Source organism: Sparus aurata, chromosome 7, assembly GCF_900880675.1.
Source record: "Sparus aurata chromosome 7, fSpaAur1.1, whole genome shotgun sequence".
Classification (NCBI taxonomy): domain Eukaryota; kingdom Metazoa; phylum Chordata; class Actinopteri; order Spariformes; family Sparidae; genus Sparus; species Sparus aurata.
The window spans coordinates 25069577-25357934 of record NC_044193.1 but is presented as its reverse complement, the minus strand read 5'-3'; the positions used below and the strand labels follow the sequence as shown (position 1 = coordinate 25357934).

Genomic DNA, 288358 nt, shown 5'->3' with positions numbered 1-288358 from the left:
CACTGTATTCCTCACCAACACTATGACTCAGTGGAACATGAAAATGGGTGAAAAGAAAACTGTCCTTCAAACAGAACAAGATTATCTAACCTCTGGACTCCCTCTGCAGCTGAAAAGACAACATCTAGGGAGCTTTAGCAAAAGAGACACAGAGGGAGGTTAGTTTTACAGTGAAGGTACCACACAGCTGAGGGTTAAACTGACACCAGTGGTTTGTGCTGTAAAATCTGGTGGTGGTAGAAGAGTGTTTTTGTACCAGTATATTCAATGTCCCCTGTACTTTACTGGCATGGTGCAACAACTACATTTGGATCATCGTGTTACACGGAAGATCTGAACTGAAAGCATTTAAACACAATACATGACAATAAAAAACAAGCATGTACATGCATAGTTGTATGGATTGCAATCAAATCACAGGAAGGCACCAAACAATCTGGAACAGATTTGATTCTCAATCAAACTTCAGCTGTGTCCTTCAGTCCTACCTTGCAGCATAATGTGCACACCTCACATTTCCTTCTTGATGATCAACAAAAACGTGTTTCAAAATGGTATGATGTGTTTACACTTTGTTCCACCACGACAGTCACTTCCTTCTAAAGAGCGAGGATTACGTTTTCTGGGCTCTCTCTTCCACGTAGAGCTGCATCTGTCAAAGGCAGAGAACAATCGGAAATCAGTATGAGCAAATTGGGTGAAAAGACATTAAATTTAAGAAAGAAAGAAAGAAATAACAGAGTTAGAGTTAAACCTCGCTTTAAATTTGGTGACTAAGATATTTGTCTTTGACCAGATATACTGAACAGTGAGTGGGATGTTTCTGCTCACTTTTACTATGTCAGATGTCATTGTCTTTAGTGGGATCAATCTTGGCTCCTGCATGTGGACCTCCTGCTCGTCAGCAACTATCCACGGAAAATCCTTGACAGGGGAAAAGCAAAAATGTGAGCCAACACATCCATGTAATCATTTACTTTTTATATATCATTAGTGCTGATTAAAATAATATTAATAAATAAACAGTTTACTCTGTTAATATTAGGAGTTCTACATCACAAGTTAATCCGTCGGGTTTATTTTTAAAACCTCACCTTGATGACTTGAACCTTCTCCATGTTGCGTGTAGCGGCATCTCTGGTGTGTACTAGGACTGTAAAGGAACAACCTGTGAAAACAACTACAGGTCACAACTAAGTCTATTCACACCTGGAAATAATTTACAAGTATTGCATCTCCTTTATCAAGTCATTGTCACTGCAAACTGCTTTTCAATCACTGCTTCCTGAAATTTCAGATCATCTAGCTTATGAGAGGTCATTTACTTCTTTGAATGGTCAATAAGGCTCAGTTGTCTCAGAGACTTGTGTAGGAGCCAGACGAATGTCACACCCTAAACTACGCCTCACAGGTCTGTTGTATGTGTCTGTCGTGTACTTTTCTTTATGTAATCATTAGTTCGATTACCTGGTGGGTTATTATTTAAAACCGCATCACACACACTGATCTTCAGGATGAACGCCCTCAGCAGCTGCTCCACATGTGTCAGTAACGTGTCTGAGCTGTAACAACAAAACCACAGGCAGTTAAGGACCATGATAACCAGAACAGCAACCACATAATAAGCATGCCATATATATCAATTGACAAAAAAAAAGACAAAGTGGTAAAACCTGATAGACAGTAGAGTTGGTTGGGAAATCTCAAACACAAATCTCTCCACTGGATGATGCTCTTTGTCCATGATGACAACGACTACCTTCTCTGCTTCATTCTGGGAGGAAAACACAAGACTTTAGCAGTGTACACACAAATGCTGTGAGAGATGACACTTGATCCTTACATTTACATCTGGTCAGGACTTACCTTCTCAATAAGTGGCTTAACACAGTGAAGTGTATCTTGGATATACTGATTCAGCTCTGGGTGACATGACATCTGGAAATAAACACAGCAAAAAAACAAAAAGACCAGTATTAGAGATACAAATAGGTAAGCCTTACAATTATGGGTAAATAGTAATTACACATAAATTCATGTGTTACCTGCACGGGTACATTATATTTCTTTCTCTTCTGAAATATTCCAGAGGGATAAACTTCACGGACATACAGGATGAGATGAATAGCGACCTCCAGGAACTCGCACAGGATGTCAGCAACGACTGGAAAAGAGGAATTAACGGTGTAATAACATATCTTCTGCAAGAAGTTCTTGTATTATGACAGGTTTCAACCAAACTCAATGCAAATTTCCGGCAATTTAGTATCTCCATGTTGGCTTAACAATACAGGGTACACCAAGTAATTTTAGGGAGAATTTACAGATATAAACAGCCCACTTGTATTAAGCTACGCCGATTGAAACAGAATATATTCATGATTCATCTTATTTATGTTCGTGGCTTTTCTACTCATAAGCAGGGTCAAATTTAATAGCCCAATAAATCAACTGGATCTTGTCGAGATATTCGTTGACAACACAGAGGCTATGAACCACGGCAAGAGGTCGGACGGTTCACAGTTTTACGCAAATGGTTAGTTTGGTCGTCTTACCTTGTCCAAAATTGAGGTCTTGCCTTGTTAGAGTTGTCATATTTCCTTTCCTCAAAGCTGTCAAACGAAACTGCTAATTTGCTAGCTAGCTAACGTTAGCACAACAGCGGTCTGTCAAGCGTTCATTATCGACTTGACGCTATTTGTGTTGGCAGAACGAAGATGACAACAAATGGGAAAGGAAGATAAAAATGCCCGTTTTAACAAAGATTAATGATGAATTAATAAAAACACTAATGTAGACTTAAAAACGAACTGAGGATATAATTAATTTCACGACGCGGTCCGCGGCTTTTTCCCTCTGTTACAAAAGCTCAGAGCTTCGACGCGCATTACATTGACGTCACTGTGTTTACAAGATGCTTACCGTCCACTAGTGATGACGTTGCTTGGTCGAACTGGCTTTCAAGGCACTCTAGGTCGAAGCTAAGTTCTTTAGGTTGTGATTCTTTAGGTTGATTTGAGTTTTATTGAACAATTGACGCAAAAATACATCTTCAATACATCAGACTGGGATGTGAATTCCAAAAAAGCATCTTTTTTGTTTAATGCAGCCACATGTATTTGTTAAACTTTGTTAAAAGTGAATCACTGAAACAAAGTCCGACAATCAGCATTCCATGACTTTTTTATTGTATTTTAATTAGTCTTCAGCACTCGATTTATTTCATCCTGCAATGTAACTGACTGTAGTCCTCAGATTTTATTTGTTTTAATTTCATTAAAACTATTTATCTATTTATTTACTTTGAAAAATGTGCTTTTTTATTCAGCAGCAGTATCAACAAATGGACACAAATCCTTTAGTGATGTCATATGGGTCAGGTGCACCCTGAACACACCACCATTGTTTTTTCACCTCCACTTTTTATTTTACATTTTAAATTATACAGCTATATAATTATAAATCCCAGAATGTATATATACACAAACATTTAGTCAGAGGTTTCAGGTAAGAGTTCCATGATGTTCTTTTTTGTTGTTTATAAACTGTGTGATTAGAATGTTTTTCCCTCAAAGGTCTGCAGAAATGTGGATTTTCCTTAAGTGATTGCAAAGGGCTCAAAATGGACGGTTGGACCATCTGAAACACTATTGGATTCACTCCAAGTCTGTGGACAAAGTCTGACTTTTTGAATGTGGACACTGGCAAAGACAGGGCTAATAATGGGGACACTCTTACAATGAGGTGACGGTTTCAGAAGGTAGGCAGGGTGGGCTAATTCAACAAACGTTAGTTTTTTAATGAGGTATTACTAACAATACACACATAACCTGGTTAGCTACATGCGTAGTTTAACAGTTTTTACACGCGATATGTATCTTTGAGCTGGCACTGGACAGGCTCAGGTTGTCACCACTAAAGTCAAATAAAGACTTATGGAAAATAAGATGCAGTTATTAAATCCTCTTGATAACAGGGTTGGTAAGATTATAATAGTAGTTGTGTGGAAAAACAGCCATTCAGTGTTTCCACTTCTATTCGTTTAACAGGGCTTTGCCCTCACCTTTGAGTCTGAACACATACCATCTGTCATATATTAACTTTCCTGGCTGCCAGACCAGTCAGGTCGCTCTATAGGTTGCCTGCTGTAAATCTGCATCCTCAGGTGTTATCTTTATAACAGGTCAGACACTTGGTCTTGCAGGTTGTGGAGCTGTGGAAGTCATGCCTTTTTTGGACTTCATAGCTGGAAGCATTTCAGGTGAAAAGAAAATAATTAAATTCAGTCTTATTTTCTACACAAGTTAATAGTATTGGGAAAGTAACATTCCATTGTTGGTTATTGCAGGTGCAGTGGGAATTGCAGTTGGATATCCAGTAGACACCGTGAAGGTTGCATGACACACAAAAAAGATAAACATGAGTAAATGTGTAAAATGATCTTTTTCTGACTCCTCATGTTTCACTGTTAGGTGCGCCTGCAGGCCTATTCTGTGTATAATGGGATATTTCACTGTGTTGCTAAAACATACTCTCATGAAGGGGTAGGTTCTGTTCAGTTGTTTCACCAGAAATCACTCTATAAATACTCCACTAGAGTCTCCACTAGAGATCACAGGAGAGGATTGGTGCATGATCATCTGTTTATCATTTCAGCTCCGTGGATTCTTCAAGGGCATGGCATTTCCGGTGATGACCACAGGCCTCGCCAATTCCGTTGTCTTTGGCAGTTACAGTAATGCTTTAGATTACCTCACTCAGTCTCAGCGCAGTGACAGAAGTCAAGGCAAACTAGCCACTGCTGCACAGATCTTCACAGCCGGCTGCTTCTCAGGCCTGGTGCAGGTAAGAACACCTGACGTTCACTGGCTGGTTTCATCCAAATCCCCCTGCAGGATCATAGGTGCAGATATTACAGGCATGATGACTGTTAGGGCTCTTAAGGACAACACATGCTTTGAAACTGACCACTCTCAGGGTGTGAAACTTTTTCAATCACAGAGAGAATAGCAAATTATTTCTAGTTTCATGTATTGTGTGTTCCCACCTACTATAAGGCAGGTGTTGAGGAAGAGCTCCAGAAAAAAGTTCAGAGAAAAGTGTAAAGTACTGATGGCCACTGGAGGTTGCAATGTTTATTACATACCAATAAACAAAAGTCTTGGTCAGTTAAGAATGTGTTTGACCAAGATAGCAGTCAGTGGAGAGGTCAGTTAGTTTTTTGTCTTTGTTGGTTTGAGTCTTTTCAAGGGATTTGTTATAACCGTCATAGCTTGAAACTAGATAGAGTGATAATAATTATTAATTCGGGTGGACTGACCCTTTAACTTGATCTGCTTTCAGGTGTTTGTATGTGCACCCATTGACCTGGTGAAGGTGCGTCTGCAGGGTCAAACAACAGCGGAACGATACCGCGGACCCATTCATTGTGTTGGAGTCATCCTGAGGGAGGAGGGACCCAGGGGTCTGTACAGAGGAGGGCTGGCCCTCGCCCTGAGGGACGTACCCTGCCATGGACTCTACTTCCTGCCTTACGAGGTCACTCGAAGGGCTCTGACTGAAACCGGCAAAGAGCCAGGTCAGTTTTGGAGACAATAGAACAGACCACCATTGATGTAGCACTCCAGAAGTGCCATATCACTCATTGGGGACGTGACAAAATAAATGACACAATACTCTGCATGAAAACTATTCAAAACCAGCAGTAGTGCAAATTTGCGACAGCATGCACCAGTATGTAAATTTGCAACCCCGGTATATTATCACATTAGAATAAGAAATGAATACACACAGATTTACTGCAGACCAATCAGGACAGGGACAGGCAGAAAAATGAGCTCCGTTAGGGCCACAGGGGTCTCGGTGGTCACCCTTGCGGACACATACAGGGAGATTCCATTCACCTGGTTCATCTCAGCTGCTCCAAGGGTCCTTAAGATGTATTAAAGGAGACATGTAAAGCTTTTCTCTTTTTTCCTTACAATGTGTATTTGCTTATCTATACTATTGAATTCTACCAGATAAGTGTTATCAAAAAATAAGTGAATACTACTTGCTTGGTAGTACAAAAAAAACTAAAAAAAAACACACGTGACTTCAAAGATTTAAAGTATAAACCTTTCTGTTATCAGGTACGTTTGCAATATTAATAGCTGGTGGCGTGGCAGGCGTGACCACCTGGTCATTTGCTACACCCATGGATGTGGTGAAAGCTCGGCTCCAGATGTCAGGGGCCGGCGGCCGAGTATACACCGGGGTCCTCCACTGCATGAGAGTGAGCGTCAGAGAGGAGGGAGTGAGGGTCTTTTTCAAAGGCCTCCTACTGAACAGTCTGAGGGCCTTCCCTGTCAACGCCGTCACCTTCCTCAGCTACGAGAGACTGATGAGGCTCTTCTGTCCACCTGCGACATGACCTCACTGTTGACGGTGACACGCCTTGTTTTACAAACTGAGCGGACTTCCCATGGTGTGAAAATTTCCCCATACATACACAAATTGACTGTAGTTCAGATATTCTCTGTGTTTTTTTTCAATATAATCAGTTGAAACTGTGTCAGTTTTAGTTGTTTTAAGTTATTGAACCTGAAATACTGTTTTAAACTTTTTAAAGTCTGAATGAAATGGCTCCAGCTGAGTCTTTTGATGGAAGATTATCAGGTTTAAGATGCTCATGTTTACTGGAAATCAATTCAATTTGACCTGACAAAATGTGAACGTAAACAGTATAAGTTTTTGTTTTCAGTTTGACCATTTCATTCTTGAACACAATGTCTGAAGACCACCTTGAGGGAATTTCTTGAAATCGGCACAAATGTCCACTTAGATTACAACTCTAACTAGATTAGTTTTTGGTGGTCAGAGGTTACTGTGACCTTCATCTGATGATATATATGATAAGTACGAGATGTTTAATAGGACAAAATGATGGAACAATTACATTTTATGTCCAAAAGGTCAATGGTCAGTTTAACAGTGACATTTTAATGTTCTGCAAAAAATGTTCTGGCCATTTTTCTGCATCATAGCTCAGGAACAGCAACTCAACTAGTGTGCTGAGGCAAACAACTGCCAGAAGGTAATGCTTGGTTTTGTTGTTTTTTTTGTTTTTTTTTTAAATAATTTTAATCCTGTCAACTGGCCAGAAAAAGTAAAAGTGATTTTCTTTATAAATAAACAATACTGTGACAGCTGAGAATGGTCGTTCTTGTAACTTTCTTTTCAAATGACGTTATCTTGAGATCGCATGTTAAGTATTTCGCAAAGTCAACATGATAGTTTCACATGATAAAAAGGTTATTTTGTATTGTTTTCTTGAAAAAAGTGTAAAGCTTGTCGAGATAAGTTAATGTATCACAAGAAATGAAATGTTGTTTTCTTAAGATCGCAGGATAATCATGATGAACTTGATCACCTAAATACATTTGCATCCTACAGCCATGAACTATGCCCAGTCACACCTGTGGTTAGACCTGTATCCTGCAAAACATCCACAAGCAAATATCAGCCATGACCTGATGTCCTCGCAGCCGTCCCTCTCAGGATAGACCCATGTCCAATGAAATGGTCTATCAGAGGCAAAACTGATGGTCATAATATGGGAATATCAAACTGTGGCTCTGTGTTTTCTCCAATACCAAGGAAACTTCCAAAATTTGGACCTCATGCCTCTGGGATTAGCTGGATAATACATTGTAAAAAACCTGAAAACAAGCTTTTTTTCTTCTTTTTTTTTTTTTACTTTATAGAGATATGTGGTTCTCACAGGACAGAGAAGCTACAAACATCATGATCTCAGAGAATATGATGTATTGCTCTAGATCAAACTAGCCAACATTATATAACATGAGCTCAATATTAAACATCTACAGCAGTAAAATGACACATACACATCAATGCAGCAGTAGTGGTAATCCACAAACATCAGATATATATAAAAAAAAACATTACATACAACAAACGATATTCTAATGGTGTGCTGTTATGTCCACCAAACTGGAAATGCCCCCTGTTTTAATTTCAGAAATCTGTCTACCTTGTTTAAACAGTAAGTTAGTGTTCAATAAAGGAGCATTTCATATGAGGAAATCTCTGGTGTTTTGAGTTATGTTTTAAAAACACTAAATAATTTGGTGGGAGTGTAAATGTTCTACATCCTGTTACAACGGAAGTTTATTTTGAAAGTGCTCCGTGTGCCTATAAACTGAGAAAGTGACAACATGGAGGGAGAAGCGGTGATAACAGACGGAGAGAGCAACAGGAGTTTAGCATCAGTCGAGAGGGCCACACAGGTAAATTCATTGCATTCATATATGTCCAACAGTTTTTAGTTTGTGCTAGTCTTCCCGTGCATGCAGAGCACGTTAATGCCTGAAGCTAATGTCCTCTGGTCCTCTGTTTGTGTGAGTTAAGTTCAGCTCTTTCATTGCTATGTGTTACAGATTCAGAATAAAGTCACCCCGGGCTAACTTCTTTGTGCCGCAATGCAACAACTGGACAAGCTAGCATAACACTGGTAGGTAAAGTCAAATGACGAGTTGTGGAAAATGTTTCGATAATTACATTTCACTGTTGAATCTTCTTTTCTATAGTACTTTGGTGTCATTAACACCTTAAACCTGGACATTGCCTCCAGTCATATACAGGCTTTCCTGGCTGCCAGACCAGTCAGGTCGCTCTGTAGGCTGCCTGCTGTAAATCTGCATCCTCAGGTGTTATCTTTATAACAGGTTAGACACGTGGTCTTTGCAGGTTGTGGAGCTGTGGAAGTCATGCCTTTTTTGGAATTCATAGCTGGAAGCATTTCAGGTAAAAAGAAAATATTATGATATAATAATTGTTATTGTGAAAGTAAATAAGTTATACTGTAGTCAGTGTTTGCCCCATGATGAAGTTGTAGGTTTTAGGAGGTGTCACACCCTTCCAGTTTATTTTGCAAAGTGCGCCATCCTGGAGGTTTTCTCTATATATGCAGAGGGACTCTGCAGAGGTACATATGAGTTATGATGAGCCAGTATTTTAAACTCATCTGAAAATGTCAATCTGCACGGGCGTAAATCTGATACCACCTTTGGATGGGACAACTTGCATGACATTTTCTTAAGACCGACTTGAGGAGGACACCAAGCGTAGTGGTGAATATCAAACACTCCAAACACCTTGTCGGATAAGAAAAACTTCATTCATACTGCCGACACTGGTAGTTGTGTTTACAGCGATAAACTGGCAAGGCAAATCTTTTTTTTTCCACAATGTGGGAGTCATGTCCCCCCAAACCCTCCAGGACTTGATTTGACAAACAAGTTATCTTTTTTTGCAATCCTATCGCCCACTGGGTGACCATTTACATCCACTGTCCACTTATTCATTTTCCCAATTGTTCATTGTTAACTCTCCTTTTTTCTAAAATGAATTAGCATTATCAAACAGTGCTGATTTACTTAACTTTAATTCAATGATGAAATAACTTAAATCCATGGTTATCTTCTATGAATCCTGAATCCCTTTTATGAAGCGTCCGTAGCAAGAAAAAAATTAACTTAAAGACTCTAAAGTTATGAGACAGAGTCCTCTCGTCTCCTTTCCTTTGTTTGACTTGCTTTTGCTCGCAGGTGTGTTAATTGACTGAGATACGAAGCGTCCATAGCGCAAAATGATATAACGTCAGAGATAAAACACTCTCCTCTCCCCCCCGCCTCCTCTCCTCCTCCTCAGCAGCGGCAGTCAGTTTTTATCAGCCGCTATTTGTATGTAGGGGAACCACTGGTAGTATTTGTAGTTTTTATATGTGGAGAATTTACATTTCCTTGTTGGTTATTGCAGGTGCAGCGGGAGTGGCAGTTGGGCATCCAATAGACACCGTGAAGGTTGTAAAACACTCTGAAAAACATTAACTGTCTAATGTCTAATACGCTAAACTAGTATTTTTGACTCCTCATGTTTCACTGGTAGGTGCGCCTGCAGGCCCAGTCTGTGTATAAAGGGATATTTCACTGTGTTGCTAAAACATACTCTCATGAAGGGGTAGGTTTTCTTTAGCTGTTTCACCAGAAATCACTGTATTAACACTCAGTCTCCACTAGAGATCACAGGGGAGAGAGGATTGGTGCATGATTATCTGTTTATCATTTCAGCTCCGTGGATTCTTCAAGGGCATGGCATTTCCGGTGATGACCACAGGCCTCGTCAATTCCGTTGTCTTTGGCAGTTACAGTAATGCTTTAGATTACCTCACTCAGTCTCAGCGCAGTGACAGAAGTCAAGGCAAACCAGCCACTGCTGCACAGATCTTCACAGCCGGCTGCTTCTCAGGCCTGGTGCAGGTAAGAACACCTGACGTTCACTGGCTGGTTTCATCCAAATCCCGCTGCAGGATCATAGGTGCAGATATTACAGGCATGATGACTGTTAGGGCTCTTAAGGACAACACATGCTTTGAAACTGACCACTCTCAGGGTGTTAAGCCGCTTCATTCACAGAGAGAACAGCAAATAATTTGTAGTTTTTTATAGTTTTATTCCTTGTTTTAGAGACCTCTAAGGAGCATTTAAAGATGTTGTGTGAAAATTAGACTTAAAATGTAGAGTGCTACTGCCCTCAAGAGGTTGCAGTCCCACAAAACAAAAGTCATGGTCAGAACTGGGTTAAGAATATTTTTTGACCTGAGACAGGCATGCGTGGAGAGGCCAAGGGTTCATGAAAATCAAAAGTTCAGCAATCACCCATGGTGACAGTCTTCTTATTGGCACAGTATTTTGTTCCTGTTCACAATCAGAACCTCCTCTGGAGGTCTGCTGTCTGTTTTTCACTGGGCCACTTGTAAAGAGACCGCCTGTTGCCTTTCAGGGAAATGTCTTGGCTGAAAAACTAAGTCAGGGGGCACCAAAATATTAGGATTTGTTCTAAGAAAACCATGAATACTATACTTGAAGTTGGGGATGGGCAATGATTTTCGATTATTCGAATAGTCGTTAAATCATAAATAATCGATTAGTAAATCATGTCTGAAAAAAAATATTCCTTTGTTTTACTGGCGCCTTCCGCAAGGGGGCAGTATAGCATTTGATACACTGTGTGATGGGCTGACGTTAGATGCCACCGTAGAAGAAGAAACAAGCCGGAGCCATGGAGAGAGTGCTGTAGCCGTCAAAAAGTTCCGCGTGGAGCTATTTCAAAAAAACAAATGAAACAGAGGTGCAGTGTAATCTCTGCGAGGCAAAGCTTGCATATCACAAGTCTACGTCAACCATGCACAGTCATATGAGAGCGAAGCACCCGATAGAAAGTGGAGGCCTGTCGTCGTCACAGCAACAGTCAATGGCCAGCTATCTCACTACTAGACGAAGAACATGTGATGCCAGACGCGCGGAGCAAACAGCGTCCCTCATTTCAAAGATGATTGCCGAAGACATGCTCCCCATCAGTTTCGTTGAAGGTGAGGGTTTTCGTGGGTCTCTTTCTGTCTATGCTGCTGCTGCGGCGGCAGGGGGGGCGATTAATCGATTAGTTCCCTGTGATTATCAAATAGTTCTGCTTGAAATGCCCATCCCTACTTGAGGTGCAATTTATGGGAAATCGGCCCATAAGTCTTTCAGATACTATGTCATGGATCTAAGTGTTAGCTGAGAATGACTGTTTTCATTGTGTGACGCACTTTGTGTTACTTTTGCTGTATGAATGCTATGCAGATATAGTCTAGTTATAATTTGGGTGGACTGACCCTTTAACTTGATCTGCTCTCAGGTGTTTGTATGTGCACCCATCGACCTGGTGAAGGTGCGTCTGCAGGGTCAAACAACAGCGGAACGATACCGCGGACCCATTCATTGTGTTGGAGTCATCCTGAGGGAGGAGGGACCCAGGGGTCTGTACAGAGGAGGGCTGGCCCTCGCCCTGAGGGACGTACCCTGCTATGGACTCTACTTTCTGCCTTACGAGGTCACTCGAAAGGCTCTGACTGAGACTGGCAAAGAGCCAGGTCAGCCAGTTTCCTTTGATAATATGAGAATACCGAGAGATACTTAAGTAGAGATCATAAGATGACACATTTTAATGATTCAAGACTATTATAAGATACTAAAGTTGGACTTCAGATCCAAGTAAATCTTTACTTAGTAAATCTCCTTATTTTAATACATATATTACCTATTTACTCAGTATCTCGCGTTTTTAGTAACGCGCACTTTTGTGTATTCTAGAATAATTTACTGTGAGTTTTGTCCTTTTTCTGGGTGAAACAGATTTCCATAAAGAAACCTCATTGATCAACGTAAGCTGGACAGAGCTTTTGTTAACTGCTGTTCAGGAGAAAGTTTGGTTTTAGTTTAGCTTGGTTTATTGTGGTACTTAACATAATTCTTAAGTACATACATGACTTAACATATTTACATTATGCACCAAACCTTTTTGTCCTCAGGTACATTTGCAATATTGATGGCTGGTGGCATGGCAGGTGTGATCACCTGGGCCTTCGCTACGCCCATGGATGTGGTGAAAGCTCGGCTGCAGATGTCGGGGGCCGGCGGCCGAGTGTACAGCGGGTTCATCCACTGCATGAGAGTGAGCGTCAGAGAGGAGGGAGTGAGGGTCTTTTTCAAAGGCCTCCTCCTGAACAGTCTGAGGGCTTTCCCCGTCAACGCTGTCACCTTCCTCAGCTACGAGAGTCTGATGAGGCTCTTCTGTCCACCGGCAACATGACCTCGCTGTTGACAGTGACACTCCTTTTCTTGCAAACTAGCAGGTCTTCCCGTGGTTTGGACATTTGACTTTAAATACACAAAATACACAAATACACTTTTAGTTTTTTTAAAATATTCAATCAGACATACTGTTTTTAAACTTTTTTAAAAGCCTGAATGGAATAAGTCAACTCTAATACAGCTAGTGTCAGATACCTCAGCACACTTTATTATGGATATTTGTGTGATGAAAATGTTCAAAATCATCTCCAGCAGAGTCTCCTGTGACTTGAAACGCTTATGAGTGAAGAAGAGGAAATGTGAACGTAAACATTTTGAAAGTTTTCACAATAGTTATTTTTTTTTTTAAATATAAAAGCATTTTATCACTGTGAAAGCGGCTTCCATATAAATAAACAATTCTACAGAAGCCGAGAATGGCCTTGCTTTCAATAATTTTCTCATGCCGTAATCTCGAGGTCAAAATCATTTGGTTTCTTGTGAGGACGGGTTAATTTACGAAAGGCTGTCTCGTGGGAGAATGGGAGAACTTGTGTTTTCTGACAATCATTGCACAATTATACAGAATTCCAAAACCAGTGTCATGATCATCTGATCACACTTTACTTTGACCTACAACATTTCCAGGTAATCTGATGACCCTTCTTTTCTTGTGGCAACAGGTTGATTCTCTCTGATCGAGCTGACAAAGTTAATTTTCTCAAGATAAAATAATTACTGAGAATACTAAGAGTTATTTGTGAGGGGTGCATCGTCATTTTAGTAAAGGCACCACTAGAAACTGCACTTGTAGGTCACATAAACATACTGCGTCTTTTACCAGTAAGTGGAACATTACTCTGTGTGACCTTTAGGTAAAGATCAGCAAGTCTCCAGATGTTGTCAGCTAAATGTTGACATGTTAACAGTCTTTGTAATCGTGCACATAGTGAAGCATTTTAGCTGCAAACAGCTTAATGTTCTGCTCAAGAATTCAGGGAGACAAAAAATAGAGCTAGGAGGGTAAATATGGGCATTGCATACACCTGATAGCCAGAAACGTAAATCTAGGTGAATATTGTGCTGCACTAAGGAGGTTGTTTCAAATATCTTAACAGCTTTTTGTGCTTCAACAAGTCAGCTATTTCGAAGTGCTGTATCGTAGGTAACTGAAGCAGGTCCAGTTGGCTACATTACAGCACTTGATGAATGAGAACCTTCATCAACAAGTCAGATAATGCAGAATTTGAAGGTCAAGAGTGAAAAAGTGTGTTGTTTACATGTGTACACATAGGAGAAATGGGATACATAATGCAGGTTAAGTAAGGATAGTTCCCAAAACAAGGATAGTGGTGTGCATGTTAATCAGCACTAACTGACCACTCCAAATACAAAATAAGCTTCCACAATGTCTGAAGAGAAAGTATTTTATTCTCTGCAGTCTCATCAAAACATCATTACATCCTCGCTAAAGACTCTTCTTAATGAATATTTTTACATCCTTGATTTGCACGTTCCCAAATACACAGTTCATGACTACTCCCCATCCTGCCTCCACGCTTTCCACTTTAAAAACCTCTGATAATACAAATACATGGAAAAACTCTACATGTTCTAACTTGCCTCTTGAAGCAGCATTACCGAGACTTAATATGGAAGATTATGGATAGAATTGTTGGGAATTAATATTAAATGTATGCCCACACCTTGAATTTATAAGCACTTGACTGAGAAACATCAACCAGGTATAATGAGCACATGTTTAAGGAAAATTTTCAAGTCACACAGCTCTTTTGGTTCGGTTCAAGAGATGTTTAAGTGTGGGCTCAAAATGTGTCCGAAAAATAAAATAAAAGACTGCTTCTTGAGGCACTGCAGCAATAGAAGAACATTAAAATCATAATCAAGCACTTATCTGTGAGACTTGGAATGATTAACACAGATTAGTTCTATCAGACACCTGATGGACTTTGTCAGTCACTGACCTCACAACATAATAAAAATCAGTCAAGAAGCCTGGACCAGACTGCATTAGAGGCAGTATGGCTGTTGCAGTATAGTGAGAATACGATTCATGTATTTGTTGGATTATAGGCACCATGCAGCTGACAAAATGGTACTTATTTGTTGCTATGACAGAAAGGCATCTGTGGAGGAAAGTTCACATTCACCACAGGAGCTGAGGCTGTACGTCTGAACTCATGAAGTCATTCATGGGAAGCTAGTAGTAGCAACAACAACCACAGTTTAAGTCATAGATTTGACAATTTCATTAGTGTCATTGGTTTTACAGAAATCCTACAGCTGTTTTCTTATTTGGTGGGTTTTTATGTTTCGTTGTTCGACCCACTGGTTTTGCAGTCACCGTTATGACATTGCTGAAAGTAGATCCAACAGAGTGAGAAACCTGAACAGTCAGGCAATCAGCACCTAAACCAGTGGAACCAAAATGTGAGCTCATGTTGCTTCTGACCCCTCAAGTACAATGAGTACAGATGGTCAAAGTTGAACCAGCTATTTGGTTTGTAAACTGGTGGCTGCTTGTGTAACATTTGACAAATTCACCTTCCTATTTTACAACCTTAGGGGGTTTGTTTAAAACCTGTTTGATCTTTTGCCTGGCAGACAAAAGCAACAGAGCCGATGGGCCAAGCAACCAAAATAAAACCCCAGTGGTCATGAACCTTTTTCCCCCCCCAAGATTATGAAAGTATATAACATACAGCAGCTCATCACTCCATTCATTCTCTGAGGCTCTTTTCCTGTTCAGGTTTGCCATCCAGCATGCAGTTTACAAAGAAAAAAACGAGAAGAAAAGGCAGGTACATAAACCCCACCTATACCCACAGTTCGTGATAGACGATGAGCATTCCTAGAATGCAGTATGTGGCTTTTAAGTGTTCCACACATTGTTTAAAAAGATGTGTCAAACGGCTAGTCTAAGCTTTGGCTGGACGAGCCCCCACAAGCTCCCATCTCAGGCACTGCGGCCCTCTTTACATCTTATATTCTGAGGCAATCAAGACCAATTTAAAGTTGTATAATACAGTGTGGGTCACACCATTAAAATCCTACACCTTTACAGATATTCACAATAGCATACATTCAGAAGCAGCTGTACCACAGATGAGAGATAAATCAGCACACTATGGAATGCAAATGTAAGACAAAAAGCTTACAGAAGTCACCTCCTTCACAGAGCTGAAGGACACCCTGAGCTTCTCCTTTTACTGACTTTTCACAGACGAAACAAAGGATCAACGATGCTTAAAGTGAAATTATGTTAACAGGTTAGGGACTGAAAAATACTGTATATTGTTCTACAGGACTCGTGATGGCTTTGTTAAACAAGCACTGACCTTTACCAAGCCATTCAACAGACTTTAAGACATGACAGTGACACTAAGTGTAAACAGGGAAACATAAACATGAGTGGTGTGCATGGTGAAGGACAAACAAATATAGAGCCATCTTTTCCTGACAGCCTGAATTCTGTTAATACCTTGATCCAACTTTAGGCAGCATTTCAGTCTCTAGTGCTGAGTCCTCAGTGAGACTGAGAGGATTGAAAGTCCTGGTCCTGCAGTAGTGCCTTGTGGTTCTGCTCAGCAGCCATGGCCTGTAAGCTTTTCCTCTGCATCTGCCTGGCTTTGTTGTACAAGAAGACCCCGATGAACACAAGGACCGTGCCAAAGGCGCTGAGGATGGTGATCTCGTTGCTGAAGATGATGATGCTCAGCCAAACCGACAGGGCGTGTTTGACAGTACTGGCAACACTAAGGAAGAAATGAGGGCTATTACTGTTGGAATCAACATCAAATTAATACAATTCCCAGCCTGAACAAAATATTATCTGTAACGAGAAACATGGTGAAGACACCTGTTTTAAACTGGTCACTGTAACAACTTTCACAGACAGTAGCACGAGGGTCCATATCATGGGTATTTTTATTTTTTAGTTCTGGTTTGCATCGTTTCCACAGATGTACAGGCAACAACCTCTGGATGACTTTGACAAGGAAGGAAACTTAAAAACAGCATTATTCACAGAAAAGCTCTGAAGTAAGAGGAGTGTTCATCTTTAAAAAAAAAAAAAAAAGATTTCAAAACAGATTTATAGATGTTTATTCACATTGACAGCAGTTGATAATGGTATTCTTTGGAGGTGCAAATCACAGTGAATCTGAAAATGTCTTCAAAAAGGAATCAAGTCTTTTAGTGTAATGGCTCACGCCTCACCTCTGTCCTTTCACATCTTCAGTCTGACACCTCTGCATCTGAACGAGCCTAATGTGCACTTCACATGACTCTGAACACAGAATGACTGTTGGTGCCACATGTGGTGGTTTCGACATCAGAAGCAGCAGATTTCAGTTTAATCCAAAGGCTTGAACATTTTCACAGCAGAGTTCAGCACCAATTGTTCAAATGTCAATTTTGTTATTTTTTTATTTATATTTATTTATTTTTAAAAAGGCATCAAAATCGGCTCAACAGGACCCAAAATATCAGTTGTTCTTATTCCATGCACTTGCTTGTCAAATCCTGATCCCTACATTACCGATGTAACAGTCCAAAGTTGTGAGCAGTGGTTCATGGAGCCTTAAGCCACGAGTCTCAACAGTTAAGAAAAGCTGGCCTGAGGCCTGGCAGGTTCAGCTTGTTTAAACCTCAAACCCCCAGGTACTTTTCATTTTCAAACTTGTCGTCTTCAGCCACAGACTTGATGTCATCTCTCCCTGGGGCCACAAGAGGCCTTTTCTGAAACTCTTTCATGTACACAGTCGTACTCCCAAGTACCTTTCAACTCCCCTTCATGATAGCAGCAGCACAAGCTATTTCTACCATGCTGACAAACGCTAGCAAGAACTCAACTGTGCTGGAGATTAAAGAGATTGCCTTCAGCACTAGGCAATCTAACTTAATTAAGTGGTACACCTGAGGGTTGTCAACTGCTTCACTGCAAATTAAGAATTATGTTAGAAATAGGTTTTGTGCCTGTCTCCTACCTGAAGGTAACGGGAGAAATCCGTCCCATTAGAGCGTACGCAGTGACGCTCTGCAGGTGGAACAGGGCACCGTCGAAAAGCAGCAACAGGACCATGTCTTGACTGAAGATGAAGCTCCGCCCACTCTTCCCGATCACTGGGATGTCCTGGAAACATGGAGACGGAGCACAACAACCATCAACATCAACAACCTCGACCTTGACCTTCGGTCCTGCCACGTTCTGTATCTGTTATCTGTAATCTGTTTTACAGTTTCCAGCCTGTTTTCTTTTGTCAGTGTTGTTACTATATTGTCCAACATCTGACAGCAACTGCTGGTATCATACAGCTCTTATTCATTTAATAACTACCAACTTTACGTACATAATTCTCCTTAACATAACTCGATACAATAATAACTGTAGAAGCTGTGCGTTGACCTACCAGGAGGAACACCCATGCAGGGATAAGCATGATGACTGCTGCTGCACTCGTATAAAACTGCAGTTCAGGAGGGCTGAAATAAATCAACAGAGTTTTATAACAAGTGTCTGGGTGCTTTAAATTATGTCACGTTACATTTATAATAGGAGAATTCACAGTCATTTTACCTAAAACGGTATGTGTCTCCACTTAGCAGTTTTTTGGAGAATACGTTCTGCAAACTGAGATAAGAGACAAAGGGTCAAACATCAGAAGCACCACACTGCTGAGGGAATAGCTGTGCTGAGTGCTGCAGTACCAGTCCATGATGTTGGTGGACAGAGCGGCTGAGAAGCCGAGCATGTTGAAGCTGATCTCCGTGGCTGTGCAGAGAGCCAGGCCAACCATGACCGGGAACAGGGCCATGTTCACCCACAGCCCTGCAGGTGGAAAGTACACGCAAAACAAAGAGTCAGCCGGCCAATTATCCCAACACCTACAACGCAGTTTTAACCCTCTAGTACGTCAGTGTGTTATGTACCTGTGTACTCTCCGAGGATCAGCCTGGACATGATGACGGTGAAGATGGGCGCCGAGCTCTTCACTGTTTCTGCAAAAGACACCGCCACGTTCTTCAGGCTCACCAAGCCCAGGACCACTGTTATGAACCTGACAAATGGAGGCAAAGATTTTAATAATACTGCACTTTTGGTAATACAAAGCATTAACACTGAGCTTGCATCAGCATGTGTAAATCCATCCAAGTCTGTGCTACTTTCTTCTAAGCCACCAGTTCCATTCTGGTGATTTACCAACAAACACAAGGGGTGTCTTTGCAAGTAAAACCTTCAGCAGCAGAGCAGAGCAGGGAAATACATCAGTATTATACTGATATCATGATATCGGACTATGTTTCATCTTTGGATATTGTTACATCATCAAGTGTGCGTTGTCTTCTGCAGTACAGTAAAGTGATGTCATTTTCTGAACTCATCAGACTCTTCTACTTGTTCTATATTCCTTCACCCACTTAATCGTTATAGCCACATTACAGATGATTATCGATCAAAAATATCATTATGTTGATATTTTGTTCAAAATACCAAAACTCATCCCTACAATATTTTACATTATTGATTTAAAAAAAAAGGTATTTGGCCAAAAATATTGTGATATTTGATTTTGACTCTCCATGATAATGTGAAGGAAAAGTTATTGGAGGTCTGAGCCACAAGATTTAGTGGCCTTAATGACAGATCGCTAGTTATCCAAAGCAACACAGAGCTACATGACCATCACAGCACACTATATAAAGTGTGCACTCTACATTCTAGACTTATTGTTACATTTACACTGATAATACAGATTATCTAATTTTGACAATAAGGCCTTAGTGTGGTACATTGCAAACGAATAAAGGAGATTACCCACTACATCATGTAGACCATCTTTTGAAATAAGAATTAAAAAGTTATATAACCAATGATCCTAGATTAGACTAGTCTAAAATTGGCATGAAAAAAAAAAAGATAGAATTGAATCAAATCGAATCGAGGATGAGGACACCCCTTATCATGACGAACTTTGCATAATTCAACAGCGAGGTTGCAGAAGTGAAAATCCCATTCATATTGTAAACCGAGGATGTTGATTATAGGCCATAATTCAAAATAGACTTACGATGAGCTATGAGATTGTGAAACTATGATATATGCACCTGTAGAAGCCATAAATCTGTATATGTTGTCACTGGGAAGTTCTCCACTACTTCAGGTGTAACAGCAACGTCTGTAATTGGTTGAGCTCACTGTTACCATGGAGATGCATCCAAAATAGCCATGATGGCTAGCGAGTTACCGCCACCATGATCAGATCATTGATGTTACATTTAACTAAGAGCATCCATGATTTCCGTTTTTGACACGATTCATGATGGTTTAACGGAAGAGTAGTCCTTCACTGTTTAAATAATTATGAACAGTCTTGTACCTTTGCCTTTTTTCCTGCTTTCGATTTGTTTTTATTGTTCTGAATCAGTGTGTTATGGTCTTGATTCACCTTACAGTTGGTTGGCTTGGCCTTGGCCTTAAAACTTGTTATGCCTGAACAACAATGGGAGGGGAGGATGGAAAATACATTTACAGAACTGGTTCTAAAAGTGGGTGTTCACTTGTTGATCTACAGATAAATATTCCTAAAGGGCGGGGACCCACCTCATGAGTCCAACAAACAGCATGATCATGATGAAGTTGGGCGGGTACTCGGTTCTGGACTTGTGCTGGTACAGGCAACAGGGCACTAACATCTTTATGCAGCCTATGACAGTGGTGGAGAGCATCTGAATGGCACCTGGGAAGCATAAGAAAGACAACGCACACCTACAGCATGAATATAAAGATTAACTTTGCCAACTAGAACTGCAATGGTGAGCTAATATTGACATTTACTTTGTTCTTTCACAGCAAGACCAACAAAAGTAAACGTACTTGTACGTACGTGTGGTTCACATGATCACATGATAACGTAATCTCAGGGATCACGCGGCCACTAAAAAAACAATCAGAGTGTTTGCTTATCAAGTTGGTCCTTAAAATCTGCTGTTGTACAGCTTCTGCTGAAAGCACTGGATATTTCAAGCGCAGACATGACTTTTCATTCATTTCAGTGGTCAACGGAAATCAACTTGCAGCGACATAAAATGCACGAGTTAGGAAATCCATCACAGTGAACAAATTTGATACATCTAAATTTGTTATTTCAGAAGAAAAACAAAACATGCTCATCATGGAAAAAATCATTTGAACCTGGTTGATTCTTGCTTTTCAATGTTTGGCACCTGGCAAGTTCTGGGCATTGAAGTGTCCCTAAATACATCATTATTCAAAAATCATCTCTGCATGAAGACAAAACTATCAAAAGTTCCGCATTGAAATTAATGTTTCTGGAACTTGTTTCTCATGTCTGAAAAGAAGGAAGTCAATCTTAACACTCATGGTGTGCTTTAGAGATAAAACCTGCAGAAACACTGGTATGGTGTGATAAGAAATGTAGTATTCTTTTTTTTTTTACCCAGCATGCTGGGCTCCCCCTCCAGAAGCGACAGGATGTACTTGTTGAGGAACAGCGTGCAGAAACTGAAGAAATACCACAAGCCCAGGTAGGTCATGGAGCGCCAGTTCCACACCCCTGACTCTGCCTCGATAACCGTCGTCTCTGTAACCGTGATCTTCAGCACCTGCTCCCCTGGCAGGCTCTCGCTGCGGGCCAGCACCACTCGCTCCTGGCGGGTGTTGAAAGGTGACATGAGGCGCCACAACGAGTGCCTGGCAGACTGCCTGCCGCCTGGCATCTCGTCCGCTGCCTGAGGGCCCCCAGGGGCCCCACAGGTGGGTGATGGGAGGGAGGTGAGGGGGTTGAAGAGAGCTTAAAATGTCACTCCATCCTCTAATTGGTCTGGCGATTGATCCAGCTTTCAGTCTTACAGTAAAGGATGCAAATGCTTTGAGTCCTGGTGTCCCCAGTTCTGCAGAGGCTGGTGAAGACCAAGAATAATTTTCTGTCACATGACACACCAGAGATCAACAGTAGGAAAAGTGTGGTATTTACACTGGAAATTCACTTATCCTTTTAATCAAACTTATAGTCAGTGCTCATCCACCATTAACAGCTTTTCAAATTAATTAACTTTAATTTTTAGTGTGTTGTTTTAATCATTCTGCTTTTTAACATTTTAAGTGTCTTTCTGCACCCTGACAAGTGCTATATAAAATAAATGTGTTAATATTAGGATTAGTATTATTTATTATTACTAAAACCATGCATATTTAGTATTGACATCCATACTCACTCTTCACTATGCTCTGTTGTGTTAGGTTATATGCTACTGACAGTAACACTAGGCTGATGCTACAAACACTTAGTTACAATCACTGTTTTGCATTCTCAATTCACACAAACTCTACTACAGCAGCTCCTCGTGTGCAAGGCAGCAGTGGCTTGAGCCAAAACTGTGCATGTTGCTGAAGAGAAACCAGTTATTATACGTGAACCAGGCACGTCCCTGGAGTCTCAACGTGTTCTGTGGTGTGTTAAGTATGTACAAAGGTCCGTAGCTTTGGTCTCAAGTGCTAACAACAACAAATCAATGGAACGTTAACTATACGTTACACACACAGAGGACACTTTAAGTTTTGTGTTGCTAGCTTCTTCTCGCAAGAAGACAGGGTTTCAGGGTGACATGTAAACTCCTAATGTAGTTGAGAAAGAGGAACTCTTACCTGTCTTTGAATCCGGGTGGCTGAGTAAAGACTAAAAAACACCGTTAAACCCAGCCGGTCAACGACACAGCAGCGAGCCTCGTTAAAGAGGAAGTTCAACATTGACGTTAGCCACGGGCATGGGACCCAAACGAGAGGAAGCAACAAAGGCAGCTGTGCTATACGTCATGCTACACAACAAGAGGAAGTGTTCACTGAGGCTGCACCTCCAACACACGCATATGTAGCTATCTATCCGGACTGTCCATGTCTGCCCACCTGAGACGTGGCTGCTAAAAAAACAATAAAGTCGCAGCGACAAGCCAGCGTCGAACTACAGCCGAGTGCAAATGACAGAGCTTCAAATTAAAACTTCCATTGTTGAAACAAAGTCACCACTAACCCTGAATTAAATCTATTTTAACGTCATAATTGCCATTTCTTTTAAAATTATATATTTAATTGTGAGTGACGGTTTGTTCTCATCTAGTGACTTTCACCAGAGCAAAACAAAACAAAAAATACATACATGCTTTTATTTTACATGATACGATCGCTGCGTTTCCGGTGATTCTTACTTTACGCAGCTGCCACGAGACACAATAGATGTTCTCAAAAAGATACCTTCAGGAACCCGTGGGATACTGGCAGCGTGGTATTTTTATTTCTTTAAAAAAAAAGTAAATTTCCATTGTTCATTGTTGATAAAAAAATAGATAAATGAAGTAAATGGGCGCTGTATTAAATCTATGTTGTAGTTCTCCACTCGACCACTAGAGGGGAGTAAATACTCTTCAATGAATGTAAAAATGACTAACAAGAGTTTCTTTTTTCTTTGCATAGAATAATTGTGCACAAGATGAAACAAAAGCAATGTTCCTGGTGATGCAATATACAACTATGCACATTCACAAGACACTTCTTTGGGAGAGCAAACAAGTAAAGACATCCAACAGTGCTAGTCCACCCTGTCTTCTGCATCTGGCCAAGTTGTTGTCCACGTCACACCCACGTCTCCTCTATACAATACACCTGGGAGTGTTTTGACATTCCCTTTCGTTCTGTGCATCCAAGAGGGACATATGATCCTGTGTCCGGTATTTACAAACTTTCATTTCCATGAGAAAAAAAAATTCCCCTGTAGGAATGAAGAATGGAGAGAAAGATTGAAGGAAAAGTGACACCGTCCTGAGATGAGCTGTAAAACCAAACACCATATGATTACAAAATTGTTGTGGATTAAGCTTCACTGGTTTGACAGTCAGCGTGTCTGAGTTGGAGTTTATGCAGTTGTATTGTCTTTATTTTATTCTAAGATGCAAATGCAGAATGTGGCTAATAACACTAATCTTTTGTTATGTGGAGTTTTTTTTTATTTTTTATTTTTTTATGAAGATTTCACAGTTTTGAGAATAGCGTGTATGCCAGTATGTCTGAAACGTGAAATGTGAATACAGAGTTGGTTGTGTTTGAGCTTGAGTGAGAAAACAGTTCATTGCATTTGAATCCAGTTTGTGTTGAAGCAATGAAAAGTGACCCACGGTTTAATCCACACTGACTGCAGCTGTTCTGACTGTGTGAAGAGTTTTCAGTGTAAAAAAAAACTGTAACAATGATAGTAGAGTATTTGTTACAGAACTGTTGAAATCAATCAAATTATATTGTTTGATAACCGTGTGATTTCTAAAACTTTTACAGACGGATTATTAAGTGTTAACTGATTATTAACACCTACATGATAATGTGTAGTTGCAGTTTCTCCCTGTGGCCACCAGATGGCAGTAAACACTCGTGATTTTAATTGGTTTTAATCTAATAAATGAGTAAATAAAACACTCAAATTAAACAGTAGTGTGTTAATAAGTGACCAACTGCTCGATAAACACACGAAAACCGAACTCATAATCGTGTTAAAGACATGTAAATGACAAACACCCGCCTCTCTGTCGTTCTCCAACGGGGGGCAGCAGCACTTTGGAGCAGCCACGCCAAACCAAAGAAGAAGAACTGTAACCACCAGCAACAGCAACCGCAGCAGAAGAAGAAGAAGAGGCTCTTGTTTCCTGTTTACCTTGACGAAAGAGAAACTGAAGTTCTCACAGCTGGAGATGGACAGAGAGAGACAGGTCGCAAGAATGTAAACTCCCGGTCCCACAGTCTTGTCCATAAAGACATGGACGAGTTCAGGTCGGTAGACAAGTTTCTCGACTTTCTTATCACAGTTTATGTGACGTTTGCGTCACGAGATAATGGAATCTGATCGTTATTACCCTGTTATAACTATAAGTCACAACTTTGTGCCAGCCAACAGCTCACTTGAATTAACTGTGAAAAGATTTGTCCACGTCATAGTCTGTGTTTCTAGTCTCTGTTGGCTGTCTTCTATCAAAGTACCACATGTTGCTGGAGGAGGACTAAATCTAACACCAGCTGTTAAAACTGATGGTGCCATAGAAATGTGAAATAATTACTGTGGTGTAGTAGCTCAATACACAGCAGATAACATGCTTAAAGACGCTGGGAAACATCTACAAGTGAGAGTTAAGTCCATTTTGATACTTATTTAGCCTTCTATCTACTACTTGGGGTTTATTTAAGTGGGCAGACAACTCCCTAGTTTGTTCCCCCTTCCACAAAGACTCTACAGGCTAGTTGAGGTTAATTATTAGCCCTGCAAAGATTTTTAAATTGCTATTGCATAGTGTTGTCAGTGGATTCCTACAGTAACTGGGCTGATTAAATAAAACAAAAGGCTTGAGGTACCTTGACCAAGTTTGTACTTGTAAAAGAAACAAAAGAAGGAAGACAGAAAGATTAAATAGCGTTGCCTTTACTTGTGTATTCAAGATAAAAACACATACCTGTCTATTTTTGGATTTGTTCATACTCATTGTTGTATGTGTCATTGATGTATTTGCAACCACACATTATTAGTATGTCAGTACTTGTTTTAAAACTTTTTTTTTTTTATGTATCTGGTAATTCCATTCATTCATTATGTTTTTTGTTTTCTTTTGCAATATTGTCACTTTAGTCCCTCACAGAAAACCACCGTTGTGTGCCGGTCCAAAGAGCTGCAGCCTCGTGGTGCACTCGTGATAAATTCCAGGGCTGCAAAGGAAAAATCATTATTAATTATCTCAAAAGATTACTCTAAAAGTATTGGAATTTCACTCAAGATAAATGAGAATTAATCACAGTTTTCATTTTTTCCCGAAAGAAACTAAAAACGTACACAACGTACAAAATGTGTAAGGGTTTGTACCAACCAGATCTTTTCTTGCATCTGGAACAAGATTTTGTTTGCCATTGCGTCTCTACAGCACGTTATAAAGCTGTACTGTCACACATTTGACCTTCGTCGAAAAGTTGCAGCCTCTGTGATTTAAATATTGCATTTTGATTATATTTCAATGAATCATTTACGGGAAAATCTTTCAGGTTATCATGAAAAATGCTGTTTATTTGAATTCAAAACTGATCCTGAAAAGATCTGCACTATTTTAGCTTTGAACAGCGGAAATCCCCCAAATTTCACAACCCTCCAGCTCACCATGCTGTACAGTCAGTCATGGGTCTGATGTTGCTTGAGGATTTTCCTGAGCTCTGTAGGGCACAGGGTCGATCAGCAGTGTAGACTGTTAGCATAGTGCCTGAAATCCTTTTGTACAGCTGTTATTGACGGGTCGTGTGCTGTGTTGGTTTCTGTTTAGCGTCTCCTGCTCTCATTTCATAAAGGCTTAGTTATTTACTTAGTTTGTATCAAAGTCCATCTGTTCGGTGGAAACACACTGTGTCACAAGTACATGATCATTTCATACTGTTTGTTATTTGTACGTTCTTTCAGAAGACATTTTGACACGTCACAGTAGGAGAAGCACAGTTATCATTATCACCCATGCTTTTCCTGCTCTGACATGACATGTGCTAAAGACCTATAGTATTTCCTCTTAGTCTGAACTATTTCTAAACTGCATACATACATATAAATGTTTCTTTTTCCTGTGCTTACGGTCTGCCATTGATTGTTGTTTATTATCCCGGGTTTGTGCTTTGCTCCTTTTATACGTTTTGATTTAGCATTTGTAATATCTCTGTTTTCAGTTTGTGTGTTGATTTACGGCCACTGTTCTCGGCAAAAAGTAACATATTAAAACATCAATAAATAATAAGGGACTCTCCAAGGTGTTTTTCGCTAAATCGCCCGTATTCTCAACATGGTTTGGTGTCATAATCCGTCCACATCTCTAATGCAGAGCGATAGAGGACACATTTGCAATCATTTGCAATGCATTAAAAAAAACTTCCCTAATAATAATAATAGTTATTATTTATTTTTTTGCACTGCAGTCCTCTGTTGGGCAACCAGCCCTCTGGTCAGCCACGGGAGGGTCCGGATCTTCTTTCTCCAAACCTGAGGCCAAGACACCAGGAACTGATCCCAACACCATGTGGACCGGTGAGCCGCTGCAGCGAAAGCAAAACTGTAAACCGTAGTGTGATAAACTGGAGGGAAACTGAAACAAATCCTGTGGGTGTGGTGACATGCTTTGGACTCAAATGTCATCTAAATAATCACTTAATACAACTACAAATAAAATCAACTTGAAAAAACAGCGGGTCAGAAAGTCCCAGAAATCCCAGTCTGCCCGCTACTCGAATTTCTGTGTTCACTCAGGATATTAGTCTTGTTCGGACTCGTCCTTATGACGGGTCGCCTCTCCATCTCCACCCTCCTGCAGATAAAGCGCTGGTCGGAGCTCTCATGTCTGCTCAAGCTCTACTTCTGCTTCACCATCGCGTCTCTGCTGGCGCTGCTTGGCCTCACCATATCCAGCGTCTACAAGCAGCACATGGACACAGAGGTGACGGATGAGGACAACCTCCCCGTATCCCTCATCCAGCTGATCGGAATACGTGAGTACCATCGCTCCATCGGCAGAAAGAAAGACATTTACTTTCAGCGTCTTCAGGAAGTTGATGCCACACCACACGCACCCGCAAGTTAGCAAAAAGAAGAAGTTTCTGTGCTGTGACGAAGACTCAGGAGGACATTAATGCAGGGACTTTAACTGGTATTTCCCAGTGATGATTTCATCATGTCCCAACGATTCATTATTGCCTCCATGGACTTTTCGGTATTGCGCATCTTAAGTTCATAGAGCCCATGGTGAAGTCTTAAAGGAACAGTTCTCCAAAAAAGGGAAAATTCTGGCAATATCTTCTCATCCCCATGCCGATGTGAAGTCAGGTGAAGTTTTGCAGTCGCTAAAACATTCATCCAAGTATCCAGAAGCCCTAAGATTCCAAATTGATTGGATTTGATTGATTGTATAGGAGGGTGTTCACATTGTCTTTTCAAATCAATTTGGGATCTCTGGGCTCCCTGAAACCTAGATTATGCCGGACAAACTAAGTGGAGCCATTTTTTGTTTTGTCCCCCCCCCCCCCCGTTTTAAAACATTTAAGTACCCATCTTTGGAGAAAGCTGCCGCTCTGTTTTGCTCTGAAACTCCAGAAATGTTTTGTGGACTAAGGAATTTCACCAGACTTTCCATCAGCATCTGGCTGAGTAATGACTGAATTTAACTTCTGAGTGAACTGTTCCTTTAAAATGTACTTTTTTAATCTCACTAGCAGCCCTGAGTTAAAATGTTTTGCCCGTGGCGGCTGTCAGACATGTGACTGGAAACTTGAATACACACACTGCTCAACTTCTGCATACACGCTCCCTATTTTTTCCACATCTCCCTTTATACTGTGCTGCTGAGAGGGACACATAATTCGACGAGTGCGCAAGCATCGTGTTTATTTTTCATGTTTTGGTCTATCCATTTTATTATTTTTTTTATGTGTTTGCGCACATAAAGATCATATCCTGGTTTCAGACTCCACGGGCTGGTATGACAAAGCGAGATACGCAGGTTAGCCAGCTGTCTCTGGGCTTAATTCAGGTTTTCTGTTATCCAGAAGCTGGGGGAAGATCGCCATGGTAACATGTGCTGCGGGATGACCCCTGTGGAGAAATGTGGTCAAAGAGCGGCAAAGTATTGATTTGTGTTAATTAGCCAGTCTCTGCACTCAGTAATCACAGTGCAGAGTGCCCGTCACAGCACACACCGGGCAAGAAAGCTGATCATCAACATAGTTAATAGTTTGATTTGAGATCAACACTGTTTCTGTTTGTTTGCTGCAGATTTGACTAAGTTATAAGTGGGGGGCTTTAGTCGCCTGTAATAAGCATTTGTCATTGTCATCCAAATGTGTATACACTAAACGGCTAATAGAGAAGATCATTAAGATCGATAAGAAGAAAAGTAATTGTCACCTGTAGTATTAGGGCCATAATAAGTAGAAAATGTGAATGACCACCGCACTGTAAGGGCTGTACAGTCAGACATACAGAGACGATGGGGTTAATAAGATGAGAAGAAATATCATGGAAATTGGTTTTAAAGGGATAAAAGCTACTACTGATGACCACTTGGCATAGTGCCGATATAAAAATGAAGCTTCATCAAGAATACGTCCTTCCTGTGGTATGTGAGCGTGGTGTGGTCTGTCCTCTGCAGTGTTCTGCATCTACTACATCAGCCGGGGCGTGCTGCAGGAGAACAGACAGGAGCTGGTGGCGTTCGTGCTCAGCGTGTTGGGAGTGATGGTTCGATCGGTGGTCAACTTCTCCGTGCTGGGGTCGAAGGGCAAGCAGGACCTGCTGGTAGGTTGCCCTCTGCTGGACGCCATGGGACAACACACTGCAGGCGGAATATTTGGAATTACCAATCGTTTGCATATGTGTATTAAATAACACAGTTAGTGGATTCTTCAAAGACTAGATTCTTCTTCCCGTGACTGGTTTATTGATTTTCACGTGTGGATTTAAAAGAACGAGCAAAGAATGCACGAAAACCACGTATCTACTGCGTCCCCCTTAGATGTTGAATGTAAGATAAGACATTAAGACATAATCGTTTTGGTTTGAGATGCAGTGACATCAGATGTTCTTAGGCCAGCATAAAGGGAATGCATTTATATACATTTGTATCAATCTGGCAAATTACAAATTATGATGAAACTAATTATCATGCTTTCTGTAAAAACAGCCACATACAAACATTTTAAATACTACATGAATTATTACATTATTAATGCATTCAAGCTGTACTTTATGAGGTTAAATACTAAGGCCTTTTCTCGGCAAAAACCAACTGCAAATAAACACATAACTCATTTTCCGTCGCCCTAAAACATGCAGACAAGGCGAAAAATTATTTTTGTCGGCCCTAGATTTTGTCTGCAGGCTTCTTTTAAAACTGCATAATACTCCAGCCGCATATACAGCTCCAGAGGAAGATAGTCAGCCAGTTTCCTCTCATAATCCCACTCTATTGAGGAGAGGGGAAAGAACCGTGACTCCCCACAGCTTTCATCCTGTCTGAAGGAGTCAGGGTGTCACCACTTGATGTCACTCTTGTTGTATGTACAAGTCACATCTGGGCGTGAGCATGGAAGTGTTTGTGGATGGAGTGAATATAAAAAAGAAAAAAAACACTACTACAAGTTCATCTTTATATCTCTGACCGGGCATCGTGGCTGATAGCTGATGCTGAACCGTCTTATCAGCCGTGTTGATGAGGTGAATGTAAACTGATGGAAATGTGTGAGAAACTGATTTTGGCTCGTACAGAAGGAGGAAACGCCACCGTGGGTTGCAGCGGTGGTTCTTCCAGTCGGAGGAATGTAAAGCCAAACAGGTTTGAATGTACAGTCAGCTGCTGCATCTCCTGTGGCTGTTGTTTGGCATTATGTGGTATTATGTTTTAAAATATAACTGACCACATCCCCAAAAAGCCAAAAAGAAGCTACTGTCTGCCAGATACACTTTCATGGTGAATATCACCGCCTCACATGTTCAAAGAACACATGTCAAGTTAAAAGGATTTCTTATGTGATGTGGCCAAAGTTCTTCACAGTGCCTCAAATCTGAGAAAGCAGTCGCAAGCCTTCCAGTGATACGTACCAGTTTCACTCATTGCCTATCTATGCAATTGCAGTGCCTTCAAATTTGCATTTCTTTTGCCAGAAACCTGCCCCGCAAAAAGTTTCAGGCCCCCTGAGACCAAACGGCCCTGAGCTGAGGGTGTTTGTTATCAGCCAAACATCCTGAGGGCTGGACCAGGCTCCTCTGCTTGTATTTGGCTGAAAGAGCTCAACAGCTGTGAGATGGAGTCCCATGAAATGATGATATTCGTGGTCTCCAGAGGATCACTCCTGACTGTGGTGACCCCTTGACTTTTTCCTTCAGAGCCAACGGCAGGGGCGGAGTTATATATGTTTACATCTACCTGATAGATTGGTACATCACGGGTGACAAACATTCATGGTTCCCAGATGATGAACCCTATTGACTGGATCCCATTATGTGTTCTCGGGCACCACCATGAGGTTGACGTTTGTGTTTTCTTCGGCGAAATCTCCCGACAGTTGTTAGATGCGCTGACTTACAGTGCACACATTCGTGTTCCCCTCAGGATGAATTGTTATAGCTATGGTGATCTGACTGTTTTAGCACCATCACCATGTCAGAATTAAATGTAAATGTATCCAAGATCTTTAGTTTATGAACATCAGCTCAGTATGTATCCAGAGGTTTGCTGGGTACATTAATCCCAACTGCATAGTAGATGTTTGACTCGTAGACCTGCATCCCACGATAGCTACGTCATTAACAAATTCATCTTTTTTTTTTTTATTTAATTTTCCCTTGGAGACTTCCCCTGAAACCATCCAAAGATCATCTGTGGTGTGTTTTGGGTCACAGGTTCGTTTTGTGTGCATCATGTGTCTGGGTGTGATCCACGTGGCCTGCACCACGCTGCTCATCAGGAGGCCCAACATGATGGCCTTCCGCGTGGGCGGGGCCTTGGAGAGCCTGCAGGAGCAGTACTTCCTGCTCAACCTCTGTTTCTCCATGGTGACCTTTGACCTGCAGGCTCAGGTACATGTTCATTTCACTATTCAAAACATGACAGGCTGGTTATTATTTGATGTGCTTCGTCCCTAAAAAGTGACTTTTTAACCTCCATGAGGTGTTTTTTAAACTATTTGTTGAATGTGCAGTATTTGACATGTTTACAAATAACCCATCATACAAGTCTGCAAGAATGTGTTGGTACATTCCTTGTGTAGGACAACGTGACCTCTGCAGTCAACCATGGTTTATTTCCCAGGTCCCAGTTGCACTCGTTGCTCCTCACGTGTTGGCACTAAATGGAGCGCTCGGGAAACAAACAGTTGTCTCTTTGAGTGACTTGCCGACTTCACGATGTGTTGTTGGTGTGTTTCAGTTGTGTCTGTGCATCTTGATCACGACGTCGGACTCTGCCATGTCTGCTGACAACTACATCATCCTGGGAGTCGGGGTGTTCTGGGCCTGCCTGACGGCCGCTGTCGGGGCTGTTGCAGTGAGTGCTCATCCATCCAACCGTCATCTTCACCATCAACCAATGAGAAAAATAGCATACAGGATGTACAATAAACAGTCAAAAGCACACATGGTGAAATATACAAGTGAAGAGTTGTGGTTTCTTTTTGCATTTTATGAACTCTTTGTTGTTTTTCAGGTTTTAAAGGAAGCCAAGGCGTTAGTTTGGGTCTTCATGGTGCAGAACCTTCCTCAAGTCGCCTTCTTTGTATATCTGATGTACTCGGTGAGCTTCTCTCTGAATCTACATGAGTGAAGAGTGCAGAGTGCTTTATGAAGCAGCCGTGACGAACACAGACAATCAAAGTTCCTACCGAAGACGCATATCTTTAAATGTGGACCACAAATGTTTAAATCCGTTTGAAAAAACAGCCTATAGCAACTGGTCATTTTTACAAAAAGGTGCTAGAAAAGGCATGAATAGAGTATTTGTTGGGGACTATTTTCTACAGAGGATTAATACGTGTTTGATATTTCAGTGTGTACTGACAGCAACAGGTTGATGTATGTGTGACCGAGTCAATATCGTAGTAAAAACAAAGATAATCATGTTGAAACATTACTTAGGTGACAAGCCAATAGTACTTAAAGTATCTGATATTAAATGTATTTAAAGGTAAAGTTTAAATCACTGGCAAACATAGCTCAAATGATCAGAATCAGAAATAACATCTGTAAGTACATGTGCTACTGTGCAGATATCCACTGAAATGATCGTGCTAACAGCTAGCTCAGGCCTGCAGGGTTATAAAAAGCTCTCGTTCTAGCGGTGTTAACAGCGACACTCCCCTGGTCCCAGTCCAAACCACTAGCTGCACGGCTAACTGAGCCAACTAGCTAGCCACAGTTAACAGCAGTCAGCAGTTACTCTGGAGATATTCTGCCACCTATTAGCTTTAAGTATGGATTTGACAGTGGTCATTCTTCCACTTTTTTTTTTTAAAAGATTTTTTGTGGCATAGACACCTTTATTAGCAGTAGACAGAGAGGAAACATGGGAGAAAGAGGGGGAGGTGACATGACCTCCGGCCAGAATCGAACCGGGGTCAGCTGCGTTTTTATGGCATGCGCTCTAACCACTCGACCACCTGCGTGCCATTCTTCCACCTTTTTAAGTAACAAAAGTAATAGTCATTTTTTCACGCAGTGTACTGTGTTTACGTGTGTGTATACACTACATATTGTGTGTGGACCTATGATCAGCCTGGTGCATTATCTGATTCAATATACCGTAATTTTCTGATTCTTGGAACCAGTGTTTTGTTTTGTTTTTATCACAGACAAGATCACTTGTTTGAAAAATGTGCTACTTTCGGCTCTGGTGCAGCAGTCTGCAATATGACTAATAACTCAAGTTATCAGATGCATGGAGTGGAGTAAAAAGAGTGGAGAGTGGAAGTATAAAGTAGCAGAAAAGAGAAATATTAAAGTGAAGTACGAGTACCCTCAGAACTGTACTTGAGCACAGAACCTGATTGAACATCACTGGACCTTTGAGTGGTATCAAGTGTTTTGAGCTTCAGCATGGATTCCAGCTGGAAAACGATGTTTTTGCTTTAATTGCAGGTGATAAAGAAGTGGTCCGAGGACAGCGTGTACATCCTGGAGGCGGCTGCTGTCACCAGCGCTTTGATTTCACTGCTGATTAAAGTGGGTTTATTCTGGGGCCTCATCAGACTGGTGCAAAGCTTCGGACAAGGCCTGAGGGAGAGGAGTGAGTAAACCGCCTTTCTCGTCTTGGTTTCAGTCCTTCAAATGTTTCTCTGATCCGAACACTAAACAGAAGCTACATTAGTAGAGTCCGGACTGTATATCTTTCCAAATATCCTGAGCTACTTCCTGTTTTATGTTGCCTTCAAACCTGGCTTTAACCTGGACTGACCTCGAGCCCATATATGTTGGCTAGAAAGCAGCAGAAAAAACCCACAATGTTGGCGTTCAATCCTTCATTTGTTTTCCCAGTGTCGGCACCCAGCAAGTGATAAAACATCCGGTGGTGGTGGAGCAAGGACACAGCTGCTGGTTGAAGGCCTCAAGAGTGGAAGCCTCAGCCCGGTGGTGCCTGTAGGCTGTAGAGCTCATCATTTTGTTCAACACTGTGCTGTTTACTGTATCCATTTCATTTCAACACTTGTTTGTCAGCGTGCCTGAACACAGGAGGTAAAGCTCCAGTTTAGCTGCATTTAAACATTTTTTTTTATGAAACTCCATCAAATGCCTTTGTACTATTTTTATTGTTCTATGCACTGTAATATCTTACTCCATTGGTGTTTTTGTGTAAACACCAAATACTTTTTTAAGCAGCCTCCATTTGAAAAGGAGCTTTTATTTAAAAGGCCTTTTTTTTTTCGTTCTTTCCTTCCTGTAAATTACACTCAGAGCTGACTAACTTTAGTCTGCCTTTTTTAAAATCATCGTTGTCGAACTTGCATCATGCGATCTGGACCACTTCTTAGAGCAACACTGGGATATTTTTTAACTTAACTTTCTGCAGCACCTTAATGCACTTAACCAAGTGTTTTTTTCATCATCGTTTTTAATAAACTATCAAACCAACACCGACTGTTTTCATTTGTTGCTTAATGAGACAGGGGGGAAGTTATTTGCAGGGGTTCAAACACCTGCTTTAACGTCCAATTCAGGGACTTTTTCAATACTTATCCAGACCCCTTACCTTCACATTTCAGGATCTAAAGTTTAGGACACGGATCAAGGTTAATTGTTAAAACACTTTTTATGAGAACAGAAGCTCATAGACAACTATCAAGACATAATAAAAGAACTTGCACATAACATATAAATTTAAGCACTTTCGATAATCCATGTCTGTTTATGATTATTTTCAAGAATATTTAAGGCCTTGATTTCCCTCTTTAAATTCACAAACCTTCAAGGTTTACAAAAAAGGGAAGGAACCCATTTGGATTTGACTCTGAACACCAACACTCCTGTATTGCACTAAGCTCCCAGTTGACTCGCATTTGTTTTTAGTGCGACTACAACAGCTGGTCGATTCTGACATATCACACAATTCATAGTTATTATATTTGGGTTTTTTTAAGCGATTATAAAGTTCATGAACAAAGGTGATCCAAATAATGTAAAAGATTAACTACACAGTATTTGCTGACCATTAATAAAGTATGAATCAGTTGTGTAACATCGTAATTAATGGTAATAGCTATTTACTTAAGTTTTACTATACATTTATCATTAATTAATGTGTTACCATATAAATATATATCTTTGTTCACTTTGATCCTAACTTGGTGGATTTTGCTTCCAGGCTACATGACCTCCAGCACACTCCCAAAACTTAAGTTTCAAAGTGACTGGTTTCAGGTGTGAAGCCCGTCGATCAAACACAAGAACACACACTTCCTGGTCCACGTTTTCTCTCTGTTTATTAAAGTGCTCTGGAGAAAAAAATAGCAGTATTCATATTAGAAATATTAACAAACTCACTGATACAAAAGTCAGAGTAAGAGGCTCTCAGAGTTACAAAAGTGAAAAGCACTTTAAGAGAAGAGTTGACGACGCTTCATAGAAAGGAGAAGTCAAAGCTGTTTGTAGAACTAGGTTTTTTTACTCTGACAACCAGCACTGGAAACAAACAACTCGGTTTGCCTGTTTCTGTTTTGTCACTGGAACTTCTATCTGAAAATTACACCATTCAAGTTGTCGTGGAATGCATTCGGCTGTATCTGATTGGACCTCGCTGCACTCTGATCGACTGCAGACCGAGACTGATAACTTCTAAAACAGACATTTTCTTCATCAACAGAGTTACCAACTAGAGAAATTAATATAAAAAAGTACCAAAGACTTATTTTTCAACAATGATACATTGTAAACTGGTAAATAAACATATAGACTTTACAAAATACATCCTATTCAAGCATCACGTTATATATATATATATATATATATATATATATATATATATATATATATATATATATATATATATATATATATATATATATATATATATATATATATATATATATATACATACACTGTGTGTGTGTGTGTGTGTATATACATATATACACACACACACTGTAAATATATATATATGAACACATATAGTGTTAAAGGAATGATTGCCTTTTAAAACTCACTTGGTCCACTTGAGTTACAACAGGTGATGTGTTTTTACCCTGACAATTAGTTGAGCCAATGTATATATTAACATTGAGACGTTATGTGTGAACAGATATGTAAGGTTAAGGTAGGTCACCTTAAAGTATTTAGCAATGACTGTGAAGTAGCAAACTGATGAGAATGGATGTACCAATGTCTAAAATAACAGTTTTCTTCAACTTACGTACACAGAGTATTAAATCACCCACAGCCCACACACACACACACACACACACACACACACACACACACACACACACACACACACACACACACACACACACACACAGGTCTATAAAACCTACACAGAGTTCAGCTATGGCTTAGGAGACATTTTAAAATGGAGACGTTAAAAATACGTTGAAGACATCCAAACTGTGGTCTCTCTGCTTGGAATGAATCATCTCGTCTCACTCTTGACACGCCATCACAACAGACACACTGACCACACACTGTTGACCGTGCTGTGTAATACAGCTAACCAATCAAGCGTCAGCATGTGCTTAAAATGGAAACACATAAATCTCAGATCTGTGCGAGCGTATAATTAAAAAACATTACCACGATGTAAACCTTGAAAAATAAGATTTCTGTACATTAATGATACCAGTGTTTAAGGCACAGTCTGTACAGTCGGGCCACTATTGCCAAGAAGATGCACTGTAAATCTGCTCTTCCCCACTTTAAAATCGTCTAAAACGTTTAATTCGTTGATGGAATTAAATCCGTTTTTTTTTTTCTGATTTGAGTAACAGTAATAGGGAAATTTTGATTTGACAGATTCTTTTTGTTAAATTTTCCAGAGAACTGCAATGTGGCCTTCAGCTTTACTGAGAGAACTATCGTTTGTTGTTAAGTATGTAGTGGAAGTGTCCCTGCAATCTGTCTTCAAGATTAGAAAGTGCTAGAACAGACCTGATAACACCCATCGAGAGTATTGCAATAACTGCTGTCCACAACTGACCTTGTGCGTCCCGACCCCTGCCTTTCCTTTTGATTATAAGTCAAAATACTTTTCTTTACAAACTGAGCTCAGAGGGCCAGTTTTTTACATTGTAAAGAAATAAAACACAGGGACCGTTCTGGAACAATAGTGTGGCCAAACTCCATTCAGAAATCCACCGTTTTAACATGCTTACACATTAGAGCAGGACATAATATCCTTGAGGAATTTTAAAGGCTCCTCACTGATGTGGGTTGGGACGGTTACCTGTGTTACCCTGGTTCTTTGAATAGAATAGATGAGTCTGATGAGGCTCGACGTTCATGTTTGTAACACCTGAAATGTCCAATACATTGTGCACCAAACACATTTTTGTGAAATACATTTTTCATCGTTGTTGTTGATAATATGTTTTTTTTTTTTTTGTCTTTTGTTTTCATGCCATGTCAGAATTTCTTCCTGGTGGTAATTTCATTTCAAAATGTCAACTTTGAAGAGTGGAGTTACTCCACTGTCACAAAAAAAACAATTCAACTGATTTGAGGCTTTATAAGTTATTTCAACATGAATTGGTTTATATTTTGTTTTTTCATGGTATTACTGATCTTAAAATACCTAAAATAAAATTTCATGTTATATGTTATTTTCTTGGACACTTAATAGTTCATAGTTTGCCTCTAATTCCCACATTTGTGTGCCACCAAAATAAAACATGGCAGGCTGCAGCAAAAGTGCTGTTTGGCCCCAAAGCTTTTTTTGGTCTTAGCATTTAAATTCTTATGTAAGGCAACATTAAAGTGATGGTTTGTTGAATGGAGTTTGGTGAGACCCCCCCTATCCGTAAAAGACAAAATGGCACAGAGCACGGTCAAGCTAAAACCAGGACCTCAGGAATCCTGGAGACCTTGGAGAAGACCTCTAGGATCTTGGAAACGGCCTCAGAACTCCTCGTCCTCTGAGCTGAGGTAGTTCTGCTTCTTCCTCACGTTCCAGTGTAAACACTCGGCCAGGCTCTCGAACCAGTCGTTCACCGGGTCCCGCGAACAGATGGAAGGAACGGGGAAGCAGGAAGTGGTGATGGTAATACTAGAACAAGGAAGGAGAGGGAAAAAAAGAGAGAATCAGACAAGGTTTTGTGTCACAATGGCTGAATGGGGAAAGGAAAGTCCAGGTATTTGCAATCACAAAAGCAAAGGGAAGGTGTTGAAATCAGAGTCAGTAACTTCCTTCTGAAGAAACACAGTATTTCTCTGTGAAGGGTTCCATAACTCGAAATGACTGGCAGCTCATTTCATGCACCAGGAAGATGATTATGCCTGGAGGAGTTACATAAAGAATGACTGGCCACAAGCCTATTAACAGGTTGATAAGGTTACATAACAAAGCCTGCAAGTGTTGAGGCAGCTGCTGGACCAGTTAAACTTATTATCCATTACAGAATCTGCGTGCTTCGCTTCATTTGCTTGGCTTTGCATGCTGTTTGTGTGGCTAAGGTGTGATGACCAGCAGGTATGTGGCCTAACCTGTCTCCGTGGCAGATCTCTTGTCTCTTCCTTCCATCGAAGGACACCCAGGCTGTGTTTCTGGCATCCCGAGAGAGCATTATCTACAGAAAAAAGACAAGCAATGAATACAGAAAGGTCACAGAGGGAACATTGGTTTTTTTTAATCACAGAAAATATGAAATGAGATTTCTTCATTCTGTAATTACAAACAGTGGATGTACACACCTTTAGCTCCACCCCGGCAGGCACCACGATGGGTCTGAAGGAGAGCGAGTGCGGGCAGATGGGGGTGATCATGATGGCTGGGACGTTGGGATGGATCATGGAGGCTCCTGCTGCCACAGCGTACGCTGTACTTCCTGTAGGTGTCGATACTATCACACCTGAGTGGGCACAGAGACACGTGCACTCAGTGAATTAAAGCATGATATCAGGGCGGAGTTACAAACACTGTGTGTTTCTCCTAAAAGCATAGTGAGTCGTCCTTCACAATAAAAGCATCATCTCCACAAATGTCAACTCCTCTAAAAGCTTATGGCACAGAAACAAATGATATGTTAACAAATATAATTTGCTAACAAATACTCCTGTTGGCCAGTGTTTTATCTCACATTAACCCTCTGTAGTGCTTCAAGCTAAATGTATTTTATTCACAGAAGTGCTGCAACTAACAATTATTTTTACATTATTTTGATCAATATATTTATTGTTTTGACTATAAATGTAAGAAAAGTGAGAAAATGGTATAAAACTGCAAATCTTCTTGCTGGAACCAGACAACATTTGACATTTTACTGAAAGTTCTCTTCTGGGCTTTTTATACGGATGTTCCCAGTCAGCCATTAGTAACGGCAGTTAAATTTAAATGTTATTTTCTTTCTGTGAGACGGCGGTTACTTTCTTAGACACATAAATAATCCTGTGCAAAGATACCTCAAGGCATTTTGACTATAAAACACACAAAGATTTGAATTTTTCAGATTTGAATACCTAAGGAACACTACTAGGGAGCTACATAATGATCTAAAAACCTATAAAAAAAAAAAACAAAGACATTTTAGACAACTTTAATAACTGACTTAATTAATTGAATATCAAAAGTATACTCTCCCTATTTGACTCTGTAATTAGTCACTTAATTGTTTTAGCAGATATTTAAGGGACTCAAAGGACTTCCTAATCAAAACAAGAAAGAAAAGAAAGGGTAGCACTTTGGTTTTGCTCTGAAAAAATCCAAAGTACACATTATTATACCACATATTTTGAAAAACAGAGTATTGTTGTTTCTACTTAATGGCACCTTCATGAAGTTTAGCTTGATCTCACTTCCCTGGTGTCGAGCTTACAATTTAACAGATGGACGGGTATCTTCATTTGCAAGTACGTCAATACATTGACCCACCATGGGTGTTAATCTGCTACATGCTGTTTTGAAACATTGTGTGTAATTGTTAAGCTGCATGAACCTGATGCAACCTGCAGATTGTCTGCAGCCAGCCAAAGAAACTCAAGGACGCGACACGATGCGTAGGAATCATCGTCAGAATTTGTTTACTAGTGACAATTTTTCAGACTGAACTCTTTAGATAGCTGTTTTTTTTGTTGTTGTTGTTTTTAAATCTATTTATCTATTACTTCACTACATTTTGATTTGATTTGTATTTTGAATGGATGCCCTCTCTAACACAACAGCAATGTCTAGAAACGTCTGTGCAAAGTCCAATTGCATGCTGGGAGTCGAATGTCAGCCAGAAGCGCAGATACTAAACTTTGCACTGTCCACAGATTTTCTCGCTTGGGCTGTCAGAGTGTATTAATGCCACCCAGTCCAAAGCTTGGCAGCCATACAGTATCAACATACAACACTGATCTGATTTACGTGTCAGCACCCTCAGACTCTGGACTTGTTGAATGTTGGCGGTACAGTGCAGACCAGACTGACCCCATGCACTGTAAGTATTTACATTATCACATTTATCGACCGATGAGCATGAAGACAGATTGTGTGCCCACTCACCATCTCCCTGCACTGTGGTAATGAGGTGTCCATCAAGGAAGAGGTCGACATTGGAGAGATAGGAGGACGGTCCTCTGTCCACCACAACCTCGTTCAGTACCTGAAACACACGCAGGGAACACGCGTTAACTTTTGTGACCTCCACTTTTGAGTTTTGAGAAACCTGGATGTCCTCGTACTCCCACAGAAACAAACATACTGCGGCTTGTAAACACCGCATCCAGAGTTCCAAACATTCTTCTTTTGTACAGAAAACAATTGAAGTGGTGAGAAATCAAGAGTCAACTGTACAAACATAAACACGGATCCTCTTAGAATTATGTATACAAAGATTTCTCATTTTTCCATGTAAATATCATATTCCCAAGTAGGTCACCAGCAGAATAAGTATACGTAAACACGCTCGTTAACGCCACGTCTACGCGAGACGAGACACTGACGAAGACTTTCAACCTCATACCTGAAACGCTAATAACAGTTCTTGCTCAAGTGCTCCCTTAACAACATGTACAAAGCGCTCAAGCATCCAGCGTAAATACAGCAAAGTCACTATGACAAAACACGGGTAACCTGTTTGACTTAATCACAGTCCAGGTTTAGACTGTTGACAGATATAAAATTGCGGCATGCGTTGCTTTATTATGATTCCCTGATTGGCTGCTCCCATTTTTATTCACAACTTTACGTGTGTTTGTTTTGAAGAATCAGAGCCTTACGTCTTGGCAAGGAATGTGAGACTACTAATGTTAGCAAAAGTTCAAATGTGACGACATACTGAAGTAGCGGTGTATGGTGCAGGTGTTACCTGATACTGCATGGCTTTACGGCTACTTTCAACGTCCCCATTGGTCAGGATGATGCCCTTCTCGTCCATTCTGGCCTTCTTCTCCCAGTTCTCTTTAAGCACCCGGACAACCAAGCGACTTCGCAGGACAATGGCAGCATTACCTTTATTCAAATTAAATATACATATATAAATGCACAAAGTTTCTTTTGCGATAAAAAAAAACTGGAACAACACATGCATTTGTGAACACAGCAGGAGCGCCATATAAAGCCAGACGCTGACAGGAAGATTTAAGAGCATTCTTTACCTTCAATAATCTGGGTAACCTGAGACTGGTATGTGTCAAATTTGAAAGGTGTCAGGAATCCCAAGGAGCCCAGGTGAAAGGCCATAACTGGTGGAACGCTCTCCTACAGTCAACAAAGGAATGACAAGATTGTCATGTCAACCACTAAGTTTAAAAAATACCCACAAAAGCTGTTTGTCTAAAAAAAAAAAACCCTGGAGAGTGAACACACACCTGAAAGAGCGAAGACGCATACAGCAGAGTTCCATCTCCACCAAGACAGATGATGAAGTCTACGCGATTGGAGATGTCGTCAAGATCTGAGAAACACAAGGGCAACAAATCTTTTAAATATCCCACCAAAGATCTTTACTGTCTTTTTTTAATATATATGTGTCCAAACATCCACTGCAAAGAGACTGATTAGATTTTGTACCTTCTCTGAAAGTGCAGAATTTCTTAGTAATGGCCCCGAAGTTTTCATCACCTGAAATGGCTGGGTCCTCCAAAACTTTCTTTTCTACATAAACAATCATGTTTTTCACCTACAACAACACACAACAGAAAGACAAGATTAGCAACAGCCCCTGCAGAATATTACAAAAGTAAGTGTCTCTGCTCACAAAGACGGTTTTATTACAAGTGTTTCACTAGTTTGAAGACTCGATGACTGATGGATTCATGGAATGGTCGCGAGCTAATCAAGGTCAACAGGTTTCTTGCCGTTTTTTTTATTTTGAAGAGAGGACTTGAATGAAACTTGAGGGCAACACACAGTGGTGCTACAGTGACCCCTCACCAGCTTCCCACCGGCAAATGCTGCTAACTCTGTCATGAACACATTGTCTTACCTCAGTGAGGAATATGCAGAGCTCTTTGAAAGGCTCCAGCAGACTGGCATCTCGAATCTTCTTGATGACAAGGACACTTTTGGGTGGCTTGTTCCACGTCAGTCTCTGGCTGGCGGGGTCCTGAATGTGCCTGAACACACAAACACAACTTCAACCTCAAGAGGGCAAAACAGACTCAAGGCTCATTTGATAAGGATTCCCACCTTACTTATATCAGCAAAGACCTGAACCAGATACTGGCTGATGTAAGATCTCTTATCCAACTGAAGAATCAGTCATAACCAGGATTTGCAAACTAGCTGTCCAATTAGTGTCCCTGGCTTATAGTCTGGCCCTGTTGCCAGACACTGCCGACCCCACGTGTCTCCTGCAGGGTCATGGCCTTACACAAAGACAAATGCAAGAAAAGCAGGAGTGGTCTTTTGAGAATTAAAAAGGGGCCAAGATCTCTCTAAAACTCAAAGATATAACGTGAAGATATTTCTAAAACATTACACAAGAATGACTAAACTAACAGGGAGAGTGAAATGCCAAGGGGCTGAAACGAATCCGAATCATACGGACAATGAGGTGGACCTAGCCAAGGGGTAAAAGTCTGGGCCGATATATGGACACCAAAGTCTGTTCATGCCTCTCATTAGTCTCACCTGTCATGCATGTTAGGCAGCTACCGATTGGACAACAGGCTCAGTCAAGCTCTTATACAAGGGCTTATTTTTGTTGACACTGTTACAGCCTCCAAGCAATCATTTTCTAAAGAGTAGTTTTGTATCGGTTAAATGTCAGCGTTAATTAGGTAGAACCATTGCATGCATGTCTCACTAATCGATGATTATCAAATGTTTATTGTAAGATTGCAACTAATGTTTATAATACTTGGGAAAATGGTTAAATGAATACTGTGTAGTTGCTGTTTATAAACCTTTACAACTGCTTAAGAAATTGTTCATACCGTTAAATAACTATTAACTAAATCTAATCAACTATAAATTTGCCATTTTTAAATGATGGGTATTTTAAAATGTTACCCTTACTTGTTATGTACCACTTTTACGCATCTCTTTACTTCCCTTCCTATGCAGGGTTACTCCAACACAAGCGGCACACATAGCCGACACCCTCAATGTGGTACCTGATAACAATCAGCTCTACTTCAAATTACCTCCGCTTTTAAATTAGCATCAGCATCACATGAGGACATTCACACCGATCACACATGGAGGATGGTAGTTTCAAGCCTTGCTATCAGTGGATATCACCAAGACCAATGTGCTGTCTTGCTGGCTTCACTGTGAACACAAGCAGTTCCCCTTCCCTCAGCCGTCAAATGACTGCCTAATCGTATCAGTATTGTTGGTATTAAACTGTATTTTTTTGTGGGCTATGATATCTCTACTCAGACAAACAGTTCGTTGTAGTGTCTTAGCACATGTGGTCTACCTAACAATACTGTTTTCTAGGGATAGATTATCAGTATCTGTGTTTTTTGTGTTTGACTGCAGATAGATAAATACATTTGAAAATTCAGTACTTTGGTTCTGATGCAGTACCCATTCTCTGTTAGTGGTCACCGCTCCACGGTCCCACAACACTATCTCAAGGCAAGACTAATAGCCTATCAGTACTGAATAATCTGAATTTGCAAAGTAACAAGTATCTTAACAGACAAACAAAGAAAAAGACAGATAAACAAACAAGTAATAAATCTGAGTGTCTGCCAGAGAAGCATGTTAATAGAGGCTGTAGTGAACAGGTGGTGTCTGAGGCTGAAATACTGAAGCAAAGCACCTCAAAAATGTATGCAAGCACAGTACTTGAGTACATCTGATCACTGGTTGTTCTCGACTTTTTTCGCTGAAAGCATGTCGCTTCCAATTGGTTATCCATCTCCTGGATCATTAATAATCAGTATCGGCCCTGAAATAACATAACGATCAACTCCTACCGTCTTCAGCTCAAAGTAGATCTTAAAGTTATCACACACAATCTCACTCCATAAATAAAACTGACTGAACAGGTAGAAATAATGAGTCTCTACCTACCTGTGGAAACCACCAGGGGAACATTTTACATCTAGTGAAATCAGCTGCTGTACTGTCCGGAATAAAACTGACATAAGAAAGCAGAACATTAAGATGTTCTGTTCCTGTTTCTTTTACCACTCAAAAAGGACCAAAACCACCTAAAATATACAATGTAACCTAATAAAAAAAACTACAAACTACAGCTGGAAAATTGCCAGCGATTATTTGCAAAAGACAGTAATTCCTAGAATCAGACAGCATTATGCTGTGCAGGCTCTCCTAGCTTGAGGCAAACATCCACCTCTAGTAAAACACTTCCTCAATGAAGTGAACCCGTTTGATCCAAACCTGAACAGGTACAAACAGAAACGCGGAGCTGTGTGCAGGCCCGGTTTCGACGACAAACACGGGACACAAAGCAAAACTTCATTAGCATGTGAAGCGGCGACGAGCTGTGATCTATTCATGGGCAACTTCTCCTCTGACCAACCTCAAAGCCTCAGAACCCTGACCTTCCCCTTTCATTCAGCAACCCCGCTGCGTCCAAACCACAGGGCCGGGCTGTTACAACAGCTGGGCTGTGATAACATGCAAACAAAGCCACAAGGAACATGTCAGAACTGCGATTACACCCTGACACGGCCACTGAACCTTTACATCACGTCAGCCTCCAGAATCTGTATCCGTCCAACCATGCACACAATTTGACGCAATCATTTTCTCATTTCAAAAGGGCCTAAACTAAACTTTGTGAACATGGTTCTGAAATCATACACTAGTTTGATATTACTATTAGCTCCCTGCTGTACAGCTCTCTGAACATCTGCGGCAATGACCCACACTCTGCCTGGTGCTGCAAGTAAATATTTCACCAATTAAACATGTTGGAAAAAAAGACCAAGGGATGCTCCTCTCACCATTTCCACACTTTGTTCTCACTGTTGCTCCCAGCAGTGTCCTGTATTATGCACTGGTCGAACTTCATGGCTGTCCACATGTACTGCACCAACGATGCTGCGTCAGGTCAACTCAGCTGGAGAACGGGGCTCTGTCCCGGTGGCACGTGCACGCAAAACAAAAGCACATTCTGCCTCTAACAACTTCCTCGAATGCTGCACATTGTTGAGCAGCTGGAGCGACTGAGTCAGATCAGTTCTTGCGGTCGAGCTGTTGAGTCAGCCGCCGGTTCTCTGAGAGGCTGAGGGTGTCTCCATGCGCTGCGGTGGAGCTCCGGGATCAGCTGACAGCTCCTCGAACGGGATTCACCGCGGCTATATTTATCCCCGCTCAGGACTTAACAGTAAAACCTTCCTGGTGCGTTGTGCTGCGGGGTTAAAGCTCTCACTCAACTTAAAGCATGATTTCATCTCAGCACCCGCCTACCAGGGCTGTGCTGAGCACGCCCATTTCAGGGAAGGGCTTTCCTTATTAGACAGGTGTGATTTACTGAAATTCAGCTCTCACCTTTAACTAGAATATCCACTGTAATGAGAGCTATGATGACACAATAAGCTATCTGTCCAATCACACATTTTATCACTGTGATTAACACTGAAAGGTTTACATTCATACTTATCTAAATAGCTTGATATTTCCCTGTTGATTAAAGTAAAGATAACAACATGTCCGTTCCATTATACGACCGTTTTCAAGAAAAGACAATGTAGCCAGCTGACGTGCAGACGGGGGAAGTACAGGGCAGGAAGAATATATCGACTGAGCTCTGTGGGTGAATTGCGTCATCACATGTTATGGGAATACAACAAGATGGACTTGAGCTTCCTTTTGACCTCCCACAGTCACCATGATGACTTAAACATGACCAGTTCTGTTCATTGGTAAACAATAAACTTGTTCCTGCATAACTTATTGACAGACTTTATCTGAAGAACTATGGACTTGGAGTAGGTGCATGTGATCATGTACTGTAACAAAGGGAGCATGCCGTGTTATTCCCTGTAATTGGACAGAAAATGCCATAAACATTGAATGAGTTCCAGTATCCCTGTTTCCATTTCATCTCTTCCCAAATATTCTTGCACATTTGCATGAAAGTGATTATTTCCACAGGAAAGCATCATACCTGTACCTATTCTCATCTTCTTACTGTCTTGCATTGCTCTTATTCTTGCTATTCATCTCTTTATTTAATAACATTTACATTTTGTGTCTTGTCTTCTTTTTTTAACTTCTCCTTAGTCTAGGCTTCGCCTTGTTTGGCTTGACCTTTGAGTGTTTATTCTATACTACTGTCTTCCGGAGATCCTGGTTTTACTTTGCAAAGCACTTTTGGTGCTACAGGGTATATGCAGGAATCCTAAAGTTACATCTAGTACCTTTTAGGAGCCTTTCCATTCATTCTAAGACCTCTTGTAAGATAGCACAACTGAACAGTCTCAGTTCGTTCCTTATCATTAAAACATAATTCAAATAGAGGTGGGAACAAAGCACAAGAGAATGGCCTGAGTGACCTACCCAATGCAAGGTTTATTAGAAAGATTCCACTAGAAAATAGTATTTGACCAATAAACAAAGCAAGTGACAAAATGACAAATTAAACTTTGGTGAGCTTTAGGAGGGCGCCATGCAAGAACTTCATCACAAACACCCAGCAGTGGAAGACATATTAAAATCTTTTACTACAGTCAAAGTAGCAATACAACAATGTAAAAGTACAGTATTATCAGCTAAAAGTATCAAAGAAAACTTATTCTGTAGAAAACTGGACCTGCAATTGACATATTATTAGATCATTTATCATTAGATCATTAATATTTGCATCAATTCCGCTGTAGTTGTCAGTACTTTATATACTATGAGATAGTTTAAGCCAGTGGTTCCCAACCCAGGGGTCGGGCCCCTCCGAAGGTTCAGAAAATAAATCTGAGGGGTGCTGAGATTACTGATAGCATAGAAAATGAGGAAAACATTTCTGCTACCCAAATTTATTCTATTTTTCCAGAACTTCAGACTTATCTTGTCTTTTTTGTGAAATATTTCTGAGTTTTACCTGTCAGAGTCTAAGATATCTATTTATATTAAACCATATGAGGAGTGAAGAAGTGAAGAAGAGAACTCGAAGTTATCAAAAAAAAAGTTAGAATTGCTTTAGAATTAATAATCAATCAATCAATAATCAATAATCAATGTGGACACCACTGCAGTTTCTTTTGCATGGAGTTATTTAGACAATAAAATCTATTAACTGAACAGAGGATATTAAATAACTTAATATGTTGATTCATCATGACAAGTAGGCTCACAGAGGGATGACGTGATGGTTTTGTTTAAGTAGCCGATTATATCATGAAATGCATAATGACAGAGAATGTGGACCATAGTTCGCTGACAGGGCTTGCTCTAAAATAATCCCTTTGGTTAATGCTGTGTTAAGTTTCAGGGTGTGTTTGGCGTCAGGGACAGCAGTGATGGGCGGACACTCTCTGCAGTCAAACGACAAATGCTTTCTTTGTATCACAACCACACCCTTCCACAGAGAATGACTGAAGTGGTCAGTATTGCCCCTTTTCCTCTACCTGAAAGCACTACAGCAGCACCTTTAGTTTGGAACAAAAATAGCCTGGTGGCTACTTTTAACCTGTCTAGCGGCTTTGAGGAAACTAATCTGTCAACTGCCGCTACCAAAAACAAACATCGCTTGGAGACACTTACGTGACTGGGGGAGTCAAGAGGCCAATAGTCTGACCACACTGTGAGGGGAAAACACCAAGAGTCTTTCTTAACTCTGCTCACTGACTCATTAAGTAGATCTATGCTAAAGTTCCAGGAGGTGCGTTCAGCTTTTATCGAAAATGTGTCGGAAGGATCTTGATATGATTCTGGAGTAATTCGTGTTGTATTGCATCACACCACGTACTTTGCATCGCTAAGTGTGGGCGCTGTTGGTCAGAAGGTTAACACATGGATTCAATTGTAGATCTGAGTTTAAAAAAACAAACAAACTATCAAATAATCAATTAGTAGTTTGTTAACTAACGTATAATTACTCATTTTTTGTTATTCCAGTGTCTGAAAATGTGAGGATTTATTTCATTTTCTTGTCATATAATAAATGAAGTAATATTATAGTGTGATGATATTTTAAAATCTGGTCGGACTGGGTAAAAAATCTAATACCACAATATCTTGCATTGCAAGATAGCAATTGAAAGATTCAAGAGACAATAAGACACAATGAAGGATTTGACAAATGATCATCAGTAATGCTGCTATAATGACTACGTTTGTGAAAGCAAGTTACAAGTAGAACGGTCTGATACGTTCAGAAAATGACATCGCTTTATTGTAATGCAGCCATTAAAATCAGGATAACAAATAGAATGATCTTTAAAATCTAAGATGATATATACAGTAGACTCTGATCATGATCACGATATTGCCCACCCATAATACCTACTTACAGCAGTAACTTTTAGCTGCAACTATAAACACCATCTGGTTAATAGGCTCTGGAAAAAAAAAAATAGTAAATGAACCTAAACTTAAAACTACTTTTCTTCTCTTGACTATAACAGCATGAACAGCCAGAAAGTAAATGATGATGTTTTTTGGCTTTGTATTCAGCACAATGTATCCAAATGGAACTGTGAGGTTAAAAGTGTCAGCTTTAATGTGACAGTGTTTACATTTACATCATATGAAAAGTGTAGGAAGTAGTGTTGTCAAAAATACTGAAATATGGATTCATACTGATAATGATTATTTGAAGCTGGTCTCAAGGTTGTTTCATTTTGCCCGTCGTATCGAGCAGGGTATCAAATACCAAATCTGAGCAGGCATTCAATGCAAACCTTTCTTGCAACAGACATTTCAAATGGAATCAAAAAGGTCCTAGACATGCTGTTCTTCGTGTGCTGTTTGCTTTCAGTCTGGTAATCAGAAAATCAATAACATCCTCAGTTAGATCGAGATCAGGTGGCCGACTGGAACGTTTCACCTGTTTAACCCTATAAATTCCTTGGTTGCCTTGTCTGAATGTTTAGCATTATTGTCCTGCTGCACTCCAAACTCACACTAACAGTTACATTTAGCAGCAGATGAAATCCACCGTGCTGGAGTCGAGCTAAAATAGTGAAAAACATATCACTGCCTTCATATATTACCTGGCATCTTGACCTGGCATCACATCAGAAATGACACGTGTGTTTGACGGCTTGATTTGCAGTTTAAAATGAAAAAAATGAAAGAAAAGAGAAAAAGAAAAGAATTACTTCAGACTTCAAACTTCAATATTTGTTTATTATCGCAAGTTATATCGTCATCGCAATATTGTTTAAATAACAGTGTTATTGCATATGGCAGATTTTCCTCATATCATGCAGGCCTACATAGTAGCTTGACAAACACTTCTTAAATATGAGTATGGAGCCTTTGACAGTTGTATTAGTGAAGCCGTAAATCACGGCCTTGGTTTAAAGATGTCACTTAATTACTTTTAGATGGGACAGTACAGTATGTGACGTTCCCATACAGTATGCAATACTTTGTTTTTCAAGTGCTGACGCGACATTAGAGGATATTAGGAAATGTAAGAGGAAGATTGGGTTTGTGAGGTTAAAAGCTTCTCATAAATAACCAGTTTAGTAGAAGTGTAACATATCAATCAGTTTACTGTATTCAGTTACAGGAGTTCTAAATTCTTATAATATAAATTCTAATAATAATTGAATAGATCATATGAAAAATATAAAAACACAAATATATAAGGTTTATTAAAATGTTAATTGCAGGCACGATTGCTTTAATGCAACTCTACTACCTTTAAGAGTCACTATTGATGGATGACAGGTGTGTAAGTCACAAATGGGATTCTGAGAACCTGCTGACACAAGGATTCTCATGCTCGGCATCTTTTATGAATCCAACATAAGAAAACTGTCTAAAGTGCAATTTAAGATTTTTTTTGTGAATGAGGCCTCTGGTGCAGTAAAATGACCACTGACTGAACATTTAATCCTTTTCATCACGATATAATATCAATATATTGCCTGAGTCCAAACCTACTTGACTAAAAACTGCGTTTTCATTGTTAGTCAAGCCAACGTTTAATCAAGAGAAGACTGTTTATCAGTCCATATCTGCAACTATTTTGCATGTTTGAATGTTTTTTTGACACCCACTATTTTATGTGGTCTGGGGAAACTGCATGTTTTTAGCAAATAAGTCATCTGCATCTGATAGCTACCTGTTCTAGTTAAAATGGTAGTTAGTAAATCAGTGCTGACGCAAAGAAAAGTTCATTATTAACCGTGTCAAAACTGACCCCACGTCTCAGAGTCATTACTGGCCCAACAAGATCTAAAAGAGACAGCAAGCGGCGTTCATGGTCTCTGTTGTTTCACGGACTAAATTGACACTTGAAAATTGAAAATGACACCGCCTAGTGACCGTAACAAAAAAACAACTATCAACTTGTTTACCATAACCATCTTCAAACTTGGCCTACGTTATGATCTCAAGTACACACCATTTGAAGGTTTGTGACTGCATCCTGTGGTTGTGACGCTATCGTGTTGACAACATCTGTCTACAGACGGACATGTAAACACCTGGCAAAAGTAACCAAAGCCGCTTCAAAGATTCAGTTTCAACTGTTGGTCCCAGGACCACATTGTGCCATGATCTCACACACACACACAGACACACACACACACACACACACACACACACACACACACACACACACAGACACACACACAAACATTCCTACTGACGCATGACCTGTTTGCTCTGTCTGACTTACATCACTGCATGTGGATTCTGGAGCATGCATGCCTTTGGCCCGAATGTAGTCACAGGGCTTGGTCCATGAAGAGACTGAGTCCTCCTGAAAGACAGGATGACAAAGACAAATATTCAGGTTTTAACGACCGAAGCTGTCTGACAAGAATGCACCTGCAGAACACTTGCAGAAGAACAAAAACAAGACAGCTTTCGACAACATAGAAACAGGTAGTAAAAACAAGAAAAGAAGCAAAAGCTTGATTTTGTTTCAGCTGTGATATGTAAAATCACTTCTCCGGTATTTACAGGACTGACCGGAGAATTGTCGATGCCGGCTGCTGATGGAGGTCTCTATCATTATCTACACATACAAAGTTTCTCATCAAATAAATCCCACTTTCATTTCTCCATTTTTGAAGAAAAAGGAGAAGTGGAGCCACAGTGATTGAGACATAAAGATTGAGCGTGAGCCGAAGGACTTCCACCAGCTGAGGTCAGACTCCTCTATACAACCAGGGTCATTTCTGTGGTCCATCTAATGTATTGTATATCATGAGAACATGCCGAAAGTTCTCCGTCACTTTTGATGCTGGTACAAACAAATACAAAGGCACGTACATGGGCCTGTCATTACTAAACGTCAGGATGCTCACACTTGAAATCCACTCCAAATGTTATTCTGATAGAATCATCTGGAGGGATCAGAGCTATCTGAGAGAAAAGGAAGCCTGCACTTTTACCGTCTACCCAGAGAATAAAAATATTTCAATCCAAAATTAGATCTCCATCATCTTATTTTTATCTCCTCCTCTTTGCTTTTAGAATGTTTCATCCCATCCCATAAATGTAAGAACAGGCTAATTCGTACCAAAGGTAATGACATTCTTCAAATATCACCCACAAGCAAAGGTTAACCAGTAATGTTTAATATTTAAATGTCAGACTGCACTCAGCTTGCCTTAAACTCTTTATTTCAGGCCTTTTAATTAAACTCACACAGACTCATAGCATATTTCAGCCAAAGTGAACCCCCTTCCCACTTCTTGTTGTGAGTCACTGCCCTATAATCACAAAGTCACCCAAGAGAATTCATCACCCTTCTATACAGATCTTAGGACAGTAGTTTGTTGACCTATATTCATGACCACACCTTTCTGTTAAATGTCACAAAATGAGTGGCTTTCTCCAAAATTAGGATGTACTCAATGAACGTGTTTTGTGGGAGGGTATTTCAACATCTTGGAAAAGTGTAATCTTTAAATGACTGTTCACTTCCTTGTTTCCTCATCAGTAATTGAACAGGCATGATTTGTGCCCATAGGACATGTTAAGCCTTTTCACTTCCCCTCGACGGCAAACCCCATCGCTGTTGCTAAAACACACAAACAAAGCTCTTGCCACATCCACAGTGAACAAATGTTTCAGGCCACAAGCGTTATGTTTGCCTGACGCCATTCCTGTGACCGTTAAGAGGGATTGTACACATACATTTGCATTTCTCGGCAGCCCGAGGTCGCGCAACACGGATCATGTCACAAGTCTGTTCTGAAAATGCTGCTCCTTACATGGAACCTAAAGCAACAGCAGCTGTTCTCAAGTACCACCCAGTGATGACTCAAGTCAGTCGCCTGTGTTGTGGCTATGTGGTCTATCAAATCGAAGAATCTACCTGTGAGGAACACCTAGACATGTTCGTTCAGCTCATCATTTTATGGCAACACATTACTTGAAACTGACATGACAAGTTAGGTAACCTCATAAACAGCAAAACAGTATACAAATGAAACAAAGTAAAGCTAGTAAAAGCTTTTATTTATGGTCTAGGAAAGGATGGCATCCCTTAGTTATCTGCTCATGCAATTCCTATGACCTATAGCCTCCAAAGAAAATGACTTATCACCTAGAAGAATCATGTTCCACGTGTGGCACATGCTCAACACCCACCTGTACTCAGAGGAGCTGCCGGCTGAGGAGGTGCTCAGGCTGCGGGTCTTCCTGTTGCGTCTAGCCAGGCTGCGGCCAGAGACCTCCCCTCCATCACAGGTGGAGCAGCAATATGGGGCGGCTTCTACTCTCACCTCTTCTCCACCGTCCATCTCAGACAGCCAGGCTGCAAGTAAACTGACAGGCCACACCAATCATTGACAGAGCCTGAGTCTGATGTTTACAGGCATACAATCATGTGTCAACTTAGATACACAGACAGACAGTCCTGATCCAATCTGCCATCTATGGTGGAAACTTAGAGCCAAACTCAACTGAAAAAAACAGGCAATTTAATTGATGCTTTATAAAAGCATCACAAATAATTACTCTACGCATAATATACATTGATTAATTACAGTTATGTATATTCGTCTATAATTCGGCACATATGCAATACAACAGGCCTCACAAATTTCTCCAAATGTTCTACTTTTAATGTTGGTTTTGTAGCATGTCTTCGCCAAATTAGGAACAGAAACGCAATGGCGTTACTGTTGCATTTAAACTAACTCTAAGTCGAACATTATATCATTTTTGTAATAAAGGCTACACAAATGTGTCTTACATTGCAAAGAACTCTAAAGCCATGATTAAGTACAGTGTAAAGCAGCACAATGGCGGAGTTCATGGATTACAATGAAGTTTTAACGAGTTCCAACATTGAGGTTAACGTACCGTTGGCTAGCCGGTTGGATAAATAGCTGGCTATAACTAGCTACATACAGTTTAATAACTATGTTACAGCTGGACGAGGTTAGCAGCCTCGTTGTCATTTATGCTAGCCAGCTTTGACGAACATAATTTTCCCGAGAACATAACTATCCACCGACGTTAGCAACAGCAAGAGCTCCACCGACACACAAAGCTGTTATAAGCGGATGAATGGTGACGGAGCCAGATGCTAGAACATTCACAGTGAGCTATGCCCCTGAGCTAGTGTTAAGCTAGTTAGCGAGCTAAGCTAGTTGTTAGGCATGTTAGACACAAAGCGTAATATCAACCACCCCTGTGCCCCCACACTACCTTGTACCCACAACGTTACAGGGGACGACACACAGTTGGAGCGCAGCGGACTGCCGTAGGATCAGAGCCTCGCCATTATTAGATAATAATGTTACACCATCTTACTTTACAAGAGAGCTGTCAACAGTCAGCCCATCACTTCCTGATACTGAGCGACCAATCAGAGGCCGCCTCCTACTCGATGTCATGTTGGACGACTTGACCAACCTGTGGTCAACAGTGGCAACATGACCAACTCCCCCAGTGCCTGGCAGGGACACATAACCATGGCATGACATCATTATAGATAAGTCCCATTGTACACACTGTTTAATCAAGCCAAAGACATAGATTAGTCTCTGTAATTGTGTTATAGTTCAGTTCAGCCGTGGACTCACAACTAAATCCACTGGCTTTTGCTTGTAAGTTTTATTTGGTATGTTTATTCATAATAATGCTATGTGTATGCTTTATGTACAGTGGGGTCCAACACTGGAGACCACATTGAAAATCTCGTTATTTTTATGTAAACCTGGAAATAATCGAGGTCTGAGGATATGTTAGGACATATAAACTGCAGATGAATTTAAGATCCTGACCTGCGCTACTTCCTGGTCAGCAACAAATCTAAGCAAATTTGTGGTTTTACTTGTTTGTACCAAAGGTCAGATTTCCTCGAACTGTATCCACCGAAGCACGTGGTCAGATGTCAGGCCAGTGTTATAAGTACGATTGTGCCTTCAGTCTCCAGCAGGTCATTGCTTACTATGTAGCATTGTGGTAGTGGAAAAAAGGCATCAGAACTAAGAGGGGCTTCCTCATGGGGCAAACCACAACGAGACTAAAGGCTTGTAAGAAGGTGGTGGGTGTAGCTCAAAAACACATTGCAGGAAACTGGATCAGGTGCATCCAAAGTGCAATCAGGCAGACGAACGGTGCCCACGCCATCAGAAGACGGATGCGTCAAGGTCAATACGTCTAGTTTCCTGAAAGACAGAAAAGCAACTTCATCCAAGGATGGGAATTTGCTTAACAATCAGCAAACGTCCTGTCAAGAGAAGGCTGTCTCGTGGTGTCTCAGAGGACGAGTAGCAGTTTCTAAACCACTTCTCAGGATGGAAGCGAGGCCAAATGTTTGAGGCGGGCTAAGAAATAGCAGAATGTCACTGTGTTTGACTGTCACAGTTAGAGACAGAAAGTAACAGACAGGGTGTTTGTAAGGGGACAAACAGGAGAGTGATATAAAGTATTCAAACCCACAGTGAAATACATTGGTGGGAATGTTCAAGTCTGGGTCTGTTTTGCCCCTTCTGGAGTTGGACACCCGCACCGACTTTAGTCCACACTGACCCATAAGGAGATGCACCGCTCCATACTCCAGAGAGAGGCTACACCCTCTGGTTTGATCATTGTGGAGAAGGATTCATACTAAGAGCCCAGACGCACCTCGATGCTTTGACAGGACGACCTGAAGACCAGCGAGTCGTGACGTCACTGACTTTCCTCCACCGTTTATGAGGCTAGTTGAAGACTGAGATGGCCAATGCTCTGTGATGTCACAAAAAAGGCCTTGTGGAAATCTGTTGAGTCATGCTGGATTAGCATTATAACATAACTCATCAGGTTTTGCACAAACTGGAGTCCCTGCCAGCTCGCATATGTTGTCATTGAAGCAAAAGGGGGAATTACCAAACAGTACAACTTGCCACTTTGTCTGAACAGTGTTGCTATCTGCACAGGGGCTGAATGTGGTCTGACAGCCAGAATGTACTGCTTGGGGCCCTGATGCAAAAATGTGGCCCCTTATCTCCCCTCAGGGTGTGTGACCTGGGGCATGGGCACGGATTGGTTTAGGTCGTGGTCTAATCTTGCCTACGTTTGGTTCTTTTCTCCCGAAAAATGCAGTCGGTCTGGTTGGGAGAGATACAAGGTGTTGATTGTGTCGAAGACAGCGAACGTGTCCTGAAGAGTATTTCAGGTTCTAAAATAATTGTATCTGCCGGCCTTACATGAACGAATTTATCAAACAAATGTTTCAAATAAGCTCACCTTGTTTAGGACAATCTCAAACCTGAGCACATTAAACTAGCCGGCGACCAACACAACCGTCACAATCAGACTTTCCATCACTTTGTGCAGAACCCGATTCAGCGATAACAATTTGATTTCCCGCAAATGTCCTCGCAATTTCTAACACAGACCATGTGAGCAAATGCTACATGAGAAATAAGCGAGTTCTTGACGTTATCATTTAGCCTGCAGTATCACTGCTGGATGATTAGTGTTAACTCCGCAAAGAGGACAAACTGTACAGTGAAACTGCCCGGACTGCTGCTATAACAACAATAAAATTACAATACAAAGAACAGTATTTTCATTTGGTTTCTGTACTCGGAGTACAGTATGATGATTGAATGTTTCACCAAATTACATTAAATCTATTTAAATATTCTCCTGTTAATTACACACTATCTTGATTTAAATATATAACATTCGAAGTCTAATCCGGCAGAAGACACTCCTCTATTGCATTTCAGATTTATGCCCAATAGAGGGCAACAAAGGTCAGGGCACTTGGAAGCAGATACATCAGATCTGTTCAACTGGCAGCCCCTGAGTCAAATGCAGCCCTGTGAGCACAGATTCCGGCCCTCTGATCATCATGTTAGTGGACTGATTAGCCCATTTATTAGTTATGTCTTTTGCTCAGCACAAAAGTACACTTATTTTATATAAAGGTTTCAACCCAAGCTGTTTAAGCAGAGGGAATTTAGAGAGTCAAACTGACGACCCGCCTCTAAAGTTAAAAAGGTGCAGACTTGTTTCCTGTGCTGTCGTACATGTTTCTATTATGTACTCACTTAATAGAAGTACATAATACTTTTCAAAGCCCTTGAGGGCTTTGAAAAGTGCCTTTAAATAAAATGCATTATAATTATTGTTATTATTGTTGTTATATTATTATTAATAACAATAATAATAATAATAATAATATGATGGTAACTAATTAAGAAAGTAGGGCAAAATATATATATTTAAGTGTTTTTTAACACACTAAAATTTAAAGGTCAGACAAAGGGAATGTAAAAAGTTTGACCCTTTGGCACCTTTTCAAAAAAATCCGACAACCTAGAGCTTCATAGGGACCAGCACTTAAAGGAAGTGAAGAATAAATAAGCTAATGAGCAAAATGACCTAAAGCAAGGCAATTAAGGCCTGGCAGTTTACAGTCTATGTTTATTGATATTACAAGAAAAAGTTGTCAAGTCAGCCTACAGTTTCAAGCCTCACAGTAACTCCACGTGAAAACAGGACTTTAAGGTGTCCTTTACAGCCAAAATGCATGGCTACCTTCATAAAAAGAGAAGACTATGTGCAAATAACTGTACAGAGAAGCCAGGCTGATTCAACAGTGGATAAGAAATTGTTTATTTAACTTGAACATAATTACAAGGAAACCAAACAGTCTGCAACATTCTAGCTTCAGTGGTAACCGCTCTAAGTGAATCACACTCAACACAGTAGGTCATCTCAAACTGCTTTTTATTACATCTTAAATAACAGTACATTTTAATATAGTTTCTATCTTGCATCCAGCTTTCGGTTGTACACTGACTGACTTTAAAATTAAATACAAAAGGTGAAAAGGGAACAGTGGGGGTGCAGAGCTCTACAGTTATTTGATGGAGAAAGAGAGAAAAGGAAAGGGAATTTAATTAATTTTTAATATTTTTTATTTCATTTTATTTTTTGCCAACTCCAGGCCTAACGCACAATTACAGCACATTTTTTGTACAGAATGTCGCAGAGAAAAAACAGAATGGAAAAAATGTCACTACTGCTAAAGAAAGAGCGTCTCTGTTTACAAGGAGAAGGGAACAACAGAAAATTCTGCCATTCAGATGCTGCAAGATTTTTTTTTTTCATTTTTTATTAAAGGACAGAAAAAAACCTGTTATAAAATGTTTTTCTTTGTAAGTGGAATTGTGTTTGCTACAGAAGGAATGAAAATTTATTTGTTCCATTTGAGATTGTGTATGTTTAGGTGAATGAATGTATGTATGCATGTGTGTACAATTTAAACATTTACGATACTTCTTAATTTGTGGAATCCCTCCCAAGAATGGACCAAGTAACCGTTTATGTTGCAGGGTTTGCTTCTCAAGTGCATAGCTTTGACATTTTAGTTGAATCATGTATGCACGGAGTAGCCAAAAATAAAAAGAAGGAAAAAAAAAAAAAGAAAAGAAAAAAGAAAAATATAAATACCATTGTATTGATATATTCAACAGGTTATTTTCTTAAAGAAAAACATCAAAGGACTTAATTCCATATGCACCTTTTTAAGCAATTCTACAGCATGCGATTCTAAGAGATAACCCACCCATGGCAGACAACCAAAATCTTTTTTTTTTCGTTTTTAACTTAAAAAGTTTCAATATCATTATTTTCAAACATTGATTTATACAACATGTCATTCACAGAGTAGTAACTGCATTTCCAAGCACGGAATGGGCACCTCTGTTAAAAGAGAAACGTCCGGATTGTAACCGGGCTAAAGTGGAGGTACTCCCTACCCGACCAAATCACATCACCGGTCCCAACCACGGGCAACAGAAACCAGGGAAAACAAAACTAAATTAAAGGAGAAAAAAAAAAAAGAAAAAAGAAAAAAAGAATAAAAAAGTGGGGAGGGGTGGATTATGATCCGATGGGTTAATCTTCATTTAATTATTCTACACTGTCGCCAGACAAAAAGGTGTAAGAATGGTTAAAATGGTTTGTTTTTTTTGTTGTTTTTCGTTTTAAAAACGAGCATTCATTATCATAAACAGCATGTGCTTGGTTAGTTAACTTTTTTCTTTAGACATTATTCTATATATGCAAAGTTTAATTTTTGTGCAAACAAAGATTTGTGGACTACACTGGAAAAAAAGAAACAGTAAAAGTATCATGGGACTAAATATACAGAAGGGCCAGAAGTGGCTTGAGGACTCCCTGTTGAAGCTCAATTCTCTCACTTTGTTCTCCAGTGGGATAAAGCTGGATCTAAAATGACGTGATCTGGAGGTTCTTTTAGTTTCCAACTTAAAAACATTCTCTAAAATGTGTAAAGACTAGGAAATAAAACAAAGCTTTGATCCTCGTTTTAAACATTAACTGACAGTTCACTGATCTACTTCTCTTAAACAAAAAAAAATAAAATAATGAAAAACAACAAAGGAACATATATAAACATGGCCAAAAAGCTATTAAGAGTTAGATCACTGTCATGTAATAACCTTCACTCAGACCTGTGTATAATGAGGACGCAGGACATGTTTCCTTGGTGGCGGTGGCGGCAGCGGCGGTGGGGTGTTTGTATTTCACTTACTACAATACCAGACCATGGTCATGGGAGGAATGCACAATTTTTCCCCTCCGTTCCATTTTGAAACCACTATAAATTCCTTGAGCTTTTTTTTCTTTCTTTTTGAGTAGCTGAATGAGTGACAGACAATTGTGCTCTTTTAAATGAGAAGGGGAGAAAGAGAGAGAGAATTTTTGCCCTTGATAGTTTTTTGGGGTGTTTGGAGTCAGTATCATGGTGTTTTTGAAAAGATTGGATATGCAATAAAATTGAACATTGTGATGTTGGAATGGTCTTCCACTCAACTTTGGAGTCCAGATGCCATCTGGAAACAAACAGACAAAAGAAAAACACATTATTTGATTATCCTCACTCAACTTAATATCCCATTGCCCAGGCAATCAAGGGCTGCAGACGAATACTGTTCTAAAACATTATTTTAGTCACGTTTCAGTTTAAATTCAAGTACTATCTTAATATTGATTCAAGAGTTGAGAATTTTCTAAATCTAAAAGAACATTTTGAATACAGTAAAATTTTACACAAGTACAATAGTTCCACTATGTCTAGCTGATGTGATATTATGTTCATATGATGCACCCTCCATCCAAACCACCAGGTGGCAGTAAGTACAAACTCTAGGCGAGGTCCTATGTGGCTGAAGCCCTTACTTAACCATTCCTGATGAACCACCCCACTCTCTCCACTGTTGCACAGTTCATCACTTACCTTCAGACTCTAGTTCCAGATCTTGAGGAAGCTGTCCCAGGACCCTGTTGCCACTGCCATGCCGTCGTCGGTCACACCCAAGCAGCTCACCCGATTATCATGACCAGCCAGGACACCTGCAGACACACCAGAGGTTAAGACACAGCACCACACCTGCTCCACCTGATGGATCCCATATGCTAGGTTAGACTTATACACACTGATTCACTGGATATCATAATGTACTGTACACTGAAGTCATAATTGTTAAATTGGGAATTTTGGAAACATGATGTGACAAAAGGACAATGTCTTTTGGCTGTTTGGTACAAACCACAAAGAGCAGCATAAATTCCAGATGCTGTTAGCTGAGCCCTTAGACTTCAAATGATAAAAGGCCAATACTGACCCAATATGCTGAAAATCAATATTCCACCCACAAATTGATCACATACGTGTGTGAATTTGGAATAGCCTACTCAGATATGGGCCTCCTCTGATCCCTATCCCACGATGCAGTCAATAACTGTAAAGTATTCATGGCTCCAGAAGGGGGTCCTCACTGCAGGAGCAGGCAACACTTGCTGCTCTCCCAGATGTATATTAATTTCTTTTCATACGCATCAAAATCTTTTAAATTGAGGCCTACTATTACTATTTCAAGTATTCTACTACAACCACAAGTTCTTATAAAATACTATGCATACAAAATCATAAAACCATCAGCTTGTATACACTTGTACAGCAGCAATATCTGACTGCTGATCTTTGGTCAAGAACAATGAAAAGGTGTTTGTAGAGTCACTGGTGGCACAATATAAAACTTAGAGTCTGCTATAATGACACATTTCAAGTAGGGGCACTACATGACAATGCTATTCAAAAAGCAACAACCAAAGAAGAAATGAATTCCCAGTGTAAAGAAATTCACTGTCAATCTATTGTCCACCTTGTATTTTTGACCAGTTTAAGACCAAGTTACCATTTCTAAAAGCATTTTTTAAACTCCTGTATCCTCTGAGGGTCAACAATTTCCCCTAAATATCTACATCAAATATAAAAAGGATGTAAAGTGCCAATAAAAAGTATTCATCATCACAAGTCACCATCAAAAAGATGCTTTAAATTCAAAGTAACACAAATTTCCCACAAATGAATGAACAAAAGACTTTGTAAAAACAAAAGAACCAATCACATGCATGTGGACAGATCTGCATCAGAGTTGTACATCTGACCACTTCATTTTGACCCCTATTCTTCTTTGCAAAACTGCTGAAATTGTGTTAGTTATGTGTGAGTTAACAAGAATTCTTAAGTCCTGGGATCCTCAGAAACACAGACTTGGCTGCTGGTTACATTAAAAGTTGTTTTGAAGCCATACCAAGCAATGTAGGGTCTATGTGCATCTACTGATGCATCACCAAATTTAGCATTCAGTGTGACAGCCTAACAGCTAACAGTCTGATCATAATACTACATTTTCCTCTACTTTATTTCCCAGTGTTGCAGAGTTGCCTTCTGGCAAACACTAGTCCAGATGTCATGTGAGTTTTTTTTTTTCAACAAGCATAAAGCTGCGACTTGTGAAGCAGCCAGACAAGAGTCGTTGTATGACAGCGTCTCCCACTGCAGCCATGGAACCCTGCAGCTCCTTCTGAGTGTTCACACATCTCTGGGTGGCCGACTGTAACATTTCTTGTATCCTCTCTCTGAGTGGTACTAGTCAGAAAACTTTTCACAACCGTGTTTGGAAATGTTCAGTTGCCTTATGTGGTAGTGTTTAACAGGAAATTGACAAACCAGCTGTTAAACGTTCCAGATGCAGATAATGAAATCAAAAAATGATGTCACATCATGACAAAGTCTATAGGAAGGCACTCATAACAGTATAAGGTGTGTGCACTTTAATAAACTATCTCACTCAACAAAAAAAATTAATTACAGTTTGACGAAATTGCAATTTTGTACAACAAGGAATTGAATAACTTTTTCTTTTTTACAACTGGATATTAGTAAGACTTTCATTAATAATAATATCTAAAGTACATGTGTCATCACTGTCATATTACTCCAACAGCAGCAATTTAAATGAATAAACTAATTTGTGTTTGATAAAAAACCTGCCTAACCTTGCAGTTAAACAAATGTCCACATCTCAGTGCTCTTCTCACTGTGACTCTGTGATACCTGCAGTTTATATTTTAGCATACACACTTTCCCACAACATGGAACCTCTCCCTTCAGTTAATGGTTTTCTACGTGCCTCAAAACCCCTGGTCATTCTGCTGTTATTCAGTAAGCAGTGAAGATGCAGTGTAACCTCAGTACATTGTGCTGTGCTGAGCTGATGGTCTCCCAATATGTCTAACTTCTCAAAACCAACAAAGTGAGAGCCACGCCCGCTTTGAGGAGCAACTGGCAAGGTGATCTCGATGCTCCTCTGTTGTCTGTGTTCACTACTGAACTAGACCAATCCACTTTAAAGATGAGATGTAGAAAGCAACTAACATCTGGATCGAGTTCTGACCAATAACTGGGACTGTGGCACTTCCACATTTTTGACTGGGACTGTTGCTGAACTCTGACATTTGTGGCTGGTTAGTCAGGCTGCTGAAAGTGCCATCACAGTAATGGATACAGACCAGGAAATACGGACTTTATGATATATCTGGCCCACTATCCTCCATGATAATTACAGAAATTAACAGAGTTTGAGGTGGAAAACGCAACATCAAATGCCTGTTAATAAAAAGTTGTTTTTGGGTGGATATTTGCCTGAGGATTTGCTAAGTCACCTAAAATATGTGTCATGTCCAGTATCTACCAGACCTGTTTTGGATGAAAGTATGTTTTGGCATGGAAAAATGCGTCAGTACTGCACATAGGTCATCTGCCAGGTGGCTTACCTGCACGGTCGGCCTTCAAAGTGTCCCAGACGTTGCAGTTGAAATCGTCATAGCCGGCCAGCAGTAAGCGGCCACTCTTGGAGAATGCCACAGAGGTGATGCCGCAGATGATGTTGTCATGTGAGTAAACCATCAGCTCCTGGTCAGCACGCAGATCAAACAGCCGGCAGGTGGCATCGTCTGAGCCCGTGGCAAAGGCGTTGCCATTGGGGAAGAACTGCAACAAAGGTCAAGTGAGTGATTGTAGCAAATTATACACAGAATGACTGTCTTTATTTAGTCATCATGATTACATTTGTTATTTTCCTGAAGTTGTGCAACAGTACCCACACCTTTTTTCACTGTTCCATTAGTCACTTAAGTGCATTCATATATGCTACGAAATCATTACTTTCCTAGTAGAGATCATGAAAAGTGTATGGATTCTGATTCAGTAACAATTATCTAGTGTGCTGTCTTTGTGTAGCACCATTTTTGTAGCAGTAACGGTTCCATTCACTGTAAGGACTTGGTCTCAGCTTTAAACTCACTATGAACTCAGGACATTTTTCACTTGGACATGCCTTGAATGACTTGAGACTTGACACCCTGACATGATTGGTATACAAACTCTAAGTATGTGTGTGTGTGAGGCCTTACGCAGATAGCGTTGATGTCTGACTCGTGGCCAGTGAAGGTCTGTCGGCACATTCCTTCTCTGATGTCCCAGAGCTTGGCCGAGGCATCGCAGGCTCCAGAGACAAACAGCCTGGTGTCGGGCGCCAGAGAGAGACTCATGACATCACCGGTGTGACCAGCAAATGTAGTTGTCTGCTGACCAGTCTCAATGTCCCACAGAGCACTGCAAGACAGCAGAAAGAACACTGTCAACCTACTGCTGCAATCTACGAAACAACATCTGGAGCACAGATTAAATCTGACTGACCCCATACGTGACGCTGTATGAAGTATATGTAGCCTAGTCAGAGAGACACTTGGAGCTTAGGACTCGTCTTTTAATGTTAGCTCACTGGCGATGGTGAACTGTTCTGACTGAGAATCTTAATATCGACATGGAAAGCTGAATGTTCCAATAAATATTGTTGACAGAAAAATGTACACAGGGTGGACTAAATGTAGGAACCTCTTACAATTGTCACGCCAACAAATATAATAGCTCTTTGACCACAAATAAAGTTTATGATGCCCCATTTTTTTTTACGTAATTCTATTTGGCTGATGTTGAGCTAACTCTATGGTGATTTTTGAGGCGGTGGCTTGTGGTGGGGTGTTGTATTGGAAAACACTGGGTGCAGTACCACAACTCACCAGGTGGTGTCTCCAGAGCTAGTGACAATCTGGTTGTCATCCAGGAAGCGACAGCAGGACAGGTAACCTGACAGGAATCAAAACACATTGATTGAATTATTCATTTATGTTGACTGTGTTTTCTTGTAAAAGGAAGAAGCTTCATTTCCTTACTGTCTGCACAGAGGAAGAGATCCTATTGCAAATATTCAGAGAACGCTATGCGTTCTAGATTTCGGGGGAATGAATTGACTAATTCAATCCCAGAAAAAAAAAAAAAGAAAAAAGCTGTAGGGTATCTCCTGGTTCATGACTCGCTCCCATAATTCATCCTTTACTAGCTGGCCGAGTGTATGTACCCCTCCCTATAGCAAGGGAACTAGAACTAAAATGCTGACACACTTCCTGCATCATGTGACACTGATCAGATGAATGCTCCTTGCCTAAGAGCTCAACACTTTCATTAGTTTACGCTGGGATACGGCTCGACCAGCTCCTGCTTTTATCGAGAAAGACACACCATGAGACTGGCATCTGTCGGGTGCTAGAATAATTTGGTTTACATCAGTACGTGAAGTTAACCAGTAAAAACAGAGCATATGATAAAGGGATTATATTTGACTGTCTGTGGATGCTTGAAATATGAACAAAACACTTGGTAAAAGTATTCTATCCGCACTACCTTTAACCACCTAGAGTCATCCAATTCTAAGACCTCTACTTTAAGAGGCAGTGACAGAGCTCTGTCATGATAACATTATGACTACATGACATTTTGGACCTCTCTTGTCCCTCAGATGTCCTTTTGTAGAAAGCCGCACATACTGGCTGGCTGATCATGGTCATGGCCAGTGCTGTTTATCAATATTTCACATTTGACAGTTTCTTCCTGCTGTCATTTGGCAAGCTAACACACGCAGATCTTAGACTAGATTGAATTATAATTCATTAAAATCCATAAATTCTTTGTAGCCCCACAGCTAAGCATACTATGACTAGTAAATATAAGCAAGGACTACTGAATGTGAATAAGGTAGCAATCAAGAGAATTCAGTGTTCCTGCAGACAAATATTTACATTTTATAGCACATACTGAGTACCTGAACAAATATGATCTAATGGCAGATTCTGGGACTGATTTGTGCATACTAGTGTTTCTAGCCTACCTGTGTGTCCGGCCAGCTCGCGGCTGACTCGCACATTTCCCTCGCGGGTCTTCAGGTTGTAGATGGAGCAGATGTTGTCCAGGCCTCCACAGGCGACGTAGTTCCCAGAAGGGGCGTAGGCGCACGTCATCACCCAGGAGGAGCGCAATGGGATGGCGTGGACCTGGAAGGAAGGAGGAAGATTTAATATTAGATAGCATGCAGTGACAGAAGGGAGAGAGAGGGGAGGGCATGTGACAAAGTCTGCCCGCAATATTAACTTAACCTTTCAAGGGCACAACAGCCACTATAAATAGCACTACTTAGCATCCTCAAACACTTGTGAATTGTTTTATAATGAACTCAGCACTTTGTCAATCTAAATCAAATAGCTGACAGACATGAGCGGAGTAGTGATTATTGTTTACTTAAGCTATTGATGAATGGGTAAAGACAATGATTCACCTGATGACCATTTAGCAAACCAAGTCTCTTTATCATTTGAAAATCTGGTTCACAAAATGTATGGTAAAATGTTTTCGGTATGTTTAAGTGCCACATGAAGAGCTGACACACATTTGGATGGTTACGGAATAATTTCTTGAATCGACATTATTTTCGGACAGGATAATAATGGCATGCCATTTTCATATTGTCCCATGCCTAGTGGTGACAGGTATTTTAACCTCATAAGCTAGAGGTGGCCACTTAATATTTCATGATGTCCTCTTATAGCCTAATTTTACTCCATTGTAATGCTGACAGTTGTCTTTATTGGTCCACTGTCCAATTAATACAGCTTGGAATTATAACTGTTCACAGAGTCACTGTTCACACAAGATTTGCATGTTGACGAGATTGTTTCACTTGTGTGGAGTATGCTGGTGTTACCTTGTTTGTGGTGTAGCTGTCCCAAATAATGAGTTTGCCATCCTGGGAGGCACTGACCAAAAGCCTGATGAAAAGAAAAATACAATAAAACCATGGAACAATATACAATTACCAGCCCCTTCAAACATGAGGAAACATTTTTTTCTCAGTTTGAAACAGAAGACAAATACATCTCGAAGGATGACTGCAAGCAGGTCTAATCAATGATGATTCTGGATATGTGGATATGTACTTTAACACACACACAAAAAATGGCATCCTTTATCCAATTTTGTGATTGATATACATCTGTCATGTGACCGTCACTGACATAAATAACAGTGAGTGATGCACAATAAGTCAGAGTCTGGCTTATTTTTAACCTTTCAATGCATTCTTTTTGAATATTTGAATGCATAATGTGAAACAACAATGCAGTGATTAAGTGTTTGGCTAGTATTACATTTCGCATTGTGCTCACTTTCGCTTTCATTTGAAGGTGTTTCTATCAATATTGGATGTACAGTGGAGAAACTGTAGCTCTCTTTGTCCTGCAGCACTGTACAGCAATTAGGAAGGATATGAACAAAGCAAGTGATTTATGTTTTTTAAACTCCAATGTGCTAAAGTACAGACTCAACACAATAGAAAATGTGTCGCCATGCAAACAATTACAGCTGCACTGATTACTGTATGGGGTTTGCAGTACCTCCTTGTGTTTTGTTATATTCATTATAGATACATTACATGGCAATGTAACAGGGGAAAACATGCTAGAAAAAATTATTTTTGGATACGTGCATTGACAACAGAGAGCAAGCGATTCATCCCAGGTGATCCAATTTGTTACATGTCTAGGTCTACATATATTGGTAGAAAGATGAAAGCCCTATAATGTATGGAGTTAAAGCACTAAAATCATGGTTGGTAATAAATGTAAAGGCTTTTAGTACAGTACCTGCCAGACAAATACATCATATCTTTGTTTCAGAGCTGCTGCTATATCAAAAATACCACATTATGGACCTTACCCACACTGGAGCTGAGGTACACCGATTCACTTCTATATAATTCATGTACTGCATTGAGTACTTTCCGGACCATTTAATTGCTTTCATAATGTGTATGTTCCTTACAAATACAATCTGCAGAGTCTGCATGAGGAGCAAAGTTATTCTGATAGGAAACCTGCTTCTTCATTCTAGAGACAGCTCTCAGGTACCTCTGAGGCCATCTTTGCTATCTGGGTGAATCCAAGAGTAACCACAGTGATGGCCCCAATGCACATAGGAACAGGAAAAGGAGTGAACACATCAACGCCTGCTGGGACTATGCAAATCTTAACTACCGGGCTGGCGGGAACGCGCTCACATGTGCACACTGCAGCAGATAATAAGCAGGGGACTGAGTGGTCTGTGCTGAGAACTTGAGTCTAAAAGAAAATCAAAGCCTAAGATGTCAAAAAAAAAAAAAAGGTTCTGATTATTTCCCTTATTAACTTCCAGTGCAATGTGAGGGAGTGAGTGAGAGTGGGTGTTTGTGTGTGTGTCAGCTGGAAGATGATGACGCAATGCTTTGAGGTGCTCACTTTCTAGTCAGAACAAAGCTTTGACATCAACAGGGTTGGGAACAGACAACCAATGTCTGGTGAGATGAACAAATCAAACCGTGTTTATTCTATTTATTGCTCTTTTGTCTACAAATCAATTTTAAAGCTGAACAAAAACCTGATTTTGAGCAAACACAAAATCAGTTTGCTCATCATTCATGAAGTCTTTTTAAGTAACTGTGATACAGTCAAACAGTGGAAGCGTTTGTTTGCTCTGCTGTTGTTTTCTTCAGCTAAAGAGAGGAACAGCAAATACAGGTGTGAGATGAGTAAGTTTTCTAAGGAGAACAACTTTAAGAGGCTGGCATCCATGATGACTCCAAGCTTTTCTGAGAAACAATGATTAAAGGCCTGTTATAAATTGTGCAGGCATGCTGCTCGCAACATTTCTGTCCATTAATGTCTAGCAATCATAAAAACAATAAAAACCAAACAACTGGTTGGTCATCTGCATTTCATAAGTAGTCTTTACATTGTGGACATCAGTTATGACTCCATAATCTCATGAAGACTAAGATTATCTAGTTCTATATTCAAGCCCCCTCTGTTGACACCAATACAAAGTACTATTCAACTGGATTTAGTAACAAGCACCCTTTTTCTACCAGGAAACAATGTTTCGTTAGGTCTTAAGTGTAAACTTAAGTATACTAATACAACTAAAGGCATTTTGTGTTTTACAAGAGAAACATTTGTGTGGTTGTTGGGTCCACAGAGTACCTTGACCATTTAACTCACTGTAATATAGCTAATAAAGTGAACAAACTGTAACAAACTGATGGGTTAATGTCTCAAACTGTGAGCAAACAAACCCCTGGTTTCTCCATGGGGCTAAAAATACCAGACTTGGTCTCAACTCAGGGTCAAAACATCTTCATGTGACCTTCTTTCTGGGTGGCTGATTCTCAGCAGGTAGTCTAATAAATACCCCAACTCTTCTGGACAGTAAAACATTAACAAACAAACAGGAAGAGCTGACAGTGGGTAAACACAGAGCTTGATTTTTTCTTAGCTACATGACTGAGAGGATGATGAGGTGACATAGCAGTTTGCAATGGTCTTCTCTGTGGACTGACGCACAGCAGCACCACAGTGATTAACTTGTTGGTTGCTGAGGTGAGAGGTGTGTACAACTCCAGGGAAAAAGGCTTTATGTGAAAGGAGGAGTGTTGCTTCATCTGCCTCAGCTATCGAGCCTCAACACAGCTCCAACAAAGGCTGACTCCATTTTGAGTATTTTCCCTACCCACATACCCCACCCCCAATGCACACAAACACAAAACACAGTAGAAACACTCAAAGATAGAGTGGCTGAGGCATGCTCAATGTGCGTTCAACACAAAATGCATCACCTATTATGCATGTGCATATGCATCCTACTGTTGAACTGTTATAACACGGAGGATATGTTAATCTGATAGATGTAAAGAAAAAGACCTGCTTTTGGAGCTGGAAAGCGCTATTGTGCAATGTCACGATTCGACAAGAACCCTCAGGAGAAGTAACTAGCACAAAGACAGTCAAGCTTGCTTTTGTATCCATTTCCTGCATTTAGGACAGGAGGGCTCAGCTGATGGGATGAAATATTTAGTTAATGGACAGAATAGAGTTGAATGAGATTACCTCGAGTCAGTGCCCCAGTGCATGGCATAGATTTTAGCCAGATGCCCCCTCAGTGTCCGTCTAGTGCGCATCTGAATTCGGCCAACAGGGTCGATGTTAGCTGTGATCTAAACAAAATTAAAAAGGAGAGAAAAAGTCACTTACGTGCGTCTAAATATGTCTTCTGCTGTTTGCACTCTGGCTTCAAGTAGGGTGGCATAGTGAGGTGGTATTTCTATTTGCTAAACAATTACAGATATGACTAACAAAATCATAAAAAGAATGAGTCTTTAAACTGACTGAAAACACCAACCATCATTGAAGCTGATTTAAAAACATTTTGTCATACTTAAATAATAAATAATGGTGAGTGAAGATCATCGTATAAACATATACCTTACCTGAGACAGGGTAGCATCCGCACACGCTTTCCTGGCATCCTGAAACACAACAAATTAGTCAAATCTGCTCAGCCTTCTAATTCGTCACTGTTAGTTTAAGAACAGTCAAACAAAGTGGCCTGTATCTGTGCAATACTTTGGAGCCCTAGCCAATAAACCAAATTGAGTTTATGGCACAATCAGTACTGAAAAAGAGTAGTTTTGATATTCAGCCAGTGGGGTTTACATAATATTCACAGACAACTGTTTAACCCCAATGACAGTGTTATTTATGTAAAGGGCACAGTCACTATTCAATCAAAATGCTGTGACAAATAAAATAATAAATGGCGATCTGCACTGCAGCAATAGAAAACTTCAAAGTTGCATATCACTACAATGATGCTAACAATGATGTGTAACAGACAGTTTCAACTTCAAATGTAGTACAAAATGTGACTCATGATGAAATATTGTCATCCAATTAATGTCTTTGGTGGCTGATTTACAGCATTGTAGGCAATGGTTCATGGGTTGTAAAAGCTAACACTTAACCACAATAGACCTTTGGCCTACAGGCTTATGCTGAAAAGACGGCTTTATTTGTGTGCTATATCTTTATAATGCTAACATTAATGGAGAAGCATCAAAATAGGAAGCTCTTCAGTAGAAAGTCTGCTTTCATCAACAGCAGTTTCAGTCTCTCTTGCACAACACTTAATTGACAAAAGTGTCAACCTTGAATTGTAAACTAACAGAAAATCAGGCAGAATTGAGGACTCTGAAGGACTTACTCTGATCTGGTTCTTGAGCTGCTCAGCCTCCTGGCGTAGCTGATCCAGTTCACTCATTTTCCTCTGCTAATGGTGTGCTTCGCTCCGCTGCCTAGACTCTTGCTGATCTGGAGGAGACAAGAAAGGAGAGCCTCAATGTAAATGTAATATAGTGCTCATTTTGTCTAGGTAGTAAGTGTCAAGTCATTGTGTTTAGTCTTTTGTAATGAATTAATGGACGTGGTTACTTAAACAAAACACAGCCGAGGATCACATATTGTCTCCAAATCCAATCTGTAAGGCCCAGACAAAGTCGCAGGGAATCAAAACAGCCCAACACTTTCTAGACAGCTCAAGACTTGTCCTTGCCAGCTTGAAACTGTTACCTAGCAACAAGCACTCAGCAGCTACTTTAAGCTTAAGATAACAATTTTGAGGATGATGTTGAATTTGTTCTCTATCCCCTTTCCAAACTATAGCAAACCCTTGGGAAAACATTTAGACACAATGAACAGCTTATAACCTTTCACTAACAGCTAAGAAAAAATTGCTTAATAAAAGGGGAAAAATGTTGCAAAAAAATCCACTCTGGTGTAACAGTCCATCAACGTACCCCCTACTGGACTGTAACTATGGACCAAGGATTAAGAGTCCAGATATCAGGAAAGCAGAGGCAGACCAAAAGACCGGCTTGGGTTTTGTTGCACTACTGGAACCCAAGGTGCTCCGATGATAGGCAGGGTTCGGCAAAGCTGTCAATGCTCTGGCCTCTGGACTCTAAACTCTCCTCCAATGTCATCCCTGTAATCCTGGGACACAGTTGATTCAGCTCCTCCAGCCAAATCCGGTTAAGACAAAACCTGCTGATGATCCTAAAAGCAGTGGCTATCCCGCTGACCCCAATCCTTTGGTTGACACTCTTAGCACTGACACTTTCACTCTCCAAAGAAGAATTATTCCACGCAAAATAATAATACCATTTAAAAAGAATATCAACTCTAGCTTACAGGCTTGTAGGCATGTCGAACACTGATGGAAGATGCATTGTATGTCGTGCAACCATTACTACTTTAGGTCCCTGTTTAAGCAGGTCAGCGGACAAAACTTTCCAAAACAGCTGTCCACTGAAATGGCTCTCTCCAGGAGGAGTTATAATTGCAGTGGCCACATCCAGTGAAATAAATGAAGGAAGTCTTCCTTTGATGCGCTCTCTTCTCACTCTGTCCAAGGACCGATCACACTTACAATTGCAAATAACATTTCTTTAAAGGAAATACTGTAAGCATCATCCTCACTCATCAGTCAAAAACAAACTAACTACGGTACCATTTGTCCTGCCAACACACCTTACCTCCCTGTTTCTCTCGGTTTCGATATAGGTCCTTTGTCCTGGTGAGTGTTGAGACCTTCTGAATGAACACCTTATCCTTCAAGCGCCTCACATCTCAGTTAGCTACCTGTCACCTGATTGGCCAGTGGGGCTAAATGTGTCTGCATCTAAGCAAGGCGCCTTAACCCCTAATCTTGGTGATAAAAACGTCTCATGGTAATATCACTGGCTAATTCTCATCTTCTCTGTAATAGCCCTCTGTGTAAGGCTAATGTAACCCACCAGTGGACTTTACAGAAATCAGTGGGGTCAACAGATTTTGGAAACTGTAACAACCTTAACATTGTATTCATAAAAAAAGGTGTATTAGGCTAGGGTATGTTCCAGTCTAGCTTTGGGTGATTCATACACTGCAGTGTATAAATAACTCAACGACCACACTTCTCCTGCTGACAGTATTGCCCAAATTATGATAAACCTAATAACTAAAGAAACCCTGTCACTGAAGCCTTATAGCAAATTAATAAAAAAGGATTGTTTCCATTTTTTGTATCTTCAGGATTCCATGTTTTTGCTCTGGGGCACTGCTGTTGAATCCTTGCTTTTTAACACTTAAATAACACTGTCCTGTACTTTTGCTCCTAAAGAGGTCTTTGTTTGTACTTCTGATACAGTTGCCCAACACAGCAGAGGAACAATGCAAAGGACCACAGAGCCTGCCCCCAAAAACATACTTGCGCCTGAGGTAGTGCTTTCCCATGGCCCAGGAACTATGGGGGTGGAGTCTGCAGTGCTAAAGGTTGCTGACTGGTCCCACGGGCCTTGTGGCTGCTACAACATGTGAACAGCTTCCATTCTATCTGTCAGCAAGCAATAGCTGTCCGAGCCTTAAATAACAATGCAACAGAGGACGCAACTGGTATACCCTTTGCAGCCCATTGTGGGGTAGTGACTTGTTTAATGACTGGTTGAGGCCATCCTGATCAAATTTGTCTAGACATATAACATGATATTATATGATATCACGACATATTTACTAGGCATTTGATTCAGTTGGTCATTAGTCATTCATTACTATATCACTCAACCTAGATCAATAAAAGAGTGAATGGGAGGATGTTTTAAAAGGAAAGCTTTTAACAAATGCAACATAGTTATTGCTCCTGCATTAACGATAAATAGGCTAAAATGGGATTCAAACATCTACATTCATGTGGCCTCCAGACACTTTTTCACATATTGTGGTTGCAAAACCTTTGCAATCAAAAACTGCTATAAGTCTACAATGCATTATATGAGCAAGGGCTTGCTATCTTTCCTGATAATGCTCACCTAGGCCTCTAGAGCAGCCATCTTATTTCTTGTTTGAGGGGCTTTTTGTCTTCACTTTTTGTTCAAACAAGTGAAACACATGGCCAGTTGGGCTGTGGTCAGGTGATCGATGCAGCTTGTCAAGAACATTTCATGGTTGGTCCTTAAAAAGGTCCCAAGAGTGTGCCAATTTCTGGCTGCTTTGTATGGATGAATTACACAATCTTGATGTTTTACTAAGTGTCCTCTGTGCTCAAAAATAACCTAAACTCAAAAATACAAAAATTCCAAGATTAGGCTCATTTTAAATTGATGTGATATTAAAGAATTCCTTCTAACCAAAAACATGAAATCAGGCAGTACTGGCAATTAGTATTAGAGGTGTGATTCAGAGGACTCTTTTTTTCCCCTTGTGCTGGTGGTGGGAGTGTTGAAACCACTGGCAGCCCAACAGATAGAGCCTCGACTTCGCTGCCTTCTCTTTCTGCCAGCTATTTTTAGAGAGGTGGTGGGGGAGGAGGAGGTAAAAGAGGAGGAGGGAAGCAGACTTCACATTTTCCAGCCACTCCTATCAGCTCTGACATCTCGAGCACAACACAGTGACAAGGAGAGAGGAAGTGTAATTTGACTCCACGCACATACAAACACACTTCATTGGTATTTCTCCTTCCCGTATGGCAATGATCATGCATGCACCATTCATTTTCACACCATACAGATTTATGAGAACATTTGTGCATTCTTTTCACAGGATGTGGAAAAAAAATGATGAGAAAGGATTTTTTTTTTTTACAAGAATTTTACTATTGATAATCAAGATAGTCAAATAAGTAGTCTGCATGGATTTCAGAAAGCAATTTCAAGGTTGTTTAATATTTTAAATAGTAATTTGTATTCAATAACTATGAAATGGTTTTAACAAAATAGCTTAGGAAAAAGTGTAAACCTTTACCCTTAAAACGATTTCTCATAATTCTCAGACCAGAAGTTACCCTGTTAAATAAAAGGGTGGCAAAACTTAAAATCGTACAATATGTTCAACTGCATCAGTGAGTGGATACTGTACTGCAATATAAACAAAAATGGACCTCTGATAATTGGACTGAGGAAAATGTTTAATCTTAAAATATGTTAATGTAATGTGTAATATAGTCATAAGACTTGAGGACAGTTAAAAAAAAAACTAAAGTAAATGAAGTCTTGATAAACAAAGTAGGGCAGCAGGTGTGAAGGGACATAAATCACAGGATGGTCCACTGGGGTTTCATGGTAGATTTTTGGGGTAGACAAAAGGCTCCACCCTGATGACATAAGGAGTGGGGCAGGCAGTGAGATGTTCTGGTGCACAAGAGGATAGAGGCAAGACAGGCAAGCTGGAGGACAGAGCCAGATTAAACTAATGAGAGTGAACAAGCAGAGGACAATTGGGAGGGGAGCTGCTAATTAACCCCTTGGTGAAGGGGAGCAAGGCTTGGTAAGCTTCCCAGCATTCAAGACTGAGCAGAGGAGGCCTACACTTACTTCACCCTTAGGTTCTTAGTATTCCAAAATACAGTTTCTCATATCGTTTTCAGGCAATTGCTTGTGCAAATGTGCATATACAACTTGTGCAACTTATTGTACATATCGCTCAGGGGATCAGAACAGAAAACGCTACACAACAAAATAAGCCACTGTTACGTTAAGCCTACATTGAACTGTTTTTGTGAGAGGTATAACTTTGAGGTTGTGATGCTGGTACATTTCCAGGTAAGGTCCTACTTCTCAGTATCATTATGTACACACAGGAGACAGAATAACATTTGCCCCAATACTATGCATGTATTTTGATGATCATCTATGTGATGCTGTTGATGGGCACAACAACAAAAATCTAATTATCACACCATTGGTCAATGTTTTCATTGCCATTTCCCCTTGGAGTGCAATGTTCTTTTTCCACTCCTAAGTTGCTTTACTCCATTTTTACTGACACATACTGACACTTATCATACCATACAGTAAACTGGAATACGTATCCTGGCTACTGTCGATCTCCTTTAAAGGCAATGTTAACACTTTGCAAGCTAAATCTGAGCATTCGCCTTCTTTTTCTGTTTAGGCCTTCTGCAATGTCATGAAATGCTCCTCAATGGACTTAAAGCCAACTGATTTATTTGAGACCAATGTAACCACATTTGAGTATGTATCCAGCATTTTCAGTATGGAAAACTCCCAAAGAGTAAATCTATTCATAGTACAACCCTTAAAGATAATTTTCATATTATACATTTCTTTGTTGACATGCTGATCTTGACAATGGAAAATAGTGATTACAACATTAAATGTTCGAAGTTTGAGCAGTATCTTTATATGTGAACAGAAAATATTTAGGACAATGTAATAAGCTATTACAATATTTTCCATCCATCCATCCATCCATCCATCCATCCATTTAACATATTGCCCAGCTGTGAGACAGACAGCCATGTATAAAGCACAAGGTAGTGTTGGAAAGGTGGGGTAGAAATGGTGGGCTTAATAATTTACGCCCTCCTGCTTGCATACCAGCTGCCCCACCCATTGCCTTCATGAGGGATGCATCCCACCTCCCCTGTCTGATTGTTCCTACTTACTCGCTTCACTGCGGGAACTTATATTCTAAAGCCTGAGAGTGCCATTTCGGTTGTGGTTGATTTACTGCTCTTAGAAACATTAGGTATGAGGTACAGCAGGATATGGATGGGGCTGGTTTTTGTTGCAAGTCAGTCAGGAACAGCCTGTGACAGTCCTCAGCTACCCATCATCTGTGTCAGCACGCTGCCACCACCTTAATACGAGCGCATTGCCTCTCTAAGCAGGCGCTTCCTTTTAAAGGGTGTTTCCCTAGCTATGCTCGTCTCTCTCTTCCCTTTGTCAAAACATTGAGCGGATGTGGCGACAGCGCACACACTTTACAAATACACTTGCTCTGTGGTTTCTTGCTACTACCATTGCACTTGCCAGTGTCCATCCAGGCTTTGAACCAGGCTATGCAATCAGCTGCATTACAATAACAGGTCACACAGGACATCCTGAAAGGCAGGCTTATGCTAACAGACAAATGTGGGGATAAAATCAGAGGAGGGTGGAGGATCAGCAGGAGGCGCTGTGCGTGGTGCTGAAACACTAGGGGATAGGCTAACACTTCATCCAAAATTAGGTCAGTTTGACTTAGATTAGGCCTGGTACACAAATAATCGAGACCAACTGAATGCAAGATGCTGAGTATGAGTGACTGAGCTACTAGGAGCTACTGAGCTACATTCCTGAAGGACAAAAGGACCAATGGGTAAGCAGCAGTAACCACAATTAATCTAATAAATATGAAAAGGTATTAGAGCTATATGATTAGTACAGAACCACTTTTTTTTTTTTTTTTTTTTTTTTTTTTACAATATTTTGCCACAGTGTTCATTTGTTTTTAGTGGTAACTTTATTCACACTACAGGCAAATTAGGTGTTTGCACTGCATGGCCCAACATGCAACTTGGAACAGACACGGAATCTGCTCTGCATCATATTGTATGAACCTGGTTTCATTTAAGCATCACACGTGGTTACAAAAGGCGGGCACTGTGAATGTACGGTTGAAGTTATGGTACAAGGTGTGTAAAACAAATCCAAATCTGAAAGTAAAACAAATCTCATCCCTCATGGTGTGAATATGCAAAGAAACCTCAATAGAAAACAAGCTTATCAGATCACATTCTGACTTAAACAAGCCTTACACACTTTGTACCTAGGTCAAAGCCAATACGGTGAAATGGCAGATAACTTGAAAACCCCCTATTCCTGGCTTACAATGGGACTGCACTTTCAGGTCTTGATGCAACTGCAATGGCTTTCAGAAAAGCACTTTGTCTAGAGAGAAGCCACCTCATGTCTTCCTCTCTCCATCTATCCATCCAGTGGAAGCAAATCCTCTGCAATATTTAAGAGCTTTCTCCCACCCCTGTGCTCTCTCACTACAACTAAGGCAAAAATCGTATTTTGTGATCAGCATTTCCAGTCTAACCAGTACCGACACCCTAACCTAGCTACTACCAAACTGGCAACTTTATGAATGGCTACCAAAATGTCAGGAAAGGTGGCAGTACAGACACAGAAAATTGCCTTGATCCTAAATTTTTTTTTACAGATTGCGTTGGTTTAATGATGGCCAACCCAATCCCAACTCTACTGTAGTGGACCACAACTCAACAACATTTCTGCATTTGGTTTGAGGAATGCACTGAAACTTCCTGCTGGGGAGAAGAGGGAGATGATGTCTAAACCTTACAGCCACATCACCTCACTTTAAAAGCCCCACTTTAGGCTAAATGTGCACTGTGACGCCTGGTGATGTTGAGACATCAATCAGATCATAATTTGTATAGGCGGTTACTCGATATAATCGAACTATGGTTGCAATTTTAGATGATAAACATTATCACAGCATGATAAAATTATTACCGTGTGTCGGTTTTAATTTAGCACATCTATGTTGTTTTTTTTTCAATATTACAAATCACAGGCGAAATTATACTGTAAGTGCATGTGTGGTTTTTTTGTCTGGTTGGAGGGTGAGGGGGTGAGGGTCCGTCTAAGTGCTGTGGGGAAGTGATGCATGGTAAATGTAGCTGAAACACAACCAGGTCACAAAGCAGACAGGAACAAGGGGGCTGATGATGCAGTAAGAGAAGACAGAAGGGAATTGCTCCTGGACATTTCTTAAAAGCCCCATGCAATCTCAGTCACTTTGTCATTCTCTCCGACACACACTCTATGGCTTGGAGTTTTTCAACCAAAGAGAGGGAATCAAGGAGAAGAAGGTTAACCTGTACTTACTCTGTCTGACTTGCATCAAATTGCATGAATATGTTGTGAAATGTTTACATGAAGGTGTCAGAACATCTCCGAGTTTCAATACAAATATAATGACAAAACATTTTTGACAATATAATTGGCTAAATATAAAAATTTAACTATTTAACATCGTATGCTAAATTGCCAAAAGTGTATAACTGTTGATGATTTCTGATTATGACCCAGCCAGATAATACAAGCCACGCTATTATCCCAAACTATTATTTTCTCTCTCTAAAACACATAAGTAAAAGCAGTAAAAAATACAGCAAATGACCGGATATTTCTTTGAATATCCAAGTGGCTACACTCAACAGCAACAACATAGCCCTGCTTTCCCCTAGTGGCAAGGAGGAGAATGAGTGTAGTTTTATGATTGTTTTTTATGGTGATGTAGTTGCACAATCTGACATGTCTGAGTGGCTGCAGTTGCAATGAGGAGTGTGATGAGGAATCCTGTGTCATGAACTGGCCACTCCTCCCAATGATATACAGCAGCAACTAGCGAAGGTTGACAAACTGTGCTTTACTTCTTTCATCGCGGTTTGAGGAGTAGGTAGATTTCCTATCCTTATGGTTCTCAAGAAGAATGGCTGAACTGAAAATGAACAGCCCCGGGCCGCATAACCCATTTTGCTCCATTGAAAGTAGAGCAAAATCTTGGGGCTACAAATAAGTATGCATAAGCTGACACAGTTCTGATCATGATCTTCCACTCACTTTAGGCACACAATTAATCTGACAGAATGAAACTGTACAGTACAGCAATGAGGAGGCTAGCTGTACGTTTATCCTGAATAATTTTGGAGTGAAAGTGATCCCTTCCATTCTGGTGGAATCACATCAGACAGAGGGTTAATTGTTTAGTCAACATTTGGCCACTACAATATCCATACGGGACAAACATGGGCCCAAGCAATAACAAAATCTGACACACATATGTGTTACATGCTATCAATTTATGCGATTTCTAGTCCATTGAAGCCTCATATATAAAAAGGGGGGAAGGGCTGGCTTTAAAAAAATTTCACGACACATTATGTCTTTTGTGTATGCGTGACACAAAGACCTTTCCACATCAGCAGACTTGGAGCCAGAGGCAATAAGTGTGTGCTGAAACCTTTGCATTTTTTGAACAGAAGTCACACTAGCTAAAAGCTTTGGAAAAAATTAAAAATAATAATAAATTCCACAACGTACTGTTGGTGACATAATATACATTTACATTGTTTCTGTTACAGAAATATGCTACTCGATGCACTGTAAACCCTCTTTTTCCCTCTTTATGGTATTTTTAATGAGCTCATGGTTGGGTGTATTGGTGACTCTTACTCAATCACAGAAGTGAATGTCAGTAGCCTAATTGTAGTGAGGAGGGGTTGTACTTTAGGACTGGGCTATATGAACTCAATGTTGTGATATTTTTTCGGTAATATGCCATTACACAATATACATCTTGATATTTTGAATTCTACACAAAAGGTAAAGGTGATACAATGAATAAGTGGGTTAAGACAAGTATTAGAACTATTAGAACTTTACTGTAATGCAGTCCTTTAAAGCCAGTTAAAGATAACACTTACTCCATATCACGATATAACAATGTCCATTATAGATAATACATATAGATTAATATCCTGATAAAAGTATAATATGAATGTATTGCTCAGCTCAATACAAGTGTAAGCCATGTTATAGACTGATGACTTGTCTCGAGCGTCCTTTTACCTTTTTTAAATACTAGGTCCCTTCATGGAAGTTGATAGAGTACCATTTGGTTGGCGGTGCTGGTTGGGTGTGAGGGGATCCTGAGTTATGGGTGGTACTGATAAGAGTTCATATATGATGATGATGTATTTTGTGTGGACACCAGGAGGAATAGTGGCTACCTTGGTAGCTACTAACAGGGATCCACTTAAACAAATAAATACATTTGCAAAATATCATGATGCTATACCATTTAAGTAAAGCTTAATTAAAACAGTACAGAACTTTGAAAAATTGTATGTTAATCTACCATTGGTTTCAGCACCAACTCTTAGATGTTCTTCATATGAAAAGTTCTTGTTCATGAGTGCTAAATTATATACAGGAGGAGACATCTTAATATCATTAAAACTAAGTGCTATTACATAATTCTTTAAACACGTAAAATGCAAACTTTAAACACATCTGTTCCACTATAATTTGAAATAGTCTAATAGCTATATGTGGAATTTGGGTGAACATTCCCTTTAACTAGGCACACTCTTTTATGTGCTCCTTCCAATGTGGCTCTCTGCTGTTGTAATGTCTGATGATAGGGGACATAACATCAATGGGACTGACAGTGGAGTTTAATTGATTGATTAGTGAAACATTCCATGATGCGGTGTGCTCTTACTAGACAGGGTGCATTGTTGTTGCGTAGTTGGTAGAAATAGCAGCCATTAGCTATTGTAGAGTAAGTGACAGCCAATGGGCAAAACTAAGTAAAGGAAACAACAAAGAAATATAATTCAACACTAAGCTAGTCTACAATACAATCTTCTATCACAACACACACACACGCACACACACACGGCAACTCTGAGCACAAGACTTAATCAAAACAGATTCCACAGGCTAGCACTAATGTGCACATGTCACGGCATGAGAACAATTAAGAAATCCATGTTGAAATGAAGGAAAAAAGGTCACATACATTAACAAAGGTGTGTTTTGTGCTTGAGACAGCTGCACAACCAGCTTTTCATAGAGATAAATGAATGAGTTAAATCAAAAAAGCAAAGGGAAAAAAAGGAAAGGAAGGTCAGGCTAGCCCAAAGCCAAAAGCATGACTTTATTTAAAACATAAAATACACTCCTTTGATTGCATTAATAATCATACCCCTCCCCCCGTGCTTTCTCTCCAAGCTTCCAAGAGAGGAACAAGTGTGTGTGAAGAGTCACATGACAGCTAGCCCACTCTTTTGCTCAAGTGACTATGGCCTTTCTTGCTTTAAAGAGGAAGAAAACTCACTAATACTGGCTGTCTGTTCCCGTCATCTCGGGAGTCAGGTTTGGCCACATTTTCCTTGTGGCAGTCAAATGTAAGGCCTAGAATGTAAATAGGCAGAGAGACAGTCTCTATTCAAAGCAGAGCATGCACATGCAAAGCACTGCTAGGACTTGTGATGGGCTTTCAGCAGGGTTACACAGTGTTTGAGTGCCGACAGGATTGTGTGGGTCACTAAGCGGCCCTGGTTCCACTTACTGTGACTATTCAAAACAATGGACCAGACCTTTTGGCCAGTGGTGACAAGCTATGTATGCGTAACAGTACCTACAGTCAAGCTACAAGCAAATGAAGAGACAGGCATTGCATTGGGAGACAATTTTTTAAAAAAAGGAATCAAAACAGACAAACAGGCAAAACATGTTTAGTATGTTACTGTACGTCAGCACCAAAAAGGATTAAGTGTAACTTTAGTGAAATTGTCAGAATTCGGCTACGAGACAGTTCCCCACTGTTGCAACTCTAGTCTATATCAGGCACTGATATTTCCAGCACCTGAACAATTATTTCAACTAGGAAGCCAACTGGTCAAAAAATACTTCTTCATACAACCAACTGTACACAATGGGTGTTTCAGTGGTTGACAACCTGGGAATGGGGCTCAGAAATCAATCATCTTAATGTAGAATCACTATAGAAGTTTGACTACATTACATAGGGTTGCTTTAATTGTCCACCTTAATGCACAGACACACTGGCTTGCTTCGCCTCTCTTTTCTGTCTCCTTTCTGTTTTTCTCTTCCTGCAATCGTACCTGCTTTCTCATCATCAGTATGTTTTATTAAGTCGTTCAACAAATACATCTTGCATTTAGGATATTTTCACTTGCGGTTTCACCAAAAAGGGTCCAAGAATATACTTGGGCGGATGTTAATATACCTGGTAAAGTCTATGTAAAGTCTATAAATAAAGGATTCAATCAATATGTGTGGGAAATACTGATGGTGGAAAACTAAGTACAATGTGCAATGTGTCCACTGCTCCTTCTGTATCCTCTGTTCTTGAGTCAAGGTGAAGAAACCTGGTGAATTAACTGTTATGCCTTACAAACCCTGACAGGGGACAAGATGCAATTGTGTTCACATACACTCCGACCTCCTGGTGTCATCCAGTTCAGGGTAGTGGTAGTGCTAGTGCTGGTGGGTTTTGCTTAACAGCAGTGTGAACAGTAAAGCAAGCAGAGCGGTATACCTTACTCAAAACCAAAACTGCCCTGTTCTCAAAGGCAAAAATGCAGATTTGTAATGGACGAATTGTCACATGATTAATCAATGATGGGCGAATTGGGCTAAAATCTATCCTTAGATTCAGGCCCCAGAGGGGCAAATATGCTTTGTCGCACTGTCACACTTACTCACTAGGTCCAATGAAATTTTAGCAAGTCACATGTGTGATGCCAGTGAGGACACCAGTACAGAAACCTGCAATGGCCATATAAAAAATGTCCTCTCCTAAGCCTAATATATTGTCTCTACTGTCAGCTGGTACTATGTTACAGTGTGAATAAATGCTGTACAGAAGTTTTAACTTTTCTTGGTTTGTGTTTGAAGGCTTAGCAACACTCTGTACAGCAATCTCCAAATTTAGACCTAGGTTCCCTCAGTTGAGACACAGGTAAAGTCCCCAACTTCCTTTTAAAGTTCGATGTAGTTTATTGTAGTGAACAAATTTTACCTATTCTGTTTTATAGTTCATATCACTTCTGTTTTTGCCAATCAATTTGTCATGGGTACAGTGGAATAATGTTTCAACTTTGTACATTTCATAATGGCACCAGCAATCTCTCTTCTGCTTCCTGGGTCTGCCGACCAGCCGTGGAACAAACGTCACAGCTTTGGAGAATTGGCTTAATTAGCAGCCTGCATTTCTACCAAAGGACTGCCAGTGATTCCAGTTGGGAGTCCCCGAGTGAGTGAGGAAGAGGTTACCTGACTTTTTCCTGTGTGGTACTGTAATTAGGGCCGACCCAAATGCTTAGAAAATGTTAACGTTGCCATATTAATCAACATAAAATCGGTGTTTGAAGAAGATGTGTTATTAGTTTCACCAAAGAAGAAGCAAAAGACTGAAGAAGAAAACAGGAATGGAGCTGAGTTTAAGTGAGATTGAAACCCGCACACATTAAAACCAGTGAGGAAGAATTTCTACTCTGCGAACAAAAATTCTGTCCCATGAGCACAGGGAACAATAAACAGTTGCTAACATCCTGTCCTTATCTTTCATTAGACTCATAATTAAAATTATAGCCAAGTATATTTGTACATATTGTAGGTTTGATAGCTTGTGTTGCACATAAGCTATCGTCACTGTGTTCGTCGCAACAGCCCTTGTCTCAATGGTTCCTCGAATGGTTTCTGTGACTGGAAAGAGCTTCTTCTACCGGTCTTGTTAGTTGTAACTTTTAGTGCAATCAAAGCTTGTGTTGTCTTTGTTTTGTTTTTTGCCAAATCACCCTTTCACCTAAACCCATTTCATTAGTGTAGAGGGTCAAACACCCTGTTGTGACTATAATGGCATTGGTAGCCTTTGAGAATATGCCAAATTTGATTTTGAAAATGGTATACTGGAACCCTGAGCTTTTGCCTGACACTTGGGGTTTAAAAATAACACATAAACCTGCGACTGGTAATAACTGTGTGTGTGAGGGTCAAACAGAGATATGGAGAGTGTATGGTGTGCAGCTAATACAGCAAGACGGACAATCAATACCATTATATAGGATCAAACACATCTGCTCGAAAAACTTTAAACCAACTCCAAGGTATTGTTAAAGATAAGACCTGGTAACGCAGAACTATAATTACACAATCTTTTGCCGGTAGGATGAAACTCCTTCATTAATGTTCTGTAGGAAGCTTATTGAGTGAAAATCAAAGGACTTCGATTGCTCAACCACAACACACCAGTCCTACGAGTAAAGTAATGGAAGCCATAATGCAGAGGCCACCACTAATGGTCCATTTAAATTCAGAAACAAGATAAAGCTAATGATGAAGACACCATTGTGGATTAAGAGAGCTATGCCTTCAAAAATAAATGGCAGACATGCCATCTTGGGTGTTTCCTTTCCTACTCTCTCACTAAAATGATAGAATAAGAAAATGGAGTGTTGCAGCACTTGACAGTAGAATGACAAGCCACCACTATATAGCAATATTTTCCCATCACATTATCCACAAAGTCAGAGGCCTTTGGCCAAAAATTAAGATTACAATGACCTCTGACCCCTCACAATATCTGTACAGAGCATCACAGGGCACTGTGCTCATTAATGTCACTTTAGTGGTCACATCCTATGAGGGCATCAGTCTGGCTGATATCAATGTTAACAATGGCAAAAAATAAAAGTCAAAGGCTATTTTACGAGAATACATAAGGTGGTCAACATATGTCCTGGTAAACTGAAATGCACTTATGCAAAAACTGTGCATGTGGGCATTACATTGTACTTTATCCATTGTTCTCTTATATAGTGGCATATCTGAACTTATACCTGCCACAAATGCTTAATGCCCATGCCATCCTGTGATAACAGACATGGGTGAATGTCAGCACAAATGTTTTAGCATGTTGAAAGAAGAAGAACTAAAGGATGAGAGGTGAAATGTCTTCAAGAAATTGAAACAATTCCAGTTGCCTGCGATATAGCACTTTAGCATGTTGAAAGAAAGACAAAGTATTGGATGTGAAATCACTCAACTTGGGTTGAAAAACGTAAACGGTTTTCTTCCAGTACAAAGTTTATGGTCCTGGGTTGTGGATAGGCTGGGTGATACAAACAGTATAACCACTGACTATGTTAGCAACATCTCCTCAAAAGAAAAATTAGAACTTTTAATATACCATTTATAAGTATATTATATAATTATATTCTTAGGAAAATGTATTTACAAAAAATTACGTAACAGAGAGGAAGTTATGTCGACCCAATTATATGGCAGTGTTTCCGGAGCGGGTACTTCCCTGACTTGGAACAGCAGGGTTAGTTGATTTATCCAAACACCATGTTGTTTTGGTAATAAAAGTTAGATAGAAAGACAGGATTGATTCTATTAACAAACATTGATTGTCAACACCTTAATAGACCATCTTAAAAGGTGAAGAGCTTTGGGGCACAAAGTAGTTAACCAGATGTCAGAAGTGTATTGACACCGGTGCTACTTACAGCACCTTCAGCCACAGAACTGGTAAAAACATCCTAAACAGGACTGGGGTAAGATGTACATTGTTAACTCTCCCTAAAAAGAAACCAGTCGATAAAAACAGGAACGTTTCAAAATGGAGTGAAAACCCTGAGTTTTTCTTTCCACCTGCTACTTGACCAATCCACTGTAACAAGCTCAAAAATGAAAATCACAGCATTAATATCAGCTTTTACTGACATAACTCATGAAAGTGACTGACCCTTGACACCCCAGTCGCGTCGGTAAGAATCCATTACGTATAATATATTTGTGTTAAGGTTCATCTAATCTTAATTAACATATATCTGCTTATGCATGCACAATCTGTAAGGAAGGGGAGAAGATTGTGGTATTAGAAGTGTTATGTTTCTGACTGTAGTCGCAGTGTATCGAACAATCACTTCTGAGAGGGCTTTGATTGCATGCAAGTCAGCAGTCTGTATGGCGAGCAAGAGAGGCAAATCACATTGGTCGGATACAATTTTGTAACCGGTAGGCTATTGTCTACAATCATAAAGTGATTTCTTTGGTCGAGTTTATATTTTATCTTTTTTATTCTGGACATCTCAAGTAACTAACTGGACTGCTAACACTGACTGCCACAAGAGAGAGGAAGTTTTACCCAAGTATCGACTGGTAGCTCCTCTAAGAAATTTTAGCACTGCTACATGTGATGTGTTAGGGTAGCCATTAATAACCCTACCTTACTATGTGTTAGTACACTATGAAAGGTGATAAACTGTATTGGAAGTTGGATATATGTGTCTTTTAACACTTTATATGTCTATGTTTATTCCATTCTATAAGTAAATCTGCAGTTGCACAGAGCTAGCTACTTAATTGGAAATGTTGGGTCATTTTATTCCGCGCCCTGTAGTTCTTTTCAAGGTGCTTGTTTGCAAAGCCGCTTAACACTTTTCTACCTTTTAAAAAGACACCTAGTGGACATACATCATATCAGAGGTGAAGAAAAATCAGCACTATCACTGACCAAAGCCAGATAATCCCAACAAGTGAAATCCACAGACTAAGAATATAATCCCATTCACATCCAGCACTTGCAGATTAAAAAAGAAAAAATACACATCAGCAGGATGAAAACCCTCATTCAAAAAACAAAGGCCCCCCTCCCAGTTTCTAAAGGCTAATGATTCAGGTTTTAAACACATGGTCCTTATCTTGTGAGACTCACCCGACTGACACGTTCTGCTGTGTATAAACCCAGGGACAAATGTCCTTCGGACACACATTACATCCATGAGGGCTTTCAGACAGTCTTGTCATATGCGTATTGTATCATCACATAGACATCAATGCAGATTTTTAGGAAAGCCTGTGGATTGTGCCATCGCTGTTCACAAGGCCCATGGACAAAGGCCAAATACTTTCCTGTTGTCAGTATGGCGAGGGTCACATCCAGGTCACAAAAGCATTAAACGGAAGAAATTTTATAATAAGTGTGTCAACTAGATGCTCTTGGATGTGCATACAGATTGTTCTCAAACTGAAACTATTACTGATATAAACTTGAAAATGCTCTGCCCAGTACATTGTATACACTTCGTCTTTTATTGGCAGTGGCAGTTATTTTATAAACAAATAGTCTGATAAATCACAGCAAAATCAGTCTGTCACATCACTGTTACAGCGTTGTCTCAGATGTGGCATTATCATCCTGTGGCTGACAAAAAAAAAATAGTTATTGGAAGTTTGATTCTATTCTTTATAGGTAATCGTAAATGAAGTTAGGAAATTCACAAGTATTGTAAATTTGCACAATTTTAACCCTGACTGAAACTGAGAAGTTACACAGTCTAAATAAATAAATATAAATACACATCAACATATACTAAAATCAAACATGAATATGGCAAAAAAGATGTCTTTAAGGCTATAATGCACATAAACGTACACAAAACAGTTAAAGTTTTTGAAATAAATCTGTATTAATGTCACCTTTATTCAAATCATTAAAATCACTGCACTTAAAATGTTTCTTTACTCCTAAAGATCTATTTTTAAATCTATTCAGTTACCTGTAACTGGCAAACCTGGTCTGGACTGACATAATTATGCCCATTTCCCTGAGGTGTGGTTACAGATGTTTTGAATCAGCCATTAACTCAAACATTAAAAAATATAAATAAAATGTGTTAAATGTGTTAAGTCATAGAAAATTATCAAAGTTGCCATATTCCCTACTATTCAGGTTCACAGTCAAGATGTACAACACCCCTTCCCCACCATGTTGTCCTGTATCTGAGGTGCACATATTGGATTCATCTGACCAGGAATCCAAACAACTTTAAAACGTTTTTAATAGGATTACATTCTGTACATTTTTACGATGGGGAAATCAAAGAAATCTAGTCTGCCAAGCCTGGACTCATCCGATGCTCGGCAGCTGTCTCTCTCAGTCTGAGAAAAAGCGGTGATGAAAAAGGCTTTGAACGCCATCTTGTTCATTGCAGCTGCTTGGGCCCTGAATACAGGAACCCATTCATTCGAGGAGGCGGAGGGAGGGGGCACACTGGCAAAATGAATTCATCTTTGTGAACCAGTAAATACAAATAGCTCTTTTGAGAAACATCGAAAATGTACTGAAACGACCAGAAATCGGCGATATTCACTAGCGGATTCTTCTAGATGCAATATCTTAACACCGCTGTTCAATAAGTTCGTCAAAGCGGCAGGCTACATATATCTTGCCTCGGCGCTGGAGGAGGCGCTCAGCTCGGCTTCCTGCGACAGCACGTCCGACTCGTTGCTAAATCATCTTTCGAAATATTTACCACGAAATAAAAAATCTCCGATCTCGGCTCTTCTTCTTAAACACCTTGTGCTGGTGTACTGACAAGGATCCGACGCTTCATCGTGTACAAAGCGTGTCCGTTTTCCGGGCTACACAGCTTGAAATACTACGGAGCAGCGCGGCCCGGTAGGGCATGGTTACTGTAGCTGCTAACAACTTGCCCTGCAACAGACCCGTGATCGAGATAAACAGATTGTCAAAATCCAATTAGACAATCTCGTTTACACATCATTAAAAGAAGAAGTTCAAATTAAGGCCGAACCTTGTGTTCATTAACTAACACTGCCGGCTTGACACTCATGGAACTAAAATGGCTATTGCCACTATCAGGTCCACAGCGGCGCTTATTGTCAGTTTTTCCATGCGATCATACAGCTGTGCTACAACTTGGCATTAGCTGCAAATTCATGTTTTTTATGCATCCTGGTCTAGAATCGCGCTAACGAATTAGCCATTTCCTTTTCTGCACTATCAGTGGATGACTGGATGGCTGACTCTGCAGACCAAACGTGGGAATGTTAACATATAGCTCTGACATACAGTAGCTATAATCCAGGATGGTTTGGTTTCGATTCACTGAATTATACGATGCTAGTTTAACGAGCCCGTTTAGAACATAGCTTGTCAAATGAGTGGCCACAGCTGGGAAAATTCAGCATTACGTAAATTATTTTAGCAAAGGCTAATATTAACGCTTCAATGCACGAGTTATACTTAAAAGCGTCCCTCAACAACAACACCGTTTATATTCACTAAGGGCACAGGCAAATTGTTCTGGCTGCCATGTTCGGGATAAACACACCCTGGTCGGCCATACCAGGCTGTAAACGTAGGCTGTGACCACTGCTGGCTAACTTGTATGGACTGGCTACGAAATAGTGGGGGTGGTGGTGATTCTGTTGGTGAAGTAGCCATTTTTAGACTCCCATCGTTGTCAATTGCATTATGCCACACATTTTCAACATGAGTGGAAGTAAATCCAAACTCTGTTCACGCTTGTTTGAGGTGTGCATGTGTGAGAAGTTGCAACTAATGTAACCACCATCCTATACAGCTCGCCTACGGTTAGTCAACAGTAAACTGAGGGAAGCAAATGTGCGACCAATTAGCTTACCAGGTAATCACTAGCTATCTATAACGTTAGAGCAAAGATGTGAAAAAATGTGCGCCGAATTACAGATCCCAAATGCTGGTGGTATTTGCGAGCATTGCCAGGTCTTGACTGAACCCACAATCTCATTGTTGCTCGGGTAAAATGGCAAATAAAGCAACGCTGACACAGTTTAACCTAGACGGCTTATTTCTTAAGAGAGATACCCGGACGTTGGAGAGGGGTGCTGGCTAGCCTACCGAGCTGTCACCAACTAACCTTCTAATTAACATTAACACTGGTCTTTAACTACCAGCTGGCCGGATAGAAACATCAGGTGTATGGGCAGTTCAATATTGTTGTGGTCAGTTGACACCTGGGTTAACGCAGTGCGTTAAGTTTCTCTAGCAGTGACCCCCACCCACCCTACTGGAAGCAACGACTAGCTAGCAGCAAGCTAACGGCAGCTAACTGTAACGGAGGAGCTACTCAACCCAGTTTAACCCCTTTCGTTCATCTTCCCTGCTCGACAGGCTAGCCAACTGCACAGACACTTAATGCATTTCCTGAAGCGCAATTTCAAATATCAACAGTAATCCTTACCCGCTTTCAGTCGAGGGTATCCGTTGTTTATATCACATTGACTGGAAACAGCAAAATCTTGTCTCCTCTCTCCGCCCAGGCGCTCAGATTTAGCTAGTTTAGCTACCGAGGAGCGGCACTCCCCGAACCCAGTTTTTGACCCGCCGAGGGGGGAGACACACCGGCACAGAGGCGCAGAGACAAGGCGGTGTTCACCCAGAAAAGACGTTTCAGAGTCCCGTTTAGGCGTTCTTCCGTTTCAACGCAAATTCCAACTCAAAGCCAAAATCCCCTCTTGTCGTTCCCACCGTCGTCGTCCCTCTTTTTTCTTCCTTCACGCCAGGATCTCAGTCGCTTCTTCCTCCGGCCATCAAACAGCAGAGATGGGCGCGGTAACCCTGCACTCAGGTCTGGGAAACCCCACGTTACGGCAGCGTCACAACGTACGGCGAAGGGTCGGCGACCACTCCAGCAGATCAGGAAATACTGCCATTTTTGGTAACACCAACACACCTAGATAACATTTACCTATGAAAACACAGCTTTTGATTCCAGAACTTTGTTAATTTGAAGAGTTAAAACAAATGTGACTCATGCGTGAACGTTTCACACGCCACAGAAGGCTAGAACAACTGCATTTGTGCACACCAAACCCTGTTTATGTAAGGTACAGTTTTGAAACTGTGGCTAACACAGCTCCACAGGTTCTTCAGGATACTGTACTATCATTTGAAAGGAGTTAATAGTTAAAATAGTTAAGAATTAAAATAGTATACCTGTTTGTTTAACCAATATTAGTTCTCCACACACACTTTATACTCTATAACCTGAAATAAATGGTTCTCCATGAGACCCCAGGGGCTTACTAAAGTGAATATATATCCCAAAATGACCTCCTGTGAGTCTGTAGGATAGACAAACATGTTTGAGAGCTCCAGGAAAATGTGAATTTCATGTGAGCACAACAGCTACTTCAAGCCAAATAATACTGTCTCATTTGCAAACCAAAACAGAGTGCACCACAAATTTGACTACAGAAGTGCATTTACTTCCCTGTGAGCAAGCATGGCCAAAATACACCTCTACTAAAGGCAAAATTAGTATAATAACATTTTGATCTTGTGTTTTTATTATCAAGACTAAATAAAAATAGTTGCCAGAAAATAATCTGGGCAAAATTACAAAAGAATGATAGGCCAATATATTGTAGTTTGATGAACTATCATACTCGTACTGCATTTGTATATTTATACACATGTTTTCATATCCATTAGTGATACCTTAAAGGTGTTATTTGTAGAAAAAGGTGATTAATGTGTCTCATTACCAACTTGTCAAACACTGACAACATGGCACTGTAGGACGGGTGGCCCACCATCCCAAAGTGTCAGTTTCTGATGAGGCGGGAGACTTGAAAATCGACCTTTCTTACGCATAGCACATTTAAAGGTGCACTATGTAGTTTTTGATCTAGCATTTTTTTTTAACAAATGGGAAATATCTTCATTGACTGATTTTCTTTATGCCTAAACAAACTAAATATTACATTACAAATATTTACATTACATTGTTTATTCATGACTGAATAAACAATGTAATCATAGTGGACAACTTTATACTGTTATACTTTGTTCTTATTTGGCGGACCCTGCCACATGTCTAGCTTCTAACAGTGTTCTGGGGACCTTATTTTCCTCTGAGAACAGCCTGTTTACTCAGTTATGGAAAATATATAAATATTTCGGGGTTTGCGTTATTATCTCATTGAAATTCTGAGTTTGAATTTCTTCTCCAAATCTACACAGTGCTCCTTGAACAGTTATCAGACACTGACACAGTCCCCAGAAATGTGGTCAATCTAAGCTGGCAATGGAAGCTTTTGTTGACGAGTGATGTTCTCTGGATATTAATTTTGCTACATGTTATGGTTCATGACCTGATGTTACCGTGCTCCAGTTCCAGCTTAGAAATCAGTGGGGACATACTTCTTGTGCTGAGTGTTTGTGGCTGGACCATCACCTCAGCACAGAAATGACTTGATCATTATCACCAGTGGTCTAGTTAAAGTGCTCAGAGGAGGGGACAATGCTCAGCGGGTTAAGGCGTTTCTTGGAGACATGGAACACTTTGTTGTCTTCCGAGACAACAAAGCGTTCTGGGGCTCGGTCCAATGGGGGAAGGCAAGAGCATCATCGGGTATGCTTTTGATGAATAAGGCCCCGAGAGAGTGTGTTGTTCTTTCTACTGTAGCCCGGCATTTAGGGATGAAGCCTCCTGTTTGTGATCTGTTTTGCTGTAGTCGAAAGATCGGTGTATGTTTTTACATCGACACATTATCACCTCTATGAATGTAGCGGATGACAAAAGGGGGGGAAGTCGAAAGAAAAAAAGACAGACAAGGCATTGAAAAATACCCATCAATGTATCCTCTGTGTCAGTAATTTGAATTTCCACCCAACTGTGTGTTTGTGTGTGTGTGTGTGTTCGTGCCAGTTCTGGTAACACAAACCTGTAGGAGGAAACTGGCCTGCTGTCTCGTATGAACAATCATCTGCTGTGCGGCGGCACGCTCTGTAACCACACAACATTCTTTTTTATTTATTCACTACCTGTAACTTGGTGAAAAACAGCAGCGCATGGACTCCGGATGAGTTGAAAACACTGCCCCTGTGTGTGCACTTGTGTATCAGGCAGCGTCCTGGGTGTGGGTTTTCCACCGGGACTCATCTGCCCAGGTTAATGCCGGTGAGATTTCGTTGCCCCTGGATACACCCCTGCCTGTCTGCATGCATGTGTTGTGAAGCTTCTTTAGCAGAGCTTCAGGCCACCTGGGGGAGAAGGCTTATTATGTGCATTCAGTCTTCTGATGAGGAGAGAGGAAAGGAAAACAATACACACCTCGATTGTGCTTTCTGTGTAAGGTCTGATTAAGTTGGGATCGATAATTAGTGGTCAAACTTTGAACATCGGTCACGAAAAGTGTGACGACCTTCATGGGGGAAACCATTAAAAAGAGGAAAAATCAACAATTGCTTTATACAGATTTTCCTCTGAGAACCATTTGTTTGTAAAAGGTGCATTTCATTCTATTACTAACACTTCTTTTTAGCATCACATTCTTTATGGGGACAGCGCGCCAGTCGCCTGTGTGTTTTCAGGTAGTAACCGTATATAAAAAGAAATACTTCACAGCATCTAAGAAATGTACAGCGTTTTCCATCACTATTTTATAAAGTCACTTTCACTAACTCACACGCAGTCAGACAGGCGCGCACAAGCACGCACGCCTCCCTTGAGCAGAGCCGGGACGGTAAGTAGCACTATCTCACAGCATTAGCGAGAGATCAGAGGAGAAATCAGATTAGAAAAAGAGGCAAAACGACAACACAAATATTGCCTAATATGAGCTCATACATTTCATAAAACGAGTGACATTACACGAGGCTAAGCTCATAATGACCTTGCTTTTTATAGGCAGGTTGGGGTACAGTAATCTGATTTAGCATAATCTCCTACAATCTCTGATAAATGCTTACAGCATGTATCTCTGAGAGAGGTCAGATCCTATTGGTCCGTTCTGAGGCATTACTGACATCTGCTGTTCACAGGCACAGAGCCCGGCTCATACACACACACACACACACAGTGGGACACAGCTAGGAGTTTTGTCAAGTGTCTGGTAAACTTGATGTAAATGTGACTGAGGAATACTGTAAATAATGTAGATGAGAAATATTACACATTGGTGCTGTTGTCAGTACTGGACTAATCTTAATATCACATTATTTAAAGACTGATACGTTTTCCTACTGTCCTCTTATGTTGATGACACTTACAGTCCACATACAGTGGAGGGGCACACAGTTGGCGATCACACATCTTGAATTTAACATTTAAAAAAACACAAGAGAATAGAACATAAAGAACACCTAATTTATGTAAGATAAACTAGCTCCTTTCAGTTGATGTACAGGGTGTTGGATATTTCACACTGATCTCCTTTAACTTACGTCCACATCATTTCTGTTTTTTGAGAATAAGTGTTACTCAGATGGTATTGAGAGAGGAGAATCTCTTTTTAAAATGAGCAAACAATATTGAGCTGTTCTGTAATCACAAGTGGAGTTCAATCCCTTATTTTTGAGAAACATTGTAGTCTGAGAAGTATTTTTGAAAGATATTTGTAATGTATATGATATGTGCTTGTGGTCATTAAAAAAATGGATCTTGTAAACACTTTTTATCCATTAGGAACAATCCTTTTACTTACTGTAAGAGTCGACTTTATGTCAGGTCCTTTCTGAATAAGTGAAGAATTGGGAACGGGAGAGCAGGTATTTTCTAACCTTCTTTGCAGATTATTGTTGTGTTGCGCCTGCAGTGGTTTATATGGATGCGCCTCTGATGGAAACAAGATTAATCGAACTAGTTAGAAAACAAGTTCTTCTTCAGTCCTATTAGAATGACACATTCATTATACGTTCCGAGGTAACACGTTATAGTAACCGTCATCAACCAGTCATCATTCCATCACTCACGATGGAAAGACGCCTTCACCACAACACGCTACACCACATTAAATCCACAAAAATTCAGGATTCCATCACTTGAGGGCCAGTGGGGACATTAAGGGCTCCTAGTGGCAGCTGCTTGTAAGTGCAACAGTCTAGTGCAGAACCGGGCCCAGTCCACAGGCCTTGTGGATGGAATTAATAACCTGAGGACAGGCTGAGTGATCGCCATAATGTTTAAAATCACGTGAAATTCATGTTGATCCTCATTAAAACCACCACCACATGAGAGCAAAGTTGTGGGGCATTTTCAGGGGTATTTGAGAATTACGTCATCCAATTCAGGATTTCTAAAAATGCTTTCATAACGTGCTGTATTGCAAAGATAAAAATAGGCAACTTAAAGAGAAGTGGAATGACACTCTGTGATCCAATTCTGTCGATTCTGACATCCATTTAAGCCTCACTTAAAAGATATGTGAGGTGTAAATTTGACATTTGTCTAAAATTAACATGGCTTCACAACGCAAGTACCCTTTGGTGGATATCCAGAGTGCCACAATTAGACCAGTCACCTCTGAGTTTCTCAAAGCTGAAGCCGCCAATAGCTAATATACAGGCAATGCAAAAATGGTACTAATCATCCTACGCTCATTACTAAGATCATTGTTGCTATATGATACCACCTCATTACTGTAATAGCACTTAAGGCCACATATCCAATCACGACTATAAATATTGATGTAGTAGACCAATTTGTCAGTCTGTGCCGGATCAATAGGCTATCATTTCACACAAGTGTTTTGTATAAATGATCTGTATTGAGATCTTTCCATTCTGTGTCACATTTCATGAACTGCCTCTTGTTTGGCCTCTGTGTGAACTCCTTTCACTCAGTGGATACAGTGCCAGCAGTGCTACAGTATGTACTGTATACATCTGCTGGCTTACATCAGCTGACACACCCTTAACCATGATATAACACAGCTGCCTGCTCGGTATCAAATACACCCCCTGGTGGTGTAAGCAGGTGCTACAGTCAGGTGACGTTCAGTGAATGTGCTGCACAGGGATGGTATTCTGTCTCCTGGCTTTAATCGAGAATAAAGGGTTTTGTTAGTCTTGTATGGTCATTTAAAGTTATCTTTAGACTGTCTTCATGAGCACCTTTATCGTTCCTCTTCCTCTCCTTAGAAGCAACACAAGTAACTGTTTAGCTTTTTGGGGGTCTTTGTTACTTTGCCACATATCTATAACTCATGAATTTGTGTTGGAGTCCAAAAAGGAAAAAAAGTGTTTACTACTCTATAGTTTTATTATAATGCTAGCCATTTACCCTCATGTATTTCAAATGACTTTGGTGCTGTGTGATATTAGACCATCATAACCTGTAGGCCATACAATGACTGTCTCACAGAATCAAATCAGATCCTTGTACAAAACTTAATTAATTCCACCTTTAATAATTAAATTCAAGTAATAAATAGTCCATTCATTTTTTTAATGTTGCCCACGTACATGTACAGTACACGTGACGTCTTTGTTTACTCTGTCAGTGATTGTCGTGTGTGTGTGTGTGTGTGAGCAAATTTCCAGCTGGCCGGTGTCCAGGTACAGCGGAGGTCAGTCAGCAGTGGTGGAGACCAAAGCAATCAGGGTGACTCTGTAAACATTCGTCTCATCCCCTTTCAAGGTAACAGGCACACATGTCTGCACCACGTCGTAGGGCTGAAAACACACACACAAAGTGATCTCATAAATAAATACGTAGTACAGGGAGGTGAAATCTCAAAATCTTCTTGAAACGTTGATGGTGGTGTTGCTGTCACAGTTCAGCTGTTGATATAAGACTTTTTTCCTGACGATTTTATGACAGACTGTTTCTGTACTAACATGACCAGGATTCAGTGTACAACAGGTTTTTAATTATTGTCAGGCTGGAAAAGGAAAAACAATATTAAAACAATAAAACTCTTGGCATGTGATGTAACCACATTTTTGGCAATCAGTAATTTACTCACTGTTTTGAGAGTACTTCAATTATCTTGAAGTGCTTTTATTTGTTTCCTTTAAAAAAAATAATAATTTCAACAACATGGTCGTAATATGGCTTCTTTCAAACTGGTCAACAGGAAAAGTAGATCACAGCATTTGCTGTAAAATACTAGTTTTGTCAATAAAACCCCATAGACACATCCTAAAGTTATAGAAAGATTTCCTTATGCACTTTTTTCTGGAAAAGGTTGCTTTCCGATTTCAACAACAGTGATGAAAATAATATAATCCCCTCCTCACCTTGTATCCGCTATAGGGGGTCCATTTGACAGTGATGGTGCGTTTGTGGCCGGCCTCCACAGTGCCTTTGCCAGGCTCCACACTAAAGCCCTGCTGCTGCAGGGACGCAACATTATCCCAGAGAAACTCACCACCCTGGGGAAAAAAACACAGTCGAGATAAAATCAGTAGAATTACTGAGTTCCCACCAATCCTTTACCTTGAGAAATGGTCTATATATAAAGTATATTAACACTTTGTATTGTATGGTCCAGTAATCCTTATGCTATTATTTTAGCTGGCAAAGGGGAGAAAACACTGCAGAATTTTAAGTGGCAAGAAAATGTAAACAATTAAAGCTAATATTATGACAATATTTTACTGTAAATTAGTTATTTGTACTTTCTTGTTTTCAGAAGCCTATAAAAAGGCAAAGATAGAGGCGTCAGATCGCTTGTCATATTACAAGACCACAAAGGGTTTCAATGCTTTACAGGGTAATTGTATAATGAGTACATTATATACAGTATAATAACAAAACTACATTTGTAATATTTGTATGATGATTCCAAGATACTCTCTGCCTCCAACAGGTTACTAACTGTCTTATGATGCATCACAGTGCATTCGATGAAACACCTGGCAGCAGAGCAGTTGTTATTGCATTAAACCTACTGCGTCCACTGTTTAGGATATTTGGGCTGTCAGTATGTGATGACATCACAGTACCTTTTTACTGGGCTGTGAGGAGCGGATGCAGCCAACCTGCAGCTCCCTCACTGCAGGTGTGATGGTTCCTGCATTGCACTTGGCCCGCAAGGTCACCAGCACAGGGATGGTGGGCCTCTCCGTCACTTCTGACTCTGCTGAGGGAGAGGATTAATTGTTGTCTCTTTGATGATCCTTACACTTCATATAGCGCCATCACCAGGCCAAATGTATCACTTACTTTGTTCACACACTTGCAAAACTACTGAAGTTCCCATCAGCCTCAGCTGTACTTTTTGTTTAGTGCTAATTTACAAACATTACCATGCCCTAACTTAAGGTGGCGAACATGATCATTATCATGTCATTATGTCTATATGTCATTATCAGAATGGTAGCATGTTAGCATGATACAGTTAGCATTTAGCTAAGTACAGCCTAACAGAACTGTTATTCCAGACTTAATTTGGCTTCCAGTCATTTATTTAATTTATTAGTTCCTACGAATTCAGACTGTTTTCAAATGCATGCTGCACATTTTTAGATGTTTGTACTGAAGACTTTTCAAATCACTTTAAAAAGGTAGATATAGTAAAAAGTAGTACATTAAATTGGGTGTCAGCATACATAGACATGTTGACACATGTTTGTTTGCACATTTGGTGCATGTGGAAATAAATTTTGGGCTGCACACAGACTCTCCCTGATGACAAAATGTTCCATCACATATGCCCCTGTAGCCAGGCCAATGCAGAAACTATAAATTGGACGTAACTGTGATACACCTCAGTGATAATGTCAAACTAACAGGAATTCGTGTCGACCTAATTTGCCGTATGATGACTTACACAACCCAAACAAGTTTCAATAATCTGCTGATTGATTTGGTGGAGAAACACAAGCTAAATGCGGGTGGTGACGAGCTCACAGGCATGCTACGATTAACATATATTACTTCATCACATGCTGTGCCCTTGCTTGCATAAATTATGGAGTAGGTCTTGGAGTTATTAGTCATATTTATAGTGTCAGTGGCTTTATGTTTGGTGGAGCCATCACTTTATTAAACAATATGCTTCAGCATCCATTTCAATGGATAATTTCAATAGAAAACCAGTGCAGTATTGATCCGTTCCATTAATCACCCCGTCCATCATAACAGACGTGGATGACCCTGACAAGAACTGACGGCGGACGCTTTGATACCTGCGAGCTGAGGATCACTGGCTATCAGTGGAGGGAGGAGTGACTCAATGGGCACTTTCAGCAGGTCTCCTCCATATAGATACATGTTATGTGAAGACGCTGCACCCTTCAGGTCCATCATACACACTTTACTCTGAGAGATAGAAATGGCACCGGGTTAAGGTTGTTATATCATGAAGAGCAGCGAGAGTAGAGGACACACACATTTGGATAATGAGAGCACATTGGGAGGACAGCGTTTGGCCTGTGATGACTTTTAAGGCCAAGGTCAGGTTGAGTGAAGAAATTTATCGAAGGTGTGAGTCTTTGTGTGTATGGTGGTCAGCTGACCTTATTGCTGAGCTCTATGGTCAGTCTGTCAGAGTAGTTGACAGACGGGTGGTCAGGCTGAAAGGTGACAGTGATGTCCTGGCTCTGTCCTGGAGCAATGCTGCCCTCTACTGGCACCACGGTGAACACACTCAGCCCACTGTAGTTTTGAGTTCCTGTAAATAAAAGATACTGCTGTTAGAAATAATGAAAACAAATCATACCTTTGTTTTACTGAGCTTGTAATAAAACCACCAGTCTAGTCTTTCCATGATAGTTGTGCTGGAGGTCAGTGGAGAAATGATAAGATCTCCACATTGATTGAAATTACAAAACAACACCAACAAAAAAAAACTATACTATACTTCCTGTAGCCTGAAAAATGGTGGATGTTGTTATTTTGTAGTTAAAATAATACCTGATAGAGATATAGATCTATAGAAAAATATACTTTTTTTTTTTTTTTTTTATCAAGACCAAGACACAAACTTTTTGCCAGCACTCTCTGGTGGACAAACTATGTAATGGTGACAGTTTACCTCAAACCTACTTTTAGCAAACATAATACATTAATATAACCTAGAATTACCTCAAGCAGCTTGACATTTTTTTTGTACTAAGCTCCTCAGCAGTTAATCAAATTCTTGACATATTTTCACACCGCACCACAAACTTTGTTCTTAACGCTGACTGAAAATGACATATGGCTGCACTTTATATGCACAAGAGGGTGGAGATGTGTTAATGTTCTGAATTAATAGATATAAAATACACTTGCACAAAGTCCAAAACCCTCATAAAGCTTAAAATCGGAACAGTATGGGCTCGCTGGGCATGACCATTTGCATGTTCTGATATATACAGTTGTTTATGCATCGTGACATATCCAAACAAAGAACAGTTTTAAGTGTGTTAGAAAAATGTTGGGTGACCATGAGCCTCTAGAGGACCTTCCCTGCTCCGTGTCACTGATTCTCCAACAACTGCTTTCCTTGCAGTGTTAATTATGTCTTACCCACAGTAGGCTGGACCTGAGAGTCTGTGTTACTGCCCAGCAGGAAGGCCACCATGTCAGCTCCACCCCGAGGCCTGGTGGGAGAGAGGCTGGCCAGCTGCACCCTGAAGCCCACTGCCACCGCTGAGCTGTTCTGCAGCTGCAAGCAAAACAGGGCTTAATGTCAGTTTATCTACAACCTCCTCAATAGCATCCAGGTAATCAGCCCGAATCAACAGTCAGCATTCTCTTTCAGTCCTGAATTTGCAGAAAACAGAAACATCTTCAAGATCTTGTTCTTGTGCTTCTCCTTCTTGTCCTCTCACCATCAGTACACTGATGACTGACCTTGAAGACCTGCGTGATGCTCTCGCTCTCCAACACATAGCCAAAGTCAAGGACACCTCCAGGGTGGGAGCAGGTGACAGCAGGGACCACACCCTCACCACACAGAGTCATCCTGAGGGTCATCTTCTGGCTACGCACCTCCAGAGTCTCACAGTACTGGAGAACAGCAGTGGGTGAGCGGGTAAGGTATTCACTCAACATTCATACTATTACTAAAATAATCTTTATAAACTCACGCTGTTTACCTACCTTTTCCTCCAGACATGGACTGAAGGCCAGAACCAGAGTGTGTTTATCTCCTGGTCTTATGCATCTGAGAGCATTCAGTAGGGAAAAAACACTGCGTACATCCAGCACTGACGACCTCAGCTTGGAAACGGTCAAAGAAAAGCACCAGTGAACATTTGACATTATTATTTAGTGCCAATTTAAGATTAAGGCATGCTGCATTTTATAAAAGTATAAAATCTCTGGATATTAAAGTAATTGCTAAAGAGATGCCATTTGTAAGATATCAATTGCATAAAATGGACAATAAGCTAAATCTATTGAGGATTATGAATTTTGACTGAATTTAACATAAAAATAAATGTACATACCCAAGGTCATAAAAAGACAAAGGTTTTGAAATTGGTAATACTTTATAATAACTGTCATTAAAAAGTGTAACATTTTTAGGTAATTCTTTCATTGTTACCATACAATGTAATGCTTCACTACCCATCTGTTAAACAATTGTTCATTGTAAATTTGCAACTGATGTTTATCATACTTTTTAAATGGTTAATGACTATTGCATAGTTCATCTATAAACTTAATTTGGATGGCCTTTATTAAGTTGTAACTGTTGTTTTTAAACATTTAAGATTGGTTAATAAATGGTTTATAAAAAAATGTCATCGTTTGTTAACGGTGAAATAACTATGAAATAAAATAGCTCTATGAATTTACCAAAAGCTGTTTCGATAGCAGTTTGAAACATGACTCTTTGTTTTATTCTGTGTGTTATGACATGCGGATCGGTATTTGCTGGAGAAAGGATACATCCAAGGGCTCCTTCGAAATGTTTTGAACTGTTAACCTCTTGATGACTTTTTCTCCTGAAAACAGCAGACATGAAAACAATGCAAAAGAAACATAAAAACAAACCGTAAGTTAAGAGCCATCAAGCTACATAATCTTTCAAACTCACTCACCAACTGCCACCTGATGGAAGTCTATGGTACTGAGTCCATTGTTGGATATCACCACTAGAGCGGGCTGTACCGCAGGACACTGCAGCTGCAAGTCTAGAGTGTTGAAAGGACTGTGGAGATAAGAAGACATAAGAAGTATGTGTTACAGGTCCTACTCTATGCTTCCTTTGCAAAACTGTGAGTCGTGAATTTTATAAATAATTCTTTTTATGCTGACTGATCTGTTCTCAATTCTCAAAATAACTGAGTGAACCTCTGAACCTTTTTGTTCACATGCATATAAATATGGTTGTGTCCTGATTATTCATCTGCCATTATTAACAAAGCATCCAGCTTTCAGTCGCTCACAACTTAGTGCTTTTGCTTTTGTTGCACCACAAAGCATTGTAGCCTGAGGCTGCCTTCAGCAGAGGCCTGCTGATATGATAATGGGGTCAAATCCTTGCTCCATCCAAACTGAAACATCCATAAATCTAGAAAAACAGATGGACTGAACCCAGCAGAGGAAACCGTGGAGTTTATATTCTGTTGGCAGGGGGGTTTTTGCATTTGGATGTACAGTCTTTTCCTGTTTTGGGTGCATATTACAACAAAGGTTGTTAAAAAATGTACTTTAACAACCAACCACCAAGAGCCTCTAACACAAGATTAAGTCAAATAGCCTCAGGATATATTCTTCTATTTATTTTTTCATCTGCTTAGCTTTAAACCAAAAGTGTTTTTGTTTTCTCCCAGGAGGCTTTTCTTAAATATTTAGAGCCACTCAATAAAACCAAATCATTGTTGACAAAAGAAAGAGATGAGAGATCTTTACTTCAGAGGTCAGAGGACTGAACCAAACTGTAACAAAGAGAGTTAGCATACTTCCCATAAATGGAGCGATGGCTGTGAGCTAGTTAAGGCAGACAACTGGAGCTGCACTGCTATAAACTGTACATATGACACGCCTCACTCTCTACAATCACCAACTGAAGACCCTCCTAATTTGGCCGTCTATATAAACTGCAAAACATTTCCAGCTCCCCCTCTGCCTGTCAGTGCCACCGCTGTTTGACACCAAGCTCTATTATGAAAATCTAAAATGTGAGTTTTACATGAATTTATTCGATCTGCCTCAAAATGTGTTCCTATCTATTATTAGCAGTGATTATAGCAAAAAGACAGAAGTTTCTGAACTGCTTCTCCAGTCATTTCGGTGGCCACTTTCAATCTTCCACTCTTTTGAAGTCTATGATCATCACTTGAGTTTCTCCAGTGTTGAGACGAAGATGTTTCCAATGGTTATACCAGAAGGACAGCCAAGCAGACAGACGAACAAGCAGAGAGACCACCAGTCAGAGCGACTGGTAAAGCTCTATTTTAATGAAGTGGTTTTCTGGAAGTTCCTTGGGACATGGTGGCTATCACTGCTAACCCAGTGTCACTAGTGTTTTAACTGGGCCTGTGGGTAAAATATAATTTGCACATAGTGGCTACTTGGAGGGTAGGGGTTCCAAACAGGATGCAAAGGGTGTATGAGAGAGAGAGAGAACTGGGCTCAGCAGGTTATTTTTGTCCTGTGTGACGGGTCGATCTGGACTTGGATGAACTATGTTATTTATGACAAACGCAGACCTTATTTTCTGCATGAATCAAAATCTGTACTGAAAAATGCAGTGGCAGTCTGATTAAGGAGGCCATGGTCTGAAAGAAATGGCTCACATTCAGACCGCAAAGTCTGTAAATCAGAACGGGACGGCAAACGGCACACATTTACAAAGGACGCTAAGAATTCGGTATTGGGTCCAGTGAAGTCCCAAAGAATAAAGACATGATATGACACAAATCTGACATGACAGAGCCTACAGAGTGTCATACAGAGCTGTACAGAGGCCGACTCAGTGTTACCTCCATGCCGGCTGCTCCTGTCGGTCATCTGGAGGGATTCTGTCAGACACAAAGCAGGGAACTGTGTACTCTCTGTATCGTTGGTTGAAGGAGTACAGCAGAGAGGCTCTGGCGTCTTCATACTGCTCCGACCTTGATGGAGAAGACTCAGCTATATTAAAAGAATCAAAAAACTCTCCTCACACATGCTTTTTGGTGATCATAATATGCATGGCGTGATCAATGCAAATAAAAAGAAATACTAATGGAATCATTTGAAGGAGCAGTGGAACAAGACGGACTATTCAAGCAAAAGCTTTGTGTGTTTGTTCAGTCTTGGATCTCAGACTTCAGTCCAAGTTATACATTTGGTTCAAAGACTGGAGTGGCTTTCAGGGAGAATGTGAAAGATGTTTCCTAAAGAATAATTTATTCTCTTTTGCAGTACTACTTTTTGATATTTGGTTATAGAATATTTATTACTGAATACTGGCCTCACTGGAATTTCAGTCCGGCAAACGGGACATGCTTTCCAAAGGAATTTGTGATACAAAGCAAGCAATACGACTGACGACATCAAGGAGAAAATCAAGTCTTTGTAGAGATGAAAACCTCCTACCCTGGCTGTATGTCAACAGGATTCGGTGGTTCAGTTAGTTGCTCCGTCTTTGGGCCGTCCGACACCCTGCTGTTGTTTGGAACCACAGGAACCTTCTTCCCTTTACTGGTTACAACTGGAACCTCCTTTTTAGTCACACAAACACAACTGATGGTTTCATACAAGAGTTAGTCAAATGTAGCGTCCACAATCTGTATAAGCACCAGTGTGTTCATGAAAGTGAAATAGTCGGCTGGTTGATGATGTGTCCGGATTTAAAAACCGATTTGGCAGCCACACAGTCACAGCAGGTGACTGGAGCAGGTGTGTGTTCAGCCGTACCTCTTTTTCAGTGTGTGTGTTCCTCTCTAGCTCCTTCTCACGGAGCAACTTGGCACGATGGAAAAGACGCAGCGCCTCCTCTTTGATCTCCTGGTCCAACAGCCTGGGTCTGAATGTCACCTGGACCAGACATCTCTAAATCAGAGGAGAGACGAGGAAATATTCAGATTCAAAGGATCCAGCAATAACACTGGTCATCATTGTGTGTTGTTTATCATACACATTTACAGGGAAGAATGAAAAGTAAAGTGAGTGTTCTTCCTCAGTGGCGATTTTTAATTGAAACCTCTACTTCATATTGCCAAGTGGAAGTTTAAATTAGTTTTGGGCAGTCTCCTGTTCTGGGGTTTCTCTAGCGTGGACCAATTCAAGTGGACTGAGGATGATAATCCCTCTGTTTTCCAATTGCATTTACTGGATGTCTCCCACTGGGCTTCTGATGGATTAATTGTTTCTATAAACAGAGTCTAAAGGAGAGTGTTCCGCTGTCTACTTCAAATTCTGCGGTCGCAATCCATAAACAATTTACTGCATGATGTGAAAAACCCTATAAATCCAATAAATATTAAATTCAGATTCACAGTTTTTTGTTTCATGTTCTGTACTCATTGAGCACTTGTTCACTTTCATCAGGTGTCCAGTAGAGTGCATCATTACACTATAAAGGCATCTGCTGTGGGCCAACAGCAGTTATCTTGGCTGTTTATCTCACTGTAATTCTGTAAAACTGTACTGAGGTGAACTGAGGATGTAAATCTTTCCTCTTACATCTGTCATTATGTCTTTGTTGCACGACGTCAAAACATTTGATTTGATTGGGATCATATCTTAAAACCTTAATTACAGTTTGTTATGTAAGGGGAAGATTTTGGCCATGTGTTCAAAGAGGAACAAACCTAAAGAGATTGGGATTACCAAGGCACTGGGTAGTGAGGAGCAGGTCAAACTAATAAAACATTCTTCAGCTGTCCCCAATAGTGCTAATAGCAAGCTTGGGTTAAACATTATCTGAAAGTACATATTAAAGGGGCACTCCAATTTAGTGCTGTACTTTTATAATGATGGAGGAACCAGAAGAGACATATCAATGAAGAGAATTGTCAAAATCAGTACAGCAGTTTCAGAGATATCCAGACATTGACCCCTTGTATGGATCTTTTCCCATCCTACACTTCTCATAATGCAGCCAATGGCATTAGCGTCAAAGTTGGTTCTTGGAAACAGTAATCTGGCTTTTCACTGCATGTCACGGTCTTCATCAGCTGCTTGAGTTTGACCATGAGATGCGGTAAAAACCCTCCAGAAAAAACAAGCAAGTTACTCTTGTCACATCTTTTGACAAACATCCGACAGCATCTTACTAAACATGCGCATCTTTCAGATACCACACCTCCATGTTGAAACAGAAGATTTCTGGTGAAAAATGTGTCATATCAGTGGAGTGCTCCTTTGATATCAGTGTAAACAACACATGGTGTGCTACTTTACCTCTCCGGGCAGCAGGGCGCCTGCGGAAGGAGCGATGCTGATGTCTGAATCCTTGGGTGGGAGGAAGGAGAACAGCCTGGGTGCTACAAGAGTCATGGCGTCCTTGGTCTCCGTGTTGATTGGTTGTTTGGACTGGTTGTGGTTGGTTTCACGGTTGATCAGGAAAATGATGGTGGTGGAGTGGTCACCTACAGCCGTGGCCCCAAACTGGACCAGAGAATGCGAGAGCTCCAATGGAGGCCTGACAACCACTGCTCGACAAGTAAGATGAAAATCTCTGATGACAAAGAAAAATAAATTGTTCAGTTCAATACTGTATAAATACATATGGGATTAGGCACTGATTGAACCAGATATCATCATAAATATCTGGGATATATTGGCCTATTAAATCCACAAATAAATTAGATATGTGACATTTAATATACATTCTACAATTAGAAGATGACCTGTTCATTCCAGATTTGCAGCTGAGCTGGAAACTGTACTCTTTGGCCTTGTGGGCACAGAAAATCAGATCAATCTCCAGGGTCTCTTGTGGAAGCAGAGTGCCGAAGCCATCATTAGGCTGGACCTCAATAAACTGTAGTGTAAGAGAACACAAACAACACAAATGGCTTGAATTTCCAATTTACAGTTGTAATCCTTTTCATGAAATCAAACCCCAATTTTGATACTATTTATGTCCAACATTTTCTGCAATATCCTTTAATTACATGTATGTGATGAGTGAACAATTTCTTCTGTATGCCACCAGGTCTTGCTGTATGAATCATTTAATGAAATATTGCAAAACTGCTGCACTGTAAACAGATACTTCCAGAGTAGCCAATCAACGAGTGATTGCTGTAGAGCTAAACTGCATTTGCTGTAACCATGGTAACTACAGGCATTGCCAAATCAAAAGGTGCTGCAATCTTAAGGATTACAACAAAACTGTAAATCTCAAAAATTGGAAACCTGTGAAAGGATGGTTGAAACTGAATTTCCAACAATTAAAGTCCATACTAAATTTAAATCTGACCTAACATTGGCTAAAAACTTACATTACAAACATTGTTAGTGACTATTAGTATCTGGATATATTTTTATGATTAGAATCCAGGCAACTGTTCTCAAAGGTGTCATTTGTAAGAAATAACCAGAATTCGAAAGTAGCTCCAAAACTACAGGGTCTAGCCGCCTCTCAGTGAACACAGCTGGACACCCAACTGGGACTGAACACAGCCTGTGAGACAAACAGACGGCAGTTTGAAGACAGGGGATATAGTATGGAGGTGATTTACAGCGGCTCTGACCAGGACTGTCCGGGGAAAGGGAGACACAGCAGGCTGGGACAGTAGAGGCATGAAACTGCAGAGGAGCGCATCAGCAGCAGGCAAAAACAGTGTGTAGATCCCCACCATTTTTACCTCTAACTCAGTGAACTGAGGATTTATTTTGTAAAAACATAGGTGGGCTGTGGAAAGAGTTCCTGTTCCTTGTGCATTACCTCTGGAAGACGCAGGAAGCCAAAGTCCTGAGGCAGCAGGGACAGGTTGGTAAGGCGAACACTGCTGATAACAGTCTGGTAAATGGAACAGTAGCCAAAGTCCACCTCAGTGCGGTCAAACTGCAGGTCTGAGGAGGTCACAACTGCTTGGACTGTGAAATGGACAGGCTTCACCTGAACACACAAACATGAAGCATCACTGCAAACCTTTTCGTCTTTGACTGTAACATTTTCATTACATTGCTTTGGACCTAGATTATCATTTCATTCTAATATCATAATGTTACCATGTCTACGAAACATCAGGGATGGTGTGAGTTATGTAATACAAATGCTTCCAGTGGCTATTCTGAAAACTGCTCTGCACTGGTATCACTTTTTGAATCTTAATTATACATTTTCATATTCAGATTGAAGGAAAAAAACGAGGAGACAGGAGACTGCAGTGAGATGAGAACGGGACTAGCACTGACTGATGTTTCCTTTTATTCTAAGAGCCTTTTTTAGTTCACAAATATGAATATATCCCTCAAAGTATCTAATAAATCGAACTCTTGTTTAAGGCACAACCATTTTAGTCTGCTGAGCTGAAATGGAGCAATGCTTTTATGCATATAGTCATCCTTCATCAGCTGAGATGAGATATGAGCGTGTGTGCGTGTGTTCTAAAACAGAGTGTAGGCTCAAAGTGAATTCTAGAAAATGAAATCTCAGCACCAACCCAGGTAGCTGTTTATCAGTGACATCGCCATTCTCCCCTGAATAATTATGGCTTTGGTTTGTGCTAATCATGCAAGAATAGTGTTATCCTGTATTTTTCTTATTTCAAAACTATTTCAGTCCCTTTTAATGAAAAACATTATGTTGGTCTTAAAGTGAAACTCTCGCCAAAATGCACTCTAGGTTCTTTTTGTGAATGTACCCAAGTCAAACGTTCGTTTAAAAGCATAATTACGACGAAAGCGCCACTTTTAAGATTGACCCTATTTTTGTTTTCGGGTCAAACATTTTTTTGGAGGAGTGCTAGGGGCAATACTATGATAGCATCAAAATCACTATTTTTAAAACACTAAGAAGGCTCGACACGACATGAAACTTTGCTCGTAGTATCACCAGGGTCTCTACACATGAACTCGAGTGTTAGGAACATTGTTTGTGTACACAGAGTTTACTAAAAAGAAAGTTTTTGAACAACTCACATTACCAGTTGTTTTTCTGCTCGCCGCCGTCTTGCCAGTTGAGAATCTCCGAATGCGACGTAACATGGAGGAGAGTTAACGTGGAAGGCTACTGTCTTCTGGTAACAACTATCCACGTGAGATCTCATGTGACTTTTTGATTTTAGTATTGTTTCTTATATGAAGCTCCTTTTTCAACTTCAAGGTCAATATTGTCTGACCTTGTTAACGACAAAACAACAAATTATCCGTGCATTTATATGGAACTAAGCTTTAGGAGTCTCCTTCCTGTTACGTCCCATTCGGAGATTGCCCCTAGCACGCCACTGAAAAGGATTTTGACCCGAAAATGAAAATGCTGTCAATCTTAAAAATGGCGCTTTCATCGTAGTTATGCTTTTAAATGAACATTTGACTCGGGTACATTGGCAAGACCCTAGGTTGCATTTTGGCGAGAGTTTCGCTTTATCTATACTCTCTAACCTCTCAAATACACTCAATCAGTCTTTGGATACACATAAAACAATAGTAGGATTGGTTTTAGCCGTTCTATGGGATTTATCAGCAATAATAAAAAGTATAGTAGTAAAGACTATTACTGGCCTTTAACACTCCTTTAGGTCCATTATGTAGTATTAGTATTGGATCAGAAAACATAGGAATATTGTGAGCATTTTTTCCACCCAGATAATGTCTATTTAGATCATGTCAGTGATCAGAACATGACCTTGTTTATTGGTCTCTGCACCATTGCTTTCCTGGCTGCTGTGGCGTCTGGTGACCATACAACAGTGTGTGTGTGTGCATCTATGTGCATGAGTGTGTGTGTGTGTGTGTGTGTGTGTGTGTGTGTGTGTGTGTGTGTGTGCATGGTTTAATGCCAAGAGCTCAGAGCCGGAGCTGGGGCAACAGCTTTGGTGCTCCACGGGAGCATCCTGGCTCTTTGTCAGAGCTCCGCTCCCCCCTCCTCGTCCTGGTAGAGAGAGGGAATTGGGGCTGGATAGTGCACGAGAGGAAGGTGACGATTTGGCAAGAAGACTGACCAGATTTAGATTTACTGAGAAAGAGGACTGGCATCAGTGCAACACGAATGTCTAAGCAGCTGCTCTGTGTTTGTTAATAAAGGCTGCTGCTGAGGAGTTGAAGGAATTTAGTTGCTGTAAGCACTTTATTTTCCACTTCAAGGGCTTCTGAGCTGATTGTTTACATATTTCAAAATGCAGGTTGGACCTTGTGAAGAGGATATGTAGATTTGTGCCTCTCGAGAGGAATGATAGTTTCTGTTTAAGGCTGAATAGTCTCCTTATCAATGTTTGTTGCACTATACACAAATAAAGCTACCATATAACAACAAATCCGTGATGTTTGCCTGGCTGCAGTAAATTTAGACTAAATATATGCAAAACCAGTATGAACTAGTGATTGCATAACAATGTAATGTCTCGGTAAAACATACTAGTACAAGTACAAGTGTATCAAAGTTAACAACACACATGTATTTATACGTTATCAATTGTACCAATATGATATTGGTACTTGTACAGATGAAGTCCATATATTTAATTCCAGAACGAATATTTTACGTGCATAGCTCTCACCTGAGCTGCGTATATTTCAGAGTGCTAAAAAAATATAAGACATCCTGTTTGGTGGCAGATTATGTTATGCCCTCATTTGTTTTAAAGAAACTAATTTAAAACACTGGGGAAAAACCCCGACACTAACAGAAGCCCACACTTTATAGACATGGACACCTTTGATCAAATATACAGTTTTCAACATTTTTGGTAGTTAAGATCCATGAATAAGCATATGCAACGTTAGCTAGCCACATGCTAATATTAAGTCGCTATGGTTCTGTTTTTTCACACACGCTGTCAAAAGTGAAAGTGGCTAACAACAACTTCACCTCTTTGTTGGATAAGGGAATTAAACAAATCAGAGAAAAGGGTGACTGGTGACTACTAATGAGTGTGCAAAGGAAGAGCTTTTTTGGAAGCCAGCTAGGCTAGCTAATTAGAAACACTTACGCGGTTATCTAAATGATCAAAACTGCTAAAAACACTGTAATAATAAACTACTAACAATATATACAAAGTGAACTATAAAAGGTGAAATATTTTAGGTTACGGATGAAAAAGAACTAAGATAACTATACTATAACTAGACGTACTCTGTGGAGTTGGCATCAGAGGCAGAATTACATGCAGTTAGTAAAGTGGATTTACACACTATCACAAAAACAGGTATTTTGGAACACACATCATTAATGCTGATGATTCAACCAGGAGAGTCACAAGCCAATTAATGTTGTGGAGATGCTCCAACTGTCAGTCATCTGAAATCCTATGTGAAGCAGAATTGTATAGACTTATGTGGGTAGACATGAATATACATTTTATGTCTTATGTATGTTGAGTGTGTCCATGTTTTTTGTGTTATATACTGTTAACCATGTTATATATGAGGACACATAGTACATTATCTGTACCTCCATGCTCCCATTTTGAGCTTCTGGAGAATTTCTTACTCAAACAATACGGGATAACCTTTATGCTTGGCTTATTAGCGCCCATGGAGTAACTGGGCCTTGGGGGTGGGAGATAATTTTAGCTTGTTATCAGCGAAATAGGTTACAACCTTCAGCGGCTCTGCTTCTGTTGGGGACAAAGTAGGACACAAGTACACTGTTTTCAGGATCCCAGGGAGGTTTACTGTACAATAGACAAGATGTATGCAGTGTATAATAATATAATGCAAACCTGGCCTGCTACTTGCACTGTCATTGGGACTTCAAGGACTCCTGTGTCACTGTCAAAAAACTTCTTGGCATCTTTGGACAAGGAGCATCTATAAGGGAGCAAAAGAAGCATTTTTACATCACGCTCGTGAACAAAAAAAACAACAATCAGGGTTCGAATAAACACATAACATTGCAAATTTTTGGATGGCACAGCAGATAGTCAAAAGCAACGAGCCACTGTTGAGCTTTTAAAAAAAACCCTTAAGATTAAGACCCCGAAGACCCATTATTTTACTTTAACCCACAACTGTAGGATCGGCTTGCCTGGGAAGGCAAGAGAGAGATGTAGAGCGCGCCTCCACACTACTGTAGGTTGTAGCCATGGTGATGGGAGACGTAAGTATGATTCAAAGAGGCCCAGTAGTCATGCACAGGCTTATGTAAAACTCCAGTCCTTCAATATAACATATACACTGAATATCGGTCTATGTGTGTGTGTAGTTCGTTATCATGTCAACAGTGTTCCAAATGTCAAATGCAGTTTGTGGCTCAGATCCAACCCCCACTTCCCCTCTCTCTAACTCTCCTTCTCCCAACATCCTCCTCTTTTTGCCCCCCTTCCATTCCTTGCTTTTCCCCCTCTGTTTCTCTCCTATCAACTGTCTTTCCCTCTTTACACTCTTAATGCTGGTTGAAGGCTCCAGAGCTAATGCTGTAAATGTCAGTGGTTTTAAGGCTCTCCAGATGTCAGTATGTTTTTTTTTTTAAGCGCTAAAAGCAAGCCTCGCCTTCAACAAATCTGTCAGCTTCAGGTTCGCGGACAGGTTTGTGTTTCGTATCTCCTCCAACCCCTCGCTGCTGCACGTATCTGCTGTAAACATGTGCTGCTGTACTCCGGTGCTTTTCATGACTCGGAGCTAGAAAGGTCACGTCCTCACACACGTCAAAATTAAATCTCTTTGCATTTACAAAGGGGAGTAATGAAAATCATTTTCTTCCCTCTGTGGCTTGACCAATGAGCACAGAGGGTGTATTTAAGGAAGCACTCTTGTTCTGCCTGCAAATAGATTCGCTGCTGGAGAGTCACTCTTGAATTAGCTTGGCAGGGCAGAGTGGAAAAGCATGGTGGGACGTCGCCAGGCCCATATGCTCGGGAGAGTTGCGCGGATGGATGGGGTTTCAGATTTGTCAGTGTCCTGCACAGATTTACTCGTGTGCTTTTTTCTTCTCTGTGGCCAGATTATCCTCAGCCTCGTCCAAAAGCAATTCTCCTCCATAGTCTTTAATGGTACTTCTGAGATCAGCAGAGGACAGAGTAAAACTGAAATAGTTGTTTTGACTTTGTGGTGCTGCTGAGAGAGCTGCAGTGCATACATCTGAAGGGATTTCACCTACAACTGGTGAAAGAACTGGGCAAAATGTCATCTGCTTTATCCACATAACAATCCCTTTAAAAAAAACCCTGGAAATCCAAAGAAAGGTTAATCGCGACAATCACCTATTACCCATGGGAGCAAGGCTGAAAAATCTCCAAAGACATATATCTTGCTTTAAGAGTTTATGATTTTTAGGATAGCGGCTGCTTGAGTGCCTCTTTTTACTTGATGGGAGCAAATATCACATATTTGAAATGTATATACGTATACATATATCCCTCTCCAATATCCTGCTTGGATTTCACTTCACCATTAAAAAAAAGTGATTATGAAAAGGATTACAGAACGGATTAAGAGGCTTAGGGATTTCTCACTACAGGGGAAATGGACGGGCAAAAAAATATGGTAAATGACCATAAAGAAATCTTCAAAACTACGTTGACCAAACATGCTATTTTGTTAGTGTTTTTTTTTGCAATTTGTGACGTCATTAAAGTTTCTGTTGGTGGTGTGAGCGGCGAGCTAGTAGTGAGAGCCGCGGCAGAGCTGTCCGGTGTAATCTGTAGTAAATCATCCTTGTAATCTCCCTTTTATCAGCCGGAACTGCCAGGCAGGGACACATTGCAGGGCTCTTCAGAGATTACACTTAAAACCGTTCATTCAAGCCATCCCATCCTATTGATCTTGTTATCAGGTTTAAATTCTCTTCCGGTCTTTTCACAAATGTGTTTTCTTGACCCCGGAGACGGAACCATTGTTTTTCAAAGCCAAAACATGTCTGTCTCAACTCTTTGGGAAGAGTTTATCAGTTCTAAGGCCCAAATAAGCCAGGTCACATGCAGCTCACATGCTAATACCCACAGCTTATTTCAGTCCAATGTAACAAGGTTTAAACCTAAAAAATAAATGTGGCGTGGCTGGCCCCGTAATCAGGATTAGGAGAACTGGAAAAACTGGCTCAGAAAATGGTAAATGGTAAAAATGTAAAAAAAAGCGAGGATGAGGTTGACACAGCCTCGTCAGACACGTGGTTGTTTTAAGTTGATTTATAGGATTAACAGCTCTTATATAAATCAGCATATGTATTAAATTAAAGGTGCTATACGTAAGAATAGGCCACCTCTCAAATTCACACTTGAAATAAATAGGAGGCATATCACCAGAGTAACCACTAATTGCTGCTAAATATGGCTGCCATTAGCTAGTTAGCTCAGTTAGCCTTGCAGCTGTAGTCGTCAAGACAGGGATTTCGCACAACTGGGGAATATTGGTGTTTACACCGCTAGCATTGGGGCTTTGGAGTGGGACAGAACAGGCTAGCTAGTTTGCAACAAAATACATAGATGTCCTAGCATTTCTGCTCATTATGTTGATTTTGCTCATTCTGTTATTTTAGTTCATTTTTAAGCATGAACTGACAATGAAAAAATAAGACAATAACCTTCTCCAAAACAGAAACAGGCTAATGTGGACAAAGTATCAGGCTAAATGAATAAAGTCTAAACAAAGTCACCTGACTCGGGCTGTCAGTGTCTATCTGAATGTAAATCAAAAGTGTTCCTCTGGACAAGATCACAAACGTGCAAACCATTGGCCTTGGCGTCGTAGAGAGGGGATTATGCAGTGTATGGAACAATGCTCTGGAAATGTGAGAGAAACATGTGGGCTGGATGGTGACAAATAAACGTGGAGGAAGACAGGCGGAGAGGGCTGAAGCAAAGGAAAGATGGTGAAGGATGTGGGCAGGTTGAGCACAATCCTTCAGAGCAGGAAGCAAGAATGTGCTCACCCTCTCCCAAAAGCCTGAGGATGGAAGGCAAGAAGCAAACACCTGTGTAAAGAATGAAAGCTATGAGTCACATCGGAATCCAGATTTAACTGGGTATGAGTGTGTGTGTGTGTGTGTGTGTGGATGAGACCGTGAGTGAAAGCAGTGCTGCTAATGAGGATTTGAAAATCCAATCACAGGCTCTGGCTAGGGAAGACTTGGCAGTGCCGTTTTAAATGACACACTGCCACTGCATGAAACAAAAGCCAACCTACCAAAAATCAACAGATCTGAAGGCGAGATCCAAGCATGACTGAGATGAGACATACTGCTTGCTGACATGCTGCAAACATATTCATTTTCCGGTCCCAAAGTGATTTGTGTGAATTTCCTGTGTGGGTGGAGGATACTATTTGGGGCCTTGGGGCATCTTAAAGGATAAATACAGGATTTCTTTGGTAGCTTTGCCCAATTGTTCTAATGGTTACGATAACCGTGTCCTCACATGGCCCCAGATTGTGCCTCTCCATTTACAGCTGCAACGATTAGTGGATTAATTGAAGAGCCAAACCAATGCTGGTTTGTTTTGGATTTTGGATTTGGATAATTATTTAATCATCATTTATGATAGTAAATGAAGAGTGTTTGGGTTTTGGACCTAAACGACTAAAGAAGGACAATAGAAGCCATTTGGAGACATCGGTTTGGGCTCTGGGGAGGTATGATGAACATTTTTCACAATTTCTTTGACATTCTATAGACTAATCGATTAATCGTGAAAATAATCAGATTAATTGAAAATGAATAGGATCATTAGTTGCAGCTCTGTTGGATATTATCATTACATTTGCACGGTGTTTAAGAGTGCTGACTAAAATATATTACTGAAGGTATTTCCAGACTCCTGTATTTAGATATTGAAAGATTCTATCCCCTGCACAGTAAAAACTATTGTTAAGTCATTTACCAAGATGCACCTCTATTCCCAAAACAAAAATGGTATCCAAGAATTACATAGCATTATTACATACATTTTTGCTTTTCCTTTCAAGTTTAATTATAAGTTGTATTTGATTGCATGAATTACTTACGTGTACTGTGCAGCCAATGGAATTTGTTTCACCCAATTGGTTAGTCTTTTAGGATTCAGAAAAATATCCTCAAGCTAGCTTTTAGTTTGAGGTCTTTCAAAGATACTCAAAGATGAACTAATGTTTCAGAAACACACATGAAAGGCACAAGTCCAGTGGGGCAAGAACCATGAATAAGACATGTTGATGTTGGGTTGACAATAACAAAGAAGAATCATCCATCAGTAGTAACAATCTTAAAATATTTGCATGTTCAGGAAATGAGACAGAGAGGAAGACACATACGTCTAAAAGCCTCCAATGCTAGGATACTGCCGACAGTACCGATGAGGGCATTTGCACAAAATTCACAAAGTGGAGGGGGAGAGAGTTTCATAGAAAGTTGTCAACAGATCACTCCTCCAGATGTGCTGTTTGAAAAGAAGTCCACATAGAAATTAGCAGAAGTAGAAGAGAGTATCAGTTAGACACCAGTCCTCTTTGGAAAATTTCAAAAAGAAAAGAACTTTGTGGCAAACTGTATACGACACATAAATAATTTTTCTTCCTATCAGCCCATATATTTGATGAAATGATCGAAGATGGTAGACAAGTAGAAATGCTTGCTAAACACAGGGCAAAACAAGAGTTTAATCACTACTTTAGTCGAGAGACACAAAAGCATAGAGAAATGATGCCAGGCTCTCCTGATTGGATCACCAGTCAGCACCAATGGTGAAACACCAATGGTGTAATTATAATATACATAGTTACATACACCTAACATGTATGTAACCATGTGTACATACATAGTTACATACATACATATATACAACATAACATGTATGTAACTATGTATACGTTGTGCAATCAACATTTACTTCAAGACGATAAGTTTGCGTATTCGGTTCAATTCTCATATTCCTGTGTCTGAACCCATGTAACTGCTCTTTAATTGGCATATTTATTCTATCATAATATGAAAACATTAAGGTTACTGCAACTACTTAAGTCAGGACACATACATAATTTAATGTAAAAATAAAAATCCCTCTCAGCAAATATCTGCTCATCACAACACACCAGACAGAAGTGACATGGAATGAAAATTCAGTTCATTGGGCTATTACCAGATTTTTTTTAAAGTGCTGTCAATCTGTTCTCAGATCCCAGCAATTATCTTGGAGAGCGCAATGCTATCATAATCAATAGAAGTGACTGCCAAATGCACAAAAAAAAAAAAGATTAAAGTTGCAAATAAACTGGACTTATCCTTTAAGAACAACAGTGTTGTCAATGAGAGCACAGGGAACTGGGTCTGGTGTCTAAGGTTATGTAAGCAGAATCAGGGCCAGCATATAAGCAGCGGTGGATGGTGGATGCATAGAGGGATGAGAGGAGTTTGAGAATAACCAAGAGAGGCAGAAGAGATGCAGAGTTAGAGGCGAATTGAAAGAGCAAAGAGATACAGAGGACTGCGGAGACTGAACGAAGTGAAGAGAGAGAAGTATAGTTAAGCACAGAGGTGAGAGGCCAAGAAAAAGAGAAGTATGTGTGAGAGAGTGGGAGAGGACAGCGCAGAAGCACAAGAGAGAGACAGCGAGAAAAAGTGTGATACAGAGGGAGGAGGGAGGGGGTGGCGGTTGTAGCTGTTCCTGCTTGTGTGCGCTACATCATCTCAGCGGCGGCACGAGTAATGCTGTGCTCTAATCCTCGCATTAAAACCTCCACTGATTCACTCAGGCAGATTACTAACAGTTTCCCACTTTCTCCTTCCTGGCCTAACGGTGACCGGTGCTTGCCCCCGAACTTTCGTCAAAATGTCCTCCTGTTCATATTGTTTTGCATCAGTATCCTCTCAGCTATCAATATACCGAGCTGCCGGACTGTGAAGGGAAAAAAGGAGGGTGGGCAGAAGAATACTAGCGCCCACGCCATGTTTTTACATACTTCACGCCTCTCATATTTGCCCTGGAGGTCCCCTGTCCGCTCTCCTGGCATTCAAACTGCGGTTCAACTCTTGCCTCTCCATCTAAATATAGAGCCTGTATTGTTGTAGAAAGAATTAGCACATCCTTCAAAGTCATTAGAAACCATTAGCATCGCTCTCAGAGTGCAGGTATGTTGAAGCAACTCTTTTATACCCCCTGGGTGTTGACGAGCTACATAATTGTTGCCATTTGTACCTCTGTAAAACACCACAGCTTGCTTCTAAAAAAAAAAAAAAAGGGGGGCAATGAAGAGTTTCAGTATACTTGTAATAGATTTTATAACAGATCTCTCCAACTGATAGTGTCTTTTTATCAGACATTGGATAGGTAGTTGAAGAAGTGGATGCATTTTTATGCATTTTGTGGCTAGCTAGCAGGTTAGTTCTTTAGCTAATTTAAGTTTTTATAACTCAGTCCTTATTCTTGTATCTGTGGCCACTATTTTTTTTATCAATCAAATAGATGGGGCCTAAAATGCAAATAGTCAGACAGATTCCAAAAGATTTAGTTTGAAGGTAAAACCTAAAGGCTACCCTGGGTTTGTCTGATCCTGTGTCTTCTTTTGTTTCCTACGATGTCTGACATCTTTTTTTAGTGCTGCTGCATTGATGCCAGATCACAACAGTTTACTAGTTTAGCTCAATGTTTTTATAACTAACGATTTTTGTTTAGTTATTGTTTCCTGTTTTATTTTGTTTCTTTGGTTTGTACTTTATTTAGGTTTCGTAATTTTGTAGTTCTTCATTCTAAGATTTGCCCCTGCCTGCTCCTTCTGGTTTTTTTTGGGCCTTTTGTTTCCAGCTTTTTGCACTTAGACTTTGTGTTTGGTATTTTGTATTTATTGGACTTCGGTTTACAGCTTTATTCTAATAAAGATCACTTTTTTCGTCAGCCTGCCTCCTAAGTGTCTAGTGTTTGTATCCTCACTACTTTTGCAAACTGTGACAAAATTGAACATTCCTAAAAGAGGACCAAAGCATAATTAACCAGAAACAATCCTTTAAAGTTCCTGATCTAATGCTGTATCGCTTTATTATGTACTAGTGAACTGGATATCTTCTTCCAAGAGCCCTAATCCAGATTTTACTGCATGCAGCGTATACAGAAAGCTGCAGGTTCCTAGCTTCAGGTTTCTAGTTTGTTGAAGAAACAGAGGCAGGCCTGGCTCGACACATATGACTCGAGTGAAACTTTCATAGAAGGCTGATAGAATCTTAACAAGCTTACAGCCTGAAATAAGATTATGAATGCTCCAGTGATTCCATTATCATTGCATCCTCCGTGTGTCCTTTCTTACCTCGGCAGGAACTTGAGTTGGGCATTAAAGCTTGATTGAGGCTGGATGACGCCCGTCTTTGGTAGGATCTCCATGTGTTTCCTCATTTCCGGGCACACCTCAAAGGTCAGTTTCAAGGCTGTCTTGGCCCTGCTATGCAAAAGATATGGTTTCATTAACATTATAGTGCGCACAGGGTGCAGTCTTCTAAGAACGGGTGCAATCCAGGATGATCTGTGCTATTATTGAAAAATAATACACAATCTGTAAAGTACAGTCAATAATACAGGCAATAATGTGCTATAAAAGAATGCATAAGGGCACAAACTTTGGTATCTTGTAAAAAAGTTATGATATGATATGATATTCTACCGCCCCATCAACTACCCTGACCTACACACTCTTTTTGAGGCAGGGGGCATAACTGCTGCAGTTGCTCAGAGCCAGCCAGCTCTGGAGGAGCAAGTCGGGTGCAGAGCCAGACCTTCTGGAGGAGTAAACAGCCAGAGAAACATCAGATTCTGATCTGGAGCTGTTTACCCGTGGAAGTAAACAGTAAATCTATCAAATGTTCACAGAGACAGGTTGTTTTAACGTTTTTTATGCATTAAGTCTCATTTGCTAACTTCTCTACTCCTGAAGTAGCAATGGGTGACCAAATGAAACACACTATTACCATGAAAAAACTTGAGGGTTTCTCTGGGTGTGAATATTGTTGGAAACATTTGGGATTATGTAAGGAGACAACTAGAAAAATACAACAAAGTATAGTCATTTTTAGATATTTTGATGCAAAATGACATCTTCAAGTGCTACAGAATATGACGACCTGTGGCTAAGGTATAAAGAACTCCCCCATGCCTCTGTGATACAGAACATTAACTGTAATCCATCACTGACATGGTTATTGATGTAGACAATTAAAAGGTGTCGTTTATGAGGTGGCAGAAAAATAGTAGCAATCAAGTAAACATACTGAATCTTATATGGAAGCAACAACAAAAAAATATATTTCTGGTGCTTCTCCCTGTGGACATTACAAGGCAGATGTTTTACCCCCAGGGGTTCAACAAAGACAGAGAAAAATATTTTTACTTGAGTGACACCTACATAAATTGCCTTGTATGGAGTGATATCTTTTAGGTGACCCAATTTCTAGGAGCTCCAACAGATGGTTGTGCCTGTGGCTACAAGCCTCAGTTATAGCTGAGGCTTGTGATATAAATGGCTCTTCACCTTGGGAATTCTCCAACACATTTAACCACAGCCCACACTCACACACCTTCATAAAATGATGACAGTACAAACAGGCTGAAAAAAAAAAAAAAAGGATTGCTGGAGGAGATATCGGTATAGTACACTGGGATAATTTTGTGTTATGGCTGCTTTTATTCTCATAGATACAAAAGGTGAGCGCTGAGCGAGCCGTTGCCAAATAGGCTGAGGGACCCTTAATTTTTCCATTCCCCTCTCAAATGAAGTGACCCACTTTGAACAGCGAGGTCAACCAGATGGTTGTTTCCCCGAGGCAAGGACTCTCTCTCTCTCTTGGGGACACTTGGGGGATATTAAGTCGCTATCTTCATTCCGGCCAAGTGATAACCTTCAAATCACTCTCGGAGGAATATTCATGGATACATAATCATTTAGGATAATTAAGCGATTTAATTAACAGAGGCATTTAGCTAATCCTGTCTTCTTCACTGGCTGCCTGTGACCAGTTTATTTCTGAAGCAATGTTTAATGATTTAAAGGTGAGTTTACAGCAATTCACATAATTTGCTTCCTCTGGGATAAAAATAAACAATGTGATACTAATTATATAACCTTCACTTTATTAACCTCCATTATAATAATATTTCATTTGGTCGTTAAAACAAACGCAAATTTCTTGAATTCAGGACACTTTCCGAACAACTTTGTGACTAGACTAGACTAGAATTAAAAGTGAATACGAAGACTTCTTTGAGTTCACGTGGTGTCTTTCTAAATAAGGAAAAGTCAGTTGACTTCTCACTATGTCAATGTAGGAGGGAGGATGGATGGGTCAATAAAATAGGAGATCTGAAATTGGAAGACTGCGGATCATTCTATGTTTCGTACCAGTAGTCATCTCTATTTTGAACCATGACTACGATCATGACCTGTGCCATGATCTCAAACATGCGTTCATTGTTGCAACCATTATGAGAAAGTCCAACCTTAATGAAGAAGTCCTTTCTAAAGGTTCAGTATGTAGAAATGTAAATTAATACCAGCCAAAAATTTAAAAAAATTATCAAAAGAATGTAAAGAAATAACAGTTTTGGTGTTATGCTGTCTGCGTAGGCTACTGTGTTGCAGTAAGTTCTACTGAAGTTAGCATGCTAACCAGCTACCCCAAAGCTCTGCTAATTGACAGGAGGCCATTTCATACATATTGCATCCTAAAAGCACTGGTTTCATTTTTGTTTGTGACACTTGTGTTTAAAGTGCTTGTCAAGGAACAGTTGATTCATGAATTGAAATATAGAGTTATAGCTTTATAGCAGAGTTAACCAGCTCTGAGAAACACACCGTCAGAAAAGACACCAAGGACGGAAGAAAACCCACACAGTGACTCCAAATCATGACATTATCTCTATAATACCACCTCATTTTACTACTAAACCCTTAATTTGATGCTAGCTGGCTGGAGGAGATCATCATGGAGTTAAAAGCGTCTGGTGAGAAGACACCCCCCACCCCCTTTACAAACCTGTTGTTGCTAGTGTATGTTATTTCCAATAGAGGAACCTCTAAATATCAGAGCATAAAAGGTGTATTTTCTGTTTAAAAAGACAAACATGGGAAGAGAGGCTATCTTGGCAAACTCGTACATCTTTTATCTGTGTGGTTAAGTCTCCAAGCTGATCTCCATGACGTAACAGAATGCCTATTCAACGGGTTCAGTGTGGACAGCGATCGTCAGACATTGCGTCGCATTGGATGCTCACATGCAGTTAGGACACAGTGTTATTGGGTGACAAAGAACTGGCACAAAGCCTTGACCTCAGCCCCATCCAATAACACCTTAAGGATAAATTGGATTGTGAGCCAGGCCTTATTGGCCAACATTGGGAGCCAATCACACCAATACTCAAGGCTGAATGGGATGCAAATATCTGCAGCCAGGTTCCAAAACCTTGTTGAAAGCTCTAACCAAAGAGTGGAGGCTGTTATAAAGGCATAATTATGCTCATGGTTTTAAAATGAGATGAGACTGATGCAGTTGACTGTGACAGACATTCATCTAGCAATACACATTTGCTGCATCTCTATCACAACAGGGCTACAGGCTTGAAGGCGTGTCTTTAACAGGTGACGACCTTGTCTTGAGCTAATGACATTTAATAGCCGTGCTGTTTAGTATTGCACTGTGCAAGGATGGTTAGTAGCCAGCGACTTGTCATGGTGGATTTTCAGACTGTTACGATTTTGTTTAGCACCTAACGCTTATTACGTGAAATACCGAGATGGGATGATAACATGGATTTAGAGAGGAAGAAGATTCTACCATTTGTCCCTGAATGATGATGAAGCCCATCCAACCTCAACACACTTGGAGGCAGTCATGCACACTTTGACCAGACCCCGGATATAGTCCTTCTTAGGCGTGACTTAGCACAACTCGGTACAATTATACTGCAAATAGAAATGCAAATTGACATGCCATGGTACAACTCTGCACCACCAAAAGAGCCACTGTAAAAACCCGTTTTCTCTCTGCATGTTCCGACCGCCAAAAAAATAACATTGAAAAGGAGTCTATGGGTAGTATTTTTCAAACTGTAGAGAAATAAATGCAGCAAACCACCCTTTAAAGTTAGGCGAGTGATCAAACGAGGAATATCAAAAAAGGAACTCAAAATAATCATAATAAACATAATAATTGAGATTTTGTGTCAGGTCATGTTGCAGTGAAACGACTCATGCTGGCTCTACATGCAGAGCCTGGACTCTGAGTGCCCACGACTACAGCAGTGCCTCTTCCCTTTCTTGAAAGGGCCAGGTGGCTGCGCTTGCCTACTCCACATGTACTCCAAAGCCTCATGGGATACCGAGCCTTCACAGCAAGGGTTCTAGGCAACTGTTCCTGTAATGCAGCACTGTCTGATTCATACCATGCAATGTATTTCAAAGTTACCAGCTGGGAGAACCGGTGCTTCTCTTTACCCCAGAGCAAAAAAAGAGAAATCAACTTTAACATCGACAACACACTCACATTCCTCAGGCCAAACATCACAGAGCACAGGCTGTGCTAAGACAAGGCCCATTCGGCATATTAGAAATACAGCAGACAAAAATCAAGGACAGAAGGCTTTGAGAAAGAAAAAAGGCAGGTTGGTTGTGTGAGTTTGGGCTGGAATGCTCAAGTCCCCAGCAGGTGTCGGTGGAGCAGGGTCTGATAAAGAAAAAAAACACACACACACACCGTTCCCGAAAAGAAAAACTCTGCCAACTGTCTGCAGAATATTTCAGTCACTGGCTCACATGCAGAAGTCAAACACCACACATTTTAAAGCCTCTTGAAAAATTCTTTCAATTAGTAGGAGTCATATTTAAATCGCTGGCACACGGACAAGAGAGGCATATTCAATTATGCTTTGCGCTGTTCTCTTAAAAATCTGTCACAAACTAAGGAGGAGTTGTGGGATATCGACTCATCTGCTGAAAGGAAAAAGTGACAAATTATATGATGAAAGCAGCAGCTCTCTTATTGTTTCCCTAAAAAGCCTGCCAAGCTAGTTTGTGTTCAAATTACTGACTTAGAGGCAGAGTGACATATTGCATTTGCTGGTGCAAGCATTAACATTTTCCTCTTTACTGCCGTTCACAGTGATGCTGTCATCGTCACGTTGTCACATGTGCTGGTGTGCCAGCGCACCAGATGGCAGTTGTCACAAATCCCCCACCCCCACACATGCACTCCCTCCCCCACATGATGTGACACAATGACTGGCTAGGTGGTGGACCACACGCCTGCAAATGTATCTGCCCTTCGGTGAATTCTTAACCTTGTGTGCGCATCATAATGTATCACATCCATAATCATAAAGGATTTACCTTGGCTCCGCGCTACTGTACAGACTAAAGAGGATTGTGGGGATGCAAGCTTACCACGTCCCTTACGTCATCTTTTGTTTAGGGAACATTTATCAGCTAATACATCTCTATTTTATTATGTCAGCACGGGTTTGGCTCTGAGCGCAGTTAGGAGGAGAGTGTTAACGTTGGGCCGGCTGAAAAGTAAGCCGGCCCTGTCAATTTTCAGGGATTTCCATGAGCCGTTTTTCTGTGAAAATGCCTGTTTTGGCAGAGACTAAGAGTGTGAGGGAGTTTTAGTATTGCATTCAGCAGATAAGACAGCATGCTACATCAGCAGTCCATGCCACTTTCCAAACTCTATTCTGAGTTATTTCTGAGCATGACAACAAATAAAATGGAAATATGACACGCACCACTCACTTGGGCTGAGGGCTTTCATGCAGCCTCTTAAATATTAAAATAAATACAGATTTCTGATTGGTTGTTGCGACTCCAGTAAAAAGATGTTGCTCCATATTGCGAGTTGAATTTCTGATGGAGATCTATGACTGAAAAGTTTTTGAAAAGTGCTGACAGTATGTGGAGCTTCGGTATCTTCTTTTGAACTTCCTTGGAAAAGAGCATCACTTTCTAGGAGTGAGAGCCAGACAGGGTCCACTATTTACTGATGGTGATTATGTGCATTATACTTTGTAACTCTCTGGGTACAAAGGGCTTTGAATCTTGTTGGATGTGCTAGTTGCTCTAGACCTGGCCTACTTTGACATGGTTCTAGTTTGTCTACAGGTTTATAACTTTTGTCCTGTAGAGTTTTCAACAATGTTCAACATGAAGAGAATGGAGATCACTGGTTCCTTTATGTAATACAATATATGTTGTGCTTATGGAACAGGACAGGAACAGGAGAAAGCGCTTTTCAAAAACCAGAGGCAATACAGGCAGGCCAAATATAAGACAATACAACGAAGAAGGAAATGTTAAAAAATCTTTTTTACAGTGGCTAAATGATTAAAAGGAGCTCTCTGTTTGTCCAAGTAAGGATTTAGACACTATAATAAAGGCTTTTTAATGCCTGGATTTCCTCTGGCTTTTAAAATGTTCAACAACAAATAATGTGCAAGGTTTTACCTTTGAACAACCTCTGGATTGTTGCTAATTATTTTACCTTAGTAGATCAAAAAGTGATATACAATAAAAGATAGATACAAGATCTTTCTGAATTTCACGTGTTGTAGTTTTTGATGTGTTGGTTAAAGGCTTGTGAGCTGACAAAACAGACAGTCCGTGGTTATTTTTGCCTGTTTATCCCTTCTAATGAGCTTGGATTTGTGACCGCTGCTCCCCTTTGCCAACACAATTTGTCTGTTTGGCATATGCAGTCACACACTGCACATTGCCACATTACACATTTTTGTGTAATAACACAGCAGCTATGTCGTCCCTTTAAAGGGCCTTCATTTGCCTCATGTTGCTTTGATAAACCATTTATGGAATAGGTGATTAACATGATGACACTATCAACTGGCAAATAAACACAAACCTCTTTTTTAGCTGGAATTGCAGTTACACAGTTTTGGTGCCACTGGGTAGGTGTGTCTCGTGGGCGTGCTGTCATTGATCATGCAGGTGAACATGTCTCATCTTTAGCAACACTGATACTGATTACAAAGACAGCGCTTGGTTTTCCAACTAATTTCTTATAACTTTCCTCATAAAAACTGATACATAAACTTAATTTCCGAGAATACTGTTGTATGTATAGCTGATTGATCATATTGTCGATTGTTGTTTTAAACAATCATTTTTTCCCATTCAGAGTATGTACTTGTATTATGCACATACTATCTCAATACCTGGTTTATTATAACTAAATGAAGAGGCACTCACCCAGCGAACCATTTTAGTATTTTAGATTAGATTAGATTAGATTAATGATTTATTGTCCCCGAGGGGTAATTCATTTTCACAGTTCTGTTCCAGACAAAGACACCAGCACACGTGCAGCACCAGAAAAAATACATTCATACATATACAGATAAACAAAAAACCACGACATCTACTGCCTGCTGTTTAGAGCTGTAATGGCAGAGGGGATGAAGCTTTTGCAGAAGCGGGTTGTTCTGCAGGACAGTTGTCTGAACCTTCGACCAGTGGGGAGGAGGGTAAAGTATGGATGTAATGGGTGGTGGGGGTCATGGGCTATGTGCAGCGATTTGCAGATCGTGGCAGTGTTAATGAGGGCTGGCAAACTTGGAGTTGGAAGGCCAATTATTTTTAGAGCAAGTGTGAGTGACTCTGAGAAATTTGTTTTTGTTATTGAGGGGCAGCATGGTGAAATAGTAGATTGCACAGTACAAAGCTAACACCAAAATTAGTTCCAAAAACATTACAGATGCCTAGTGCATACACATCACCATGAAAACTGGAGTTCAATTCCATTTAACCGCTGTTGTCTAACTGTGACAGATGATTATTTATAGTGACACTAATGTGCTATTAAACGACATCTCACATCCCTTAATTTGATGTCTTACCTGTTCAAACAAGGCAGCTGGACAAAATGTGTAAAGGGCTAATTCTAAATATAAACTAATTACACATCAGCACGGGAGAGGAAACTAGTTCAAATATCTCTGGTGTGTAACTCCATTGAGTTACTGTTGGTGTTTATTCTGATGCAGGAAATGAGCTAACGAGGCATGCAGTGTATTTAGTGTAGGGATTCTTCCTTCATTAACAAATGTGAGAAGCATATAAACAAAAGTGTAACATTTTAGGTTTGGACCTGTCGTTGCAGCAGGCTAAGTTCTTCCTGTGTTCTTTTCAGTTAGCAATGGTGAGTACTGAATGTTAATTGTGCTTACATGTGTACATCTCATGACCGCCTGTAAATATATCCATACCTGGCAACAGAGTAAAGAAGATGAACTACAGCTGGTGACTTTGTACTATAGTGGCCTATACACATTATCAAGCTATTTGCTGTAAACAGGGTTAAAGCCCAACAAGGTTTGTACATACTGTTAGGATGGACTTCAATCAGTGACACAGTCACTGTAAAGTTGTGTGGATTCACTAACGTCCCTTTGCTCCCTCTCCTGCCTATTAAACTCTGGGTTTTGATTGGCAGCCAAGCAGGGCTCATAAATACATTTAAGTGCCACAGTTCAGTATCTAGAGTGCATTCAAATCCTCCACATGATAAGCTTTCAGCCTTGTTCTGCACCCACCTGCTTTGGACCACAATACTGTCTTGATAGAGGTGGTCAAACATGCAGATCTTCAGGTCAATGCTGGGCTGGACCACCCATATTGGGACGCTGACTGCCACTGCCCTCACCTGGATGGGGATCTGTTTGTGCCAAGAAGTCATTGATTACAAATGATTATCATAAAATAACCCTATGTATATGGTTCTGTATTTCCCTGATCTTTTAAACATGCTGTGTCTTACTGGTTCGCTGGATATGTCAGAGAATTTGATGTGGAAGTCCAGTTCGGCCTCTCCTGGAATGGTTGGAGTGAAAACAACCTCCAGTTTGATGCTTTCAAAAGGTCCAATATGCCCCTCTCTGACCTTAGGGAGGGTATATTAAACAGGACAAGAAAAAGCTTGAGTTTTAAATATTTTTTTTTCTATAGTTCTGTATCTTTACGGAAAAAATAATTAAACAAAACAAATGTCAAATGACAACTTTTCTTTAAAAAGAAACATCAGATGTTTTTTCTAATTACAATATCAGACTAATATCTCTTTATATTTACTACCAGCCTGAGGCGTTTAACCTTTTTATTTAATCAAACAAAAAACATTTCCATCCACATTGAGGAAGCTCAAATCCCTCAGATATAAAACTTCAAATAGCATGTAATCAAACTACAGTGAGAGGCTGTGCAGATTGTGTGCTCAGCTACAAAAAGCACCAAGGTTGTGAGAGCAATAATAAAAAACACAAAAGAGACGAGGAAGCCATTCATGCAGCAACAGACTCAATACTGTGTTACCATGATAGCTTGATGGATAATCTGCCATTTAAGACACCAGCCTTCATCACACAATGTGAAAGTATCAGTCAAAATGACAATGATCGAGCCGCGGGCATGCAGGCAAATGCAATACACACAGCCCTAACAAGAGCAGGGAGAGAGGCGATGCACCATTAGCCTCCCACCAGAGAGACGTAATGAACCCTGAACAACTCCAGAACTTCACATGGGCCACAAGGCACACACAGCATCAGTGCTAAAAACAAGGCTGAGAGGCAGTGTATACTACAGACACATATAATATTCTGTCTCTTCAGAAACACACTCTTCTGATATTTTTGGGCCATATCTATCAAAAGCAATTCATTGGGCAAATATCTTCAAATGTGGCAATTTTCTTGCAAACAGCTAGCAGCAGGGGTAAAGAGGATGTTCCTAAACAATTTCGGTGATGCCTTACATTTTGTCTAGAGCCACAGTCATGTAAAAAAACTTACCAATGTCTTTATCCGAAAAAGGTTATGAAAGCTCTGGGATATATATATATCTATGTATAATATAATCACGGTCTTACTTTAGCATTTGAGCATGCCAGTATTTGATAATCCTGACAAAACACAAAGAATAGCTGAGGCTGATGGGAACATCTTAAATTTGGCAGGGATTAACCAAAGTATTGGACAATGATAATGTGAAAATGACTATTATGGTAGATGAAAAAGTTAGGCGATAAAAAATGTAATAAAGTCATTGCAATCAAAGTATCTTTGAGTATTTGCAATCAAACCCAATACTTACATTTCCTAGACTTAGATCTCCGCCGTCTGAGTGGTCTATCCGCGCATCCACATCGGTGGACACACAAGCCTCAAGAACAGCTTCTGGACCTGTAGCTGAAGCCTCTGACACTGACACACACACACACACACACACAAAAAACACAACTTGAAGCAATAGTCTCGCAAGCAAACTTCGGCCTCACAGAGGCACTCAGGGTATGCTCACAATAGGTACTTCCTCCGTCCTGCAGTACAAATGTGCACTTCAAATAGTGTATAAATGTGAGTAGGAGATAAGCAGATACAGTAGATCACCAGAATACTGAATTCTTCATGTAGATTACCACATTTTTATGCTAATCTGCGGTTAGGCCATTAGTTCAAGAGACATCGTTGACATAAACAACATTACAATTCACAGAATATCATCCACTGTCAGCGCCCTAAAAACTCAAGATCAGACAGCCTCTCCCAGCAATGATGGAAAAAAAAATAGACTCTGTCTTTTCCAAACCCAGCAGAGCAGACTGAAAAGACTGAACCGCTTATCAAAGCATCAGTGGAGGAAAGTGCTGAAGGCAGCGATGCAGACTTCAGATCCGAGAGGACATTAAAGAGAGGAGGCCTCCTTGTCCCCAGCTGTGAGAGCAAGGTGAACCCATTGCGTTTTGTATGTGTGTCTTCTTTTATTTTTATTCTTACGAGGACAAATGCCCTCGCAGTGATAGGAAGATGAGAAAAAATTTCCATAATGAGGAGATTTTGTCTTTTAGGCTGTTTTAGGCAAGACTAACGTGGACTGGCTGGTTAATACGTTAAGTAGGTAACATATTACTACTCAGAAGATATTTATCTCAACATGACAACAAAAAGTTTACTGTATCTAAAAATAATCACTGTAAAAGTATGCATTTTCTACTTTCTGTTCCTGTAATTAAAGCATGGATTCGGAAAAGATAGTGGTTGTCAGTTAAATACTGAAAAGGTCACCATATCCCATTGCCTACTGTTAGTCAGCATGAACACTATATTATACAACCATGCTAGTGGCTCTGTGAGGTTGTACTTAGGTGCAGCAGTGCTTCATACAAGATGCTAATGTCAGCATGCTAACATGCTACAATGTGAAGTCTGTGCTACTGTAGAAACATGATGGTGCAACACTGTGGACTCCATGTATTACAATTCGCTCCCTCTGACGATATAAAACACTTGTTCTATGGTAATAAGACTAACCATTCTTACTAATAAAAACATAAGTATGAATATAATCCAACTTTTCTAATAGGTCCTCCTAACCCCTCCACACTAGATGATAAAGCAGGTATAATGTTGCCATTACATTCACTGGTACATGCACATTCATGCTCCATCTAATAGTTTTAGAGACATTTCACTCAATGCCAAAAAATGTCAACCTCATAGGGGCGCTGGAGGAAATGTCAGGGGATCATTGTCAGGGATTCATGGATGTCTGCACCAAAAGTAATGTAATGCAAACAACAATTATTCCTTCATCACTACCAGACCGGGATTGTGCCTAATCACCTAATGAATGCAGTTGTGTAATGCCCAGTAGGAAAATGGAAAGAGATGGTACCAAATTGGTCTGGCAGTACCAGTCAGGTTATGATGGGTTGGGTCAAATACAGGTTCAGGTTTAAGTTTTAGGTCTATGTTAAACTTTACTGGGTAAAAATTGGTGTTAAATAATTATTTAGTATGTGCATTCATATGCATATTATCATTACCTGATTGCTCTTGCTGCAGCACCTCAGAGAGCTCCTGACTCTCTTGCTGTGGTTGGAGTTCACCCGTCCCAATAGACGCAGAGCTCCTCTGGTTTTCAGATGTTGTGTTCTCACTGCTTAAGTCCTGTCAGCCAAGAAAAACACACAATGTAGTTGGCATATAAACTGTAAATGTTCAAATTTTAATTTCAATGTCTCGCTGTACTAAAGTCTACTCCATCAGGCTATCTAAGGAGGGGCGCCTGACCTGGCATGTGTTGGCAGAGACCTGGGTTGGCACCTGGACGTGGCTAGATTCTGGACTGAGACATGCGGCGGTGTCGAGGCTGAAAAGGGTGGCAAGTGCACCCTTGTTGGTCAAGGTGACAGTCCGTGAAATAGTCTGGCCGACCACATGCAAACCGAAGTCGACGAACTGGCTGTCAACCTCCAGCTACAGAGAGGATACAATCACACAGTAATTAGCATCAGCAGTGAAGAGCTGAGAGCCTGAGTACATAGTTTTACATACATTAACACGTACATGAATTGATTAAATAGGAATCAGGCTACAACAAGACTGTTACATTTAGACAGTCAGTGTTGTTCCTCTGTGGTGTGGTTGATTACGTGTTTATTCAATATATCATTACTGCATTGTTAGTGTCCTGGGGCTACAACTAAAACCCATGTTAAATATATTACAAAACAAGAACGTGTACATGTATAGCAAGAAAAAAAGTGTCCTTTCAAGACAGACCAAACGATATGAGGAGAGACATAAAATCATTCTGGTGGTCATTTGTCCTGGAAACTGGTGGTTGGCTACAGCACATAACTCACGTCACAATTCTTTATGGTGCATTGGACGGGCACAGAGAAGGGACCCACAGCTGATGCAAACTGGACTTCTCCTTCCAGGTCCTCATTGATCTGTGATCACATAATGGGACAAGGTGTTGAGAAATTTGACCCCGAAACACAAGAGTGGAATGACAGCAGGCTAATGGAGATAATGGAAGTAGATTTGGCTAATGAGAATGACTAGAAAGCTGCATGCACAAATCTATGATTCCTGCACTGTGTTCTCGTTGAGAAAGTCTGCCATGGCTATGGACACAAGTATGTTAAGTTTCTGAATTTGATTATCATCTTATTATAAGTTTGCATTTTAAACTTTGTTTCCTTGTCTCAAAGTCAAAAAGTTGCCTGAATGGGTTTTCAGACCCAGATATTTCCTCCTTTTGTTCTACAACATAGAATGCAACAGTAAATACCCCTCATTTGAATTATAAAGCATTTACGTTAAAAAAGGTGGGTATATGAGATGACAGAGGTCGTCGGGGACATTTAACGTCATCGCCCCAACAATGAAGACTCATCTACTCACTAGTCCATCTTTGCAGAGCGACTTTAGTTTTAAACTATTCCAACTCTAACTTTACAACTTGTAGATTGTACATCAATTTATGATGAAGTGTATACAGTATAGTGTAGTGCATTCAAATGATATATGGTGGTGATGCTAACGTCATGCCATTTGTAGCCTCACATTAGCTTTATACTTCTGGCAGTTTCCTTAACGTGAAAACTGGTGTTCATCTGTGAAGACTATCTTGCGGAATCAAACATCTAAGTATTGTAAACGTGTGTTTGCAACAGAGATTATTCAGCAATAACCCAATATCCAATTAAAATCTCCCATGAACTTTTTGTCCAGGGAACCAGGGCGACGCTAACTTCTTGGTTAGCCTAAAAAAAGACGTCATCCCTGCAGCATTCCATATCTTATTTGTTCCCTCACCCCGAGGGGCTGCAGGTAATATTGCAGGGCTCTTATTTTATGTCAAAGACAGTATGTTGAAATAGAGCCAAGACAACAAAAAAAGTACCACTGACTGCACTGTGTCAAAAATCTTGAAAAGGAATCCGTTAAAAGTAAATCATAATACAGCAGAATATTGATGGCTTTTTGTGTCAGTACAGAAATACCTTTCTGTACTGACACAAAAAGTCTGTACCAAGCTTTGTTAAAATGTTATAAAACGTATGTCTGGCCTGGTACATTCAGCAGACTCAAAAGGGGTTAAAATCACATAAAATGTTAGTAGATCGGAGACAACCATCTATTAACTGTAATGTGCAGTGTAGATTTCTGAATGAAATGATGCTACTCACCATAGGTTGAAAAACAGCCTGCATCTCACAGGACATCCCAGCAGATAAAGATCCAGGTGGCTCAAAGCTGAAACACAAATCACAGTGATTAATGAATATTAATATTGGTATTTGTATACAGTTTAAAATGTGATGCATCAAATGTGTGCTTTTGTTTTAATGTGGACATTACGCCATTAAGTCAAAGGTAACATCTCAGAGTAAAATATTTGATACCCATCTTTCTGATGAACAACACAATGTAAAACCAGTGTTTATTTTTGTGTCGATACAACAAATGAGAGTATTTTTATGGTCTTAGACATATGTGCACAGAAATAACATAAAACAAGACTCCGAGGCAACATTTTGGCTTTAATGCAACACAGAATGTCCATGCCTCTGCAGTAGGAAACATGCGCTATGCAGATAAAAATCAGCAGCTTCTGTTAAATTCAGAAGTATTATGACTCTCCTGAGAGAGGAGTAGATAGACGGGAAAAAAGAGCAGAGGTCAAAAGTCAACCTGATGCTCAGTTTGCACAGCGCATGAAACAAAGAAAATAAAGAGCTGTTTCATATGAAACACACAGAATTGTTTGAAATTATTTCACAGTCAAATCTTATTATGTTGCACTACTAACCATATGAGAAAGCAAAAGATTATATCAAGGCAAGAAAAGAAAGATAAGCACTGTGTGGTTTTTCAAAGCAACATGTGTATCTCACAGCACGTTTACACCAACCCTTATGCTGCCCCGAGGAGCTTGACAACTTGCCGCCCTTCCAGAGACACAAGCAGAGGGCCAATCGATATGAACATAGCAGGCAGCGAGCCAGAGACTCGGGGAGGATTCTCGAAATCCAATAGATAAACAGAAAGTTAAAAACATGCAACTATGTGCATAATTATGAAGCATCTGCAGGTCACAGAACAAGATGGATAGCAAACAACTTTGTTCCGGAGTCTTGGTGATGGTCTTATCCTGTTATAAAGTTTGATAAACGTGTAGCTTATGAGATGTCTTTAGTGCCAAGTTGATGCTTGAGCCTAAAGGTGGAAAGGGTTGATACTATTTGTTCTTGTCTTTTATGTCAGGGTTAGCTGTTGGCTATTGCTTCAGTTTTCCCTCAATTAATATACACTGTAAAGGATATACAGATACAAAATAAGTTTAAGACAGTCAATATAGTAATTAAAATCAACCCAAGAAAATGTAATCAAATTTTTGCCTGGAAATCAAAATCACAAGAACTGTGAGTGACATTTTCAACAGCACCCGCTACATAAGAGTTCAAACAGACAATGTTGGTACTGTCGTTTATACCAACCAGTATCATAACGTTCTAACGGCCACATGTTGTCAGCTGCTGAATTTTGCTGTTGTTTGCTGTCCCAACAGTAATCCTTCGACTAATCTGTATTTTACTCTATAGTTGTGGCTACATGGACAACATACCCTCAATCTGATTTAAGTTTTTCTGATAAGAGGTTCCTAATTGACATGTCAAGACATTGGTCCAATAAGATGTGCAATTATATACCCCAAAGCATTTAACCAGAGTATAACTCTTGACTCTCGACAGGTGCAAAGTGGTTCCGCCCGCTGTGAAGTGTCTAATCTGACGCTTAACAGGAGAAGAAGAGTCATTTTTCCAACCTTGTGGAGAAAATGAATTTGACTCATTCATTTGCTCCATCTGTTAATACAATTTTCAAGATGGACCCATGTCGTGCTCTGGGAAGAATATTTGCATTTCTGGTTCAGTAGATTCTGCCTGAGTTAATCTTTTCAAAGTCTTGTTTCAACAACTTGTTGTCTTTGAGCCTTTCTGACCCTTGAGGCATTCAACAATCCTTAAATCTTTTTGAGATCTCCAGCAAAAAAGTTTCCACAGACCAGTTCTGTTTTGCTCCTGCTATTTCTGTCCCTCCCAGAGGCAACATCACATATTGTTAGCCTCATGTGAGGCAGACAGATGCAGAAACGATATAATTATTCCAATCAGACAGAAACGATCGGAATAATCATTTGCATGATTATTAGGTGCTAATATTTTCCTATTGATCGGTGGGATCAATAGGAAATGCATTGTCAAAAGGTTTACACGACCCCACTCTATCCGATTCAGATCAAGCTTGATCAGAACAGTCTTTTCTGATTGGGGTGGTTACAGAGTCTATGAGAAACGCTGGTTCTCAATTGTTCATCAAACATTGGCATGGGAAATGCCCCCAACAGAGGCGTGCAGCCTGGACCTTTTTTTCCCTGAATTGTGTCCAAAAATCTCTTTTGAAAAATGGAAAATGATGCTGATTAGCTGCAGAAACCTGTTACTTATATAACTGCATATTTCTTGCACAAAGAGAGAGAGAATTCAAATGTTTGTATTCAAGCATGTTACCACATCAATCATAACAGACAGCAGGTGTTGATACTATACTTTAAAACATAAACTTAAACCTAATTAGCAATCAGTGCATACTATCACCAACATAGAGGCCAATGGACCATTGTGTTTGGTTTGAGCCAGTTGTTTGAAGTAGCTGGTCCAGCTGTCGGGTGAAGAACTTGGAGCAGATCGGCTTACCACTGTGACCTGGAAGTGTGTGAAAGGACTCTACCTGGTCGGGCAAGTCTGGTGGTAAATATAAATGTCACATTGCAATTTCATCAGACTTTCTTGTGTGTGTGTGGCTAATTTACATTCCTTATGTGTACCATCCGTCTTCCCTTGCTTCAAGACAGGTGGTATGAAATGACACGTGAAGAAAAAAATAGAACAGGTCACTTGGGATTAAATGCTGAGTGAGGCAGTGTTTGAAAAAGCCTGCTCGAAGCCCTATATAAAGTGCTGCAAATGAGGCCATACTGTACTATATATCCATGCAGGGGACTGAAGTGATGAAGCTGAGACTGTGACTGTATAGTATTACTGCGCCGTGTGTTACAGTATATAATCTTGCCACTCGCCATTGTCTTGTTCTACAGTAAATCAATACGCACTCCCAGTTCATTATTCAGTTCAACAGAGCTCAAACTTATCACCGCTTATGAAATCAATCAAAAGAGTTATCAAAACTTTGACAATGTCTGTAAATATTCTTTTAAAAATGCTTGCTGTCAAACTTGTTCTTGTTCTCTTTACATCTGGTGGCTGTAACTCACTGCTTCTATGCTTTGGTTTTAGGAACCATATGAAAGCCATGAGAACCATGACAAACCTAAGGATCGTTTTCTTCCCAGTAGTTCTTCGGCAGGTGACAATCGTGGTATTTGAGCTTCAACAACTCACAGCGAAACTGCTTGTTTTTTATCAGACAGAAACATGGGCCTACTGGAGGATATAAAGCCCACCTGCAGTTTTGAGTGTAATATTAATATCTTTTTGTGGACACTTCATCCAACTAAAAAAAACAACAAGCACATCTAAGTGCAACGCAGCTTTCAGTCATTGAATAAACTGTCTTTTGACAGATTACAAGCACTTTTGCAATATGATAAGGGCCTCATCAACTTTTCAAAGTCTCTAAAAATCCTCAAAAGGCTGATATTCCACTTTACTTTGAAGATGGGTCTAAAAGGATGAAACTTCACTCTCAGGTAAGATTTAATGGAGTTTACTCTGATCTCAGTTGGAGTTTGCATGCAAATCACACAGACTGCCAAATCTGAGATCACACAGTTTTAAATATAGCACGAGAGCTCTGCGGCTGCTCAATCCTAGAGAGTCAATAACAGCTATTAAGCTAGCACTTCTTGGCTGGACTGAAATATGTACGACTGTTGGATGGAGTGTGATGCAGTTCTGGGCAGACATTCAAAGTCCCCAGAGGATGAAACAAACTGACCCCTGCACTTTTCCCAAGGTGCTACCATTAGGCTGATATTTATCTGTTTTGTGTGTCGGTATGTTTACCATCCAAGTGTATCTAAGTGGAGTTGCTATTTTCTCTGATTGGGTGTTACTGCATCAAAATCATCACAAGAGAAGAGAGTGGTTTGTAAGTAAGATGCAGAATGTGAGCTATGAAGCGCAGGAAAACTGATAAGTGATGCAAATCTTTTTGACTGGCTCATTAATTGGTAGCACATTACGCTGCTGCCAGTGTTGGTGTGCTCTCTATATTTGGATCTATTTTTTGTTTTGGTTGACTGAATTTTGGATTGGTTCTAATGATTCTTCTCAGTTGGACTTGAAGGTTCTTTTTGAATGTGTATGCTCCTTGAACAGTTTTGTCGTAATTACCTTTTACAGACTTGTATCCAAAATGAAAGAATGTACAGTATCTCAACCTAACACAATTTGGACCAAATTAAACAAATCGGAAGTGTGATCACACCTTCAGATTATGTTAGAGTACCACTATTTCTACTATGGTTAGGCTTTATCTCATAACAGACCACAGAGGGGTGTCTTCCTCTCAGCCAGTCGTTTACAATACATTCCGGGAGGTGACACTAATTGCAAACGCACAGCTTCAATACAATGGCTTATCACCAAGTCTGGCAAGCCCAGGCTGTTGTGGTTTTTGTCCCAGTAGTGAAAAAGATCGAGTAGAGCCCATTCTGGCACAAATACACAATGCGTTTACACTGGGCAAGAGGGGGTGTAGGGGAATTGTAAGACATTTTTAGAAATTCAGGGGGCGTACAGGGAACCATGGGTTGGTTTGAAACAGCCCAATGTGTTCCTGGTTCACGTTACCCTCTCTCCTGCTGTGCTAATGTCTGCTGAGTAGTTGTCACGACTGATCTTAATATTGTAGGTTTAAGTGTATGAATAACCTCAATTTTTACACTAAACATCGACTGTGTAGTAGACAGGTACAGAGGCAGAAAAAGGCAGAATCAATTTTTAAATATGATGTTACCAGACTACAATGCTACATTATTCCTATATCATTTGGTCCAAATTATTCTGTTGCAGATATGGTGGTGGTTACAGTTACCACTGTTGGATATGTTCTGGTTACAGTTCTTCTTGCTGGAAGATGTACCCAACATAGGTCAATATAGTGCTGATGCAACAATGGGTCCATTTTTAAACCAGTGATTTTTGAAGAAAGGGCTGTTCAACACAAGAAATTTCTCTTTTGTTGTAAATTTTTAGCTTGATGAGTCATCCAAACAATGGTCACGACTAGTTCCAACATTGTGTGAATAATCAGTGGGAAGTCCATACAGTAAACACAACAAACTTGAACAATGGACCTAGACTGTGTGATGGACACAATCAATTGGCAGAAATCAGGCGAATAGGACAACATCAGCTGCCATTTTGATTAGTGGAAGACAACTACATTTACAGGGATTACGTAATATACGCTAAACAGTGGCCACTTTACAGCACTGGGAAAACAGCACACTGAATTTTCTTTTCATTTCCCAAGAGTCTCTTTTGCTTCGGAGACCTCATCACAAGTTGACCTCTCTGAAAAATGAGTGGGATGGGACAGCGAGCAGGAAACAACAAACATGTCTCCTGGTGAGGTGCAATCTGTTTATTTCTTGTTTTTACTTCTATCCTTAAACCATTGAAATGCTCACCTGTGCGGGGCTGAAATGTGCAACAGTGGCAGTATGTATAGAGTAGAGTCACAAAGTCAGCAAACTGACTTGGTAATGTCAGTAATACAGCTGTATCTATCTTAAGTTTTCTCTCATTAGCCACCATTATCCCTGATCCAGGGCTGCAACATATCATGGTCCTGGATCACTGCAACTTATTTTGGTCAATAGCAGTTTGGTGGAGCAACAGAAAAGGCAGTTAGGGCAATAAAGTAACAAAAAACACTGATTATTGGGATTAAAAAAAAAGTTTAAGTTATTTTAAATGGTTGCTTTTTGTCACTCACCAACTTCACCACTCCTCAGCCTCAGAGCACTCAGTACTGCCACAGATGACTGGATGCTGTTTTCCAATTTTACACCCAAATTTGCTTGTTTATGCAATTTTTTAAATGTGTGTGAACCTGCTAAAAAAGGCCTTTCCCACTGCCAGAAGACAAGTTTACACCTTTTCTAGCGTGTCACCCCATCAATAGATCAGCGAGGTGCCTGCGTGCCCTCTTCGAACATCCTGAACTTCAGCGTCATAGCGTTGCACTAGAGAAGGGCTGAAAATAAGTGCATCTACTTGGGATGTCATAATTAAATGACCCCCAGTCAGAGCTGGAGCTGATAAACACCCATGTCTACTGCAGAGTCATTTGACCTCCGAATGATTACAAATTGTATCCTTCCCACTGAAGACCAAAGCCAGATGTTAGTGGGTGTTAATGGGTCATTTGCCCAGTCTAAAATAATAACACTCAATAAGACTGTAGTCTTCAGTATATATCTTCCGGCTATGGTGGCACCACAGCTGATGAGCAGCACTTGAGTCATGAGTGTGAAAGAAATTTTGCATCATCTTTGATTTCACATGGTTTGTATTGACTCTAATGGAAAAAACACAACTTTCTTTATCTAAGTAATTTGTATTTTTACTGCTTTGCTGCTGCCTGACATAGTGTTTTCCCTTCTTATAGGGCAGTATGAAGATCATCTGGTAAATTGAAATTTTCACCATTCTTTCACTACCAACATGTGACCTTATATCCAGGTTTATACCCTGATTATCTAGGATTGAGAAAAGATCCACTTTATAGCTTGTGAATTTAACTTGAGTTAAAACATGTTTTTTTGGCATTATCTTGTCTGAGATACATGGTTGCACCGTAAATACCTAATTCTCTCATTGAATAATAAGTAGAGTGACAAACAGGTGCAGTAAAGGACCAAATAAGCTTTTTGTCATGACGAAATAAAACCTTTTGTATCAATTTATATAGCACAAATGGCAGACAGCACCTGTTAGTAACTTTCAAAATATGTATCATCATGACCAATCTGAAGATAGATTGAGTGTGCTATTGTGTTCAGTCAGGAAGTTGGGTGGGTATAATGTCCACAACACAGTATGTGTGCATCCATCCGTTTGGTAAGAGGGTGCATGTTTGCTACATGTGAGTTAAGACCCGAGGACTAGAGGGTGATATGTTCAGACAAGTGGTCTAGCACGAAGGCTCAAGACCAGCATCAGTGGTTTCCGGCTGACCCTGCAGTCGCCCGGGAGACCCCTCACTCAGTCAAGCGGAAAGAAGAGAGACGAAGAATCCACATCCAAGTGATGGGGGAGCTGATGGGAAAGTGATACACAGCGAGTGACCTGGAGAACAATGCATCCCTGCTCGGCCTGTGGGCTGCTGGCAGGCTGAGAGGGAGGAGATAGCAGAGACGTAGACTGACTCACTGAGCTGAGTCTCATAAGAGGAGCTGTGAGCGTGGTGATCCATATGTGGGAGGACAGGCTTTGCTTTCACGTCCACTCCATCGTCTTTTCAAATGACAAGAAGTGGTTGTGTTAAATTCCGAAGTGCTGATACACGAGCAGACGTTTCCACGTGTTAACAGAAGCTGTTCAACATATAGTGATTTCACAGTAGCTTAGTATTTGTTGTGTAAATAAATCTAGCCCTGGTGTTATCACAATAACAGAATTCTGGCTTTGGACCAACATTTTAGATATTAAAAACAACAATACTTTAACCAGTGGATAAATACATGAAGCTTTGCCACTTAACACCAACTGTACGATGAATATTTGAATCAGATGGGATTTAGTTGAGGTTCTGGTGGGCAGCTTTGTGCTATGCTACAGTGTTTCCCCCACAGACAATGATCTGTCCCACTGTGATACATAGAGCCAACCTAGAGTTTCTGGATTCTTTCAAATCTCTCGGAATTCACATTTATACTCAGTATGGCAATTTGGAATGGTGCATTTTTTAAGGATGGTAGATTAAACTCAGACTAAACTAAACATATTAAACGATTGGCATTTGTTGATGGTGTTAGGAAAGCACAGGACTCGAGGCAGGGGTAACAGCATACCTCCTTTCAACCTTAACTGAATTTGGAGGGAGAAGTAGATAACACTATTTGATTTTCATCATGCACTTAAGATCGATTTTTTTAAGGTAAAAACAGAATAATTCACAGTCCCCAAAATCATCCAGGGTCTTTAAGGGAACTGTGCAAAATCCGATCGGTTGCCTCGAGTGGTGTCACTTGAGTCAGCATCATCTAGGGCTGAAGACAACAAGTTTAATTAATTAAAAAGATTATCAGCCACCTCAATTTGCTGGCTTAATTTAAAATCATGGTATAGTTTACATTTGAATAGTTCAATTAAACATCAATATTGAATGGTTTTGGATTTTATCTAAATATTGGCCCACTTCTTTAGCTATGGGCCTGATGGGCAGACTGTATACTTTGGTGCATGGCATCCACGGGGTTTGGCAGACTTATTTTCAGTTGCAGGCAGGCGATAAATGGGAGGAGAGATATTGTGGCCTGAGTGGAGGTGTTTCTGACACCCTATCTGTTTAGTTAAGGAGTGTTGTTTCTGCCCGTCTGTCATTAAGAGGGAGGAGGGATTTAACAGTTTTTCTTGAATCCATTTTTATTCTGTTGATTAATGTGCCCGCTGGAGCAGACACTAACAAAACTCCTTCCCAATTAAATATATTGAAAATAAGTTATTTTCCCGATTTTTCATTCGTTTCGTCAAGTAATCAAACATTAATTACTTTGTGATTTACGAATCCATGCATGATGGGCTTGACTTGTTGGTACACTGTATGAATATGTGTGTATTTAGAAACTCTATGTCTATGGATGTCATATGTACATCACCATACTAACTTACTTTATTGTCTTAATTATTTTTTTAATCTACTTCATAACCATTTTTATGGTTAGTATTATTAACAGAAGAATTAGTTTTTGTTGGTGTTTAGTATTGTCTTTTTCCCTTCACTTTAAAACTAAAAACAATATTGTGAGGATGCTATATATATGAACAACATCACATGTACTTTAAAGTAAATGTATGTAAGACCTCTAACCCAAGTGTCAGCAGTGGAGTGGGATTGTGGGTAATGTAGGCACCAGTTTTGACATGGAAGAGGCATGCAATAACAGATCAACCTCATCGCTGGGGATAGAGTATATGATACACTTTGTTTTTATATATTAAATATAAAATATATGATTATATATAATATATTATAATATTAACTGCCCGTATCTTTTTTTTCACACTCAATATTACACAAACTATATTTATTATTAAGATTACTGATATGTGGATTTAAAATGTGAAGCGACGTTGCATATCAGTACCATGATATGTTGTGTTAACAGTTCTTATATCTGTGTTGTTGGCTGTGAGTGTAGAGTTTTGATTGATTGTTTTATTTCTGGATCAAAAACACATAAAACGATAATCCAAAAGGATGACATGCAAAAGTGTAAAGCTTATTTCCAGCATGGTCCTTGGTGTTACACATAAAACAACTAAACAAGAGGCAGACACAACACAGACCACAAAGACATAAGAAAAGCAAAACAGAGTTAAAAACTATCTAAAATATCGTATTCCATAAAATCTGCTTAACCTGTCTTTTAAAAATTCCGCTAGATGATACGAGTTGAGTAGCAGTAGGTAAGCCATTCCATGCCATGATCCCAGTATAAAAGAAAGAATATTTACCTGCATTATTCACTTTAGGTACTACGCAGGAACGAATGCTAGCCCTGGTGTTATGCCTATGCTGTGTGTGGACCATGTTTATGTTGGCATGATTGAGTGCTGTTTCTTATGCTCATCTTGATTTCTGGCTTGATATTTGTCCCACATGAACGACACCATGGCCACTTATGTCATCTGTCAATGCACTCTGAGAATGTAGAAATCTTACTTGACAGAGATGAAATCCTTCAGGTGGGTGGAGACTCCAAGAAGCTTGCAGTGGTTAGTGACATAGCTGATGTTAGTCAGGACGATTTTCTTCTTATACATTTTTCCCACTTCGAAATCCTAAAACAGACAATTTCTTGTAATATGCTGTATTCAAATTATGTCATCAAAAGTTGAATAATCAAAAATCAACTATTGAATAGACTCAGGTAGTTTTGAAAAAGGAAAAATGCAGTTCATTGGCATTCATCCATTGTCTCAAAGACATAAATTCTTGTTTCTATAAAACCAGTAGTTTGGTACCTTGAAGATGATGATCTCTGGTTTACTGAGGAATGGCGGCCCTCTCAACTCTTTTCCATGAACTTTTTTAACAATCACGTTTAGGTTTCCACTGGAAATTGCAGGTTGTTCCTGCTTTACTTCTGTCTGCACTGACATAGCTTTTTCATCCTGAAGCTTCTGTAACTGCATGGAAAGAAACAGCTGGTGAAGTCATTATAAATGGTATCTTATCCTCAGTTGATAACAGCTATTATTACTTGATAACTGTACACGAGTAACAGGAAAACAAAAAAAACATTGAGGTTCGACAACAAGCTGCTTCAGAATGAATGTGACGTAGTCAGATGGTGTGGAACTACATGAGTTTAAAACTTGAAAAAGTGTTAAATGTATCACCACGTGGCCCTGCTTCACCTTTTGTGGTGATGCCATTTTATCCCTGCTCTATTTTTCTGTATTGTGAAGCATTTTCTATCATCCTTCTCCCCCTCATTAATCATCTGATTAGCTCTATTGCATTGCTGTGCTCATGTAATGCAGTGGCCATTACCGTGTCGAGAAGTAGCCTTTGATGGGGGCCTGAGTCTGATCTGTATGTTATGAGGAGAGATCACTTCCACTCGAATAGGTACTTGCTCAGAGCTTTGAGCTGCAGCCCCACGTTCGCTCTGAGGCCTCAAAGGCACCAGCACAATGAGAAGTGATGCCTGTCGCCCCACATTTCATGTGTGTCGGGGGGGCTGGATGAGGCCGAGAGCCAACGCACCTCCATGACAGTGAGCTGGAAACATTTCAGATTCATATTTAAGGAAAGTGAGAATTGGTGCTTCCACTGTGGTGCAACCCGATGGCAATATGATGGAGTTTGATGTATAGATATGTTGAGAGATATGAAGATAACAATATTGGCTTTGGCTTTTTCAAATGTTTATACTCAGACTGCATTAGAAAGTACAAAATACCTACATGCACTCAGTGTATTGTATGCTTATGTATTAGGATTACCAACACGTTCACACATAACCCTTCTACTGTGAGTAATTTGCAAAATCCCTGTGACCCTTTCACCTGACTCTAATTGGACCTTTTGATCTGTATTGATTGGACCATGGTGCTTATGGTGATTATTATCTTTTTTCATCTTCATCACTGATATTAGCAGTTTGAGCTGAAACAGTGATGAAGAGTTTTAATGGATGGATTAATGTGGTTCAGCCAGGGCTCATTTTGCAGGAATTGTTAATGTAGCAGCAGCCTGGGTTGGCTTGCTAGATACAGACCTGCAGGCAATAAGTGAAGTCAAACCTCCAACAAGTGATCATATTATTTTCTATGGATCACATGTTCTGAAGACAGATACTTTTGGTTCTCACCTAAATACCTTCATCCAGCCCACATACCGCCTGGAATGATAGCACTGGGGTGGTCTGGTCCTGTTTGCCAGACCTGATCCACAAGCACACCATAGAATGGCCACATGGGAACCAAATAAGATCAGAAGTGGCCTGAAATCTGTGTCACAGCTAATTTCTATTCTATTATTCTGGTGGGCTCGATCTGGCTCAGACTTGCGCCAGTTTTAAATCTTACTTTTAGACATACTTCTGTAACACATGTTGTCTTTTTTTGCTTGCTAGTAATGAGCTTCACATGAAAGATGTGGATGTTCCCACTCCTGATCCTATCCCCACTAATGAAGGTGCCCTGACCAACTATGGTGCAGGAACACGAATGGAATGCCTCGCTGGCTTCCCATTGCTCACTGTTGTGTGAGCTGGAACTTACTGACAACTTTAAATAGCAACTGGGAGCCATGCGACCTCAACCCCAATTTTCAACCAGCCCGATTAAATTAGTAAACAAGAAATCTGTTGAATCAGCTTTGTTGTTTACACCATATCTGGTATGCAACTTTTTCTAATCACTTAAATACTGTTTTTCAGTGTAATTATTTAATTAACGCGCCTCAGTTTGCAGGTGGGGAATTCATCTGGTGAAAATTATGCAATAAGCACATCCACGGAAAAATGATGTGCCTGCTGTGAATGGGACATGATTTATGAGTGTTTTAATTTTAGCAGCTTGCAGGGATTTGCTTTTAGTTGGCAGTGGTTGTTCTTTTGCTGCACCTTGCTGTTCTGGTCCCAAAGCCCAGAGAACTCAGGCTCAGCCAGGCTTTCAGTAAGACTCTGGTGGCCCACTTCCTTGTACATGGTCTCCTCCAGGTCCTCAGCATCAGAGGAAGCTGATGATGAGCTGCTGCTGTCACTGACTTCTCTTAACTGCTGGATAAATGCACATGCAGATCGGATCGTAAGTATTAAAGTGCACTTGTTTTCTTTACAAGGTTATTTCTCAAATGTCGTCTCAGATGTAATGAACCGCTCACTATTGTGGCTCTCTCCTCAGTGGCTGATTGGGGGCTGGGATCCAGGTAGTGCAGGAGCTTCTCTCTTGCCCTCCCCAGAGACGGGAAGCTGTCAGTGGTTGAGGGTTTAGGCAGCACTGCCTGGTGTCTCTTTCTCCTATTTACCAGCTGTTCCTCCTCAAGTATTTTTGCAGCAATCGCCACTCTCTTTGACTTCTGCCTCTCTGCAAATTCCCTGAGAAGGGCAAATCAACAACATTGCATTATACTGAAACGCGGTCATGTATTCCTCAGCACACAGCGAGAGAAAACACCCACACACTGCTGCATGGAGTGGGAGTAGAGGACACGCATGTGGGAGCGGAGAGGAGAGGAAAGGAGAGGAGAGGACATACTCTTGTTTTCGTTCTATCTCCTCTAGTTGTTTCTGTTGGTACATATGCTTGAAACTGTTGATGCCCTGGGCCTGCAGGGATTCTCTCAGTTGTCTCTGTTGCTGCTCTTTCTTCTGGGCGTTTGCTTTAGCTTTTCTTTGTTGGACCCGTAAGCTCTCCTAAAAAAAAGAAGGAAAATCACACCAGATTAATGAGGGAATAATCAAGAGCTGATCATTTCAATCATTTGATGTACCTGTTGGTTGTTGAATCGAACAGCAATCGAAAAACAGCACTGAGTGATATGATGATAGCATTGCAAGATCACGATGATGAGCGCATAAGTGCCTCCTGCAATAGCCTCCACGGCGCGGAGCTGAATTCACCATATTAAGGGATCCGAGGGGGTGTAGTAATGACAATAAAATGAAAATGTGGTTTCTGCTTAACATCTCTCCTCGCCAGGAGAAAATCAGAGTGGATGGTATAAGTACTTTCATGTCCTAATGGCTTTCTATGTATGATGATTTGCTTTGGCTTCCTAATCCAGCTGACCAAATGTTACAGTCTGGTTTGAATGCAACAATTGTAATTTTTACAGTAATGTAATGTGCAATGTACAGTTCACATAAACACAGACATCACTGCAATTTTATCAAGTCAAGCTATTACTTCCAACTTTCTTATGCATATGGCACATCTCCCATTAAAGACACTGGCATTCCTACTGTAAAAACAACAGGGGCCAGCTGGTGCCATGGGGGAGAGAAAACTGCGTACAAATTAGTAATTTGAACGCCCTTCGTCTCAACCTCCCCAATGTTAGTCACTAAAACTACAAAAGCCCCTCTTTAGACCCAGTGTTTGGTTTGCTGGTTCTCGTTCTCCCTCTGTAGATATAATACAGACACTTATATCTCTACATTGGCTACCAGCTCGCACAAGAGCTGGTTTCAAAATCAATCTTCAGCATCTATAGTGCTTTAAATACACTCACTCCCTCATATATTTCCAGCCATATTTCTCCATACATTCCATCACATCCTTTACCTTTCCTTGATGCCAATTGCTTTACTGACTAACTATTTATGTGGTCGATATTTTCAAATTCAGACAGAAAACACATCTATTATCTGCTCATCATGATCTCACCTGACTCACCCCACCCTTGTAGTCTTATCAACACCATCCCCTGTGTATTTGTGTGTGTAGTTGTACATGTAATAATGTAATTTTTTCAATTTTTTTTCCCTCTCTCTGATATTTTTTCAGACTTGCAAAGTGAGAGACTCTCCAGGTGATATGCACTTTAAATAAACTGAAGTTGAAGTTGAACAGGTTCATTCTAAGGTAAAGAAAACACATGGATTCTTAGTTTCAGGTCAGATTATACACAGATACATAATAATTTCTGCCAATAGATGCCCCTAAATCTTATACACTGGACCTTTAAAGTTGTCAAGCCATGGACAATGTTACTTAAATCAAATCTTCAGTTAAGATACAGTTATATTGTGATTATGGAGGAGGTTGGTGGAAATACTACTGCTATTTTTATAATTCTAAACAACATTCTAACACGGGTTAATTATTTAAGTTAAATAAGTTACTTATTTGGAAGAACTGTTAATTTTAAGTGTCATTCCCAACTCATCAAATACCGACGCTTTGGGATTGTAGGACGGGTCGGCCACCATTAAAAGGTTAAAATCTGAAAATAATATACAGTGTCAGTCAAACATACGTTTAACTATACAGCTACACAAGTGCGTGTTTTGTCTATATACTCACAATGTACTTACATTGTCATTTTAGCACAAATCAAATGAGGCATGTCTTTAAAGCTTTATAAGCATATAATGTATCTTTAAATGTGGTTTGTACTTAAAATGTTGTTCACTTATGCACTTAGGAGCGATCTTATGTTGCACCATGCAGCTTTAAAAAGTGTTAATAATACATAGCACTACAGCCTATGTATCTCATCGCTGCTAAAACAACTACCATAATGCTACAGGATCAGCATGGGAGGGTGCCGTTGCTTACTTGGGTGGCTGCTATGTTTGATTTGAGGGACTTGACAGCCTGTATCCTCTTTTCCAGTAACTCTCTGTTCTGCTGCTCCCTCTCAGCCTCTTGCTGGTGCATCCTGAATTAAACGAGGACAATCACAAAGCAGGTGAACACTCACACACAGCAGAGAGAGGAAAGAAAATCTGCAATTACTACTTGGGCTTGAAATTTACAGGAGCTGAGCAACATTGAAGGTAATTATAACTCAGAGCGTTGCTTTATTCTCTCTAACCACAAGTCTCTGAGCTGTCACACCATAAGTCCTGTTTCATTTATAAGAACTTCTACCTGTCATTCAATTAATGATTTAGATGCAAATTGTACTATAACAACACAGATTTTTACATAAACACGATTTTGGAGAAACAAAACTCGCCAGGAATGGCGAGCAGATAAAGAAATCAGACAGTAGCAGAAACAAACCACAATGAGAGTGATTAAACAAAAAATTCTAATTGAAAAATGAAAATAGAAAGAAATCAACAACCTTTGCAGGTCTAGGAAAGACTAGATGTATGTAATCCTCTGATTGGCTTATAGTTTTGGCTTTTACAAGACAATAACTTTGAATACTTAAAAATACTTAAAAATTTAAGTCAATCGAAGGTAAAATGGTGCTCAATGGCACAGAGGAATAATATACAGTACATTAGGCTTTACCGTCTCAGGGAAAACTTATTAGTAGGATAATTTCATTGTTGGTTTTCGGTTCTTAAAAGGTTCTACAGCAAGCAAACAACTATTTGTTTTATTAAGATATAGTGGAATAGTGGCTTCTTGACCAGAGAATGAAGTCTCACTTCCCCAGTCACACAACTGGATGTGAACACAATGTTACACATATGGGTAGGCATGATACCGATATTATGAATTTGTTTTGCAAATGTTGAAAACGCTTGATGTCGTTGAATGTTGTATATGGCACCTTTAATGTCTCTTGTATTTACGAGACACTTGGCAACAAAGACATGTTTACGGGGAGACCTCTCAAAGTCACACAAGCCCACTGTCACCCTTGACTCATATAGACAAGAACAAAACCTGAAGTTACTGTACAAGACACCGTTTTTCATAGTTTGCATTATTTGACTAATATCATGAAAAATAACGAATCACTTTTTTCTGCTCAGATGAGCTTGTAGTGGAAGCCGTATTCCTGTCTTAATTGGCTAAACATCTGATTACCTTTTAATGGTCTCTTTTAAGTGCTTGGCAGCCATCTTGCGGCTCACCTGGCCCACTTCAATGTTCTTCTGACGTTCATTCACTTCTTTCATCAGCATGGCTGCCTGTTTACTATCAGAACAAAATCACTTATAAATACAATATATCAGTCTTTGCATGGCTATTTAAGGTTCATACAACTGGCCTGTTGTTCATACAACAATAAAAAATACAACAATTTTTTGACAAAAAATACTCACAGGGGAGTTATGTTGCATTGAAAATGAATAGTTCACTGTCTTTTACTATGTGCCTATAAGTGGTATTTCTCCTAAATATGATGTTACATTTTCTACTTACACCGAGATCAATAATTCTCATATTTGTGTGCATCACAGAGGAGTACCACACATAGAAGAACAAGGCAGCATGAATGGAAAAAGATGCTTGTTTTCCCTACTCCCTGAGACGCTGCATCTTGAGCTGCAGGTTCTGGCCGGCTTTCCTCTCCTGCTGAATCCTTGTCGCTGCCTTCTGCGCCTTCAGGACCCGGAAGACCCGCTCCTCCTCCTGCACCTCCTGCTGGAGCGAAGAGAACCTGCCAAGCTCCACCGCCACCTCACTCAACTCCAGTCTGAGGAGCAAAGATGTAGAATGAGAAGCATTTGGATGGAAATTAGAGATAAAGGTGCTGGCTGATGGTGTTTATTATCTACTGTAGCAGAGGTAAAATGGGGCTTTGAAGCACAATTAAGATTCTGCTCTAAACAGGCAATATTCAGCGTTGGAGAAAAATTCAGAATTCAGAAATGTCAGAATATTAATATTTACAATATTACTAAGGTAATAATACAAAAGTCCACAGAACACTGTTTGAAGCTAGAAAGGTGGCAGGGTCCACCAAATATTAACAAAGTAAAACAGTATGAAACTGTGCTGTCCTTGAAGGTCAGTTTGTTTAGTCAGTTGTTCAGTCACAAAATCAAAGACGGTTTGTTTATTTAGCTTGTTCAGGCATAAAGGAATGTTTCTCTTCGGATGAAGATTTTTTCCCCCAAAACTAAATAGTGCACATTTAAATAGACCATTAAAAAGACAACATTTTCCTTTGAAAACATTTAATCCCTTACAGCAGAATGAGTTGGGATTCCTTTTAGGTTTAACAAAACAAGCAAACTGCCCTCGACCACACTGGAAAGATTTTGTAACCTAAGTCCAACATTTACAAAAGCAAAGTTCCTCTTGCGTATCAAACTCCTGGGATATTAGCATGCCATAATTGCTTGCTTGGCAGCAAAAGCCTTCCAGCAAAGACGACTGTTTACAGCATATATTACCGCGATGCATAACTAAAAAGAGAAAAGCGAGAAAAAACAAGAGGGGCTGCACTAATGTGGGCGAGTTGTTGAGATGCTGAAGTACAACAAGTTTGAGAAATAGATCCATGGGTTTTAAAGTTTATCAGGTGCCTGAACACTGCACAGCGACTTGTACTTCTATTAAGCAGGATGCAGCTAGTTGGCAAATACTTTGTTTCTGGATGATGTCACGTTTCTTGCAGCAAAAGTTTCTGCAAATTAGTCTTTTTTCCTGCATCTGTGTTTGTGGCGCCAGTGTCAATACAGTATTCTCATTAAAATAAATGAGGGGGCTTCGTTTTTCCCCACAGTACTAATGGCTGTCAGAACATGACTGTGTTGAGTGTCAAACCGTTTTCCACTCTGACTCACTCTTGTTGCTTCAGATCAGTGTTGATGTGGCCCTCCAGCTCCTCCTCACTCTGCAGCCTTTGACACAGATGCTTATGCTGGGATCGCAAACGAAACACTGCCACACTGCAGAGGAGGATAAACACAGATTCACAGGGGATGGACAAAAAGGAAATGTCTCATATACCAGTCAGTGTTTGTTACTTTTTTGAGCTCACCTGTTTTCTGCTGCTTTTTGTCGCTTGATCTCGTTCTCCAAGTCATCCCTCTGCTTCACCAAACACTCAATGTTCTGACGGCAGAGTTTAAGCTCTTCTCTGGAAAATATAAATATTAGATAACAGAGACACGTTCAAGTGTTGACATAGAGAAGACATCCCAGATCAAAACTAATAAGCAGGAACATTTTCAGGTTTTTTAAGGAGCAACCTCTTCAGAGCATCAGGCTAATAGATTTTATTGGACTTACAACAACAAAGGCAAGTTTATCATGTCAGCTAACAAGGTAATCTATTGAAAATATTGAAAAGCTGAGAGTGGACACACACATTTCAACAGTTTTAATCGCCCAATGTTCTTTCTGCAGTAAAATGGTCACACTGCAATCTCTGACTGAGGGAAAAGACTGTCATAAAGAGAAAATCATGGCACATGCTACAGTAAAAGCTGCAGGTTGGTTAAAAGCCAGGTGTGCTTGGGTTCCATTAAACTCATGTTTGATTGGAGTGCAGTGCCACCCCATCCTGACCTTTGATGTTTTATGCTAAAGGGAAATGGAAGACGTTTTTTTCGCCAGGGGGCTGCATCACAGTTCATCGGGTGCTTAATGGCTCGCAATGCAGACAAATAAAAAAGGAGGAAGGAAAGTGAGATAGAGGACATTATGGGAAATGTTCTTTCTACAGCTGAAATAATTTTACTGCAAATTGCTGAATCAATTGGTACAGAGATGATTGGCCAAGTGTGAAGAGGCCAAGCGGGGGAAGACCTTAGAAAGTGGAATAACACTATAACGGAAATGATAGTGGTAAGAGTTTTTCCTTGCCAATGCAACGACCTATGACAAAAAGACACTTGTGTTTCTGTATTCCTACTAATAAAATGAACCAAATAATTTTACTTTACGTGTACAGGTTTCAAACGAGTCTAGAAAGGCAAAAGGATCGCTGTCCAGGTTAAGGAGCTACTGTGGCTCTAGAGGTCTGTTGGTTGCCAGATCCAGACCTGGCTTTCAGCACGTCATGCTCCTTCTGTCGGTGAAAGCAGTCCAGCTGGTCCAGGTTTCGTCTCAGCTTGAACATCCGCGCTGTCGCGGCATAACTCCTTTTCCCACCATTGTCGGCGGCAACTGAAGGGTTACGATCACCATCACCATCACCATCATCGTCGTCCTCTCTTTGGGCAAAGCAAAATTACATTTTTAGAAAGCTTACATGTTTAATGCAACATTTAAACTATTCACTATGTATGTATAGAGAATTATTCCACTATAATTCCTGGAGGTGTTTATACTGAGGCTTAACGGTGTAGAAAGCATGAGTAATTAAATTTAGCTTTGTTATTTTCTATTAAATTATCTTACTGAGTATCGCATTAAGTCACACTGACTTTGTGGTTCCAAATAGTAAGTGGGAGATAACAGGATTAGGGATTAATACATGGGCATTTGTATTTTATTTTACTAATATTATGTGATTCACAGAAAACCAAGAAACACCCACTCATACAAATCCTCTAACCACGCCAAATCAGGGGGAAGGGCTGGCTCATCATCGTTAAAGGTCTCCAGGCCTGGACCATCTCCTGAAATATATACGATACAACCATTAACTGAGGATATCCCAGTCTTTTCAAACAACCAAGGTAAAACAGATGTTATATATTTGTGTGATTATGAATTAAAGAGAGGAAGTAGCAGTAGCTACCGTCTGCTTGTCACTCACCCTCACTGTCCTCATCAGTGCTGAGGTGGACACGCAGCTGTCCACAGCTGTCTGACGCCACATCAAATGGACGTTCCCCGTCTTCGACATCCATTTTTACCTAATTAATAACACAGGCGCACATTATCAAACAAACCTATAGGCTGTATGCAGTTTTTTTTGCTGAATCGTTTAAAGCCACACACATTGACAAAATGTGAACGTCAGCACTTGTCACAATTGCTTTGGTCTCACGAGTCGAAATTTAATTCTAAAATGTTGTCTGGTGAATTCGTTGTACTCCGATTCGAAGAGTGGCTGTCAGGGAATTTCAGAAAACCTTAAGCCGTATTTTTTTCTGTGACACTGCCAACGTGTAAGGCAATATGCAATAAGCAGATAACTGAATGCAATTTGGCGTGTCGTTAAAATGGGTTAGCTTGGGAAACTACAAAGCTTCGCAACTAATGCACATTAAACGCTGAATGCAGGCTGTGACATGTTTGAAGTTTATACATGAATACATTTAGCAACCATTACCGAGCCGTTACCTCGCTTAGCTAAGCGTTGCCTCTCCTGACACGATATCTTCTCAAAGATACTTCTCCTCACTGCAGAAGTTAACGTTACTCCGCCATGTTTGTTAGTGTTTCCAAGGAGACGGCACGCAGGGGGAGGGGCCCCGGCGGCCCGCGAGACGCTTGTCATCTGAACTTGCAACTGAAAGCACGTGCAGGCTGCGTCCGAAATCACTCACTACTGGTGATGAAGTGGATCCATAATGGCGTCGTTCCTCTTGTGGTTATGATCAACAAGGTGTGCCAAACCTCATCACCCAAGCAGTTTTAACAAGTGAGTGGCAGGCAGAGTGCTTGGATTTAGTGCTAAAGCAGGGAAGTCATTTAAAATCAGTTTCTGGTGTTGAATTAATGACGCAGACACTTGAAACGCACAGAATCAGGGGTCCTCTGTGACTCTCTCACTGTTGTCAGTCTAATTTCCCCAAACTTACACTGTTTTATTTCTTTGGACTGATCTCAGTCAAGCTGCACTCAGCAGAAAACATCTCAGCCTGTTCAGAGAGAAAGATAAATCTGTGAGTTATGCAAAATCTTTTCTCAAGCATGCAAGATACTGTATGTCCCTATCTGATTTACACTGGGAGGGTACATTAATTTATACTTGATCAGTATTGCACCGGCACAGAGGGCTTTTTACTGGGAAGATTATCTTTCATATGACATCATAAAGCTTTCATTCGATTCATGGTACCGCAGAAGAAGAATTCAGATGTGGAGTGTGCGTCCTACAGTAGAACATATTGAAATCTTGCGATACAGGAATATGTTGTATTGCCACGGGGAGAATTAATAAATAAATAGCACTGTATGAGCGTGTAATGTAGGATGTGGGGCAGGTTTTGTCTGAGAGATGAAGGCAGAGCAAAATAACTGCGAGGGGAAACAAAGACTCCAGCTGACAAAGAGTGGATCAACAGGAGGAAAACAGAGTGAGCAGAGAGAGATGGAGAAAGAGGCAGTGGTGGACAGTAACGGAGTAAATTTACTTGAGTAGTGTACTTAAGTACATATCCAGAGGATTTTTCCAGACAAAACAGTCTGGAGTGAAGTATTGGGTCGGAGTAGTTCGTAGCTCGTTTCCTCACGTTATGTCAACTTGGGGCAGTCAGCTGTACCAGACTCCCTTTAGGAATAGTTTATGGGCGCTCACCACCAAACTGTCCCTTTTAGAGAATACATACAATGATGTCACAAAAGACTTTGACTTAATACATAATTCATCTTTAGTTAACAGTTTCACTTTTAACTAACAATGAAACATGTTATAAACCATTTATCAAGCTATTGTAAAGGTTAACACATCAGCATCAGTTGGAACTTCATGGAGGGAGGCTGCCAAGCCAGAGGCCACAGTTTGACTCAGCGTTTCAACATTTGTAAGGGTCACACCACCAGATATTTTTAGGGCAAATTTCAAGCCGTGCTTGTAATGGCCAAAACAGGTATTTTAAATCAAAACAAGTCTCTTGGGACTAGAGAGAAACTGAACATATAACCTATACAATGGTTATTATAAAGTGTTTCCCACGCTCCTTTATTACTTTATTATTATTGGGGAAGGTCTCTTAGAGCAGCTCAAGGACCTCTGGGTGGCCACTGGGCTCTCCCACTACAGTGAAATCCAAGTTTATTGGAGTGGTAATTACCTAATGGAGATGATTCAAATGTGTCAAATATTACATAATATGCTGAAGTCCTATGTTCGTGACATGCCTTCCTGCCCCCCCCCCCCTTCCGTGGCCAGATTGAATCTGACGTTTACAGGCCAGGCAAAGGAGGGATCGACAGATTAGTGCGTCTCTCTCTCTCTCCATCACTCTCTCACTCTCTCTCTTTCTCTCTCTCTCTCTCCCTCTCTCTCTCTCTCTGTGTGTTGCTGGGGGACAGGCGGCGGCGGCAGCGGCGGTGGATCGACTCGTTTGTTGCGGTCGACGCGGGGAGTTTGGCTTCTCCTCGGCGCGCTCTTCTTCTTGTGCGCTCCTGGACGCGGAGGACTCGGGGAGGAAGCGATCATGGGGCCATCATCTTCCACATCATCTTCAGCAGCATCAGCACCAGCAGCAGCAGCAGCAGCAGCAGAAGCAGCAGCACACTTTACTTTCTTCTCGGCGGCGCCGGATCACGACGAGAGCGCACTAAAATAAAACTCCCTGGCTTATTAATTTTTTTAATTTTTTTTAATTTGTTTTCTGTCTGTTTTTTTTTTTTTTACGCATTCCGTTCGGGGAAACTTTTGTTCTTTTGACCAGTCAGTTATTCATCGCACATAGTGTGGAAATGGAGGTCCTAACTTTCCTGCTGTCGACTCTTGCTCTGCTTTTCGTCGGAGGGGATATTTTCACCAGGTGAGATCAGCCTTTTCACTTCTTTCAGGTGCGCTCCAGCATAAAAAAAAAAAGAAAAAAAGAAAGAAGAAAAAGCAATAACGCCAGGGGGTAAACCAAAAGTTGGATGAACCATAAACCTGAAGTGAGAGTAAGGATGACATCACGAGGACTGTGTTGTAACAACCTAATATTAACATGAATCACGAGGCAGCCAACAAGCAATGTAATCAAGTACTTATACTTTAAAAATAACCATTAATCACAGCGCAAACGTCGCACGGCTGTTTGACCCTCCTCGCCTCCCACCACGTATTGATATGAAGGCTGAGTGTATTGGATTGACTGTTCGCGGCTTTGCCCTCTGCATCCTTATATAAAAATCACTTCTCCACCTCCCCCGAGTCGAGTCTGCTCTCTCCCTACTCTGCTTTACCTCCGGGCGCATCGACCTGATGACACCATTTACATAATGCATATGCATACAGAGAGGTGGCGTTTTTTTTTTTAATGGTGATGTGGGTGCGTTTGTGTGGCGCACAGTGTCACCCACCTCCAGGCCTGATCGTTGTGGGGGGGGGGGGGGGGCATGATTGGATGAGGACAGGCCCACTGCCAGGACTGATATGGTCAATTTAAAGGTGCACCGTGTAGTTTTGGGGAAGACATTTTTAAGACATTTAGAGGATGACCTTTTTTTAAAATTTTTATTAAAATTTTTTTTTTTTAGCCTAAATAATCTCTTCCTTTTCATGACTGAATAAACAAACTGACCTTAAATGACAACAATAGATGGCGGACCCTGCCACCTTCCTAGCTCCAAGCAGTGTCCTGGGGACCCTATTCTCCTCTGAGAGCAGCTTGTTTATTCAGTTACGGCAAAAATATATACATGTCTGAGTTTGGATATCACCGCAGTATTAATGTCATTATTGAATTTCATCTCCAAAGCTACATAGCGCCTCTTTAAACTAAATGGCCCCGACTATGTAGATGTTTAATTCGAAAAGCTGAAGAGAAGTATTTGAATTTGTCTCAAAAGCCCATATTTAGCTAAAATGAGTCTAACTGATCATATTCAACTGCAAGGTGAGATTGAGATTAGCGCGCGACGGAGAGACGACCATCTTGAGGGCAAGAACATCTCAAACCCCGTGCCATTTTAAGTGTTTCTTGCGGTCGTCGCGTTGAATTTGAATCCAGGCCCGACCTCTGACTGTCACTAGTTTTGTCAAAATTACAAAACGGCCCTCTTGCACATGACTTCCCCGAATACAAAGTTGTACGATTTTTTTGTCAGGTGACTTTTAGAGCTTTAAACTTCATGTTTACGTTTTCATCGGAGGTGTGAGATGCATTCATCTGCATGCAGTCTAAATACCTTCATGCCCTCGTCCACGAGCATCTGGTTTTCACAGGATAACCAAGATTGACTACTGAGCCCCAATTTCCCCAAAGCCCATGCGCTGGCAAGTGCCTCCACTGAAAAAGGGCAAAGGGTGAAGCTGCTTAAGCTTTGGGTGAAATTTGGGCAAATCTCTTCTATTGTCCCTCTTGGCTGATCACCAGTAGAGGGAGTAATAGCTATTGTAATTGGATTTTCCTGCCTCTAGTCACTGCTGTTATTATTATTTTGTTCTCAGCACAATGCAGAGTGTAGGCTTTTTCTTGCACCTCATTATGTGTCAGCTCTCTTTCTCTCTCTCTCTCGCACGCACACACACACACACACGCACACACACACACACACACACACACACACACACACACACACTCTCACACTCAGGCTTGCACGCACACATTCCCTGCTTGCCTTTGGTGGTTGAAAGTTGCTGCTTCCTCCCCCACCCCTCGCCTCTCCTCCCCTCCCGCCTCTGAACAGACTTACTCCGGTTCTCTTTTTAGCTCCTCGTTTATCCATTTCACAAAAGTTGCTTAGCTAAGTTATGCCTCGCCACCTTTAGTGTGGCGACAATTTCACAGCTTTTCTTTCCAGCTTAAGTGCCACTTACCCTTCACTTCAGCAAACACAGTGCGCCCAATTGATAGTGTAATACGCGTTGCAGAGACAACAAGGACCGGGTATGAAACACCGAAGCCCAGTTAAGGGAGGGTGCGTACGGAATATAGAACATGCAACACATTGCACACAGACCGGATTGGTCTTGGTTACAAATGTTTCCAAAAGCAATGAGTCTCATTGGTTGTTTAAACCCCAGTCAATAAAAACAAAAAGGTATCACGTTAGAAGATAATATGATGAAGGCGTTCAGTAAATATTCAAAAATAAAGCCAGTTATTCAATAATTTTCTTAATGTCAACAAATCCAGTGAAAAGATTAAAACACGCACAGATGGTTCTAACAAAGCTAAGGCTGTGTAGCTCATTCCTCTCTGTTGTCCAGAAACTACTCTTGTACACACAATCCTGATGCTGTAAATACATATCAACACACCAAATATGTATTAATACACTGAAGAAAATCGTCCCCGGGATAAGCTGACTATTTACTACAGTTTGAATCCCGTTTGGGCACACTATAGTGCCAAGTTGTCTTTAATCGCAGAGAGTGAAATAAGGCAGCCTAGTCAGTGGCCCTGTGCTACTAAATCCGATGCCAATTTGATGGAATCCCTCAAGGGTCAATTTCTGAAGCACCTCTCTGCTGCCGTTGTATAGAGAGCGAGAAAAGTCTGAGTCGGGGGCTGGACGGGCCGGTTGGATGAGCTATACACCGGACTTTCTTTGGAGAACAGGGGTCACGTCCGGTTTGTGACCAAGTTTCAAGAGTGGCTTGTTTAAGCCATGTCGTTAACGTATGTAAAATATGTCACAAGATGGAATGTAGTTATTTTAACTATAGTATGCTTATTAAGTATAATCTTTCCCTGAACCCAACCAAGTAGTTTTGGTGTCTAGACCCAACCAAGTTTGGCAATGTTAATAACCATCCTACAGTTACATCCTACAATTAATACATAAACGGTTGGTCGGCAATCTTTATTTTGAAAGTGTAACTGAGCATTGCGTATTTTGTATTATTAGTAACTTGACCGCAGAGCCCATCACTTGAAAAACTGACGCTCGAAGGGTCTGTAGAGCGTCATGATTTGAAGCGCAAGGCCATTGACGAAGCTGCCGTATTTGATATTATACCTTCAGTAGGAACCAGTGAGATTGGGGTGTAGAGGAACAGTAAGGGGGTAGGAAGGTGTTGAAAAAGAAAAGCACAGGTGATACGAATGATGGTAATGACTGCGCTGTTGATTGAGGTGCAGCTGTTAGAAATATTACTAATCTCACCTGTGCCTTTCCTGACAAAACATGTCAAAATGTCTGCTGTGTCCGTCAGACCGAGAGCCCAGATTTCATAAGATTCTTTGAGCTTTTCTCACATGAATCATTTATAAATGATTTGCAGCAAAACATTTAAAAAACGCAATGTGGTGCAATTTTTTTTTTTACAGTAGTTTTGTATTCTGACCTGACTTTCATACCGGAAGGCGGAGGTGATGGTGGCGGAGTTACAGGCAAGACGGCTGCCAGTTTCCAGTGGTGTTTGTGGTGACAAAATAGGATCTTTTCCTAACCCTTACCAAGTGGTTTGTGGAAACTGAAACATAATCACAACGACATAAAACTTAACCCAAAGAAATGTAAAGTTGCAACATGAAGAAATCAAAAATTTCCACCTATCCATTGCTGCCAGCGTTTGTTCTCACGACTGGGTTCTTACAGTTTATTCAGCTCGTTTTGCAGCAGATCAGTCCACAGTGAGGCTGCTGTCTGGTGGATAAAGGGAAGAACAGGGGTAGTGGATTAAATAAAAAAAAAACAAACAGCGCAGACTCACATGGTCTGCATGAAGTCAAACATCGCCTCACCATCACAATGACGCAGCTTTGTCGATGATGTCCGCATTTGACCTCTTTGCGCAGAGTCTTAGTATTGTGGGTCAGAGCGGTTACCACCAGCTGAGCGGAGCGGAAACGAGACGTTACAGCATCTCACAAGTCATCTTTAAAGCTAAATGTGCCAATATGACACTAAAGAAATCTGGATTAAACTAAGATAATACCAAGAATTATGCCCAGAACAACTTCAATGAATAAAATACCAAATACAAATCTGTCCAACAGTATTATTCATTTTACAAGACGGGCAGAAACATCTGATCAGTGTGTTTCAGCTGTTCACAAATACAGGCAGAGGAGGACTGACGACATTTTGTCTTATGTGCACGAACAAGATAACACGACAACGAGACAGCGAGTGTGGATTTATGATAGTTTATCAAGATGTGACGCAGCAGAGTTTAACTCCGTCATTTTCGTGATCCTTCCGGTCCGTCGCGCTTGTCCTTAAACCTGCACTGAAGTGACACAGTGCTCCTAAGTAATCTGTATCAGAGGCTGAGTCAGCGGACAAATCCCTCCCTATACCGTCCAGAGAGCACATCTCCCAATAACACAGTGATTTGATCGTGTTCCTCTGGCTGCGTGAACCGGCTCCAAAGCCCAGCTCAGCTCTGGCAGCAGGCTGAAGTGGTGCAGGGACACTTCATGCTTCCACTAAAAGCCTCCTACTCAGTTTAAGGTGACGCACCACACATAAACAGAGAAGGGTTTATTCCAATAATTCGGTTGTGTAATCTGTCTTAATATGCGCGCTCATATTCAAACTACCAAATAGATATGAATTAATCGGTTTGGGATTTCTTTGAATACGCAAAAGAACCTCTTGAATTCCTCTGCGAGCACATCAAATCTCAAGTCTACCATGTAGTGTAAATGTTGTATCACAGAGACACGCCATTTCGACAGAACTATTACTTTGACTTTATTTTGATGCTGTCGATAAACAAAAGATATTTTTTCATCAATGGTTTAACATGACTGTGGTGAGTACAATTTGAAAAAACAAAGCAAAAAGTGAAATACTGTTCAAATGTCCGGCAGCAAAAGTTGGCAAACAGTTCCCATAAAACTACAGTAAAATACTGTATATCATTCAACAAGGAATTACTGTGAAATTTCAGCTTTCCCTGTAAACATTCTTTGTAATTTTATGATAAACTTAAGGTAGAATGACACATTTTCATCGCATAATAATAATAATAATAATAATGAATTTTATTTGTAATGCACTTTATATTTAGCAAACAATCTCAAAGTGCTACATCAATAAAACAAGAATTGGGGAGAGAACGTCTCCAACATAATAGCAACTTGAAGGTCGATATCTTTGAGATGACATATTTATGTTATTTTCCAGAGTTATTCAATCAATCTGCAACATGTGCCAGCCATATACCTTGAGTATACTTTTACAGCATGTGTATTTAAAAAGGTAATTTTCCTTAATTTTGCAGTTATTTTTTCTTTTTCTTTCATGTAAATGTCTGGTAACCTTTTTATTAGATTTTTTTTACAGCATATGGTCTGACAGAAATGTAAACTTGGCGGGGTAATCATTCTAAAAATGAAAAGTTTAAGTCAATAGACACATGACATGTGAATTCCTCTCATAAGGAAACAAACTGTAGCCAAACAATAAATTAATAAATGATTCAATATTTCCCCATCACAGTTTAATTCCTGCATATGTGGAAAAAGGCTTGGATACAATACCTAGATCTCAGCAACCGTTAATAATGATTAAAACAATTTTAAAATGTTTAATGTAAAATGTTGTTTTAAAATATAAATAATATAAAAGTTACGGTGTTTAGACAAATAAACAACTCACTCATCACATGTGCCCAAAGTCGAAACTACGTCTCCAAATCGCTCATTTTGTCCGGCCAAGAGTGGAAAAACCTCTAGCGAGTTCCGTTCACGATACTGTTTGAAAAAAAATAACAAGCTGTCACCACCACCACCACCAGTGACATGACAATTCAAAGACCGACGCACTTTCTGTCGACTGAATAAATGAACTGATCTGACCAAAGTTGTTGTTTTCCCTTCTCTTTAAAGTAGCGCTCTAAACACAACTGGCCTTAAAAGCTACGGGGCCAATCACAGGTCGTTTCCTTTTGGTACAGAAGAAGAAGACAGGCACAGATTACAGTGTACGGTTTAATAAGAGACTAACTACTATGTTGACACCAGCTCGTGAAAACATTTCCTCCGTGCTCTGCAGTTCATCCCAACATGACGCTCGTACTGCGCGCCATGTAATGAGAGCTATTCAAGGACAAGTGTCACCTTATAAGAATGTGGAGAAGCAGAGGACGCTCGCCGACCCGAGCGTGAGCCCCGCAGCACTTTCCACTCTGATAAGGAGGAACCTGCTCTACGCTCACTCTCCTCCACGAGCAGCTCTGTCCCGCGCTGCATGTTTACTTCATGTACATGATTCTTCCGTAGATGTCCCAGTGTTTATAAGGGTTGGATAATGGCCTCGTGTTTAGAGGAGACCATCCTATAAATAGAGGATCAAGGACTTTCACACTGCTTAAGTGTCCTTGAGCAAGACACAGCTGCTCGGCTGCAGCTTATCTCTGACCTCCCTGCAGAACGTGTGCGGTGGGGGGCAGGAGACGACGATGTGATGCAGTCGCTGTGAAGTTGGAAAAAAAAAAAAATGATTACGATTTACAGCAATTCACTGGAGTCACTCGTTCCCATACAAGACGTCTGCAAAGCCCTTCTTTCAGAGCCGGAATCAAAAGGATCCCTGATTTGCAAAACATAAAGGACCCGTCCTACAGGAGGAAGCTCAGGACTCCATCTGCGTGAGTTCTGGAGTAGATTTGATCCACTGTGTGATGACAGAAGGATGTTCAGACGTCCACTGTAAAGAATGCATCACAGTGAACAAAGTCACTTTAAAACAACTGTCAGCATCCTCACAATACAAAGTTGTTCCCCGGAGCGTCGAGGAGCTTTAAAGCCTCCTTCCCTTCCGACCAGTTTTCAGAAATGTGTTTACAATATTCGTTTGGCTGAGGATAGCTGGTTGATAAAAGTTAAGCGAAATTGGATGGATAGTTTTAAAGACAATTTGTATTGTGGTTACATTTGACCAAAACTAGTATTAGCCAGTGTAGGAAATAATTGGTAATTGTGTCTAAGCTTTTGTTGCACCACAAAATAGTATTAATTAGTTAATTGTACTCAAAGAGAGCAAAAAAATCAAAAAAGTATAAATACCTATCACTAATACACTACTTGTAATACGATGTGTCCATGATATCCTGAGGTCTGGTTCCTAGTATGGGTCAAGCTCCAAAAATGCTGGATCCTATCTCGTGTCTTTCAGTTTTTTATAAAAGTTGTTGTTTCCAAACAAAGGCCAAATTAACCCTGATGACATCATCTGGGTCATTTTCTTAGACTTTGGAAAACTCCTCCAGTGTCACAGAAGACATTATATCGGTACAGGGAAACATCGTCGCCTTGGGTTAATATAAAAAATAGTCAAGACTGAAAAGACAAGGTATGACTTCTCTATCATTTTATAATAATCCCTAACCTTAAAGGACGAATTCAACCAAAAATGAAAATTCAGTCATTATCTACTCGTCCCCATGTCGATGTTTCAACAAAACATTTCTGGAGCTTCACAGCAAAACAGCGTTGCAGCATTCTCCTTAACAACTGAAGTAGATGGGGACTTGTTTTAAAATGTGAAAAGCAACTGAAAAAGAACACAAAACAGCTCCATACAGCTCATTTGACACAATCCAGAAGTCTCCAAAAGGCCCCGAGAGCCCAACTTTATTTGAGCAAAACTTTCCTCACACTCTGCGAGCAGAAAGCTTCACTGTAGCTGCTAAGCTAAATGTGTAGGCTCGACAACGCATCGAGGGTGTGAGTCTTTTAAAATCCATTCGGGACCTTAGGAGACTTGAATTACACGATTAGCTGTATGGAGCCATTGTGTGTTTTTTATTTTTTTGAGTTGTCAAATTGCCAAGTCCCCATCTACTTAAATTGTTAAGCAGCAATGCTGTTTTGCTGTGAAACCCATCTCTCCATCTGCATGGGGATGAGTAGATAATGACCGACTTTTCATTTTTTACGTTAACTGTTCTTTTAACTGTGGTTCTAGCAGACCAAATCTATCATGACAGTCAGGTTTCTAACCCAGGTCTACAGTATCAATGTGCTTTGTGCACTCTAACTTCATTATGACCTCTGTGTGGTACAATAATTAGCTCTTCTTTGATTGGAAAAAGATTGTCAGTTACCTTAATCGATACTGTAATCGTGCTTTTTTCCCTACAGCACACTTAAATATGCATTCATCTCCTATTTCCCCCCTATCTTCACGCACATTTTCCTTCTTGCTCATATGAAAATGAGAGGGATGGGCGGAAGATGGGAGATAAATAAATGATGAAATGTGTGCTGCATCACATTACATTCATTTGGCAGGGGCTTTTTTTTTTTTTTTCCAAGGCAACTTACAAAAAGTGCATTCAAACCACGTAGGAGTAGGAGCGAGATATCATCCAAAACTTGGAGTGTTTTGTCTAAATAAATAAATAAGAGCATGTGCAATACAGCACAAGCGCTCAGCAAGTTTTTTTCTTTTTTTTTCTTCTTCTTGAAACAAGATAATATTAAGTGCTGGAAAGGAAGACTGGCGATCGCTCTGCTGTCCTGGCTTCGACGGTGAGCTCGTTCTGTCACTGCAGAGTGCTGACAAAGACGAGCGACCGCAGGGACGTTCAGAGGCGGAGGAGGGCAGGGTGCTGACCGGGGTGTGCAGCGCGACTTTGAGGTGGCAGTTTGATTGGTGGCAGAGAGCCAGTGTGGTGAACAGAGAAGGGTAGTGTGGGAAAAATTGAGGACCAGTATCAGGCGGGTAGCGCTGTTCTGGATTAGCGGCGGACGGTACACACAGGTCCGGCGAGGATCAGGTTGCAGTAGGCACGATCTGTTATCACCATGTTGGTGTTGGTCCTCAGCCCAGTCACACTTCTGCCAACCACTGATAAGTTACACGTTTTTTCACGTTATAGGCTTCGTATATATACATATTGACATTTCTACAGCGGGTCTCATATTGCTTTCAGTTTACATGTTTATGACCTACCTTCATAGCCGCAGTTGGAGGGGAATATGATGGAGTTAGTTAAGCCAAAGCACGATCTTTTCCTAAGCCTAGCCAAGTGGTGTTGTGCCTGAACCTAACCGGGCGTAAGCACAGCGTTGTGATAACATAAACTTGGAAACTGAACCTAAAGAAGTGTTACACCAGAAGGCCAGTGACATCAGCAAGGACACAACCTATCGAGAGAACAGTCTGTTCGTCCCCTCGCCATCAGGAAAAAGATACAGAGCTGTCAAATCACGCTCTAACAGACTGAGGAACGGCTTCTTCCACAGAGCCGTAGTCGCTTGTAACCGTCCAATATATGCTTTTTGATATTTAACTGTTGCGTAAATACCAATATTTTTTTTTACACTGCACTGTTTGCACAGTCACCGTTTACAGACACAATACTTACTTATTTCGATACAGTGAGCAGAGGATGCTACCAGATTCTTTTTATCTTATTTATTCGTTTATTCATCTCGTTTCTAGTTCAACTTGTTTTCTCATCCCTCTTATCTTTTTCGCTTTTGCTGCTGGTCTCAGGTCTACCAAACAAAACAAAAAAGTTTCATCTGTCCTACAAAGAAATGGTAAATTTTGACATATCCGTGAATTAAATCGACAACATTTATTTATTTTCACCGGGTTGTGTAATCTCAGTTGTCCCAGGACAATTATTGCCAGATCACGTTGTTTTTGTAATGCCATAGCTGTGCGTCTTAGACAGTAGGACAAGAAATACACACACATGCATGGGAGAAGTTATTCCATCTAACACACGGTTTGTATGTTTTCACTCAGACTGGGATATTTTCCTAAACCTGACCGAGTGGTTTTGTTGCCTAAACACAACCAAACTGCCACAGAGAGCTGTGAAAAAAATGGAAATAATAAGTCGACTAAGTCTCAAAATAATTCCCCCCACGTCGACGTCACGTATAATGTGGTGGCAGCACATCATGACCACAGCTGATCAGCCGTGGTGGAGGAGACGCTGTGCTGTGATGAAGGAAATCAAGATGGGACCTGAGTAAAGAAAAGAGCCAGCGAAAGATAAACATGAAGTAAAATGCACTTCTAATTAATCTTACCGAGCGACATTATTCGGCTATAAACTACGAAGTGTTCAGCTTTATTTCTGTACTTGTAGCATATCTAATGAAGTTAAAGTATGTCACTTCTGGGACTCCGTACTTAAGCGCCTAATGTTTCAAACCCTAGCAGAGCGCTGATGTAGTAAAAGAAAAACGTGCGTCCCTGAATTGAAAAACTATTATTCATTACTGTCTATTATTTATTACAGTCGCTTATTGAGCAGCTGCCCGTGGATGTGAACTGCTTATTCATGTTTTATCATGATTTATCCAAACGGATTTTTAATTCCTTCCCTCCGATGCTGCTCATCTCGCGTCGACGCCAATGAAACAAATTAAACAGTGAGTCACAGAGTAAGGATCGGGGGGGTGGGGGGAACGGGCGCGCTGCTTGCGTTCAGGTAGCCGCCGTTGTCAGTATATAAAACTAATTAGGCTTGTTAGTGCGTGCTGCACATAATGTCCGGGAAAAAAAAAAGACGTCATAAATTTGCAGGAGGCTGCTGCTCTTTGTCTCTCCCCCCCTCCCCTCTCCCCTATCTCCTCTCCCCATCTGTTTAATGTTAGCTCATAAACAGACGCGTGCCGATCCGAGGCCTCGGGGGAGACGTTCAGCGAGAGAGTGAAGTACAGAAGTAAGGGGAGCGTCTGGAAGTGTGCACGCACTCTCTCTCTCTCGACTGTTTGTCAGGGATGGAGGGGTGAGAAAATAGAGAGGTGGGAATGTTTCATGAAGATCCAGAAAGAAATACAGCACTCGAATATGACTTTTTTTTCGTGTGGAGGGCTGCATGTGAGCTTCTGCGGGCGTAAAAATGATAATTGGGGTCGGGAAAACAAAAAAGTTCTTCTGAGAGTCAGAGAAAGTCTGGTCTGCTCTGTAGAGAGGAGCGTTTAATTAAAGATACAGTCTGCGACATTTCGAATAAAGGTCCATTTTTGCTCGCTTGCAGCAGTTATCGCCCATGAGACAAAATGGGATGCAAGATTTGGTCGGTCGATGTTCGGCGTCTGCTTGGTGGTACGGATTAAAGATCTGCCGGTGCACAGGAAGTGACACGCTCCCGACGCGCCTAAAATAAAACAGAGAGCCTGTGCATGAGCTGAGGAAGAGAAGATCACCTCCGCGCGGTCAAAATTCATCCAGGAAAATAGACGTTGCACTCCTGTGATATAAAGGGGGTAAAGCGGCACATAATCTGTAACTATAAATACAGCTCATGCTCGAATCACTCGTGACTGTCGTGGGAAGCTGCGTGGAATCCGGGCTTTTTAAAGGTAAAGCCAATCAGGAGCCACGATGTATGATATACATATGATATCACAGTAGACCCATGAATCTGCTCACCATATGCAGCAAATTCCCGAATATCAATGCTAAGTTACAATATTGGGAATGTTACAGTTGGATTTGTCCCCAGCAGACACTGGCTATGTCTCGTCCCCCCCTGCGCTGTTTGACCTTGACGCGTTAATGGATTTCTTGAAGGAAAAGCTCTTTATTTCCAGATTTAGAAAGTGCCAATTAGCGGCAAAAATCCAGTAGTCACATAGTGATTAATGAATTCACTCGGTGCTCCCATTTATTTCCGACGTGACAGTGATTGCCCGACTAAAAATACATCCGCCACGACAGAACGGATTCACCAAGGAGCCGTTAATGACATGGCAGAAACACTGTATTTGGTTTTCTGTTATTTTCAATGTTTTGCCGTAAGACGGGCAGATATTTTCTTCCCACATGTTGTTTTCCCGTGGAGGTCAGTTCTCCTCGTAGCGGTGGGTGTCGCGGTTTGCTCTCCGGGAAGTCGTCTTCCCCCTCAAATGTCAGCCTCGTCTCAAAGGTCACCGGGTGGCTTTGCATTGTTGGTCAATAACAACGCCTTCGATCAAGCGTGCGTGTGCTCCGTTTCCCCGTCGGTGCCTCGCCAGCCTTTGTGACTTTGAATGACAGTGACACATTTAATGTTATTCTATTTATTTGTCGCACATCAGTCAGCTCCTCCAGCTCTGGATGACAGCATTGCCTCAAAAATCTGATTCTGGACGACAGCGTTCAGAATAAAGGCACTCGTGGATGAAGCTCTGCCTGTGCTGAATGACAGCGTGTTCTCGCAGTGACAGCGTTTGACTGACTTGACTTAGAAATCCACAGTGTATCTGCATGATATCTGTATATCTGCACGTTATCTGTGCACACGCTCGCCGTTTTAGAATGCAAAACTGCCACCTGGTGGTATCTGAGCTGTGCTGCTCTTGTTAAGTCCTACAACCCTGCTCAGTGGCTGTCAGTGTGGGCTCTGGGCCTTGTAGCGACCCAGAGGGCTCCAGGGGCCTAAGGAGAGGCCTTTTATACCTGTGAATGGTTTTAATTTCCCTAGTATTCCCTTTTCTGAGAGGCTAGAGGGACAGGGAAAGCAAAAGGACCGCTTGAATCGAGGTGTCACTTTCCCAATTTACATAATTTGTTCTGGATGAAAGTGTTATTAAATGGGGATTTGTAGTCTCACAAAAACCGATTTCCACTAAAAATAAAAGTGTCTGGAGGCTCGTGGACCGGGGCACAGCATGATGCTCAGCCTGCGCTGTGTGACATCTGAAGCCACCCTGGTAGATTTGGATGCTGTCAGCCTCCTTGTGGACCATTACGCACACTGTGGAGACACCAGTAAAAAAAAACAACAAAAAAACACATGATGGCCTTCATATGCTAATACTAGTGCAGGATGCAGCTGATGGCTGATATTCTCTGCTAAAGCTCGACATCATAGATCATTTTCGTGCAACTATCCCCAACAAATGAGTTTGTTAATGATAATGCATCACGATCCAATTCTCTATTTGAATTACCGGAGAACACATTTGAACAAATCAAAGAACACACTGAATTACTTTGAATTATAGGTATATAAAAACTCAACACTCATTATGTTTTACTAATGAATTATAACATGAAGTTTCAAGGGAAAGAATAAAAAAGAGCCTGCTTTATCTTACTTAAAATCTCTGAATATTTCATAAGACAGACTGTATATTTGTGTCCAGATTGGTTCTTTCTGTTGCTGTCAGTATAGGAGGCTCAGTGGGATCTCTGAATCCTCTAATAAATCATTCAAAAGATGGAAATAATTAGAGTACAACATCTGAAATATGTTGTACATTCTCGCTCATATATCACAGTATTAAAAAACATACACAGCTTCTAACTTTATTATGATTATGAATATTTGTCTGATGATGATCCTCCAGTTTCATGTCATTACACACCTAAAAATAAAATGGATTTGTAGTATTTTTATTTTATTTCCTTAGAATTCAGAATACAGAGCCAACTCTAAAGCAACATCACGTAGAAATTGCCATTTGATGCCCACTGCAACACCTCTGCACTGGTGTAAATACAAATCCCAGCTCTGTTGCAATCTGTCATAACAATGTTATGTGTTGAAAAAACTTGTTGAAGTGAACACGTATGTCACGCTGTGATCCTACCCTCCCACTGAAGTTACACAGTGCAGAGACAAGTGATAGAGAGACCGTTCACCCTGTTACAAGACACTGCTCCGTCAATATGATTTTGAAGTTGATTATGTTAAGGTAAAAAGTGACATAGTGTTGCTTTAAATAATAGAATATAACTGTATATCATACTCATATGAAAACGTGAAATAACGATGGTTTAAATGACTGTGCGTAATGTAAAAGGGGCTGCGCGTAGGCACTAATTCCCCTGACAACTAACATTAACTACCAAGTTCTTTGCAGCATTTTAGCCTCTTTTAGCTCATCGTTTTGGTTTAAGTGTCATCGCTTCATCAGTCTTTTTTTCAGCAGGATCCAGACTTTTCAACGAAAAGCTGCCGTAAACCCACTGTTAGTGACTAGCAGCTGAACATAGTATTAAAAAGCTATAGAGACTTGTTTTTAGGAGATGGTGGCGAACAAAAAAAGTGGTAAAAACAGAATTAATATTGCACTCACAGGATGGAAACATGACTTCAAATAAATGCCAATGCTGCATTGTGTCTACTTGATGTGACAGGTTTTGCCATTAAACTTTATAAAGGTGATGATGTGTCATTGTTGTGTTTACAGATGCTTCCGCTGCCCCCCAGTGGACAAAAAATAAATAAATAAATAAATAAAAAAAAGTGCAGTTTTAAAGGACAAACTGATGATTCTGAATTCATGACATTTTTTGCAACTAAAGATAATTGTCATAGGCACCAGAAATGTTTTTGCACCAGCTTTTTCTAACATTTTCTTTCCTCAACCAGCATTTGGATCAACAGCTAATATTATCTCACATTTCTAGGTTTGTTTTTATATGTTTGTGTTCCTTACTGTATCTGAGGCTCCGCCAGACACTCCTGTTGAGACAGTGTGTGACTGGACGACCGCTGAAGGCTCCTGTGTTTGCTGTTTGTCTCCTTTAGGGCCATGCTGAGTGACATTGGGGACTATGTAGGTACAGACATTGAGATATCCTGGTTACCTAATCTGGATGAATTAATGAAGGGCTATGCCAGAAATTTTCGCCCTGGGATAGGAGGTGAGTATGAGATCTACTGCTCGTGGCATTGGATTGCATTTCACCTCCTCACATTTACAGCCATCCTTAGCATCACTCACCCCAGTGCAGCAACATGGATGTTTGCATTTCATTATCCAATTCCATTATCCCGAGAGATGTCTTTGTTTTTTTTTTGTTTTTTCTTGTCCGACAGTCGAACAAAGCTGTACTTAGCCTCAGTCAATACAAGCTCTGACTCTTCAGTAAGGTCAATAATTTGTTCAGGACACACACCCCCCAAAAAAACACTGTTTAGGTGAAGAGTAGCTTTGCTGAGAGGATTATCGAGGACGGTGCCCCTTCAAGGACGGGTGGTGCAAACAATGCGCACCGCCCTGGAGACTTTGCTAAGAATGGCTGCAAGATGTGAAACATCCAATGACCACAGCGATAGATTTCTCAATCTCACAGCTTAACTCAGCTGAGCATAAGGTGAAAATGCGGAGCAGGTGCGCCGCTGTCACCACACACACGCCGCCCCGCGGACCACACGCCTACACGGAACCATCATGACAAAGCATCATGTGGTGACTGCATTCCTATCGATGTACCATTATAGTGACCACTGAGGAATCACGTCCGCTATTTGGAGTTATTCCCTTCATTCAACGCGCATCCCACAGCCGTCTTAGTAAGGAGTCATGCTTGTGTCATTAAGCTTCAAATAAATACACAAATAAAAAAATGGATTCATGAATCTGTTCCGCATCTTGAAAATGGGATAGCATTCACAAATATGACTTTGCACTCAAGACAAGTAAAACGACTGATGCGTCTTTTGTTTTGGAGCAATTCAAGAGAATCCACATGAATGGAGTGGCCGGAAAATTTGTTAAAAAACAATTATTTTGGTTTAGAACATACAGATAATATTTTTTTAATAATGATATGCTTTCATGGGAGACATACAGTGAAATGCATCACATTTTTATAAATAGAAAACTATATTTGCAAACCAAATCATTTTTCATTGCTGTAAGTTTTGTTTCTGTATTACATTTTATTCTTAAAGACCTTTTAAAAAATTGACATTAATTAACATCGCATTATGTTAATTTAGCAAATGCTTTTGTCCATGTTGACTGACTACACCGTCAAACTGTATGCCTCCCAAATAACCAAGAGTCTGCAGCTGTAACTAGATAAAACTAAACTCTCTCTTGGGCTCCGTAACTATCAGAAATAGCCAGCATGATTTCTAGAGTGCAAAACATGTTTGTGGATGTTATTTGCAAATGCACCTTTATTGCGTTTGTAAGGTATTTAACACATTTGTGAATCTTATTGCATTTGTGTAATGTCCATGTCATTTATTTGAAGTTTTAATGCCGAAGTAACAAAAGAGTATCGTTATGACAAGAATATCCAATGAAAAAACATTAATAACACAAATAGCATACCTCCGCCAAGGCACAACAGTCAATTTTAATTAATTTCAGCCCAATCTTAATTGCTTAGCCATTATTTAAGGTCACCATACCTAGGATCCTCATCAAATTGTACTTACTCATAGATACCAGCTAGTGAAATAGGACTGTTTCTTCCATCAAAATCCATACATTATTCCCAGAGAAAATTAACTAAATAGATATAAAAACACCCTATTTTGCAATGTTAAAGAAAGCTAAAAAAAAGATTCCTGGATCTGCACCAAAAGTTAATGGGGTCTATTCTGGACTGAGACCTACCCTGAATCCAAGTTTCCTAGAATTCTGTACAGTCATTTTTGTGCAATCCTTTTCACAAACCAACCAACCAGCAAACGGACATGGGTGATCACACACCTCCTTGGCGGAGACAATTAATAGGCTGTAAATGCTTTTAAGAAAACTGTGTCTATTACAGATGTATTATTAATCAGTGCACCTCCACTGGAGAATACTCTGTAAAAACACGCTTTACATCGCATCAGGTGGCGCCCTCTAAACTCTCCCCCTGCTGACCTTGGCTGACAATAAATGTGCCATTGTAAATCACCTCACACTGTACATCAAGCGCATGACCAATAGAATATGATTTGCCCCAGAACTCCGAGGGGGAAGGTGTTGAATGGTGGGGAATGGTAATGTATGATTCCTTAATGTTCAGTATAAATAGCCTTTCTGCTCTGCACCAGTGAGCTCCCCTGTAGTCTCTGCCCTCCAGCATCCGATCACAGAGGCACACTCCATGCTAATCATATGGCAAACTGTTGAGTGAAAAGCGCTACAGTGTGTGCGTGCGTGTGTGTGCGTGCGTGTGTGTGTGTGTGTGTGCGGACGTTGGCAGAAGCTCTCTCTGTGCGAGTCCGTGAAAGCCCAGCGCTGTTTATGAATGCCCACAGTGTGATGTGCCACTTAGCATGGTTAAACTGGATAATGCTTAATCTCTATGCACTGTAGGAGTGTTTGAGACGTGGGAGGATGGTGGGTGGGAGGGAAACAGATGGGTGATGGAGTGACTGGGAGGGACTGATAGATTCAGAACGAGCAGAGAAAGTGTGTGCTTGTGTGTGTGTGTGTGTGTGTGTTCAAAATGGGGACGGGGGCCGGTTCGCTTTCTTTTCTCACTTGTCCCCCCGGCAGGTCCACCAGTGAACGTGGCCATGGCGATCGAAGTGGCCAGCATTGACCACATCTCTGAAGCCAACATGGTAAAGTATACAGCTCGTCCTCCCTTTTTTTATATTCTCCATCATCCCTCAACTTGACTCACGCGCTGCAAAGATCAAAGATTTGCGATTTGCATAATCCTGATTTATCCCACTCGAGGGTGTGAAAGTACTCAGTAAGAACATGTGTGACACACTGGCTGAGTTGTTAGATAATTTGATACTTTCATGGGCTCAGTGCAGTGAGAACCAAATCTAGTGAGAAGGCTCGCATTATGCATGCGGCAAACAAATACATCTCTCTCTCGCTTCGACACTTACAAAAAAGCACTGCATTTAAGGCTTCCCGAAGCTGAAAAACAGGGATTCAACAGGTTTCTGTTAATCGATTGTTCAACAGTTCATTACAGATGTCACCAGAATCAGTATTTACAGGAGTTATGAAAGATTTTTTCATGTTGATGTTAAATATACCAAGAACTGGAACAGCTTGAGGGTTGTTTCTGACAATATCTACACTGATTTGAGATGTTAAAGGGGCAATACGTATGTTGTATGTTGAATTTTTTAAAAAAGTGTATGTTAATTTGAATAAAAATTGCGTTTTTGATATTATGATGTCTATGTATTGTGTTGCAGAAATATCTACTGAGGTTAGCAAGCTAACCAGCTAGCCCCCGCTTGTTCCAGTCTAAAGCACCTGTACTAGTGGTGTAAACATTAACATTCTCCTGGTCCCAGAGCTCCTATTTGGGACCACTAGCTGCACAGCTAACTGAGCTGTCTAGCTAAGGACAGCTACATTTAGCAGCAGTTAGCAGTTAGCAGTTAGCAGGTGATATTTTGCCACCCATTTCTTTCCTTTGATTATGAATTTGACAGGTGTAATCTTTTGAATTTGACAAGTGATCTGGACTCATTTTAAACCATATGAATTGGCAACAAAGGACATATTTGCTTTCTTTAACAACTGCTCAATTTACAGTACGATTTAAACTGTGAAACTGCAAAACAATTTTTTAAATAACTATAATAAAAGATATGCATAATTGTATAAATACTATTTTTCTTTTCCTTGTGACAAGGTCAGGTAAGTTTATTTACATAGCACATTTCATAAACAGAGGCAATTCAAAATGCTGTCCATAACAATATACATTAAGAAACATAGAAGGCAGATAAAACATGAAATATGACCATATACAAAATAAATAATACAAATGAATATATAGATCTATTTTAAAAATCAGACTTTAGAAAAAATGGTCAATGTGGGGCAGCAGAGGCCATGAAATGCATGTCTTTCTATAGCTCCAACTCTGAATCCTACACTTCCCATAATGCGTTGACATAAGTTGACAAAACTCCTCCAGAGCCATTGAAGAAATTATTTAATTGTTGTACATGGTGAATAGTACTTTTAAGGCAAAGAGTTGAACTTCACATCAATCTGATATGACAGGTGCAAAATGTAAGAATTTCATTTAAAAACATTCAAAAATGACCTAAAATTATCAACAGAATGTGAAGAAATTACAGTTTTGACATCAAGACATCTACGTATAATGTTGACGAGATATCTGCTGAAGTTAGCATGCTAACCAGCTAGCCCTGGCCCATTCCTGTCCAAAGCACCTGTGTTAGCGGTATAAGACCAACATACCCCTGGTGCTTCAAGTCCCCAGTCCAGAATGCCAGCTGACCAGCTACCTGACCTAACTAGCTAATGGTAGCTACAGTTAGCATCAGTTAGCGGGTGCTCTGGTGAAATGCTGTCCCCTGTTTGTTTGGTCAGTCGGCCAGTTCTTACATATTGCACCTTTAAACCAACCAAACCAGATTTGCATGGGTTTTGGTCAAATAAAAACAATTCTTGATTCAAAGAGGGTTGAGGAAAAGAATACAGATTCCCAGTTTGTCCTAATGCTGAGTTACATTTTCTGTCAGTGAAGCTTGTTTCCCTGTGCCAGTGACTCAGCCCTCATGTTGGTGTTGTTCCTGGCAGGATTACACCATGACCGTGTTCCTGCGGCAGAGCTGGCACGATGACCGCCTGTCCTACAATCACACCAACAAGACGCTGGGGCTGGACAGTAGATTTGTGGACAAGCTGTGGCTTCCCGACACTTTCATCGTCAACGCCAAATCTGCTTGGTTCCACGATGTCACCGTGGAGAACAAGCTGATCCGTCTGCAGCCCAACGGAGTCATTCTATACAGCAGCAGGTACGAGCCAGCGCATTAGTCTTCACCAGTCAGACAGTCAGACGGCCAGTGAGCACCAGCGCTCTGATGTCTCATGACCTCTTTCTTCTATATGAGTAATTTATTTCAGAGAAACCTCAGATATTTTTGGAGTGCAGACATCTCTTCTTTGTTGTCTTTGGGAATGAAAATCCCTCATGATCCAAAACATGATCTGAGAGTGAACTGTTTTCTCTCTGGTAACTTCACAAGATTAAAAAAAAAGATGTCTGAGATTTGGTCTGATGTGCTTGTACAAGAATGTTGCAAGAGAGAAGGAGGTAAAGGGAAAGGGGAGGGTGAAGGTAAAGTGGATCAAATCAGTCATCAAAACAGCTATTTGGGCGTTACTGTCGGTATGACATTGGACTGCTATGATAAAAAACAGTCCTCCAAACTAAATGGCAAACTAGGTCCTTTGTCACTGCATTCAAAAAACACGATATAGGTTTTCTCATCTGCTGGTGTTGGATAAGATTGTGAGCCACTGCCTCCCCAAACTGCCACAAACGAGGATTTATATGAACGTTTTCTGATGTGTCACCTCTGCTGTTGAAGGTCCCATATAATGCAAATTCTTCGGTCGATACTTGACATTTTTCTCATACTGCCCACTGCCGCAGCACCTCTATCCACCTTCAGGCTGAACGCTCCTCTTTTTTTTTTTTTTTACCTCCAGACTATTTAATGGGGGTGAATATTGGACCCACATTTGTCAGGTAGACGGGCTGACTCCAGGTGAATTATAATGTTGCCCCTGTCTCCGCTGAACTTGTACATCAGAAACTGTTGGCGGAAAATGTTAGCGCTGAGTTAACAGCTTAGTTTTGCTTCCACAAACAACACTGACGAAATGACACTGGTGTAGCTCACGATACCGGTCCGACTGAACCGATACTCGAATCGATCCAAGTTCCGAAGTCACAAGATCAAAGGAGTTGCACCAGCTATGTGCTGTGTTCAGTATAGCCATGGTACACATTTGGTTATGATCATTTATGCCGTTTTGCTGTAGAATCACTTCGACTGTGGCGTGTGATATGGACCTGACCAAGTACCCCATGGATGAACAGGAGTGTATGCTGGACCTGGAAAGCTGTAAGATGACTGAATTTTCTGTAACAGAGGTTCTACATACACATTTTTGTTTGTTGAACCTCTAAAACATCGAACCCCTTCTTTTTCTTTCATTCCAGACGGTTACTCCTCAGAGGACATTGTGTATCACTGGTCGGAGAGCCAGAGACACATCCACGGCCTGGACAAACTGGAGCTCTCCCAGTTCACCATCACAGACTACCGGTTTGTCACTGAGATGATGAACTTCAAATCTGGTGAGCATCCACGTTGTTTTCCTCCGTTCTTCCCAGTCGTCCGGGTCGCTGACAGCACAGCCTGTTTGAAAGGGGCCCATGCATGTTACTTGAGTGTTTCATGCATTATGTACTGTTTTTGAGTTTTTTTGGACTTGGCTCGCCTCTTGTATCAGACAACTGCAGATTCTTTTTGAAGCGAGGTGTTTGTTTTTTTTTAACTGCAGACACTGGGGGTTATATTCTATGCATTGAAGGAATGAATGAAATCAGGCTTGCAGCTGAGCCAGGCAGGAGGTTTAAGAGATGATAGGAGCTGCTGCTGGGAAAATGTAGCCCTCAATACTACTTGACGCCTTACATCTTGAAGCGTTGCCACCAGGGGCACAAGTGAGCAGGCAGACGCTCCATGATATCAGTGTCTGTGAAGAACAATTGGATCGTTTCATAATGGATAATTAGCTCCTTCAGCAAAGCAATTAAACACAGTGTCTGTTTTCTGCTCCCCAGCGGGACGGTTTCCGAGACTCAGTCTTCGCTTCGAGCTGAGACGCAATCGAGGCGTGTACATCATCCAGTCGTACATGCCGTCGATATTGCTGGTTGCCATGTCCTGGGTTTCTTTTTGGATCAGCCAATCAGCGGTCCCTGCTCGTGTATCCTTAGGTTGGTATTACTTTAATGAAGTCTGTGTTTATAAAAGGGGGGGGGGGGGAACTAAAACCAAAGTTGGTGTTCAATCTTATATAGAGAGACAAATGAGTCACACAGAACCAGTCCGACAGTTTTGCTATTTGTATTTTTGGTTTTAATTGCAATCTGTCAGAGAGAGCTTTTGCTCTATATGGACGTTTTGTCCTGAAGGTGACACCGGAGGAAAGCTTATTAAATGTCCAAAATGGAAAAGGTTCATCCCCTGAGGAGCATTATAGCCTTAGTGAATTTCATGGCAACAGGCCCATTATTGATATTTAATGTGAAGAAGTGGGCACTTGGCCAGATGTTACTGAGATAGACTGTACCGGAGCATAGTGTGACCGAGGCCAGCAAAACAATATCAGCCAGCAAGTGCCGTTTTCTCCCAGCGTTGTGAGATTAATGCATTTCACTCTCAACCTTGGATAGTCATAGACAGTGAGATCATGACAGTGGCCTCAGACTTAACTGTCCTGTCAAAAACACAGGTGAATATTGGACTCATTTTGATTGTGACCTGATGATGAGGTGAGATGAGGAGTCAGGGGATCATTAAGTTACTTGCAGTCGATCCCGAGGGAGACATGGATTTCATCACGTAATGACTTCGCTGTTGCCTGCGTTCTTGTCACAGGGATCACGACTGTTCTCACCATGACCACCCTGATGGTGAGCGCCCGCTCCTCCCTGCCTCGAGCGTCGGCCATCAAGGCGCTAGACGTCTACTTCTGGATCTGCTACGTGTTTGTTTTCGCGGCGCTCATCGAGTACGCCTTCGCTCACTACAACGCCGACTACCGGCTCAAAGAGAAGGCCAAGGTGAAGGCCAACAAGCTCAGCTCTGAGGTGAGGAAATCATCCCATCATGTACTCCCATCAGCAGGTAACAATGTGTGGCTCCGAGGGGGGGGGGGGGTGGTGTTGTGAGTAATGAGCCTGCCACATGGAACATGGAACTGCGTGGAGGGTTGACAAGGATCCATCCCACTGACCTTCAGCAAGACAGTGAATCTCTACAGAGCATAAAAAACCGGACGATTCCCCTTCAGGGAGTGATGGTGATTGTTATCGTACTGACTGTTGCCTTTGCGGTTGATAAGCATCGTACTGAGGTCCAGCTTCGGAATAGGATATGCTGACGTGATGGTATTTCTCTCCCCCCCCCCCTAACCCTAACCCTAACCCCCCCCCCCCCCCCCCCCCCGTAAATTTAACTTTCAAATGAATTAGAAAATGTCGAGCAAAAACTAGTCGCACGCTGCCAATGCCGGAAAAAAAAAAGAGGGCGAAGATGTGAAAAGATGAGAGAAGTGAGTGAAATGGAATCTCACGGCAGAGTGATTGAGAATGTGTGGAGACCCGGCATGAACTGTCAGTGTGATCATGTCAATCTATAAATGACTGTAAAAACGTACTGCTGTTGCGGCAACATCCCAAGATATGATAAACCAGAGTTTTCTTTAAAAGTCAAGACTCGAGGACTTCAATTTCATCTGCATGTTAGGAGCAGCTCCATGCAGTCCTGTAACGTTTCATTAACATTAAATGTGCCTAACTGTCCGTGGCCCAAGTTAAAAAGCAAATAAGCAAATAAACTGGAGACAATCTTGTGCTTGGATCAGTCCGGTTGTGACACCCATCAACACATCCTGCCTCATTAGTAGTGATTACCACATCATTACATATTAAGTATTAAGTGTTGCTAGTGCACTGAACCCTATTGTGACAAAACTCTGTCCACGGACTAATATAACAGCTACGCTACATTGGACGGGAATGATTGGAACCGGGTGACAGTGATCCACGGGGGTTTGTTTAGTCAGTGGCCCCTTTCCTACTTCCTACCTCCCTAGTTCCCGCCCCCTTCAATGGACCACGCCCGTTCTCAAACTCTGCCTTCATTTTGAGCATAACCACTCAAAATCCCTTTTGTGTAAGCACATGCTACAACAGGTGTCTCCAGGACACCATATTTTGTCAGGATACCCGCAAACACAAGGTCACAAACTGAAAACACCAAGACGGAGTGTAAAGTGCTAAGTGATCCAGTTACACAGTGCACAGAATGCAAGAGATGCTTCAATGGAAAGTGTGTAGTGTTTCACTGCTAAATGTTTTGGGATGTTTAATGAAGGAAAAAGTGAAATATTTGATATTTTCATTGCAAAACGGGCAGTTCTCTGAAATTCTTGTTATAGATCCTCGATGACAGATGATAGAGACATCCAAAGACGGTGCCATCACATGTATGCGTGACCTAGTATGCTTGCTCGTCAATCCGGCATGTGTTGTGTTATCATGAAGAAAGCTTTATTTAGTGCCCAGCTACACAGTATACTGCCCACTTGTGGCAAAGAAAAACAACATGCAGAGACTTAATGTGGCCCATAATGATGGCATTTTACATTTTCAAGAAGACTAATGTTTGTAAGTGTTGGTGTGCCTACAGTACCTGCTCCACTATAATAAAACATCTTAGATTGCATTTCAAAACCTCAGAAAGTGCTTACGTGTGCGTCTCTCTCTGTCTCCCCACAGTCCATTGTGAAGAACGGCAAACAGGCTATGGTTCTATTTTCACTGTCGGTAACTGGCATGAACCAGAGCGTGATGATCTCAAACCGCCAGGGGCGGACCCAACGCTCCAGCAGCGAAATCCCAGGGGAGGGCGCCGGCGAGGAGCCCGAGCCAAGAAGGAGAAGGTCCAGGCAGACGGAGGAGGCTAAGGAGGAGAAGAAGTGCTGTTCCAAGTGCGTCTGCAAGCCCATCGATGCCGACACCATCGACATCTACGCCAGGGCCGTGTTCCCTTTCACTTTCGCCGTGGTGAACGTGATCTACTGGGTGGCGTACACCATGTGAGAAGGCGGCAGCAGTTCTGCGCGAATGGGCTGCCATCCAGGACTGTATATAAGAAACTGCTGGAGCTGTGCCACTTCAATGCTGGCCGACTGGTGCAGCTGAAATATGCTGCAGGCCTCAGTAAAAAAACAAACTTCAGATGAAATGAAGTGTTACGGCCTGTGATTATGGAAGTATGGTAATTGATGGAAGTAGTTATGAGTTTTGAAAGTGTTAACGGACTTCATATATTTAGATACAGACACAGAGATGCATTGTGTTAGAGGCAAGGGACTGTGTTGCCTGCTGGAGGCTCACACACACAAACACAGTGAACAGTTTAACACGTCATCCTGTTGTACGAACTCGACACAGGACGCATACCATCCCGCTTGAGTACCTGCAGCACTGACCACACGCTCCCATCTCGCAAACACAAATAAGCATAGTTAGCTTCACTAACTCAAAGCCACAATCTGGAGTGAACTGCCTGTTATCTCAAAAAAGCAAAGAAGCGCCGCCCAAACCAGAGGATAACAAGATGAGGTGTACTACTATTCTGCATGGCTGATAACTCACCTTCCCCCCCCCCCCAATCACCACCGCCACCCCCTCCTCCCTCCCTTCCTCCTCTCTGTCCTTTGGTCCTCCACCCATTTTTCTTTTTTCGATTCATTTTTTTTTTTTTTTTGTGTTTGGGGCACCGTCTGGAGTGTCTTATCTCCTTCTGCCAGTTCTGCCTGTTTCCTCACCATTAAAGGACTTCTTCCACTACCTGTGTGTGTGTCTCTCTCTCCTGGCTTCAAATGGGGACAAACCTAAAAACCCAAGCAGTTGTTGGGTGTGATTAAAACTACAAACAGATGTGGAAATCCTGTCTGGCAGATGCAACCTCGTCAAGGTATAATCACGTGGAAAAGATAATAGCCGCAGTGAGTGAATAATTGTCTTGTATGTCCAGCTGACAGAGGTCAAGAATTGCGCTCTATAAATAATATCAGACTCTTCTCCGTCCTTTGGCTGAATTTGGAAATTGATTTCAGTGCAGTTATGGATGAAATAGCACTGCAGCTTCCCGGTCAAAAAACTAAAGTTTCCAGCTTTTAACATGACAAAATTGTCTCCCAAGATAATCATCGCGTTCTAATTCAGTCTTTTGAGGCTCAGCAAATACGCTTTGAATCCTAAAAATCCCATGTGTAGCATTTTTTTGGCATCTAGTGGTGAGGGTGCAGATTACAACCAACTGAATACCCCTCGTCTCACCCTTCCCTACAGGAAAAACATGCTGCTGCTCCGTGGAAAAGGACCTGCTTCCTCTGTAGTTATAAAAAGTTCATTTTTAGGCAATGAAAAACTAACCATTCTTAGTTTCAGGTGAATATATGTTAATGAAAACATAATTATGAACATTATATTCCATTTCTGCTCAAAGATCTCCTACAGAGCTGACCTTTAATAAGAGGATATTGTACTGTTCTTTAAACAGGTTTGAAAGTCTAAAGCTGTAGCCAACAAAAATATGGATGTTTTGCCATTTAAGGAAAAACATATTTAAAGTTTGCTCTGAGGGAGCACTGGGGAAGACCACATAAAGCAGCCAAAACGTAGAGGTGAGGACAATCTGACAGTGAGATCATGAGACTTCCTGTGTACAAGTGGAAAAAGTTTTCCCTTATGGTGTCTCCAGAGAAAAGGTCAGGGGTGGATCAAAACCATTTAGTTTCTCTCACATCCGCATCAAGGAAACATTAACAATTACCATATATAGCGTTGAGGGCTGTTTAGTCATTAAGATAGCTCGTTAAGCACCAAACTTTCGGTAAGAGGGAAATCCTGACAAACAAAATTCTCCACATGCCCTTCCTGTTTGCATATTCATAGTTTAAAGCCGCGAGATATGGTGGGTTTTTTTTCTGCTTGAGTTGAAACACTTTCAGCTTTCACTCACGTGCTCACCTCAGTTCACAGCACACAGAGCAAACACATCCAGTTACAACCTAGCTTTAGTACAATTTAACGGCACTTGAACTTGGACTATTTCCATTTTATACTTCCACTTCACGATATTGTGGAGGCAGATATTGTACTTTTTACTCACCACACTTATCTGATAAGTTTAGTTACTCTGCAGATGGTGAACTGCATCAGTGCCAGAGTAGGATTTTGATTTTATAGGTAAAGGATAAAAAACAGAACAAAACAAAAAAACAAACAATAATACTGATCGCTGAATATTGAATTACTCTGTGGTGTCTTTTAGCTCATTGTTTTGGTTTTACTGTCCTCTGCCCGAACTTTTACGTTCACTCTCAAGACTCTCAGCAGGCAGATGTTTGCAGCAAATAAAGCTCTGTACACTACCAGCTCAGCACCAAACAACAGAGACTAAGTTAGCGATAGCCAGTGAACATACGGAGCTGCATTTAGCAGCCAAAGAGCCAGAAAGGAGCTGCACGGAGAATAAAAGAAACACATATTAGCATGCTGCTGCATAAACTGCTGATATGTTTGTGTGCTTTCAGCCTGTTTCAGCTGCACCCAAGTGACCAAAACAATCTGGTGGTTTAATCTGGCAGGTTTAAGGCCTCATTTGATGATTTTGTTGGTCATCTGTCTTTGTTCCACTTTAGCGGTTTACTGGATTGATGTTCCTGGACAGCATCGACCCACGCAGCGTCCTCATTCTGATGCAATAGCAGCAACATACCCACACGCTCCTGTAGCGATTGCTCTGGGGACCAGCAGCATCTCCATTCCCTCTCGTTGCCGCATGTTGTTGTGCACAAAGAGGCCAGGAAACGAAGCCGTTATCAGGGCAAGCAGTGCAGAGGCAGAGCAGGCATGGGTGGGGAGCAGGGCAGGGCTGGGTGCTCTCTGAACAGGGAGCGCGGCAGGCCGGCTTTTCCCAGGGAGATAACTTTGCTCTGGGCCACGGGAGATGACATCATGACGGATGGCGATGAAGATGTGGGCGCAGAGGGCAGGAAATGTTATCTCCCACAATGGCACCGAGGGGACGGAGACGTACACATAAACACTTGTGGAACACACTGACGCTCCTTGATACTCTACTCCAGTGGAGTTGAACAGTTGTCACTCGCCACTGAACACACCCACACACACACACACCCACACACACACACACACACACACACACACACACACACACACACACACACATACACACACACACACAAACAGGAACACACACAAAACTCTGACATGCCTGGGTCTAGGAGGTGGCTGTCATTTAAAAGTCAAAACCAGACAGTCACCATCCCGGTCACTGTGTGTGACTGTTCTGCTTCTGCCATTTTCTACCGCGCCGAGAAGTTGTGGGAACTACACAGAGTTAAGCGACCTCAGCCGACCTCAGCGAGGACTCCAGCTCATGCGGCGGGTTTGTACAGCATGCAACAGCACCATACATATTGCATGAATTCTGTTCGAGGCGTATTTGCATTCACAATAACAGCACACAACACTCGGAAGATAACAGTTATAGAGAAACCTGAGCTGGATTCATGTTTAATTCAATGTCAAACACAGGCACGGCCGAGGCTTTCAGACATTCAAATAAAAAAAACAAACACTTTTTAAGGGGTTCGAATATGCTGATTGTTGAGAGTCATGTACTTGCTGACTTTTGCTGATGGTGTATTAGAACCTAAGAAATCTAAATATCTGTTAATGACTTAAAACATTTCATCGCTTTCCAATGCAAACTATGTTCCTCTGTATTTTGTGAATGCTCTGCTGCGGGTCATGACCCCGTGTCTTAAACTTACATTTATAAATCGACATTATGGATTATTCATGGTTTTCATTAAAGAGAGACGGTATATGACTGCGGTCTCCACAGCTTAGAAATTAAGAAGAGCGTGACGAAATGACTTGTTAACAACCGATAAAGTCACCAAATATTGATCAGTCTTGGTCTCGAGATTACTTCGTCGTGGACTCGACCCCGGTTCTACTCGGTCTTGACAAAGAGGACTCTGGACCAGTCAACACCATGACTAGAGAGATATGACTGTATCAAATAATTGTTTGATACCTTCTGCTCTTAATTATGATTTATAGAACACAGGACAAGAGTCACCTAGAAAACCTAATGCATGCACAAAAAATGGTTTGTTTTTCGGTGGATGGTAAAACATGGAAAAAGGAGTACTAGAGTTAATTTCAGCTCCTTAAGGTTTGTGTGTGTTTGTCGCTCATAGAAAACAGTAAGTAAGTAAAAGTCCCACACATAGAATTCACCTTAAGTAGGATTTTTCATTATTTTACACACATACACATATATGTACAGTATATGTACAGTATAATAGAGCCCAACCATTACATGATTTCTGGGGCAAACACCAGTGCTGATATTAGGGATATCAGCTGATATACACACATTTTTTTTTTGCAATTGTCCCTTAAATGTGGTTATCTCACACATGAGACAAAGATATGCAACAGAGGCAGGATACTTTACAGTTTAACAATAAAATCATATCAGTGCACTGAAACAGTAAAATTCACTGGAAATCTAAGAATTATAAATCACTCCCAGCTCCTTCTATTGCGTCCTGCTGTGTAAAACCAAAAAGGTTCATATCATATCATTTGCAGGTTGCACTTTTCATTGTGTGTCATGCAGTGTGGGACAGACTGGTCTTAATCTGATGTCGGTCTCAATTCACTCTGGTCTTGGTCATGACTTGGTCTTGCTTTAGGTGGGCTCGACTACAACACTGCCAAATGTTAACCCCTTGTAGTGCCTAATTAGAGAGGGAAATCAAACCTTTGTCTGTATTACATATTGATGGCGTGGATCCAAACAGGAAATATAAGGAGGGAGGGAGAGATACGACTTCTGCATCTAACAAGTCCCTGTCTGCAATCGACCTGGGTTATATGGCTCGCATCTTAACCAGTGGGCAATCCGGATGCCCCCTGGCACCACTTTCAAGTCATCAAGTCATCACAATAATTCACAGAGATCAAGAGATCAGACTTAAGCAAACTCACGCAAAGCCTCCTGGAGTGCAATATTGACTGCAGACCAGTTTCTCGAACTCTTGCTTACTAATCACTGCTTGCTTTGAATTCTCCCAAAGCTCAAAGCTTTTATCCCGTCCACTAATTGACAGTGAGGACAGCTCGTGCACTGACATCATGCAATAGTTATTGGTAATGAAAGCAAAACTGGGTGCGTGATGTGTAATGATGCACGCGGCTTCACAACTTTTCGCTAATCTTTTCGTGCCTGGTGCGGTTTCTTGCAGCCTGACACCGACTATTCTTTGTGATTTTTTTCCCTTCAATTTTTTGCGAAATGAATCAAATCTGAGATACTTCTGGATTTTTTTCTATAGCAAAACTATATTAGGATCAGAACAACATACGGCAATTTTGCAACTTTTCAGACAAAAGTTGCAGCTTGAATTTCAAAGTCTGACTGAACATAAGGATATATAATAAAGCTGTCCCTCTGCACAGGATTTCTGTGCCCCATGATGTGTCGCGTCCTGAATGTCCTGCTGGCTTTGCTGAGTCGCTTCCTGTTCGTGGTCCACGGCGTGGTGACAGTGTGGCGTGTGGTGGCCGTCAAAGAGGAGCCTCTCTACTGGCTGCTGCTGACGGGCGTGGCTCTGCTGGGCGTGGAGATGGCCGTCACTCTGAAGTGCACCCGGAACGCTGAGTGGAAATGGTAGCGTTTGGGTTACACGCGCAGAACATAAACGACTGACGTGGTTTTGCAATGCACATAATATGAGTTTAGACATCAGGATTTGGCCAAAAATTTTATTACATTTTTGTATTCATTTCTTTTATATTCTGGTGCAAAGACATGCAAAAATGTAGTCCATGCATTTGTTACTTCTAGGCTGCATTACTCCAGTTCATTAAGTGTCAATAAGAAATCATCACAATTTTGTTTTCCAAAAGAAGTGATACTGATAGTCGTACTTGTACGGAGGCAGTTGTTGTATGTATGAACACACTGGGCCCTATCTTAACGATCTGAAACGCAAGTATCAAACGCAAAGCGCAAGTAGATTTGTGGGCGGATCTCAGGCGCTGTTGCTATTATGCCGGCGGGATAAATGACTCTTGCGCCCAGCGCAAATCTAAAATGGGTTGCTCTGAAGTAGCTACATTATTCATAGGTGTGGTTTGGGCGTAACGTATGTATGTATGTATGGGGATGGTAGAAATCTATCCAAATTAGCTTTGGTTAAACGGGTGTGTGAGGAAATTGCCACAATTGTTTCTAAGGCTGGCATCCCCAGGACATTGCACCGGGCCTCGGGAGCAGTGCGCACGGGCCGAGCAGTGTGCAACGGCCAGCTGAGGAGGGAGCAGCGCAAACACCAAGGTGCAGAGGATACAGACCCACTACACGCCGTGGCAGCATTGTCAGACCGGACCGCACTGTCCGGGATGCGGCAAGGTATTAATGCACGTCTTGACCGGGTGGCGATGTTGCTGCGGCCTCTCAGGCGCATTGCCTCAAGTCTCCAAACGCACCACCTGCTCCTGTTGTGCCCCTTCCTCCTTCTCCCCCAACTCCATCTCTGTCCACCCGCTCCACTAGGAGCTCCCTAGTGGAGCTCCTAGACGGCCATCACTCCCGGACCCTCACGGCTACGGCGGGCGCGTCGCATATCAGAGGGAAAAAGAATTAGTTCTTCTGTTTAAATCTTTTCAACTTTTTTTTTCATGGTTGCAAAAACGGGAGCTGCTTCCTTGTAGATGAGAGAAGCAAAGTGTATGCACGTTAAGCACACACTACATTATGGCCAAGCATGCGCCCTTAAAATAGCATCTGAATAAGCGCCACTGACTTTAGACTAGGTTTTTCCTGGTCTGTGGCGGAAGTGTTTTCTGAAACGGCAAAATAGCACCAGTGAACGTTTGCGCTGGAACACGCCTCCTCTTTTCGCTGAACCGCCCCCGGAGCGCAAAGTCATTCCCTAATTTAAGGACGTGCGTCTGCGAAGGGAAAATTCCAATGTGCGCCGAATGCAAAATAGGAATTACACAAGCGCCAGTGTACAAAGTCAATTGCGCTGAGTGCAAGACAGAGCCCACTAACTGTTCAGTGGCAGTAGAATTGTTATGATGGATAGCTCAGCTAAACCAGGCTACAAGTCTGCTAGCAGCTTTGTGAGGCTGCATTTAGGCACATAGGCTTATACTGCCAAACAGTCAGGCCAAGCGGTGAAAGACACTTGAGGAAAGAAAGAGTTGCACCGAAAAAAAGAAAGAAGTTAGCTGTGACAGCGCTTAGCGCAGCTTTAAAGACACAGTATTCTGTTCCACTCCGTCCACCCAATTACGCACTGCTAATCTCTAATCTACACAATAGATATAGGACCCATAGATGACGACCATTTTGTCAGATGAGAAATGCTCGCCTTGTGCATACACCAAAAAAAGGTTTACTTCCTGGTTCAGCAGCTAACCAAATATGTCAAGTGGGTCGATTGTTTCCTCTCCTATAAAACTTAAAATGGATCAAATAACCATAATAGTAAGAGCCACAATTGAGCTTGTCTGCAATTCAATATTTTACAGACCTCTCTTTTGTAATGGTAGTGTGGCGGGAAAATGCTTTTTCCCTGCAATACCTCAGAAGCCCACGGGGTAAAAATTGGACTCGAGGTTTAGCAGCGCCACCATATCCAGGTCTAAAAAAAAAAATCCATGTATGCAACTATGTTGTGCGTCTTTGTTAGACCATCTTGCAAAGGTCCGCAACTACAGTGTCAATTTCCTGCAACTTCATCATCGAAAGAAACCTATCTCGATGTGTTCATTGTTTGAGCTTTGAAAGGCTCAACAACAGCGCTGAACTCAATAATTCAACGAGCATGAAAAGGCTCCCTCTGATTTAGTAATAATTAACAAATATGTGCCAACGTGTGAGCTAAATTCACAGGTACATACCGCCTGCTCGCCTGCAGCTTTTCCTCTTTAGATAGCACCTGGATTGAGGTGTTGTGCCCAGAACGTGTGACCCTGTTTCGTGCGGGGAGTAAATAACTTCTGAACTTGTAACTGTGTGAACACTTTACAGCCCATCTGCCCGGGGCAGTGAGCGGCAGCCTGTATGAGGCCTGTAATATTCTCTGCCACTAAATTCTCTGTTATCCTCTGCAGCTCCCCTCTCTCCTTCACGTTCCATCAAAAACAAATCTTTCCCTCCGCTGTGTTATTGCTGTCTTTCCACCGAGCCTGCTATCACGTCTCTGTCACACTCCCTTTTCATCCGGTCGCGGGGAAAATGTCTCCCGCTCACTCGAGTCATTTCTGACCAGCTAGTTTGCATTTTGCACCTTTTCTCTTCACAGGCGTTTCGCTTGAGTAAACATAAACTGAAACTAACTTCCAAAGGGATATAAGCACTTATTGTCACACCTCATTCAACGCGAAGCCGCATCCCATTCAGAGGCTGTAGTTCTCCTTGGCACACAACGCAGCCAACATCCTCAGACGCGAGCTTTCTTCAGGCCTCTCTCTTTCTCGCTGAGTCTTACTTTGAAGTTTTTCTCCTCGTGGAGAAAGCTTTGCACTGTCAAGTGGGATTTGCATATATGATGAGAATAATTGCCTGTCTGAAATTCGATGCTACTTTTGGGAGGAAAAAAAAAAAAGTGGGGTGGGGGACTGTTTCTTCTTCTTTAGCGGGTGGCAAAGGAACAAAAAGAGCGTGTCACTAAAAATAACCTACCCCCACCTTTCCCACCCTCCCTCCTCGCCCTCCCTCTCCTTTGGAGGTCCTCTTTTAGGTTCTCCCCCATGGTTTTCCTCTACCTCAGTACTGTCATCCCGTCCATTTGGTTTCTGGAGCTGAGCCTGCTGCAGTCCAAGCTACCTGTCAACAATTCCTCGGGCCCCGGGCTTCGTTTGCTGGCTCATATCCCGATCACAGCGGTAGGCGTCCCGCCACACAACTGCCCTCCACGCTGCCACATTAAAGCAACACCTGATACCAGATAAGATTTAAATTGAGCAAAGGAGGGGCGGATAAACTATTAGTTGCAGGAAATGTGTTAAAGACACATTGAGATGAAGTCCAGATAGGCTCCTGCTTGAAAAACTCTCAGATCTCTCCCCTTTTGGGGTGGTTTTAGTGCAGAATCTTTCATGTAGGATTTGGGAGCTTTTTTGCCCCTTGGCTGTGCTCGAGGCTGGGTGGCAGCTTTTGAAAGCGTGAAGACGTAGTGTTTCGGGACCGTTGTGAAGTGTCAGCGGGTGCTTTCAGGATAAACTCAATGAACCCCGACGCAATGAGCTTACTAGCATTATATCGAGAATAGAGAGGAGGTGCCTAGTTTCAATTTATTTCTTTCATTATGCCTTTGACTTTTCGTAAATGTCATTGTTGTACTGTTTATTTAAGATTTGAATAATTTAAATATCAGGGAAAGCCAGCGAGGATCCCAAGGAAATGATCTGCTTTATACCAAAAGCTGTGAGAAATTTTTAAGGAGCTAATATGCTTTTTAGATGTTTTCCTTACCTTACCTTTGTGTTATTTATGTTATTGTGCATGAAAAGATCTTGAAGCTTAAAAAGGTCAAAGTCCACACCAACAGAAGCTCCCCTCTCCTGCAGAAAACACTGCGCCTGAAACGCCTCGCCAGTAGTCCCGCCTTTAACTTTGTGACTTTGTGATGTCACTATGTCAAAATGTCACACATCTGCACGATTTATGCCCAGCAGCTATTCTGGCATGTAAAAATTGATTTAGCGCAGCTGCTCTGTTGTTGTTAATGGTGCTGGCTCAGCCGTCTTAGAGCTGACCAATCAGAGCAGACTGGGTATAAAGAAGGGGGCCTTAAAGAGACGACAAAAGCAATAACAGGTTAAAACAAGCAGCAATTACAGTTAGTTTGAGAAAAGCAAGCAGAGAGAAAAAACAATAAAAGATAATAGAAAATTATGATAAAATTACAATAAAATAGAAATAATGAGCACTAAAGCATTTAAACCTTTTTTTCTAATAGTAGAAGAAAATGAGCATAATGTGTCTCCTCTACATGCTGACGGTGCTGTTTCCTTCACCCAGGGCATCGCTAAGCTTGAACCAGAGAACTGGGTGGCTGGCCTGGAGCAGACCATGCTCATTGTATTGGTTCTGGGTCGCTGGCTGATGCCCAAGGGGGACATGTCTCGTGACCAGCTCTCCCAGCTCCTCATGGTCTACGTTGGGCTGGGCGCCGACATCCTGGACATCTTCGAGACCTTCAAGGAGCCCAAGGTCAAGTCCAACCAGGTGATTGTCATCATCGGATTGGCCCTCTTCTCCTGGGCGCTCATGCAGTTTCCTCTGGTGCTCACCCAGACTCAACCCCCGAAGGATGTGCCTCCGACAAGGAGCGTGGATGGGGTCTCCTGCTGCCCCGGTGCTCCATCAGCGTTCTCCACCTGCTGCTCCAGCGAGGTGTGGAGCCTGCTGCTCACGGTGGGACTTCAAGATGGTCCGTTCCTGCTTTACCGGCTCTACCTGATGGTCCAAGAGCAGGTTCTCAACCAGCTGATGATCTTCTTCACTTGCAAAAACATCCTCATCGTCCTCTTGGACCTTTATCGAATTTTCGTGGTGCAGTGCGAGCGGCAGGTAGGGGGGTTGGGGTTGGAGGGGTTAGAGGGTTGGGCTGCTTCGGTGCTGCAGTGTCAAACCAAGAGGGAGGAGGAGGTGGAGGAGGTGGAGGAGGAACATGGCGGAGAGCAGAACCCTCAGACAGCAAGCAGCTCTGGGAGGGAGGAAGATCAGAGAGATGTCCAGGTATAGAAAGGCTTAAAATGCCGTGAGGCATGACTTCTGCCCTCGGGAGGGGGGAATGGCTCTCACACGCCAAGAGAAAAGTCGAACCTATCAGCCATCTCTTGCATCTCGGCCTCGCTCAGAGACAGTCTCGGCTCTCTGGAGGTTCAGTGACTAGAAATAGACCACAGCAGAGGAAAATACGTCCCCACTGAAAAGATAGGAGATGAATTTATGCAATTCCCTTTGATAAAACCTTTCAAAAAAAAAAAACCAAAGTGGTGGTTTTCGGTCAGGGGAGGTTTCTCCGCTGAGAATCAGCTCAACAAGTTCGCCTGTCAATCTCCTCAATATATGGTGCAATTAACAAGACAACACCGCCTTGCGCTTTCTAGTACAATACATTTGTTTTAATTAGCAGCAGCAGCAGCAGCCTGCGATGATATGATTTCATTATGTTGCGCTTATGCATTTTTAATAAAAAGATGATGACGGCTTTGACACGGGGACAAGATTTTATGAATTGAACGAATAATTATGGCAGTGGAAGGTGGTGATAACATGTCTTTCTTAATTAATAAACCTTTCCTAATAAAGATGCTTCAGAAAAACAGTGCAGCTCTTCTCCTTTCCATTCTTTACTTCCATCACCATGAGATGGCAGTGTTGCCAAGTCAACCAGAGCAGTGTTTACTTGACTGGAACATACATGGCAGTTACATGGGAGGAAGAAAAAAACCCCCCAAAAAACCCAGTGAGAGAGCCTCACAGTGGCACAGTTGCAGGGATGAACTCCAGCATTTGTCGAATTGTGGAATGAAAGTCTCCTCCGTGAGTCTCGTTGTAAGACCGTGAGGAAGAAGGAAGGCATGTGATCACTTCATTTTTAAAGATGTCACCTTCAGGCGGCGGCCATGTAACGGAGAGTCTGATGTAGTCGATCGAGAGACATCTCATAAAGTATAGCAAGTAGGAGGAGAGAGCGAGGAGGCTTGCTTCGTTTTTCAAAGTTCATTTTCCTCTCGAGCACAATCAGCCCGCAGAAGCCTCTTTGAGAGCTCGGTGCATTTTTTATTACGTCTGAAAAAGCACACTCGTGATTATGTGGGAGTTGTTCAAGTTCGACATGATTTGCTCTCACTTTCTCTCCTTTGAGAGGGATGGAAGGTGCTTCTGAGATATTCCTCCACAGCCCATAAAAGCCGGAGAGCCTTTTGAGAGGCTACAAGGACGGTGAAATGTTTGAGCTGAAGCTCGGGGTCTCAAGGTTTTCGAGCCACTTCACGGTGGAGACAAACAGCCGCAGAACAATCACCCCCCCCCCCCTCCACCTACCTACCCATCCCTCGGTCCAGACAATACCTCTCCTGTCAAACGGGCGCTGGGATGTAGTCCGCCTGCATTCACGGATGACCCTCTCATGCTGTGTTGGGCAGACTGGGAATGAAGAGGACTGCCGGTGGCGGCAAGTGGCAATTCAATCAGAGGCCGCTGTATCTGTGTCCATCAAATTGCTGCACTTGGCCTGGCCTGCAAGATGAAGACAGGAGGCGAGGCTCTGAATGAAAGGAGGAGGGGGGGGGGGGGCTCTTTGTTTTCAATGAGCTCTCAATGAAAGACAGGCAGAAACATAAAGAGCCGGAGAGCAGAGAAAGAGAGCATTTGTGTGTTTCCCTCCCTCTGTTTTATGTGCTTGATTAAAAAAGAAATAATGCATAGAATATGAGCGGGACTTCCCTAAATCGACGACTGTAGGCCGCCTCCAGAGGATTTGCTGGAGAGCACAACTTTGTTTCCTCCGTTTCATCCTTGTGGCGGCACTTTGGTCTGAATTATTGATGGTGGAGCCTACTTTTTAAAAAGAAAGAAGAGAAAAATTAATGGAGGGTCCCCATCGAGATGTTCATTCTTCCAGCAGCTTAACGCCGCCTGTGCTCCTAGAGTGCCCGATAATGCCCAATTCACAAAGTCACCGCCGAGCGACACCACGCAGAGCCGGCGCGAGGGGGCCCCAGCTTCTCCCGAGCACCTGAGTTTTTTGGTGGCGGATCCCCGTATTCGTGCGACAGCGCGATGTGGGCAACACAATAGGGTGATGAAAGAGCGGCTTGCTTGTGAAGAGAGTCCTTCTCCTCTTCAGATTAACTGCATGCTTTAACGAGATTGTGTGGGCATGTGGGAGGATGGGGATGTCAGCTGATCCACGGGCTGCCCTACATAGATAGAGAGAAGGGAAGAGAGCGTGGAATCTCGAAGCCTGCAACTCCAGAGCACATGGATGTACCCTCAGTCACAAGCCCCTTGAAAAATATATCTGTTCGCTCGGAGAAGAGCGGCGCTGCCTTCAGGTGCTCCCACCCGACCGGTTTCACTTAAGCCTGACAGAAAGCAAAGCGCCTAGATGTAAAATAAAGTCTCACTAAATATAATGAAAGTGTTTATGTGATCATGTTTCTGAGGACAAAGTGGAACGACTGATCACTGACAACATATCATTTCCTTGGAGTGATGAGTCATACTGGACGCACTCAAACAACAGCTCTTACATTTTTAGCTACAGTTTTGGTGTTCAGGCGGATTGATTGCTGCTCGCTTAAGCTTTGATAAAAAAACTCAGACTCATGCTTCACACCCTGCCACAAACGTGGAAATCACAGATGCAACCTGTTGCGCATTCAAGTGCGGAGTGCAGTAAAATACCGAATGTGTCCCTTTTTCTTTTTCGTGGCGGCAGGTTTGGGCATCTGTCACGGGTCAAACCAGGAGGGCAAAAATGAGCTGTGAGTCTACCACACAATACGGGTGTCACGTTTACATCACATTGACCTGACTTCCATGGAGGGAATGGTGTCCCTGGAAACGCATCACCTGTAAAACCTCTGTTTACCTGCAGTACACCTGGCCTGAGCCCCTCTCTGGTGTCATGTGTCACATTTTTCTAGCGGTTTTGAGAAGCTGACATATTGTCAATTTTTCAGAGCAAGGCTTGAATTGCACTGCCTTTTCAATTCATTAAATATGACGGCTGCCTGCACACACAGGCCCGCTCCACAGGTGCACCACCCTCTTGTGTTTTGGAAGCAGTTGCACCTGTAGCAAGGAGTCCCCGTGTGACGGGGGCCTTAGGCGACAAGGCGGCCAAGTCAACGTCCAGAGTTGGAGACCGTGTTTTACAATTTGCAGGCGTGAAACCAGTGGATATTTTTAAGAACAATTTCCAGCCGTGTTGGTGGCAACAATAACATAATAAAAGAATATATAATAATAATTTGAGCCTTAACCTAACCAGAACATGAGCACAGTGTTGTCACAACATAAATTGAAATTAATACATAAAGAAATGTAAAGTTTCAACAATCTGTGGTGTACATGGCTAACATTTATCCTGTCGACTTTCATGAACTTTCTGCTGAGCATCGCTATCAGATGTGGTTCAAAGCTCTGGATAAATGTATTGAGTGGACCTTGAGACTTTATGTTTTTGTAAAGCTACTCTTTGCAAGGTCAGAAAATGAATGTTCATGCTGAAGTGGGCAATAATCAAATTGCCACAACCTGAAGGTCTCACAGTTGACTCTGTTCCACTGTTGTCCCGAGGGCCTGGGGGAAGTTGCCTGCTTTCAGTCCGACTCTATGCGGTGGCTGCTGTTTGTATTTAAAAAGAAATTAGGTGGTGTGGACAACTTTGCAGAATGAAGAGGATCAAGTATGTAATGATGTTTTGATTGATTCAAAAATATGATGAACATGATAAAAAGGGAAAATGAGTCCTCCTGAAACTTTTACTCTGTGCATTGTCAAATAACTTACGCTGATCGTCTAATACGACAATAATGAATAGTACGTCGTACTTCAAGTTCAAATGAGCTGTCTAGAAAAGAATTACAGAAAAATGATTGCTTGCCACATTCAGACATGTTTACCACTTTATTATGTTTTGTAAGCACAGTACTGATATTTCCAACAGCACCTGAAGGCTACATATGTTAGAATTAACTGACAGAGAGAGAGGGAGAGAGAGAGAGAGGCAGAGAGAGGTAGAGCCAGAGAGGAATCCACTCAACCTGAGCAGGTGCATTTCCCATGGCGGCGTGGAGCGTTTTCACCACATGCCACAAATTCCCTATTTTGTGTCAACTAATCAGGAAGTCCAAACACACCGAGGTGCGCCTCATCAGCCTCCAATCCTAGAGATAAACCCGTCAACGTGCCACAGGAATGCTGCAGCGAGAGAGCGGGGAAGAGTGAAAACAAAGTGCAAACTTCAAATGAGCCCCACAACTTTTCTGACAGGCGGCTGAAGATCCAGCTCGTGCCGCCTCATGCTATGCCACGGATGGCAGAATAACGAGCTTTACTTCACTTCAGTTGTGGATCAGGGATTCTATATGGCTGTCTTGTTTTCCACATAGCATAGACTTTTGAGATAGTGTCTCCCAACAGTGGGATATAGAGATGCGATTAAAGCACAAGTTCACCCAAAAATGTGAACACAGGGTTTTTCTTCTCACCCTGGCGCCGATGGAAAGTCGGATGTCACAAAATATTCCTGGAGATTCGGAACAAAACAGTGAAGCAGCATTCTCCTAAACAGCTGAAGAAGAAGGAGACATTTAAAACTGAAAAAAAAAAAAGAATGAAAGAAAGAGAAAAATGGCTCCATAAATGTTTTATAAATACCTGGACACAGCCATGGAGGTGATCCATGGTTAGCGTACGGCTAACATGAATGGGGATAAAATTATTTAATTATGTGGCTCTTATAGATTTTCCAAATGGTATTGGATCGAATGGCTCAAATTCTGACAGTAAATGAGTACTTCTGCAGAGGTTGTGACGCTCCAAAAAATGTATCCACCGTTTTACAGACACTTCTTTCACAACGTGATAATGTAACTGCACAGTTTGGCTGCTAGGAAAACTGGTTTCAAAACCTGGTGCTCTTCCTCGGGGCCTGGGTGTAATACAAGTCTCTAGAAGGCCCATAATCCCAAATTGATAACAAAAAAATGTTTTAAAATCTATATCCTCAATGCGTGGTCAAGCTTGTGCACCCTCTTCAGACGTGGTGCACGCTAATGCGTTTAGCTTAGCAGCTGCCATGAAGATTTCAGCTTTACAAAGTGTGGAGTAGCGCCTTCTCAAGGTAATATGGGAACTGAGGGCTTCTGGGGAATTGGAAACAAGCCGTATGGAGCCATTTTATGGTTTCTTTCAGTTGTTTTATTCAACATTGTCAAACAAGTCCCCATCTACTCCAGCTGCTTAGGAGAATCCTGCAGAGCTGTTTTTGCTGTGAAACTCCAGAAGTGTTTTATGGACTTCTAAAACTTCACCCGAATTTGTATCGGCAGTGAGGGTAGAGGGTAGAGGGTAGTAGATAATAACTGAATTCCCATTTTTGGGTAAACCTAATTTCTGGTAGAACACAATGTACCTTTGAAATTGTTAATTTCTCATTACACACCTCAATATAATAATTCCTCCGTCTAGTGACACCTAGGTATAGGAGGTTTAACAGGTTCAAGTAAAAACTGTTAACCAAACATCTGGCCATGGTAACCTGTGACTTCCAATCTTATCACACTTAGCTGCTAATCACCCCAAAAAACAGTTTTTACAGCAGACATTTTTATGTGTCAAAGCTGGGGAAAGCACAGCTATTAAGTGTCCTGATGGAATGTTTTTTTTTTCCTGCTTTGAAAAGTCAAAATGTCTGCCGTAACAAAAGGGTCTATTCACATAACAGACCAGGGTCTACAGAAACAGGAACTAGAACACTTTACAGCCACATATTCTACCTTAGAGTCAATTTTTTACACTACAATTCGCAAGTACATGCATTGCATGCAAGCAAGTTTGCCTTTCTTATTCTTTTGTATTTTTTTTCTGGCGTGTCACATTCGCTGTCACAAACCTGTTGGGAAATAGGGAATAGCAGAAGGCAGCATGGAGGCCAGTCACAGTGTTACTGCCTCTCTTTCAAACTCAGTGTTGAATGAACAGAGAAGGATGGAAAATGATCTACACTCAAATGTCTGGAACTTCGACAACATCATTGCATTAAGCTGAAGAACTGGCGTGTCCACCCAGTATTCAAGGTCAAAGACCAACAGCGGTGGTTGGTTTATTTGACCATCATCCCTCCTTAAACTCCTCATTTAGAGGCTTGGACCCAAGGTCAAGAATGAACTTTCATGCTCAACTTTTACCTTGTCTAAGTCTGAGTGTTTATTTAAAATTAAAGGGGTAATGACATTTCCTGGCATCACCTCATGTTCTGAGTTAGTTTGCTTGGTTAAACTTGCAGCTAATTTCTGATCCAGAGACAAACCAAAGATGGAAACAGAAAGACCGTTAGCTCCTCAGGTGTCTGATAACTTCTTCTTGTTGTCTCTCAGCCTTATTTATATTCATTCCTTTTTCTCCAATGTTAATTGCTTCTGTGACCAATTTTATGCAGAATGCGAAAGTGAGCAATGAATATGAAATCCTTTTCTAAACAGAGCCTTCTGAATTCCTACCCACATGGCAGTTCGGGAGATAACCGCTCTGACAGCTAGCAGTTTAGCCAGTCAATCTCCGGCCACAGAGGATGTATTGTTGAAATATTAATTGGCCGCCTCCTTTGCCATCCCCCAGATCCTCTGAGCTGGGAGCGCTGCCACTTCACCCAATTCCAATCTACAACATGGCCTCTGGTCATAGAGGCCAAGGCCACGTCAGGACACGAGTGCTGATGAGGAAATACGGCGGACTGTCTGAATGGACGACATAATTGGGCCAGTTGAGTGCACTCGATGAACAAACACATTTTTGAATTTAGCTGGAGAGCTGTTACGCCTTGTGATATCCCCACAGTGTGAAGCGGATGTCCTGATTCTGTCCTCTACAAAAGGGGACTGGCTACTTTGGACTCATTTGCACTATATTTTACCAACGCAGGCCAGAAGTCTTTTGTTGGGGAAGGAGTTTTACCTTCATGCAAAATTCATCGTGGCTGCCAAAAGCAAAGTGCATAATATAAAAGCAATGGCTCTAAGTTGAACTAAAAGTGAAGTTTTTGGCTTTAACTTCTCATTATGATGTAAATATTGATTGCACAATGGAATGGTTACAGAATAATGACGCCATTGGTGTTTAGCTTGGCTCCCTATACACCTTGCTTTCACTTTTCTACCATCAATCAAGAAATATCTCAGGCAAAATGGAGGCTGATCCAGTCAGGCTGGCCTTATTTATATCTGCTTTAATGTGTCCGTTACAGACTGAATGAATGTGGGGGGTTGTCTGTTCCCACTTTGGATAATGTCAATGGAGGACAAATAAGATAAGCTAGTTCACTGTCCATCCCTCTATCCCTTCTCGGAGAAAACGCTGGCAATAAGCGTTTTTTGCGAACCACTGATCCTTTCACACTTGAACGTCGCATGCGTAGCATATTGACATCTCTACAATGCGTGCTGTATCACATTCACATTACATGTGTATGACCGGACTTTCACATCTGGAGGTACAGTGAATGGTGGTGGACTTAAGCCCGATGAGGGACAAGTATGAAACCACTTGATATTTTCTACGAGGGGCATTTGTAAGCACTTCTGGGTATTTTTTTTGAGGAGACTTTAGGACAGTGTCCAGCTTCAACTGTGGCAACCTAAGCAGTTTTTTGTAAGCTCAGTTCCTAACCCTAACCAAGTGGGTTTTGTGTCTTAAACCTAACCAGACCATGAGCACAGTGTTGGATCAACAAAAACATGAAAATTGAACCTAAACTTAACCAGTGGTGGAACACTAAAACCACTTGTTTCAAAATACAAAGTAAGCCTTTCCAACGCTACTCAGAGTATTAGTTTGACTTTTTAACCGTTGATGTTTGATGGACTATCTATAGCAGGCATTCGATCAAAGAGGTGTCAGTTTTTTGTTCAAATCTCTCCAAGTCTTAATGACTCTTGTTCTGTTCTGCTCAGAGGTCATGGGCTTGTCTCCAAACCTGGGCCTGCTGCATTGTTTTGTGTGTTTTTTCCATATGTCAGGGTTGTTCACTGGCCCAATTGCGTTTGGAGAGCCTTGCTGGCTACAAATGCAGATAAAAAGTTTAGATATTCATTCAAATTGTATTTAATACTCATGTGAAGTAACTTAAGTAGATGACATGGTGTTAAGCATAGCTTACTAGTAAAATTACAGAGTTGGAAAAAAAGTACTCCAAAATGACGTAATTACAATAATTTGATTAACTGTATTCCATTCCATTTGACTACTGACAGCCCAACCTCTGAGAACTAGAGTTGTCTTTACACTGATTTTTTCTGTGTTGAGTGGGCATTAGAGGAGCTTTAGTGAATGCTCCTGGATAGAAAAGCATGCATACGGCTTATAAACAGTACATAATATCATTTGGATCCCGTCCTCGCTCAGACACTAAGATGCAGACATCTTGTGAAATATTACCAAAGAGGAGTAACATGGTGTGTCTCCAAAGGAGGTGAGGCTCTGACATGATCTGTTATGTGAACATGTAATGTGTCAAAAAGAGGGCTCAACAGTGAGAAAATGCTTTCACTTCATTTTATGTGTGTCTTCATTGACCTGACAGGCTTAGCTGAGGAAAATGCCCCTGGCTTTAATGGCACCAATGGGCTATGATGTTGGGGTTCTAGGTGTGTGTGCGTGCATTATTGTGTGTGTGCGCGTGTGTGTGCAGGCGTGTGTGTGTGTGCGTGTGTGACGTAATGTAGCACCTCTTAAAAAAAGAGAAAATGAAAGAGAGAAGGCAAATGAGGGCTGCACCCACTTGCAGATTTAACAATGCTGTAATGGCACAAGTAGTCCCCAAGTGAGTCGCTATAATCAATGGAGGCATCACAGTTGGGAGGGAGGAAAAGCCTGTTCCTTTTAATGGCCGGACCAATGAGCTGTGTTACAGACATGCTGCAATATAGATAAGACATGCAGAAGCTGTTCCTCCACTCCAAAACCACTATTATGCCTTCTCCTTTCCTTCCTAAGCTCCGCTCTCCTCAGCTCATCTCATCATTTTTTCGACATTCTCTCCAAAATGCACTTTAAAATGAGCATTTTATGAAACAATACAATATTCTGGACATCAGTGGGATACATGTGATGGTTTAGTGTGTGTGTCTGTATGAGTGAGGACATCATGGCAGCAGTCCATTGCTTAGCGCGGAGTGATGAGCAAGGCTTTCAAGGGGCATTTCATGAAGATTGAAGCGCCAAATGGTTTTGTTGAACTGACAGAAAATAGCCATTGTCATTTCGGTCTCGAGAAAGCAATCGGCTGCCAGACAGGACTCTCCAACACACTCCTTCTCGCCGCTTAAAGAACCGAATCCTTTTATCTATGAAAACATGAAACACGCAACACAACTTTAAAGAAAATCCTAACAAAACACTCCTGCTGAGTAGTATCCTTAGGATTAGGGTGTCTTTAACCATAACTGTGGTATGCTTCAATACATTTCTGTGCATTTATAGCTCCTTCAATGATTATCTGCCATTGATTGCGTCGGTAGATTATGTGGTGCGCGGGTTCTTTCTGTTGGTTTGGTTTACATAATTACATTATGTAGGACATGGGCAGCCAGAAGCGCTTTTTCTCTTTGGAACACTTCAGAGAGTGAATGGAGCAGATCTATTTCAGGAAGTGGGTTAGTGGTGAGGGGAAGAGGCTTGATTCAGAGAATAAACACATATTTTACAAATTAGGATATTTGTTATTGCACCATGCAGCCCCTGGTGTCCTCGAGTCTGTAGATAGTGAGATAAACCATATCAGGCCCATCGCAGCCTGGATACATAGAGTACAATGTATGTTTAACTGCTGTAATGTAAACGGATATTTCAAGCTGATAGCTTAGCTTAAAGACCGCTATCTGGGCATGGTCCAATGTGAAAACAACCTACCAGCTAAGTCTAAAGCCCAGTAATTAATACACAGTAATTAACAAAGTGTGTAAAGACAGAATACAGAAGTTTTGTCCGCTGTAAGTACTGATAGGTCATATTGATAACGTTTTTATCTAGTCAAAACATTTTTAAGGTCTAAATTTCAGTGTTTATGGGGTAAAAAATTATTGTTTTGTTTATGTCTGTGTAAAGATTGTGACAGTTGGGTCCAGCCTCTACCAATGTCTGCCAATCTATAGTATAACACTGTTGGTCTCATGTAGCATCTGTGTTTCATCAGCAATCAACAGCCTTAGCAGTGGCCAATTTGTAGAAAAAAGCATAAAAGTTGTTGATTTCTAGAGGAATGCGCCCAGCATACTGTATCACTTAACATTAGCTAGCTAGGGTTAGTAACATTAATGTTAGCTAGCTAGTGTACACACCATTAGCATTAGCAGCATCGGCTACAACAAACTGAATGCAATGGTCAGGGGTGAGATGCCAGATTTAGAGGCTGATTATCAATAATGCCTTCAAGCTATCATTCTTGAACATTGCCCCCATGACTTACATTACATTACATGAGAGGATCACTATACCATTATCAATTGGACATGTGCGGCTAGTTTTTGCTACGTCTCATAAAATGTAAGATTCCATTCTTTTCCAACCTGGATATAAGCCCCCCTCAAAGGGTATACATCTTCGGGGTCATCAGGTTATTTATGGGGTAGGAAAGAGAAAAACAGGAAATGCGAAACACAAACTTGTATGATTATATTTTTTTTAATATTATCTCAGTTTATTTTGTGAAACATTGGATATATTCACTTTAAGGCCTCAAGCAATTATTCAAATGAAACATCTGAATAATCTGGAGCTGAAATGTCTATTTGGGGGAACTTCTGAAAACTCAGACAATCGGAAACATAAAAAGTGGCCAAAACTAGCAACCTTGTCTATTAGAAATCTGGGAGGGTAGAGGGTAAGAGGGGCCAAATGCCCTCCTTGGTGCCCCAATTCTTTGAATAATGCTGCAAAATGCCCTTTTGGATGCCCGTATATGAGATAAAACATCCTTTTTGTGTACAGGTGCCCCACCACCTTCAGCTAGTGCCCTTTTTATTTTTTCTAATCCTGACCCTCTTCCAAGAGTCCACCACTGCCAACACCTTACTTATTTGGTACACACATGTGGTAACCATACACACCAGATGGTAAGACAGAACCATCTGAGATGTCCTCCTTGGAAACCGTTTGGAAAGGGGCAGGCACTTGGATTGTATGAACCATCTGTCTATCACTGTCTATCACTGTCTATCACAGGCTTACGAACCACATGACTTAGTTGGAGAGCGTGAGACAGTCTGTAAATCAAACCCTGACCAAAGCCAGTCGGTGGAAGTGTGAAAACATGTTTTCCATCGAGAAAAGCCTTCAGTGCTGTTCCTCTTGTAGTGGAGTAAAAGTATAAAGTGGCATGAATTCGGAATACTTAAGTAAAGTGAAACTACTCACTGAACTCACTGAAGTACTTTTCCACTGTAAAAAGCCCACAGTGTTTGGTGTCATGGGAAATTAATGCACTGGACTGGATGGTTAGTGTGAACAACTGCTCGACCATGCACAACCTAAAGTCCTGCCAACACAGTGAGGTTGCCCAGTTTGGTACCACTGTGCCTGTGCAGAGACCAAAACAAAAACCTGTGTTTGCTGACCATATCCAGCCACCTGCGCTATAGACAGAGATACTGCACAAAATTACTGACTGGATGGATAAACTGCTCTTCATCAAGAAACAGATACAACTGCTGCTGGAGTCACAAATCATTCATTAAATTCTGTTGATGAAACAATCTGTATTGAGTGAATAAGACTGCTTCAGAGGTGTTGGTCGGAATATTCTTTAACTTTGGCTAAATCAGTGTAGAGGTCAGCTCTGTGTTTAAAATTATTGACTTGATATTGACTGGCCAATGGCGCTGAATATGATTTATGCTGGAGATATTATATGAGAGGAGACAAGCTGCTTAAAGCATTTTGGATAGAAAAGTCATAAATGCCAGTTTTATGACAGATCCCGCCCCTTTGGCCCCAAAACCAATCATTCGCTTTATCACAGGCAAACTTGAAAAGATATCAGCCAACCACATTGCTGCACTGAGTGAGCGCACAGGTGAGATTCACACCAGTTTCAACCAATCTGGTGTACAGACGGACTTCTAATAAGCCATGAGGAAGAAGATATCACACTAATAGTTAGGATTACCAAGAAACGTAAAGTCATCAAGACATAAGAAATTACATTTGCATGTCATTACTCTGTCTTGGGCTGTAATAGAAATGGGTGTTGTAAAAATGTGCACATGCATAGCAGAAGTACCTGTGGGAAAAAGGCTTTTCAGACATTATTCTGTAAGCAATTCAGATCAGATTTGACTGGTGATTCTATACAATTTATGTTTCACTGAACTTTGAAAGTGAAGCACTTGATAGAATAACACTTCTTTCGAAAAGATGTAGGACAGTTTGATGACAGGTTATACATCACCAGGAAGATTTTCTTGCTGGATTCGGCAACCTGGCAACCCAGGCTTGAATCAGGAAATAGGATTGCTGACTTAGCTGCATGGCCCACCAAGCTAACTGCTGCAAACATCAGCTACAGTTTAGAGCAGGCAGTTAGCGGTGTCACTTTGGCAACAAATTATTATAAACAAACTATTGTGCATCAGGAGACTCCATACATCACTTTGGTACTGTGAGCTGGCCTCTGTTGTTCTAAATCTGAGGGTGTCTGTTGGCAGGCTGCTGGTTAACAATAGTTAGCAGTTCCTTTAGCCGTGAGTTGAAGCAGAGCGGCAGAAAATCTCTAGAAAATAGCTTTGTCCAAATCAGTGAATATAAATGTTATAAACTTTTGTATTTGTGTGTTTAAATAAAATTGCGTTTGTGGACAGTAATCCATGAGGCACGGAACCTAGAAACACTTTGCTCTGGTGACCTCCTTCCTTCTGTACACCAAAAGCAGGGTCATAAGAAATTAAGAAAGCATTTATTGGAAGACAGATTAGTGTAATTACTGAGGCAGCAAAGGAGGAATTCAGGTGAAGCAGTACAAAAAGCAAGAAAGTCAGCTTGGGGAGTACTTTGGGGTCAGTGGTAGTGGGTAGGTCCAGTGTGACACAACAAGTCAATGGTAAGTTATTTGACCGTAACAATGCAGTTGAGTTATGTCACATACGAAATGCTGAAATGAAATGAGATATGTTTCATAGTTATTTTAACCCAAACCACAATCTTTTCTACAGGTTTTTGGTAGTCACTGTCCATCAATCAATTTCAGTCAGTAATGAGGATAATCCATTTTGACTTCATGTAATCTTTAATGCACATGAAGTGATTGATATCTTTTGGGATTTATATCTTTTAAATTTTTTTTTTTAACTCTATGAGGACAAAAAGCAAATATGCTTTTCCCCAAATGCTGAGCCACTTCAAGTAATCAGTCTGCATTCATTCTGTCATTGCATTCTTAATGTGTTGCTCGAGTATTATTGCCATGTCCTTGAAACCCACTTACTGAGACCTGATAAAGCGTATTCTTTTTTATGCCCCACTCAAAGAGCCTCCCATGCAATTGTACTGTGGGCTAAGACCTGATTTCCATTTCCATTGCATGATAACAGCCTCGCCTCACTCTTACCGAGCGACAGACGGGGATAAAAGCAAAATCAAAGCCAGTCAAAAACAATTTGACAAGCTAATGGATTTGAGGGGCCTCAGCTGTACACAAATCCTATGGTTAACCATTTGAGCTGTGGTGTTGTATTCCGCACTAGTTAATGCACATTCATATCTGCTACTTAAATTATAACTGATAGACTCACTTTGATGTAGCGAGGAGCAGGTACACGCTAAAAAAAAAAAAAAAAAACCTTTGAAGGCTGGCTCCCCAACACCCCCCCGGTGTGCTCGCCAGGAACGGAGAGCGGAGACACAGAGGAAAGGAGTGGCAGCTACAGTACAGACTCACTAATGTGGCTCACCTCCCATCTATCCATGCTCGCCACAGATAAAAAAAGGAAAAACAACCAGGCCTCATATGTCACTGTCAATACTGGCCCCCGTGAATCCAATATGTACAGCGATGAGAGACTTTGTTCAAACAGATTATTTGGCATTGGATAACAAGCAAAGAGGCTCAGAGTGCACGCGTACACCGGAGTGTCATTGCTCCTCTATGCGGAGGAAAAAACCTGCGTGGCAGAGTGCACTGAGAAGCATATACATCCGAGCTTCACTGAAAGGGAGTTTCCGTATAGGACACACTGTGATATTTGCACCGCAGCCGACTAAAAGCCTGCTTAATCCTGAACAGATGCCTTTTTTGCTGATCCTTTGTTTTTTTAACAAATAATTGTATTCTCCCACGTAACGCCTCAGGGATTTGAAGGAAGAAAGGAAGATGGGCCGCATCAATATAAATGGGACTATAAAAGGATATACTAACATCATCAGTGTTGCTGGTTTTGTCGAGGTCAGACACTGAACCGGCGGCAGACACATTTGAACAGCCAGACAGAAATGAGCAGTTTCATCAATTAAATGTCATTCGCTTCAGAAACCCCACTAAACATCAACTTCCACGCAACCCAACTCTAAGCTAGATCCAATATTTACAGTGCAGACTGCGAGTATTAGGACAGCGAAGCAGTGTGTTTTTCATTGTTTTGGCCCAGCACATCGTACTCGAAATGAAACAATGACTATGAGTTAAAGTGCTGACCTTCAGCTTCAACAGAGTTCACATCCACGGCGAGTAAACAGTTTAGGACTCGTATTAAAAGGGCCACTACTTATACGCAGTTTATCAGGCGACGATGTAAACAGCCTCAAATTATAGCTGAAAGGCAATACTTTAACCTCAAAGTCAATGTTTCGATATAAATCCAAAGTGCTGAAGTGCAGCCAAGACTAAACTGCCCTGATACTTGCAGAGTAAAAATGCAGAGTATGGATTTGAAAAAAAAGAAATGTAAGGAAATATTCACAATGATGTTTTTATTAGTGTATCCCTCACCAATCGATCAGCTGAAACTAAGAATTGTTGTGTTTTTATGACCTTAGAATGAGCCTTTCATATCTACAGAGGGAGGGGTTCTCGGAGTCTGCTATATTTTTCACAGAGGGTGAGGCGAGGGGCATTCAGTTGGTTGCAGTCTGCAGCCTCACTGCTGGACGGCACTGAATCCTACAGACTGGACTTTTAAGGCCTGTGAAAACTTGCATTATCGACCATGTGAGTGCAGAAACCTTAAGAAATTCAAAAGCACTCTTTCAGATTTTTGTTTGCATTATTAAGTTCATGATACTTCCATTATCCTCCTTGTGGTGTGTTGATGATGTGTAAAAGTCAAACTTCCGTCCATCCATTATCTGCCCTCCAAAATTCCTGCTACGAACGTGAGAATCATACACTTAGATGGTGATAAGGGGCACCTGAATGCACCACAGTCGTTGTCTCTGTGAGGCTACATGTCTCAGCTGGAGAGAGAATTGTCTAATTGTCTTTTTTAGGACCACCCTTGATGGGCCACAGCCTTTGGAAGATCCAGCAGAGAAGCTTCTATTGAACCCTGATATTGTCGCAAGGTGTGGCTTTCATCATTTGACTTGGGACATCATTTCATGAGACTACCTTTGACCTATGAGGATCTTTTTGCGCATTCCGTTGAGCAGTCTATTAAATGCCTTAAGGATATTTCTTCACCCTCCTTTGATTTCTCTCTTGCTGTCTTGTAGTCTTTAATTGGAACCTGTGCACCAGCTGATAATAACCAGGTGCAGCAGTCTCCTGCTGTTTTGTCTTCACTGTTTGCCAAGTGCTGTTTGGCTGTAAGATTATTTATCTTGTTTAGGTTTCTCTTAAATGTAATGTTCTGGTAGAAAACTTTTAAAAAGTACAGGTATCTAAGATACCGTAGAGCTGGCCCTAGAGAGGTATATGCCGTGTTTAATCAAACAGGAACCCGAACGCAAGACACACAGGCAGACAGGTATCTGAAAGAAAAGTGAGCTTTGATAACAAAAAGCTGAAAATCCAAATACATAAAATCCCAAAATAGAAAAGGCTGCTAGCAAAACTCAAGAAATCCCCCCCAAAAAAGCAAAAACAGGTACAAACCGATAGGCAAAGTACAAACCAGGAATAACGCGAGGACTCAGGAACGAAAAGCCAGAAACACACAATGAAACATGGGAAAGAGAGAGACAGGTACATGATGGCAAAACAGAACAGCACTCAGGGAAACTGAACAGATGAACTGACAAAGAGCAGGGAAAACATGCACTATAAACACGAGAGAAGGTCAGGATAATTGAACACAGGTGAAACACAGCAGGGACAGCAGAGAATCACAACGCTGGGAACCCCAGACAACATGAGGAAATTGAGAATGAGACTTGACACATGAGGACATAACTTCAAAATAAAACAGGCAAAAACAGAAGTATTTCCTGCAGAGATGGGATTGGAGGCCCGGTCAATTTGCAGGCTTTGGAGGCAGTTCCTCGAGCTGTTCCTGAGCAGTTTTTGTGGCGTGTCACGCCCATCGGGGACTGTGGGGAGGTGAGCCTGGACCGCATTGGTGTTTGGATAAGTGGCGCGTGTGAAGTGGTATCAGCTGATACAGACAGTGGGATCCAAGTGGTAGCGACATGAAGTGGTATTGACATGAATGCCAGGATCCAAGGGTTCCCAGCAGAACACCGCATTGTATCAAGCTGATCAGTGTTATTCACACCACCTGTCTGTGGTATTAATGTTGTGGCTGATCGGTGTACTATATCCACTAGGGGCAAATTTGGGCAACACTAATTGTCTTTCTTGAGAACTACACATAACTTGGCATGGCGACACCTAATATCACTACACCTGCAATAAATTACTTATTTATTACTTACTTATTGCTAATTCACTTTGGTGCACAGAGACAAGTTGCGAACTCAGCATTATCATCACCTTTTCAATTGACATTGCAAACTAGTTAGCAGCTGCTAACTCATCCAGAAGCAACATTATCATTCCTACATCAGTCTATTTTCTGTCCACCTGATACCTTTAGGTCCAAAATTTACTTTCTTCTTGCTTAGGTTCAGAGATATATTTGGCTGTTTTGCTGCTAAATGTTCCAATACGTTCACCAGCTAGAGGCTAAGTGTGTCTGTCTGCTTTTTGGTGCTGAGCAGGTGGTGTTCAGCAACAGCCTGCCTGGTTTGCCCAGGGATGATGCTAATAGAGAGTTGAGAGGGACCCAAAACAATAAAGTTGTGGTCTGGACGGACAAAGTACAAGTTGAAACTCACTATAAAGCTCTGTTAAGCCAAGGGAAGTTACAGGCAAGAAGGCCGCGGAGCCAGAAATCACAGTACGCAACTGTGTTTCATCATTTGTAAGTGTGAAACCACTGGATATGGTCACAAAAAACAGACATTATTGAAGGGGAAGTTGGGACATCTGGTGTTAGTGGTGGCCAAAGCAGGTATATGAAGCCAAAATATGATCTTTCCTAACCCTAACCAATGACATAAAACAGAAAATTAAAAGTAAAGAAACCTAAAGTTGCGACATAGTGTACTGTACTGTGGACTAGCTCTTTCAGTTTGTCTTTTAAGGCTTCACTGTTGCAGTCGGCCGCCAAATTTCACTTTCTCTGCACTTTGTGAGCTTATTTACCTTTTGCAGACATGTAACATTAACAACACAGGGTGCAGCGATTGCCACCAGCCGGCTCAAGGTTGAACAAGGGATGGGAGGCCATGCAAGATTTAAATTCCCTTTCGAAAAAACCAAACGGATCAAATACTACAAAACCAACAGGGTGTGAAGCTGAGAGAAAGTTGGAAAGATTGGCTGGCTGCCACAACTTTATATAGAGTGATCAGACAGTCAGTCCAGGTGAGCTGAGTTCCCCCAACCACCTGACACCACCCTCCAGGCTCCAGCATGGGATGTCAAAGAGTCTTGCCCAGAGAGGGTCGTCACACCATCCATACCATCATGTGGAGTTACAAGCAACTGTAAGCACTTTCAAGACTGTATTAACATGAGTCTCATGTGGTGATGAGTGACAGCCTGTTAAAATGTAAGCGCAGGAGAAGAAAACTACATGTACTGGAAGTATTAATAGAAGTGTACGATCAAGCGTCTGCCTTTACAGCTTATGTCTCTGATTTGTCGTGGTGTTTGTTTTGCTTCGTCTCGCCCCCGTATCTTAAAGGTTAGGGTCTGTTGTCAGCGTGAGGTTGAGGGCCGGGTTCTTGCTCCACTATGTGCTGGAAGAAAGATTATGAGTCATTTCATCTCTGAGCCATCGGGAGCGAGTGAGCCTCAACCCTATCTACCCCCCACAAATATATTACGGCCATTTTGTGTCACGAGACAGTAAAATTCACACTTAAAAACGAACACACCAATTAGTTCTCTACTGTGAAACCAGCAGAAGTACACTTTCAGTCCATGATGGACGGCAAATATTACCTCAGTAGCACGACACTCTAGAGACTATGAGGATTTTCAGAACCAGATTTTTCTTCCTCTTGGGTGCATCAAAGTTTGATGAGTGATTTGTTTCCGATGCGCTCCTCACGACTCCAGGTTTTTCCGCGTCGCCTCAGTGCGCATGGTGGAGCCCCCTCACTAGATGATCTAGTGTGACGCTTAAAAGTCAGCCGACTGGCTTTATAACCACATTAATCATCATCGCAGCTTCAGCCACACGCCTGGGGAAGAGCTCTGCGGGGCTTTTCATGAATTAAGACCCCGGCAGACCAGAGGCACAATTCCCCTCTGTCGCCCTTGCTGTAAAGTTTTCTCTTCTAGGTGTGACATGAGATTTTCCCACCAACCCCTCATGTTAAGTGAACAGAGGATTTAAGTTATCATTGTTTGTGCTGGAATTAATACTGTGTAATAGGAAAAAGGTACACAGATCTTTGCGCACCAAGTCAGTCAGTGTTTTCTGTAGAGGGTTGTCTTTATAGCTAACATGGCCGTCCCGTGTCTGCAGTGATTACTGATGACGGAGTAGCAAGAAAGGAAGCTCAGGAGAGATATCAGCAGCTCCATCTGATAAACAGCACAGCGGAGATGAGACGAGGCCAATCTGGAACAGTGTCCCATATTTGGGTCTCCGGTCTGGCTTTGTTTTTCACAGAAACTAGTCTGTGTTTTTTTTTCTGTTTCATTGTCTGTTTTATGCGTGTGTTGCCATCCACTTTGCATAGTCAGTTTGCATATTAAAAAAACGAGTGAAAATGTCAGATATTCAAAAAACCTCTAAAAACCATCACAGAAAAGTTGTTGTGCTCGGCTGAGGTGGAAGTAAAAGCACAATGTGGCAAAGTGCAAGGGACACAATTGAACACAAACAAATGTACTTGAAGCACTTAAACATCACTGAAGTATCTGCTCCATTGAGGATGCTGTGATAGAATACACCCGGTACGTGTGGATTGATAAGGAGGCTGTCGAATAAAATGGCCTGCACGAAGCTAGAAATCCAGTCCGATTCAGTACTTACTGGTATTCAGCTGATGTTTTCTATTTCCCACTTGATGCAAACACCAGTGGAGCTAGATGCCAAGGATGCTAAAGCTATGCAGGGCTTGACGTAAATGCTCGCCCAGGGCAAGAGCTCTGGGCAAGGTGTATGCCCCATGCACTTGTCCGATCAGGTGAGTGGATGATAAGTGTCATTTCTGATGTACATTATCAAATAAATTGCGCACTGATCAGTGAGCTGTGTGTTAGCCTGTCCTACCACCAAGTGCTGAACAGGACACAATTCTGGACACACTGAGAGTTTATAACTGTGGTTGATGATGGAGTGTATGACCGTGTTGCCTTTGTTAACTGTCTCTGGAATGTTGCATGCAATAGATATAATTATTTTGCCCGGAGGCTACGCGTTGGGCGCTCCGGCGTGACCACATTTCTTTCAGAAGCCTTCAACTTTTAATAGACTAAAACCAAACCTTCATGATAAATCCTGTGAGTCCAATAATAAATCCAACACTGAATTTCTGTTTCATTCTGTGACATGTCTTAACTTCACCTTTAAAAATGTTGTCAGTGCAAGCGTGTGTGAAGGAATAAAATCGTCTAAACTACTTTTAGCGAGCTCCAAGACACAGTTCAGTTAGCAGTACAGCAGTATAGCAGTAGCAGTACAATAGTACTGAAACTTAAATGTCGCAGTCTAAACAATAAGGAAATATATCCTAAATCAAAAACCTGGATCACACCTCAAATTGAACAAAGCCTAAAAGAGAATCAAATAGACTTGATGTGAAACCAAACACAACATTTTTTTAAATAATATTTCTTCTTCTTCTAACAATAATAAATCAGATAGATCAGAACTCAAAAAAGGTGGATGGTGCATCTCTCCACGAAACAAACACCGTGATTTTTAGTTTTGGCTTAGTCATTTCCTGTTTTATTTTGGTAGAGATATCCTAATGTGGTATGCTTTCCACTTCCTGTCTTTGTGTTGTTCCCACCTTTTTTTGATTGTCCTGTTTGGTAAACCTTAACAATCTCCAACCAACAGTTAATGCTGGTTTCTCTGAACAATCAAGACCTTTCAAAATGGTACGAGACCAGTTTGCAGCTTTTGATTGTCATTTCTGATCAATTTCATCCTGCTGATAGGGCAAAATATGCTCCACCTGTTGTTTGGACAACTGTTCTTGGCTTGATATGTCGCATGAAGACATCAAACTGAGCAGTTAATGCCAGCAGACATCTTTGATGTCATTGCAGGTCTGCATCAGTTTACTTCTACGTTTGGCTTTTGGCTGGTCCAGTGTGAGTTATGACCGTCAGTGCTCATCCAATGACATGACTTTACATAACATAGCTAGTGTGTGTTGCACTGTGGCCTCCTGAATTTAGCCAAAATGTGAAGGGATTAAACTACTTGTTGGCTCAGAGGGACGTTGTATTTATGTGGAGCATGTAGTTCAGTAGCAAAGGTTGTTACAATCCATTTTCTGCCATTCTCTCCCCCTCATCTCGCCCTGGAAATAACCAGAGACACCCAAATCCCTCCCTGCACCAACTGTGAGTGCTTCTGTTTGTTGCTCCCTCAAAGTGTGAAGCGAATCCCCCTTGCCTGCCTCCGACAAGACTTCACCATAACCAGATAGCAGGCGGAGGCACCTATTGAGCTCTGCGTGGAGTCAGAACCTCAACCGCCTGATTGACACCTCATTTATTCAGCTTAATGGAAGGGGGTGGGCCCCTGGGTGAAAGGAACCACGCAGATGCGAGTGAGTGACAGGCACACTACATTGTTAGAGACAGTCCCCTGGCCTTGACTTTGTTGTACACCAGATGCCTGCTCGTACACGGCGGAATTAAAGAGAATCACAAGTACCAGCGTCTTGGTTGTATGGAGTTGCTTTATATGAGGTGTCATGTTGCCCTTTTTTCCTTGTCAGCACTAAGCTCTTTGAAAGTGGGTCAAAGAGTAGGTTAAATGAAACAAATCTACTGGGAGTTGTTAAAGATGTGAGCTCAAATGTTTTTTTAAAAAAAAAGTGTGTAGCCTCCATCCTATAATCACTTTAGAGGGCTCCTGAGCTGTGTCGCAAATCAGCAGCTATAAGAGATTTTTCTTTTTATCACATAGCAAATGACAACTTGAAACCATGTGATAATTTAAGATGATTTAAGGTGGGGTGAGGGAGGATGCCACCCCCCTTGTTAACCTGCCACCCACCCCCTCCTCTCCATGCCCCGGCAGCATAGAGCACAGGGGCAGAGGGATTCAATACATCAGTCTAATCTGCCGACTCATTGATCTTTTCATCGACTGAGGTCTGAACAAGTTACGAAACGATGGCCCCCCCGACCATGGCTGAAATATCAGCAGACTAACTGTTATTAATACATACATGATGCTACAGAAGCCCTGCCAGCTGATTGATCAGCACATGTGGAGCGCTCATCAGAGATGAAGCGAGATGTTTCACTCCTGAGCTGCTTCCATCACCAGCTCTGGAGAAAACCACGCGCCTAACTGCGAGTGTTGCTAGTTAAAACGTAGTTTTAATAAAAGTTTTTGCATCTTCTGTACGCAGTCTGATGAGGTATATGTTCTCCTGAGGTCTAATGTTTCCTGTTTTTGCAGCCCGTAAGTGATGACGAGGGCGGCTGTGGCTCAGGGGTAGAGCCGGCGTCTTGTAAGCGGAAGGTCGCTAGTTTGATTCCCTTGTCTGCATGTCGAAGCGTCCAAGGTACTGAACCCCAAACTGCTCCATGGTACCTTGCATGGAGGCCACTGCCATCAGTGTAAAAATGTATGGATGAATTACTGTAAGTCACTTTGGACAAAAGCGTCTGCTAAATGCCCTAAATGTAAATGACGAACGTGACACGCAAAACAAAACAGAAAATCTAACTCATCTCCTGGAAAGGGGAAACAAAATCGCCATTTATTAGAGAGTTTGCGCGAGTTGGTAATGAAATAAGAAGGCTACTGCGTGCCCCGAATGGTGTCATATATTGTTTTAAAAAATGTTTTATTTTGGCAACTGAAATAGTAAAACACTTCAATATGACATACCATTGCCAGTCAAAAGTAAAGAGCTTTTAGCCAGGCTCGGAGATTGACAATGTGGGACTGTCTGTCAGTTACTCCAGACTGAAAATATCTCAACGACTACCAGACGGATGGATTGGCATGAAACGTCGTGCAGACATCCACGGTCCCCAGAGGATGACTCTTGATGTCTTGGGATCCCCCTCACTTTTTTCAAACTTTCCACTTATCCCTTGAAATGCCTGAACATCTACGAGACTGACTGGCACACGATTGTGATCCCTGAACATTTGTAGTTTTGAGCGGAATGTCTTGACAGCTATCGCGGGGATTGTCAGGAAAATAGGTTCAAGACGAGTCGCGTCCACCTGTAGATGAATTGCTATCTCTGGTGATCCCAGAAGGTTTCAGCTAGTGCAATCTGCGAGGTACATTTTCAACTTCTCCAGTACTTTGGTTCATGGTTCAACACAGACCAAAGGCTAATGACATTCCCGTCATCCATAGCAGTATTTTGTTTAGAGTGCTTATTAGCAAACGTTAGCATGCCAGACTGCAAAAACTGAGGGGATCTTAGTCAACATAACTGCTAAACATCTGCATGTTGGTCTTGTTATTGTCAGGATGCTGATGTTGATATTCAGCTTACAGCACTGCCGCCCCTGTGTGGCTGTAGAGTCATATAGTCTGTTGTAACAGTCTATACTAGGGACATTATGTAGTTTTGGAAAACACACTCAAACTCAGGATTTTAATATTTACATTATTAATGAAGTGATAATACAAACTCAGATATTAATTTTTTCCACAACTGAATAAACAAGCCATTCTCGGAGGAAAATAAGGTTCCCAGAATACTGTTTGAAGTTAGAAAGGTGGCAGGGTCCACCACATATAAACAAAGTAAAACAGTATGAAGTAGTGTGGTCCTTTAAGGTCAGTTTGTTCATTGAGGGCGTTTATTTAGTTTGTTTAGACAGTCAATGAGGATCTCTCTCCTCTGACTGAAATGCCTTCCCCAAAACTACATAGTGCACCTTTAACATAAGATATGTAATGCAGTGATTATCTATTGTGAATTCGACTGATCCCACTATGAGCATAATAAGCATAATGTTTTCTATGTGAGAGTGATCACGGGGGACTTACAGTAAATGATCACTGGTGGTGTTTTCTTAGCCGAATGTCCCCGAAGTCATGAGTAATCAAACTTTAAACGGTGGAGTTTCAGTTTCTGATTACTCTCCCTGTTTGAACAGTCTGGCCATTGATAATATTGAGCTGCTCAGCAGACATTTAGCACTGAAACCTCTTTTCCCCCTAAATCACTGTTTAACCACTGACTCTCCCCATGTTTGACTCTGTGTTTGGAAACTGAAAGCGGACGTCGTCGCAACAGTGTTTCTTTTCTGAGAGACACGAGAAGACAAAATCTTTTCCATGCGAGTTGGTTATTACACAGAAAACTCTGACCTGTAGACGGAGAGAACAGACTGTCTTCTGCAACGACGTTGAACTGCGACCAATTAGCGAGGGGAAGTTGCCACGAAGAAGCAAACACAACGCTATCTGCTGTTCGGCTAAACGACTGCAACAGAACGCCTCAATGCACACGCGCTGACATGAGATGGCTGTGTGTTTGCACACACACACACACACACACACACACACACACACACACACACCCATGCACACACACACACACACACACACACCCACACACAGAAACAGCTCTGTTTTCCTTGATCTTTGTCAGTGTTCATTTTTGTGAGCAGGTGTTTTTTGGAGGGGCTTCATCTCTTAAAATAACAGCTGCCTCTGAAAAAACCCCCGCAATATACAGTAAATATAACAGTCTGAGGGGCCACGGCACTGAACATATTCAATTACAGCTTGTTAGCAGTGCAAAAAGCCTTATTTTGATCCAAAAGCTCTTAAGAAAACCCCTGAAATATAACACTTTGAACTCTGAAACTGATTTTGCATGAACTGCCTGCCCACACCTCCGCGTTGTCGCCGAATCAATCGCACGTGCGCGCTGCCTCTTAAAGTGAACAGCCTCAAATATGCTGCTCTTAATGTGCGCGTCAACGTGCAATCAAAAGTAATAGGCGAAGTTGTCAAAGCAAACCGCCGACCTCTCGGAGTTTGTTTGTGGCTCGTCTCAGCCGAGATGGAATTGGATGTGTCAGGTCACACATGATCTGCCCGAACAGGCCGCCGCTGCTGACGAGTTAAAAAGCTTTTTCTGACACGTCACGCTTTATGTTAAAATTACCTCTCGCTTTCATCCCCGTGTGTAATTTCAATTCTGTGGCTCCCTCGCCGGCGTGCAAACACACACACACACACACACACAATTTATGTATTTATTCATTTCCTCCGCAGCTTGTTCAAAGCGATGTACACATCACCCTCTCTTGACGTGTGAAGCTCTGGTTTTTTAATTATTCATTCGGCCATATTTAAAGCAGATACATTCCAGCACTTTTTCTGCTGACAACCTGGGCTTAAACCGGAGTGAAACGGAGGACAATTTGAGTGAGCAAACAAATCCTGCAGGGTTGAAGTATCACTTCAGCAGCGCTGGTCTGCTCACTTATTATCGTCATCATGATTTTGAGCTCACTTTGACATGGGGAGAAAATGTCACTTCCCTGCTGGATGAACTTTGACTAACAGAACGTCCTGAACGCAGCCGTCTCTCCCCCCCCCCCCCCCCCTCCCCCCCCCGAGTTTGTGGCTGATCAGTTTGTTTTACACAAGACGCGGCAACGATACGCCTCCACACACCCTCTGAGCGTTCTGATAACCACTTTTAATGGCTTCAGTGGTGGAAGTGTACGGCACACTGTGCTGTAGCCAAATTTAGTAACTGAGGTTACAGTCTGAGTCACATATAGACCACTGTACGGTGACACTTTAATGCCTCTTTGGTCACTAATGGGCCAAAACCTTTTAGTTCAGAGCAATTACTTTGTATTTTCCTGCAGTGTTTAAGCCTGGACTGAAAAAACAAGAGATGTTTTTTTTTTGCAAGAGAGCTGCTGAAAAGTAAAGAGACTAAAGCTGGGGTGTAGTCCATTGATCGAATGAAGCAGGAGGCACTAAAAATCCTGCTGAGGCCATCTAATGGAGGCTCTCCTCTAGAAAATCTGTACTAGCATTAGAAAAAATATGGGCAGGCCTATATTTAGCATTTTCATCCAGAAGAGGTATTTGGGCCCCAGATAATAGACCCTGATACGTCTATTTGAAGATATTTAGGAAGCTTAAAAGTACAGAAATTGATTAAATGACAAATTTGAAATACAACAGTTGTATCAACTAATGTAATGGTGATGCTGCAGCATCAATTTAGATCGATTTAGAGATAATAGTGAAAAAACAGAATGGCACTCAGGAGAGCGTATACCTCAGACAAGGCCCAACTGTCCATTTTAATCCAATAAAGCCTCATCCAATGTAAAACTAAAAACATGTTCTACATCTGGATTTTTATTTGTATCTGCATCAATTGTATTAATTCAGTCATACTTTCTTTTTCTGACTGAGGTAATAGCTAGCGCACAGCTAGAACTCCTCCCTGCTTTCATTAATAATGATTTCAAAAAGTGAACTGGACGCCTGAAGGTCACAAGCGGGACCTGTCAAAAATGTGAAGCATGCTATCTGACTACTACACCGTATGGCCCACAGGACAAAGACCATGTTCACAATTTTGAGCATATGGAGCCCATAAAATGCTGTGAGAGTGTAATATTGGTTTTGAGAGTACTGCCAGAATAAAATGAATGCAGTTTTTATTGCTGCTTTATAGCTGCCTGAGGAATGAAGCTGTAAACATAACATTGACATATTATCGCCTTATATAATCGACATGGGTGAATGTGTTAGCAAATAGTCGGCTGTTTGCACACACAGCAGAAACACGCTAACATTAGCATCCATAAAGAGTCATTTGTCTGGCCCTGTGATGAATGTAAGCGGAGATATTTATTCACCAGCTATAAGCTTGATGCGTCTGCTGATCCTGGGCAGGTAGGGTATAATCAGGTTACCAGAGCTAAAGTCGACCTTTAATTCTCTGTGGGTTTGTGTCTGTGTGAGACACCTGTCAGAATCGAAATATTATCAGTGCAGCTTTAAAATTGGAAACGTTTTTAGTTCACTTTGGCGCGTGAATGTTCTCGATTTAATGGCTGCTCGTGTTTTGGCCTGAAGGGCAGCTCGTGGAGTGTCCGACATGCTAAGGCTACTTTGGAGAGCATGGACGTCCTCAGAAGACACAAAGACATCACAGGGGAGTCAGTAGCATCACCCAAAAACCTGTGCATCTTTTGTATCATCCAGAGTTTGAGCAAACTAGACCCTATTGTTGAGAGAAGTGTTGATTAAATGGAAGGTACATTAAAATCAGAGAGCAACCAATTTTCCCCGGGACAATAAATACTCATACCACATTTCCTATCAGTCCAACCAGATGTTGATACAGCTGCTTTGGACCAGAGCACTGCTCGACAAAACCAAACAATGTACCAGCTAACAGAGCCACGGACACGGGGGAATTCAAGAAGCAAAGTCTCAAAAGTGACATCTTGTTCTCCCCCGTACAGTCAGGAGTGCTGCCGGAGAGCAGCTCGCAGCGGGGGAGCGAGACTTATGTTGGACGCCGGTACATTAGAGTTGTTGATGGCGATGTTGACGATAAGGATGATGACGGCAACTTCTCTTTCCCCCTGTGATGACTGTGATGCTGACAAAATGCGCTCGCTCTGGTCCAGTCAGCGTTTTTCCAGTCAGGAGCGCTGAAGATAAACACGATAATCATTTGCAGTGTGTGACAGAGGAAGAAGATGCCTTCATTATGTTGTCTTCACCGAGGATATATTTCTTTTCTTACAGAGCCCTTGCAGCACAGCAGAGCTTGGTAAAAAAAATAAAATAAAAACCTGTTATGAAAGTAGGTGCGGTAGATAATGTGAGGGGTGACAACAGAAGGTAAGGGGAGCCTCACACATATCTGCCTCGGGCCCTATAAACACTGGGCTGACCCCTGGCTGTGCTGCATCGTGCACCTCTCGACTTCAGGCACCTTGCAGTTTTGGAAGAAAGCCTTGAGCACCCCGAGTTGAAACGAATTTGGCTCGTTTTGTTTTAGTTTTTACTTCCCCTCTGTTCGCCAGTTGGATTAATGCGGAGACGGGCCTTCTGGGGGAACTAAAGCAGCCTCGGAAGCAGATAAGAGCTGTTTTGTAACCATTCTTCTATTTTTTAAAGAAACATTTTTTTTTTTTTATAATACCCGTGTAGCCGATTCGCACCGACCTAGCACAATAAACAGCAGCTGGGCCGTGTGACTGACAGCAGATCGTCAGCTAGTCTTTAGTCGCCTGGCAACAGCGAAACAAAACCACAGCACGAGGCCGGGGTTTGTGTGTAGGTTCCTTCCACAGATATGATGTAGTGATGGGTGGTGTTTCCTGTGCTTTAAACACAAAGACACTGCAGCTCTCTGTGTCTTCTTCACCTTTGGCCTGCGCTCCACGCCTCTCCGGGCAGCTGATCTTGCGAGCTTACGCGGCGGCTGTCGCTGCGATAGGTGGCTGCAACACGGACAGTTAATTACAATCAGAATTCGCCAGACCCTTAGTGATTACTTTTAATGGTAATGAGCTTTAATCACTTTAATACCATCATTATCAAATTATGACGAGGGTCTCTATTAGTTCAACATGAATACATTACATGTTATTATTCATTTCATGTGCTGCACAGAACCCCATTGTTATTTGTTTAATTCATTAACATGCTCTTAAGCCAGCTTAGAGCCATACCCAGTGCCTAGTGTTTGCTTTAATTGCCTCATTTGAGCAAGTCATTCAAATCGATGTTACTGCATCTTCGTGGTAGATTATAATTATATCACGTAATTAGAAGTGTTAGATCCATAAAAACCTTGGCATAAAATGTTGTTTGGCTTCGGCGCGAGGTGCGACTGCAGTCCCAAATCAAAAAATATTCGGGTTGCTGTGTTGAGAGTTCTTTTGCTCGAGGGACAAAGTTGGAGCAAACGTTTTAACAGTCTCTCAGTCAGTTTACGGTCACATTATATTTAATTGCAATCGAGTCGAACACGTGTATAGTTTGCCGTATTTTGTGAAAGATTAATAGAGACTTATTAGTTGGGATGGAATCAAGTGCGCTGTTCCTGTTCAAGGCTGACTAACCATCAAGTAAAATTATACATAAGTTTTGTATACTTTCAAAGTATTTTACCTTGGTGGAATTTGCCTCACCAAGGAAATAACTTACTTGCTTTAGCTGTACTACGAACAAGAATTTTCATACTTAGATATGCCCTACACACTATTAAATGTACTTTTCTAACTGACAAATTTGCACTCTTGGAAGGGATCAAGTATGTTCACCAGTTACTTTCGTGCTTTCTCAATCATTTACTTACTAATTCCTACATGAGATGGATGAGAATTAGCGTAGATCAGCAGTCAAAGTGACTGTGATTTCAACTTCCTTTTCGCTCACTCAACCTTCTGAACCCTCTCAACATTATTTTACGAGTTAGGTACGTTAAGGTTAGAGTCGAGTCTGCAATCATTTAACAAGTCTAACAAAAGAGACAACAACACAAAGTGCAGCGATGCTCTGTGCTTCTTTCCCTCACACGTGACCCACAGACTGTTGGCATAGCTGAAGAACACTTTCAAACTGTTTCAAATTCTTGATGAATTGTGTTTCCAGATCTTACTTCCTGGTGAACTGGCACTGCTGCCTTAATTTTTACAGCAGTTTTTATAGTGCCAATGAGTACTACACTGAACAGAACAGAGTGTTTGGTTCCCCTGTCACCAGCACCCACTTGAATGACAATCACTGTCAATTATTACTATCTGCCCTCAGTCAGTAACAGTAGAAAGATGGTAATTATTTATTCATTTGTGAAAAGAAAGTCTAATTTTTCTGCAGCTCAGAGGTCAGACCCCCCAGTTTCTTGCTCAGGGACACTTGAGAATTGAATGAGGAAACTGGGAGCCTGGATGGAAAATTAGGAAGAATGGTCTGTGGACACTAGGAAGTCCAAATAGAAATTTGTATTCAGCTATTCACTATGTTCAGTTGTTGTCAAACTGATTTTCTTGTTTACTCAGTTGCGTAGTAATATTTTCAGTTCATAGTCTAACGTTCATGAATCAATTATGAATGTTTTAGTCCCATCGGGGCTGGACTCCTGTAACAATTCTCTGTTCAAACAACTGAAGTTACTGCCAGTGGAGAAACTATGGCAAGACCTACCAGCGCAGATGGGCTCTGTAATGCTATGCAGTGTTATCAGGTTTGTTCAACTCCAGCCCAACCTAAAAATGGCTTGGTGCCGAAATCCTCGAAGGACAAGTCAATCCAGCATTTTCTTTCTTTCTCTCTTTCTTTCTTTCTTTCTTTCCTTTCTTTCCCCCTTCCTTCAGTTGGTTGGCTGGTCATCAAGCAGAAAACCTCCACCGAGCAAAGGCCAAATTATACAAAGTATTATTTTCAAACTAACTTCAAACCAACAAACACATTACTCAAAAATTATGTCTCTTAATCAAAAGTGAATGAAGGATTTGTAAACTTCTGTCAGCAGCATTTGTGCTTCATCAACACATCCATCATCAAATCAGTTTTCAATTCAACATAGCTGCAAATTACACACACAACAAAACCCAAACTGATGTGCCGATGGCACTCATCAATAATACTTCAGTGTAAATGACTTCCAGCAGCACAATGCAGCGTAAATAACCAAATTAAAAGTCTTTGTTACCAGCGAGAGTTGCTTCTCCTCCAGGTGCTCCCACTCTAGTGGTAATGAGCAGCCTGCTCTCTGAGCTAGTGGAGCATCATGGGAACCGTAGTTTTTGTTTTCTGTCTCCATTGTTTTTTTCGCCTCCAGCCATCATGCCATCAAAATGTTGTGGCTGGAGGACTTTTTAGAGACCGAGCCAGAAACAGAACCAGGGTACATTAGGTTTAGACATGAGGAGGTGGATATTAGGGTACGACGTTCACAGACAGAGTAGGGCTGATCTTGGAACGGACTGACCTGACTTTCATTTCTGGAGGTGGAGTTTGGTTGAGTTACAGGCAGAAGTTTGTTAGTGGAGACCAGTAGACCTTTATAATGAAGGTCGTTTTGACAATTGTAAGGCTAACTCCTGTATATTTTTAGGGAGACCTCATGGAACATTTCAGCTGTGTTTTCCCTCACACTACCCAAATGCTTTCTGTACCTAAACCTAACCAGAGCTAAACACTGCATTGTCAAAATACAAGATTGAAAATTGAACCCAAAGATATGTAAAGTTTCAACTTAACCGTGGTTCGCAGAAACATAGATTGCCAAAATGTATTCATTTGAGTTGTGTTAAAAACCCAGCACGTACAATACCCACAATTTAATTCATCATAATTCACTTGACTGTAAAGATTTTGTTATATTATTCTAACAGCGGCTCACTTAGCCTCAAGGCATTGTCTGGTTTAGTCAACAAGAGAAGATGAGGTGCAGGCAACAGAGGTCTGGTAAACTTACTTTTGTCTAACCCAGATTTAGTTTTCAGCCACAACCTACTCTGCCAAGTCAAGACAAGTGACGTCTCTGTGGTTTGTCAGATTTTGTGCAGCTTCATCCGACGCCACAGAATGCTTTATGCTACTTTTTAACACAGGCAAAGTTATCTCTAATCTGTTCTTATCTGTGGAAATGTATGTAAAAAAATCCTAAAATCTCCCACCCCAGTCTAATATAAAATACATTCAAAGCTGCTTTCTGAGAGGTTATAAGCTGAATGTTTTTCTCATGGTGTCACAGGCTCTGTAAATGCTTCTGGCATCAATCTATAGGACTTTGAACACGCCAGTGTATTTATTTATTTTCTTGCCTACGTTATTTTAATGCAAAAATCACATAGTTTTGCATGGTCAAAGTTTAAATTAGATAACAATCTCACTGAAAATATACACTTGACACGTAAATTTGCCGTAGTTGGTTCTAGGGCGGGCATATAAGTTAAGAAGTGCTGTCAATCAAATGGCTCAGGATCTCCTGTGTAGAGATAAAACTGTGTCCGCTGTGAAATGGGAGTTTTCTGACGGATAAATGCATGAAAAAGAATCTGCCATCGAATTTTTTTTTGCCATCTTATCACCACATGATCATGGAATACTGTATTTTGCACTAACCATGTTAATTTAAATGGATCAAGTAGACAACTGGAAACAAGAGAAGACAGTTGTTTGATTGTTTGGGGTGTATCCTGCTGATTTTATCTTGAAATGGTCTGCAAGAATAGAGTCATGAGAATCTAAGGTTTCTAATGATGTATTGCATGTCTATACATTTAAATCGAGGCATTGGCCTATTTGCTTTTGCTGTGTTTGTGCTGTTTGGTCAACTAGCCAGACCTTCGCTTTAGTTTTAACATGGGGATAGCTCATTTTACCTCGGTACATCTGATGGAGCTCAGCCCTAAAATGGGGCAAATTTAGCCACAGATCTATGAACACTCATGTGTCACAAAGTGCTTCTAAGACTTCTCCTAACCTTTGAAACTCCACACCCCAGTGATCCCCCCCCGAAGCTCTTTCATATTGTTTTGCAGCACAAGGAACAGATGTGGAGAAATTATGGAACTACTGTGATTGCTCTGAGGGTGAACAAAACAAAATGGTGCTGGGAGAAGTCAGCATTTCTCTAACATATTGTGCCCTGGAGCAAATGAAATTGAACACCACAGAAGACTGTACATTGTATCCATTATTTTTTATGACTCAAACGCATTTAGAAGTATATACTGAGTCATCCAACAGTGAGAGGATTATGTTGTCCCTCGCCGCCATCAGTGAGCCCTGCAGCAATCAGTTCAGGATGCTTTAGCATCAGCCTTCCCAAAACTTGAGACGTCCTGGACTTTTCTGCTAGGTGTCACACAGTATATCAGACCTGTCTGCGCCGTGATGCTAATCCCTCAGGGCTTTACAGTAGGTGTGTCACACCAAACCACTACAGCTTTATTCAGCGACTGAGACTGGCACTGACTTTACTGGAAAAATTAATGAATTGGTCACTTGGTCAAGCAATTATAACGATCTATTTTTACATGCTCTTGTAACCGTGCAAATAATGACTCTTGCCTGTCAGAAAGGTGGACAGAGAATGTAATTTCAGTCATCAGGGATCACTCAATAAAAAAAAAAACCCAAATGGAAACAGTGTGGGATTATGGGAGTTGTTTTCTCCAGCGTTAAACAACTATCGTTGCTGATGCAAACGTTATGTTATTCCTGAAACACCCAGCTTGACTACCTTGTTCTCTGATGTATCATCTGTCGTTTCCTCTGAGATTATATCAGCAGGCAACCAAATAAAACGAACAGTTGTCGTGCAAAACTCTGCATTGAACATTGGGGATAACGTTTATTTATTTTTATTTTGTTGCAGAAATGTTATATATATATGTATATACATATATGTATATACATATATATATACACATATATTTAAACCAGAAAATGGCACAGTGAAATTCAAATTGAGCTAGCTGTCCCGAGTGAGTGTATATTGGCCTTAAGAGCAGTGGTTGTTAATGTGCGTACTTATCAAACATGCTTGAACTAATCAGATATACTGCTTCCCTGGCTTCTTTCTATTTTCTCTGCAGGACACTGCCCAGACATTTAGTTCTCAAGACTGTGCATCATTTCATTCAATTAAATAAATTTCACTTATTTTCCTGGAGAGAGGGACAAAGCTCTCCAGTCTCGCAAGCTTGCTAAGTGCTTGGTTGCTAACAGGATGATGAGTTCGATGTTAATTCAAAAGGCGTATTCCTTTCATAGAACCCTGTCTCGTCACTCTCTGCAAACCAGCAGTTTAAGGTTTGACTGCGGAGATTGAATAAAAGTGGACGGTGCAACACAGCTAATAGGCTACGACAGCTTTCTCTATTTTGGACTGTGGACTACCCTCAAAGGTCAACATTGTCAACACTGGTCAACGGTGTAAATTCACTGCGACTTCGTTAGGATTAATTGAGTTTGCCACAGAGTTTTGCAGTTTTAAACGCTGGTGTGATCAGGCCTTTAAGCGAGGAGGTCGAGGCTGATAGTTGTTTTACAAAAAGAAAAAAGATTTGGGCGTGTCCTTCAACATGTAAAAGATAATTTTAATCGTATGAGATTCTGTATCCTCTTCGGTACAAACTATATTTAGCACCATGTAAAATGGAATATAATGATGCAAACTGCTCTTTATACATGCCTCATTATTCTGATATTATTGACTAGTATTCTTGCCTTGATTAATAAATTGTGTGTATTTTTTGTGAGCAACTGACAACTACATTAAGATGTGAGCAACAACGAACAATATGTGAGAATTATTACAGTGTTTCCCACACATTCATTTATTTGTGGTGGTCCGCTACAATATCAACATTGGCTGCCACATATTGATTTTCTATTTTCAGAGCTGCGCGTCCTGTTCTTACTCACTCAAGACAGCATACCCGTCAGTGAACAGCTTGATGATATATACTACGATACAGTGGATGGCGGTGTAGATTTTAGTCCACCGGTAAAACCAACGAAGAAGAGGAGGAGGACTATTTCACGCAGTTGGCTTGTCCGTAACTTCCTCTGTGAAGAAGACGGCTGGACTTGAAGCCAGTTTTTGTCGTTGCCAAGCCGTGTAGTTACATCGTCATGTGATGCATTGATGACTTTTTCCCAAAAGCTAACATTGTGAAAGACACACAGCTGTAAAACGGTAATAAAAGCCTCACAAGCCCCCCGGAATGACTCGTTTTACTGTCAGAATTTGGGCAATTTAGTCCAAGACAATTTGGAGACTCTTGAAGAGCCGCCCGATTACATACTATCCCCAGCCAAGTTAGCTTGACGCTAAACCGGAAGTTAGCCGACTTGGAAGTCTCAAAGTGCTCTTTGGCACCCCAGCTGGACAGCAACCGCCACAATTAAAGTCTAATGCTGTGAGAAACACTGTATTAGCTCTGTTTGTGAAAGTAACAAAATCTTTACTTATGAAATTACCATGTTATAGGAACACTGGATAAAAAGTGACACAACTGGAAGCATTTAAATTCTTCCAAACGAAAACAGATGGAACAGATATTAACACAAAACAGAAGACACAAGAAAGCAAATTAAAATAAAAAAGGAGTCTCCAGAAGTTCAATACCCTGCGAGAGTGTCGCAGAGCACTCCTCTCTCGGCGTGCTCAAGGGCAGCTCAATATCTTACACTCGGCTGCCAAACACTTTGTAAATGTGAAGCAATGGCCAAAGTCACATTACTGTTTTCACATCATCTGTGTTGGTTTGCTGCTGGTCTTCAAGGTTTGTCTTTTAGACAGAAAAAAAGCTGATGAACGCGGCGCATCCTCGCTTTATTTCCACACACAAAACCAGCTTCAGGAGACATCCACATTTGTTACAAACATCTAGCATTTCAGGTGTTGGCACACTTCACTTCCATAATCAATGCTTGAGGAATAATTTAATTCAACAATTTCAAATATTATCTCATGTGTATGCATCTCCTCCTTTCCTGCACTGCATTATTAAGTGCTGATGCCATTTGCTCAGTTCCTCGAGCAAACAGCTCGGGAAGGGTAGATATTATGACGCGTTGGGGGCGGCCAGCTGCTAGCATGTGTTTCTTCCCCGCACTAACCATGCACCTAATTGCTTGTGAACATATCATTTTGCAGCACTTTCCTCCACCTTCTCTATTCCCTTCTCTCTTCTTCTCTCTGCAGTTTCTTATTTTCTCCACCTTGTCGTCACATGCACCTCTCGCACTGACTCACGTGATTAAATTCAGCAATGGAACAAAACAAAACTACGAAAAAACCTTTCACAATCTAAAGACAAAAACAAAACAGGAAACCCATTTTCCTCCATGATGTGGCGGGTGCTTGGTACAGTGTGATCGTCCACTTCCTGTATTTTACAGCCCTGCTTTAGAGGGGCACTTGTTTCCTCGGGGCCGACGAGATGTCCCTGCAGCAGCAGGACCCACAGCACGGGTAACTCAAAAGTAATAGAACAAAATCAACTCTGACAAAAGTGTTGACTGTTTAGATATTAACGAATGTGTGTGATAATTAAAACAATAAGTAACAACAACATAATTCATCTGTTTGCTGTTGTACGAGAACTGCGACTGTGATGTGAGGTCAAAAGATCAACAAACTAAATGAGGGGGAAACAGACTGAGTGCAAACTAGGGCTGACAGATGCATATGACAGCGTCCACAGTGAAACGCTGTGATGGACGATGACATCACAGTTGGAGGGGAGTGTCCCCTTAGAGTTGCCCATCGGAACCCCACTGTCGTCACTGCTGATTCCCACTGTCTGACCCCATGTTGGGCTTAAAAGAGTACGAGGACCCTCAAAAGCTTGAAACAAAGCTAGCCGTCGAGCTATACCAAAGTCCTTTATCGCCAATTATGGCCACTCGGCAGCCATCTTGGCCACGCCCTTGGGCAATTATTTAGGGCTTGAAAGAGCAGGCCCCTATCTAAACCAGTGGGGGAGAGAGAGAAAAAAGTTTTGTGACTTTGCCCCAAAATAAGATTTAAATCAGGTATCAATGAAGTATCAAATGACAGGGGGGCGGGAAGGGTTTAATTTGAGCTGTTTCTCAATTTAACATTTAATAAGCAGATGTCCACAACAGATATTTTACTTTTCAGCCTTAAAGATCGATGAAGACATTTTAGTCATTGCTTTACTCCTTAACAAGGCTGCTCTTAATGAGGCAGACGCGCTGGCCCCGCTTTCATCCGCTGGTGCAAGCGTCTTCAGACCGATCAATCTTGATCAATTGAGGACTGTAACGGACAAATTCATCTCAGGTAATGAAGACGCTTAACAATGTTTTCCTGACACGCAGGATGCCCCCTAGAAGCGCTCGGAAAAAAAGAATACTGCTTGTCTGGTAACTTATCTAATTGCCACAGGGCATCACCTCTGCCTTAGTTTCCCTTTATTAGTTTTCCGAGCCCAAACGAGGCTCATTAGCCGGCTCGCTCTAATTAGAGGACATATATCAGAACACTCCAGGGTTTCTCACGCTGCATGCTGGGAAAAATGAAATGCCATTAATCAATCGGGCCTCGTGTTTAATGTTCTGGACACTGGAAACAAACAAAACGCTGATTGAGTTGGTGATGTGTAAATGGAGTTTGCTCGACGCACAGAAAACAAGTATGGAAGCCAGCGAGGCGTTGCAGACACGCTCTTGTGGAAAAGGTTCTCTGAGGTCTGCTGAAGTCGGGCGTACTCTAGTTCGTTGCATCCACACTGGAATAAATTTGATTTCAATTTAATTAGCCCGCTGAAAGCAATTTAAATATTGCCTGATATTTAGAACGTCACCCTTAAACAAAAAAAGAAAATGTTTCAGGCAATTAGGGCGACTGCTTTATATTGCTGTTTTTAATTGCCAGAGAAGAGAAGAGAAGAGTTGGGAGGAGACTCAGCTCGTCTTGTGGGGAAGGAGACGAACACAGTAGGCTGAGGGAACCTGGAGGGATTCCAGCTCAATAAAGGGAGCGGGAAGTCTTCGAGGACCATTGTGTGCCTTCACTATATATTATGACAACTCCACATTTGGCACGGCGCTGTATACTGAGAGCGACATGCCATTCCTCTTCTCAAAATGACACTCCTTTAGTCTCACTCAGCGCTTGAGACATTCATGAATTTTAACAGCTTTCATGTCATTTTCTAAAGCGATTCTATTACCCCGAGGGACATTTGTCATTTTTTTTTGTCTGCCGCAAAAAACTTAAAAAAAAAAAAAAAATGTATTTATTCTTTTTTAAAACGACTCAAAAGGCTCCACAGCTCCTCATATGTTTTAATTAAAGGCACCATTTCTTTATAGGTTTGTAAATAAACACTTCTCCCTTTTAATTTATTCATTTGGATTTTTAGATCAAGCGTTCACTTCATTTAACCACAGGGAGTTAATGTGTCAGATGCCATTTGTGGCCTGTTTGGGTTGCATTTAAAGACTCACCCTTGTCATTAGGAAATCCAAATGTTCACATGTTTTCGACATCATCATCACCAACAACAACATCTCTGTCTTTTTTTTACCCTTTGCTAATATCTTTGTTATGTAGTTTATCAAAAGGTCAAAGCAGACAGTAGAATAGGTTTCTGAAAAGCAAGAATAAAGGTCAAAGTGGGTGGTACCAGTCGTCCTTACCATGGCGATGCCTGACTCCGCCCAGTTCCTGGCTAATCAACTGACCGCGGGATCATTTGTGTTTGTTCAAATTACTCACGGGAGTATGACAGCAGATTTCTTTCACCCCAAGCAGCCAGAATACCTTACTGTAGATTAGCCACAAGATAGCGAGCAGCCAAGACTGGGTGTCGTTTGTGTTTGGTCATTAGCACTCATCACATACTGAGTTTCTTTCTGTAACCGTCAATCACATTCATGAAACTATTTAAAACTATTTACTAATTTAAAATAACTTTATTTATTTTTTTACAAATTAAAATGCCAGAACTTCCCAGGTCCCAGAAGTACAACAGTTTGAGGTTCATATAAAGCAGTTAGCTGGATGGGTGTCATTCGCATTCGCCTTCAGTACCAGTGCACTGTTTCATGTCCCAACGTGTCCTGGTCATTAGTGGTGACAAGTCTCCAAATTAAATGTCAAAATATAGTCAGTTTTCTCCCACCACTATCAACAGGGTGAAACTGTTTGTCACTGACTTCAGAAGCCATTTAAATCACCACTGCAAAAATTTTCATTTTCAATTTGACGCAACGGGGTTAGGATCTGCTGCCTGCGGTTCAGGCACAAAAACTATGTTGTTACAGTTTGGGAGATAACATGGTTTGGGTTATAATTACCAGTTTACAGTTTGAGAAGCTTTATCGTGTTTACAATAAAATTTGTATTGGGCCTGGCCGGCTTGCTTTAAAATTAAAAATATTAAAATACAACTTTTGGCTCACCATCGCCCTCATTCTCTTTAACCTGAGCAAGCTACAGGGGTGGTGTTGTCCAGCTTTCTCTCTCTGTACCTTTAATCAAACACACGATATGTAACTTCTGCCACAAGGGGGCTTCCTATCAAAACAACTGTTTGCCAAGTGTTGCACTGAGCAGTTCGGTCCACAGGATTGAGAACAGGTACCAAAATCTGGCACAGATTGATTTAACGATACTCAGTAGTCCCATTGTAATTCAGTCGGAGTTTCAGCACCAAACCCCCGTTTCTGTTCTTGTGCCATTCACTTAGTGACTCTGCTTGTAAATGACGTCATTCAAATGCCTCGGGAGAATGCTGGGAAATGCTGGGGGATTCGGGGTGCCAACACATGGAAACACAAAAAGCGCCAGTGGGCCCTTCATTTCCCTCACTGATATTCTGTTTCATATCACACATTTTAAAAAATGGATTCAAAAACAGGTCTGACTGATGTTCAGGTGACAGAAAATGTTGGCGGATCATCGCAAATATCAGTCAGTTCAAAGAAAACCGCTGTTCTTTGCTCAGTTCAGTGGTTCCAACACTTCAATGTGGAATTGGATGTTATGAGTAAAAGGAGGGTGTTGTTAGCTTTGAATGGCAGCTGGAAACACACTCTGCGCCGAGAAACAATCTAGGTTAGCAGGGAAAAAAGATCAGGACAAATACTGCCATTTTCTTTTGACAACAAACAAACCACCTGTAAAGGACTTGAGGACATTCATTGTGCTGCCAACAAACCCCCTCGGAATCCCTCTCTTTCATACAAGCAGTGCAGACCACATGTTGCTCTTTTGATCCATCGCTGTGTCTAAAAGAGACGGCAGGAGGAATCTAAATTAGTTCAGTGGTAAGGATTTCACAAAGGATGAGCTTAAAGGACTGTTGATGTGCCACAAATCTTGTATAGATATATATCCACAAGTGTACATCCACCTCATCACCTCATCTATTTTTTTTTATAGAATCACGGGTGCCCTCATCTCAGTTTCTCTGGTCTCTGGAAGGAGTAGGGCGAGGGGATGTGGGGAGGGGGGGGGGGGAGACCTCTAAGCCCTCTAGCAACCTCTAATGCACTGAAGCTATTGAACAGGCAAGAGGGGCTGTATTGACTTTGATCTGAATTGAGCGACTTTCATGGTCAATTTTACACGGGCCGCTGGCTCGGCGCATCAATTCACCCCGAGCCTTTTGGCCGGGAGGAAATGAGATTCCTTCTTCACTTGAGGATCTACTGCAGTGTGAAGACAAGATACACGCACTCTCACTCTCACATGACATGATACTGTCTTGCTCGAGACACAGCGCGCGCACACAGACACAGACACGCGCACACACACACACACACACACACATACACACACTTGACCTTGTAGTCTGAATTATGTGACAACTGGCGTTGATATTCAGCCAGTCCCTCACTGTTAGTCCGAAAACATTTCTTGATCACCAGTAAAAATGGCTATTATCAAAATCTGTAACTATCTTCTTCATCTGCTCCTTCTGCAACAACTTTACCTGCTTTCTTTTTGATATAATATATGACAAGCAGAGCAAATTTGTCTTACAGCTGCAACATGTAAGAATTTTAATTGAAAACATTAAAAATCATCAACAGAATGTGAGGAAGTAACAGCTTTGACGTTGTGATGTCTGAGGTCCACTGAAGTTAGCATGCTAACCAGCTAGCCCTGGTCCATCCCGGTCCAAAGCTCCTCTGCTAGTGGTTTGAAAAAAAACAACAAAAATACTCTCCTGGTACCTGGACCCCGTTCTGTAGCTTGCATGGCTAACTGAGCTAACTAGCTAACGGCAACCATAGTTAGCAGCAGTTAGAAGTCACTCTGATCTGGTTATTGTATCTGGTTTTATATCCAACCATCTTTATAACTTTGTTTTGAAAGCTGCAAAATGTAAATGCTGTTGTATGAATGCACTATGCATGCTTCATACACTGATTTTTGCTGTGTGAAGTGTGATTAATGGGTCAGTACACACACCACGAGTTTATTAGATTTTTGTCTACATTCCATTATGGTTCTGTGAGGAACTAAAGTTTCCTGTGTGTGCTGTTGCTATTACAGAGTTCACTGAGGGACTGTGTGGATGGACTTCAGTGTGGGTTAAGGTCTCATGATGTTGCTATACTGTATTTTGATTGTTAAAGTGTGCAGCAGACAGTCATAGGAGACTTCCAAGACCTTGAGGACCTATTTTGTCTTGACGAGCATCTAATGAGGTATTTTGTACAACTTGTTTCACATTGTTGCTAAGGGTCATATTCATTTCTTTACATACAGTGTACTGTGTGTGTTTAGGGTAGTGGAGACTTCCCCGCCCCTCCCTCATTACCACTAATGAGGTTGCAAGGCCCTTAACCCCAGAGCGCACCAATGGAGCTGCTCAGTGGCCAGCGGGTCACACTGTGGTTGTACTGGGCAGCTCCCAGGTGTGAACGTGTGACTGAGTGAATATGACCAGGGTGTCACTCTCAGTGAACCGACCCTGAATAAATAAAGGTTGAAAAAAAAAACGAAAGAAAGAATTATTTATTGATATCTTGTTTGATTTTGTACTTTACTCACATTGTAGTTCTCATGGAGTGGAAGGCGAGGATCAGTAATAAAAAGACAAGACATTCTCAAGCACTAAACCAGCAAATCCAGTTTAAGGGAACCGACCTGTGTTTGCCGTTGTGACATAAGCTCCACTACGTGGATAAAGTTATATTTGTGGCGACGTGTTCCAGTAAAATGAAGCAGAACAAGACTCATTGTAATCTGGCAGTAAGACATTGTGTTGGTAGCCTTATCTGCCGCTCACGTTGGCAAACCTTTGCAAAGGCTTGGCTGTGGTGATTCGAATGCAGGTGGTTTATGAATATACTGCCAAAGAAAATTCAGGTTCAAGCGAATATACAAAAGAAAATGCCATGTATGTTGCAGAATCTCCGAACTCTGAAATGCAAGTTAATTTACGTTCTTTGCCAAAATACAGTGAAACCAATAATTGTACATTACTACAATGTCGTGTATTTTATCTCATCCTTAAATAAGGCTCACGAGGATACAGGATTTTTGGTCGGTATCGATGTTTGGCCAAGATTATCTGGTAATGTGAGGGGTATACACATCCAGTCATAAACCTCCCAAACTGGTTACAGATTCATCTGAGTCACATTGATCAGTTCAATCCTGTTTGATATTTAAAGGCCCCCACACACCGCCCAGACGCCCAACTGCCTTATCTGACCACTCTCCGACCACTCCGTTGCCTCTTGTCTGACCCGTTCGGCAGAAAAGTTGCATTGAACACACCTCTTCGACGTGCTGCCTACTCCACAGTAGCGTGTACTATCGCGCTTGCGCGAGATGCAATAAGCGGGTGGCGCTTGTGTTGTGAGTTGTAAACGAGAAGCTTATGCACGCAACTCTTTTTACTTTCGATCAAAACAAAACTTAACTATTTCCGATAAAAAACAGCTGCATACTAAACATGCAGCGAGGCATTACCAAACTAACACAAATTCATTCGTCCTGAACGGACGTAACAACTAGTCTGGTGCCACTACTGCAAATCATGAAAACGGGGGAAGACGGAACGGAGTGCATAGAAAAACAAAGCGCACACAGTATTCCGTCCCTCCCACACACCGCGCTGATTCGCTAGTACACCGCCAATCAGAACGGCCATTCAGCTGGCACACAACCAATCAGAGGATCCAATGGCTCAGACGTCCGACGGCCCTCCTCCTCAGACTTCGCATGCTCAGTCAGATCCAACAACGTCCGCGCGGCTCCGAAAGCTTCCGACAGAGCCGAACACACCAAACATATTTGTTCCCGACCTCGTCCGAGTCTCTCCAAACGCTTCAGACGTCCAACGGTTGGGCTGGTGTGTTCCTGCCTTAAGGGTTAAATTCTGGATGGATACATCAGAACTTATCAAGTTGGACCACAATAGCCAATAAGAGAGACATCCTGGAACACTCATCAAGTTGTCAAGGAATGTTAAACATCCAAACCCCCTTATCAAGCACGCTACTCCTGACAGATACTAAAACCTACATGGAACAATCTGACCAACAGTTTGCCGACCAGAGACGACCCGTGTTGAACGACTGTCCAGTAAAGACTTGTTTGTTCAACTGCTTTGGGTTTATCTCACTGTAAAGCAGTGCTATAGCACAGTGGTCTCCAACCAACGACCCACGGACTGGTACCGGGCTGCAGAGAAAGAATAAATACGTTATTTTATTTCTGTTATATTGACAATCATACTCGGAATGTTGTTTTATTTTGAAAAACGCATTCTCTTTTAACAACATCCGTCTCTTCCTCTTGGCGCGCTTGACACGTACGTGTTTCAGTCACGGACCAGTATACCCTAAAAGATCAAGCTAGCTGAGATTAGTGGAAAACAAACGTCTTCGGAGAGCTACTTTGCAAAGAAAAAAGGAAAAGGCCCAAAGATGAGACGGAAGAAGAGGTAGATGGACAACTGTATTGAAGTTGGCTTCAATACAGCTGAAGCCAACTTCTCCCCCCCGGTCCATCAAATTATGTTGTGCATGAAACTGGTCCATAGGACCACTGCTATAGCAGGTCGTTGCATCTTGTCAGTATCCATTCTGTTTACGTCTGCTTCCCCGATATCACGTGAGTCGTTGCATTGTTGAGTCTGTAATGATAATGTTAAAATCCTATAGTGTATGATGTGCCACTACTAAATAGTATTAGATTAGATAGAGAGAAGAACAAATGTGATTTAAAAAAACCCATGTAGTCTGAGCCCGGCTTTGGGGGAAAGTTCATATTTACCTGTTTTCCAGCTGCTGGTTGCATCTTCAACAGTGTTTTAACCCGTGTCACAGACAGCTAGTGGCCATTAGGCCTGAGCAGTGGGCGGTTTTTATATGCCCTGAATGCTGAAAAATGAAAAGCAGTATCATGTTTTTAGCAATGTTATGGAAAATAATGGATTTAACCTTTTGGTTCAACCCAGGTAAAGATGCTCTCATTTCGTTCGGTCTGCGTGGAGATAGCTTTGAAGATGAAATCCCAGCTGCAGGTAGCAAAGGTTAAAATGTAACCCTTTTGATTTTTATTCCCCTTAGGTTGGCATAGGCAACGCTGTGTGACCAAATCACGTAACGCTGAGTAATGCTGAGGCAGTCAAATGGGGCTACCTGGGAGGTAGGAAATCAATCCACGAACTAACAGCACGCTTTGGAAAGAAAATTATCCAAAAGGCCCGTGCTCAAACGGTTAAAGACATCATGCTGCCGACAAAAATAGGCCATAAGGAGGAGGAAAGGAGGCACGGTATTAGCTCTGTGTATAAAAGTATGATTCTCCTCACGAGTAAATAAACAGAGCTGCTGTATTTTACAGAGTGAGCGAAGTGCCTCTCAGCACTTTGGAAAACGGTCAGCAGCACTGGAACATATTCACATGTCTGGCAAATGGGCTAAAATAGACAAAAGCTCATGTACTGGTTGTCATGGCACCATTAAAAAAAAACAACTACTATTTCTCTTCAAAACTGTGTGTCCATATTGCAATGTTTTGATAAAGCAAGCACACACACACGCGCGCCCACACAGATATACCGCATGCCGCTGACTGCATATGGTTCCAGTTAAAAGGGGCTGTGTCATCGTGCAGCTTTTTCTTTCCCGAGCCATGTGACGGGGAGCATCTCTCCCAGTGGTTCTCTCCGCTAAAGAGCTTTGGCAACTGGGAGATGCAGCGGGGGTGAAGTGTAAGGATGGAATTAATTAAAAATGCAGGAGAACATCAGCAGACTCTCTCCTCAAAGCAGGCGCACGCACGCTCTCTTCCGGCGTGTGTCGCATTAAAGTGCAGTTTCGAACACATTCGCCGCTGTTCCTCACTCACCGACGTCCATCCGTCCGTCCGCTCCGTCTGACGGTGTTGCGGCGTTGAGCATCTATAAAAAAAACTTCAACACCGCCAGAGAAGTTTGTGCTAGTCCCCCGGTGAGCCCTGAGCTCCAGTGTGGATTACTCAGTGATCACCCAGAGGAATGGAAAATTGAAAAGAGAAACTGAGCTTCTTTTTAATGTGAGCGTGAGCTTTTATCTATTTTTCCTCTGCTTAAATTTAGCCGCTGAGAAATAACCTCTCTCTTGACTCGAGATCCTCGCCTTTATCCCTTTCACTCACTTTTTTTTAACTTTGTAATGACTAGGAATACAAGAAATGCTCCAAAATAAACTCAGCAAGTGAATCAGCACAGTAGTCAAATATTCTATCAGTGAACTAATGAAAGTTATAAAGATGCCATAACACTAGAAAACATACATTGTTCTAATTCTTGTTCAGTGATCTCTAAATGTGTGTCTCCACCCATAAACAATTAAACATGAGTCAAATATTTGGCCCTCCTGCTAAAGCTATACTTTGGCCGCAGCTAGTCTTTGTGTGGCATGTTTGTATCTTATCACATAATGTTCAGTGGGTACATTTGTAGTACATTTGTTTAGCAGGCATGTAAACAGGTGTATCTGACATCACTGTGTCGCTGTTGCACTGCCAGGAGTGGGCCGCCCAAGTGTCATTAATCCAAGTGATATATGGGCCGGATGAGGCTATCTAGGCAGCCACTGCTTGCGGCCATAGTTATTACGACAGGAGCAAAGGAGGAAGTCAGCGACGTAGTTTGAAGAGGCTATGGTGGATGGATGGGTCAAACACAAGACTTTCACCCATTAGACTGCTGTTTATGTCCCGTGTGAAACCAAAAGTCATCGTCGATATATGTTAATGTACGTACAGTATGTTATCTTACATAACATACAGACCTAAAATCACATACACGTAACTTAACCTACGTGACTTACATACTTCTTCAAACCCAAACCAAGAGTTTTTTCTAAATGTAGCCTAGTAACCAAATTACGGGTAAAGAAATCGCTCTGTAGTCTGGTGGTACGGTACGGCACTAGAACAAAGTTTACTACTGCTAACAACATCGGGATCTTCCTGTGGCTCTGAAAAAACACAAATCCGTGTGTCCAAAAAAGTTCAGGAAAACGTAAACCCAGATCATTTGAGGCATTTGCACAAACGACTGGCTGACGTCAGCTTTCCTTTTTTAAACAGCCTCAGCATATTGACAGCAGCACTGAAATAAACCATCCAGTGATTCACACATCCAGCTGTTATAACCAACTAGCAGCATGAATTTCATCATTTTGACATCCACAGAGATGGTGTGGGAATGAGGTCCTGGTGGTGAAATAACAGACAGAGCGGTGCCTTCCTTTTTCCTCTCTCTGAAGCTTTGAATTCGATCACTGCAAATTTGATTAACAACAACCCTGTGTTTGGCCCTCGGAGATTAAGTTCGGTTTAATATTTCATCAACTCTGTCAAAAGAGAGTGAGGGCAGCGTCACCCAATGAGCGGGATCAATGAGCGATGTGCCACTCGCTGAGGATTAATCTTGCAGTGTGGTCATGCGGCATTGTTTTTCTCTGCTCTTTTATGTCGTCAATACCTAAAGAGCAGCTGCCCGATATTGTCTGCAAAAACATGCAAACAAAAAAAGAAAGAGTCTGGCTCTTACAGTACTCTAAATCTAATCCTGATGGATTTTTTTTTCCCTTTTCTTGCGTATGTAAGCCTCACAGACCACAAAATCAGAGACTTCATTGCTAGGCAACTAGTCTCTGCACAGAGATGGGGAGGGTGTTCGGTGTTTACTGTCAGGGATCTGCTGCTAGTGGGAGTGCAGCCTCTCCAAAAGAGAATAGATTAAAAATAGATAAAACAGATAGCGGTCGTTTACGCGGACTTAAAACAATTCCAAGTAATTGCTGAATCCCGGCGGAACATGTATGACTTGTTCACATTAGAGGTCTGTCCTGACTGGTATTGCTCAGCACCCACTCCAAAGGCGGCATATTATAACGTCTCACAGCAAGAGACGCTCGCTCTCCGGGTTACCGCGCAGTAAATTTACTGGGCAGAGTACAGAGGGAGCGGGAGCTCTCTGGAGAATGGGAATGATGAGGTAATCATTCACCCTGATCTGAATTAATAAGGCCTCATTAGGCAGTCAGAGACACAGTGTGGATTCACCCCATCATCTCCTCCGGTCAGATTCGGTCTCTGCTGCAGCCCGCTGGTGCACACCGCGTTCGTTAGAGAACTCAATGTCTCATTCGTACTTTGTGCGAGAGCCTGATCTGAGATGCATGGGAATAGTACAGTGTGTCATTTGCAGGAACAAGCTTTCGCTGCACGCTCGTGCTTTGTCACAACATGATATTTGAGGTAACAGGTTTTTCTTTCGAGGGAGCCGAAGGTTTTGACACTGATTACATCAGATATTCCGGCATTTCTCTCGTTGTTTTAGTGCCCTAACATGTGAGTAACACTTTGTTTATCGAGTCTGCCAATGCAAGTGGTGTGTTCTGGGTCAGTGTGAGAAGCCCTAGAGCCCCCGAAATGCCCACAAGGCATCTTGTGACTACTCATATTCACTTCAACTTCAGCAGCCTTTCTGGTGTTTGCACCCCTGTGAAGTGATCTTGAGTGTGCGGACAGCCCCAAGAGACACTATCTCAGGGGGATTGATTAAATGGCCAAAGACCTCACCACAATCAAGATTTCATTACCCAGAATAAACACGTTGCATCAGGGGCCCGAGCTTTTTGTCCCTCTGCCAGTCAGTTTTGAAATTCAATAGATTGTAGTGGCAGATCTCTGAGGAGTGGCAGAGAGAATTGTTTCATGGAGTGGAAGCCTGTGGTTTCGGTTTTATTCCCAGGGAGTACCTGCCCGAGCAGACTGAAGGGCACTTTGGTTCAGAAAGCACCCCACCTTGCCTCAGTCTAAGTGGATGTGACAGGTAGCCATGAAGGGGGGGGGGGGGGGGGGGGGGGGAGAAGAACAAAAAAAAACACACACAAAAAAAATGCAACAAAGACACAAGAGTGAGATAACCGACGTGAGAAACCTCTGCGTGTTCTGGCTGCGCCCTCTCTTTCTCTCTCCATTGTGCACGGCGAAACATTTGGAGCGCAAACGAGCGATAGGGAGAGTTTCAGTTTGATGCATCTTGTTTACCTCCATTTACCTCAGCCTTCCAAAATCAAATGGATGGCGTTAAAAAATTAAGCGGGAGGGGTGAAATCAGATCCCATGAAACATACATGAGGGATGGAGGAGTCTGTTTCACTGGTATCATTCGCTGAGGTGTGGTGAGCACGCACAGAGAAACTTTGGGGTAAATTATTGACGACTTAGTCATTAACCTACTTCGGCTGTTTAGACAAAATTAGCCTCAACTAAGAATAAAGCAAGAAAGAGGGCCAGACACTTGGAGACGTGACGGAAATAAGATCATTTCGACTTTTCAATTGTTCCGTTGGCGATGAAAGCAGGTGAAAGGCAGTCTGGGCGGACATCTGCACGCCGACGGATCCCGGTGACCGACGGATGCCGGATCACAAAGTGCTTCTTTCTTTTTCTCGACGTAAAACACTCGCGGGCGTGCATGTGTAAGTTTTTACTGGGGCAGATCTACTGCTGTGAGAAGAAGACAGAATTCCCAGAGGAGAGGTCATTTATAGGACAGAGCCATGCTGTCTGTCAGAGGTTTCATTGGTGAACACAGACGGAAGGGATGAAAAAGAGAGACGCTCTGAGGCCAGAAGTGAAGTCTCTTTAAGATCCAGCAGCCACTGAGCTGGTGCAAAAGATGTCAAAATGGAGACTCGAGCATTGGCGGACAGCGTGTAGAAAGACGGAATGGCGAGCTGGATTTGAATCAATACGGACCGGCGTAATCATGTTAGGTTTTCTTGTATCGGAGTGAAGATATTAGTGCCTCAATGGAAGTAATCACATATCGACCCACATGATAGCATGTTGCAAACAGTCCTCTGCCTCTTTAACCTTTTCCTGAGAACAGTAGCTATCGATTGATTTGATATGTCTTGATGAAGCCTTCAGATGTAGATGTATTAGAAGTGAAGATTACAGATGAAGTATAATCGATTGCTCTTTTTGATTACAGTGTTTAAAAAAAACCCTTGAAGGAGCAGTTCGACATTTGGGGATTTTTAGGCAATGTAATGTAGGAATGTGTGTGAGATCAGAGTAGTAGGGGATAAATTGCCTCACATCAAAAACGCATAGCCTAGGCCACAGCAGAGTTGACAAAACCAAAATACAATATCAATACATACAATACAATATCGTTGACTGACCAACTAACAGTCATCCGAACACCATGTCCGGAAATAGGGGGAAAATGCTAGTCTGTCACTTTAAAAGTTGACAAAATCCTACCAGTGCCTTTTAAGCCCAATCTTAATGAAGCCTATGACATGCCATTTGTATAAGTGTAAATGAGGTATAAAAGTGAATCAAATAAACAGTTTGCCAGCAAATTGTCATTTCTACACGTCAGTCTTTATACACATTTAAGATGTAACATATCTTATTGAGCTTTGGAGGGTAAGCAGATTCTATTACCTTTGACGGACCCATACTTGCTTGTCCCCCCCCGCTTCCAGTCAGTGCTATGCTAAGCTAAGCTAACTCTCCACCAGAAAGCGACTTTTTATTTCCATATTCGTATTTCCCCAGAATGTCTGGCTTTCACGTTATATGAAGACCTCAGTGCTCCTTGTCAAAGACAGGACAAGTCTTAACAGGATTCTTTCAAATGATATTCCTTTATATGTGTTAAATGATGGTCGAGAGCTCTGTGTCACACTTCCCGACAAAAGCTTCCATTCGTGATGAGCTGGTTTGAGATGTGATAAAGCTGATAGTCCAAAATCTAAAAGTGCGAACAACGAAAAACACAAGATGCAGGCCGGGGCAATTCATAGAGCTACAGACTAACAAAGTACGAAAAAACGAACTAAGGTACGAACCAAAGACGCACTTAGAACACAGTGGCAGGGACACGAGGGACACAAGGAACAAAGGACTGAAGAGGGAAATCCAAAACAGACGAACTGACAAAGAGAGAAGGGAAGGACTTAAATACGCAGGGAGTGATACAAAATGATGGGAAAACTGACAAAGGCAGGAAGTAGAAAGTGAGATGAGGATTTAATTACCAAAGTAAAACAGAAAAATGGGAAGATGTACAAATCACAAAAAACCCAAAACATGACAAAATCCTGTAGTGTGAAACAAAGTATTGTCACTCAGTGCTCTTTGTCATGGATTTTCTAAGTCTTAACAGGGTTCTTTCCAATAACATCCCTTCGAAGGTATTTAAATGATGATCGAGAGCACTGCGTCACACTGTCCGACAAAAATCTCCCATTGGTGATGAACTGGTTTGAGATGTGACGCCGCATCATCTGACTCGCATACTTTTAATACACATTAAACCTTCCGAGCGCCCTGGCGTCTTGTATGGAAGAACTTGTCATGTTCCTCCACTCATTTATTTGATATTTTACTCCTTTTAATTTGCCACCCATCTCTGGTTTTCTGCCAGCAGGCCTTGGAAACAACTACAGTCCCCACTTAGAAAATCTAGGACTTGTGCAGGTGAACAGGGCATTGCTGTAGTCCTGAATCCATTGATGACTTCAGAGGCTCCGGTTTGTACGAGGGACCTCATTTTTGCTCCAGTTTGCTTAGTTTCTTAGCCGAAACGAGCAGGAGTAGCGTAGTATAAGTCTAGTAGTTTCACACAGCAGACGTGTTTATGACTTGTGTTGGACCCCAGTGACAGTTTCCACTGATTAATCTTGAGTGTAGCTTTTGGTGGTGGAACTCCCCTTCACTGGTGACTGAGCACGGCAGTGTATTTAAAGACTCTGAAAGGCACGGAATCAGAATTTCCAAATGGGTTTAAGTTTCACCTCCCGCTCTCCATATAAACACACCCACACATCTGCATGCTATCCACCCCCCCCTGACCTCCCCCTCTACTCGTATCATTTCCTGCTACGCCTCGGTCGGACTACACGACACGTCGGATCGCTCTACCGTTCACGCTACACAACTTTCTGTCTTGTAGTCAGGAGTCTTTGTGGTCGGTTTGCATGCAACATGATTGACCAGCGACAGGGCGTCACACACACTCTGCAAGATCACACATGCGAGACCTGACACGGGAATGACACTGCCCAGGCAGTGGAAGTTGTTTTGCGTGCCGATTTGCAGAAGAAGGAAATAACACGGGTGAGCGAGCGGTTTAGGATACGTGGGCAGCGAGGATTATCTTTGCATTGAAAACGTAAAACCGCCTGCGCGTATTGTGGTACAGCGGGGACGACGCAGTCACAAGTACCAGAGGAGCTTGTGTGTTTGTACTCTAGCAGAAACTAAAGGCTGTGAATGTGCCTGCTCCATACAAATGGATGCATGACAAGACTTCAGTTCAGAGAGCTACTGCAGATGACAGCAGAGCAGAGAGGGAGAAAGGAGAGGAGTGTCTGCTCTCATTGGCTGTAGTTCGTTTTTTTTTTTTTCTTTTTCTCGCGCCCACGACCCGTCAGCCACTCAACCAGATACTTACCATGCTAGGCTTCCAGCAGGTGTCACAGACAAGTTGGCGAACTCCCGGGCCACAATGAGAGAGCACTGATTTGCCTCTGAACAGGGGCTTGTTGTCTGCAATTTCACAAAACTGCCGGTGACTGAAAAAGCTGGGTAAAATCTGTCATGGTGCAGCAGAGAAGGTGGACCCAAACGCAGACACTCACGGGCAGGCAGGTAGAATACCAAATGGAGAGCTTTAATTAGCTGTTAGTCCAACATCCGAAAGTGCGAACAACAAAAAAAAGTCAGCAGCAAAAAACACAGGGAGCACGCAGGCGCAATTCAAAGAACTAAATGAGGTGGAAACTAGTGATGGCTCGGTCGCGAACGAATCAGTTCGAACAAACAAGTCTTTAACGCGAATGAACTGACCTGATTCCCCGTTTCACTTCTCTCTCGTTTGTTCGTGTTGTCTAAAAGTACACATAATCATGAAGTTGCAGCTTTCTATTTGCCTTGAACTACAGTGTTATGTTGACCGTTAGCATCATCGTTTGAGAACGAGGAGCTCTCGTTCTCTTTCGTTCACTGATTCCTCTCCTGTCATTCTCGTTCAGTTAGTCACTCGTTCTTGGCTAGCTGGCTTTAGCTGTTAGCTGCTAACTGTCGTGTTGTCTAAAAGTACACATAATCACGAGTTGCAGCTATGTATTTGCCATGAACTGCAGTGTTATGTTGACCGTTAGCATGATCGTTTGAGAACGAGGAGCTGAGAACTGTGCATTACAATCACCGCTGAACGACGTACCGGAAGTGTGACTGAACGAACGAACGAACGAACTACATGAACGAGTCATCCTGCCGAACTGAACGACGGGAACTGAATCTCGACATCGAATGATGAAATCCACCTCTAGTGGAAACCAAAGATGCAACAGGAACAAAGGCAGGAGGAGGAGGAACACAAGGAGCACTGTTGGTGAAACACAACAGACAAACTGACATATAGAGAAAGGAAGACAAAGACTTAAATACACAGGGAGTGATAACTAATAGAGCACAGATGAGGAGTGAAAAAGGGCGGGAAAACAGACAAAGGGAGGAAGTAGAAAGTGAGACTTGACACATGAGGATATAACTACCAAAATAAATGAGAAAATAATAAATTAAATAAAAAAAAAACAAAGAAAATACATGAGAGTGTTTATCAAAGTGTTGCCACTTGGCAGCCATCTTGGCCACGCCCCTGTGCAGTTATTTCAGGATAACAAGACAAGGCCCCAGTGTAAATAAATGGGGAGAGAGTCACTATTTGAGAAGACTTACTTGGTTTGGAATCAAATGTCAAATTGGATGAAAACTGCTTAAAAAGATTGTTGACTTTGCCCCAAAATAAGGTTTAAAACGGCTTCCCCCCACACCTTATACCGCTGTGCATGGTTTCACAACACAAACGTCTAACAAATGCGAGTTCCGTGTCTCATCTGTCGGTAACCCCACCTTTCTTTGCAATCATATGCACTAGCTTGACATCCTCCTCTTCCAAGCTTATGAGAGGTCCATCTGCAGTCGGTCGGAACTGTTGAGAATGTCACTCTCGTCTGCAGCAACTTCATTTCCCACTTCGACCGTGATAAAGCAGATGATTTGCATTAGAGGAGAAAGGGTGGGATATGTATCAATACAGTATATTCTCTGGCGCTGAGGATTTTTCTTTTCAAAACGCCTCAAACGGTTTGTCTCTGGTGTGGGCAAAGACAGCCTCGGAGGAGGATTGTGATAGACAGCCTGATGACGGCCGTTGAGCCAGTTTAGATGCATGTGTCTGTCTGAATGAGACATTCGAGACGTCTTTGTTTCAAAACGGGGGGAAAACGCAAACCTGGTCAGGTAAAGCTTGAGTCACCAGTAATGAAGAACATTTTACACCCACAGAGGAGCCAGCCAAACCGCTCCTTAAATAACCTCAGTTAAGTATGCATGACGCTCCAGCAGCCTTGGCTTGCAGCGTTACCACCGAAAGGTCACAGAGAGACAAGGCATGTGGATGTGCATTGATATAGAGCCATTAGTCAGCCCTCTCCTGTGAATTCTCACTTAAATATAAAGCCTCCTATGTGACAAGCGACCTCAACAGCATGAACTCCCCCTCCAAAGCTGATGTGTCTCTTGTGATACACAACGCCCACGGATCCTCAGTGGAATGTGGCGAAGCTGCAGCAGCGGCGGGCCCTATTGGTTCCCTGCAATTTACCCTAATGGTTTTACATACTTCATTCAGCGAAACAGTCACTTTGATTTACCTGAGCGGAGCAGGCGGCCAGGAGGACATTGAGATTCCAGCGGATGGTTGCCGCGTGTACAACAGCGATAAATAATCCAGAGGGTGTGTTTAACAGATAAATGGCTTTTTGCTTGAGTGCCATCCCTCCCGTGCAGACCGTGCGGGCCTGGAGGGTCTGCCGCGGCGCCGACCCACTCTGTACACTGTTTATTCACACCACCTGCAGCTTTAATGCTCAGCTGCTTCCTTATTCTTCTCATAAGAAAGTACGCACACAAAGCAGATCGACCCACTGAAACAACACACACACGCGCAGACACACACACGCGGTCAATAAAAGTTTCTACACCGGCTGATCTGGACTGGACACATGGTGTCTACAAGCTGTTTCGCTGCGTTTTGGTGAGTTCTGTTTTTGCCGAAGAAATGATTCTCCCTCGGGTTTCCTTCTCAATTTCTCACCAGGCAAGAAATGACAACATTTTGAATGTTTTTATTTCCTCACTGATTGCGTTTGAAACAAACACCGCTGCATGAATACAAAGAAAGGAAGAAGTGTAGTGAATGTCGCCCGTCGCCTCCTCGTGATCAGGAATTACACGTCCTGCTTGTGATTACATGCAGTGTTGTAAGTCATAAAACTTCTAGGAAGTTGTCAGGCTGCTTGTCACTTATTAAAAACAATTTTCCCCCTGTAACAATTCCCTCAGGGACAAAAACTGCTCTGATATAAAGTAAGTGATGCGTTTCACAGTTAAATAATAAATCAATCTCCTGATTGAGCATCTTTTGAAAGATGTGCTCGTCCATCTGGAGACAAAGTCTGACCATTGCTGAATTTCCTTTTTTGAGGCTGATGGAAAGTCAATATTTGAGAGTTCAAACAATATGATGGTGATATATCGGTCGATCAACACAATACTTGACAAGTACATATTACAGCAATGCAAACAGCTCTATAAGGCGCGACAGCAGTGTTCTGGACATGCTCACAATGACAACGTTAATATGCAGATGTTTTGCCGGTATTATCAGTGTTCAGCATCTTAGAGTTTTGATCGCTAACATTTATTAATAAACACTGAACACAAGTATGGCTGAGATTGGGGTGGGTGTCATTAGATTAGCAGGTATTTGGTCTTGAACCCAAATATTGACTGTAATGTCATTTTTATTTCAAATTGTCAACCAACATCTAAGCTATTCCAATTCATCCTGTGCGGAACATGAATATGTCCACCCACTAATTGTCCAAACTGGACAGTTAGTCAGTCGGCATGATGGTAGCACTAGAGGGAAGGTCATTGGTCATAAAGTCATTACGATTCGTCTGACCATATCTGAATGGAATTTCATGATTCTAGTCCGTACTAAAAAGGTGGTCTGACCAACCTAGCATGGCTGAAAATAAACTCGTCGAGGTTCTCTGGTGGTCCTGACACCATCCGCAAATGACAAAGTGGGCATTTTTGTACTGAGGTTTGTTGTGAGGTGTTGGCTGACATACTTGATACTCAGACACAGTCACATCTGGGATCATCTCAAATTTCTCAAGCCAGGACTGTCCACTGCGGCGCTCTCCGAGGTGCTGATGCTAGAGAGCAGCACGGGGAGCTGTCTTGATTGAGTCTCAGTCCGGGTTTTTACCAACATTTTGTGACACAAGGCCTCTTACTTGTTCATGGTCAGCTCTGTGCGTTGCCTAGCCAACAGTTTGCAAGGTTGTGATAGAGGAAAGCCCACGTTGTTGGTCAGAAGGAGAAACACACGACTTTTAAAGAAAGACTTGGATATTAACAGTTTTTTTTTTGAAAAGGCATAAATATTGAAAGCTGACTTTTTGAAGAAATGAAAAAGGGAAGGCAGTGTTTGCACGGTCAAACACGTCTACCATCGGTGGTAAAATACTGTTCTGATGCAAAGAAGAAGATGGCACAAGTAGTTCCAGTTAAACATTTCCATATTTTGTAGGGGGGACGTGTGAAAAGTGAGTGTGAAAATGGAAATGTTCTGAGAATATTTGGTTTTTTTTTTAGGAATACTGTCTTTTTTGGGTAAAAGGGGTAAAAAAACATTGGACGTACAGTATGCAACATACAAACACCCCTTTTTAGTGTTTTCTGGTGGCTGATAATTGACTTATCCAAGCTTTGATTGCTTTCTCTGCCAAGCCAGACATTATGGGCCATCCACATGGAAACGCTTCTGTGTGTAAACGCACATGTTTTGCATCGTTTTGGCCGATGGTCCACGAGGATCCTGTTAACACAGTTTTTTGAAACCTGGTCTCAGGGTGGAAAAATCCGAAAACGCCCCCCTTGCGTTCTTGTGTGGACGGCGAATCCGCATACCTTGCCTAACGATGACGCCATCGCCCCACCCCTCTACCTGTAGCCTTCAACATCTTAACCCCGCGACGTCTCATAACAACAACAACAACAATGGTGGACTACATGCTTGTGGTCGTGCCGCAGAATGTATTGAGCCTATTAGGGTTACTAGGGCAAAATATGACGCTCCTCTGCCACTACGCTGAGCGAAAAAGGATTATTGACAACCGACTAGCCATTTTCGTCTTCTTCTTTTTGTGTTCAGTTTCTCCTTCGCCGGTCTGTTTGTATACAGCACACAAGCTTTATGCGCATGCTCCGTCTCTTCTTCTCCATTTTTGGTGAATTTCAAGCGCCACCTATAGGCCTGGAATATGAACTACAGCGCGTTGAGTCGTTTACAATGGATCCTTTTGGACGCAAATATTCTCGAAACGATGCCGAGGAAGATGGGGGAAAAAAAGATCATTTTGGTACGTGTGGACATGGCCTTAGATGGCCTAGTTGGCTGTAGTGTTGTCAGTTTTGCAGAGACAATAAAACCCTTAAACTTGTTTCCAGTCTCCTGCCTCTCAATGGTCTTCGGTCATCACTGCATTCAAAGCCCAAGAGTCCACAGGACATGTCTGCTTCGCATTTCGACCATCAGTTTTCAAAATAAAAACGCCCTGTGCAGACTGGGATGTACAGCACAACAAAGTCAAAATTAACAACAATAAAACACACTCAGAAGCACAAAAATCATGGGAAAATGATGAAATTAGCAGAATCTGAACAAGTCTACAACACCGAGCAGGCACGAAGCGTCACATCTGAAACGGTGGGTATGTATGAGGCCACGTCAAGGACCAAACTGCATCACACATCATGCCGACCTGCGTGGTGAAATCAGGGTGCTACAGTTCAATCCAGAGTTGCGATTTAGTCCACGGATGTCAGCCCACTTTAAAAAAATGGGTAATGACGTCTGTCACACTTTCAAACGCCATTATGCATGTAAAACACTCAGCAAAGCAACATAGGAGCTGAGCGAGAGCCACTATTTAGGACACCAAAGGCATGTCCTCTGTTTTATTCATGGGGAATTTTGTTTTTCACCGAGCTGAGTGATGCAGCTCACAGCTCAAAGTTTCCTCATGTTTATCCCCCGATGCCTCGTGGATCCTTTAGACTGACGGCGTCCGAGTTGGCCGGCGTTCAACGGCGTGACGTGCGGTTTGTGTTCACCTGCATAACTCCGCTTCCTTTTGTACTGCCAGTGACTAAAGAGTGTAGGTACACTCTGCACATAGCTATTTTGGGTACGGGCTCGGATCCAAAAAAAAAAAAAAAAAATTCTTTCCCAAACAAGTTTAGAGAGGAGGCCAAAATGTGTTGCTGCTCTGCTTCTATCTGAGGTGCAGCGCGTGTTCAGCTCCACCGGACAGCTGCTGGATAACAGCTTACACTCCGAAATCCCGCCGCTAAACGCTCTGCCATCACAGCACAATGCAGGCAGCGCTGTAGTGAGGAGTGGACAAGTCATTTTAGGGGACTGTATCTTCACTATCCCCTTGTCAAAGTCTGGAGGTGTGAAGCAGTGTGTATATCTGCCGCGGTGGAGTTAATTCGTCCCGTAAACCCCTGGCTGTCCGGTGTACAGTAAAATGTATTTCATAGTAGTTGCCTCAGTTTGCGCCTGTCGTCTTTGCTTTGTGAGACTCCGACAGTGTTACAGTGGCTCCAAGGACAAACAAATCTCGAGAGGGAAAGCGCAGACAGGAAGGAAAATGTGCTCTAAATCTTAAAAAAAAAAAAAAATGAACAAAAACACAGTCAGAAGAAAAAACAGGAAATGTGCAGGCATGACGTTAATGGACTGGAGTTGTACTATGCTCTCTACAAAAAGTATAGTATCACAAACTATACTGTAGGCCTGGTCTATGAAGTAGTAGATTTGTAGTCTTCATACTCAAACAGGAATAAACAGTGCATTAGCTGGGGACTTGCATGCATGTAGTGCACAAGGGAGTATTTACAGCAGTGGAGCGGTGTATACGGGATTAACTCAAAATATCCTATATGGTTAGCATACTCTGGATCCTATTTGTGCTCACACTCTGAATCGTGATCTGTGTGGGGGTGCAGCTGCTTCTGAAATAACAATGAGCCACGTGCAAGAGCATTTATACCTCCTTATGCATTCCGAGTCGGATTTAACTAAACCCCATTAACTACCCAGGCACGTCGGGCGAATGTCAGGCGTTTCACGAGGATGTGCCTTTTTGTGAGAGTTAATCTTGAGAATAATCTATGCCCTTAGAGTGGTATACAAGGCTACTTTTTGTGCTCCGCTCGAGGGGAAAGCTCGTTAACAAAATCCGCGAGCCGTGAATTGAAACATCAAATCCCGCCGTCGGAAACCAGCAGACGGAAACACGAGCAGTTAACAGTTAGCAGTTAGCGGTGGCTGTATCATAGAGGAGACAAATGTCAGATGATGCATGCTAAAGCTAAGTGGTCCTCAGCTGGAGCGGGAGGAATACAAGGGGATGTCAGGTCCGATAGAGGGGGATCACTCGGACGGCGGTCAGAGTGACAGAATTTCTGTAACAACTGCTACATTGTAAAAGTTGCCTTGCCAAAAAAATTCAATAAAAATACTAACAAAACGAGGCAATTAAAATCGATTTCGAAAAAAAAAAAAAATCAAATTTTAATAATGATATTCTTATGGAGAACAGGATATAATTTTGCATTATCACTTTATTTAAAGTGAAAATAGACACCTCTTAAATTCCCCCTTGCATTGGCAACATGGCTACCTCTAACAGTTGTGCAGCTAGCCGGACTAGTGGGTGAGTGTTGGTGTTTACGTCTTATTTCTTTAGATAGTTTCAAATGCCTGTTGTTCAATGTTCTGCAGTCTGAATGTAATTGTAAATTATGATCTTATTGTGTATGTTTATTCATGTGTTATGTAAGCAGGGCGTCAGTGGAAAAGAGAGCTTGCTCTCAATTGACCTTCCCTGAATAAATAGGGATTGAATGAATGAATGAATGATTATAAAAATCTGATCATTTTTGAATGCTTTAAACTGTTTTTGTTTTATATGGCAGATCTGTATGTACACTCATGATTTGCATTAAAACAATATCCAAATTGAAAAAGTTCATTTAAATCACTCTTTTCTTGTTCTTAAGCAAAAACTTACTGCACGAACCCTTTTCTATCCTTTTGACATAACTCTGTTTTTGTCCTTAACTCACCTAAACATGTCTGGAACCAAAAATGAACCTGGTCATGTTCCAGTACTTTGATGTACTCCAGTAATAGAGTCGATCTGTATTTATGATCCAAATATTCATAAACATAATTAGAGGGCCTCCTAAGCTATTAGCTTATTCCGCTGCCTCCAACCTTCAAGCTGCTATGAACTACGAAATGATGTTCAGTGAACCTGCGTACCGAGTCTCCTCATCATTAATTACTCTGCAGGGGTGATCAATCCAAACCACACTCACAGTTTAATGACTGATTGTAGGTCGGCCCGTTATAAAACAAATTTATTTTGGAATTGGCCTCTGCAGCCACTTGTTGATGAGAGCTCGCTGTTTTTTTTTCCGCTTTTTTTTAACACAGGAGTGCTCGACCTTGTTAAGTGCTCGGGGAGATGGGACGGGGAAAAAAGGCTAATTGTGTTTCACTCAGTCGAATCATGCATTCATTTGTGCGTTCACCATGCGACCGTCCACCTGTTCACAGCTACTCTGCTGTATGATACAAAATATTACAGTCACAGGATGGACCGAAGAGACATCCCCGAGGAGGTCAGAGGTCACTGGTAACAGGAGTCCAAACTAGATTTAACTGATACAACTACTTCGCTTTATTACTTTTTCCAGTGGCCTCAGAGTGCTCCATTTATTTTGGTGAGCACTCACTTCCTTCCTGTTCGGTCGGCAACAAGAAAGAGGAGCTCCTGCAGCACTGCTCAGATCGGTGTGAATGGGAAAGGAGGGAGACGGAGGCTCAGAGAGCATCTAAGGATAATTCTTCGGAGGATAATGGGTCCATTTTTCTCAGTCGGATCAGTTATCTTTCTAAAAAAAACAAAGCTCATACGGTGTGAAAACAACAGCCAAAACAAAACAAAAAAAAGAGGAAAAAAAAAAGTTCAATAAATCAGCACTGGCCGGTCAATGTCAGCGAGGCAGCTCCAGGGTGCACGTTGCAAACATCACAAGATAAAAAACCTGTGTGATGTCTAACTGCAGCCAGGGGTTTCTCATGTTTGATTGCGGTTCCGTTTCATTTTCGCAGCAGTAAACAGCTGATAAGATGAACACAATTTCCCAAGTTTGTCCACCAATCTCTCTGAGAAATAACTAGGTTGGAACTATCTGGAACAGGCGGGGGGGAGAAGACAATCGTTTGGATGGAGCCTCGCAACGAGGCTAGACTGGTTGATGGAGAAGGCATGTTCGTCTCTGGAGCGCCTGTATTAATATGTAAAGCTCATGTAAATGCAGGATCTGTCACTTGTCACTTGAGGGGGAGCGAGAGCACCGGCAGGGTGGTGTTTATTTTTATTTTTTTGCATCTGCTGGAGCTCTTCTTGCTCCGTTAGGGCTTTAGTCTGAGGAAGAGAGAAAGACAGACTTTTTCTTTCTGTTATCAGCTGGCGGCGACAATATTTATTCCCCTCATTTAATTGCCGCCCACCCACACCGCTGTGAAAAGGATAAGACCCACGCATATCGAGCACAAAGGGTTACGTACCAACTTGAAACAAAAAAAAAAATCGCCGATTTTGTGATGATGAAATTGTGAGGGCCCGTAATTAATTTTGCACCAAATCTTTTTCTAATGTGCTTCGCGGTATTTTCCTTCCGGGCAATGCAACAGATGAACGCAATCAGTCTTCCATCCGGAGCCTCCAGCTGCAGATTAGGATTTAGCGCAGCACCACTGGTGAAACCTAAGCACCTACTGTAGGGAACACTGACACTCAGAGCATCATTTTTTTTTTTTTTCCCAGCTTTGTTACCCAAACAACACGTGTCGTTACATAATGCTCAGCTGGAGAGATATTACACAGAGCGCATTGGTACAGAGCCACCTTTTATCTCAGTTTGAGTGGATGGCTGAGCTGGCGCGTAACCTCGACTCCATCCGAGGTGGAGCATCAACGTTTGGTCAGTGTTTACGTCTTAATTATGATCTTGATCCTGAATTATCTTTTCTTATAGTGTGGCGACTATAATCATACAAGAAAACAAAACGGAGCGGGTAGCTTCTGTTGAAAACCACTTGTGCGAGAACTGTCATCGGCGTAAGTAAACAGGTTACTCGAGACATTGCTCTTTATTACTCAGCCCGGCTCCGTCAAACGTGCCCTCCAACCACTGAAAGCAGCTGCGTCCACATCGTGTCGTTGCCACGGCCACCGGTTGTGTTTGTTGTGACAATATCGGACCTCATTCGCTGTTATTCCCTGAGTTTTGTCTGAAAGGTTCAGTGTGTAAGAATGGAATATCATATTCATAATTATGTTTTCATGAGTGTATAATCACCTGATGCTAAGAATCGTTGTGTTTTCATCACGTTGGAATGAGAATGATAGCGTTGTATCTCCGGAGGGAGCCGGGTACACAGGCCCGGAGGACAAACCAAACACTGACTCTAGTGGTCTGAGCAGCCGCTGAAGGGGAGGGTGAGCTGATTGATTCCACTAATTCCCACACACCGGACCTATAAATCTGTTTGTGAGAAAGGGTCCTAAGTAGAAGTTCCGTGATATGCCAGTGCTGACGATAAAGGTGATAATAAAATGTGAAATGTTGATTTTGCATCGATAATATGCAAATGTGAATATCATGTAAATAAATTCAATCCAGATGTTGGGCCTTGTCGCTCTTTTGCTTGTCAGCACATCTGGTTCGCTTTTTCTTCAAATGTAAATGTTCTTTTTGCTCGCTTTTGCACAGTTACTCTCAGTGGCATTTTGACATTTATTAAAATCTTTTTGAATATATGTAAACTCTATTATTAAGTTAAAAAATGCATTTGTTTAATAATTAGCATGGGTTAAAGGGGCACTGTGTATTAATCTTTGCCATAAGTGAATTAAAAAAAAACATTTTCTCAGAGGAAAATAAGGTCCCCAGAACGCTGTGTGAAGCTAGAGAGGTGGCGGGGTTCACCACATATAAACAAAGTAAAACAATATGAAATATTTTGTCCTTTAGGGGCAATTTGTTTATTCATGAAAAGTCATGATAACGAAGAGTTTTATTTATTCAGTTTGTTAAGGCAAAAAAGAAAACAAAAAAACTAAATCAAAACAGAAAATGAATATTCACTTATTATCTACTCACCCTCGTGCCGATGGAAAGTTGGGTGTTTCACAATCCACAAAAAATTTCTAGAGCTTCAGAACAAACTGATGTTGCAGCATAACTGAATTTTCTTTCTTTCTTTCTTTTTTTTTTTGGCTGAACTTATCCTTTTCATAGAAAATTGTGCAAACAAGTTGTTAAAATGAGTGCCGTTAGTCGCTCGGTAAACTGGTATTGGACGAAGACACACAACCAAAAACAACCTTAAAAAATTCGTCTGATCTCAAATCTGAGGACCAAAAAAAATCTTGCCAAATACAGAAAGAGACACTGATCGCTGGAGGGTCGTCCAAGCTGGATCAGCACATTGGGGCCATTGATATAAAGACTGCACTCTCAGGTGTGCCATCGTTTGGCACTGAGCATTTGGACGCAGACCCGGGCCAAGAGTCAGCAGTTTCATCTACTCGATAATCTCCTGTCTCAGCATCAGAAGGTAGGCTGGCTTTTCAGAACTAATAAGCTCATTGATTAGTTAAACCTGTAGCTGCCAAACCGTGAAACATTTCATATCTGCAAGGAGTAACACCGGTGTGTAAAACCTAAAGGCAGGAGATTAACAACATGTGAACAACCTAAGTACTCACTTTGTATTCGAAATGTTGACATTTGCTTTTGCATTATAGACCAAATTTTACATTATTCAACCCTGCTACCACGACCGTAAAAAAAAGGTCACGACTGTGGTTCAGTTTTTATCATTTCATCATTTATTTATGACGCGCTCCCGCTGAGGCAGCCACCCTCTGAGGTGGAAGCCGGCTCCTCGCAGCCAGTGCTTTCCTGCAGCAGCACCCAGGTCCCATTAAACTGCCCCACATCTGATCTAGGGTGCCGTCTTGGACCAAAAGCTTACACAGATAAGATGGCCTCAACACCGACCGCGATCGCTGAAAGAAGGAAAGATATGCCCTCAAACACGTTCAATGTTTCTAAGTGATGGGTTTCTTTACTGAGATTAATTGGAAACTATAAATTACCACACTGCGAGACTCCAATTATTTTTCAAAGCCGTTATTTACAAATGAGTAATTAATTGCTGTCGAACTTGGACAGCGGATGTGTTGTCAGGTCCCAGCAGTGGTTCATGATGCCCGTCCTCTTGGTGCAGGGGTGGCTGAGGGAGGGGGGGAAGTGGTGCGCCACCTTTCAAGGCGATGTTATCCAAGACACAGCAGGTCACGAACGATCAAAGGTTTCCAAAAGATCATAAAATGTTTAAATTGATCTAATGATAGAATTCTGCTGGTGTAGTCTACAGGCTTTTGCTCGAATAAAACACACTCGGCCGTTATCTCTACACACACCTTCTACCATTTGTAACGCAGCTTGCCTCCCGCTGTACCCGAACACACCCGGCGTTCTTTAAGGACGCCAGCGGTGCGTTTGCTGGTGGAGTGAGTGCTGAAGCACGCTGCTAATTGAAGGACACCTCCTGGTGAGTCCGAGAGTTGGCGAGTGGTGTAATTAACCAGGGGACCAGAACATATGCTTGATCTCTGAACAAGTCATTACGGAGAAAGAGGCCCGCTGTTGGTGGAATTAATAATTAGTGAAAGATGTGCGCCGATGAGCAAACCGACTCCCTGTTCCCTGTTCGAGGCATATACCTACAGGACTGTTTTGTAAGATGTGGGCGTCGTGTGCAGAAGGTAGGTTTGGGGGCTGAGGCTGACTTGTACATTAATAAAGTGCTTTTGCTTGTGTTTAATTTATGGGAGCAGATCTGAGAGAGTGCCTTGATGTGCACGTGTCTGCAGTCTACCTCGCCAATGGTGTTGGATAGACCGAAAAGCCCTGAGGTGGAGGGCACCTGCATGTGTGCTGGTACAGGGGTAGACAGGCTGGTTTGGCTGCAAACTACTGCAAAGTTCCAAGAGGACAGCCTGAAGCATGCCAAGAGGTCTTCTGAAAATAGATCTACGTGCCCTTGAAAGATCAGAATTTCAGATGTTCAGAATTCAGCCTACTTTGGGTCGACAAATATTGTCATCGATCACTGAACATTGGGTGGCATGGCTCCCAATTAACATAATCTACGCTTCCAATTAACATGAATTATGTTAACTAGGAGCCATGCCACCCAATGTTCAGTGATCGAAGTGTGAGAGCAATGTTTATTTATTTAAAAGAACATGTTTTGTTAAATAATGAGAAAAAACTAACCTCAAATAACTGTTGTATTGAAGACAACACAAAAAAACGATTGTTTTGCACAAACGTGTCATGGCAATCAAAGGAAGTCACACATTCACACAAGTTGTAAACAACCCACTGGGTTAGTCAAGCTGATTTTAGAGAGCAGATTGAATAATGCATTCAAATTGTTTCCCAAACTCAGCTACAGACAGGCTCAGCGGTTTAACTTTACTTGCCGTACCGCCAAACAAAAATGGTAAGTGACAACAGCTAGAGCTATGTGACTAAAACTGCAGTCATTTTCCTTCAAAGTGCGCAGCAAGAGGAAACAAGCAGCCACGGTGAATGACCGGTTAATGCGCTTTACACTGGATGGAAAAACCTTCACTGGATAGCACTGTAATTTCTGCTCAGAGAGAAGAGCCTGCTTGGCTGAAGAGACGGCAGATTATAACAGCGCCTTCGCCACTCCACACAGATCCGAGGTAACCTTCCCTACATTCGTAAATTAATGACAGATATCTCATGTTTCTATCATGTTTTCTTCATTGTTTTGAGGTTCGTCTGGCAGTCTTTTAATTATGCAATCTAGAATCACCATCCTCTTCTTTAGTGGCATAACGGCTGCTCGACTGGAGAAATCTCACCACAGTGTAGATAAACCAACTTGCGATACATTTGAATAGACACCTGGCTATAGTGGTTTAAGCAGCAAGCTTACACTTTAAAAATATTTACTGAGCATCCACAGTTAGCTTAGCCTTTTGCGGCTGCATAGCTACAGCACTGAAAACGTAGAAACTGTGGAGCTCACACACCCTCAAACTGAAGAAAGCCCAGGTTATTTCTCAATGTTAGCAACCATATACCACATTCACGTGGTGACCATTTTCTACTGACCAGACAGTCAGGTTGGGAAACTCAAACAACATCAAAATATTTCCGTATTTCAAGGAAAAAACAAGAGGATTGATAACTGATTAGCTTCTGTTAGCATTCCACCATATACTAGCTAATGTCACTGTTGGATGCAATGCTGTTTTGAAGCGATTCCGACATATCAGTCGATGTAATCAAACTGTGATGTTAGCTAGGCAGTTGTTGGATGCTAACATCAGTTAACGAGTCATCAAACATATTGTTTTACCTTGAAATATGGCCGAATGAGACTCCAGATTTTCGGAATCAATCATCTTCTCAGTTGCTCATCAACTGGGAACACTTTGTCAAACTTCCTTCTTTACATAAAATGCAACAACAATGCATTACATTATCCCAGCATTCAAGTTTCCCATCCTGAGCATTACAGAGGAAAATGGCCGCCGTGTGAACAAGGTAGGCTAGCTAGCTCGCCACCTAGGAACACAACATTTATATAAATCCAATTAGTTCAGTGCTGGTTCACCAGTTCAGCGTGAAGGTGTGGTGTCAACATCTGAACCTTGAGCAGAGAGCAAAACCAGCCCGGACCAGTCTTTAATTAATTACTGTAACTCATTAGTATGTTTTACCAACACTTGCTGTTACAAGGACAACAATTAAATCCTGATTCTAATAAAGCTACAGCCCCATTCACCTCTGTTTCTTTTCCCCCAGCAGGTGAAGTTGGATGAAACGCCTACACAGAAACAAGGCAGCAAGGTTAAACTAAGACCACTGGACTTATTCCCAGGAGGGTGAACGTTAATTAAATCAGGTGCTGGTGTCGTAGTTGTTCCTGTCTTTCCTCCTTATGCTGCATTGTGCTGATACAGGCTTTATATATTCAACTGAACCCCCGAGAGGTTTCAAAGTCTGATACACCCACAGTTTTCCATGTCAGCTGTAAACAATAATTTGTTTTTTCTTTGTGTGTGTGGATACCAAACCATTCTAAAAGGAAACTGACTGGCACAATAGGACCTAAACTGAACGGCTGGTGCGTTATGTATCTTTTTTTAAAATTACATTCAGAAACAGTGATTACATGCCCTGCAGTACATTTAAACTAAGGACTCAAAACTTGACTGTGAATCACTTAATGATTTGAGAGGCTTCAAAGGTAAAATGAAGATCGGTCTTCGGAGAACTCCTGATGCCATTAGAAGTTGCGCAAAATCACGGCTGACTAGCTCCGATCCTTCATCGGGACAAAGTTTCATTCTTGCGGAGGGGTCCTCAGAGTCATTCTCTGATCTTGATGCCATAATGGTCACAGTGAGAAATGGATTGTTAAATAGAGATTATAGAAGTGCTGCAATAAATCCTCGGCCACGATTCAGCTGGGAAACTTTCACCTCTATGTAACCTGCACCTGAGTGGGGAACATTGATTTGCTATAAAAAGGGATCGCGCGCTCTCTCCAGTTCTCCTTTCCTGCTGACCAGTCTGCAACATGTGTGAAAGAGTCACTTTTTCAGGTTCGCTGGACACGTTCGCGGGTGTTTGACGGGGTCAGTATGCTCTCGTTTCCTAGGACAGAGAGAGGACAAGGTGCCTTTTATCCTTGTTTCTCTGCAAGTGGCAGGGAGTAGGGGTGAGGATGTCACTCTGTCCATTTGTATAACGCTTTGATTCAGGCCAGGATGTCCTGACATCTGCTTGGAGGATATTAATAACCCCCATAGGATGATTCTAAATGATTTTGCTGAACCCTAAAACCCTTCACTTTACGTTATTGGTGCTTTATAGGCTAACATTAGCAGACTGTGCTCCTAACCTGCCAGGCTGCAGTGATGTTAGAGGAGCGGTACCAACCGCAGTAACTTCACTGCTGGACTTTAGTTACATTTCAGGCAACATTTGCCATCGAAGGGGGAATGCAACACTGAAATACACCAAAATGCGGGACTGCCATGTACACATAAGCACCAACAGTGGAACATTTGCCAGTCAGATGGTTGGAGCAAACTGGCCGTGATTGTTTTATGTTTTGTTATAACAAACAGGAGCGTTCTCTTAAACCCTCGGTTTGAAGTTTGCATTCAAAAAAACACTTTTGTCTCTTTCAGTCTCTTTTAGAATTCACTCTAAAGTTCCAATTCGTGACTTCCTGTGAGCCAATATGCCCTCTCCGGTTACCACATCTGATACCAACATAATAATAATGAGGGGGAAAAAAGTCTACAACATCTAAATTGGTCGAATGGGATCCTCTCAGTTTCATTTCACTTTTGCCGGCGCCTTAGGGGCCTCCGTGATAGAATTGGCGTCGGAGGAAGAAAATGAATTTCCAACACAAAAAATGTGAAAGTGATTTGTTTCAATATGCACAATGAAAATATAAAGTTTTACATTCCCCCCCAAAAGATATCTTTGAATATTTAATGGCTCCAAAGCATTTTGTGCCGCAATATAATTATTTGAAACTCAGTCAATGCATACAGAGTGAACACATTTGTGCAGACGGTATGGTCATAAAAACCTTTGACTCCTGAGGATAAGGGGGGGCATTGTAAGCAGCTCTGTTTGCTCTAAAGATGCCCTGTATATTGTGTGCGATCAAATTTGAGTGTTTAATTGTGTCTTTAATAATGCAGCTAAACTGCAGCCTGCTCCTCTGCCAACTAACATAACCAACCACTGTGGATAAAATGATTTCTTCAATTCTTTATGAGGGATGGGGATGGGGGGTGGGGGAGCAGAGACTACCGGAACACTATAGGCTTACGATAAACGAAATAAGCTGAATGCATTTCCATTTTGAGCGGACCGAGATTTAAACAGACGATTCAATAAAACTGACCCTCAGAGACTGGCCCTCGTGAAATTGGAGTCACCATTAATAGAGGAGGTTAACATTCTTAAAGCAATTATAAGGAAACACAATTGCAACGGTCATACCTCAGGATCCTAATCCGATAAGGAGATGTGGAATATGCTGATATGATGGAATATACTTTCTCAAGGTTACCAGGGAACATTAGGCAAAAGCCTGAGGACAGAATTAAATAAAATGAAATAAAAAAATCAACCAAATGGACTTCAAAGGAATCAAAGATTATCGAGGTGAGTCCCAGTGCAGAGAGCCAGATGTAATTGCTTGTCATTAAAATACGCATTATGGACGGGAAAATAAGTAAGCCCTGTTGATAACTGGACTCCATTTGTGTGGCCCTGTTTAATGGATCTTGCGGTACTGATAAAAATGTGTGTTGTTCATGAAGAATTAATTACCACCCACAGCTGAGAAGGCCGCGCTGGAGAAAAGCTACCAAACGGCCATGTTCTTTTGTTGGTGGGAGCGTTTATAGGGCTTTAAAAGAGTCGCACTTTTAACAGCAGCTGCCCTCATCCAGAGTGTGTCACTTCATTACCAGCCGGCCCGCTAAGAGAAGAAGAAAGGTTCCCTCAAGGGCACTTAGGTTATGGCACAGGTTTACATCCAGCAGCAGTAATTTAGAAGAAACCTGGCACTTTATGTGAAATACCCTTGTGTTTTTCTTTTTGAAAGATCACGCGTATTATATCACACTGAGAATTTGCAGCTGGCTCTTTCGCAGAGGATGGCACCTGCCACCGGCTTGGATCAGAGCCATGGAGGAAAATGTGTCAAAATACACAAAATGTCAACCTTTCAAACCCTAACCCTAACCCAGCGACATCACTCACTTCACCACCCTAGATGTTTGAGGCTGTCCAACCAAGAAAAATCACAAAATTAGTCGTTTCAGAAAGTTTCATTCTGGTGAGGCAGACCACAAGTCCACTTAGGGACGAGGCCTGGGCAGATGGCTGGAACAACTAAGAGACAGACTTCAGAAATCAGAGTTCATTTCCCATTTTCTTTAGATTTTTAACATGGATTTCAACAACCGCCATTGTTCCCTAACCTGAAAGCAACCTTATGCAAATGCTCTCTGTTGCCCGTACCTTCGGTGAGCAGGCAGCATCACAGTGCGTCACGCTTTATGAAAGTACTACACAAACAGCACCAACTATCACTGATTCTAGTGAAACTGGATCACATCTTAGGGAGAAAATGACTGTTTTTGCCTTCTGATGTCCTCCGGCTGCTCTGCCTCAACTCTGTGATTTTTTTGCAGTTTCCTGAAAGCAGCCTGTTACTGTTTTGAAGTTTAGCTACAAGTCAGCTTTGCCAGCTGACTGACCTGGGGAGTGATGGTGTTTACTCTGCTGTCAGAGCAGCTTTGGACCGCCGGGAAGAGGAGGAGGAGGTTTTTTTTTTCAATGTCCGGGGCTAGAATGGGTGTCAGAACCAGAGCCAGATGAGCGGGGAACAGAACAAGGCTCAGCAGCCTCTTCAAACATAATGACAGGGGTGAAGTGACTGAAAAGGGCGTTGTTGGAGGACGCATTGTGAAAAAAAGAGACGTTAAGCGAAAAGAGTCTCAAACTGGATGTTTTTTTTTTTTTGCATTATTGACATTAAAAAATAAGTTACATTAGCTGGCTTGCTAAGTCTTGTGTTGTTTGCACTTGCTTAATGTTCGGCTGTGTTTGCAATGTTGTTATCTGGCTAGTTTTTGATCATAAGGCAAGTCAGCCCGTTTCGACAGAGGTCTAGCTGGTAGCCTATTATAATCAGGTGTTACTGTCTGTAGTTCAGGTCACGTTAGCTTGCCATCGCTGTTCGGAGTTGTGTGCAAACTTGTGTGAGTTGTGCACATTTACCTCAAGACATACGTTATAGGTCTCCTGACCTTAATGGGGAAGTCATTATAACCCTGTGAGCTTTCAGTGTTGCACTTCATCTTATGAGGTGCTGGTTGAGGTCAGGGTTATGTGAAGGTCGGTCAAGTTCTTCCAAACCAAATTTGGAGAACTTTCACAAGGCGGAACATGATTTTGACTTGATTTGACAGTTAAGCATGTTTTTACTACGGATTTGTTGTGTTTTTAGTATTTGCTGTGTTTAAAACTTATTTTATTACATGCTTTTATTTTGAAATGCTGTGTGTGTGTGTTTTCAACGTTGTTTTTACCTCCGCCATCGTGATATGTAATCAGGATTAGGGACTTTCACCTGGGGACCAGAAAGTTTGGTGGACTAGGTTAGATTAAAGGGGCAGAAGGGCAGAAGGACAGAAAACAGCGGAGAGAGCACGACGGACGGAAAAGAACGGCATCGACACTGGCATGGAGGAAGTCTGAGACAACACAAAGAGGAAACTGCAAACACCAACTGCTAGTGGCTACAAGTGGGAGAAGGTAACACTTCTCCCTTCCACGCAAGTCCCTCAAAAGACCGGTGTTTGTTGTGGCGTGTAATGTGTAAAACTGTGTTAGAGTAAAAGGACATTTGACTGGCCCTGAGTTTCCTCTACAGGCTCTGCCCGAGGAAAGGAGCCAGACTTACAGAAGGTGGACGCCAGCAGAGACACATGGCCTCTTGTTTTAACCTCCTGCCCCTGTGTTGCCACATTATTTTAGTATATACGTTTTAATTGTTTACCTGCTCTTAAAATAAATATTGTTGCTCCTTCATCTGGTTGAATTCACTATTTTAAACAGCACTGGTTTTTAACTGCTCTCCCCTTACAAAAATAACCTTTTAATATTTTTATCTTAATTTTAATCTTGGTCATTTTAAGAGGTCCTAGGCCTCAGCCCAATCCTAGGTGCCGTTGTCGACCCCCATTTTTAACATAACCTTGCCCGGTCACAGAACCATTTTGTTTCTACCTGGCTTAAGTACACATGGCTCACTGCCATATTGAACAAGACATGAACTTTCCCAAACTGTTTCCAGAAAGCTGGACGCACACTGAGATATCATATTATGAGGTTTCCCTCAATTAGTACAAATGAGCCAATCCAACATCATGAAAAAGATCTCCGTACTTAAACTACATAGAAGTACATGCACTAATGTCTGAGTAGTTCCTCCGGACATTCATGGCACTTTTCATCTGCTGGTAACTGTGGGCCTATTGTAATCCAGTGTAACTGATGTGAATCTGAACTGACTGCAGCTGCCACCCCTGAAGAAGTAGCAAACTTTCCACAGCCACGTTTAATGCTTACAGCGGGTAAGAGTTGGATGCATTTTTCGTGCAAGGTTACTTTAATACTGATGGATATTTGATGCACTCTGAAAGTGCCTCTTTCCAGCGCTTTAGAGAAAACATTACATGTCAGACAAAGTGTATTATGACATAAAATCTATATTATAAATTATTTCAATGTCACGGTTGGCCAGATAGACTCCAGTGAATGAGAGGTTTTAGTAGTTACTGTTTATTCAATTTTGAAACCGAAAAGATATTACTGCTTGTGCGTTCCATAAGTGGTAACAATTCCACTGAATTAAATTCCTGAGAGAAAATGTATTTTGCAGTAGGAACCTCTGGCGAGTCTCAGGATTGCACTGCTGCTATAGTAATCCATTTTTGTTGAGCGCGTATGATGCCAAAGTGTTTTGTTTGCTCCAATTTACATGCAGCTGAACTGGACCGTGATGTATAGTACATTATGTACAATGCAATCGAGTCAAGCAGAGGCTGGCGCCAGACCTGCTGAAAAACAAGGACACCACGGCGCAGAGGGTGAATTCCTCCACATCTGTTGAATGTATTCAGAACTCAAACCGAGCCAATTACCAGAGAGAAACACAGCCCCTGGTCAGTTTGTCCTCCGCCCGTTTCTGGTCAGCTGTTGATGACTGCGGCTCGCTTCCATCTTCCTCCCTCCTAACAGCCATGATTGGCTGAGTCTGGTCCAAGGACGGAGATGTGGAGAGCTACAGCGGTAATAAAAAGCCAACCTGACTGACTCATGTTGTTTATAAAGGAATTCATGCTGGAGTGGGTGTGAGGAGGTGGACCTCTTTGTTTGTGTGTGTGTTTGTGTGTGTGTGTGCTGGATCTCTGGCAGCTATTTAACATCAATATATTCATATTCAGATATGTGTTTCCAACCACTGGGGTGTTTTAAGGCTCCTCTCTCTGTATAGGTGGCTTGATGTGGAAGGAGGAGGCAATTATTTTTGATTGGACACAGATAAAAGGCTTTGCTAAATGGGGATGTGCCAGGTCTGTTCTGAACCGTAGCTGCTGGTTCATTGGCATCAATGCCGGATTAAAAAGACAGAAGGACTTCAGATAACAGGCCAGTTGTATAGGTGATGAATATACGTAAATGTGACATGGTTCAATCAGACCACGAGATGATGGCTTAAGTGAGCTCCCGCTGAAATGACGTCTTTTTGAGTTTTGATTATTTTTAGATTTGTGAAGTTAAACCCAAGGCATGTTGGGGACCTCAGTGGAAGGTGTTCTGTGTTCGGCTGCTGTTTGCTTGTCCTGCCATGGATGCACAAAGGCTTCACCTGTCGGCCCATGTTTAGGTTTTTAATCTCCAATATGGGCAAAAATTGCAACAGCATTTTACAGGACTGGGAAGATCCAAGAACTTTTATGGGCATATCATAGGTGTATCATTTTAACTTCACAACAATATAGGGAAGGGGCAAATTTACCAACCCTGCTGATATGCATGGTCTTTAGAAGACGACTCCGTAAGGTCACTTGATATTTTGTATGGTGTAACTCTCAGGTCACAATCCCCTTTTGGTTAATGGCAAGCAAATATAGGGGCAGGAAATCCATTAATCCTATCCGTGCTCTCCAGGCTCCCCAAGGGATAATTCCTGCCATTTATGCTCATCTTCAGACCTTTCCACGAGTGAAATGTCAATAAATCTAATTCAACCACTGGGGACGTATTCCAGTGGACAAATATTTATTGACATTTGCACAATAAAGATTCAAAATGTGAACAGCCTTTTGGCTATTAGACCCCATTTCTACTTCCTCATATTTAAGGGGATAACAAAGCCTTGCATGGTGTAGGAAACCCCCCTAATGGAGTCTAGACAGTGGTGGTGGTGGCGGAGGTTATTAGATGGAAAGCATGGCTGGGATCTGGGTGGATTTGAGAAGGAGCGGGTTGTGCTGGGCTCAGACCTTGGGCGCAGGAGGTGAATGGGGTGGAGGAGGGTGGCGACAATTTGATTTACAGTTCGGCAGCAACAGTATAATTGGTTTGAGAAGATCGTTGCACAATCTGGTGAACTGTGTAAAGTCTTCCTGAATGAGTTACGATGCTCCATTTTGGCAGATCGTCAGGATTTGACTGGGTACATTCCTGGTGTCCAGAGGGTGATCGTCTTCAATCTTTGATGTACCTCAAGCTTTCTAGTCAATGCTCATGCCAGCAAATCATATTACACACAATAAGTCTTATAACATTGCAGTAGAACTCACTGATAACTTCGAAGTGGAAGAACCTACTGCTTGCCTGTGAGTTAAGGTTCTGACCATGAACCTTTAGGATCCATGGGGTGCCCAGAACTCACTCCGAGAACAACTGAACAAGATCCGGAGCGGGTTTAGTAAACTCCCTTGTGGTCTTTAGCTAAAACCAGTGCTGGGTGCTCCAGTGACATCACTTATGACAATGTGTTATATTTCAAACCTTTTAGTGAACCTTTATCATAGTGGAGGCAGATCTTAAAACGGTCATACGAGTCATTTTGGAAAACAGTGATGTTTGAAGTCATTGTTGGAGAGAACCATTCTGATTTGAATGACTCATTTTTGTATAGCGTCAATCCAAGGACTTACGTCATCCCTAAGGCTCCTGAAAATCATCCATCATTGAAATAACCATTGTTCATTTGAAGGGTTTTTTGAAACTGTGTATAGCATTTTAATATTTAAGCCTGTAGCGGGCTCTATTGTGTTTTTGTGCATCTTGGTAGAAAATGTAAACGGCACAAATATTTCAAAAAAAAAGAAAAGAAAAAAATATATAAATCCACTGGGAAAACATCACATATAGAATAAGCCCAAGGCTCATGAAGGAGTACTCTGGTGTTACACTGTATCTCAACGCACCTCGAGCTATTTAAAGGTGTCAAAGGATATGCACAATTGTAAATGTAACCTACTTTCGGCCACCTGGAATGGGTGTTTGATTAGCGGCTTGATTCTTTCAAGCGGTTTTCTCCTCTAGTTAGTGTTGCGGCATGCAACAGCAGTGATTCTCTTCAAACTAGCGGAGCAAACCTCCAGGTGATGCTCTATTTCACTCTCCACGGGCTACTCCATTATTCTGACAGCAAAAATCTATGTCATCGTGGGAGATATATAGCCTGACGATGACAGCACCGTGTCAATTTTATGCTCTGGAAGTTTTTAAGAATAAGTACAACAAAAGCAAAAACCAAGAAATACAAAACACGAGCTTCACTTACCCTCGAAAAACATTAAATATGTGTGTGTAGCCATCTGAAGAAGCTGACCTGCCTTTGTTGCTTCTCTTTTCCGTTCATGAAAGCTTTAATAGGCTACACTCTAAATGCCAAGAACATCAACAAACATCTGGTCTTGAGCAGCTTTGAAAGCCAGGAAGTCCGCACCCAGTTTGAAAAAAACATTTAATACACTACAATTCAAAAGTGCTGATGGAGGTTCTCAGTCATCCAGGTCAAGGTAATTCTGTGCTCTGTTGTAGGCAACTGGACGTGTTTTGGTTCTTTGAAGAAGTTTCACCTCTCATCCAAGAGGCTTCTTCAGTTCTAACTAACTGGAGGGGAGTTGCAGGCTTTAAAACTCTGTGTGGGAGTGTCCTTACAGAGTTGTCAAGGACACATGTGAGCTCTGAGTTTTAGAGTTTTTAGCGTCACTTGTTGTTGACCCAGCCTGCCAAATGCGAGTTGCTAGGGCAAGGTGAGCCATTCAAAAGTTTAAATTCACCTCTTAAATTGATGGTTTTCGTCTTCCCTCAATAATGCCTACTTAAACATTGATGAAATACAGTATTATTCAGACAAATGTATTATTGAGAAAAGGAAAGAGAAATTCAATTAATGAAAAATTAATTTAGCTGATGTCCCAAAAGTGGTGCATAACAGGAAAGAATCGTGTTGTTAACGTTTTTCAAATATTCTTTATAATGAATCCGTCTTTCAGTCCATGAAAAATGCAAGTGACCTGAGATCATTATTGAAGTACAACTTGGTATTAAATATGATTAAAATCTATTTGCATTTCAGCCCTCAGCTGATCCAGTAGTTGTAACCCTCTCACTGTTCTGAGGTTTTTAAGGATAGCATTGCTAAAGCAACCCGCCTGTTATTGTTATTACTGTGCACTTGACACTGAAACAGGAATCTGTTCCTATCTAAATCTGCACAGATTTTAATGTAAGCCTTCAATTTCTTTTACTGTTTTTTGTCTGTTTCTGTCATTCAAACCTTCATGCAAAGTCACATCCATTGTACCAAGGACTTTCTAGAAGCTACAAGCATGAGCAACCATTCAAAAATACAGAGTAGAATAGTCCTCTCAGCCTTCTGACTGTGCTGAATAAAGCTTTTTGCATCATGCTTGAACCTTTGCAGTGTACATTTCACTTCGCTAAATAATTCAGGATACTTTCCCATAGGAAGGGGTAGGTTTCATCACAATAAAATATAAACATTCATTTTGACTATGCAAAAAAGTTTTACACAATACAATCAATTTGATTTTGTTCAGGGGCCTCATATCGATATGAGACGATATATGCCCGTTTAACACAGTCAGTTACAAAAGGAGGATTCATTTCCTTTTAAGTAATTGAAACCGGTTAAGTGTAGTAAAATGTAGCTTTAATTAACTCCAACAGAACATAATAAACACAACACAATAAGAAGAACATTATATTAGTATAGCATTTGGCTCAATGACAACTTTTTTTCTTCTGCTAGCTGTTACTATCTCAATTCTATCTTATTTTACATTGCATAAATTAGCCTAGACGCTAGCAGACTTTTCCTCTACTCGTAGGTAAACATGACATTGAGTATTCACACTCTTCCTTACCAACCCTTTGTTACATTTCAGGTATTTCAAAGTGCATGCTCTTTTGCTTCAGTCTAACATTTCTTCAGACTAATTTTGCATTAGTGCCTGCTACGTTAGCGGACTGCTGCGTGAGATGCCCCGTTTTTGACAAGATCCAAAGTATGTCCACAGGAGACAAAACATCCTTGTCTTTTTCTTGGCTGTTTGCTATAATCTACCTCGTTCTAGCATTGGTTGAATTTCTCAAAAGGATGTGCGGAAGGTGACATGGAGGAATTTAAAAATAAAGTTGTGACAATGATATGGATCAGTGTTTTCTCTCTGCCTCGATGATATTTGATTGTTGATCACTGAATCTTTACATCGGTCTATATCAATGGATGTTACACCCCTTCCCATAAGCAGTCAGTTTTACTCTAACTCTTCTACACTGCCACTGAGTGAACTTTTCCACTAGGCCTCAAAACTCCCAGCAGAGGTGATTTTGCCTCCTCTAAGAAGACAGTCTTCTGTCAAACAAGTGTTCAGACTGATTCAATACTGGAGGTCAAGCAACTCCCGTAATCCAGTGTCAACACGATGACATGCACCAAAGCCCAGTTCAAGTCAAATTGGGCTTTCACAGCTCAGTATGTGCAGCAAAGATCAGCACACGGCCTTCCTCTCTTGTATTCACTGCTAACAATACATGCACCTCACACCTGAGTGATGTCCCCGTTTTAGTTCTGAAAAGCCAGGCTTCTACACGACTCAGTGACACATACAGATGAATCAAAGCGCCCGCTCTCGTCTCATTCAGCAGTGGGACATGCTATCGTACTCAAAAGGTGTAATGTAATAAAGTATTTATGGCTGCAGTGACATGCTGCTCAGTCTGCCCTATTACCTACACATGTACCGGGACACACTGGGCATCTGGGTGAGCTGCAATCCCTCATCCCTCACGGAGCCTCTGCTGGAATCCATTGACATTTCTTTGTTTATGTCGGGCCGACGGCGCTATCAAGCTGTGCACAACTTTCATCGGGGTGTCTGTCAACCATATCAAACCCAATTATTCCCAGCGAAGTCAGATACTTATGCCTCCACCAAAAAAGTAATTTCACACCAATTAAAAGCTGCAACAACAGAATTTGCAATCCGATATTGCAGACCCCTTTCAATCCCGCCTGCAGCCCTGACAATGTGATACAATGAGGTCAGTCGCAGGCTGAGCATGATGATCATAATGGCTGTGTCTGTTTTTTTCTCACAGGATAAAGTGACAAAACAGGGAGCAGTGATATTAAGAAAATCCACACTATATGACAGCAGGGTGTCTATAGGGAGAAAAGAGTTTGGGGAGGAGGGGTTTTCAAGAGAGTGGAGAGCGCTCCTTTAAGTGCGACGAGAAATAAACACACAGCATCTGTTGAAGGCTATCGTGAGATAATTAAAAGCGACGCAATACCTGCCGCTGCCTCATTGGGTTTTATCGCGAATGTTAAACTGCCAGATTATATTTAATGGAAATTGGGTTGTCACTGCGGACATAAGAGGTGAGGAAAAAATTAGCACGGGTTAGCGAATCACCTCATAGGTGTCGTCATTAAACCGTCATTAAACGCACGGATGTGCACAGGAAGAGGGGGTTCGCTCCCCCGCATCCATCGCGGACCTCATCTATGACACCGAACCTGTCGGGATCCAAAAATCCTTTTATTATGTTGTGCTGGCGGGAAGCAGCCTCTTATCAAATCTCTCATCCCATTGGACCTGTTATGGGAGATTTTCTCTGTGGGAATCTTATTATTGACGGTTTTCTCATTTGAATAATTTTGCAATAACAAGAAAATGAATTTCCTGTGTCCCTCGCCTGGTAGCGTTCGTGCAGCTAAAAAGTGTATCAGTGTTTTAATGGCTTGCCTGTGGTTGTTGTTGCATCACTTTGAACACAGTCTGGGAAACTATTTGAATGTTGTCTGCTTGGAGATAATCTTCAGCTAATAAGGGTATTTGTATTCTCCTGTCAAAATGGTTTTATTTGCTCATTATTAAATGCATAGTTTTAAACACGTGTCCTTTTCTCTATTATGAGAGGTTAGATGTCTGAATGAAGGGATTTAATGCAGGAAATGCAGTAGCGGCTGTGCACATATCATGTATCTACTGGCATGTAGTGAAACAACATACAGCACTGACACCTTAATCCTGGATAATACCATACAACTGAATGTTGGTGGTCCCATATTATGCTCATTTTCATGTTCTTACTTTTATTGTGGTAGTCTACTGGAAAATGTTTACAGGCTTTAATATTTAAGAAATATTTTTTTTCTTTCAATCGCTGCAGCACCTCCATTCACCCTCTATCTGAATGCCCAGTTTTACTGCCTGTGTCTTTAAGGCTTCCCTCCCAAAAAGGCCAGTCTGCTCTGATTGGTCAGCTCTCACAGGCCTGAGCAGGCCCGGTCCGCCATGCTTTGGCATCAGCTCCACGGGTGTATTTTCACCCACAGCCATCCTGTGGGTGTGGCTGAGGGCGGTGACTGTATAGTTGTGACATCACAACTTAATGGGAGTCCTGACGGCTCGTCTACAGGTACAGTTTCTGAACACAGGATGTTAACATACTACTGTGGATTGAGTGTTTTGATACATGATACTAATAATATCATATAATATAATATTTATAAAGCACTTGGCCCAGTTTTTTTTTTTTTTATCAAAAAAGGCAAGAAGATCTTACTTTGGATGTTATGGGACCTTTAAGGAATTTTTTATCTCATCACTTTTGTGCGTGCTTCTTCTTCAGTAATTCTGAACAAGTTCCCCAAACTAAAAAGCAAAAGAGGGACACCAGTCTCCATACCAGAGCAGCACTCTTTGCCAACTGTTTTAATGGTAAAACTACTTGATCATTATTACTGATGCATTAACAGGCCCCATACTATAACATAACACATGGTGTCATGTATCAGGATACAAATAAAGGTACTTTATTCCATTAATGGAATACATTAATGTCCAAAACAAATAGGGGGCAGCATATCACCAAAGTAACCGCTAACTGCTGTTAATTGTATCTGCCCTTAACTAGTTAGCTCAGTTAGCTGTGCAGCTAGTGGTTTGGACTGGGAGCTTAGGGGAGCGTGAGTGTTTACACTGCTAGCACAGGAGCTTTGGACCGGGAGCTGCCAGGGCTAGTTGGCCAGTAGATATCACTGCAACACAATCTAAGACATGGAGGGGTTAATCACATTCTGTTGATAATAATTATTTGGAATATTTTCAACCACATTTCTTACATATTTTCCCTATAAAGTAATGTAAAGTAAAACCAAGATGGACTGAAATTACTGATGCATTTTGTAAAAATGGGGATTTATTATCAGCATTACAATTTTAAACTGGTCTGACAACATGACCGTGAGACTCGGACAGTTAGTGAAACAATCTTTAAGAAGAAGAATTTGAAATGGGAATAGGAAATGAGGAAAGAATACATGTAGTGAAGTCAAACGAGTAACATGTAGTATTAAAGAAGATCTTGAAATTGTGCAGTACTTAAATCAGAATACATGATTATCATAACCCTAACCCTTACCAAGAGAAAAACCGACCAAAATTGACCGTTTCCATTATTGTTCTATAATACACAGAGAAGAAGTCAGAGTACCAAGGTGAATGTTGAACTTTCTCTTCCAACAAAGAGATTAGCAAATTAAAAAATGAATAAATAAACATTTTCTCCAACTTTTACACACTGATGGATTAGATGAAATACAACCCAGTCACACACAAATTACTGCTGAAGCAGACTCCCTGTCTGAAGTCTCTGTCTCTCTGTATTACTGTGTCAACTGATCTTGGTGGTAGAGATTATTTGAACAGAAAACACATTTCCCTAATTAACAAGACAGGGATGTGGGCTCCCGCTCTGCCTTTGTTTGATCACACTTGTTCTCTTAGAAGCAGGTAGCACTACTAGAGCAAGTGCACTCGCCGTGGATTGTGTTGGTTAATTAGATTTTACCCCCCTCCCCCCAAAAAAATACCACCAGGCAGCCGTTTGCTCATGTACAAGGTATCCTCTCACGGCGGAGCAATTTCTCCAAGGCATTCCAAGTCTGATTCTCAGTTTTTGTGAACACGAAAGAGAAATCATCTAAACAAGCACAAGGAAACAACAAACTTGACAAAAGTAATTCCGGGGCCTGTCAACACGCCGTCTTGCCTGAGACGTCGCTGCAAACCATACCGGGTATCAAGTCAGCACAAAATGAGGAATAAGACTGAAAGGTTTATTATTGCGACCTTCTGTTTGGTCTATTTTGGCGCTCGGCTGGCAGGGGAAGAGTATACACAGAGATTTGTTGTCTGAGTGTTTACGTGGACTATTGACAAAGCCGCGGATGAAGAAGGTGTCCATTAAACACCTCTGGCTCTGCTTGTGCCATTGTTGATATAGTCAAATAATTTATCTCTCTGATGCGAGGAGAGGACAGAATCAATGCGGACAGAGCAACCAACACCAATAAGCCCAGGGAATTACTGTTGTGCGAGCCTTATGATATGTGTGGCGTGGGCAGAATAGAAATGTGTTTTTAACAGTTAAGAGTTAAGAAAGCCTCGCATTCAGAAAAGTTCTGGCCAACGAGGAAAGACAAAAGTAGGAGCACTCTTTCAGGAGCTCGCTCACAGAAACTTTCTTAAACTTTTTTTTGTACTTCTACATTATGCATTAGAAGGGCCACAGCAAATACGCTTAAGTGCATTCAGATGCTGAGGCAACATGAAGTACACACTTGCATCTGTTCTGCCGGAGAGGCCGAGTCCAACTCCTTACATCGAGTCTGATGCAAAGCCAAATCCATGTCACATCTCCATTCAGGAGCAGTTTATACTCCAGCGTTATAGAAAATTGGATGGTGCAACATAGCTGAGACCAAGCCTGCAGACTGTTTAAAAATTGAGCCTGATCTTGGAGAGAAGAGACATACTTTTTTTCTCCTTCAAATTTGGCCTCGCTAGTTGGCTGGTGAAATAGCGACGGCGTAAAAGTTTTACATTTAAAACATTATTCTACCCTTACCTGAAATTGTTTGGCTTACCTGTTGTTGATCCTGGAGACACATTTTTGTGTGCAGGGACTAGAACAGAAGTGGTATTAAGCACTTTGGCAGTTATATGTCCGTCTGTATCGTGAACAAAATCTGTCCCCAAACAGTCGCAAAACTTTACAGTTGTGTAGCTGAGATCAGAATAAAGGCTGTGTTTGATGTTAAGTTTGATCTGGCCGATTGGTACTGAGTCCTCACTGGATGTCAAGGATATACAGTATTTAGAATACTTCAGAGGTCCAGGATGTAGGATTAAAGGGGATCTACTGGCAGAAATGAAATGAAATAGTCACCTAAAAACAAGAAAATAAGAACAACTGTTGCATTTCGATTGCCTTAGAATGAACCTTTTTTTCCATTATGAGAGCGAAACAAATCATTATGTGGGGGTTGTGACACTCAGAAAATATGTATCCACTGTTGTACAGTTCCTTCTTCCACATTATAAGCTTACGGGGAAAAGTATTTTTGGGCACCAGTGTGTGGCCGCTGTCCAAAATTGACTTGAAAGCCTGGCATTTGGCTCTAGAGAGAGCCACCATAGGGGAGGGTGGGAGTTTTTATTTTATTATATAAAATGGGGCTAAAAATGTTTGGAATCTTCCTCAGGGGAACACAATCCGTGGGAAAACTAATAGAGTAGTAGCACTGTAGTCATCTGAGAAATGATGGTGTGTGACAGATGGATGGACAGAAAGACATCACAATTCTTCATTCTCACTGTTGGCAGGCCAAACCATTCACCAAAAGGAACAACACACAAGCCCCTCCACAGTGATATCATAATCAATTCACCCTCTGTGGTCTATGTGGGCTTTCATTGGGCTATTAAGAGGTATTTCACACAGGGGTTTTGTTTGGCTTTGACTCCATTTCTGCCCATTTAATGAGTGCTAATACTACACGCCTAGACCGCAAGAGGAATTACCTCCGCACTCATGAATATTCCAGTAGGGTGAGGTGGAGGTTTTGGAGCTATCGTACCCCAGATCTGACTATCCTCATCAGCCAAACCCGCTGCAAAGATTATACACAAAACATCCCTTGCTTTGGATCAAAGAAGACAAAGACAGAAGTATAACTTCAGTGAGAGTTGTTGCGATTTCTCCTGTCAGGAAGAGGTATCAGCAATGTATGGTAAATGCTTGAGAGGCTTTCTGTATCACTTTCCTATAGATGTCTTCATTGTAGCGAGATAAAACAAGCAGCAGACAATTCAGACAGACTTGGTGAGAGGCAGTCTGACATAAAAATCTGACAAAATACTGTCTTTTGTTGATTCAAACTCATGTTAACATGTCAACACAATTTTTCGGAAGCGGTTGGCAGATGCATAATATAGCATAAAGGCACTTGTCAGAAGGTACAATCAAATGATATTATAATGACAGGCTACGTGGTACTTAACAGCCACAAAGAAACGGCAGCAACATAAACAGTAAACAATGAAAATGACAGAGATCAAAGTGCCAATCAAGCTTTTTAAAAGACACTGATGTGATGTGATTAAAGTGAGGACGTTAGCTTTAGAGCTGCTGCAATCCATATTTTTATGTTCGAAAAAATAACTTCATGTATGTGAAAAGTGTCGGGAATGTGCAAGTTTGCCATTCCCCTCAGCTCTATCGGCCATCTGAGCCTCTTTTAGCCATTTGTTTTTGTTTTCCAGCACGGAGTTTCTACCATTTAGTTCACTCTGACTGCTCTGAATGTCAGTCACAGGCACAGGCAAAAAGGTTCACCAGATGTTCTACCTGCCTAACACCAGAGAGCAGACTGAGAACATTAGCGATCAGCTGGTGAGCGTAGCGGGGCATTTAGCAGCTGAAGTGCCAGATATTTCCCCCGAGCTGGTGGAGAAAAGAACCAAGATTTGTTGTATTTACGGCTCGTTTGCGCCGTCCCCACGTGGCCAAAAAGTGCAGGTAAAAAACTGCCTTTACACAGAAATGTTGATATTATGCATAGTGAAACTGATTATCTAATAATAAAAATGAAATTAACTATAGTGTAACAAGCTACACCCACTTTAAAGCTGCACAAAGTGAGTATTCACCACTAGGGGGCAGAAAGCTTCCAAAAAAATCAAGCACTGAGCGTTGGCTTATTAAGTGTGGGCAAACACAGAGCAACGACATCCAGTTGGAGTCATACTGCTTTCCCTCTGATGACAAAACATTAATACTCACTCTGTTCCAGTCTTCACCCAATGAGAAACATATCTCACTCTAACACTAATACAAATTAATACACCAGCCACTATTTGACTCTGGCTCTCTGGTCTTTTGTGATGGGCAGGTACAATGAGCCCGTTTGAACAAAACAACTGCTCACAGTTATGTGAGGGATCGGTGACAGAAGTGAGACTCAACAGACGTTTTTTGTGTTGCAGTAGCTACAGAATTGGGTGTCCGGTTTCTTTTACTTCAGTGCTTTGAGGGAGCCCTCTGCAATACACCCTTGATTTAAAGTTAACATGAAATATATTGCTGGTGTAAAATATGGTAATTATGACCTTTTCTACAAATTGTATGTGGCCGTTGCTCAGAAATATTTTAGAACTCCAGATGTGTGGAGTATGGAAGCCCTAAACGGCCATGCATTCATACATTTTATTTCCTCCGTTTTCCCGAGATAACGAGATTATTTTCTCAGGATAACGAAACTTTGTTTTCTCGTGATAACGAGATAATTTCCTCCGTTTTCCCGAGATGACGAGATTATAAAGTGTGTGTGTGTGTGCGCGTATGTGTGTGTGTGTGTGAATGAGTCAGTCAGTTAGTGTAACGACTGTAAATGACCTTTAATGTGAATTGTTAATAAGAACATCTTGTTTTCATTTAGTTAACTGATATTCTTTGAAGCCAGGTTATTATTTCAATAATCATATTAGACACTAAATGCTGGACTTTTATTTTGAAAGCGTCTCGCTGTGAACCGAGAACATCTGTGTTCCTGTGAATCGTGTGTGTGCGTGTTTGAAGTGTGCCTGCATGATTTTTGCTGAACGTAATGAAATGATTTACTGTGCACCTGGCTGATAAAGGGTACAAGCTCTTACGGTGTGTCCGAAAGTGTGTTATCTCGGGGAAACAAAGTTTCGTTATCACAAGATCTCGAGAAAATTATCCCGTTATCTCGGGAAAACGGAGGAAATTAACTCGTTATCACGGGCTAATGGAGGAAATGAAATATATGAATGCATGGCCGTTTAGGGCTTCCGTAGTGGAGTAGTAATGTGGATGCTTATTGTTGGCTGAGCTACAGTGAGTTAATTGCTATAACTTTGGTGATCCCTCCACCTTTCCTGTAGTGCCATCATCAGGTCAAAATGTCCCTCAGTACTCCTAATAATAATACTACTTATGACCAAATACCTGCAAATCTGATGACATTCCCATTCGCCTCAGCTGTACTTTGCTTTTAGTGCTAATGCATTAAAACAAAGAAATGGTTAACATTATACCTGCTAACCATTGCCTTTGTGAACATGTTGCCATGCTAGCATCAACATTATGCTTAAAGTACCGCTGTCTCTACGTAGTCTCACAATTCGTTGGCTTACTTTCAGAAATAAGCTAAGCCTGATATATGGCTTTTGAGTTTGCTGTGAATTAAAGACAGTTGTCACCCATCATGACATACAGGTACAGAAAATGTAAGCTTTGTTTCTGTCTGACATGACTAATGCAGCCACAAGAAGAAATCAGTCCTTCAATCCCTCTCAGACCAGCATGAAACAAGTCCTGTATAAGTGACTGAAGACATTTTGTAATTCAAGTGAGGCTTTAAGACTGCATTTTCCTCTCTTCCGCCCCTAAAGCTGAGAGGCCTGGATGATATAAAGCTCATCATCGTTGGTATTTAGCCAATGCAGATTTGGGCATTCAATTACATTTTTGTTGGAGGAGCAAAATGAAGTGTCATTTCATGCTATTATGCTACTGTACAGTGTGTCCAAGAAAAGCCCAATTCATGCTGGTGAACTGAGAAAATATCACTAGTCGGCCTGGTTTATTTATTTATTTGTTAATGAGAACAATCTTCTCAAAGGTTGGAGACAAAAAAAAGTCAATATTCAAAGCTTTATAGGATGATTTGAGAGTCAGGCGGCCTTTAAAAAAAGCACTCGAGTTGTACGACTGAACTGAAAAAGAAAGCTATTTTTAAGACTTTGGTCGTTCTTGTTCATGAGTCTGTGGATCAAAACAGAAAGCGGCACTGGTTGAACAATCAAATTATTGGAATATCCGGCTGCTCTTCCAGTGAGCCTGTTGTCTTCCAAGTCGCGTAGCTTTACACCACACTGTACACTGCCAGTATACAGGGAGCACGCCGACTAATTCCACCTGAGACCACTGCAACCCTTACTCCGATAACACGGGAGATTGATTATTGAACCGAACTCGCGCAACAAACCTGGCTCTTCAGCGGATCATACGTCTCCAGCTGATGGCTTTAACCTCAGTGTCAACCGAGGGGTCAGAAAACGAGATAGAGTTAAATAGCAACAAGGATTGAAAGGTGGGTGAGGTGAGTGATTACAGTCCACGGATGAGCCTTGAGTTAAACATGCCGTGGCAGTCACAGTGAAAGTGGGGGTTCCCTCATTTTGTTGGACAAGGTTTGAATCGCACGGCACGTGATATATCTAATGACCTGTTGTCATGATGAAATATCTGGTGTCGCCTCCACACCCTCTGCGCCCATGATTTGCTGCAGCACAAGGTCACGGTGGTGATATATCTGTCAGCCCACTTGACTCGTTTACTGCCAGCAGGTTCTTGTCCACAACATCATTCAGAGCTTGAACAGCAAAGCCGCTGTAAGATGTATGGGGTGATAAACCTGATGTTCCTCGTCTTTGCCGTTAAAATGAGAGCGATGTCCACTTTGATAAAGCCGACGTCTGAGGAAGGACAGGTGCGCTCTTAGATGTATGCTTAAAAGACAAACTACAGTGGCCTCTCTCTGAAGAGTAAACTCCAATCCACCCATTAGACCGCTGCTCTTTCATGTTTTTGATTTGACGCGATCTCTCAATAAAAGGTCACCGAGATCATTTGTAATCATCCACTTGGGACCGCAGCCGTGTTTCATGTCCAACTTGACACCGGTTGTCGAGATTATTTTATTTCGCGCCCTGCTTGACCAACCCACATCGCCATCTTTAAAGAATAAAATACATTTTTGTGGCGTCTTATTTTGTTGTGCCCTTCGCCACCATTCTTGTTGATAGTGGTGTAGCCCAGTCTCATGCCAAAGCGTGTAACAGACCAACTGATCCATTAGACATCAGCGAGTGACGGTCACTGTTTGGCTTGTATGAAGGTGCAGTATCAGAGGTGGGCGATACGGACTAACATAGAAAGAGTTAGGACCTCTAAAAGGTGGGCTGGGATGTTGGAAGTCTCAAGTGACAGGGTGTCGAGTTCCAGTGCCAACAGCCAGTGGTACCTGTTTTAAGGAAGTAGTAATTTAAGAAAAACCCTGATCCTTTACTTACCAGTAGTGCTTATTGGTTGAAGGAAGTACTTATTTCAAATGAAACCATTATCTTCTCTTAAACCTGACCAAGTAGTTTTGCGGCCTAAACCTGACCACATGCAGTTTGTGTGCCCTTATTTTGAAAATTTAACGGGCCCAGGCATGTTTCTTATCGGCAATCTGACCATGGCAGAGTTGTTTTCACTGGTAAACAAGGCCAGATGCAGCGGTGACATGGCAGACTGGAGGGTCTTTTACACAGTTTGGCGTCATATCATGTGGATATCCTGTAGAGTTTTTAACGCTAATAGCATTATGAAGTACAAATGTAAGAGGAGGAAAATCAGCACCAGGTTGGCCACTAATTTGGCAGAGAAAATGGAGGCAAATGGTATGAATATTATCCCAACTGTCTATCATAACCATCCATTACATTTTAAGGACTGACTTCCTGGTCCCGCTTTGATCTAATGTACTTAGAGGAGTACTGTGCTTACACAGTTTTGAGATACATTGAGGGATTTTCAAGATAAGATGGCCATATCTGCTTTATCATCTGACCCACATTGTTTTTTTCATCCCACCTGACTTTGCTGTAGCAGTGGGACTATTACTTGAGTCTCATCATGACTGATTAAAAAAACCATGGCCAAAACCTTGACAATAAGACCAACATTACCAACGAGAACAACAAAACGGTATCATTTTTTAGCCTCTGTGTCAGCAGGGCAAACATTGCTGCATAGTAGAGGTGATCTTATGCAGTCCCACAGAACCTCTCTCCCTCTAGTTCCTTCATCATTTACACAACTATTTCTGTCACTCTTCGTGTGCAGACCCAAGTTCAACACCCTCCAGGAGTAACTGGCAAAAAAATTTGTTGTTATGCCCATATTCAAATGAAATTGCATCTGCCCCCTCTCTGTGACGGCTGATTTTTAACTCCAAGGGGGGCTCTTTTTGATTTCCAACAAATTATGAACACAGTTCTTTTTTGAGCATAACCCATACTGCTTTGGTTTATATGCTGTCTAAGTTAAATATGGTAATATATTTTAGTCAGGCTAATTAACACTCCAGACAGTTTTATCACAGTTTCACAATATAACAGCCATCAATCGCTTTCCTCTTTCATTAAGAGATGTATCCATGCCGAAAGCTGACATAGCGGAAAACTCACTTCTGCATTCCATGTTCATCTCATAATAAAGGGAAGATAGCATATCCAATTAAAGCCGCACATAGATGACGAGTGCATCAGTGTGCCCTAATGAGACTGAATCAACTAACATCCGTAAAAAGCAGCTGGTAGCCTAACTACGGTCCAGTATCTTCCCTGTTGAACCCGGTGGCTGGCTTCCTTAAAATCCTGGCCATTACTTAAAAGGTTGGCACTGGCAGAGAGTTCTTTTAATATGCTTTTGATCCTGTGGCCCTCAAGAAAGTCTTTACAATTCTAAAAGTGGGCAAATGGTGATGTCTGTCCTCCCCTTAATGAGCGCACCCAGACATTATTCTCTTATGAATATTGCTCTCAGGCTGCCTGACCTGTGCAAAATAGCGCTGTGGTACTCAGTCATAGAGTGATGGTAATGAGCGAATTTAATCACAGCTTTCAGCCTTTCACCAAACACGTGATGTACATTTTAAAACAGGCCATTGCCATAGCCTCGGAAGAGACATAATGGCTTTAAGTGGAGTACCACCGGACTGAAATAAACAGAAATCATATTCGGATTCTGGCCTCTGGATGACCAATCAGCGTCTGTGACCATGACTCCAACAACACCCCCAGAGAAACAGAGACAAATCGCCGAGATGCATCATGCTAATGTACAGTGTGGTGCTGCTCTGCAAACAGATTTACATATCAAAAAGCTTGAGGATGGTATTTTTGTGGTTTTAGTTGCCAGTTTTTTGCAAATTTAAGCCCACATTCCTGAAGGTTAAATTACTCCAGCACGTTTGGTCTATGAGTAATAAGTGGGCAACAGATTCTCTTTGGGTAATCTTAGATCAGTCACCAACGCGGAATAACAACATGAATACTCCTCAAATACAGTGGTAAACTCAACAGTTTATTCTAGAGAGTAGAAGAGAGATTCAGTCATCATCATTTTGCATCCTCGCTGACAGATGTCGAATCACAAAACGGCAAATTTTGCATCCATAAAATCTGATGCATTGCATTGTGCAGGGTTTGTACACATTTTTCAAGGTCAAATTCAAGCACTTTTCAAGCACTTTTAAGGGTAATTTACAAGAACACAAAGTTTTATCCAAAAAAACGGAAGCCACTTGGCATTCTTCAGGTACACTTGCCCCAGGACAAAGAAAGACCTGAGAGCACCTTGTACTTTTTTTTTTGACATAAACTTTTATAAGCTTTTCGCTTATTCATCAAAGTTTATTAATATTGAACGTGTCATCAGTCCAAATTGCATCAAATTCACCTTCTCGTTAGCCATCTTTCTCTATTGTTACCAGGCTGCATGTGTGATGATACACACAGACTGATTTTATTTCTCCTTGTAATAAGAAAACTATCCAGTCTGATCCCAATGTTGCCAAGACACAGAGTTATAATTTCAAGCACTTAAACTAAAATCCAAGCACTTTTCAGACCTTGAAAACACAACATTGAAATTCAAGCACTTTCAAGGATTTCAAGCACCCGTACGAACCCTGATTGTGGGATTGTTGGCAGGAATGTATGTAAATCATGGATGTATTATCAGAGCCGGACACCAGACCCAAAGATGACTCCTCTTCAGTCCAACAAGAAAAGTTCGATATTCTGGGTCACTCCTGGGTGCAGCACACTGGATATGCATGCACGGTGGTGTTAATCCAATCATGCGCCTGGCCCAGCTGGGCCATGTGCACCAATCCCGAGACCAAACACGAACACATGCTTGTACACAGCAGTGATGCCATTTAAAATAAATAAATAAATAAATTGTGCTAGAATGTTTTTTTTTTTTTTTTTTAAAAAGATGAACCCTCCTGTCTAAAAAATACAGAATACAAAGATATTAATGATTAATAATTGACCATGCTTTTAGCTTGGTCAATGGGGAAATTGCCTTTCGGACTGCAGGGGATTTTGTTGTTGCCAAAAGTAAATATAGCGCGCTCTAAATGGGGACTGATGTTGGGTGAAGACTGGGCCAGATCCCTAATATCCACACTCACAGACTCAGTGACTTTGAGGGGCATTCCCGGTCCCTGAGGGTTTGGGGCTGTCCCCCTGTAAATAGATATTTTTAGACTCTTTTTTTAGAGCTCATTTTTAGGCTCTTTATGGACACTTTCTGTAAATCTGAAGATTTTTCCTGAGGGATCACAGCTCATAGTGTCGTAACATTAAACCAGGGGGGGTTACCATTGGTTGCTATGGGAAGAACGGGAACGCAACAGATAATCCAGATTATAGCGGTCGTGAATATTTGATTGATTTAATTCAAGGCGTTTTATTCACAGTCTACAGTGTGATGATCTGGCTGCATTCACGGATCTCAAACATTACATGATGATATCATAATATGATATAGCCAAAGCTTACTGTTCTCATTTATGATGAATGATTAAGTAATCACAATTACACAGATGTAAAATGCGCTTTTAGCAGGTTTGCATGGCAGTAGTCAATAGAACAGTATCAGAGGCATATACTTCAAGTTAAGTCAATTTTTCTTTTGCAGTAATTACTGCAGAAAGGCAGTGTCAGCCTGTCAGCCTCAGTCTCACACTGAGCTACTACAGATCTGCATTGCATTCAATGAAGAAAATAACTGGGGACGTTATCTCATAATTACAACATCTTTATAGACGATACAGATCTCATAATTATGAAATCAGTAGCCTATCTATTCAATGTCATGTCAAGATTTGGATCACATAATTATGAGGTTTTTGTCATAATTATGACGTCTCTTCTCAGTCATTTCATATTTTTAAATGTATTTATGAGATGATGAGTCGGAGTTAAGATACAGAACCATAATTATGGGATACGGTCTGTAATTCAGTCTTGGCTGAATCTATGGAATGGAATGTGCCTCTGCGTTATATACAACACACGAACAGTAAAAATGCATTGACGCACAGTGTTATATACAAGGAACAGTGGTGCTTTTTGTTAATTGGGCCTTAAATCAAAGGGCTCACGCAGAATAAGGCTACATATAGAGGGAGGATAAGAAAACTGACTCAACAGCCGACAATAAATAGGCACCATAAAAGTGGCAGAAAGACGCAAAGGCTCGAGCCAATTTGAATTAGTGCAACATGAGAACGAGGACTCTTGGAGCGAGCCGTGACAGTTCACACTTATTTTGCTTCGGAGTGTTGTATTTCAAGATCACTTCCACCTCGCTCCCTTCAGCTCATCAGCACATTTGCATATCCTATTGCAAAAGTTTGGCAACCACTGACAGCCTTCTAATTCTGTTGTGAAACATCTCTGTCTGAATCAACTGTGTGTTTTCTCCATGCTGAGTCCTGGCACAGCACACAGCAAGTGGGAGACTGACTCTTATATCACCAAATAACACTGCCATTGACTCATATGCAGAGTGATCAATACCAGCGAGGCATTTTGAAGATTAAAACACAATGACAGTGTATTGAGCACAGTGTCTTGTGGAAAGCGAGCGGTGTGCGAGCGGTCAATAGATGAGCTTGTTCCCATTAAGGGAGCAGATAAGAATGGAGAGGCTGGATATTCAGTTCTGACACACGAAAAGGCCGACCTAATAAATTCAGTACAATTACCGGTATAATTAAAGGTGCAATTAGTAATATTTACTGGCTCATAACTCTTCAGCTACGGCTCCTGCAAGTGCTGCTGAAAGTGTTTATGATTACCTCAATTGCTACCGAGATTTAAAACTTCCTAAACAGGCGGTGCTGGCCCCGACGCTCTCAGACCATCTGAATTATCCATCGTGTGCCGTGCACTTGTTCGGCGTGACAGAGTCAACATCATCTAAGCCTCTAAAATATGAAGGAAGCTTTAGATTCTTGGGATGTGGAGTTGGTACTACAGTACATCGGCAGCAGAGGTGATGACATTGCTCAGCATAATTCACATAACCCAGGGAAGAGCGAATGCGCCATTATCTGCATCTGCCAACCAACGAAGTTGTCTGCACTCGTATGTGTGTCGCCAGATCTCATGAGAGAAACAAGCCAACCATCATCAAACCAGGCACTTTCATTTCATTATACAGGAGAGATTGGAGACATGGGAGGACACTTGAGAAACAAGCCCTCCCCTCACCAAAAAACACATCTCGCGACTACCACTATTTGTGAGCTACTTTGCAGAAAAGAAAGCGCCAGGTTGCTTATAATTAGCCGACTTAGCAACACTGCTGGTTAGTGAAGGTTACTGTGGACACTGAAAAGGACGTATTTGATGGAATATCGTAGATTTAAGATGTACCGTGAATATAAATACATTTATTCAATATCTATATGGTTAGGCTGATACTCGCGGCTACAGATCATGAATTACACCCAGGCAGTAACTACTAATAACATAACAGAACTAAACCCGAAACCCAGACATCATTTGTACAGTTTTGTCGGATCCCTGCTCGGGTTACAATGGGTATCCATACTCTAATCCTAACCTCAACTCTGACTCCTGGCTTGAAGATTGTGGCACCTACATCGTCACTTTGTACCTAACGCAGATACGTGCCAGTGTGAACTTGGAATTTGTATCTAAAGTGACAAATGAGGTCTTATGCTCTGAATGTATTGTGTGATTTAAGTCAGTCATTTTATTCCCCCTCAGGGTTATAAAGCTTTGCAGAATTAAACTGAACTGATTGATGGTCTGCATTGCTTCACTTAAATGTTACTGCCCCCTGCGATTAATCAAAGTCCGATGAAATTCTGCCATGATTAAATATAAATAAACACTGAAAAAAAAAAATGTGTTTGTGATGCGAATTCAAATATTTTTGCAGCTGATGTAGTGAGCTGCACAGGATGTGCCTGTCTGCCGTGTTGACTAATTATGTAAATTTCATTTTTTAGTTCATCAGAAGTTCAGGGAGAGTTGGCAGGGGAGGATGAGATAATTTGAGAAATCATTCATTTTATCAGCCATTTGCATTTTCATTTAAGGTCTCAAACATGACACTGTCGCTGGGATAAGAAAAAAGAAAAAAAAAAAAAAAACATGACTCATTCATGATTCCACGATAAAGCCCCCTGCTGTCTGGTCCGTCTCAGGTTCATTCATCTTCTCATGTGTTTGATTTGTTATATCACAAAGATTCTGAGCCAAATAATATGTCATATTAAAGTCATATTTATTCATCGTGATCCTATAAATGTGTTTCTAATGTGTGTACACTTTTTTCTTTTTTTCTACATTGCTAAATAAATCTACACATTTAAGGGGGAAAACAAAGTTGTCACATAGACAAAGATACATTCACTACATATATGTTATAGTCCAGGGAGTTCCAGTTGTCCGACCATAACTGTGATTGATTGTAACGAGCAACCGTTACAATTCACAGCCGGTGACGTGTTTATTGTTGCTTTGTTTCAGGGTCCGCCGAGCCACAACTCATTCATAAAGAGGCCAACATGTCTTTGCCATGTCGGCCGACTCTAAATTTAGGTTCAAGGCTGCCGTGTAATTTAAACAAATGGTACCAGGCGGCATCAATTGAGCATCATTGGGGCTTGAGAAGTCATGTATTTACTCCAATATTTCACTCCTCCTCCGCTCTCAATCAACCCTCTCCCAGCGCAGTGGGAGAAAAAGTGAGTGAGGAAATTGAAGGCAAAAGCTGTTATATGTAAGAATCCCCACACCGCACTTCCTGATTTATTTCGTTTGCTCTCCCTCGACTCTTTTCCCCTCGCTAACCTCGCCGTTCTCGCTCACTCATTCCCCCTCTCTCAATGTCTTCCTCGCTCTCCCTTCACAATTATCTCTTATAGCCTGTGAGGTGATTAATGGGTTTCATTTGACATCCTCTCCTACCCTTCGCCGAGCACCAACAAATAAAACCAGGGCCCAACACACAAATTGTCCCTCAGAAGAGCCGTAAAACTGGGGGAAATACGGGGGCTGCAAAGACAACGAAGCAGAGAGATCTGGCCTTTGGAAAGAAAAACATTTGCAGAGGAACGGCCTGGAACAATTTCCTCTGTAGCCTCTCTCCCCAGAGAAATCCCCCTACTGCTAATCTACAGTTATTGCTACTGCCAACGGCAGTCTCCAAATTAAAGAGGGGAGGGGGATAAAAAACACTTAGACCTTATCGTCTTTCCAATACTCGTTGTTATAAACACCTTTCTTTTTCTGTGTTTCAGAGAGGCCATGCAGGTGCCGTTATCTAGCCCCTCATTGGCTTAAGATTTCTGAATAAGTAACGGTGGGGCTTATCGACCGTCTTTGGATTTTTGGTCATAAATTGCTGAAGGAACGGCCATGTCTGCCAGCTACCAAGGCCATAAAAATCCCAAAATGGCAAAGGAAAGTTCTGAATTTCAAATGCCCACCCACTGAACCTGCAGACTTATCCCTCGCAGAGTTTAGTCATACATACTGTGATGTGTCAGAAGTCTGAAGGAGCACTGAGCCTTGAGGGGATTGAATGTGTTATAAGGACAGCAGACCTGAATGGTTGCTTGGGATAAAACTGAGATCTTGACCCTGCCATCCATCTCAGAGTTTTTATTTTCAACAGTTCTGAAAGGAAATGATGAGCAGAGATGAACATGAAATCTGTCAGTAGAATGTACATAGTGCACTATGTTAGAAGTCTCTGATTTAAAGTTTAACAAAAGAAATATCTTACATCAAGGTCCACCTGATATCGTTTTCTGGGGCGTTTCAACCACATGTCATTATCTCATTATGACTTTAATGCAGACTGAAGTGTCTGAACAACCACTGGATGGATTGCATGGATTGAAACTGCAAACATTCTTGGCGATGAATCCTTCAGACTTTTCTCTACAGACGCCAGCAGGTAAGGTTATTTCAACATCTCCATACCTATTGAATGGAATAACATGGAATGAATCAATGAACTGTAATCAATTTAGTGATCCTTAATGTTAACTTTATTCTCACGAGTATTCTAACTTTGGCATTCAACTACAGCAGTAGCCCTGCAAAGCTGGTGGTATGGCTGAACAGTCTTGTACAGTCTCGATCCTGTCGCAGGACTAGATGCTGATGGTGAATGTCTCTGCAAAGTCAGTTTAAAGTTACATTTCTATCTGTTGCTATGTCACGTTTCTTTAGGTTAATTTTTAAATTATATGTTGTGATAATGTTGTGTGTATGCTCTGGTTAGGCTTAGGGACAAAAGCCACTTGGGTAGGGTGAGGAAAGATCATGTTTTTATCTGAAAATACCTGTGTTGTTCTCCACAAACATGGCTGAATATGTTCTGACTTCTCTTCAAAAATATCCTGTACTGTCCCCACAAACATGGATGGACATTGTCGAAGAACGTTACAAATGTTAAAACGCAGTCTCGAACAGTGGTCACTGGCTTGGCAGCCTTCTTATCTGTAACACTTACACCTCTCAAAATGGAAGTCAGGTCATAATGATGACAGGTTTTGTATGAATGTCAATATGGCAGCCTACAACACGTTCAAATGTGAGTGGTCAGTGGTCTAGTCTGGTATTGTTTGTCTTTCAAACACCTAAATCCAAAGTCAATTAATTGTGTTTAACTTACTGATTGTGTATATCCTGAAGAGCAATGTCATATGTCAACACAGTCGCAGCCATACAGCTATTAAGTATGGGCGACCTTCCTGATGTGGGGGTGTCTTCACTATGAACTGACACTCCATGAAGTTTGCATGAAGTCTGCATGCAGCCACTTACAGACTTTATGAATTGTGGATTTGAAACGCCATTGCCACTCTGAACTTCGTGGTTATGCCCTCATCAAATCCATAAACCTGCAAGTGTTGGACAAGCCCGTCATTTGGATTCAGCCGAGGAAGCCTCTGCGAACCACCGAGGCTGACTGTGATCAAATAAACAAACCTACCGAGAGGCATACTTCTTGACCGCACCGCCGTGCTTCAGTTTTTTGCAATTTAGTCACATTAACATATTTTTTCTCCTCCAAGATTTACAACAGCTCAATTCTGCGGGAGGCGTTCACTGGAAAAGCACGAACAGTGTTTGAAGCAATCGATGTAACTTTCATGCGTCTGATCACACCCCTAAGCTTTTCATTCCCCGTACATTGTTCGACGAGGTGGGCCTTTCCTTCATTCTCTGGGCCTTTTTCAGCAGTCTTATCCACCAGGCATGGTGGGAAATGCCAGCCAATGACATTCAGCTCGGTAAAGGGTACATCAGTCCATCTGCTTTGCAGTTCGCAGCTGTCTGACCACTTACCAAGCCCTGTCTGGGCATCATTACCGTATGTTCGCCGTCCTACCGACAAGTGGACCCTATGTGAGACAAATACAAAGAGAGCCCTGAGGTCGTCCAGGAGACGAAGAGCCAGAGAAGGAAAAGGACAAAACTAATGTTAGTGTGTGCTGCGGCGATGTAAGTGTCCCAGCACGGCATAACATCGTCAGCGCATACCTTCCATGCGGCATGACATTTAAGTCATAACCAAAGGCTTTTCATAATTTCATGTCTGTTTAATTTCCTGTGCGGATGATCAGAAGCCATTATCATGCAAACAGGACTGCCGCAGAGTCACGCAGCCTCCTTAAACCTCGCAGATATTCAGATGCCAATTAGCAAATGGTAAAATATAACCCACACACCCGGCCGCGGCGAAGGTATTCAGCAGAAGTGGATCTCCAATCAGCAAAGTGCCAGGGTGCACCACAGTGTTTTACATTAACAAGGAAACTAAAGCAATGTGTAGGTAAGGGGACATATAAATCATTCAAATCACCTGTCTTGAAACCTTAAAGGAATTTATCGCTAAGTGTGGAATGGGAAGGTGGCGGTGGCGGCAGCAGCAGCAGGAGCAGCAGCAGGGGTGTCCGTGCGAGCGAGCTTTACAAGCCTCTCAATAAACATATGAATAATTTTGAGAGAGTCGTTAGGAGCGGCCCACGCTCTTGATCTCAAATCGATGCATTGAGGATAAATTAAATGCCACGGAGAGGGAAAGGAGCGGGCGGAGAGAGAAGGAAGCGAGCCGAGGCGATATTACAAGGTGATTAAAACAGTGTCTCAGTGAATTGCTGTGCTGGGAGGCTGGCACACGATGAGGAACAGGGGTGTAAAGGAAAAAGGCAGGAGGCTATCTTTTTAGGCCTGATTTGTCGAGGAAGCTCCTTTTTTTTTTCTTCTCTTCTCCCCAACCCAGAATGTGCAGAATTCAGCTTTTGCGTTTTAGCATTTCGTGAAGCGAGTAAGTGTTCGACATGCTGGTGGACCTGTGTCAGCACAATCGGGACTCTGCGGCTCCTTTGAACACTCTAACACGAGTGTAGGAAGCATTTAAAATGTGGGTGGGACAAAAAAGACGGTGACGGTGCTGCATTTGAACAGCGTGGATGTCATTTCCTGTATTCCGGTTCCTTTAAATGATATCATTATTTTCATTCTGACACATTTGAAGATATTAGAAAGTATAGAAATTCGTTTGACGCTGACTTTACAATAGCTTTGTGGCACAGGGCCGTGATAAACCTTTTATTAAGTATCAAATTAATGTGTCACAATCGCCAATAGTAAATGCCAATAATGACTTACTTATGACTTATTATTTATTTTTGAGATACAAAGAGATCATTGTTATTTAGAGATAGTAATAATAAATAAAAATGCACAGCTAGCTCTTCTCTTCTCTCTTCTGTTTCATCTTCATTTTATCCCACTCCTTCTCTCCCTTTTGGTCACTTTTAGTCATTCCCCTTCCTTCCTGCCTTGTTTCCCTTGTTCCTACCTGGTATACTTACTGTGCTCGAGGCTTTTCGTGGTGACAGTTTTTTCATACACCTTAACACAGCTGCCCGGGCATGCAATTCGGGCATCACCGAATAGTTATGGTGAGCAGCGTGCTTGTCTGTATCCGTACGCAGGCCTTCTGTCAATCCGCCTCGACGCAGTGTAGTAATGAAAACAGCAGGGTATTTCACCGATTTTGGGAATTGTCCCAGTAAGAAAGCGGAATGGATTCGATAAGCACTGACTAAGCGCTTTGAAAAGAGTGCTTGGTGAATAGACTGATGCATTTTCAATTTGGTGAAAGTGTGTGTGTGTGTGTGTGTGTGTGAAAGCTAATATTTAAAAAAGAAGTTTCAATGGCTCCAACACTTTAAAAAGATTTTCCAGCTCTTTGACAAGTGGCACACACGATGAGTGAAGAATATTAATGCTAATCGGTGTCTGGAAACGGAGATTGTATCGCTTCTACCCGTGCATACCGCAGGCTATACGATATTACACATTCCTAACCGTAACAAGTTGTTTCTGCGCTGTCATTGTTCTGTCAGGATTCTCATGCTCCACGTTGGGAGTAAGTACATTTGGCTTCCGCTTTACACTGGATTAACCTAATCTGAT

General features: G+C 41.4%; 10 protein-coding genes and 1 long non-coding RNA gene across 26 annotated transcripts in view; 6 read left to right on the top strand and 5 right to left on the bottom strand.

Annotated features, from left to right (window-relative positions):
* mad2l2 (mitotic arrest deficient 2 like 2) overlaps positions 1–2910 on the bottom strand; it is a 3143-nt gene extending 233 nt beyond the window's left edge. Inside the window, exons 1-8 of the mRNA XM_030424169.1 lie at positions 2556–2910; positions 2046–2164; positions 1867–1938; positions 1674–1774; positions 1468–1562; positions 1095–1168; positions 832–924; positions 1–652 (exon numbers count right to left, since the gene is read on the bottom strand). The exon at positions 1–652 is cut by the window's left edge and continues 233 nt beyond it. Coding sequence (XP_030280029.1) covers positions 614–652; positions 832–924; positions 1095–1168; positions 1468–1562; positions 1674–1774; positions 1867–1938; positions 2046–2164; positions 2556–2595 — 633 coding nt within the window. The 5' untranslated portion in view covers positions 2596–2910 and the 3' untranslated portion in view covers positions 1–613. The remainder of the gene's footprint in view (positions 653–831; positions 925–1094; positions 1169–1467; positions 1563–1673; positions 1775–1866; positions 1939–2045; positions 2165–2555) is intronic.
* Positions 2911–3478: 568 nt separating this feature from the next.
* On the top strand, positions 3479–7192 carry LOC115585244 (solute carrier family 25 member 45-like). Of its 2 annotated transcripts, XM_030423481.1 has the most exons (7): positions 3479–3760; positions 4205–4261; positions 4349–4392; positions 4473–4544; positions 4657–4845; positions 5344–5578; positions 6132–7192. In XM_030423481.1, the coding sequence occupies exons 2-7, from the start codon at positions 4225–4227 to the stop codon at positions 6410–6412; spliced, it is 858 nt and encodes a 285-aa protein (XP_030279341.1). In that variant the 5' UTR covers positions 3479–3760; positions 4205–4224; the 3' UTR covers positions 6413–7192. The 2 variants fall into 2 exon arrangements, with proteins under 2 accessions (XP_030279341.1, XP_030279340.1); XM_030423480.1 differs by having other exon boundaries at positions 3479–4261.
* Positions 7193–8163: 971 nt separating this feature from the next.
* Positions 8164–13111, top strand: LOC115585243 (solute carrier family 25 member 45-like). Of its 2 annotated transcripts, XM_030423477.1 has the most exons (8): positions 8164–8288; positions 8439–8512; positions 8749–8805; positions 9820–9863; positions 9949–10020; positions 10131–10319; positions 11740–11974; positions 12413–13111. In XM_030423477.1, exons 3-8 carry the CDS (start codon positions 8769–8771, stop codon positions 12691–12693), a joined length of 858 nt encoding a protein of 285 aa, XP_030279337.1. In that variant the 5' UTR covers positions 8164–8288; positions 8439–8512; positions 8749–8768; the 3' UTR covers positions 12694–13111. The 2 variants fall into 2 exon arrangements, with proteins under 2 accessions (XP_030279337.1, XP_030279339.1); XM_030423479.1 differs by lacking the exon at positions 9949–10020.
* A 974-nt stretch (positions 13112–14085) lies between these two features.
* LOC115585242 (solute carrier family 35 member E2A) lies at positions 14086–22670 on the bottom strand. The gene is made up of 9 exons (XM_030423476.1): positions 22363–22670; positions 21155–21617; positions 20299–20434; positions 18627–18754; positions 18405–18525; positions 18274–18327; positions 18107–18179; positions 17684–17829; positions 14086–16450 (listed from the first exon to the last, which is right to left on the bottom strand). Exons 2-9 carry the CDS (start codon positions 21432–21434, stop codon positions 16222–16224), a joined length of 1167 nt encoding a protein of 388 aa, XP_030279336.1. The 5' UTR covers positions 21435–21617; positions 22363–22670; the 3' UTR covers positions 14086–16221.
* A 1595-nt stretch (positions 22671–24265) lies between these two features.
* Positions 24266–34383, top strand: LOC115584337 (uncharacterized). The gene is made up of 9 exons (XM_030421681.1): positions 24266–24528; positions 26692–26800; positions 27084–27258; positions 28914–29059; positions 31163–31339; positions 31689–31805; positions 31965–32051; positions 33392–33539; positions 33788–34383. Exons 1-9 carry the CDS (start codon positions 24266–24268, stop codon positions 33805–33807), a joined length of 1242 nt encoding a protein of 413 aa, XP_030277541.1. The 3' UTR covers positions 33808–34383.
* Positions 34384–36711: 2328 nt separating this feature from the next.
* nadka (NAD kinase a) lies at positions 36712–54345 on the bottom strand. 5 transcript variants are annotated; one of them, XM_030422877.1, is made up of 12 exons: positions 54243–54345; positions 53073–53249; positions 51148–51231; positions 42361–42490; positions 41946–42054; positions 41744–41829; positions 41531–41633; positions 41242–41384; positions 40437–40536; positions 38645–38802; positions 38438–38520; positions 36712–38000 (listed from the first exon to the last, which is right to left on the bottom strand). In XM_030422877.1, exons 1-12 carry the CDS (start codon positions 54323–54325, stop codon positions 37853–37855), a joined length of 1404 nt encoding a protein of 467 aa, XP_030278737.1. In that variant the 5' UTR covers positions 54326–54345; the 3' UTR covers positions 36712–37852. The 5 variants fall into 5 exon arrangements, with proteins under 5 accessions (XP_030278737.1, XP_030278738.1, XP_030278735.1 ...); XM_030422878.1 differs by having other exon boundaries at positions 54138–54309; XM_030422875.1 differs by lacking the exon at positions 54243–54345 and adding an exon at positions 53790–53951.
* A 3176-nt stretch (positions 54346–57521) lies between these two features.
* Positions 57522–90383, bottom strand: gnb1a (guanine nucleotide binding protein (G protein), beta polypeptide 1a). Of its 4 annotated transcripts, none has more exons than XM_030422478.1 (11): positions 89980–90383; positions 70768–70874; positions 69995–70033; positions 69615–69721; positions 66404–66467; positions 65534–65696; positions 64389–64455; positions 63720–63921; positions 63081–63297; positions 60196–60311; positions 57522–59791 (listed from the first exon to the last, which is right to left on the bottom strand). In XM_030422478.1, the coding sequence occupies exons 2-10, from the start codon at positions 70822–70824 to the stop codon at positions 60205–60207; spliced, it is 1023 nt and encodes a 340-aa protein (XP_030278338.1). In that variant the 5' UTR covers positions 70825–70874; positions 89980–90383; the 3' UTR covers positions 57522–59791; positions 60196–60204. The 4 variants fall into 4 exon arrangements, with proteins under 4 accessions (XP_030278338.1, XP_030278339.1, XP_030278340.1 ...); XM_030422479.1 differs by lacking the exon at positions 89980–90383 and adding an exon at positions 72098–72202; XM_030422480.1 differs by lacking the exon at positions 89980–90383 and adding an exon at positions 72093–72179.
* Positions 90384–95912: 5529 nt separating this feature from the next.
* cfap74 (cilia and flagella associated protein 74) lies at positions 95913–152813 on the bottom strand. 6 transcript variants are annotated; one of them, XM_030422371.1, is made up of 39 exons: positions 152672–152813; positions 152142–152241; positions 151920–152001; positions 151423–151593; positions 150417–150515; positions 150220–150324; positions 148950–149123; positions 148511–148621; positions 147299–147401; positions 145274–145431; positions 144900–145113; positions 144640–144795; positions 142529–142693; positions 142227–142345; positions 132434–132500; positions 131099–131188; positions 130524–130709; positions 130277–130400; positions 128545–128654; positions 127214–127336; positions 126990–127111; positions 118714–118845; positions 111231–111318; positions 107291–107464; positions 106248–106381; positions 105799–106075; positions 104311–104445; positions 103990–104114; positions 103392–103523; positions 101505–101614; positions 101353–101408; positions 100558–100677; positions 100309–100464; positions 99982–100120; positions 98988–99142; positions 98658–98790; positions 97473–97609; positions 96765–96899; positions 95913–96197 (listed from the first exon to the last, which is right to left on the bottom strand). In XM_030422371.1, exons 2-39 carry the CDS (start codon positions 152233–152235, stop codon positions 96093–96095), a joined length of 5016 nt encoding a protein of 1671 aa, XP_030278231.1. In that variant the 5' UTR covers positions 152236–152241; positions 152672–152813; the 3' UTR covers positions 95913–96092. The 6 variants fall into 6 exon arrangements, with proteins under 6 accessions (XP_030278231.1, XP_030278232.1, XP_030278233.1 ...); XM_030422372.1 differs by having other exon boundaries at positions 97473–97606; XM_030422373.1 differs by having other exon boundaries at positions 118714–118842.
* On the top strand, positions 100037–100702 carry LOC115584738 (uncharacterized). Its single transcript, XR_003984603.1, has 3 exons — positions 100037–100178; positions 100293–100489; positions 100570–100702. It is a non-coding gene; the product is annotated as an uncharacterized LOC115584738 (long non-coding RNA).
* A 1742-nt stretch (positions 152814–154555) lies between the features above and the next one.
* Positions 154556–180202, top strand: gabrd (gamma-aminobutyric acid type A receptor subunit delta). Its single transcript, XM_030422378.1, has 9 exons — positions 154556–155046; positions 169608–169723; positions 172309–172376; positions 174340–174560; positions 175594–175676; positions 175775–175912; positions 176402–176557; positions 177222–177433; positions 179126–180202. Exons 1-9 carry the CDS (start codon positions 154979–154981, stop codon positions 179447–179449), a joined length of 1386 nt encoding a protein of 461 aa, XP_030278238.1. The 5' UTR covers positions 154556–154978; the 3' UTR covers positions 179450–180202.
* Positions 180203–182698: 2496 nt separating this feature from the next.
* LOC115584578 (transmembrane protein 26) lies at positions 182699–190812 on the top strand. 2 transcript variants are annotated; one of them, XM_030422104.1, is made up of 4 exons: positions 182699–182831; positions 184922–185132; positions 188218–188362; positions 189501–190812. In XM_030422104.1, the coding sequence occupies exons 2-4, from the start codon at positions 184936–184938 to the stop codon at positions 190224–190226; spliced, it is 1068 nt and encodes a 355-aa protein (XP_030277964.1). In that variant the 5' UTR covers positions 182699–182831; positions 184922–184935; the 3' UTR covers positions 190227–190812. The 2 variants fall into 2 exon arrangements, with proteins under 2 accessions (XP_030277964.1, XP_030277965.1); XM_030422105.1 differs by lacking the exon at positions 184922–185132.
* The last annotated feature ends 97546 nt before the right edge of the window (positions 190813–288358 follow it).

What these genes read in the sequence shown, in the direction of transcription:
- gabrd (XM_030422378.1), top strand. Translation starts at nt 154,979, where the DNA reads ATGGAGGTCCTAACTTTCCTGCTGTCGACTCTTGCTCTGCTTTTCGTC. An exon ending in ACATCTCTGAAGCCAACATG is followed by an intron (nt 172,377 to 174,339) that starts GTAAAGTATACA and finishes TGTTCCTGGCAG; the next exon opens with GATTACACCATGACCGTGTT. An exon ending in GTCATTCTATACAGCAGCAG is followed by an intron (nt 174,561 to 175,593) that starts GTACGAGCCAGC and finishes GTTTTGCTGTAG; the next exon opens with AATCACTTCGACTGTGGCGT.
- LOC115584337 (XM_030421681.1), top strand. Translation starts at nt 24,266, where the DNA reads ATGACAAACACCCGCCTCTCTGTCGTTCTCCAACGGGGGGCAGCAGCA. An exon ending in TCCCAACACCATGTGGACCG is followed by an intron (nt 26,801 to 27,083) that starts GTGAGCCGCTGC and finishes ACCCTCCTGCAG; the next exon opens with ATAAAGCGCTGGTCGGAGCT. An exon ending in ACAAGGCCTGAGGGAGAGGA is followed by an intron (nt 33,540 to 33,787) that starts GTGAGTAAACCG and finishes TTGTTTTCCCAG; the next exon opens with TGTCGGCACCCAGCAAGTGA.
- LOC115585242 (XM_030423476.1), bottom strand. Translation starts at nt 21,434, where the DNA reads ATGCCAGGCGGCAGGCAGTCTGCCAGGCACTCGTTGTGGCGCCTCATG. An exon ending in TCCACCAACATCATGGACTG is followed by an intron (nt 18,328 to 18,404) that starts GTACTGCAGCAC and finishes CTCTTATCTCAG; the next exon opens with TTTGCAGAACGTATTCTCCA. An exon ending in ATTTCTCCCGTTACCTTCAG is followed by an intron (nt 16,451 to 17,683) that starts GTAGGAGACAGG and finishes TTTCTTCCTTAG; the next exon opens with TGTTGCCAGTACTGTCAAAC.
- LOC115585243 (XM_030423477.1), top strand. Translation starts at nt 8,769, where the DNA reads ATGCCTTTTTTGGAATTCATAGCTGGAAGCATTTCAG. An exon ending in ATCCAATAGACACCGTGAAG is followed by an intron (nt 9,864 to 9,948) that starts GTTGTAAAACAC and finishes TTTCACTGGTAG; the next exon opens with GTGCGCCTGCAGGCCCAGTC. An exon ending in TGAGACTGGCAAAGAGCCAG is followed by an intron (nt 11,975 to 12,412) that starts GTCAGCCAGTTT and finishes TTTTGTCCTCAG; the next exon opens with GTACATTTGCAATATTGATG.
- nadka (XM_030422875.1), bottom strand. Translation starts at nt 53,887, where the DNA reads ATGACAACGAGGCTGCTAACCTCGTCCAGCTGTAACATAGTTATTAAA. An exon ending in ATCCAACCGGCTAGCCAACG is followed by an intron (nt 53,250 to 53,789) that starts GTACGTTAACCT and finishes GTGGCCTGTCAG; the next exon opens with TTTACTTGCAGCCTGGCTGT. An exon ending in ATGCGTCTTCGCTCTTTCAG is followed by an intron (nt 41,634 to 41,743) that starts GTGTGTGTTCAC and finishes TGTTGACTGTAG; the next exon opens with GAGAGCGTTCCACCAGTTAT.
- gnb1a (XM_030422478.1), bottom strand. Translation starts at nt 70,824, where the DNA reads ATGAGTGAACTGGATCAGCTACGCCAGGAGGCTGAGCAGCTCAAGAAC. An exon ending in CGGATGCTACCCTGTCTCAG is followed by an intron (nt 69,722 to 69,994) that starts GTAAGGTATATG and finishes AATTTTGTTTAG; the next exon opens with ATCACAGCTAACATCGACCC. An exon ending in TTTGAAGGCCGACCGTGCAG is followed by an intron (nt 60,312 to 63,080) that starts GTAAGCCACCTG and finishes GTGTGTCTGCAG; the next exon opens with GTGTCCTGGCTGGTCATGAT.
- LOC115584578 (XM_030422104.1), top strand. Translation starts at nt 184,936, where the DNA reads ATGATGTGTCGCGTCCTGAATGTCCTGCTGGCTTTGCTGAGTCGCTTC. An exon ending in CGGAACGCTGAGTGGAAATG is followed by an intron (nt 185,133 to 188,217) that starts GTAGCGTTTGGG and finishes GTCCTCTTTTAG; the next exon opens with GTTCTCCCCCATGGTTTTCC. An exon ending in CTCATATCCCGATCACAGCG is followed by an intron (nt 188,363 to 189,500) that starts GTAGGCGTCCCG and finishes TCCTTCACCCAG; the next exon opens with GGCATCGCTAAGCTTGAACC.
- LOC115585244 (XM_030423481.1), top strand. Translation starts at nt 4,225, where the DNA reads ATGCCTTTTTTGGACTTCATAGCTGGAAGCATTTCAG. An exon ending in ATCCAGTAGACACCGTGAAG is followed by an intron (nt 4,393 to 4,472) that starts GTTGCATGACAC and finishes TTTCACTGTTAG; the next exon opens with GTGCGCCTGCAGGCCTATTC. An exon ending in TGAAACCGGCAAAGAGCCAG is followed by an intron (nt 5,579 to 6,131) that starts GTCAGTTTTGGA and finishes TTCTGTTATCAG; the next exon opens with GTACGTTTGCAATATTAATA.
- cfap74 (XM_030422371.1), bottom strand. Translation starts at nt 152,235, where the DNA reads ATGGATGTCGAAGACGGGGAACGTCCATTTGATGTGGCGTCAGACAGC. An exon ending in GAGATAGAACGAAAACAAGA is followed by an intron (nt 145,114 to 145,273) that starts GTATGTCCTCTC and finishes TGCCCTTCTCAG; the next exon opens with GGAATTTGCAGAGAGGCAGA. An exon ending in GCACCATAAAGAATTGTGAC is followed by an intron (nt 130,710 to 131,098) that starts GTGAGTTATGTG and finishes TCCTCTCTGTAG; the next exon opens with CTGGAGGTTGACAGCCAGTT.